The following is a 225,895-nucleotide window of genomic DNA, read 5'->3' as shown; positions in this document are numbered from 1 at the left end:
TAGTGGCTACTGTGGAAGGAGCATTTTTCCCATGAAAGGAATAACAGCATTGTGCAACACAAATATGGTGTTGTTGATTAGGGCTTGGCTTCTTGTGCACGTGTGTGTTTTTAATTAAAAAGATATCCGTACGTGGTTTGTGATATGTTGTGGTTTCAATGCGGTGGAAACAACGTGATGATGGTTTTGGAAAGAGTTGTCAGCTTTACAACAGCAGTTGGGGTTTTTCAACAGCAGCTATAAAAGCCAACACGAGCGTAAATATATGGGTTTTTTTTTTGAAAAGTAGCACAAATATCAATTTTGCTCTTTCTTACAATGCTGTTATTCTGTGCCGTCAAATTGGAACCAATGTATAGCAACTCTGATAGGGTTTTCAAGGTAAGCGACATATTTAGGGACTGGCTTTACTCATGTAAACCCCTCTAGTAAGTTTCCATGGCCAAGGGAGAATTCGAACTCAGATCTCCTGAGCCCCGCTCCCTCATTCGATCCACTACATTACACCGGGTTCCTCCGTTTCTTACGCTAGAACTATTCAAACTTCAAGGTTATTCTTTTCCAAACCAGAAAGGCCAAATTGTATTTCTCTATTTGCATGAGCAGTAAATAAGAAGATTAAGTGCTAAATTTGAATTTTATTTGTCTCAACCTGTTTCTGCTCTGTTGTAAAGGCGTTTTGCTAAACAATATAACTTTTGTCCTACTGTAAGTAAGAAAGACGAGTGTGAATCTTAAAAAGTTACCCACGAAGCTCCTCGCATCTGATGCCTTGTGTACAACTTTTCAAAGCAAGGAGAGCCCCACGTTGTACTCACCTACCGTGCCGTACGTGTTAAGCGGAGGCGCCTCGCAGGAAAAACAGATGGCCGCAGGGTTCGTGGGCCGAATACACATCAGTCCAGTCCAGCCCTTGGGGTGTTCTGCACTCAAGAGATCTGTTCCTGAACGGAAGCAATACGTGAGCTTTAATTTCAGCCACACATGCTTTTTCTTGTCTTTAATTATCTCCAGATTTTACCATCAAAAATACAGCACTGGAAGACGGAAACAGTCGTTTAAACATCTGGAAATGAAATTCACCGCCAGCTCTAGTAACAATTCTTCCCAAATATTTCACATGGGTATGTGCGTGTTTTTGTGTATATATGTGTCTGTATATTTATATACATATATACAGAGGCACATACACACACGTGTCTATACTGTACATAATATTTTAGATATACTGTATATTGCATAAATATAACTACAGATTCTGATGCATTACATAAATATAAGTAGATTCTGATGCATATATGTGTGCGTTTGTGTGCATTTATATATGTAGTATGCATGTATATATGTGTGTGTGTGTATTATACACACACACACATATATATACACACGTGTATTTGTGTATTTATATGTGTATGTACACACAGACATTCCAATATCCCCTCATATATTGGAGATAATGGGGACTAGGCGCACACGCGCACACACACACACACACACACACACACACACACACACACACACACAGAGGCAGGGCAGGAGGGGGGCGGGGTTCCTCGACCCGAACCCAGGTGGGCGCCACGAACTGGAACGAACCAAACGAAACGCCACTTCAGCTTTGCCCACCCTTCTCTGGAAGCCGCCTGGAGCTCCTGCCTCTCCTTGGGATGAAAACGGAAGAGATCCCCATCAATCAATCAACCAACCAACCAATCAAAACTACCGGTGGGAAATAAGAGTTTGGGGGGAGAAATCCACGTCGCCCACCTGGACTATCTGCCCATTTTTAGGATTTTGTCAATCTAAACTCGGAAACTCCCTCTGCCCAACGCGGGGCGCTCACTTCTCTCGGCGTCGCTCTAGGTCGCCGCACATGCGCATTTTCTAGAGCCGGGCCTGAAAATGGCCGCCCGTTTGGCCCAACGCGTCCGCTCTTGCCCTCGCCTCTATGGCATCGGTTCATTCCGCGGCTCCCTCCTCCCCCGTTGCCCTTTGACCCAGGAAGTGGGCGGGGCCGGGAGGGAGATGTTGACGCTGGACTAAAGATGGTGGCGTGTGGGAGTCTCGGCGGCGGCGGCGGCGGCGGCGGTTCCTCTTCGGTGCCCTCGGCCGGGGCGGCTCCGGGGAAGGCGGGGGTCGCCGCCCTGGTGGCGGTGCTGCTGGCGGCCTTGCTGGGCGGAGACCCCGCGCAGGCACGGGTCCACCACCTCGCCCTCAAGGTAGGCAGGCAGGGGCCGCGGAGGGGGGGCGGTGGGAGGGGGACCGGAATGGGGGACACACACACACACACACACACCCGAGCCGGGCACTGGGACGACAAGGCCCAGAATCCCCTCAGCGACCGGGTCTGGGAAGCGTTACTGGCTGTGATTACAAGGCCCAGAATCCCCTCACCAACCAAGAGGGTCTGGGAAGTGTGACTGGCTGGGATTACAAGGCCCAGAATCCCCTCACCCACAGGGTCTGGGAAGGGTCACTTTCTGGGATTACAGGGCCCAGAATCCCCTCACCCACAGGGTCTGGGAAGGGTCACTTTCTGGGATTACAGGGCCCAGAATCCCCTCACCCACCGGGTCTGGGAAGGGTCACTTTCTGGGACTACAGGGCCCAGAATCCCCTCACCTACAGGGTCTGAGAAGGGTCACTGGCTGGGATTACAAGGCCCAGAATCCCCTCACAAACTGGGCCTGGGGAATCATTGCTCGCTGCCACTATAAATCCCAGAATCCCCTCACCAACCGAGAGGGTCTGGGAAACATTGTACTCACCAGGACTATAATCCGCCACGATCTGGACTCCCGCCTTTATCTGGACTACGACTCCCAGCATGACCTGGGGAACTGTAGGAGCTTGGACGGCAACCTCCAGCGACCTCCTGCCCTGCCCTGCGGGGCTCCCACGGGGGGATTCTGGGGGATGTAGTTCTAGCAAAGGCTTCTTCCCAACTCCGAAGGAGATCCACAAGCCCCAGTGAGGGGGCTACCAAGAATTCGGGCTGGGGCTCCAAAAAAAAAACAAAGAGGGGCCACTTTGGGTCGTTTTAAGGAGAAAAGCAGGATAAAAATAGGTTAGAAAAAGAGAGAGGGAGATTTGTCCCCCCCCAAACGAGGAGAAAAGAATGTATATCCTTTTAAATAGGTAATGATGATAAGCTTGGATTTGGGGGGGGGGGGGAGTAGCCACTTTCTCTCGGTGGACGGGCGTCCCGGACAACGGTCTAAAAAAAGAGGACAGTGTGTGTGTGTGTGACTGTCCCGCCCGGGTCCAGGGCACCCCCTCGGTATCCTGGCTTGTTTGAATAAAGACAATCCTAGGGAAAACATTGCTCTCGTGTAAATAGAAACGTGGCACGCTGTGCTGTAACGAGGAAAGCTGGAAATGGGTCTCCTTTGTGTTTTGCTGCTCCATCTGTCAATGGACAGCACGGCTGTGGAGCCAAAGGGTTGGGAGTTCGAATCCTCCCCCCACTGGGCTTCCTTGACAGGGGCCGGAGTCGATGATGATTCACAGGGTCCCTTTCCAGCTCTGCCGTTCTGAGATGATTATTTTGATCCCGTCTCTCCCTTCTTAGGGTTCTGTCTAGACATTCGTGGGATCCGAATACGAATCCCATGAGGCTTGATTTACCATCGTGCCGGCCAGTTGTACCCATGATGAATCCGTTTTTCTTCCTCTTTCCTCGGTTGCTTTCTTTCAAATCGTTGCTTAAGATCAGACCGTAAAAAGTTTTGCTCATTCCCCTCGCTCAGAGCTAAGCTAATCGGCGGCCGTTGCGATGACTCTGTTTCCTTTTTTCTCAGAACTGTTCCATGCTCAGACTTCTGGGTGTGGAAATTACCGCCCCAAACAAGCCGCCTCTTAATTTCCCTTTCCCAAACTTAGCCTGTGTTCACAGCCATTTAAAGTATGGGCGTACGGCGTTGTGGTTGCGTTGAACCTTGTGTGTATGTTGAGACGAATCATGGTTTCCAAGAATTAAATCACTATAAAGGTTCAGAGGACATCCAGGGCTTAATCAGACCCCGGGGTCTGATTTTATTCATTAAATAAAATTAATGAAAGTCAGAAAGTCCAGTGCTCTTGACCACCCAGCAGTGGACATTCTTGAATTCCCAGCAAACTGTAACTGAGAATTCACTGGCCCGTTCCATTCCCATGCTTTGTTAACTATTCTTTAAAAAATCGCATGCACCCCATAATCTGGTGGAGCTCTGTGTGTGCCCATAGCTTTTCAGAATTTCGGGCAAATATCTTTCCCAGTCTTTTTGCCTAAAGGCGCCTTCCGGTCCAGAATGCTTCTACTGTCGTGTCTTGGCGTTGGCCAACGGTTGGGCTAGGACACCATTTCCCAAACCTTGAGTCTTTATTTATTTATTGTATTTATACCCTGCCTATCTAGTCATTTCGACCACTCTAGTTGAAACAGACTCCACGCATCGTCTAGAGAGCTGTGGTTCCCAACCTTGGGGCCCCAGATGTTCTTGGACAACAACTCCCAGAAGCCTTCACCACAAGCTGTGCCAGCCAGGATTTCTGGGAGTTGTAGTCCAAGAACATCTGGGGCCCCAAGGTTGGGAACCACAGCTCTCTAGACGATGCGTGGAGTCTGTTCCAACTTGACAGTTCTGTGATTGTAGGAAATCCCTCGGCTCCTTGGTGGCGTGTCCAGGCACAGCAAAGGAAGAACCTCTTTTCTTGCAAGGCCGAATATAATGAAGGAAGAAAAGAAAGCATTCTTGCCTTTGTGTCTTGCTGAAGCTTTGGCTATAAAGTCGTTTATAGTGGGCGCCTAGGAATTTGCGTTTGGGGTGTGTGAGGATGGCGTCAAGCGGATGTGTCGGCCTGAGCCAAAGTTCTCCCCTACAGACGCACTAAAAATAAACAAGGCACAAAACGGCAAAACCAGTCCTTCCAATAAAAGGTGCGATACAGAGGAGGCCCGGAGGGGGAGCAAAAGGAGGCGTCTGGAGCCCTTTTCCAGAACAACAGCCATCGCTCAAACCCGGCCTCTACAACCCAGAGGCAAGCTGGCCTCGAGGCCAAAGACGTGCTGAAGACACTTCCATATTTATATGATTTATCTGCCTCTCTGGTTCTTCACCCAGAGACCAATTGTAATTATAAGAGACCCCACCCCACCCCGTCATTCATTGCCATGCTCACTCTTTTTCAAGAAATAACTCTGCACTTTCCCCTTTCTTATAAGTAACTAAAACAGATTATTGTGGTTTCTTTTACAGAGAAAAGTCTAAAAATCTCCGTTTCTTCTCCTTACCGGTCTGATGGTATGAGCCGTGGCTGTCATCCCCCCTGGACCCATTGATTTCATTTACCTATCCCTTACAAATAAAATAATACAGATATTTTTTTTAAAAAAAACAGTTTGTATGTACAAGACCCCTGATATTTCACAGCTTCCTCCCGTCATTTGTGTGTATAAATAAAAGGTATTTAATTGAAGGTAATGACAAAGTGAGTAACAAGCGCCCTTGATGAAAGTCAGCGCTTGAGGCTGGGTGTGTGTGAGAAACTCTCTCCTCTCTTAAGTAAAGGCTGATTGTCATCAGTATGAAGGATGTCCTCTCCCTTCAAGGCTCATGCCAGGACTTGCACGAAGCACCTGTCGCCTTTTAACTTCTGGTTTCCTTTGTGGGCTATTCGGAATAATTCCGAGCACAGCTTATTTGTCCAGGATTCCAGATTTACAGAGCCGGTTCGGAACGCGCCGCCAGGGTTCAGAGTCTAGATTTCGTACGGGTGATGGGTGGCGGGTCTGTATTTTACCTATCGGCTTTAATTTCTACTCTAGAAGCACCGCTTGATGGATTAAGTAAATTCCCAGCCTTTACCTAAGAGATTCATACCATAAGGAGATTTTTTTAAAACTGTTTTGCTAGCTCATCCTTTTCAGATTTGCCTGCAGCTCGCTGCCCACTAAGGGAAGGTAGGGTTTCTCTAACAGAGCATAAAGACACGGTATTTAGGCAAGAATTACTCTGAGACCAGTGTTTCTATGCTAATACATATAGCAAGCAACGCATAACAAGATTCGGTGCACATTACACAGCATGAATGTAGATTCCCTGAAACACACTGGTGAAATAATTTCTTCTTAGCAGCCCCGTCAACCTCGGAGAGGAGACATTTTTTTTCCTGTTCCGGAAAAATGCAGCCAGCCTCTCTCTCTCTCTTTTTTTCCGTCTTCTGTACCATTTTCAAGAGTATAACCAGCGTAACTCTCGTAGCATCCAGACAATTTCTCACTTTCAGAGAAAACTTAGACACGAGGGACAACTTGACGAAATCTGAAATAGAAAGATGGTCGCATGTGTTGATGGGATGTGAGAGAGAGATTTGCGGTGCGGTAGGTTCCCCGCTCTGTGTTTTATGACTTTATTGTCACTTGACGTGTCCTTGATTTATTATCTCCTATCTTCATATCTCCTTATCAGGTTGAGGTAGCTACTGCTACCCCTGTGTTTAATATCATGTAACGATCTTCCACCTTTTGCTGCTCTGTTCAGAAGGTCAGTTTGATCGGCAGGCCCATTCAGTTCGAAGAGAAGTGGCCCCGGGTGCTTGTTCTTTGTTTAATTGATCTCGTCGGGTTAAACGAATCTTCAGGATTAAAGAACATGTCATCTGATAAAGCATTTAATCCTGCAAGACGTTGTGCTGTCGGGTTATCTAATTGTCTCTTTCAGTAGCTCCTAACAAAAATAACCCACTGTCCGAACAGGGAAGCTATCCATAAGGGTTTGTGCACTTCCAGTTTTTTTTTTTTACAGCATCATCATCCTCACCTCCTTCTCTTCCTCCTGCAGGATGATGTGCGGCAGAAGGTCCATCTCAACACCTTCGGCTTCTTCAAGAACGGGTTCATGAAGGTGAACGTCAGCAGCGTCTCAGTGAAACAGCTCAAGAAGGACGATAAAAACTACCAGGTAAGAGGCTTCCATTCTAACAGAGGTTGCCCAATAAAACTCCAGAGAAGAACTGAAGGATAAAAGGGATGCTCGCAGGTTAGGATTCTCCTCTCTTTGGCTCTTTCATAAACCAGGATTTAGAAACCTGATGCCTTCCATATCCTTTGGGTTAATTCGTATCTGCTAAAGCTAGCCTTGTGTGGCTACAACTCAACTCAAAAAGGCACTTTCAGTTTGCCCTGGTCAACCCGATTCAGAGCTTTAGATGAAAATTAACTTTTTTAAAAACAAAAATACTTCTCCCCCCCCCCCCCTTTGTGACTTCCCCCTCCGGTAACTCCCCTTGAAAAATTCCATATAATCATGTTTACCTCACACAGAAATTCAACTGTCTTCAGAATATGTGTATTTATTTATGACGGTCAATGACCAGGAAAATGTAAAAACACATTATTTAGTTAAAGGAAGACTGGTGACCCTCATATTTACTAAAACTGTTCTCTTGATTAGGGTGAATCTTTTCCGAAAATGTTCAGCTTTCTTGATGTGTTGCTAGTTTGAAAATTAACATAATTTGAAGCGGAAGTTGTTTTAGAAACGCTGATCCTGGTTTAAAGAATGTAATTCTAAGAGCCTTAAACTGTGATGGATGGTTCATCCTTCGATCCTTTTCGTTTTAGGTGGGCTTCAGCTTAGACCGGACACGGAATGATGGATTCTCTACTTACTTGGTAAGAGCCAAAGAGGGTGTCATGTTTTCCGAGAGAGAGAGAGAGACAAGATGGGTTTGAAAACAAGCCCAGTTTTGCTGTCTCGTCAGCCTAAATTTGTCCTGATTTGATCCTATGTGGCAGCACCTTTTCAATTAATGTCCACTTGCTTGAAAAGTGATGTTCCCCCTACACCTCATGGCTGCTCTGATTCACTCCTCTTATGGGGGGAGAACAATGCAGAACACTGATGGAAAGCCGGTGGGTCAGCCCCACATGGACAGCCTGGAGGGGGGGCGGAATCATCCTCAACATCAGCACATTACCTTTGATTAAAGACAATTTCAGGTCCGCACAACTGGCATACACCCCAGATGCACCAAAGGAAACCTTTAATGATTAAAGTTTAATCAGAGATGATTTCCCACTTCCCCATTGTTCATGTGTGTGTGTGTGTGTTGCTTATATACTGCCCTATAGCACTTAAAGCGCTCTCTGGGTGTTTTACAGTTTAATTATGCACCCTACACATTTCTTCCACCACCCCAGTGATCTCGATACTCCGTTTATCAACCTCAGAAGGTTGGTAAGTCCACGGAGTCGTAACCTCAACCTGAGCCGGTCGGGGTAGAACTCGGCTAGTGAACAGAGTCTTGACGACAGTCCTGCAGTGGAACCATTTGCACCAGAAGGCTGCCGGTCGAGTGGCAGAACAGGATGTCAAACGCTGTCTCTTCCATTTCTTCCCCAGGATGAAGAAGTGGACTATTGCATTTTGAATAAAATCCCAGACCGCGATGTCTCGGTGACGCTGTTGCTCCTGGACTTTACAAAGAAGGTGTAAGTGACTCTGGCTTCACGTCTTCCGGGCTCTTCCTAACCACCCAGGACCCTCTTCTGGGGCTTGGTCTCTTACTAGGAAGCTGAGTGCGCTCCTGGAATATTGAGTATTCAACATAGAATGCGAGGATAAGGGAAAAAATACAATCTCTTTAAACACATTTAATACAGAAATAAAACTATAAAGCTTAATAGCTGCAAGAATATAGTAGTAGCCCCCCCCAATCTGCCAGTTCTGGTAAATAAACCCCAGAAATATGTACGTATAGAGTCCCACATATTCAGTGCTGCTGTCCTCGCCTTTTTTACCCTGTCGTAAAGAGGTTTCTCTTCCCCAGAAAGATCATTCCGTCTCTAGAAACCAGTCCCCAATTTCTTACCTTTTGGGCTGTTCTGTTTGGTTTTCCTGACGCCGGGGGGGGGGGCACCCCTTTTGTCTCTTCGCAGGGTGAAGGTCAAGTCCAAAGTCAACACTCCCACGTTGCCCGAAATCATCTTTAATGATTCTCAAGGAAACGCTCATTCGGGAACCACTCAGAAGTCCGGTAAGCCTTCCGTCGCCGAAGGAATAAATAACCTCCATTTGGTCTCGGGTGCAAAAAAGGGGAAGACCATTTTTGACAGCCGTTTCGCATTTGTTACCCATGGAGCGATCATAGTTGAAGGCTACGATAGGATTACAGTAGGACCCCCATATCCATGGGCTTGGTCTCTGCAATCTGACAATATTAAAAATGTTAAAAGAAGAAAACTAGAAATACATATTTCCACAATGTTTTTACCAGGAATTGTGTTCCGGTGTCTGGGTACCACAGCACTAGACACAAATTGCTCCATCCTTCTCACGATGATGTGATCAGCAAGGGGCACTTTTAAGCAGGCCAGGGGAGGGGTTGAGATTACGCCCAAAGGCCCTTTTCATTTGGATTTGCCTGATTTAGCTTCCCATGTATTTTTCTCCTCCTAGATTCGAAGCAGACACTCAAGCCAAACGCCACCGAAACCGAGGTAAGAATCGAGCCGCCCTCTGAATGCCGCAGAAAGCAGAGGGGGAGTTGGGTTCCCAGAAGGGGAGCGTTTCTTAACCTTCCCGTGGCTTTGCCCCATGCCTCTGGCTTGGAAGTGTTAAAAAAGCAGCATTAGCTAGATCGTTCTGTTCCCACAATCCAGAAGGCTCATGGGACCTTTTTGGAAACACACAGAAACGAAGCAGTGGACTTCATTTTTGCTCCAAATAAGCCCTAATGTGTTTTTTGGAGCAAAAATTAATATAAGATCCTGTCTTATTTTCCGGGAAACACGGTATTGCTTTGGAAGCCCATCGTGGTAGGAGAGTGGCGTATAAATCGGTGAAGGCGTTTTCTAGGAACTGGGTTATAAGCTTGGGTCTTCTATTCAAACTATGTCCCTCTTTCAGTCTGCTTGTATTTCACTTGTGCAATAGTGAGTTGGAAGTCACTTGGATGTTCTTATTTATCCTGGGCCAGGCACCTGTAGAGAGAACGCATCCCATTGAAAGCAAGGGCGATGGCTATTCATTCACGGTAAGTCCTCCTCTTGAGTTGGCCAAGTCAACCGCAAAGGTTTGGAAGTCCGCTTTCGTGCCGGGTGTAAAGCGTTGGTTGTGACATAAAAAGAAAATTGCATGTGGAATGTGCTGCGGCAGGGGTGACACAGGGGACCCTCCCTCTGTGCCTTCAAAAAAACAGCACTTTTTGGGGAAGTCTGTAAGGAACTTCTCCTTCCTTGATGGAGCGCATGGAGAAGGACGAAGAAGTTCTTCTTCTTGGATTTTTTCTTCCGGATCTTTATTTTTTAAAATGTGTTTTTATGATTTTTGGGGGGACTTTTCTTTTACTTCTCTGTACAACGGCTGGAGTAGCAGTTTGCCGGATGGGTGGTATAAAAATTGAAGATGTAAATAAGCGAGTGAGTGAGTGAATAAAATTTAGATGATAATTCTTTTGCCCACTAAAAATTGAATAATAAACTAGCCAGCTGGCTAGCTAGCTAGTTAGTCAATAAATAAATAAATTCAAGAATACAAATAAATAAATATTTATTTACACCATTTGTTTTTGAGCACTAGAGGGCAGGAAAGAGTATTTTCCAGTTAGTAAGAAAGACCCAGGTGACTCCTGGCTTATAGGAACGTCTTGATTTTTTTGCACATCGCTTCCTCACACACACCCGAAATCTAGCCAGGGGATCTAGTTTTACCTAAAATCCGTCCCTAAAAAAGCCTTCTCTTATACGAACCTCGGCCATGCTGTTTCATTTCTTTCCGGGTGTGTCAAGGGCTCCTGCATTCCTGCCTTGAGAAGAAGGTTGGACTGGATGGCCTTGGTGGGCCCCCTTCCAGCTTCACTTTTCTGTGATCCTATGAACGGCAGCCAGCTCTTCTAGATATTAGAGCTGTGCCGATTTGAGTCTCTGGGCTTCAGCGCCTGGAGTGCTTTGCTGCCGGGGGGGGGGCTTCTGAGTCCCGCAGTCCAAGGGGATACATTGGCCCGTCGCTGTTGGAAGTCCGAACAGCAGTGGGGCCGTTTAGTAGGGCTTAAGCTGTGCTGAAAAGTCTCGGCATTGTAATCATCATCTTAGAACTGTGGAGCTAGGAGGGACCCTCTGGATCATCCAGTCCAGCCCTGGTCAAAGAGACCGGCGGGGGAATTCGAACTCCGCAGCCGGAGGTCTAAACCCGTGAGCGATCCAGCAGAAGAAGGGGCTGAGGCTTTTGGTATGTTCTCCTCATTTTCCGCACTCTTCCTCCTCAGTTCTTCTTCAACGTCAGCTCGGAGAGCCAGGAAGGCCTTTACAGCCTGTATTTCCACAAATGCGTCGACAAGGACATGCGGAATGAGCAGGTCACCTTCAGCCTCGACGTGAGTGGGCTCAGCCCTTCCCCGTTTGAACCGTTGAGTTCCCCAAAAAACCACACACACACAACCCACAATGTCTCATCTCTGCTTTAAGAGGGTTGTTTTTGTTCACAGATCCGAAGCCGGGGGGGGGGGGAATGATACGGGGTATGGGGGGGGGAAACGTTTGTCTGCGCTTCCCTACAAATGTTTCTCCTGCGCTTTACTTTGCGGGAATCGGTGGGTTTGGGAATCCACGGGCTGCCGAGAGGCCACGGCGCTCTGCTTTCCAAGGAGGAGCCCCTCTTGGCTTTCGAAGATCTTGAGTGCGAAAACAGCTCCCAGCCCCCCAGGGTTGCAGCCTCTGAAGGCGTCCTTTACGGGCGCCGTTCTTTCCCCGTGTAACTCTTTCTCCCCTTTCAGATTGGGATCATGGAGGAGAATCCCGACAGCTACCTCTCAGCCGGCGAAATCCCGCTGCCCAAGCTGTACATTTCTATGGCCCTCTTCTTTTTCGTCGCCGGGACCGTGTGGGTCCACACCCTTCGGAAGCGCAGGTGAGTAGGGGCTGAAGGGGGCTCTGGCTGCAGAGCCAGAGGTTGGGCGTTCGATTCCCACCCACCCCTTGACAGGGGCTGGACTAGATGATCCCATAGGGTCCCTTCCAGCTCTGCAGTTTGGAGAGGATGGTGATGGCGCTGTTGACGATATGAAACATTTAGCTGGCTATAGCTACTGCTTCGTCTTATACTAAGAACCTTAAACAGACAGACATCCTCCATCTACAGCGTCGCCCCATGCATACTAAACATGCTGAAGCTTCTGTCATATCGCTCCTCATGGTGTGTTTGTAAAATTGAAGAGCCGAGGCAAGCTAGAGTCCCAGTTTTCTAAGAAGGAATCAAATTGGCCTGTTTCAGCTTTAATAACGAAGCCCAAAAGCAAAATCTCAGTGGCCTCTTTTCAGATTAACCGATTTATTCCAGCATGAGCTTTTGTCCACCGTCAGCAGATACCGATCCTTGCGGATATGAGGGGAGGGTTCCTTCTGTGTTAAAAAGAAACAACATTAAATGCAAAAATAAGAAACGGTTACGGTATTTAAGAAGAATTAAACAGATCGTGTAGTTATACTCATAAATAAATTGTTAACCTTCCGCTCTTTGGTTCGATGTCGGCATTACGTCGCCACTCCTGAGATCTTGCAAAGAAAGTAAAAGTTTTTTTAAAAGGCAAAACTGTAGTGGCATCTTTAAAGACTAACTTTTATGTCTGTGGATGTGAGCTTTTGTCGACAAGTTCCCTTCATCAGACATAAATAAGACATTCCAGATTGTGAGCGAGATCGTTTTTGTCCTACTCGGGAGTTAATTAATTCTCACCTTTTCATTACAGGGCTGACGTGTTCAAAATCCACTGGCTGATGGCCGCCCTTCCTTTTACCAAATCCCTCTCTTTAGTCTTCCACGCCGTAAGTCATATTTTTGTTTGTTTTATTGTGACTTCCCTCTGCATGCCAGAAGTGTCAAAGATGGCCACTGACCACAGCAAAATACCCGTGGGAGATTTAGAAATGCCCCTGACTTGCCGGGGTTTCAGTATCTACTGATTCACTTATCCACGGTCTGAAAATATTAAAAAATAGAAAAAATGGGCAAATCTGTATCTTCTGTTGCTGCAGTGCTCTCTTGTCATGTCTATTTATCTATCACCCTGACACTCCAGGGATAAAGAAGGTTTTAAAAAAAGTGAATAGCTAAACCTTAATTGCATCTGCTTACCCGGAAAGGGCAAGCTTGTTGCTGAAATATTTTTTTTTACCTCCTGAATACAGAACTTGGATCTGATTTCTATTTTTCTTTCTCCAGATCGACTACCACTACATCTCAACTCAGGGCTACCCCATCGAAGGCTGGGCCGTCGTCTATTATATCACTCACTTGTAAGTACGCCCACCGTATCTCAACGTAGGCTACAGTCGGGAAGCAGAGGGGGCCAGCAGGGCGAGGGGGGGCAGTTTTCACTGGCTTCCCTTTCCTTCTGTGGGAAAGAAGTAGGAAAAGCCAAGTACGATAGGAATGCCCCCCCCCATCCGCAGGATCAGTATCCACTGATTCCACGGTCTGACAATATTAAAAATATTAAAAGGCAACTCCTAGAAATGGTATATTTCCAAAGGTGAAGTTACCACAACTGGCCATTAGAGGGAGACATAGACTATGCTATGTATAGCATTCGATATTACGGTAAAATAGCGTTTGCTGTAATCCATGTTTTTCTGCATCCGTGGGGGGAGGGCTTAGAACCAATCCCCTATGGATATGGGGGGGGGTTCCCTACTGTACTTGCAAAGGCAGACTGATTTCTGCACAGCTTGTATGAGAACTCTGTTCAATGTCAACATCGTATAGATGCTGTTCTTGATATTGGTGTTGTTGGTTATGATGGTGCTGATGATGGCAGAGAGGGTGGGCTTCGTGATCCACATCCGGAGAGCTCCAGATTAGGCAGGGCTGTTCTTCATTCTCCCGTTCGCATCCGCTTTTGGCCGCGGCTGAGACCACTTGTGTTTGTTCCGGTCTGTTTTTCAGGCTGAAAGGGGCGTTGCTCTTCATCACCATCGCCCTCATTGGCACCGGCTGGGCCTTCATCAAGCACATCCTCTCCGATAAGGACAAGAAAATCTTCATGATTGTCATCCCCCTGCAGGTGAGGCCGGCCGGGGGTCTGGCAGGATAGGTGTTGTGATTCCCCGAAGCGCCTTTGGTTTGAGAGACGCCCCTGTTCTCTGCTTGCTCCGTGCGGACCCTGGTTAGCTGTACGGCAGCGCGCGCCCAAACGGGGGGCACCCCAGGGGAACAGGAAGCACTGTCTGGAGCGTCCGGAGCCTGAGAAAATGGGAGTTCTCTCTGGGTTTAAGTCCCGTCTGGAGAGAGAGGCAAAGCCAAGCCAAACGGCCCCTCTGTTTTTTGTCTGTAGACAAGACGAAATTGTGAGTCATGCTTACACGACAGTCAGGGCCCCCTGATGGGTTTGCGCCCATCTTGACGGTTGAACATAACCCACTTCTGGGCGAGAAACTTGGTTTTCTTAAATTTCCAAGTGAGAACGGAGAACCCCCCCCCCCCCCCCCAGGAAGCTGTTAAGTGGTTTTCCTTACAGAACTGTGGCCTCTTGCTTGGTCCACCCTCGCTAACTGATTTCACGCTGGCGTGACGCTCTTGCCTTTTGCTAGGTATTGGCCAACATCGCCTACATTATCATTGAGTCCACGGAAGAGGGGACGACGGAATACGGGCTGTGGAAGGAGATCCTTTTCCTGGTGGACTTGCTCTGCTGCGGGGCCATCCTGTTTCCTGTCATGTGGTAAGGGAGAAGCTTAGCACAGGGGACTAAAGATGAAACCCAGAAAATATGTCACCAGTTTTGATTTTACGTCCTCTCTTCCAGGTCAGTAAGACACTTACAGGAGGCCTCGGCGACAGACGGGAAAGGTAAGGACTGGAAGTTTTAGAACAGGTAGCCGTGTTCGTCTGTGCGAGCATACCAGGCCATAAACAAAAGAAAAATATATGAGACAGAGAGAGAGAAAGTTTCAGGAAGTGGTCTTGTCTAAGAAAGCTTACATTAAAATATAGCGGTTAGCCCTTAAGGGGCTGCAATGTTTTTATAAAGGGGTACACCTGGGTTAATATCCAAACGATGTGTCTCGGAGTTTACGGATGTGCGCTAGTCACGTATCGCTGACCTGATCTGTGTTCGTATAGCTGACTTCCGCCTACTTTCTTAGGTTTCACCTCCTCTCTCTTTGCTGTCTTAATTATAACCTCCTCCACGGCACCCCATACCTGTTTTCTTTAATTCTTTTCACAACACATTCCTTAATGTGAATAAAGCTCAGGGACTTTTGATCTCCCTCCCTTCCAAATATTTTTACCCCACCATTCTCCTTAAAAGGAGAAAAGGGCGATATTTACAAGCTAAAAAGGAGTGAGTGTATAAACATTTAAAGAGAATGAAACCAAGTATTGTATTAAATCCGTACTAAAAACACATTTAAAAACAACGGGGCCACCACTGTCCATTTAAAGAAACCCACACAGGCTGCCAGTCACGAAGGAAAAGCCGGCCTGAAGAGAAAGGTCTCTGTCTGCTCGTGGAAGGACGGCAAAGATGGAGCCAGCCTAGTTCCCAGTGGCAGGGAGTTCCAGAGTCTGGGAGCAGCCGCATTAAGTTTCTTAATGTCTAACATGGCGAGCGAATACAGAAGGAGACTGTTTGCCGAGCCTGGCTAGGCGTCCCTCCAGCCGTCTTTTTGCGGGATTGCGAAAACAGCATTCTTGGCGCTTTGAGGAGCCCCCCCCCCGGGAAGGAAAGAGGAGGGCGGCTCGGGGAGAACACCTTCTCTTATTTCTAAAACTCTGTCCTGCCCTTGCTGAACACACCTCGGGACATTGCAGGCACCAGCGATAATGCTGCGGGGAAGCGGGGGAAGAGAAATCGAAGATGCCACGTCTAAGATGACACTGGGGCCGAGGAGAAGAAGCCTGCCTTTCGAGGTGACTTTGGCTCAAGGGGAAGGCAACTCTGCAGAATGGTTAGAGGCGCCCCCAGACCTCTGTGGAGCGTGGGGGTGTCAAGATCAGGCTGGCCCCCTTCTTTCAATCCGACCACCTGAAGACCCACCTTTTCAGGCAGGCTTTTAAACCATCAGGACCGACTCCCCGCTTGCCATTTGTGACTCGAGATAATTGTTCATCTTTGCCTGCTTTTAATTCTTCCGTTGTGTTTTAATGAGCGTATCGTTTGATTGCACTTTCTTTTTTTAAAAAAGTTTAACTTACACCGTCCTGTTCTTTTAATATCGCAACCCACGTTGGCTCCCCTTCTCGGAAGAAAGGCTGCCTATCAATAAAAATGAATAAATAAATAAATGTGGAAACGGGTGGGTGAACATCCACCCATATCAGAATGCTCTCTGCATAATTTTAAAAAATTAAACATTTAAGAGCAGCAGCAACCGCCGCCGCAATAACAGAGGAGCGGAAAGAGCGACAGTCTTAAAAACGGCCGAGATGCAAAATGACCCTGGCCAAGCTCTGGGTTGTCCCCGGAGGGGGAATCGGTGGCCGCTCTAAAATCAAAGTTCCAGCAACCGGATGTCCGTGCCACGCTGCTAATGCATTCCCCGTCGGCCTTCTGCAAGGTTGGGAGAGCCACCGCTCCTCGTGGCCGTGCGCGCCAGCTTCAACAACCATGTTTGCTCCACCTGCCCACCGTTTGCCGCTCCATGGGAACATCAAGACAAGGGATCGACGCCCTTCCGTTGCCGGTGACACGCACTTTGGCTCGAAGCACATCGCTTTGACACGGATTGATTAAAAACGCAAGCCTGTGTCGTGAGAACCCCATTGGTTTTTATGACTGCGAGCGCAGACGGAGGTTAGACGTACCGGCACAGTTAAATCAAAGCGTGTTTCCTTTGCCCGGTGTTTACAAGCTCAGACATCTTTTCCTTCCTTCTGTTGATGACAGAGCATCGATATTTAGATGACTGCGTCATAGGTCTTACTGAACCATCTTTCGGTAGCCACTCCTGCTCATTTTGCTCCCCAAGGAGGTGAATAGCATCAGAGAACAAATCCATCTATCTTTGCATTTTCATAGTCTCCAATGATAGATTTCAATGTTCTCCTTTTTTTCTAAATGCTGCGGGAAGTTCTATCGGACCACTGTATCCACGGGGGATCGGCTCTAAACGCCCCCGCCCTGTGGATGCCGAAAAACTGAGTAAAACATAAGGACGTATGAATTTTTAAAACATTAACCAAGTCATCTTGTTACAGATTTGATTCCTTTGGATAAAAAGGCTGCTACCAGCTGGCGTGTAATGTACAGCCCAAGTGTGGGATTTGGGAATGAATCTCAGGGCTATGATGGATCTGTCCCCCTTTGGCTGAGCATTAATGCTGTGTTTAATGGTCTGCACGACCTCTCCGCTTCTTTCTTTAAGGCACCTCGTCGTGCAGGGGTTTAACTGTAGTCCTGCAGTCAAAACTCTGGGTTCAATCCCAGGTCGCTGGCTCGAGGTTCATTCAGCCTTCCATCCTTCCGAGATCAGTAAAATGAGCTTGCTGGGAAACTGGGGCAGTGTTTATTGCTTAATTGTTTTTTTTTTTAATGGGTAACTTGGTATATTTTTTTATTCTATTCTTTCAAATATTGTCAATACGCCTTGGGCACGTAGGATACTCCGTCCTGAAGTTTTGAAATGCGTTCTTTAAAACCGTTACTCCTTTTTCTTGATTTTGCCCGTTTCTGTTTGGCAACCGGCACCCCTTCCCTCTCACCTTCTGTTCTGTCCATGTGCTCTTTTCTGCAGCTGCCATTAATCTTGCAAAGCTGAAGCTGTTCAAGCAATACTACGTCATGGTAAGAGATGTGTCACACGTCCGTGCGAACCAGGTTTGGGACGGCTGGCGCGGTTAACCCTTCGACACCCTTAAGCCTGCCTTTGCCCCCACTTCTGAATGGCTCTCGGTTGTTGTTTGTTGAATTCAGTTTTAATCGCTTTTTTTAAAAAAAGGAGTAAAATATTGAAAGGGGTTGAAAGAGGGAAGGGATGGGGGGGGACAGCCCCACTTGGCTTCCATCATGTTGGCGCCAACGCAGAAGAGGCTCTATCTCTACAAGAGGATTTCTCTTGGCCTCCCTTGGAGCAGCTACTTGGAGGATCGTGGCCAGGGCGGGCGGGTGGTAAACAAAGATCTGTCTCAGATACCGGCCTGCCTTCTTTCCGGCTCGAGAAACCGTCGGTGAGTTGCTGGGGGCCGGCGTTCCAGTTTGATATTTGAAGGCTAACTCTCTTCCTCTGCCCCCAGATCGTGTGCTACATTTACTTCACACGGATCATCACCATCCTCATCAAAATCGCCGTTCCGTTCCAGTGGAAATGGCTCTATCAGGTACGAACCGCCCCCGCAATTTCTCCTTTCAGAGCCGCGGCTAGACGTTAAAATATAGATCTTAGCAAAGCTTTTTCTCCTGCGTGCAGCAAACTCCGTCTCTCGGAAGGCGCTGTTCTCCATTTCCATGATTGTTACATAGATTTCGAGCTTGGCCTTTTATTTATTTTGTTCAAAAGATGGGTGGCTGGGTTTTTTTGGCATTTTTATTTTTTTCCTGCTCTGCTTGCTTCGGTGGGGCTGCCGGATTTTAGACGCGATGAGTAAAACATAATTGGTTTATTGATCTCGGAGCGCACAAACCCGAGAAACGTCCTTCAAGACCATCGTCAAGAACGCCGGGAGGGAGACAGGGAAAATACTGTGGCTTGCCTTTCAGGCCGCAGTGCCAAAAAAAATCCATCAACCAAACAGAATCAACAGTGAGAACACCCCCCCCAAAAAAGTGGGAAGATAGAAAACAGTGGGCTATATTACAGAATCTTTTATACCGCATTTAAAAACTGTATTATTATTGCAACACAATGGTCTACGCTGAGCATCGTGAAAGGTGTCCATCGCCCCTCATGCCTTCCGTTCTCGGTTGCAGCTGCTGGACGAAATGGCCACGCTGGTGTTCTTCGTCCTCACCGGATACAAATTCCGACCCGCCTCCGACAACCCTTATCTGCGGCTCTCCCAAGACGATGAGGATGATCTCGACATGGAAGCCGTGTATGGGGACCTTTCTTCTTTCTCCTGCCGGAGAATCGAGTTGGCGGAGGGGGGGCACCGTTCCCCCCCCGACAGACCGGGGGTGGGTGGGAGCACGTTTCCCCCCAAGCCGCCTCTTTACCTCTTTCTCCTCCTCCCCAGGGTGACCACATCTGGCGTGATGGAGGGCATGAAGAAGGTCAAGAAGGTGGTGAACGGCTCCTCGGAGCCCCGAGGAGAGCGAGAAAGTGCTGCGTGATGGACCGAGGACTCCCCCTGCCTTCTCCTCTTCTTCCCCCCTCAGCCACTCCCCCCCCCAACTTCTTAGGGCAAAGCAGCACTTTTTCAGACAAACTCTAATAATTTATTGCTCATTTACTTAAGGGAGCGAAACGAGCTTCCTGACGCGGAAACGCCGAGGGTGGAGGGGAGGGGGGAGAGTGGAGACCTAACGTTGCGAAAGCAAGACATCTCAAAAGGCAACTTACTCTGGCTTAAGGACATTGGGCTCTCCCTGGGCCTAGCAGGAAGTTTGGGTGGGTGTCCGGTGGTGGCCTCTTTTTTAAGCTTTTCCTCTTTTTTTTTTTCCTAACCCTTTATTCTTTCGGAAAATTGACTCCAAGGAACGTTGCTTGCAGTTGGATTTTGGAGGAGGCTGCTTTCAAATGTGAAAGAGGTTGAGTTGTGTATGTAAAATTTTATATATATCTCTCTCTATCTATCTATCTCCCACCCCACCCCAAGTGGGGAGAGCATAGGAGAATTTGCCCACCACCATAGGAACAAAATAGGACTTTCTGTAGCCAAGTGGCTAGCCAACAGCCGATGGCATAGTCTTCCCTCCTGCCCACAGGATGGCATGGGCCAAATTTGTAACTTTAAGGACGCTATGCATTTTCCTCGAGGTTTTCTGAACGTGTGCAATGAAGCCGAGTTCAGCCTTGAATTATTTGTACGTTCTCTCCCCCATTTTCTGAAAAACGGTTGAGAGCCGGGCTCGGCCCTGGCGAAGAGAGGAGGAAAAGGATGGAGGTCTCGAAGAGCAATCCATAATTAAGCCGATTCTGGGACGGTTCGTTGTCGGTCCCATCAGCAAAGTGCGTTCCGGTTTCTAGGCTCTACGAGGTTTTCTCCACGAACGTTGGCTCCTTCTCGGGAAGGAGCCGTCCCTAGCCCTAAACCCCCCCCCCCAATTGCTTGGGTCTCAAATCTTGCTAATCCACCCATTCCCCTGCCAGCCTCATCATCTGTGTTAGATCCTTAGTAGCATTTGAGGATGTCCCGAGCGGGAGAAGTCTTCTGTTATCATCTTCTAGCGAAACCGAAGCAGGTGGGAGAAAAGGGAGTGTGGCATGACTTGATGGATTCCTAAGAGGTAGGGCCGCTGCGGTAGTTTGTGGGAAGCGTTTCTGGAGAGAAGCTTTTCTCGGGACACGGGGTGAAGAGAGGGATCGCTGACGTAAACCGGGAAACCAATGCCATGCAATGGACGGGCTTTTTAACAAAGACGTCTTGGATGGCAAACTAGCATCTGCCGTTGTCTTTGGGACACCGGACTTTTGCTCCGGCCTCTTCCTCTCTTCCGTGGCTTGGTGCAGAAAGATCCCGGCAGGCTGGTTTAGAGTCGTAGCTTCAAGTAGCCGTGGGAGACGCCCGGTACAGGTTTGGGTGGGTGGCGGGAGCACTTCTGTGCCACCGGGAAAACGCTGAATGTAGGCAGAAGTAGAACTAAACAGGGTTTTGGAAGTGGGAAAACTTCTGTTTTGGGGTGGGTTGTAAAGCAAAGACGGTCGAGTTGCTTCGGCCAGACGTGAAGGCCACCGGGAGCTTGGTGGAACCAGGGAAAGGGGAGTTTTGCAACTGTGAGTAATTGTCTGACGACTCCGTTTTCCAGGCAGTGAGCCTCGTATTCCCAGACGGTTCTGCCCGCCGCACTCCCTCTCGTTCTCTCCCAAAGTTGCATTTGGGGGGGGGGGTGCGGCGGTGCATGTGTGTGTCTTCATGCTTCATTTTGCCCATTCTGTTTTCCTGGCAGAGAGACACCTCTGGAGCATGAGCGCCTGCCACAGCTTTTGGTGCATTGCAGCATTCTTGGAATGCACACATGTCGGAAAGCGCTCCCGGCCTCTCTCTTCCACCCTCCCCTAAATGAGAGAGAACCAGAGGCCGGGGGAAAGTGTGTATTTCGAGAGGAACTTTCCTCCGAACAGAAAAACAGGAGGGCTGTAGCCAAGACTTCCCATTATTCCCTGGCCAGCCCTAGGGGTATCCGCGGAGAGGATTACATGTCGGAGCGTTTAAAAACAATGTTATCCGGGTGTGTTTCTTCCTCTCTGACATTTAATATTGTCTTGGGCGTCAGTAACACACCCACCCGCACCCCGAAATCAATTTCACAGTCCACTTTGGGGGGTGTAGGGAGATGGGGGGCTCTGAGGTCGGACAGGAGCCTGGGTTCAACTTGTAGGCGGCTGCTTGCGCAAGTCGATGACTTGTTTTGAACTCGTAAACCCTTCGACCAGCACACTCTCCCAGTATGCTCCAATCCGGACCCAGCAACTCCTGCACTGTGGCTGGGAGTCACCAGTGAGGTTTCTCTTTTGCACTGGGGAGGGATACTGGAATAGAACAGAGTGGCATCCCATAAGGCAATAGGTTTGGGGGCTCGCGACGCAGCCTCTCTGTTGTACCACCCTACGGGCCCGGGAGCGTAGGAAGCGGCCGATGCCTTCGCAGGACAACTTGGGGTGCGGTCATCCCATGAATGCAAGGAAGGGGAGAATCCGAGATGGACGAACGCCGAAACTCTGCCAACATCGTCCCAGGGACCGAAGAGCATGAATCAGAGTTGCGGGCAGCGTGTTCCACCGGGAGAGATCATGCACCTGCCACGTCCCATTCCTTTGGTTTTCCAAACCTGGTGCTTTTAAGGATTGTCTTTCCACGAATCATCCCGTTGGTATTTTCTTTTGGGAGGGGGCAGAGGTCTTGTGGAGAAGAAGCCGTCGGTCTCAAGAAAGGATCCATCTTTTTGGATGACCAAGCCTTCCTTTCCCCCCCCCCCCCATGGGCTTTTAGGGAGAAACAACCCAAAAACGCTCCCCCCGCCTGATTATTACAGGACGTTCATCACCAACAGTTAAGCCCCTGTAGTTCCCAAAGGGGCTGATCCTGCCCGCCTTTCTTTTTTTTAGAAAAAAAATCCTTTTTTATGTGTGTGGTGGTGTTTTTTTTTTTTAAGGAGCAAATTCCCTTCCCAACCTCCGTTCCTTCTTCTAGAACCCATTCCATTATAAAATCTAGAACCGACATTTTATTCCAGATGCATTTGGTGCTTGGGGGGGGGTGTTTCTTGGGGCTTTAAGTTCGAGAGGATCTCAACCTGGAGGAAGAGACGGCCGCGTCCATATTGGCCCGGAATGGTCCGAGGGTATAATGTGAATCCTTCTGACGTCGTTTGCGGTTTCGAGGTACAAACTCAGTTCCTGGCAAAAGTACCAGGTTAATGTCGAAATTAGCTTGTACAAGCTTTTATTTAACCACTCCCCCCCCCCCATTTAAATATATCTATAAACCCTTAAAGGCAGGTTGGGTTGAATGGAAAAGCTTGTCCCAAGAACTGAAAACATTTGATTATTTATTGGGGGGTTTCTTACAAAAAAGAAAGCATCACTTTGCTCTTCCGACGCCTGTGTGTTGTTGAGGATTGGGGATGAAGCTATGTTTCAAGATTGTTCTCTTTTTTTATTTCCTTTTTTTAAAATAAAAATTATATATATATAAAATGACAGTATTTATGTATAGAGGAAGCAGAAGGTAATATCAATCAGGGGCTTTTTTCTCTCTCTCTCTGTCTGTGTGTAATGTGGTTTTCCCACTGTGGAACAGGTGTACAAAATAAAAAGACCCAACAACTAGGAATCGGACCTGTGCTGCTTTTAATCATCCTTCCCTTTCCAAGCTCGGTGGTTTAGTTCCTTGGCTGTGGTGCCAGACATTAAGGCGTTCGATTCCCTCCCTGGACCTTCTTGCCAGGGGCTGGACTGGATGATCTTATAGAGGGTTGCATCCAGCTCTGCCCTTCTGAGATGATGATGAATTCCTAATACTTGGCGTCAACATGGTGTGAAGATAATAAAAAGAGCCGTTCCAAAAAATATATATATTACAAATAATGAAGTTGGCCACTAGGGGGAGCCAGAGACCATGATAAATCACTATTAAAATAACGTTCGCTATTATCCACATTTCTCAGCATAAGCAAAGGGGTTGGGGGGCTTGGGACCGATCCCCCGTGGATATGGGGGCCCGAGTCGACTCTTACAAGATTGCGGGTCTGGATACAGAGGGGGGGGTTCATTGCGAAGGCAGGCCAAAGGACAAGCAGGATCCGCTTTGGGGAATTCTAGCAGCCGGCCCAGTGAGACGGGGAAAGGAAAGGGGCCGAAAAAAGAGAAAAGCTGATTTAACGGCTGGCTGGATCAGGATCCAGCCAGGACTAGTGGCAGGAGAGATCCCTCTGGCAGCCATCGGCTGGAAATGGACCCTCAAGGTGATCTTAAAATAGCCGCCCGTTGGGTTCCCATCTGCACGCCGAGGGGCAGGATCAATTTTGGCGTCTGCACACCGAGGAGACCGGAGGGGGCTTTTGGCAAGGCGAAATGCCCTTTTATTTGGAGAGAAGTCACCATGTGATGGACTAGGGCCTGAGTTCGAATCTTCACTTGGCCAAGGTCGCCCCCTGGGGGGGGAATGTGGAACTGGTCCAACCACTCTTTAAATCTCTCGCCTCGAAAGCCCCTTTTAGGGTCCCCAAAAGTCGGTTGGACCTTTGGGGGGGAACAGAACTGAACCCTGCTGGCCTTGATAGGGTTTAAGTTGACCAAGGTAGGGCGGTCGTCCTGTTAGACCAAGTGAACAAGGCCGTCTTTGGCAACAAAATCCAGAGTGTCTTGAAGGGGCCACGAATTGGGGAGTTAATAAACCGGTTCTTTACCGTATTCATAATTCTCAATTTTTATGGTATCGATTCCTAGGGATAAAGGGATCCGGTGTTCTGCTCCCCCCTGGCTGCAGAGGCCTGGAAGGGGGAAAACATAAAAAAGGAAATTAATGAGATGATTTTGGGGTGAAGATCTGAACCCTTGTCTCCAGATACAAAGGAGAAAAAAAAATTTAACCACCGCTTGGTTTGGGGGCCCCCGAAAGGGCCCGGGATGAGCCTGGGGGCGATCATCATCTTCAGGCAGCAAGAGGCCACTTTATATAGGATCGGATCCCTGGCACGCTTTTCTTTTTAATTTAGTGGCACTTTAATCCCGAGGGAAGCAGGAAGCCGATCGGCTGGGCTCCTCGGTGCTTACTCCTGAGTAAGCTTATAGACAGGACGGCGAAGGACCTGCGGTTCTCTTGCCTGCTTCTCCAAAGAGACAGGAAAAATCGGATTTTTTTTTTTCCTCCGCCCTCCTTCCCATGCAAGCCGATTGGAAGGGAAGGAGCGGGCTGGATGATGATGGAAGTTGATGCTTTCTCCTCCTCCTCCTCCTTGGCCCGTCCCCCCCCGGGGCCGGCCTCAGCATCTTCTCCTCGCCAGGCCGGAGAGGAGGCGAAGGCGCGCAGGCTGCGAGAGAGAGAGAAGGAGGCGCGCAGGCTGGGAAGGGGGGGGGACCCGATCCAAAGCCTGCTTGGTGGTTGTTTTCTCGGGGGGAGAAGTTGGAAAAGGGGCCCCGACGAGGCCGACCGTCGGGCCGCCTCCAGGACCGGCCCGCGCTCCGATCGCCGCCGCCGCCGAGCAGCTTCGCCGGAGGTGAGTCTCTCCAGGGCGCACGGCTGGGAAGCGCAAAAGCGCAGGAGAGGACGGGTCCCCCCCCCCCCCCGGGGAAGGAGAGGGGAGATCGCCCCCGGCCTGGGGGTGGGGGTGGGGGGAGGTGGGGGTCCAGGGACCACGTGGCCACCCCTCCCCCCCAGACAACCCCCCTCCCCCTCCCCTGCTCGCCCCCAAACCGGGGGATCCACCCTGGCGCGCCTCTCCGGGCAGGGCGCGGCGGCGGCGGCCTCGGGCGGCAGATTTGGCCGGGTCGTCCCGGACAAGGAGCGAGAGATAACTTGTATCTCTTGATTTCCTTTTGGAAACATTTCCTGTCCCTTTTTTTTTTACCCCTGTTTGTATACAACTTCTCCTTCTCCGCTTCAAGGTTGCCTTTTGATTCCGCAAACCACCCTTATTATTATTATTATTATTATTATTATTATTATTATTATTATTATTATTATTATTATTATTATTATTATTATTATTATTATTATTATTATTATTATTATTATTATCATCATTATCATCATCATCATCATCATCATCATCATCATTATTAAGCACATCTAGAAAGCCTGGAGGGCCCCAGCTGGCCGTGCAATGCTGTTTTGGCTCCTGTCAGGACGATCTCTTAAAAACGGGTAATAATAATGAGTAGGAATTATTATTAATAATTCTTATATCTGCTCCCTTAACATTTAGGTGGAACCGCCCTGTGTCGTGGCTTTTTGGGGGCACTGAGATGTTATTGTTTGGTTTTTTCCTGCCGGAGTGGCTGTCAGTTTATTTCCTGATGCTCGGAGATAGAATAAATCCAGTAATAAGAGAGAGGAAGACATCTCTCCCCCCCCCCCCACCCAACTCTTGTGCCATTTCTGGTGACTTTCGTCCTTAAACCACATGATCGCAGAGTAGGGCAAGTTTTAAAATAGAACCAGATCCTTTCAGCATTAAGCAGCTGATGCGAGGGCTACCGGGGAGGTCAGGAAGAGGGTGTTTTGAAAAATAATAACACTTGCTTTAAAAAACACACAGAGAGAGAGACATAAGCAAAGGATAGCTCTTGATTCTGCGCCAGAAAAGATGAAATTCTGCAACCGGCCTATAATTCTACAAATAATAATCTTAGAATGGCAGGGCTGGAAGGGATCCCCGAGATCATCCAGTCCAGCCCGTGTCAAGTGGGGGAATCAAACTCCCAACCTCTGGCCCCGCAGCTAGAAACCTAAACCATCGACGAAGCAAAACAGGTTGTGCTTTGCGGATGGCAAGGTTTAGGGGTTAATGCAATAAGTCCTGCCTCTGCTGATATGGGACCTTCCTTCCAATTTTGCCTACATTCTCTTAAGCTTGCATCTGCAACGCTAAGGACTAGAAACTTTCTTTTTATTATTATTTTGAAGGGAAATGTATATTCAGATCTTTATGTTCTGCACGTTGTACATCAAAATCTTTGTTTGTGTAGTTGTGTCGTTCGGACATCAGACCCTCGAGAAAAGAGTCTTTTATGGAGGATGCTACACTTCTTAAACACTTTTTAAAATAAGTGTCGGTGCCTTCTTTTATTGAATTTGTTCTTTAAATTGTTTTAAGTGTGTCAGTCTTTCAATATCACTCTGTGTTTAATGGATGTTCCAGTTTTTTTTTTTAATTATCGTAGCTCTCTCCCAACGCCCACCATTTTGTAAATTGCCCTGAATCGTAGAATAACGAAGCTGGAAGTTGGCCGATAAGGTCATTGAATCCTTGCCCCCCCCCCCACCGAAGTGAGGGGGGAAAGAAGACTACGTATAAGTGAAATGAATACATAAGCAAATATCGTTTCAAAGAAAGTATGTCTTTTAGTAGCAGTAACTGGGCAGCACAAGGAGAAAGATGCTCTTGCACGCATGTGCTGCTGAGGCATTTCCTGGGCTCGCCATTTTGGCAAACGTAAGATACATACGGGATGCAGAGCTAGAAAGCTCCGTTTCATCGGATCTAACCCTTGTATCTCACATTCTCCAATTTGATGCAACCAAGAAGGTGCATAAGCAGAACAATATTTATTCAGCTCACTTTAAGTCTATCCTACCTCTTCTGCCACTTTTATCCATGAAGACATCTCATGGCTGCCAGGAAAAGGTGCTCTCCGACTGACATTAAATCCTCCATGCTGGGCAACCCATTTTGCTCCGGATGCCCATATTTTGCAGGGCAGATGAGATCCACTCATCAGGATCCTCTGTGAATATAACCCTGCAGGGATCCCGACTCAGATGGCCATGGCGGCAAGTGTAAGAAACAATATTCTCTCTTTTTCTCTCTACCCAGAAGCTATTAAAATCCAGTCTCTCCTCCCTATCCGTGCTGGAGACACGTTGACAAATATACCCGCCCTGTTTCTTAAGCGCAGCTGCTTTAATGAGCTTGTTTCCAAAACTCAGGCTAATAGAAGATTATGTGTTTTTCAAATGGTTGCTGTAGGGAATACATCCATGGATGATGAATTGCCACCTTTCCCTAGGAAAGGAAGCATGGTTTTGTCAAGTAATCTTGAACAGACCAAAGCAACGGCCGTTTTGCTTTCTGGTCAGTGGAGAGATGTCTAACTTGGTGGTCAGCAAGGAGCGGCCTGAATCGCCAGCTCCGTCCTCTTACGAGCCGCCTTTCCTTGGCCCTGAACTTAATGGAGGGATTTCTTTTGCTTATGAGCCAGGCTGCATTTGGAAAGGAAAATGACGGTGTAAAAGTCAGGGTGTTTCGTATCAATGCTGGTTTGTCGTTTTTCTTGTGTTTGGTTTGGAAAACAGCAAACAAGGGTTGCTGTGCGTGAAATAGAAAAGCAATCGTCCAGTGCCTTGAAATAGGGCAGCAAAATAGAGGTGAGGTGTATGTCTCCTGTTGGCAGATGAGAAATGACCCTGAGGAGCTACATAGGCTTGCGGGGTGTTGGTGCTGCTTGTCGGACATTGCATTATGAGAAACTGGGGAATGGCCTCTACCTGGGTGAGGAAAGCCGTGGTCAAACGGGACAGAAGGACAGAAGTCGGGATTGTAAACGCTGGCTAATCAGGGTGAGGAAGGACGAGTCTAAAGCCCACGACTTCCCCCCCCCCACGGGGCCTCCTGGACAAGGGCTGGACTGGATGATCTTATAGGGTCCCTTCCAGCTCTGCCTGTTCGGAGGATGACGAAATACCCAAGAAGGCAGCAAAGGAAGACCTCGGTACATCTTGATGCCGTTTTCTGCTCATGCTGCACAAGCTGGCCCGAAGCGATGGTTATAAATAGGCTCCCATTGTCTGCTCATTGTCATGAGCTACAGTTCTTCCTCGCCCGTTGCTGATCCGTTTCCGGGCACAAGTCAAAATCCTGGTTTTAACCTATAAAGCCCTCAACGGATTGGGTTCAAGGCCCGCCTCTCCCTTGATGAGCCTGCCTGGATTAAAGATCCTCAGGGAAGGCCCTTGAAATCAGAGGCAGGGAAGGAAGGATTGGTTCAGGCTGGATTGATTGACAGTCACCCCCGCCAGGAAGGCCCCTCCCACCCGAAATGGCTAAAGGCAGCATGCGGGGTTGCAAAAACTCCAGCACATTTTAGCTCGAAACCACCTCCGTCCCCATCTTGAACCCGGAACGCAGTCGCCTGTACCACTCCTTCCACAGCATCGGGCATCGAATTAGCCCCATATAATCCCAGGGTCGTCAAATAGGGCCAGATCCAGTTCTTGAGTGCCTTCTAATTAGAGCTGAATTTAATTCAAAGCCTTCCAGAGGCTATTTCGCAAATCAGATTTGAATGCGTGGGCTGCAGCCCGGAATATATGAAAATAAACGATTCCGCCGGGCTTCCCCGGAATTTTTTTGTGCTGATGGTTTGTGTATGTGTGTGTGTGTTTAAAGGGCAAAGCACAGACTCTCTCCCCGACCTCTTCTTTCGCCTGGAAACATCTTTCTCCCGTTCGTAGATGAAATCAATCAGGCTTATGTTGCTTCTTAAAAACACAAACACACACACACAATTGGTTGGGATGGGCTATCCAAGTGACTCAGCTCAAGACACACCGGGAATTTTGTTTTACGGGAAAGATCCCTGCCATCCTTGTTGTGGTGGAAGAACATAAAAAAGGAGACGGATGTCGTTTGCAGTTTAGAAGTGCCATCAAAAGAAGCCTCTGTTAAATCCGCACTTTTGCAAGCTGTATGATGGCATGGGATCGCTGGGAGAGAGGAAAAAAGAGAAAGAAATGGCTCACCCCGAAATCCAGGATGAAGAATCTTCTCTTTACCAAACCATCACAGTTTGCCCTGGAAAATTATATTTATTTGTTATATTTATTTGTTGTTTTTATGTATATACAGTGGTGCCTCGCTTGACGACGTTAATTCGTTCCAGCGAAATCGCTGTACAGCGAAAACGTCGTCAAGTGAAATAAAAAAACCCATTGAAACGCATTGAAAACCGCTCAATGCGTTCCAATGGGCGAAATACCTGCTTGTCCAGCGAAGATCCTCCATACGGCGGCCATTTTATGGTGCCTGTAATGTGAGGAATCCGTCCCTAACACAGCAGGGAGCCATTTTCTACAGCTGGTGGCCTTTTTGAAAACCGACGATCAACTGTTTGCTGATCGTCATGAAGCGAAAAATCGGTTCCTGAAGCAGAGAACCGATCAACGTTAAGCGAAATTCCCCCATCTATCGCAAAAACTTCAACATTAAGCGGATTCATCGTCAAGTGGGGCACCACTGTACTGTATTTGGAAGCCGCATAGAGTGGTCAAAAGACCAGATAGGCTGAATATAAATGAATGAATGAATGAATGAATGAATGAATGGATGGATGGATGGATGGATGGATGGATGGATGGATGGATGGATGGATGGATGGATGGATGGATGGATGGATGAATAAACAAACAAACAAACAAACAAATAAATAAATAAATAAATAAATAAATATTCTGGGGACTGCCTGCCGAGAGGGGCTGCTCCCCCTCCGAAGCCCAGAGTCTTTGGGGTATCCCCATTTTCTCTCTCTGCCTGATATTGGGGGGCAGAAGGGGAGATCATGCTTTTCAGGGATGCTCCCTCCTGTGTCTCTGTATGATGCATCGCTCTGGGCACACGATCCCCCGCTTGGCACCTCCTGTCAATTGTTCTGAGACAGCAGTTTCTCGTCTCCAGCTTTGTGGCATAAAATGAGATTGATCGTCTCCGAGACAGAAACACAGGTTCTCTGGGCAAAAACCCTCCGTTCGTGGGATGATTTTTCTGTCGGCTTTTCCATTTCATGGCGATCGGCCTGAAATGTTCGGCTGAAGTTGACAGGGCATGGAGACGGGGGGGGGAGGTGGAGGGGGCTGTTTCTAAAGAAATTACATTTCGGGTCGAGCGATTGGCGAGAGACTTTTGCCAAGCCCCCGTCTGATATTTCATCCGAAGTGTTTTCTTGGCCTCCATGGAGATGAGGCAAATAAGCGTTTGCCAAGACCCGTCGTTGGAGAGGACAATGGATTTCATTTTGAGGAGATCCGCGTAACGCGAACCGAGCTGCTGCTCCTTATCTTTGGCATTCACCGAAAGTTGATTTTTGTTGTTGTTATTCTCGTTGACGACGATTGAGGTGTAACGGAGCCTCGTCTGTTGCGACTGTAGGAATTTAGTGGAAGCGATAAAACGCAAGCTGGAAAATCTTAGTGGTTATAGCAGCGATGGCGAGCAAATAGGTGCTGGAGAGTTTTGAATTTATGGGCAGAAATCCTTTTTAGCTACGCAGTAGAAGTACAGACTCTCGCAGAGGAGAATAGCTAACAGGTTCCCCGGAGTCCACCCCTTTCTTATGAAACGGCACATAAAAGTGTCAGTTACTCACTCTGTGGTAGGAAGAGTCGAACACACTTATTTCCTTACTGTGGCCAGAAATTGCAGACTTGGGTAGTATGCTGTTTTCTTTACTTAGCAACCCAACGAACAGATTGACAGCAAACAACCGACGGCCACCGACTGAGGAAAGAAACACTCGGCCGGCAAAGAGGCTGGTTTCTCTTTGAATTCAAAGGCTAGAAGGAAAGATTGGTTAATTCTTGGTAGATGGACAGTCACTCCACAGAAAGGGCCCTCCTGGTCATACAAATAACAGACTGCATGCGAGGTTGCAAAAGACACCAACAATACATGTGATGTGTTCTTACATGAAAATTCTGCACTCGGACACAAGCTAAATTCTGTAGCCGGAGGATATTGTAGAAGGTGAGCACCATGGTGGGCGTGAACAGCGAAACCCTTTTCTACTGCACTCTGCGCTCACACAGACTAGAAACTTGTCTGTTTTTAACATGAAGTTTTGCTGGAAGCTCTACAGTAGGATTGTGGTATCTCCAGGGGATTGGATCCAAAACCTCCCGCAGATACTGAAATCCGTGAAATGTATTGAACGCTATGCATTGCATGGTCTCTGGCTCTCTCTGTTGGCCAGTTCTGGGAAATACACCCTGGAAATAGATAAATAGATATTTCTTGGGAGAGGGGTTTATTTAGGGTTTTCGGCCAGCGGATAAGTGAATCAGCGGATACTGATCCCGTGGATAGCAGGGTCCTACGGTACTGCGTCATGCTGGTTTGCTTAATTGTATCTCATGATTCTCTCGGATTGGTTTTCAAAATGAATTAGCAAGACCTGAGCAGGGGTGTTAATTACAGGTCACTAATTCATGGCGTGATTATAAAACCTAAGCTCTACCTCGCAGGGCTGGAGGTAAGACGCAAGGCTTTCGTTTCGACGGCTGGTTGACCGAGGGGGTTCTTCAAAAGGATCCTGTTCTATTCTGTTGTTTTTCTTGTGCTTTTAATGTTGCTGCTGAGTTTCATTATGGCATTCATTTATTTTTATTTTTTTATAGATTGTAACCATTTATTATTTTAGCTTTTAACTTTGTTTCACTCCCTGCGGGTAACCTGCCTCGGGTCCTTCAGGAGAAAAGTGGCGTGTCAATATTTTAAATTAAGTCACATAAATAAACTGGAGGGGACCTAGCGGCACATCGCAACTGATGCCTTTAAAAAAAAAATCTCTCGCTGTTTTTAATCTTCCAGCGAGCTGCCTTATGAGAACAAAGTATAAAATAAACCAGATGAAAGTAAACGGCTGGAATTATGCCGGATGCTTTATGAGTTCTGTGTTCAAGTTCTGCCCCTTCTCCATGTTGACCTCGGATCATTGAGGCCAGCCCCTATCAAGGAGGCCCAGAGGGGGGATTTCGAACTCGCAACCTCTGGCTCCACAGCCGGAGACCTCAACCCCTCAGCACTCCAGCTTTGATTAAGATACCTGGAGTCTTTAGTGGCTTAAAACCCACTGCCAGTGGTTGAAGCAGGTGATCCTCGTCCACTCCGGGTTTTCATCCAAAGTTTACAGGCGCTCTCTGCAAAGCCGAACCACATCCCGAGGGCCCGTCGCTCGGAGAGGTCCTTTGCTGTTTCAGGCTGAAGCCACCAGCCTCCAGTCAGCACAGGGGAGAATGAGCTAGAAAGACCACTGTCCGCATAAGGCCGCTTCCGGCTTTTCATCCGAACCATCAACTGCCCCCCCCCCCGGGAAGAGCCAGAGGGGCAGCTGCGGGAATCTGTCACAGCAGAAAAGAGAGCAGTGCAAGGGGCAAAGAGGAACTGAGTCGTCTTTAAAGGAAACCAGCATGTTTGGCACGAGTCCCTCGCCGACATAAATCAAGACGCGTTTTAAGTATGCTTTTATTATTATTATTATTATTTTAAAGGGGGAAATCGATTAGAGAAATGCATGTTCTCCATTGCTACGGGAAGGATTAGAAGAAAACCTTTCTGCCGATGGCAGGAAGGGAGTTGAAAATATAGGTTAAAAAGTGCATCCACGGGGGGGGGGGGGGTAATCTTTTCCTCCTCGTCCCCGAACCAGGATTTTAAAGTCATTGTAGGAAGGAAAGAGGGGGGGTGGGTGAGATGGGCTTGGAAGGCATTGCACGCCTGGAGAAACAATCATATTTCTGGGCCAAGGAGGAAAAACCACGAAGCCCCCCCCCAGGGGGGTTGGTCTTCCAAGGGCGTTTGGAAGTTCTTGAGATCTAGCGCCTTCCTCCACTGGCAGGGTTGGTTTTTCGACCTCCAGGCCTCCGTGTGTGTGTATATCTATGTCTATTGACATTGACCTGCAAGCGATGACAGAGAGACGGATGCATTTGAACCCGGAGCCCAAGCGCGGAGCAAGAGACAGGTCTCTCTACGAACTGCGCGAATGTCAATATTTGCCAATTCGAGGTTTTTTGCTGTCGTGCTGCAGGGTTACGGTGCCTGTTCTCGGCAGGAGAATGATGGCTTTTTGAATGACACCGTGACTGACTTGTGCTTTTTTTCCTTCTCTTCTCTCCAAAGGGCTGATCTGGAAAAGGAGACAAAGGGGGAGCGCGCGTCCTGACTGGCCCGCCCGCCTGTCTGGCTGGCTGGCAGGTCCCCCCTCCGTGCACACCTGATCGGCGCAGTGGCAGATCCGAGCTGGCTCAAGCATCCCCAGGAGCGCCGGAGACAGAGAGACACACACACAGAGAGAGAGACACGAAGGGCGCTTTGTAACCAGGGACGACCGCGCCAACACTCGGCGCACCGAGAAGAAAGCAGAGGCCCGGAGACCTGGCGAGATCCTTTTTTTGAAGCTCGTTTTGGTGAACAAAAGAGACAGAAAAAGGGTCGAGAGAGAGCGTAAGAAAGATCTGGGCTCCATTTTTGCTGGTGCGGCTCTCCCGTGCCATCGACCGGCTCCCTCTCCAAGGTGCTATGGGGCCAGGCGCTCATTTCTGGCCGCGGATGCTCCAGTGAAGAGCGGGTCTCGTACGCCGAAAGGAAAGGAAGCTGTCCTGGGGTCTGGATCCGCACCCCGAGATTGCAGCTGAGTGCACCACACAGACAGCCCTCCCTCCTCCTTTCTTCTGCTGCTTCCTTCCTTCCTTCCTTCCTTCCTTCCTTCCTTCCTTCCTTCCTTCCTTCCTTCCTTCCACCCTCTGACCCCCTTCTTCTCCCTTCTCCGCCCCCCTCCACCACACTGCTACGGCAAAACCACCCGAAATCTCCAATTTGGATCTGAAACCAAGCTCTTTTTGCTCTCCTTCCTTCTCTCTTCTCTCCCCCCTTCCCTCCGTTGCCGCCCACTCCGCGCTGTGTATGTGACTCTCCGTGGAGCAGAGAGAGAGGCTCAACCCCCCCCCCCCAAAATTTATGCCCTGCTGAATCAGGGAGGACGCGTCGTCGCCGGGGCCGCCATGGGTAAATCCAACAGCAAGTTGAAGCCTGAAGTTGTGGAGGAGCTGACCCGAAAAACGTACTGTAAGTCGCTTTCATTTTTTGGACAACTCCCCCCCCCCCGGGCAAAAAAATCAACCCACAACACATCCCATTAAACCCCTCCAAGGGTGTGACTTCCAGAGGGGAACCGGTGGGATGTGGGTTGCAGAAGGCGAGTCGTGGGGGTGGTATTTTGACTTGGGGGTCGTACATGTGGGGAGCACAGCCCCCCCAAAGGCACCAGCCACGGCCTTTTGTGGGACTTGAGGGGCGGCCCGGGGGGGGAGCCGAGGTCGAAGCGTGCAGGGGGTCGAACGATGTGGCAGGGTGCATCGGTTTTAAAAGCCGGGGCTCCCCGAGAAATAGACCCCGGGGGGGCCCCCAAAGCAGAATCTGGTGGATATGAAAGGAACAGTTTGATGGGGGGGAGAGAGTGGGAGGAAAGGGGGTGTAGGATTGTGCGCATCGTCCTCCGCCTGCATGCAGAGAAAGAGGAATTTTTAAAAAGGCAAGCCGGTCTCTGCTTTCCAAGGAGCTCATATGTTCAGGGTGATTCATGCGCTGTCATGTTGAGCTCTTCGCAGTGAGCATCGGACGCACGCACCCCCCCTCCAGGCTCCGTCTTTTCTTGGGGTGGGTGGAGGCGGCTGGTGCCAGAAGCAAGCGGCCCGCGTGTTGGTGTGTGGGTGTGCGGGTGTGCTTGCACGCCTCCACGCCTTTGTGTCCGCACGTGTGGCCCACAAGGAGCAAAAGACTGTGCAACGTTAACCTAGATTGTCGGCACACACTCCTGGGTTATTGTCGTGTGTGTGTGTGTGCTTTTTAGACCACTCTTCCCAGAACGCCGCAGCCCAGCCTTCTGGGACTTGTAGTGGAGGAGGAGGGGAGGAATAGTTTCTGTACCAAGAAAGAAGCCCATGAATCGCATGCCGTGAAATAAAACCAAGCTTAGATCTTTTTAAAATCCTTTTCCATTCCCCCCCCCTTTTTTCTTCTTCGTAGAATGTTTTGCTGCAAATGTTTGTCAAGGGTTTCCAAATTTCGCTCGAGCGCATTGCTCGGCAGTTTTCGTCCGCGGTCTTCCTGTCCACGGGGGGCGTTCGCTTTGCCGCAGGGAGAGGAACCCCTTTTTTAAAGAAACGTGTCCCATAATGAATTTTTCAATGGGAGATGGGGAGCCATCGGGGTGGTGCGGGCGTGGGGGTTGATCTGTGCGCAAATCTTTGCGCGTCTGGCTAACAAAAGACGAACAAACCTGGGGATTGTGATGGATTGTGGGCTGGTTGTGTCTTGGTTTGTGTTCCATACCTGAGTTAGAGAACAATTTTCTGTGCTACCCCCCGTGCTCTTCCTAAGCCTCTAAGGGCACAGCGGTGTTTCTGGACACGTCTTTTCTTACTTTTGAGGAGTGGGTTTCTAGTCCTTAAGATGGCTCAGATTTGTTTGGAAACGTGAGTTGCTCAAAGCCAGAGGCGTGGCGGATCAAATCAAATCAAATTTACTTTATCGTGGTCAAAGACCAGCGCCAGATCGGATTTCCAGAACCGAAGGCAGTTTATGGCCTGGAGGGGAGGAACGTCCCCTAAAATTTGGGGGTAAAGTGGCCCGCCCTTCTCCTGGCCTACAGACAACTCCGCTCCAGAGATAAATTTGGAAAACGTTCAGCGTGTCTGGAGTTCAAAATCATGCCAAAACAAGTAAACAAAATTAATAGATTTGAAACAGAAACCAGTGAAAAGGGGAGAAACGTAAATAAGCCACATTTACCCATTTTGGGGAATTTCTGTTCTGTTTTCCTTCAGCCTCTCCCAGCGCAAAATCCTACTTTAGGCCATAGAATTGGGATACGACGACTTCTAGGTTTACAACAAAACTCAACTTTTCTTAGAAGAAGTCGGCCTGGTGTCTGGGATTTCCTTTCCGCCACGACCCCTCCCCTGATCAGGATTTGGAACCCGATGTCAGGGGTCACTGGAGTCCGAATCCCATCAGCCCCATTCAGTAGCTGGGGGCGATGGGAGCTTGTGTCCCCCCCCAATTGCTATGCGCTGTTGGCTTTTTAGAAAGTGTAAAGCGTTGTAAAAAGGGAACCATGCACTTATATATATATATATTCTTTTCAAAATATTTCAAGGTTGGATGTCAACAGCTGATGCACAGCTTGGAATTTGTGTGTGTGTGTGTGTGTGTGTGTGTGTGTGTGTGTGTGTGTGTGTGTGTGTGTGTGTGTGTTCTGGTGTGTGATAGAAGGCCTTCCTCACCACGATCCTGGGAGGTAGGATAGCCTGAAGGGATTATAGGTGGTTTGAGATCACTTTGTGAACCTTAGGTTGGGAGTTTTTACAACTTCGCATGCTGCTTTTAGTAGGTTGGGCTGGGAGGGACCTTTCCAGGCTAGGGAGATTGTCAATCGACCGAGCCCTAACCAGTCATTCGCTCCTGTCTCTGAATTGAAAGACAGCCCCGCCTCTCTGCTCGGTGCTTTTTCCCCCCCTCTCCGTTGAAGTCTGTGGCTGAAAGCCGTCGTATAGGTCAGTTGGCTGTTTAATCCGTTTCATGGTAAGGCGTGAAACCTTCCATTCTTTCTCCTGCTAAGGTCTCGGAGTGAGTTACTGAGACTGTGTTGAGTTAGCAAGAAAAGGGGTGGACCAATGTAGGCACCTTGAAGCTATTCTGCTCTGTAAACCCCTGCACGGTTCCACGGCTGAAGGAAATTAACCAGATATTCAAAACTCTGCAGCATTTCATAGCCAGGCAGATTATTTGGTTCACATCCACTTAAGGGGGGTGCCCAGAGGTACGGTGTAGGCCAGAGAACGCTGGAGGTAGGTCAAACTTAGGATCAGCCCGGAGTCCTAGCTTTGGTGTCAGACCATTTGAGGCAGTATTGCTTAGTAGTTAGACCCCTCGAGTCAGCCTCGGGAGACCCCCCCTTGAGCCAAAGACCCTCTTTTTCTCTCCCGCTGGCCTACCTCATAAGGGGGTTGCGAAGGTAAAACAGGGAGCGAAGAGACCTCGCTAGACGCAAAGCGAGAGAAACAGGCCGAATAAGTAAGTAAGGGAAAACCAGCAAGGAGCGAATTAATTCGTGCCGTGAAAAAAGCCTTCTTTTTCTCCTTGGTGATCGAATCAGGTGCTAATTTGCTTCTCAAAGGGAGAGTCTGCCTTTTCCTGCTCTCCTCCTTTTTTTAGTCTGCCCTGCAGTCCAGTTTTATTCGCCCCACGAATATGTGTGTGTGTGTGTTCGATTCAGCATCATCAGCTTTCCTTCCCAGAGGGTCTTGTCCACGGAAAAGGAGAAGCTCCTTTTTCTTTTTCCTAAAAAAAGCAAACGGTTTGAGGTTTTCCTTGGGGTTGCCCGCCCTTGGAAAGCCGTGGCGCACCCGACGCGCACCGGGAGGCCACGGAGGGGTGTGTGCGCGCTGTCTCATCCCCGGTCTGCCTTCCCACCCCCTCTCTCCCTTGTCGTTTGCTGCGGCCGTCCCTCGGCGTCGCTGGCCTCAAAGAGGCGAGCGACGCAGACCGTAGTGGCCGGTGCGTATGTTTGGTGGCACGCTGGTGCAATGCACAACCCTTTCGAAAGCCCTTCTGGCGCGGCTCCTTTGGGGAGAACGGGGGTCGTATACAAGAATGCACACCAAAGCTTTGTGCTGGTGCCTCTCCACGGCCGGTCCTCGCCGAGGGGTTAGCAATTGGATGGCCTTTACACCCGAGGAAGACCAGCTGCCCTTAATTCAGAAGGTTACAAGTCAGGGGCAGAGAGAGGTGGCTCCTAGTGCAGAATGGTCCCCCCCCCGGTCCGGCAAACGGTGTTCTGGCCTCTGCAGCAAGACTCCGTGTGTCGGCAAGAATACCCTTTTCAACCCTCCGGCTGTCGCACAAAAACGACGGTAGTTCCTCGAATAGCTGTTTCCTCGAATACTCGTTTGGCTTGCAGAAGGACAGCCACGGTGGGTCCAGTTTCGCTGTCCAGTGGGAGGGAGTTCCGAAGTCTAGGAGCCACCACAGAGAAGGCCCTCTGCCGGGTCGACACGGGGATTAGCCAGAGGGAAGTCATATTTTAATGATCATGACATAGACTTTGTGTCTCCTCTCGCGTTTTAATGGTCTCGCGATGTTTGAAAACTACGGCCCTGGACCGCTTTGATGTGAAGCTGCCAGGAATTGAACCAAGGACGTGTCTGATAAAGGCTGGACCTCTGGGTTTCGGAGACAAGCCGAGAAAGGGGACTCAAATCTCTGAATTCCTCAACCGCAAGCGAGCATATTTTCAGGGCTCAGAGTGTGTTGTGCTACGCCCCCATCCTGCATCCTTTGTCTCTCCCTGAATCATCTTCCAAAACGTGGATCGGAGAAGGTGCCTGGCGAGGAAAATCCTCCTGCACGCCTCTGTGGCCCATTCGGCCACCGATGGGTTTCCCACTAAAGGCAGAAAAGAAAAACTTGACACAAGGAAAAGACGAGACGCAGACGTCCAGACCTTGCAAAAGGTGAACAAATGACTCAGGGGCTACGATAAACACAGCTGCTCCAGAAGAAAATTGGCTTCTTCGAAAAATAACACTCTGACCGATGGCTGGGAGTATTCTTGGAATCGTAGTTGAGAAGAGTAACTTTTTCCGTTCGTTTCCACCATTTAGGGAGCCTTTTGGCCAAGTCGACAGGAATCCTAATCATCCTTCTCATCAAATTCATGTGTACAGTAGTTCTTTATTATTACTTCGGTCTTTATTATTTCCTTTTTTTCTTCTATTTCTTCTTTTCAACTTTTTATGCATAATTGAAAAATAAATATTTAATGATGATGATGACGACGACGACGACGATCATAATCATAATCATAATCATAATCATCATCATCATCATCATCATCATCATCATCATCATCATCATCATCATCATCATCATCATCATCATCATAATAATAATAATAATAATAATAATAATAATAATAATAATAATAATAATAATATACTTCTCCCTTGAATTGTGGAAGTCTGAGCAGTGCCAATTTGGTTACGCATAGTTTTTCCCCCCGCAATAAATAATATTCAGTAAATACAGTAGGCCCTCTGATCCGTGGGATCAGTTATCAGTGGAACTCATGGCCTCAGGAGGTGGGGGGTGAGCACTCCAGCGAGGGGGTGGAAAGATTCCCCTTCCGCTGAAAGCTAGCATCTCAGAGGAAGGCAAGGATGGGGTGGTGTGTGTGTTTTTTGGAATTAAAGGATTCCCAGACCCACCCACTCCCAGCAGGAGTGTTCAGCCCAACGGTGGGTCTGTTTCTCCTTTAAAATGCTGGAGAGCCCAGTGGGTTGAGGTCTCTCTGGCTGCAGGGCCAGAGGTTGTGAGTTCGAATCCCCCCCAAGGGCCCTCCTAGACAGGGGTGGGGCTGGATGATCCCACAGGTTCCCCTTTCCAGCTTTGCAGTTCTAAAACTATTATTATAAATTTGAAAATCCCTTCCGTAGTAGTAGATTTCCATCCAAGATTCCCTGACATGTCCTATCTAGGAGGTTTTCTGTGGTGCCTCGAGAAAATTCTGCCCAAAGGTATATCAGACGATTAGGCAGATGGAAAAAATGAAGCAGGCCAGCAGCTTTAAACCATAACTTACCCTTTCTCCATACAAATTGTACAGTAGTTGAGTGTGGGGTGTGTTTTTTTGGTATATTGTCAATGACTGTTTGAAATATGACTGTATTTGGTTGGTTTCCACTTCCATAATCAGCATGGCACCTCAGATATGACACTCACCTTGGAGAACTTCCATTTTCCTTCCCCCAAACCTTAAAAACCAGGCATGTTTACATGGAGAGACAAGAACCTGGATTTTTTTCTTCTTCCTCTCTTTTGGTGTGCTGCGACTCTCAGAGTCCCAAGTTCTTTTTTTTTTTTTTTTTGGTCCTACTGAGGGCTAGCCATGTTGCATCCTACTGTTTTACGATTTTAAAAAAGGGAGAGAAAGCCCTTTTTATTTTTTATTTTTTATTTTTCAGATGCTGGTTTTCTGCAGCCTGGGCAAAACAAAAGGCCGTCCTTGTGCAGAACAATAATTATCAACCTAAAATTAGTCCTGGGAGGGACAAGGGCCGGATGACCCCGGCTTCGGGCCAAGAGCTTGGTTAATACGAACAGCGCCAAGTTAGCGTGGTCACAAAGGACACCCACATAGAGAAAAATGTGGATTGTCAGAGTTGTCAGCGGCCAGATGGAGGAGGCACAGTTGAGTTCTGACATGTTGGCACTCGAGTCAAAAAAGAAATCCACGTTTCCTCCCTCTTCCCTCACAATGAGATGACTGTTTATTGCTTTTCTCGTGGTGCCAAAGATCTGTTGCCTCAGGCGGCTTGCTGGGTAGGTGCTTTATGCCAGGCCAGGGTTTGAGAAGTCTTTCATGAACGTGGCTAGACCAGATCCTTCTTAAGCTCTTGCGCCCAGAACTCGAACACAGAACTGGGGTGTGTGTGGTGCAATCAGAACAAAACAGCCTTCCGGTGTTCTGAAAGATCACAATACTCATTACTTTTTAAAAAGAGAGAGAGAAATGTGTTGAGATATTTACGCCAGGCAGTCCTCGCCGGCCAAATTCATCTTCTGACGCCTCCCGTCGGCTGGCTCCTTTAAATATTTAATAACATCTGAAGAGATGTTAATTGCGAATTAGTGTAGCTTTTTTTTTTTGCTTCCTTCTTGGGTCGGAAGGACGGAACAAGGATGCTCTAGATCTGCTGCTGGGCAAAGTTTGGCAACACACAATACAGTACTCTGAGTCAAGGCACGGTCTGTTGGAGTTTTAACAACCCCGCATGCTGTTCTTAGTCAGTTTGGATAAAAAGGCACTTTTCTGGGCTGGGATGATTGTCAGTCGATCGAGAACTAAGCAATTCTTCCCTCCTGGCTATGAATTCAAAGAGAGTCCCGCCTCTCAGCTCAGTGTTTTTTTCCTCCCTCTCCGGAGTCTGTTGAAATCTGTTGTCGAAAGCAGCCGCGTTTGACAGTTTGCTGTTCGATCGGTTCAATTGCGAGTAATGAAACCTTTTATTCTTTCTCTTACTTCTGTCTCAGAGTGTGTCGTGAAGTGCCAGTTGGTGATGGGGGGGGAAACGGGTGGGCCGCTCTTGAGAATTTGAAGCTATTCTGCTTCAAGTTCTCAGAGTTACCAGATTTTAACCATACATTAAAAATTCTGCAATGGTTTCCTACATTCCAGTCCACCTCAGACCCTAAAATATCTTAGGCCAAACCGTGATTCAGGATTAGAATTTAAGGGAACCCGCAACCGGGGCCCTGATTTCACCTACTCTGGTGCTTAGACCTCAGATAACTAAAATAGGATACCAGGGATCTAGTTTAATCATCCACCCGATTAGCAAATGCTTTATTCCCCAACTCTGTAAACAATAGAGTCCTCCCCCCCTGCCTCGACGGTGCCTGTAATTTTCTCCGTGACATGCAATAGTGGCTTGGCAACAGCCAGCTAATGGAGAGAAGCCAGCTTTGAAAAAGATAACAAATCGCCGTTTTAGAACAAACTTCTGCATTTTGGGGGTCTCACAATGAAGAAAATCCGGTTGCCTTTTCTGGATGAGGCGATAGACCCTGACGCAGGCTGTAGGTGGGAGATATCGCAAAGAGGACCCTGCAAGTAGAAAGCTAGGTGGCAAGGGAGCCTTCCTCCTGACACCCTGGCTTTCTATGTGCGAGGCTTTTTTTTCTAAATTTATGTGTTTTCCCCTCCTTGCCAATCTGAAAGGACAGTGCCTAGAAACCGGCTGAGTGTTTGAGCCAGCTCTAGACCCGAACGAGTTCCTTTTTCGTACTGACTTTAATGTTTAACCGGCATCGCTGGAATTTTCATGAGGGGAAACCATCGGAGCGCGAGGAGAGATTAAAAATGAACCTAATTTAAACTACTGTTATAATGTCAGTTCTCGAAGGATCATCAGCCTTTTTTGCTTCAGAGTCATTAATTTCTGAGACAGGTTTATGTTTCAGGTTTTGCAACCCAAATGGAGGTGTTTCTATAACATGGAATATTGGCTAAAGGTTCCATTTTCTGAAGCTGTTAAAGTTTGACCAGAAGTTAATAATATCTCTGTTTTTTTTCTCTACGGAAATTAATGTCCTCAGCACACAGTCTGCAGAGAACTCTCTGTTTATGTATGTTTAAAAGGTAGTTAACATATTAAATGTTTAAAAATCACATCAGGTTAAAGAGCCAGTGTGATGTGGTGGTCAGAATAAGGGGCCAGGTTCTTTAAGACTCGAGTTCAAATTCCCTCTCAGCCATGAAACTCGCTGGATGCTCCAAACTGGAGTTTTTACAACTTTGCATGTGCCGTAATTTTTCCATGTATAAGACTATACTTTTGTCTAAAATCTTTAGACTAAAAATTTAGGGTCGTCTTATACACGGAAGTAAGCTGAGGAGAGAAAAAACAAGTGGAGGGGAAAGCAGGGATCAAAGTGATCCTGCAGTGCTTTGATCCCTTTCCCCCTACACTTGCTAAGCCTCACTTAGAATTCTTAATTTTGGGTTATAAAAGGGGGGCGTCTTATACATGGGGGCGTCTTATACATGGAAAATATGGTAGTTTGTTCGGCTGGAAGGGACCTTTCTGTTCTGGGGTGACTGTCAATCTATCCAGCACAAGCCAATCGTTCCCTCCGCCTCAGAATTCAAAAAGAGCCCCGCCTCTCGGCTGTGCGGTTGCTTTCCCTTTCTTTAGTCTGTCGGAAGCAGTGTCTGTTTGTTAGTTTGCTGTTGATCTGATCACAACCGTAAGTAATGAAACGTTCTTATCCTTCTACAAAGTCTCAGAATGAGTTATTGAGACAGTAAATGCCCGTTAAGGAAAAAAAAAGGGGGTGGACTAACTGCGGAACTTGAAGCTCTTCTCTTCTGTGACTATTTGTAGTTTGGCTGCTTAGCGAAAGGAATTTTGCCAGAAATGCAAAACTCTGCAACAGTTTCTGCTCTGCCTTTTCGCCTTCGTTGTGAGCATAAAGAGGAGAGAGTCGTGTATTTTGTCTTCCTCCTGGCTCGTTCAGAGCAACTTCCCATATCAAGGAAAAGTTTAACCGCGCCTGAAGATGTTATACAATCATCACTCTCAAAGCAACCCAGAACGATTTTGACACCTAGTGGCACACCATCTTACGCTGTCTGTTTCCTCCCCCCCCCCCCCCTTTCCTTTCACTCGGCCTCTCTCTTGGAACCTAAATTAGGATAATCGAGCCAAGCACCGGTTTTTGAGTGTTATTTAAAATGTTGTCTCGCTCAGGAAAGGAAGTGTAAATGCGGACAGGCTTGGCGGTAGGTGGGCGTGGAGGTGTGAGGGGTGGCTGCATTCCTCCAGATGGTGCCTTCTGCGTGAATGGGAAGAGACGGAGAGGACACAAATCCAGAGTATTGCAAGAACGCTGTCGGGAGGCAACAGGATTCGAACTCATGGCTCCGCATGTTGCCATTTGAAATGGGTGTGCCGCCAGGGATGTGTAATCTCCAGAAGTTCATGGGCCACACACACACCCCTTCTAGTCACTCTTGCCCCCCCCCAAAAATTCTAACCCTTATCCCACACTATCCCACACCGCATTTTAGCGGGGGTGGGGGGGAGAGAGATCTGTCTTTCTCTTGGAAATTAAACATTTTGCTGCCTGGATCCGTCTTTTTCTCCTGTCCATGGAAGAAGCCAGACGGGTGAGCGAAGCAGGATCCACTGCAGCCCTTTGCTTCAGAGCATAATTCCTCCCGTCTCTCGGGCACCGATCCATCGCTTGGCTAATGCACCTTTTTTCCTTCCAACCCCGGTTACAAGCCTCTTCCCAGCGCCATCTTGCATTCATCTCCAAAATGATTGTTGCTCGGATTAAAGCAACGCGCGCACACACTTTTCTCCCCCCCCCACACTCTTGCCCAGCTCGGAGTAATAAATAATTATTGATTTATATCAGGTTGATTAAATTCCCCCGTGGAGGACTCTTGTCAGCCGTGGCTCCAGTTTTACATCCTTGGCGCTCAGAAGGAGAAGGAAGGTGGATTCTTCTCATTCGTCTTCGTTTTTCTCCTTTCTCCCCCCCCCTCCTTCTCCCTTCACCGGTTCAGAGCATTTTATTCATTTGTATGGCAAAGATGATTTAGGACATTTTAAGAATGGAGAGAGAGGAAGACGGCTCCAGTATTTGACAGACAGACAGAGAGAGAGAGCGCACACAGGCTTGCGTGGATTAAAATTTAAATCGAAATACGGCTTTATTTCGGGAGTCTAGACATCGGACGTTCAAAGCAGCCATGGAGATGACATGTAGCATCTCAGACGCCAACCGGGACCCAATGAAACGTTGAGGTTTTTTTCCTCCAGTTTGGTTCTACAACGTATGACCTGCATGATGATGATTGTTCCATAATATCTGTGATGATAAGCAGTGTCAAGAGGGTTCAAGATCTAGAAGACCTGCAGCTTTCCAGGCGTTTTGGACTACGTATACCATAAACCCTGGCTCCTGGCTGAGGTTTCCGGGAGAGGACAGTCAAAGGGTCTCCTCTGGAGAGCAGAAGGCGACTCACCCTGGATGTTGTTGCAGATTTTTTGTAATGTTTGGTTAATGTCCTCTAGCGGCTCAGAGGAATAGCTTCAAGCTCCCCATAGCGGCCTGCCCCGTTTTCTCCTCGACTGGCACTTTAAGTTCTCAAATCACTCCCTCTGAGAAATGAGCAGGAGAAGGAATAACGGGATTTCACTACTTACGGATCAGACAGAAAACGGGACAAACGGGACCGCCTTCAGCCTTCAGCTGCAGACCTCGACGGACTCAAGAGAGGGAAAAAGCGCTGAGCGGAGAGGCGGGACTGTTTTTGAAATCAGAGGCAGGGAAGGAAACGATTGGTTACTGCTGGAATGAGTGACAGGCACCCGAGCCTAGCACTCTCTCTCCCAGCCAAATACGCACCACGCAAGAAATATAAAAGACTGCCACTCATAAAATTATACAAATAACAGTAGAATTCGGGGGGGGGGCAGAATTTGCCCCATCTTTGAATAGAGGTTGGCCGTAGCGCATGGCCTGATGTTTTTCTGCTTCACGCTTCCAGAAAACCGGTCGCTTTTGTCATTCGGATGACCCAGTCCGCTGCGGGTTGTGGTCCGACATCTCCGTGTTTGCCTTTGAGGGGGGAACATGGCAGCTTTAACCGGAGCCATAATTGCGGTAGTTTGAGTTCGGGGGAGAGGGAGCAGGTACGACAACCCCTGCTTTTTCCGCTTCGGAGAGCAAAAGAGAGATCTCCCCGTGATAAGAGCCGCCCGAAATGATCTCGCCTGGCAGGGGAGGAATAAAAATAGCCGCGTAGAAGAGGGGAAGAGAGAAGGCTCTGTGTGTGTGTGTGTGTCAGAATTCTTGGCAGTTAGGTGGGACATGTTCATCAAAACCAAGTAGGGCGACAAGGGAGGAGAGAGAAAGAGAGAGATCACTCAGAAGCTTCGGCTTAATTTAGGAGCCCTGAAAAGCATCAAAAGGATTCAAAGCCCTCTTTGCAGCTCGATTCTTGACTGCTAGCAGGGAGCTAAAGCAACATCCTGAATGTTGAGGCAGCAGGTACAAAGCGGGGGGGGGGGGCAAGGATGTGGTGGGAGGCTCAGAAAGGATGCGTGGGGAGGGCTTGGTACAAACCATGGTTTTTAAAAAAAGAAACATACTTGGGCTCAGTTTTCCTCCCGTGAAACCAACTACATTGGGATTTTTCCGGTGCAAACCTACTTTAAACCATGGTTCCCACCGAAGCATCCTGGTTTGTTCTAATCGTGGTTTCCTGGCACGAACGTACAGTACAGAATGTCTATTCCACGGGTCCTGCTGGCTTTTCGACGCCGTCCATTCACCAAACGTCTCTCTTTTCTCCGTCCTGTTGGATCCGGCTTTTGGGCCCATGGCTTTCTCTTTTTGGACTACAAGTCCCATGATCAGCTCGCCAGCATAGCTCGTGAACAGGCGTCGTTAAGGCACGAGGAGTGTCAAGCCAAACTCTTTTGTGACGCCACCTACTATTATTGAGAAAGGACCGCCTAGCGCAGCAGTTCCCAGCCTTGGGTCCCCAGATGTTCTTGGACTGCAACTCCCAGAATCCTTCACTACTAGCTGTGACAACAAAGGGCTTCTGGGAATTGTAGTCCAAGAACCAAGTTTGGGAACCACTGGTCTATTGTGTTGTTGATTATGCTTTGCCATTGTTGGCCAAAGAGAGATATTGCAGTTGAGATGGGATTTTTTTGGATTTGGGGGAACTACAGATCCCATAATCCTTTATTCTGGGAGGTCTCCCTGACAGGCAGACACTTAAATGTAGTTCACCTGAGAGAAAGGCCTTAACCAGAAGGCTTTGAGGCCTAGCTAGGCCTAGCTCTGCCCAAGCTTCCTGTTCCTGCCCCAGTGCTAGCTGGGAGTTTTCTTTCCGAACAGGAAGCTAGGCCTAGCTCGGTCTTGACATTTTCGGCTTAGGCCGTTCTCCCAGGTGAGCCCCATTTGGGAGACTGTAAGCTGTCTTCCTATCAGGGACACCTCCCGGAATGAAGAAAGATGGGATTTGTAGTCCAAAAAAAAAAAAAAAAGAAATCACAGCAGAGGGCACGTGACACAGTGGGGCCAATAGGATTTCCAGGGACTGCCGTGGAAAGTCTGAATGGTGTGAATTTTGACCCGAGCGTGAACAGGCACACTAATGCGCAGGCGTGTTTGGACTGACCTGTAACCTTTGTTTTCTCTCTCTTTTTTGTTTTTCTCCCTTTGCAGTTACAGAAAAGGAGGTCCAGCAGTGGTGAGTAGCCGTCGCTATTTGAGATTCTTCCAAGTGGGGTTCGGCGGGGGGCCGGTTGTGCATGCGCGCATGTGCACGGAAAACCGAAGGAACAGGGAACTGTGTTATGGACGTGAGTCCTTTCTTGCGGGTCCGGTTTTCTCCTTCCTCGAATGCGCTTTGCTCTTCTGCCGGTGGTGCCCGCACGCCACCCCGTTCCCCGGTGGGCAAGGAAGCATCTGCGAAGGGGTGGCTTTGATCCGAATAAACAGCTTGTGGCGAGGAAACAGCATGCATAGCTGTTTTTTTTGGGGGGGGTGTTTGAGGTGCGCCAGCCCATAGCTACCTTTCCTTGGTTTGCTCACCCCTCGTCGGGTTTTGACCGAGAAACCAGGTCACCTTCGTCTTGCGGGTGATTCCCTCCGCCTGTTTCGTCCGCTAGACTTGGTGCCCGGAGGAAAAAAAAAAATGGCGCAAGGCGCGTCGTCAGGGCAAACGGCCAGAGTTGCTAAGGCACGCCGGCTCTTGTCCGCGTGTATTTTTGATGTAGGTCAATGTTTCAATTAAAAATCGGAGGCGTGAGATGGCACGTCGATTCCCCGGCCTGGGAAACTTTATTTTCTTTTTTTGCATGTGTCATAAAGAGCCTCAGTCCGGCCCCTGTCAAGAAGGCCGGGGGGGGGGAATCGAACTCGGAGCCAGAGGTTGGGAGTTCGAATTCCCCCCCACGGTGCCTCCTTGACAGGGGCTGGACTCCCTAATCCAGGGGGGCCCTTCCAGCCATGCACTTCTAAGATGAGGAGGAGGAGGAGGATTAGCTAGCCTCGGATGATAACTCTCATGTCTGGAAAGTTTCTCGCTCTGCTTTTCAGGTGTGTCTCAACCACTAAGATAAGATCACATTTAAAAGCAACCGGGGCACAACAACGATCTTTGAGAACCCTCCTGCTGGCACAGGCTGTCTCGGGGGGATTCTGGGCCTTGTAGTCCCCCTCCAAAAAATAACTTCTGGGCTCTCCCTCTCGGCCGTTCTTTTCTTGCTCTCTCGTCCAGCATCGGCTCCTTCTCCTCCCTTTTCTGCCTCTTTGCTGAGTCACATCTGCAATAATACGAGAGAAGAAGGAGATGCAAGCGTTCCTGCCGCCCTCCTCCTCCTCCACCACCACTTTGTTGCTCCTTTCCTCCTCCCCACCCACCCAGCGCTGCCTGGCAGGGACGCTTCCATCCGCGCTTGACAGATTCAGGGTGGGCTTCTTATGTAAAAGCTCACACACCCCCTCCCGAATTCCACCTCCTCCTTGCCCCCAAGCGGCTGTTTCTCCCGGCTTCGGTTCCCTGTTTATTCCTCTGGTGTTTACGAATTTTTCCCACTTCCCCCCCCCCGCCCCGCACGTGGGAATCGGATGTTTCCTGCACAGCTTGTTTTGCAAAGCATGAACCCCTTCCAGGAGAAAACCACTCGGATGAAACCGACCCAAGAAGAAAGGAAGGCCTGTTTTTTTTCTAATTGCAGTTGGGGGGAAAACGGAGGTCTCCCTCTTTTCCTGCTGCCTTCGACTTTTGCGTGCCTTATTGTCTTTTCCAGGAGGTGCCCAAAGCAGGACAACCTCCATTGCATCATTTTGCCTCCAGAGAAGCTTGATTCAATCCGGGACCCACTTGTTTGTCTTCTGGACAGTATCCGGAAATCTCTCCTCCACCACCATATTTCAGATGAATCAGGTCCCCCCCCCCACGCCAGCTTTCTTCACTGTCCAAATTTCACTCCCATGCATGATAATCAGAAACCGTAGAGTGTGGATGATCTCAGCCTTCCTCTCCAGGGACCCATCTTTACCCTTGATGATCTTTTCTTATTCCTTCATGGCTGCCCTTCCGAGTCCCTTCTTCTGATTTCTCGACTGCCGTCTCTGTTTGGATGGACAATTGAACCAAAAGTATACAAAAATCTCTTTAACTCTTTCAGTTTCTCCATCGTCAGGCTAAAGTTCTTCCTTAATCATGATTTTTCATATTCAACTGCAGTCCTGCTTTGGCGCTTTCTTCTTTTATTTAAAAGTCATTTCAAGCCCTTGCTGCTCTGCCAGTAAGGATGGCGTCATCTGCGTATCTCAAATGACTGGTGTTTCTTCTGCCAATTTTCACCCCACATTCATCTGAATCTCATCTGGCTTTCTGTATGGTTTGCTCTGCCTACAAATTGAACACATCAGGGGACCAAAAAAAATATGCCCTTTCCTGACTCATTTGCTTATAGCAAACCATTCTCTCTGTCTCCATATTTTGTCCTGACAGTAGCTTCTTGTCCGCAAATCGGCTTACGCACCAGGAGAATCAATGCAAGACAAGATCTATTAATATCAAATTTCAGAGAAAAAACACCCGGTAGTATCCCTAATATTTTCGGCGGTTCGGTGGAGACCTCACGGCAGAGATTTGGAAGGGGGGGGGTGGTTCATGGCGAAAAATAAATTTGGAAATTTTTGTAAGATTTTGCTTTGATAAGATTGCTCTTGGGGGTCAGTTTGGACGGTGCAAAGGGAGCCACACGCTGTGGGTTTGCTTTAATGCAAAATAACCCCTTGTGCGGGTTTCTAAGCACAAGTAACCACTATTTCCACATTTTTTTCATAAGCGGGGATGGCAGGGGCCTTCGAGGAGACCACGGATCGCACGCTTCCCCCCACAGTGACAGATTCACCCTAAATCCGTGGAGCAGGGAGAATCCTTCCGGCCACGTAGCTCCTTCGGTGGCCATGAACGTTTTTTTTTTTTTCCCTAGTTGTGGGGCAGATGCATTGACTCTCCAAGCTTCACTCTGTCGCTCCGGAAAGGAGGTTGTCCGTGTGGGAAAGAGTGATGATGACGCTCTTCCCACCACCCACCACCCCACTTTTTTTGTAAATCTAGCAAGATCGAGGAGGACCGGGGGGGGGGGCATTTCTACTGCAGAGATAATTTCAGGGCATCCATGAAAGGCGCCGAGGAGGAGAGCAACGCTGAACAAGCCGGGGGGTCACCCTCATCTCTCCTTCGTTGGCAAAAAGGCTCTTTTTTCAGATCCGTCCTCTGCCACCTTCCTCTTTTTTTGTACATCTGAGAAGCAACAGACGGATTGATCTTATTCACGCAAGCTCTTTGTTGCCGATTTTATTTTGTACTGCTCTTTTGGGACTATGGTTTAAGTGTGTGTGTGTGTGTACGAGTGGTTTGAGTGCCTTTCTTGCCCCTTTATCCCAATGAAGGGAGTCGAATCCGTCCTTTCCCTTGTCCTTGACTGTACCAAATTTTCCCAAATATTTTAACAAGGATAAGGTTGGCCAATGTGAAAAACCAGGGTCGGCCATCTGCAGCTGTGTTACTTCCCAAAAAGCTGGTTCTCTTGGGGGGGGGGGGGGAACCAAGGTCTATCTTCTCTTTAAGACCCAAAGAGAGAGAGAGAGAGAGAGAAGAGAAGAGACCGATCAGCCACCCTTAGCACCTTCTTTGGCAATGCAACACAGCGCTATGTCAAGTGAGCGCTGCGCACCGTGAGAGTGCTCTTTGATATCTGCAGGAGAATACTTTTTGCAACCATTTCTGGCCAGTGGCAGTGTGAACGGATCTCCTGATTTATGCCGTCTCACCTTTCCACCCACCCCCTCTTGATTCGATTTTAATTCCATGCTCCAGGGACCTGGAGGGTTAAGCTTACCCTATAAAAGAAGACACACCGCCGTTTTATCGTGCATTATATAGCCAGTACACTTCAACAATATACCTCCGGATATTGCTGAATAGCAACCGTAACCACCTTTGGCATTCCGATGAAAGGGATTCGGGTCCGCCTGGCCTTGAATCCAGGACCCTCTCCGGGCATCTTCTGTCCCTCTTGTATCGTAGAAATCCTATGAATGTCACACACTGATTGTGCACGTGCAGGGAAAACGGCCGTTCAGCATTTTTGCCTGCCCCCCGAAGGGTTTCGTGCAGGAGCCGCTAACCTTTGTGCGAAGAATCGAGCAGTTAGAATTCACCTCCCTCCGGAGGCTGCGGGAGACGCCGGTAGCGCCGATTTTATCCGAGAGGTCATCGGGAGAAGGAAGGCGTGCTCAGAATGTCTTAGCAGGAACGGATGATGAGTTATCAGCGGCCTTCCTGGTGCATGGGGGCCCTTCCGTCACGGCTCTCTGATGAGGCAGAAATGCAGCAGGGAAGAGCAGCATGAGGCCCTTTTCAAAGCACGGCACAAGACGTTCCGGGCTGGAACAGATCAAGACGCATTTAATATAGCCTTCTGTTTCCAACGGCGGTCGGTCGGAGGCCTCCAGGAAGCAGGCTTGAACTCGGGACCAGCGTAGCGTTCCCCCCCCCCTTCCTGCAAACCTCATTTTACCCAACCCGGCCTTGCGTCAAATTGCATTTATTTTTATTTGATGTATATTTTATTGCCTGGTGCCAAAAAAAAAAAGGTGACCGGGATTTACATCCAAATTTCTGCTTTGGTTTAAGCTATCTTTAAGAAACCGGGTTCCCTGCTAATCCTTTATATACATATTTTTTTAAAGTTTTAATTGAGTGCTAATTGAAAGCTTCTGTCGGGGCTGGCACGGTGGACTTCAGCAGCAAATCGGAAGTGTTAAACCCTGCTGTGACACCACACGTTAGTCATAATAGTCATAATAAGTTAGTCATAATAAGCCTCCTCCCTTTTACAAGAAGCGGAAAGTTATAGTAAAAAAGCAGGGCCTGGAGTAAGATTAAAGGGAAGGTTTGTGTGGACGCCAGGCTGGACTGGCAGAATATGTCTACGAGGGCACGCCTTGCTTTAATGGGTAGAGTAGAACTCGGGAGGACCTGAGTTCGAATCTCTATGCAAGCTCGTTGGAGAATGGCATTGGGAGAATGAACATCTCACATACTTAGAAAACTGTATTAGGGTTGCCGCAAGTCAGAATCAACATGATGGCACAGAACAACATGGAAAGTCTCCCCTAACTAATGACCGACATGTTCTTCACGTGTTGAATTAGTCTGGATTCACCAATAGCACGTCATCAAAATACTGAATCGTCTGGATACTGAATCACCACCTCTGGAGGCACTCTGGACAGCTCCTGCAAAGTGGAAAGTAAAACCTGGAGCGGAGCCGCAACACCCCTGACCCTGGAGTCCACAGCCACCCTACGACATGGGAAAATGATGTCTTAAAGCCGGCTTGTACTCTCAGAAGCACGATTCCGCTTTAAAACAAGGCGGGCACTCTCTGTGCGTCTTGTTTTGAGAGGACATGGTGGGCTTTCTGAGACAGGACGGCAGGAAACTTGAGTTGTATGGCCACTGCCGGGTATGGCCTCCCAATCAGTTGGAGGAACTTCGGTGGAGACCCCATTTCTCAAGATGTTGCATAGCCCCGATAGATATCGGAACAACAGCAAACAGAGCCGTAAGTCCCCTCCTGGGGATTTCAAAAGGACCTTGTAGACAGGGAGATGGGAGTCTTCCTTCCCTCTTGAGCCAGTCGGAGGAGAAAAGGGCCAGCCGGCCCGATTTTCTCCCCTACAAATGGGCTTATATGGAGAAGAGCGAGCAGAAGCCATATGGAGCCACCAAAGACGAAGGCTTCGGCAAAGGGAACCCTTTTTGACCCAAGACCGACCCGCCCCTGCTCCGGAAAGGTAAGCCAGAATCCCTCGTTGACAGCGCCTACATCCATCACCGTCTCTCTTCCTGTAAATATTATTCTCAAGCCGGCTGCTGGGTTACCTAAATCAGAAATCAGATGCGAAGGGGAAGGGACCCGACGGATAAATATTTTGGCCGTTCGTTCCCACGGATTAAGACGCGGAGATGGATGGGTGACATGGTTTGTCTCCAACTGGATGGGTCCAGATTCGGAGAGCCACAGCACTCCGGCTGGGGGAAAATAATAGCCTTAACCTTAAACGGACTCAGGAAGATGGAAGAGACACAAATGGGTCCATCGCTCCATCTTTTTCCGGATCCAGTTTTCACCCATAGCGAGCTAGTTGCTTTGGGAAGATCGTAAAAGCAAGCTTTGGGGACAGTAGATTTTCCTTTGCGATTCTTCCTTCCTAAGTCGATGGGATTCAGAGGTAGACTGCTCCTGAACAAGAAGGATCTCTCTGGCTACCATTGTCTTTCCCTCTATACATGGGTCTGATCTCCTTATGTTACTTTTTCTGTATTGGTTTTATTGGTTTTCCCTCTCCTGGAGTGCACCCTTCAATACAACAACCACTTTGCAAGGTAAATCAGTAGATCGTTGAGGAAAATCACACGGCCGTAACAAACAGACCTCTTTCACATTTAACGGAGCACCTCTTCTAAATACAGGATAAGCGTGCTGTCTCGTTTAACCTTGCTTTGTGGTTTGGCCCCTGAGCCATTTTACCTGTGCCGTAGTTTCGACACGAGACATTTTTAAATGCATGTCAGAAATGACCTGCTCCAGAAATTAAGATTTTTCCATGCTTTACTTCTTCTGAAGCTACAGGAATTCTGGGTGTGCTTCAAAATTAATCTCTCTCTCTCTCTCTCCCTTTCCCAGGTACAAAGGCTTTATCAAGGACTGTCCTAGCGGGCAGCTGGATGCAGCCGGATTCCAAAAAATCTACAAGCAATTTTTCCCTTTTGGGGATCCTACCAAGTTCGCCACCTTCGTCTTCAACGTCTTTGATGAAAACAAGGTAACTCTGCACCTTATCCCTTTGTGATTTGTCTTCCCTCGCTTTCCCACTTTCCTTTAGAGCCCTGGAGGTTACCGACTCCCATTTCATGAGGCAGTGAATCCGCTCCGGGTTTTCATGTGCCAGTGTGTTTGGGAGATATCACATACAGCCCTTGAGATAGCTTCTTTTAAAGCTTTGGCTAAAACCTGGACTGGATTCACCGCCCACCTCTATAGAATCGGACTCACCAGTCTCTGCTACTCAAGATTGGGATCCCTGCCTTGAGCAGGGGGCTGGACTTGATGGCCTCAGAGACCCCTTCTGACTCATTCCATGAGTCTATGAAATTTAGATGTGGGAGAAAAGTCTTCCATTAAATATGTTCTCTTCTGGAATCTGCGAGGTGATTTCCGGATAACGTTTTTCTCAGAGTGTATAACATACAGATTTGTATGTAAGGCAAAAAAAAAATTAATTAGAGAAGGATGGCTTCTGTGTATGCTATAAACATTGATATATAACAGAAATCCAAGTTGTGCTAATTAATGCGATCATTGCTCAAAGATCTAACAATATGTTGCTATCCAAATACTTTGATTTCTTTTTTTATTAAGTACAACATTTGGCATTTTTATTTTCCGTTTTCCCCCACAGTCCTGAAATCGCAAAATTTACTGTGCCATATGCTCGGGGAGGGGCTGATTCCCCCAATCCTCACCCACCCCACCCACACTGGGTATAATTTCAGTTTTGCTCATACAGAACTCACTGCAGAATCCCTTACTTCTCTGCCCACCTGCAAATTCCATAGCATTGAGTGAAATTAATTCCCAAGTTTATGTACGCTACGGTATGAGCATTTACACTACCGAACGGGGCATTTATTGTTGAAGTTGGTCAACGTATGGTGATCTAACGGTGACATGTTTAGGGCGTGGCTTTACCTGTTCCATTTCCATGGTGAGCGGGGTTTCGAACCCAGGCCTCCTGAGTCTTAGTCCATCACTCCATCATAGGACACTAGGACACCGCCCCCTCTTATCTGCGGGATCAAGATCCACTCACTCACTTACCTGTCGTCTGAAAATATTAAAAATATGAAAAGAAGAATCCCAGAAATATAATCCTAAGGGTGACGTTTCCAGAACTGGTCACTAGAGGGAGCCAGAGACCATACTATGTTTAGTGTTCACTGTAATCCACATTTTTTGGCATCCACGAGGGCAGTTAGATCCAATCTCCCACGGATACGGGGGATCCTAATGTATTTAAGGAGTGGTTTTAGCCATTCCACTCCTTTTCCATCTATTCTGCACGGTAGACTATTACTTAGACAGTCATATGTTCTAAGAGGTCTAGTTACATCCCTCTCTCTCCTTTTCTCAGGATGGAAGGATTGAGTTTTCCGAGTTTATCCAGGCCCTCTCCGTCACTTCTCGAGGAACCTTGGATGAGAAATTACGGTGTAAGTATCCAAGCTCCGTTTGAAAATCAAAATTGGACCTTTTCTCTCCCAAAATTCGGGGTTGGACAAATTCGCCCTGCAGAGCCGTAAGATTGCTTTCTCCGAACGACGCCCAGGATCCTATCTTGTTTCTTTTTTTTGCTGTCAGACAGGTCATTATTAAAGCGGTCTGAAGCCGTTAGCCGTTGGTAGAGAGTAGAAACGAGCCATCTCTGTTTCATTATGTTTCTCCAAATCCCAGAACTTGGAAAAACTTTTTTTTTAATTTTTTTGGACTACAACCCCCAGAATCCACCAGCCAGCTCTCATCTCATCGTGCTTCCTTCCAGCTGACTTCCCCTTACACAAATAGGATCCAAAGCTCACGTTCCCCGGCTCTCGGTGTTGATGTTTTGCAGGAAATACCTCCCAACCTGGGCTGTCTGTTTTTCGTGATTCATTTCTTTCCGCTCTTCCAAAGGCCAGCCATCATGTCCCTCTGCTTCTCTTTCTGGTTTCAGGGGCCTTCAAACTGTACGATCTGGACAACGACGGATACATCACGAGAAACGAGATGCTGGACATTGTAGATGCTATTTATCAGATGGTGGTAAGCAACCCAAAATACAACAGACTCCGGCTGTTATTTCCCAAAAGAGCCACCATGAGTGATGCAGGGAGACCCACACGTTACCTTAGCCCTTCTCTCGTGTGCGCCTTGAGACTCTTAAAGGGTCATAATTTGGTGGAGAAAGAAACGGCTTTATTTCCTCCAAAGTTTTGATTCTGTGCTGATGGGACCTACCGTATTTTTCGCACCATAAGACACACTTTTTTCCCACAAAACAGGGGGGTGGAAAGTCTGTGCATCTTATGGGGCGAAGAAAACAGATTATATTTTCCTGTTTTCTTCTCCTAAAAAATTGGTGCGTCTTATGGAAAGGTGCGTCTTATGGAGGTAACTGCTAAAATCCAGTTGGTATTTTGATTTTTTTTTGTTTATTTATTTTATTTATTTGTTGGGGGGGTTAGGAGGGCCTCGATACCCCCATGCAAAAATCTGCTTCTTCCAGGAACAAAACCCACCCTTTTTTTCCAGAAAGGAAATTGTGAAAGATAATTTTCCTGCCTCAGAGTTACGGAGGGCTCAGTGGGGAACTAGAACCTCTGAAAAACAGGTTAGGGGCCCACCTTTTGCTCACGCCCACGCTGGGAAATGAAAACGGTCTCCGTCCAACACTGTAGAAGTAGCAAAGCAGAAGCACAAAATCCATTCAACGTTCCTCCTTTCTACCTACCCACAGGGCAATACTGTGGAGCTTCCGGAAGAAGAAAACACACCGGAGAAGAGAGTGGACCGGATTTTTGCCATGATGGATAAAGTGAGACGTTTTCTGATATTTTTGGCCCCTGGCGTGCCACCTAGGGCTGTGACTTTCAGGTTTCTTGGACTCCGGCAGCCAGAAATCTCCAAGAACCACCCCTTGGGCCAGATTCCAGGATTTCCTGCTTACAGACGCATCCCGACGGACGCCTGCATTTCACTCGCCTGGAAAACAGGGCCTTAAGTTCCAAACTGTCTCGGGCCTACTTCCTGTACAGAAAGGAAACTGTCCCAATGCTCTGTAGGAGGGCAAGGTCTTCATGGGAGATGTAGCCTTGCTGCCCATCAGGCGCTATCTGAGAGCTCCTCCAAGGAATTACATCTCCCAGGAAGCACTGGGGCACATTTTGTACAGAAAGTAGACCCTGTTCCAGGTGAGCGAAAGCTAGGTCTCCATAAGTAGGAACTCCTGTAATTCTGCCTGGGGAATTCTTAGAGAATTCTGGGGGCCAGAGTATAAAAGACACCACCCCCAAATGATACACTCCCAGTCCAAATTTGTGCTCCCTCTTGTTTTGTACTACTGTCGCTCCCGACACGCCCAGCCATCCTGGTTCTTGGGAGATACTGGGCAGCTTTGATTGTTTCTATTAATTGCTCCCCTTTGGCTCTGCTTTACATCAACCCAGAGAATATGGCTTGCTTCCATGCCACTCAAGTTGATGTGGAATAAACATCTAGAGGTGTTCCACCCAGGAATGAGAAAACCCATAATTCAAGGGTCTCACTCGTCGTTCATGTACAGAACGCTCTCAATTCGGGACCCACACCTCCTGTTCGTTGGAGGCTTCCAAGCAGGCGTCGGGCGAGCCTCTGCGTTGGAAGGCGGCCGGTCTAGATGGCCCTCAGCACCCTCCCGTCTCAAGAGTTCTGTGATTTCCCCACGGAAAGATTCTTGCGGGTTGGTTCCCGAACCAGATTGATCGGCAGTGCTCGGATTTGACAGAAGCCGGGTGGGTGGGTGGGTGGTTGGGGAAAATGTGGGAAGACATGATCGCATTTGTTAAAAATAATTTGAAAGGCTGTCAGGCAGGAAAAGGAACAGACTTTGTTCTCTCTTGCTTCGGAGAGCGGCGCTCAAACGCATAGGTTGGGAATTGCAAGGAAACCATTTCTTAACTAAACATCGGGATGAATTTTTCCGGGCGAGAGCTTTCGGGCAGCCGGTAAGGCCAGCTTCTGGAGATGGCTGGTTCTCTTTTTTGCTGGAAGCATTTAAACAGCAGAACCTGTATGAAATAGGAGGGACTGGCTGCATTCCCCACCACCACCCCGAAGTATGATTCTGTGCTAATAGGATTTAGCTGCTAAAAAAAATCCCACACCCATTGATTTTGAAGTCTCCAACCTAAATCTGCTCGCTGAAAACCCCCCCCGGGAAGGGGAGGTTTCTGTAAACAGAACCATCTGAGCATTAGAATTTCAAAAGCAGCTTTTTGATTTATCTGGGTTTCTCCTCCTCCTTCGGTAGAGTTTGGCACGTGGGGAGATGAAGCAGGAAATACGGAAAATAGGTCACCTTTGGGAAATCTGGACAGGTTGGGGGCGGAAGCGGGTGAAAATAAAACAAGCCTAGGCGCTTGAGTCGCCAGGCTTTGGGGCTGTAAATTAATGGGTCCCAAGCTTGGGTCCTCCAGATATCCTCGGACTGCAACCCACAAAAATCTTGGCCAACACAGCTGGTGGGGAAGGCTTCTGGGAGTTGTAGTCCAAGAACATCTGGGGACCCCTGATCCACAGGATTGGGATTTCGGTTCACAGTCCCTAGCCAACATGGCAAGAACTGTGAAAATCGTAAGCCAGAACAACTAGGAGGGTTTGGTGAGAAGACGGTCGTCATCATCTTAGAACGACAAAGGTGGAAGGGACCCCAGAGATCATCAAGGAGGTACCCATGGGGGGAATCGAACTCCCAACCTCTGGCTCTGGGGCCAAATGCCTCAACCATGGAGCTATCCATGTATAAATGGGAAGGAACAGACTCAAGGTTGGGAGTTTGAATCCCCCACAGGGCCTCCAAAGAGAAGAGGCCAGCCTGGGTGGCCTTGGGCAAGCTGCACCGTCCCAAGGATGCCCCCTAGAGGAAGGGAAGGGTCAACCCCTTCTACCTAAAAGACTCTGAAAAGAATTGGTTGGACGGCACATCGTTATTGTTGTGGATTCAGATGCCGGGCTGCACGATCTGTCATGGCGCCACCGGCTTTTCCTTCCTGACTCTGTCCCCTTCTTCTCCCGCTCTTCCAGAATGCGGACGGCAAACTAACGCTGCAGGAATTCCAAGAGGGCTCGAAGGCTGACCCTTCCATCGTCCAGGCGCTCTCGCTGTACGACGGACTTGTATAATTCCCTGGCCCCTCCGCTTTGGTGAGTCCCTGTGGCTAAAGGCCGGCGCGCGCCCAACAGGTCAACCGCCGATGGACCGCAGGAGGGAACGGCGTACCGCGATGCCACCAGTCAAAGTTTCCGGTTCTTACCCCATTGGAAAGAATGCCTTAGGGGGTGTGGATGGGGGCATTGGGTGGAGAAGTGAAAGGGGAGGGCAGGAAGCCCCCTTCCCCCCTAGATCATCCGATGGTGCGGCAATTAGACTTTGGGAGTTGAAGGAGAGAAGTAGCTCCCTTGGAAATGATGGAACAAGCTTGTTAAATGTAGCTATTGGGTTCCGATTTGGAGAATTTTGACTAAACCTTAGGAGGAGCTTCCTGTAAGTCAGAGTCGCTCAACAGTGTAATGGACTCTCTTAGGAGAGATATGGAGTCTCCTTCGTTGAAGGTTTCCAAACACAGATCGGAGGGCCGTCTAGCAAGGGATCCACCCAACGGTCCTGAATCAGCAGCAAGTTGGGTCTCTAGAGTTGGATTCCCCAACAGTAGGTCCCCAGATGTTCTTGGACTACAACCCCCCAGAAGCCTTCGCCCCTAGCTATGTTGGCCAGGAATTTCTGGGAGTTGTAGTCCAGGAACATCTGGAGACCCAAAGTTGGGGGGGACCACTGATTCTAGATCATGGTTTGTTTTGTCCAGCTGATTCTCCAGACCAGGGTTTGGAGGCTCATGAGTCTCATGGTATCAAGGAGGGGGTTCCCCACCTTGGTTTCCCAAATGTTCTTGGGCTAAAACTCCCAGAAGCCTTCACCACTCGCTCTGCTGGCCAAGACTTTTTGGGAGGGGTAGTCCAAGATCTAAGGTTGAGAACCACCGGTCTTCAAGACGACCTTATAAATCACACCTTTCGGCTGCACAGTTCTGCGATTCCTGTTTAATTCTCCATCATCTCCTTTCTTCTCCCCTTCTTCTCTCCCTCAAGACACATCAGAAGGAACCCCCTTCCAGTGCCATCAGACACCACCGCCCCCCGACAAGATGCTGATCTGACGTACGCCCGCCCTCCTTTACTTCCAGCGACAAACCCGGGGGGGTGGTGCGTGCGCTCGGAAGTTCGAAATCAAACCCAAACACCGTGCGCTTGATTCCAACTTCTCTCCATTTGCCAGCTGCTATATCGAACAAAGACGACGGGAGAAAAGGGAGTTTGTTTATCGTAGAAAGAAAAAAACAAGAAGACAAAAAAAACAAACACAAAACAGCAAAATTTCGTTGGGGGCCAAGAGATGTCGCTGGGCGGAGATTCCTCTCCCGTGTTAAAATTTTCGGTTTGTCTTTTTCGAACGGACTAAGAACAAGCGATGTTTTTTTTGTATTCCTTTTGCGGAGAAGAAAATGCAGACGGGAGGTGTAGGTGCTGTTAAATGCGATGTGTCCGACTGGACCGGATCGGAACCGGCAGGGTGGAATTGCTTTGACGAAAGCAAGAGTTTTGGCTTTTAAACCAAGGCGGGGATCAGGGGTTTAAACCAATGCATTCAAATGCAACGATCTACCATATCAGCTTGGTTTGCTGAAAATTCATTGCTAGGGAATATATATATATATATATATACACACATACACAAACATATGTATTAATTTGCAGAGGGGAGTGATTTGACACAATATTGTATGCTTTTATTTTCTTTTGTGTGTGTGTGTGTGTGTGTGTGTAGAAAAAGCAAGGTGCTTTTTTTTGTCCTAAGCAAAAAAAAAAAGACCTCTAAATTATGGGTACCTACTTATTTATTTGCCATTTTTAAATGTTGCTGCTGTTGTTTTTGATATTGCGTTTCGGAAAGATAAAGGGAAAATGTGATCAAAGGTTGTCAGGTTTACGCGGATCGCTGCTGTCAAGGTGTTTGTCACCGGCGGTAGAAATTAAGCCCCAAAAAAAAAAAAAATTAAGGGGAGCTATATATATATCTATCTCTATATATATCTTTTCCCCAAACTTAGAAATGTATACTCTGCAACTGGCTGAAACAGAAGAGGATAAATGCAAATTTCCTCTGTTTTTTTAAAATTTCTTCTGTCCCTCATCCATTCCCACCAGAAGGCTCAGATTCAATTTAAAAAAAAAAGAATTAAATTAAATAAATAAATCATAATAAATAAATTAAAGCTTTCTGTTGGGCCTTAAGAGATTTCTAGCCCTTGCTCCTTGCTCAAGGGAAATTGTCCGGATGTCTTTTTCCTCTATGTATGTGCGCGCCTTCCTTTCAATTTTTTCGGCCTCCTGCTTATGTTCATTTTGACTCTGCTGTAAAGACTAAAGTTCCGTCCGCCGCGTTCTTCTGCATGAAACAAAAAGCGTTAATGCGGCCGATACTGCTGGAGCTTTAAAGACAACTCTTTCTGAAAGAAAAAAAAGAAAAACATAAGACTTTGTTTCCTCGTGCATGTTTGAATGTCTTCTTCATTTTTTAAAAAACTTGAATTATGATATGCCGCCTTTCCTCTGGAGATCTCAAGACAATATATATGGTTTCTCTCCTCCTAACTCTGTCCTTACAACTGTCGTGTGTGTGTGAGAGAGAGAGACCTTGGCGAGCTCAAAAGTTACCGAGGGACTGTCTTTTCATACCGGGGAGAAGAGAGATGGGCACGAACCGATTTGGCAGTTCGTGCTGGTTCGTTTTTCATCCGAACCAGGGTGGGGGCACAACCCTGGCGCAGCAACTTTACAATATGTGTTGCATTTGTTGAGTTTCTCACACTAGCTACATTCTTTTGCACGTCTCTATCCACATTAGAGATGCCCGCGAATCTGGACAATTGTGGTTTCTGATTATTTCGTGGCTAGGCACGAACTAACCAGAAATCCAAATTGGAAAAAGTGGTAGGACCAGGCAGGGATTCAGTGGGGGCACAGCGGGAAGGGAACGGGCACATGGGCACCCACTCTGCCAAAGTAGAAAAGGGGCCAAGGTGAAAACAGCTTGTGCTTCGTTTTGCCAAAACAGGATCCCCCCGAATTCGGTCACAAACCGGACCACGAAATGGTCCAATTCGTTGATTTTTTTTTTCCGGTTCGTGATTCGGTCCGTGCCCATCTCTAGCCCACATACACAAAAACACAGCCCATAATCCTATCGGAGATATATTATACAAGGAACCCCGCTCAGTCTCGGTGACAGGTTGTTGCTAGTTTAACAAGGTGGTTGTATAAGGGTGCCGAGAGCGCCTCTCAAAAACGAGCAGGAATTTGCTGCCAAGGCATATGCACTTCCCTGCGTGCCAGCACAAATCACCGACAGGATCTCGAATCCCGTCTGTTTGTTAGCCAGTTCAACTGCCTTTTCATATAAATACTTGTTTACAGTTTGCTATCCCAGCTTCCTAGTGGTTTCCTACCTGGACCATCTGGAAGTCCCTTAATAAGTAGGGGGAAATCAAAGAATAATCCAGCGGAACGGGGCAGCTTGGATGGCAGGACACATCTTCTGTGACTGGGGAGAAATTCAATCCGTGCAGCACTTACGTGAATACAATTTATGCCCCACCATGTGCCAGAAAAAAACAAAGGTCCGGCAAAAGGCGAAAATAAAGCTATTGAAGTAGGCCACTTCTGGTCAGCAACATAAGCCACCCGAAAAATCTGGTTCAGACAACAGGTGGAAAAGGCGTGTTTTCAAAATGGCATCTTTCGCTTTCTTAATTGATTTTGAAATGCAGTAGGTTCCCCCTATCCACGGGATCAATATCCACTGATTCATTTATCCTCTGGCTGAAAAATACTAAACTCAAAACTCCAGGAAATCCTATTTATATGCATTTCCAGCGTGTAGGTACCAGAACAGGCCAGTAGAGGGAGCCAGAGACCATGCAATATATAGAGTTCGCTTCTTCCACGTTTTTCGGTATCTGCACGGGGGCTTGGAACTGATCCCCTGCTTACTGCAACAATGCAACCCAGCCCATATAAAGGTTCAGAGCAGCATGGTGGATGGAGTGCAACACAGATAACCTTGCACAACTGCCGTAAATCAGAAGAGGTTTCCAGCTGGCAGCTTTCAAATTTCTGCAATCACATCCAGGAATAAGGGGATCCTAGAAGCTTTACTCTTTATTTCCCAGAACCACAAGAGCAGGGATCTGACATATTCTGGAAGATATCCCAGTCTGTTTTCATTCATCAGGTGTACATTGGCACGTCTGCTATTATAATCCAGCAAACGCAGTAATTCTGCAAAGTGCCATCGTACAGTTTTCCACAGGGGCGTGCTTTACTGCGGCTTCGGCTGTCTCATTCATGATGTCTACGCTGGCGGGAGGTAGACTTATAAGGCTGCTAACTAAATATGGGGATGAATAAAAAAGCGATCACAGTATTCATCAGAAATTGCAGATTCGTGTCATGTTTGTCACTTTGTATTCGTCCTTTCTGGAGGCAATGACGAATACGAAGTGGTGAATATTTACCCGTTTTTTTTATTCGTCCCTGGAGCCCAACAGTAAGCTGAGCTGCCGGAATGGGTGTTCCGGTAGCCTAGTTTGCTCTCGCTGCCTATGGGCCCTGCTATCTATGCCCCCACAGCCTGCCCCCATCACCCCTGTATTTTGTCCTGTTGCTGTTGCCACTGAAGTCACCCCCCTCGCTGGAACAGACGCCAGACCGCCGGAAAGGAAGACGCTGTTCCGGCAGCCTAGCCGCCAATGAGCGGATCGGTGCCCACAGAGGCATAAAGAGGAGGCCAGATCCACAGCTTCTGTTCCTGTAGTGCCACCATCACCAGCAGGCCAAGGTAAGGAAGCAAAGGGCGGGCAGGGGGGCAGTGAAAAAGGGATTCGTAATTCGTCACAAATCCCTGGGGAAATTCGTGAGGAAACCTTGACGAACCACCAAAATGGCTCGTTCCCATTTCTACTGTTAGCCAATCACATCTCACTGACACAGAGGTGTCACATCCGTGCAACACGTCACCGGAACCCCAGAAACTACAACCGCACTTATTTCGCTCTGCAAAAACCCATTGAAAAAAGGTTGTTAGAAAGCAACTTAAGCAAGTGAAAAGAGGGGTCGTGCCACAGACAGGATCTCCTTGGTTTTAGGTATGCCTGCTTTTTCCATCCACCTGAAAACAGATTCTACTGAGGATGATTACAGGCCAAGCACTGTTTCACCGTGTCCGATTCAAACCACAGAGAAGCACTACTGCCCCCTAGTGGCAGAGTGGCGACATGGTCCATAAATAAACCCAAAACTGTACTCCTTTCTCATGGGAAGGGCAAAGGCTCTTAGTCCATAAGAAGATACAAAATATAGGAAATTGTAGAAGACGTGAAGAGTCACCAAATCTGGTCTAAAATACTGGCTCTGTACCTCTAAGATGCAGTGAAGAACTGGTGAAATATCAGGTTTTAGCCCGGTATGATGTACAGTGGATGGTTTTCGTTCATTTAATTAAGGACAAGACTCAAGTCAACTGCCCTCTGTCTTTATATTTATATTTATTCATTCATTAATTCAGTTAGTTAATTTGAATACCGCCCATCTGGCTGCAAGTGGATGAAAGTTGAGGGCCTTAATCCAGTTCTGAGTCTCAACTGGAGAAAGCCCATTGAGTCGACAGGATTTACATAAAGTAAGCGACATGCTTGCTTAATTTGTTTGTTTATCTATTTACAATATTTTTTGACCCCTGCTTTTCTCCTTAAAAAGGACCCGAGGCCGCTGCCTTCATTGAAAGCTGGAAACAAGGACAGACTCATCTCCTCTTCTAAATTTGCTTTTAATTCCCATGTCACCAGCGATGCTCTGCTCGGAAATAAAAAAATCGCCCAACTGGTTTTTATTTAATTTCCGAGACTGGCGTGCCCTCTAGAGTCTAAAGCTAGCACTTCCTGCAGTTCCTCAGCGGGGTTTTCACCCTCCTGAAATCTTCCAAATCATATATATTTAAAAAAAAAAAAAACACAGAACTGAAACGATGCTTTTAGGAGCAGGGGAAAAGCACAGAGATTCATATTAATGGTCAGTGTATTTCCTTAAAAAAAGGGAATATCATATAGCTAGCACAAAAAATACTGATCAAATCAGTACAGAATCCAGCCTGTTAAGTGATCTGCCTGGATTAAGTCTAAGTGACATGAATTATTTGATTTTTTTTTAGATATTGAGTGGATAAAATAGAAAATTAATAATAGTATCCCACCCAGCTCAGTGCACTTCTCTCTTGCTGGTAGGTGCTGTCAAACCATTTCTGACTTAGTGAATTTGGGACCTATCCTTCAACTTTCTCTGCTCAGGTTTTGCAAATACAATGTCGTGGTTTCTTTTACAGCGTCAATCCATCTCATCTCTTGCCCTCCTCTTTTCCTACTGCCTTCCTCTTTCCCGGCATTCTTGATTTTTTCCCCCCAGGGTGTCTTTGGTCAAAATAAGATCGCCTCGGGGTAGTCCTCTGATGATCTTAAAGGCTCTCGTCTCGAACTCATCGCCAGTGCAGGTGTGGCTGATGGGACACGAGGTAGGGCCTTCTCTGTGGCTGCTCCCCGATTATGGGATGCTCTCCCTCCGGAGATCAGGCTGGACCCTTCCCTTCTATCTTTCCGCCAACAGCCAAAACCACCCTAGCTAAGTCTTTGAATGCCTTTTCAAAGTTAAGCTAGTTCTTCATGTTTACTTGCTTTTAATGATTCAATTGCATTTTAATTAGCATCTAGTTCAATTGCTTTTTCCAATGTTTACCTTTTTAAATCTATTTTTTTTAATGTTATGGGTTGCCTTGGCTCCTCGGGAGAAAAATAAATAAACTAATAAAAAAGAAATGAATGGAGGAGAGGATCCCAAAATGAGCCATTCCGATGCCCTTTTGAAATTCACCCGTCTCCCATATTCATCGATGATTTAATTTATTTTAAATTTTTCGATCCTGCCTTTCTCCTTTAAAAAGGACCCAAAATGGGCTGGTTAGCAACTAGCATTAAAAATGGGGGCAACCCTACTTTCTTACACTCATTTGGAATGGTAGGTTTCTCCATTTATTTTATTTCACTCCCTATCCATCTAAATGCCTGCTTCTTCCAAACTGCACAGTTCAGATTGCACGATTACATCCCATTTGGGTGGAATTTCCTTATTTTTTTTTAAGAAATAAATTCAGAGCATTGCAAGCCAAAAATGCAAGATTGAATCGGTCTCTGCGAATTTATGCATCTCTTTGCAACCTCCCGCTTTTAACCAAGCAGGTGGAGAAATTGACTTTCTCAAGCGTCCAATTCGGAAGTTATAGATTTCAAAGGCTCTCCATTTTAATTCGCAGGTAGCTTTAAAATGTTTGCTTGCTTTTAATGATTCAATCGCATTTCAATCCGCGTATAGTTCAGCTGTGTTTTTTTAAAATATCGAAATCACGTTTTTCATTCTATTATTTTTAATACAAATACTCGGCTTCTTTTTAAGGAAAGGCGGGAGAAGGATATTCGAAATAAATAAATCGAATTTGATCCCCGTTTCCCATCAGTTCCCAGAAGAGGAAAAGAAGAGTTTTTGTAGACTACAGACCAAATAATGGCACATTTTATGATGTCTCCTGCATTGTTAAGGGTGTGACTGAATTCCTGCATCTCCAGGCAGAAGAATTTCAAATGCAGATTTCAACTTAAAAAAAAAAAACAGCTGAGAATTTGTTCAAATTGCCCAGGAGGCTAAAATATCTCCTTTTTCTGTGATTCTTGATAATGGAGGAGGGTCCCAGTTAAGGATCGCTCTTGAAGATAAAGATGACTGGATTTGGGGCCCTTAATCCAATCAAATGCCCAAGGATGAAGAGAATAACCTACAAATTAAAATAACAATTCAAGCATCTGCTTCAGCCTCGCTGGAGGGCATGGGAATTTCCGCCCACAGGAAAAATGTGTTCAAAATTAAAGGTTTCCAAAGGCTGCCACAAGACAAGCCATTTCCCCCCAGGAACTATTTAATAAAAGATTGCTGTTTTTTTCCTGATTTCCTTGGATTTCTTTAGTCTTTCTTGGGGAGGGGGAAGTGTCTGCCACCCCCAGAATGCAGGAACCCCCATTAATCCATTAATCCCATTTATTTATTTTTTTCCAAAACTCCAAAAAGTCAAAAGTTTCCGATCTGCCAAACATCTTTGCAACTCCGAAATACAAATCCAATAGACAAGGAGTCAGATTTGGGGCATTTGAGTTATAAACTCTCCAGTTTCCATATATTTTCTCAGTTAAGAAAACCAAAGCCTAGAAAGACATAGATAGCTGCCTTGGGCTGATTTTAAGAAGAAAGGGGGGATAAAAAATATTTTAAATAAAATGAAATAAAGAGAATGAGTGACAAAGGCCTTTCTCTTCAGGCGAGCTTTTCCTTAGTGACTGGCTGTCCATGAGAGGGGTCTGTAGAGATCATTGTGGTCGGTTGCTTTCAAATGTTATTTTTAAAATCAATTTTTACTACAATTTTTAGCATGCTTATTTCATTATTTTGAAACCACCGCCCCCAATATTTGTACGCTTACTGCTTTTTTTTTTTAGCTTTTAAATATTGTATTTTTCCTGACATAAGGCATCTTGGGTCCTTTTTTAAGGAGAAAAGCAGAGTTAAATAAATAAAGAAGCATTCTAGCTACAAAATATAAAGTAAAATAAATAAGTAAATTATTCCCAAGGGTGGTGGGAAGCCAAGGGGCGGAACGTGTTACATTGTGTGTGTGTGTGTTTTGGTTTAGTTGATATGTTACTTGAATGTTCTTTCTGAGGTCCTGTTTTGTTGTTTTATTATTGTCTTTCTTTATGATAAATAAATAAAAACCAATAAAAAGCAAAAAAAAATGTATTTGTGCAACTTAATATTTGATACTTTTCCCTTATAAGTCCTCTTGAAATGCTTTCTTAATTTTCTTAACTTGAATCTCTGGAGTTAAAAATGAAAGGCATTTGCTTTTATTCCCAAAAACTGGAAAAACGTCTCGATTCAAAAAAATCTGCCTTTCTACTATGCCTGCTCGCGCATGCGCACCCGCCTCCGACCTACTTTTCCCTTTTCGCTCTTGCGCACGACAGTTCCGAGCCCCGCCCGCCTATGCATCTAATTGTCTCCATCAGGACCAATCAGCGCCCGCTGTAGGCGGAGCTTACGGCCTTAGCAACTTCTCCAGTAGCTGGAGCCGCCGCCGTCCTATCAAAAAAAAGAGCGGATCTGCGCCTGCGCTCTTCCTCCCCCTTCCGCTTTCCGTAGCTTCTTCGCGGGCTCTTTTTTTTAATAGGGGTACGCGTGGGGAGGCCAGGGAGCTGGCTTATGCGCCTGCGCGTTCTTCCTTCTCCCCCCCCGAGGGGCGGAGGGAAGAGCACGCTCGACGTCACACGCACGCTGCCCCCCCCACTCGAGCGGGAGGAGGGGGGAAAGGAAGAAACGTGACATATTTGCGCATGCGTTGTGACTTTCTCCTTCCCTTATTTGGCGCCTGCGTAGAATACGAAAAAGGAGGAGGAGGGGGGGAAGTAAGGAAAACGCCGTTTCCGCGCTTGCGCACTACCGCCCTCCCCCGCACGCGCCTCGAAGCGAGTGGGCGGGGGCCCCCGAGGAAGGAGGGAAAGCGAGGAGGAATAGTGGGCGGGGCCGAAAAAGAAAAGGCCCTCTTTCACGCCGCGCAGGCGCGCTTGGGAGGTTGCTGGGCGGAGGGAGGGAGAGAGCGAGAGAGCGAGCAGCGAAAGGCGGCCGCGGCGCCTGCGCAGAAGCGACTCTCGCTCCGTGTGTGTGTGTGTGTGGGGAGGCGAGCGTGAGGGGCCGCCGCCGCCGCCGCCGAGGAGCTCCCTTCGCACGCGGGGAGGAGGAGGAGGAGGAGGAGGAAGAAGAGAAGGCCCGGAGCCTCCGGAGGGAGAGGAGGAGGAGCGGGCCCGGTGTGTGAGGCGAGGCCCTCGGCCGCGTCCCTTTGAAACCGCCCCCCCTTCAACCGCTCTCTCTCTCTCTGTGGGTCTCTTTTCCCTCTCCTTCCTTCCCTCACAACATGTCGGCGCCGGCGGCCAAAGTCAGCAAGAAGGAGCTCAACTCCAACCACGACGGGGCCGACGAGATCTCAGGTGAGGCGGGCTGGTGTGTGTGTGAGGGAAACGGGGACCGAAAAGAGCGGGCAGGCGGGCGGGCCTCCTTCCTTCTTCCCCTCAGAGAAGCCTCCCTTCCTTCCCGCCCTCACGGCCGCCGCCATCTTCTCCTCTTCTTTTTCTCCCCCTTTCCTTCCCTCCCTCACAGCCCCCCCCCACCGCCAGCCCCGGAGGCGGGAAAGGAGGGAAAGGGAAGCGGACTACGCGAGGGGGCGCCTCGGCCGGATGTGTAGGCCTCGGCGGCGAGGGAGGGAGGGAGGGAGAGGGAGGCCATGTTGAGGAGCCCCTTTTGTCTCCCTCCCTCCTTCCCTTCCTCTCCGCCTTCCCGCCTGGGCCCTATATGGATTCCCATCATCACCATCATCCTCCTCATTTCGACCTTTCTTTTCCTCCATTAGAGAAAAAACAACGAGAAAACACCCTCCCCCCCACGTTTCTCTCCTTTCCCTCCTCCGGGTCTAGAGGGAGATCTTCGTCTCTTTCCATATCTCAAGGCACTTTCTTCTTTTCGCCTCCTTTATATATATATATAATATATTATATATTATTTTTTCGCTTCGCTTCCTCCCACCTTTTTTTTTTGAACGGTTTGATTTTATTCCCCCTTTTTAAAAATTTCCCTGCCGCTCCGCCTCGTGTTTCAACCGCGTGGCTTTTTCGGACGAGATTATATTTTTTTTGGAAAATAAATAAATAAATTACGTTTTATTCTGGGTGGGTTTAAATACAACGAGATGTTTTCAAAGCGCGCTTTAATGGGGGAAAGGGGGAAGCGGGTGGATTTGAACCCTGAGGCACATTTGGGGGTGGGTTCACCCCCCCTAAAAAGGGGGGGAAATGGACGATTCACCCTCCCTGCCCAAAAACCAACCTTCAGGGGCCACGTTTTGGGATTTGCAACATCCTCCCATCGCCACGTGTGAAACCTGATAGGGTTTTGTCTTTTTCCCCTCCCCGCCCCGTCCTTTTACACACGTGTAGAACCCCCTTCACTTTCTTTGGGCCCACTTTTTTTTCCTTTGGAGAAATATGAATATAATATAATTAGGCTCCCGCCATTCTGTGCAATATGCATATATTTACCAATATACCCTGTTTCCCCCCATGGTCTTATATTAATTTTTGCTACAAAAAACACATTAGGGCTCATTTTCAGGGGATGATTTATTTATTTTTTTCATGTACAATAATCGATATTCAAATGCAGTCATGTCATCTTCTGGTTGCTGCACAAGGGTGGAGGGCAGGGTTTCACTTAACTACAGCTTATTTTAAGGTTAGGGCCTATATTACTATCATCCTGAAAAAGCCTACTAGGTTAGGTCTTATTTTCGGGGGAACAGGGTATGTTATGGTAAAAAACTGCAATATATAATGATATGTGGTAGCCACAGGGTTGTTGTTATTATATCTTGCAAAGCCGTACATTTGTCTCCTTTGAGGCCGGAAGGATCTTTTTCTTTCTCCTCCCTATAATGTGGCGGCCTTTTAAAACCCAGGGGCACATGGATGCCAAGGGGAGGCCTGTCCTGCCTTTCCCTCTCCCACGTGTTTTGATTCACCTTCCTCTTTACCCGCCCATTTTAAAGAAAGTTTTTGGATAGGATGAGCTGTCCCGTTGTTTGCACGTGGCTGATGGCAGCCCAGCCAAAAATAAGGGATTGCACTGTTTTCCCAAGGAAGCGTGAATAATAGGATTGAAGGCTTATTTATAAAGGCTGTGCAAGGGTCCTTTTTTTGGCCCCTCCGGTTCATAAAAGGTCTGTCCCTCACTGCTTTTCCTCCCACTCAAAATGCCTTGAAAATCAATGTCTCTTTAAGAGAAACCTTTTGTGATACAATCACCTGTTGAAAGGGGGATGTTGCCTTTTGAAATTTAAATTTTCAGGTACCTACTTATCCTTTGTTTTCTTAAATATACTCCGGACAGCTGAATGTTATAAGGCCCACCATATATATGTGTGTATACATGTTTCAAAAGAGACAACAGTGTGTGTCTGTTGAAGCATTTAGAACAAAAACAAATAGGAACAACTTTTTGTGACACTTTTAAAGAGTAACAGATTTAAGTTAATTGTAAGACTGTGGCACCCATTATCCCCAGACAGAAATGGTCAGTGGCTCTGCTAGAGAATTTTTTTGCTTTTGGCTCATGAAACGCTGTAGTGAATTGTTGTCTTTTTTTAATTGGAATTTGACTGGTATACTTTTTTTTCCTCAGACAAAGAGCAGCAGGAAGCGATTGAACATATTGATGAAGTACAGAACGAAATAGACAGGTAACCCATCTCTTGTAGCTGTTTCTGTAGAAGGTGCTGACAAGTAACATTAAGTGGGGAATTACACCTTGTGTCGTTTAATCTGCAATCTCTTTCATAGACATTGTCCAAAATGTGTTTTTTTCATGAATTGACAGAGATGCAATGTCTGCATTGCAAGGAACCTAAAAGCAAAGAAGGATACATTTATTTTATTCTCCCTTTTTTTGTTACACTTCTAATGTCAGTAGTCAAATGTGGGAGATATGTTCTACATTGATGCAGTTATGAACTTGCAGTTTATTTGAAGCTTTGCAGGCAAGGTAGAAGGAAGGTCTGCCTGTGGATAATTCTATGCAGTACATTAGCAGGATGGATTTGACTCAGCCTCATGTCAAGCTTTAATTTGAGAATGTGTCGCTACGGAGTTGGAACACATGAATTCTCCACAGTTTAGATGGGACATGCTGGTCAGTCAAAATATTCATAAGCATGTTGCTGCTGCTTTGATCTTCTAACTTCAGCTCCGTGCCATGTTTTGGTCTTGCCTTCGTTTCAGACTGAATGAACAAGCCAGTGAGGAAATTTTGAAAGTCGAACAGAAATATAACAAACTCCGCCAGCCATTCTTCCAGAAGAGGTCGGAACTGATCGCCAAAATCCCCAATTTTTGGGTAACAACATTTGTCAACCACCCACAAGGTATGCGGAGATTTCTCCAGGTGACTTGCAGCCTTCAATGTTGTGGTTTTGAGCATCTTATAAAATGCAGGAGTGCTAGAAAAGAAGAGAGGCTGTGTGATGCTACTTTGTGCCTCTCTGAAGCATGTTGAAACAAGGCTGTTGTTTTTAGTAGAGAAAAGTAACAAAGGTGCAGTGCATTACATCTGAGAGGTCCTGATTCAGATATCTACTGAGCCATAAGTTAGAAATGTCTTGATGGCACCTACTTATTTTTATCAACAATGTCTTCTATGAAAATAAAACCAGTTTTCATGCCAAATTGAATCCTCTTTTGGTTTGTTTTAGTATCTGCACTGTTGGGCGAAGAAGATGAAGAGGCGCTGCATTATTTGATTAGAGTGGAGGTGACGGAGTTTGAAGATATCAAATCAGGTTACAGAATAGATTTTGTAAGTGTCTGGGCGCTGTGCTGGACTCTTTGTGCGTATGTGGGTGGCCAGGAGGACTGCCCCGGCCTCCTTGCTGCACGATTACACAGTATAAAGTTGTCATCCTCTACGTTCTTCTCTTGACTGCAGTATTTTGATGAGAATCCGTATTTTGAAAACAAGATGCTCTCCAAAGAGTTTCATCTGAACGAGAGTGGGGACCCGTCGTCAAAATCCAGTGAAATCAAGTGGAAATCTGGAAAGGTACGGACAGAAATAGTCAAGCACTGCCCGTTGGAAACGGTGACCCTTCCATTTTCCTCTGGGTTTCTTTAATCTAGTTACTAATGCAGTGTTTTCTGCAGCTTAGACAGCTCCCAAGTGAAGTTGGGTTACATCCAGGAGATAAACTGTTGTTGTTGTTGTTTGTTTGTTTGTTTTTGTCTGTCAGTGGAAGAGCAGGAGTAGTACTATGTTTTGGGGGAAGAGAAGGAAGAGAGCGTACAAATTTCAAAGCTTGGTTGTCAATGTTGTCACTTTGCTGCTTATTTTTCAGTATATTATTGACATAGGAATACCTAGATAGATGACTAAATCATAGAAAAAAATAAGACCTGTAAATGTTTTTACATTTGACTTTCTCCATTGTCCTGTTAATGAGTTAAATGTTCAGCCACGCTAATTTGTTACCTTCATTATTTTATTTATTCAATTTATATACCGCCCCTCTGGCTACCAAGGCCACTCTTACGCCACATGAAGAATGTTTACGGGGGGTCCTTCAGAACGTCCAGGATTGGAGGGACTCTGGCACTCATTCCTCATGATTGCAGGACCTTTTAAAATTATTGTCTCCCCCACACACACACACACCTGAATTGGGTGGGAGTTTCAGCCTTTAAACTGACCTGCACAAGGCCCTGCTCAGGCTGTTCCTGTGAAGTCATTTGGGGGAGTACTTGCAGGAGCCCCCCCAGAACCCTCTCAGTAGATGGTGAAGTTGTCCCATGATCAGAACACACATGTGCAATGTGTAAGCTTTGAAGGTCACCAGGGAGAAGATCAGTTTTATACTCTTTGGGGTTTACTGCTTTTGGGCAAAGCTGGATCTTTCTCTTTGTTTTTCTTAAAGGACCTGACAAAGCGCTCCGCTCAGACACAGAACAAAGCCAGCCGAAAGCGGCAACATGAAGAGCCGGAAAGCTTCTTCACCTGGTTCACCGACCATTCTGATGCGGGGGCCGATGAGCTCGGGGAGGTCATCAAGGACGACATCTGGCCGAACCCGCTACAGTACTACCTGGTAGGAGCCTTGTGGGAGGGTGGGGGAGTCTCTCGGCGTGGCGGGCGCGGGGCCTTGGGAGGCGTCTGTTACGAGAAAGGCGCTAATGTTTCAGCCCTTGTCGCATCAGGTCCCCGATATGGATGACGAAGAAGGCGAGGGGGAAGAGGACGATGACGACGATGAGGAGGAAGAAGGCTTGGAGGACATTGATGAGGAAGGTGATGAAGATGAGGGTGAAGAAGATGAAGATGATGACGAGGGAGAAGAAGGGGAGGTTAGAACCTGAAGCCTAATTCTTAGAATGACCCCAATTCAGTAAGAAATTATAAATGGCTTTTTAAACTCCCTAGCTCATATTTGGATATAGGTATGCACCTGTAGTATGAAGGTGCTTGAATGGTCATTTTAGCCCTTTTTCAAATTTGGCTTCCATTAGCCGCTTTCCCCCCCCCCCCCCCCGAAAAAAAGCAGAGTTTATCAAACATAGGTTCGCTTCAGAAGGCACATAGTTGTCAGGCAGGTGTGCAGGGACTTCCAGAAGAGTAGCAGAACTAGGAAGGATTTTACATAGTGTTTGTGGCTTAGCCAACTGGCTTGTGGGGAAACCTTCAGAAGCTTTGCTGTGTATCGCGTAAAGGTGTGGTTCTTTGCTAGTCCTGGGCACCTAGAACAGGTGATGGACTCTCCAGATGCCGCAATCTTGGGTTAACCTTTTTATCTCTCTTTCCTTTCCGTCTGGAGGAGCTTCATTGGTATCGGTGAGCAAGCGTCTGGGATATGAATCTGGCAACGCGTTCGGGCTTTGCCTTTTTCATTTCTTTCAAGCCGACCTCCTGTTCCATGTGTGTAACTTGGCTTTGTGCGCCTTTTGCGCATCGGTTGTCTTCCTCGGGCCTTGCGTTTGGTCATCCTGTGCATCCTCTGGCAGGGTTCTTAACCCGAAGAAGGAAGGGCCAAGGCGGAGCGCCCCACCGAAGAGGAGCACAGCGATCCTACGTTTCAGCTCTCCTATGCTGTGTTTTGCAGGGTCTTTATGTGTTGCTTTTCTTTTTCAACAGGAGGATGAAGGCGAAGATGACTGAAACTCACTGACAGATTCCAACCACCCTCTCTACCCCCTTTCCCCTCTCCAGTCCCTGGGAGCAAGTAGCTGTCTATTTCCCACCCACCCACCTTTCCCCTTTGTGCTCAGTCGCCTTGTTCTCCTGAGTTCTTTTTTTCCCTCTCCTCTTCACCATGGTTCAATAATTTTGGAGAAAAACAAAACAAATCCCTTGAGCAGAATACAGTGGGAAAGAATCTCTAACCCCCCCCTCCTCCCTTTTCGATTTTTTTAATCCCTCTGTTTTGAAGCAAAAACTGTTGAAAAAGGAAGTCCACTCACCGTGTTCTGTGGGGAAGAAAGAGAACCTTCTGCTGGAAGCCGAAGCGTGCTAGTGTCGTAGTGCATAGAATCTAGCTTTTTTTCCCCTCCCCTTCTTTCTCTGTATATTGGGCTCAGAGATTACACTGTGTCTCTATGTGAATATGGACAGTTAGCATTTACCAACATGTATCTGTCTACTTCTCTTGTTTAAAAAAATACGAAAAAGCTAAAAAAAAAAAATAAAGGCCGGGGGGGGTTATAGACAGGGTAAGCAAGGGTGGGTTTCAGACGTTGGGGTGGGTTAAATGGGCATTTTGACAAAAACATGGCGGCTTGTTTGGCATGTTTAATCGTGATGTTGAACAAACATCCTTGCAGTTTAAGATGACACTTTTAAAAATAAATTTTCTCTCCTGATGATTACAGTTGAGCCCTGCCACTTGATGGAGAATCAGCAGAAAACCTGTAGGATCTTTATTTGGAATTTACATTCTCTATTGTAATTTTGTTCCTTGTTTTGTTTTTTTTGGGTTTTTTTGTTTTGTTTTTCAACTTTTTTTTTGTTTCACTGGAAAAGAAAGATGCTCAGTTTTAAACGTTAAAAGTGTACAAGTTGCTTTGTTACAATAAAACTTAATGTGTACACAAGGGCTGATAGTCTTCACTGGGGGGAAAAAAAGCATGCTTCTTACCCCTTTTGGTTTGGTTTCTCCACCTACAAGTTAGGATTTATATTACAAGCAAGAATATAGCAAAATACCAGTTCAACTTCTAAATCACGACAAGCCCTCCCTTTGCTCCCAACAAGCGAAGCCTTCGGTGCAAGCTTTCTGTTGGAAACGGATGGGATTCGGATCGGGTCAGGAACGGTGTTTTTCAAAAGGACGCCAGGCCCGCCTGCTTTTTCTCAAGTCAACATAAATAAGCAGTTTCCAGATCAACTGATAAAACTGGTCTAAGGGGGGAACAGACTTAATGGGTTTTTCCGAGCAGACCTTCTGATCCCTTTCGGGGCTAGGGTTAGATAGGTGGCATGGTCCCCCGAGGACCTGCCGAGAGATGGTAGAATTAACATTTTTGGAAATGATGTAGGAGGAACGATGTAACTTTCATCTATTGGTTAATAAAGATCATCACTAGCATGTTGTGTTAGTGGCTTTTGGTCCTTCGGAGTTGCTTGAGTTTAAACATGCTCAGTTCCCTTGGGAAGCGCCCTGCGGCTGACTTTGGCTTAACGAGCTTCCTTTTAAAATGTTCTTTTATAGCTGCCGTTTATTGAAATTATTTTTCCCCTGGCCGTTGTGCATACAGAACCAGATGTACACCTCACCATTCCACAACTCCTGTAAACTTGTAAGATTCAAGAGGTCATCTGTTTCTCTAGATTGCATGTTTTTGGAGAGAATTTTTTGTCTTTCTGTGGTTTATTTTCAGGCCTGCCATTTCTCCAAACTTTTTAAATCCTTTCATAAGTGTTTTAGTTGATTCTTGTGGATCTTCCACCACTACAAGTAAGTCACCTGCGAAGAAGGCCTGTTGCTTGGTAATCTCCAGGACCCCCAGATGGTTGAAAGGGGCTGGTTCAAGGTTTGCTGGCATTAAAATGTTCCACAAAACCTTCCCGGTTTACCGGGAGACATTTGAACCCTGATCAAGATGGTTTTTAAAAAGCCCAGAGGTGTCTGTCTCAGGCGGTCCACTCCCTCGCAGCTGGTGGCAAACAGCGCCATCATTTTTGGGTTAAATGCTCCAGGGTGAGCCAAAGAATGCTGGATGCTTACTTTTAAATCACCCGATGCCAGAAGCTGCCGTATTCCAGACCAGAACTTTTCTGTTTGCTTAAGATTCTGTGTATATGTTCGTTTCTGTCTTGTAGGGCATCAGACCTGATGTAAGGTGAAAGAGAAAAAAGCAGAGACTCATTTTAAGATGATGATGATACTCGGACTGCAGAGCTGGAAGGGACCCTAGAGGTCATCCAGTCCAGCCCCTGTCAAGGAGGCCTAGTGGGAAATTAAACCCCCACCTGATCTCTAAATCACTGGGTGATCAATACTGTATATGGTGGGAAACCGACTGGGGGCACCTTAAATTGGTGTCGACTGGATGGCGCATAAGACACCCGGATCTGGTCCCGCGCACACAGAGTGAGACAAAACGGAGCATGCCCCAGATGGTGGAGATGCTACCCGAGATACTGGATGGATTGGAGAAGGTTCATCCTCTCTAAAACTTAATGGGCACTCCTCCGGTTTTCTGTATTTCCATTCTTGCCTGCTGAAGTGGAAAGGAATACGGTTACTCTCAAGGAAATCTAGTAGAAAGTGTGTTCTCTACCATCCAGTCGCAACTGTCTTATAGCAAACCTAATGGGGTTTTCGAGGTGCGTGACACATTGAAGGGGTGCCAAAAAAAGGCAGGGTAAAAGTATATTAAATTTCATTTAAAATTAAATGAATTAAAATAAATTAACATTTGGCCTTTGTGCTTCTTGGTGTACAACATTTAACAATTCTGTGGCTGCTCTTCTCACATTTTAAAACTTGCTTTAGAGGAGCACAGAGCTGAAAAATCATCATGAATACATGTGAAGGGCCACCCACTCAAGAGCCTGGCCCTTTAAATCTTGCCGCCCTTATCATCTTTTGTTAATTGATGAAGGAAATGACAAGTCACCTGCCCGCTCTTTCCTTGGCTTGTTCAAAGGGATTTTTCTCGTGTATTGTGTAAGATACACGGCATTTCCTCTTTACTGTTTTTGTTCCTCTCCCGCGATTGTTACGCATTTGAAATCACGGCGTGTCTGCCAAGTTTGCCAAAGTTACTTTATGGGGTCTACATGTTTCAGCCTAAGGCTTCTGGGATGTGTAGTCCCTCTCCCCCCCCCCAAAAAAAGTAACTTGTACAGTACAAGATCTGTTTTGCGACGCCCCCCTCTGCTCTGCTGAGAAATCTCTCGCGTAGACAGACGGGCGTCCTGGAACGAAAGGGAAAGGAACGCATCCGAAACGTTACTTTCCGAAGGTGAGCCAGGAGTAACTTGGGCTGGGTCCCCTTCCTTCTGGGTTGGCCAAAGAGGGCCAGCAGAGGGCGCCGGAGACGGGACGGTGGAAGTTTGGGAAAGTTCCTTTCTGCGCCCGGGTGTTGCCTTAATCCGGATTTGGGTGTAAACGAGAGGATCCGCCAGGGAAGGCAAACCGGAGCGGCGACCCGGAGGCGCCTGGAGCATCGCCATGGCGGCCGGAGAGATCCATCAGGTGAGGAGGAGAAGGGATCCCGGGATCTAGTCCCCCCCCCCATGCCACCACCCCTCCCCAAAAAAAGGGTCCCTTCGCCAAGCAGGACGCATCCGTTTGGCCGGACGGAAAGCCTCGCGTTTTGCCGAAGCGACGCGTCTGGAGGCTCCGGAGCGAGGTGGATCGGGCCCTTCTGGAGGCATGCGGGGGGTGGGCGTCTGGTGGAGGGGGGGGGGAAGCAGCTAAATCCTGTTCTTTCCCCCCCCACACACACACACCTCAATGCGCGCAAAGGCTGCCGCGGAGAGAGCGCTAGTCAGTGCGAAGCGAAGCGGGATGCTGGAGATGCTCCCCTTTTGGACCGGATTGTGGTCCAGGTGTCCAAGGCGCTCCGCAACTCCCAGGGTGACCCTGGGCTGTTTGCTTATCCTTTCCAGCCCTACCTCTCTGGCGAAAGAAACAGCCCCATGGATGCTGTCCCCCCCCCTCAAAGGTCCCAGGAGATCTGGGTTCGAATTCACATTTGGGCATGGAAGCTCAAGGTAGAGGGAGGCCATGGTAAAACCACCCCTTAAACAATTCATAGACCCCCCCCAAAAAAAACCTCCCTTTGGGGTCGCCATTAAATCAGAACTGACTTGACCACCTCAAACTAGGGCAATCATAAGGTTTTGTGGAGTGGAATTCCCTTAAATCAAGATTTCTGGAGGGTGTCTTCTCTCTGGCTCTCTTCCCCCCACACAGGTGTGGGCGGAGTGGGAGAATTTTTTTTAAGTTCAGCGGGGGGAAAGAAATGCAGAAAATGCAGGCGATGATAAGCGGATACGTAAAGCTTAAATGTAAAATGTTTGCCGTACGTCGTTGTGCAAACATCCTGGCCGTTAAAAAGTTCCTGGCCTCCCGAAGGCTTCTTGAGAAAATTAGGGAAATCCTGTTTTTGTGCAAACTTTGCAGGGAAGGAACGGCGCCAACGAGAAATTCTGGCATTTTAAAAAATATATATATAAAGAATTCAGCCCCCACGGTTTCTGTGCTGAAAAGGGAATTATCTCGTATTCCCATCAAATACCTGTGCGCTTGGCGAACGATGATTTATGTACATCGCTTCCCCATGCCTTAGTTTTCCTCTTCACTTCTTACCACGCCGGCTTGCAAGAGTCTACTTGGGAGTAAATCACAGAGTAAATCACAATCCCCAGTTGCTGTTCGTGATTAAAGCTGACCCACTGAATCAAGGGGGTTGCAGAAACAGTGCCTCCCCCCCCCCAATCGAATGGGTCTACTTTAGCTGAAATTTTCCCCTTGGTTTGAGGCCAACGGAGCGCCGAGGTTTGGAAATTTGAATGCAGAGAGCGTTAAAAACATTAAGAGGATTGTTTTTTTAAAAAAATGCAATTCTGAACATTGCGCTTTAATAATGATGTTTGAACAGTAGTTTACTAAAAGTGACTTCAACATAGCAAGTCTAAAATCCAGGCCGCTGTGAAATAACATTTTCATCTAAAGGTATTCTTTCCCTTGCTAGCTGACACTTGAACGTGTAAACAGCAGATAAGAAAACACGAAACAGTTGTGGTGCATGTTTGTGTTTCTTGATTTTTATTGAAAGGCGGAGCGCGGTAAAAATATAAAAATAACGGTATTTCGTTTTAACGGTGAGCCGCCCAGAGACCTTTGGGTAATATGGGTGGTGTATAAGTTAAACAAAATAAATAAAAAATAAATATATGGATTGTTACTTAACCAATGATGTTCACTAGCATTTTACTCTCGTGGCATTTTGCTCGCCCGGTAAATTGCCGTGGGACTAAGTTAGGTGTACATTTAGTCTAAACAAAAAGCTGCTATTTCACCATAAGGGCAACTTGCCAGCTTTGTGATTTACGAGAGTTGTACTTTGCCACCTGGGTAAAAACAATAGAGATTTCCATTAAAAAAAAATTTCTGACCGTTTGTAGAGTTCAGCCAGGTACGATCCGGGCAAAATTATTAACAAAATCATTATTCCTGTAAAAATAGTTCAATCTGGATTTCTCTTGATTTGCGTCGCCTCTGTAGTAAAACAGTTTGGCTTGGTTAGGGTGCCCACGGAATCCCATGACCCAGATGTTTTATTATGGGTATTGTAGTCCGAAACAACAGATTTCTCTTCTCTCAGACCGAAACACCCATTGCTTCTTGGTCTCGGGCTTCGAAATGTCTTGGGCCACCCCGTAAAAGCGGAGGCTCTAAACCTCCGTTCTCTCCTCCTTTCAAAAGAGGAGAAGAAAAAACGACATCAAACGGATGATAAATCTCTCTTTTTTGTACACCGATAATTACCTTTAAAAGCTGGTTTTGCAAACTGCCTGGCCTTTCTTCGCAGGCTGGGCAAACAGACTTTGTGTTAATATTTACCCCAGACACTTTAGCTTCCAGAGTTGTTGATCGGCAGATTAAACTTTGATTTTTAGTTATTGTTTTTATTTCCTGTGCTTCCCTCCACAATGTTGGCTTAATTCCTAGGCTTCTTACTCAGTGGGTAAGAATTTCCTACCTCTGAGATATCAAAAGAAAGCTCCTTTATCTTATTTCCAGTTCTGGTTGGTGGAACTGTATTTTCCGGGGCGTTTGGTCCGGAGAAATTTCCTAACCTGGCTTCTTGCTGTTTTTAAACATCGAACCTCATTCGTAAGGATTTGTTAATTTGTTTTGAGCGATGCCTTTCCCCCAGAATCATTCCCCTTTATCTCCCACTTCTTATATACATAGTACTGTATTGTTCTTGCTTTTTACCCTATACAGAAGGACCCACTTATCTGCGGGATCAGTATCCACTGATTCACTTATCCACGGTCTGACTATATTAAAAGGAAAATCCTAGAAATAGATATTTCTAAAGAGGAAATGAGCAGAACTGGTGACTAGAGGGAGCCGGAGACCAATGCTATGTATTGTGTTCGCTGCTTTAAAAAATGGTGTTCTCTATAATCCGTGGTTTCCTACTGTAGATGTACTTATGTTTTTGGAATAATTCTCTTTTCTGAATTTGACCGGTCGTAGGACAGCTCCCTCCGTCCCCCGGATGGAGACGGGAAACTCTCCGGCCCTTACCTCCGGCAGAAGCTGGAAACGGAGAAGGAGCTCCTTCGTCAGACGATCCAGAAGGAGCAGAAAATCAAGGAAGGGGCCGAAAACCTGCGCCGGGTCACCACCGACAAAAAGACGTTGGCCCGCGTGGAGAACGTACTCAAGTTGTCCAACCGCAAACTGAAGCAGCTGCACGGTGAGCTGGAGGACCTCGACGCCCGGGTGGCTAGAGCAGAGAAAGAAGAGGAGAAGACAGGTGGGATTTTCAAGGTGCCTCTGTTCTATAAGGCCGCCTGGACATCTTAGGGGGTTAGACGTCTGGGCTACGGAGCCGGAAGTTGGGGGTTCAAATCCCCCACTGGGCCTTCCGGGAGAAGAGCCAGCCTGGGTGGCCTTTGGCGAGCGGCACAGTCCTCCCAGGACACCCCATTCAAAAAAAAAATGGAGTGGCCGGACACTTCTGTATCTTCTCCAGCTAAAACATCCCAAAAAGGGTTTCTGCCAGTCATAATTGACTTGACGGCCCAGGATGCGGATTATGGCTTGTACATTTGCATTTGGGGGGGGGGGTGCGAGAAAATGAAAAAGACTTAGGATGGAGAATGAGACAACCGAAATAAAAGGAATTAGGCTTTCTTACTCTTGCTCCTGTTTCGATTACCTCTTCTATCGTTCCAGGTGGAACGGTGTCCTCCGGCGACTGTCTCGGGGAGAAAACGCTGAGCCCGGGGGCCAGGAGACTCGAGGCTTTGAAAAAGCAGCTTCAGATCGAGCTGAAGGTGAAGCAGGGCGCGGAGAACATGATCCAGATGTATTCGGGGGCGGCCAAGGTGAGCAGAGCAACCCCAACTTAGGAGGGTTTCGTGGACGGTCTTGGCTGGCCAGAAAGGCCATTGAGAAGACCTGGAGTTCCCCGGCAGCCGATTCCCACGTTGGGAGCCGGGAATCCCCCGCCGCGGTTTTCACCCCTCTTTTCTCGCCAGGAACGGAAGCTGCTGGCTATGGCTCAGGAGATGCTGCAGGACAGCAAGACCAAGATCGCCCTGCTCCGGATGCAGATGGTCAAGATGTCCCGATCCTTAGAGGGGACGGAGTCTGCTCTGGAGCAAACGGGTCAGTGGCCGGGGGGGTTGGAACCCCTGGAGCTTAGGGTCCAGACCTGGAGTGGGAACTCTATGTGTTGTTTATGCAGATGCTGGACCTCCCAGCCTAGGAAAAAGTTGACAGATCCCTCCCAAAACTCTCAGGTGATGGCTCGTTGCTCTTTTTTCCACTTGTGGGGGGGTTTCATGGGTAGGAAATGGAGGACCGCTCACCCCTCTGGAGCTTCAGGTGGAGGAACTGCGCCATCGCCTGCGTGTGGAAGCTGCCGTGGCCGGCGGGGCCAAAAACGTGGTCAAGATTCTGGGCGGGCGGCGGGTACAGGACCGGAAGATGCTGGCCGAGGTAGGGACAATGGCCAGCCAGAAAGGGTGGGGAAGGGATCCGCGTGTCGGGTTGGAGGGACGATAGAGGAGAACCCGCCGGACGTGGTGGTTTCTTTTCGTCTCTCCTCCTTCCAGGCCCAGGCTTGCCTGCAAGAATCTGCGCAGAAGATCGACCTGCTCAGACTTTCCCTGGAAAACCTCCTTGGCAAGCTGGGCCCGGATCACCCTAAGCGAGCGCTGGTGAAGCAGGATCTGGTCCACGCGTTCTCCCTGGGTGCTTCGCCGGGTAGCGGGATTCAGCCCCTTCTGTCCTGGATCAAGCCAACGGCTCTCACGGGTAACTTGCTTTGTAGGAGTTAACCGTGGGGGAACCCCTTATCCGCGGGATCGGTATCCACTGATTCCTTTTTTCCCCCTGCTCTGAAAATATTACTTAAAGAGATTACCATTCCTTTTGTGCGGTGAGGTTTGTTTTATCCCTGGGTTGTCAAAAACAGTTGTTTCTGCTACCTCCACGACATGAGCGGGTGGCCTGAACAGAATCAGAAGGTCCCAAACGGGGATCTTTAGCTGTAGCTGGACTCCAGGTCCCAGAATCCTTAGCTGCAGGTTGTGTTGGCTGAGGTGTGATGGGCATTGTAGTCCAATAATATCTTAAGGACCCACAGTTGGGCATCTCTAGTTTTAAAAGGGGGGATGTTGGATTGGGTACCTCTTGATTCTTTGTGAGTGTATCCATGTGTGTGTGTGTGTGTGTGTGTGTGTGTGTGTGTGTGTGTGTGTGTTTCGATGCTGAAATTCCTCAGGCACCCTGGAAGTGCGATTGATGGGTTGCCGAGATTTACTGGAAAGGGTCCCCGGCCGTTCCCAGGTGGCGAGCGCCACGCCCCTCTACGGAAGCCCCAGCGCCTCGAAGCCCTTGACTCGTAGCTGGGTTGCCATGAACCGTCCCAGCCGCGGCGCCGCGGGAAAAGAAGTCCCGCCCGAGGATTCGTGCAGTGAGTGTGACGATTCTTTCTTGGGGTTCTTAGTTTGTGTGTGTTGTTTTGTTTAGGTTTTTAATTATTATTAATTTTTAAAGTTGGTTGAAAGTCTCTTCCGTAAGGGGAATGCAAGACCATTAAAGCCCTATTTTGAGTTTACTTTTCAAACACATATTTTTAAAGAAGGGAACTATTTAGGGGCCCTTCCGGCTGAATAGCTCATAGGTTGGGAGATCGAATCCCTGCCGCTGGGTCTCCTTTGAGGCAGGGGCTGGAATACATGATCCACAGGGTCCCATCCCTGCTGTGCTCTTCTAGAAGGGGGTGATGATGATCGCTTAGGTCAGCGGGGCCCTATGAAGAGCTGCCGTGTCATGTTTCTTTTCTGACACGATCCAGGCGAGGTCCTTGCCGTGCTCAAGGTAGACAACAGGATGGTGGGTCAGACAAACTGGGCACCAGTTCATCAGCAAGCCTGGGACCAGTTCTTTGTCATCGACCTGGAAAGAGTAAGTATGTGTACGGGCGGAAGGGGTGTACGTGTTTCCGTGGAATCATGGAGATTTTTACAAGAGGGAAGACCGCCGCCGATCTTGGCAGGGGGAAACGTGGCCCTTCCTGTGGACGGCTGCAAATCAGGTCGTCTTCTAAGCGCACTGTGGGTTTTGAACAGTCTCCAAGGGGAGCCCATCATGTAGCACAAGGCAGTAGTCTAGACGAGGTAGGACAAGAGCGCCGGTAATAGGCTTTCTTTGTAAGCCGAAGGGCCGTAGCCGTCGTAAAGGTTTTTCTGACGTCTTTGCAGTCTCGAGAGCTGGAAATCTCCGTCTACTGGCGCGACTGGCGGGAGCTGTGCGCCGTGAAAGTCTTACGCCTGGAGGACTTCCTGGATAACAGCTGCCACGGCATGTCCGTCAGTCTGGAACCTCAAGGGACCCTCTTCGCCGAGGTAAAGGGGCTGGGCGTCCACCTCCCCCAGTCCCTCCAGTCCTTACAGAGATTTATTTGAATGGGGTGTATTTATCAGAACTGGCCACTAGAGGGTGATGGAGACCATGTATTCTTCTTGTTGAAGAATACATGGCATGGTCTCTGCTACCCTCTAGTGACCAGTTCTGGTAATACATCCTGAAAATAAATACAGTGGTGCTTTGCACGAGTGCACCGTAGAACGACGAATCCGCACAACGGGGCCATTCTAGCGATCGCAAATGCGATCGCACACCGACGGCCCCTATGGCTCAAAATCGCAGAGCGAAGGTCGGTAAGCGACCCGCCGATCAGCTGTTAGGTGGCTTCAAAATGGCTGCCGGAAGCCCCAAAATGGCCGCGCGCAGCGTTTTCGCACCCTCCTTAAGCGAGGGGAGGGCGCGAAAATGGCTGCCGGCCATCGGAGAAACATCGCTGTACGGTGAGTAAAGCTGCTATTGGAACGCATTAAACTAATGGCTTTTTTTGATCCGTACAGCGATGTTTTCACTCAGCGAGAGTTAATCTGGAACGGATTAACCTCGCTGTGCGAGGCACCACTGTATTTCTGGATTTTTTTTCCTTTTACCACGCTATGTATAGTGTTTGCTATTATCTGTGGTTTTCACCCTCCACAAGAGACTGGGATCCAATCTTGTGTGGAGAGAGGGGCCCTACTGTATTTGTGAAATATTGGATGCAGTTGGCTCAAAGGTGGCACTCCAGGATGTCGAGTCCCCCCTCTTGCTTGGACATCTGGGGATGGAATCCGGAACCTGTTCTTCACAGATTATGGGATCTACCACTAAGCTATAGCCCTTTGCTGAGGGACCCATCCGTTTCAAAAGGCTTTATATTCTCCCGCTTGCCCGCTCCTTTGCAGATAACGTTCAAGAACCCCGTGTTTGAGACCCGCTCCAAGCTGCAGCGCCAGAAGCGCATTTTCCCGAGACAAAAAGGTAAGCGTAAGTCGAGAGTCGCACCTTTTGGAAAAGCTGGACTCTGCCTGGAATGCCCGAAAAGTAGTGGCCGGAATCCAGCTGAGAATTTCTCCCGCATAAATGCAGTGGATTAATTTGGCCCGGCCGATGGTCTCTTATCTACTGATTCACTTATCCACGGTCTGAAAATATTAAAATACGAATCCTAGAAATAGATCTTTCTAGCAATGAAATTCCCAGAACTGGCCACAAGAGGGAGCCAGAGACCATGGTATGTATAGCATTTGCTATTAAAATAGCATTGTCTATATTCCGCCTTTTTCAGCATCCACGGGAGGGTGGACTTGGAACCGATCATCAACAAATACAGGGGTCGTACTGTAAATGATTTTTCTGCAGGGAAGGAGTTCCTCCGAGCCTCGCAGATGAATATCAACATTGCCGCCTGGGGGCGCTTGATGATGAGCTTCCTGCCGCCCTGCAGCTCCCTAAATACCCTGAGCCCGCCTTTTCGGGTCCCCGCGCATCCAAACAACACCACGACAGCCCCTTCTGAAAGTCCGGGAGCTTCCTCGGCCAGGTAAGCTGTGCTTTCTCAGCCATGTCGACGAGCTTAATCGGTGGCTGTTGCCTTGCAAGCGAGCATCATCATCATCATCATCATCCTCTTAGAATTGCGGTGGCATTTTTGCTGGCTGGGATTGGAGCCCGTGGTTGTCTTCGGCCTCGTGAGGGCTAAAAGAGCGTGGCTGGCTTCGGTGGCTGCGCCGTTTGATCTCGGTGGACCGCGGGCATCGTAGGCAGCCGTCCCTCAGGCAGCAAAAACCCACGGGCCACCCTCTGCGCCAGGCGAGGCAGCGTTACCCGGGGGGGGGGTGCAGGAGGTGAAGCCGGATCTTTCTTAAGGTGCAAAATTGAGCTCCCGCCGAGGGTCCTGTGATACCACCCTCATCTTTCTGGTCTCGCGTGAAAGATCCGAGATGTGACCCCATTGAAAGATAATATATTTTATCCCAAACGCAGCCGTGCGCCGGTGGCGAAACTGGCTTTTGACGATCAGCCTCCTCCCAAACCGCCGCGCCTCTTCCTGCACACGTTTCCCAAAGGCCTGGACCGGTCTCTGACGGAGCACGGGGTAAGGTTCTGGGGGGCCATCGGGTCTGGGTCGGTCTCGTTTCCGACAGAAGAGTGTTTGTTATGGTCTCAAAACTCCCATCTAGAAGATGGGAATGACTCCAAGCTTCATGTACCTGGGGGTGGAGCCTTGTGGTAGAGGGGTGGGGCTTATGCATAGAGGGCGGAGCTTATATATATACTCTGCATGCATGTTTGTATGATGTATGCATCTGTGTGTATTATTATCATTATTATCATTATTATCGTTATTATCGTTATTGTCGTTATTGTTGTTGTTGTTGTTGTTGTTGTTATTATTATTATTATTATTATTATTATTATTATTATTATTATTATTATTATTATTATTATTATTATTATTATTATTATTATTATCATCTTACCCACAAGGGCTCCCAAAGCCTTGCATGGACAATCGTTTTTAAAGTTATTTATTTACTAACGTCATTGAACGGTCTCCTAGGATTTCAGCAATCCTCGTTCATGTCAACCAGTTCTTCCGTTTGCCCCGTTTTTAGAGTCGGAAGAAGCTGCCCGGAGACGAATGGACGCAAGAAGCCAATCGGGTCCCGGCCAGGTGAGAGGCAAAGCAGAAGAGGCCATGATTTAATGCAGGACCCCAGTATCCGCGGGATCAGTATCTGCTGATTCGCTGATCCACAGCATGAAAATATTAATAATATTAAGAGAAAAATTCTAGAAATCTTATATTTCTAAAGATGAAGTTGGGGGGGTCTGTTGCCCACCCCAGTCATACAACCTCCCTGGCATTTTCCCATTTTTCTCTTCTTGCTGTTTGACTTCTCGAGCTTTTCTGCTTAACTCAGAAGGAGTCAAAGCCTTGTTTTCCCGTCTCCAAGTGATGACGAGGGTTCTTTGGACATTCGCATGGCAAGAGTTTCCGATTCCCTCTTGCTCGAAAGTGGCAAGAACTACGAATCCTTTTTGGGGTGGGCGGGGATTAGACTCGGTGAAACCGAGCGGCTACGGACGGGAACACGGGCGGCTCTCTTCGACTACGGAGACAGCCGTCGTTTCCTTAAGACTGGTGGTGGGGAGGATGGGACGTTGAGTTTTGGGCGACCGCTGTGCTCGACCGCTGTGCTGAAGTGCCTGCAAAGTTCGGACTGAAACCCGGAGGAGATCTCTCTCTGCAACCCTTCTACCTGGTCTACTTTTTCTTTCTCGGAGAAGCCTCATTTTTCCGCGCGTTTCGTGGCCCGGAGTCCCTGCTCGGAGCCTCCTTTTCATCTCCTTTTATTCTGCTTTTCTCTTCCCAAGAAAGAAGACACTTGGTTTCAACAGCTTCTCCTGCATCGCCGTCTTGGGACGTGGGCACTTCGGCAAAGTAAGGCCTTTGGGGACCTCCCTCCCCCCCCAAAAAAAACCCCACTTTAAAATGGATTGTTGGGCTCCCTTGTGAAATGTGTGCTTAGTGCTTTTTAGTTTTATTTTTAAAATGTTTTAATTTTAACCATTTCTATTTTAATCTTTTTAACGTTTTCATGTTTTAATATTTTAATTGTATTTCAAATCATATATTGTTTAATTTATCTTTTAATATTTAATTTATTGTGTTTTTAAGTTGTGTGAATTTTAATGTTGTGAGCAGCTTTGGGTCCCTTTTTGGGAGAAATGTGGCATATAAATAAAACTACTACTACTATTGATGATGATCATGATGATGATGATTTTACAGCAGGACCTCTGTATACACAGGATCAGTATCCACTAATCCTCTCCTTCCACAGTCTGAGAATTGTTCTCTTAATATTTTCAGACTGTGGAATGAGAGTCAGTGGATACTGATCCTGCAGATACGAGGGTTGTACTGTACAATATAGATAGATAGATAGATAGATAGATAGATAGATAGATAGATAGATAGATAGATAGATAGATAGATAGATAGATAGATAGATAGATAGATAGAAGGTAGATAGATAGATAGATAGATAGATAGATAGATAGATAGATAGAAAGAAAGAAAGAAAGAAAGAAAGAAAGAAAGAAAGAAAGAAAGAAAGAAAGAAAGAAAGAAAGAATAGGGTTCTCTCTCTCAGCCATGCATGGACATCAGAGAAACTGGAAGCAAGTTTTTCCTTTTATCCACTGTTCCCAACATCCACAGGGTGGGGAGGGGTTGGAACTGGTTTCCTGCCACTCCCGTGGCCCTACTGCATTTGCCCTTGGAGTCGTGGGTGGGGAGAACAGAAACCCAAATATGATCACAATCCAAACAGTGTGTCGTAAACAGCGGTCTTTCCTTAGAAGGCGCACGGAGGCACGCGAGCGAGCGTGTGCCTGCAGGCCCCAGAAGCAGGAGGGTTTTAAAAAGCTTGCAAAGGACCTTGAATGGCAATTGTCTTTCAGGTGCTGCTGGCTCATCACAAAGCCTCGGGAAAGCTCTGCGCCATCAAAGCGCTGAAGAAACACGAGATCCTGAGCCGAGACGACGTGGACAGGTGAGACCCCCCCCCCCGCCGGCCCAGTGTTTGATGCGGCTGCTGCTCACCTGGTGAGATTTCGAACATCCACCGTTGACCGCCATGTGGGTATAGGGGAAAGAAATAAAGAAATAAAGAGAGAAATTAATTTTTAACTTCCCATGCATCTGTGGCTGTGATCTTAAAATAATAATAATAATAATAATAATAATGAAGTCGAAGCCCTCGAATCAATGTGGGACTCTGTGATTCGAAACTTCCATTTTTAAAAAAATGAGGTTTCTAGTCCTCGTGATGAAAAGGAGAAAAAAATAATGAGGATTTTGCGTCCGTTTTGAGTTTGTGGTTTTTGAGCTTCTGACGCCGTTCCCTCGTTGATTCCCCCCCCGGCAGCTTGAATTGCGAGAAGCGCATCTTTGAGGTGGTCAACTCCTCCAGACACCCGTTCCTGGTCCACCTTTTCGCCTGCTTCCAGACCCCGAGCCACGTCTGTTTCGTGATGGATTATGCTCCCGGCGGGGACCTCATGATGCGCATCAGCCTCGACAACTTTCCGGAGCACGAGGCGCGGTGGGTGGGTTTCGGTCATCCCATGTTAATGCAGGAGAACCTCTGTATCCACGGGATCTGTATCCACGGTTTTGCTTATTCGCTGCCTGAAATATAGACACGGGTTTTGTTCTTAAGATTCCCGCCTCTGTGTTTTTATCAAGTTCTCTCGGCTTGTCTAACGGCGGGCCTTCTTTTCCTAGGTTCTACGCAGCCTGCGTGGTCTTGGGGCTTCAGTTCTTGCACGAGAAAAAGATCATTTATCGGTAGGTCCTTTGAACAAGTAGTGAAATGCAGCAAAAAAAAGTTTGCAGTTTTAATCAATTTAAATTTAATTTCATCTGTGACCTTTACATCTGAATGCAAACCTTTGCCGGCGTTTCCCCCCTAAACAAGCATCTTCCACCTGTTCTGTATTGTTATATTTTTTTTCTGCAGGGACCTGAAAATGGACAACTTGCTTTTAGATGCCGAAGGTTTTGTGAAAATTGGTGATTTCGGGCTCTGTAAAGAAGGTGAGGGGATTAAGCCGTGAACCTTTTTGAGGTGGGGGGGAAGTAATCCGGTTTTTATTTCTGAACGAATCCAGCGTGAGCAGGCGGGTGGGTGGCTCGGACTTCAGCGAACAAACCCGGGCTTCGATTTTTTCTTCCTGCAAGCAGGAATTGGGTTCGGAGACCGAACCAGCACCTTTTGTGGTACGCCCGAGTTCCTGGCGCCAGAAGTCTTGACGGATCCCTCGTACACCCGGGCCGTCGACTGGTGGGGGCTCGGGGTGCTGATATTTGAGATGCTGGTGGGAGAGGTGAGTGGGCTTGATCCTGATGCGCAGGTCTTTCTTATTCAAGCTAAACATTCAAGGTGCAATCCTAAGGGGGGGGAAATGTGCAGTGTAGCTGCCAGGTCAAAAGAAAACCACATGGCTCTCTTCCATCCTGCCAGTCCCCCTTTCCAGGTGACAACGAAGAGGAGGTTTTCGATAGCATCATCACCGAGGACGTGCATTACCCACGATTCCTTTCTGTGCCCACCACCTCCCTTCTGCGCCAGGTGAGGGTCCCAGGATCTCACAGGGAGGTGGTGTCTCATCACGCGAAGCCACCTGGTATCCGTGGCAGAGGGGTCTCTTACGGCGTGCCCTCCTTTCAGAGCGGGGCTCATCCTGTCCCCCTGCCCACTCTATTGTCCCTCATTGTGCACTGGGACTGCCCCAATCTGCGGGTTCGATATCCGCCATTTCGCTTATCCGCTGCCTGACAAATATAAAAATATTAAAGGAATAATCTAGAAATATCTATTTTCATGATGTATTTACCAGAACTAACCACTAGAGGGAGACAGTTCTTGTAATACATGATGAAAATACATATTTGTGGATTCTCCCCTTCTTTTTGCCATGCTACATATAGTGTTCACTCTTATCCGCAGTTTCAACATCTACGGTGGGGCTTGTTACCTTCTGAATCCAATTGTGTGTGTGTGCTTTTTTTTCCCCTCCTCCACCCCGGCAGCTTCTCCAGAAGTGTCCGGAGCGTCGTCTCGGAGCCGGCATTGACGACGCAGAAGAGATTAAAACCCATCCCTTTTTCAAGGTAAATATATATATATAGTGGCCTACCTAGAAGGGGAAGGTGTTATTGCCTAATGGTCCTCCTCAAGAGGCTGAGAAGACTTTGAAACAGCCGGACGGGACCTTAAGAATGTGGCCTAGCATGTATGAGACCGGAGGTCAAGGCCGTCGTGAGCTGCGAAATCAGCCGTATAAATGTCGTCCTGGACTAGATCCGCTCTCTTGGATCACAGGGGGAAATGGCGGGGGGAAAGAATGGACATGATCCTAAGCTCATAGAAGCAGAAGGAGGTTAAAAATCTCACGAATCCATGTGTAAGATAAATACTCAGCAGCAGTGGAGAACGCTCAAGGCTATTCACAAAGAGAAGACAGAAGTAACGCAGAAGGAATACAAAAGAAGCTCTTTCAAACACACACACACACGCCTGTCTCTTTGTTTTTCAGGAGGTTGACTGGGGCGCCTTACTTGCGCGGAGGATCCGGCCCCCATTTGTCCCTGCCTTGAAAGGATCCACCGATGTCAGCAACTTTGACAAAATCTTTACCTCCCAGAAGGCCATTTTGACCCCTCTGGATTATCTCCCGCCTTTGACCGCGAAGGAACAGGCCAGGTTCAAAGATTTTGACTTTGTCTCCAGACACTTTCTAGAAAACTGAGGATGATGAAGATTCCCCCCCCCTGCCCCCGGCTCTGTCTTTAAAAATCCACTGCTCTCTGCTCCACCTGCGTGGCTGCCGAGCATCCGATCCGGCTTCGGGAAAAGGGGGACGTGGAAGGATTGGTATTTTGCCAGCGTTGTTTTTGTTTTTGAATGGCTAAGATAGTCTTAAAAACAAAAAAAGGATGATTGTTTTTCAGGGGGGCACGCAGGGTGTGGCATGTCTTTTCCAGCTGCTGGTTGGATAAGGGTCGAAGTCCAAGCCGGATATTATGCCGAAGACCTGCCAGTAATTAATTTTTAAAAATCAGCTTTTCATATGGCACCAACGTCTGACCCCGTTGTGTAGAGAAACAGAAAGAAATTAGCATTTCCCCTGAGCTTCTCCTTCATCTTATCCCAGCTGGCCATTTTGCACATTTTCGTGAAAAGGTGGGACACCTTTCTGGTTGGAGGACGGTTGTGAGTTTATGGGATGCGCGACTGGCGGGGAAGTTCTTGTTTCAGAAGAGTTTGCAGAGATCCAGAGGGAAAGCGATGCGGAACGCAGAATACCGACCGCTGTTGTTGCTATATATACGAATGTGAAAATAATGGGGAGGGGGTGTTAAGCGAAGGAAAAATCTGGATCTTTCTAGAAACGGAGGTCATTTGGTGCCTGCCAAGGGATCGGGAAGGGGTGGATGGAGGTTTTTGAGACTGGGTTGGAAAATTTGAGCAACCCCATCAGAATCTGGGGAAGGATAAAGGATGGATCTCGGAAACAGGGGGGTCTTTATTTTCAAGAAGGGAGGGTGGAGGTGCCTGAAACAGCCAAACACTGAGAGGAGGGAGGGAATCTACAGGTGTGGGGTGCGCCCCCCTGATGCAACCGGCCGGCTCAATTGCGGCGCACGGCACGGTCTTTTCCCCACCCAGGGGGCTCCCCAGCTGTTCGGGGGGGTCAAGGCTTCTGGGATTTGTAGTCCGGCACCGACTGTAGGGCCCAGGTTGGGGAAAAGTGGGTGTTGGCATCAGCACGCTCGGGGGGGCCCTAACCAGCAGTGTTGGCAGGCTGGGGCAGAGGACGTCACCCGGATCCCTGCCTCTGCCCCACATGGAGGGGGGAATGACAAGACAAAGGATCTTTTGTCTTGCCGAATCTTCAGTGGGCTTCCAGGGAAGAATTGTGCATTGTGCATTGTGCATGCCGTTCCGGAGCTTTTCGACCGGGGAGGGCATTTGAAAGAGATTCCTTTGTCTTCTTCTGCGTTACTTCTGTCTTCCCTTTGTGAATAGCCTTGAATGTTCCCCCATTGCTGCTCTGGTGGAAGTCGTGACTCCTGCGATGCTCTCCCCCCACTTGTCTTTTTGGGTTCCCAAGGCTGCCTTCCTGAGTCCTAGATCGTTGGGCTAGAGATCCCATGATCCACAGCCTTCTGGCCAGGGATGATGGGAGCTTTAATCCAGTACTGCCGGCGAGCCCCTTATATTTGAAAAATGTTCATAGAAGTCATTAACGTGCGTATCTACTGTTTTCGGTGAATTTCTCTGGATGAAATGCCAGCAGTGGAGTGAAAATTATATATATAATTTTTTGTGTGTTTATATATATATATAAAGATGAGCAGAGCTGAAGAGAACAGCTGAACGATCTCACCCCAGAGAGGATGGAAAAGCAAAACACACACATGTACCAAAAGTTGTGAAGTCTGTTGTGTCGTCCTCTAACCACATATTTAAAATTAAAATTGTATTTCGCAGGAAAATCAGTGTGTGACGTGATTTTCCCAGCTGGAAAAAACACAAAGGACCGCCAGCACCTTCTTGAGGGGATTAAAATACAGTGCCTTATCATCTGCAGGATCAGTGTCCGCTGATTCAGTTATCCACAGTCAGGAAATATTAAAAATGTTAAAAGAATCCTAGAAACATATATTTCTAAAGGTGAAATTACCAAAACTGGCCACTAGAGGGAGCCAGAGACCACGCTGGGGAGAGTGTTCACTATCATCCACATTTTTCAGCATCCACGGAGGGGTTGTATGTGGACTTGAAAATGATCTCTCTGGATTCATTCATCCAGGCAGTGGATCTCTGGATGCTGACCCAGCAGATGGGGAGGGGGCCCTACTGTGTCTGCCGGAGGGCTCAAAGTTTAGAAAACTGTTTCTCTGCCTTTTCTGTACGTCATCTAAAGGCTTCTTGTCCAGGAATTTGAAACACAAAATCAAAACTTTTAATTGAAATTACACTTTAACAGAACCGAGAAAGCCGGCGTCTTTAGCTCATAGATTAGTAAAAATGTCAGTTAAAATGTCTTTACGAGACCTTGTGGTCCTCTCGGTGGAGTACTTTAAGGTTATGGCTGGTTAAAGGCAAAGGAGAACCAATCTCTCCCGCGGAACCAGAGTTTTGACAGCTCCCCCAGCCAGGCTTCCGACCGATGGCTTCCGTTACTGGAGACTCCTTCCCGTGAAACCGGGTGCTGGGTGCGAATCCCGGGCTGGATTGCAGTTTGCCCTTCATGCCAGATCGGAGTTGAGAACGTTTGTCCGCAAGCTGGCAAAACCAGGCGTGTTCTCTCCCTCTTCGCTCTGAAAAATGCAGCCCTTGCTTTCAGACTCGTTTCGCTTGGGTGTCATTTTTTTGGGGGGGCGTGCATTGGCATCACACCATGCTGCCCCCCTCCCGGAGGTACAGGCTCTCCCACGCGATGAGCCGGCCGGCGCAGAAGAACCTCCAGAGGTTGAGAAGGACCCCCTGGTCGAAAGGGTTCTCCACCTCGCACTGCCTCAGGTAGGAGATGCGGTGGCGGGACATGAACTCCCAGGTGGTCGTGTTGCACGAGGCCAGGTAGAGGTGCGAGACCAGCAGGAGGACCGCCACCACCGTGCAGACGACAATCACCAGGAAGGAGAGGAGCAAGATGCTGTTGCGCTGAAGCCACGCCCAGGAGAACTGCTCGAAATGAAGGCCAGACCTTTGTAAAAAAATTAAGTAAACAAACACTGGGATTTATTATTATTATTTTTTAAGGTGGCCCTGGAGTTCTTATGCACCTTGGACCTGGGGTAAGAAACGCACCCTGCTCTTGATGTGGCTGGATTACAGCTCCCATCATTCTTCACCACGGCTTGTCAGTGCCCGTGGAGGCTTGCTGACACCCACCTTTGCAGGGGGTGGCCAAGCCGCTCTGGCTTCTAATCCAAACTTTGCTTTCGAAACGGTTGGACCGTGACCCTCCAAAATAGGTCCAGACGTCTTTGACGTCTGAGTGAAAAACTGGAGTGGATTTTTTCCCTGTAGAATCAGAGCGACCAGCCACTGCAGAGAATGATAAACCAGTGGGGAGTTTTTGCAACCTTGCAGGCTGTCTTTAGCGGGTTTGGCTGCGAGGGGCCTTCCTTAGCTGGAGTGACTGCCCATCTATCCAATCGTTCCTTCTTTTCCTCTGCATTGAAAGCAAGCCCCGCCTCTCTGCTCAGTGCTTTCGAGGTCGGTCCATTCAGTACCCAGTTTGTGTGTGTGTGTGTAATGTTTAGCAACACTGCCTGCTTTTTGTTGTGGTAGTGGTTAAGTTATTGAGACAGAAAGTTGCCGGCGAAGGAGACAAAAGGGGTGGACGGGTCGGGGGGATCTTGAAGCTGTTCTACTTACCAAGCCTCCAGCAGAGCCCAGAGAAGCACCACGAGCTGAACAGCCAAATAGATGATGAAAAGGGGATGATTTCGCTCGCCGATGCAGTTCTTCACCCAGGGGCAGTGGTGGTCATAGCGGCGGATGCAGTGCTGGCAGGTTTGGCAGTGCTTGGCCCGCATGGGCTGCTAAAGGTGAGAGGACAGAGGAGGGAAAATTGTGTCCACTTCACCGAAAGATCCCCCCTGCTGACAGAAACCAGTTTTCCTATTGCTTTTTAACTTAAAAAGAGATTTTTATGTCATTTTAGACTGACTGGTGGGTGTTACTACAGTAGGACCCCCGTATCCACAGGATCGGTATCCGCTGATTCACTTATCCACTGCCTAACACACACCGCTCCCTGAATATACATTTATACATCTTTTCAGAGTGTATTGACCAGAACTGGCCATTAGAGGGAGCCAGAGTCCCTGCAATGTAATTAGGGTTCAGTACTTCCACGTTTTTCGGTATCCACGGGATGAGACTTGGAACCGATCCCCTGATAAATTATCGTTTTTAATAACGTCAGCCGCTTTGGGTTCTTTTTGAAGAGAAAGGAAGAGGGGGAAATATCTTTTAAATAAATCAACAAAATAAACGTCAACTCTCAAGAGGATGCGATGAAGCAGTCCTGGCTAACCGAAGGGACCGAATTGAATTTCCTGGCAATGTTTTTGCGGGCCCGGCCCCCACGTCACGGGCTTTTCCGGACCCCGTTCTGGATTTCCGTCAAAGCCCCCCCCCCCCGTGTCTCCCTCATGAAAAGTCTACCTTCAACATGCAGTAGCCGCAGCGCCTCAGCCGGAGGGTCGGGACGGCCGGAGAGAGCATGGATTTCTGTTCTTCCCTCGTCGACCCCTACAAAAAACGGAAAACGACCGCATGGGTGGGTGGGAATAAGGCGTAGATCTGAAAAACTTTATCTAGGACCCCCATATCGCTTGGGGGCTGCTCCCACACCCCCGGACGTGGACGCTGAAAAGACACAATACAGAAGTACCGTATATTTTTAAAAACTTCTATTTATTTTTAAAACTCTATTGTTCATTCGTTCATTTAAAATGTTTTTAACCCGGCCTTTCTCCCTTAAAAGGACTCCATGCAGCCTTAAAAAGCAGTATCCAAAGCAAGCAAGAGGGAGGAGGCAAATACTTTAAAATAAAATAAAAACCAGACACAAGCCCCATAGATTCAAAAGCGACACGAAAACACATTCGAAGCAGAAAAGGCACAACTGTCCATCTTAAAACCCCACCCAGGCAGCCCCGTGAATTAAGGGAAAACCTGCCTGAAGATAAAGATCTTGGCCTGCTGGTGGAAGCAGAACCGAGATGGGGCGCAGGCTGGTCTCCCGTGGCAGGGAGTTCCACAGTCTCTGGGAGGAGCAGCCACCGAGAAGGCCCTCCTCTCTCGGGTCCCCACCAAGCCCAGCTGTGAGGATGATGGGAACGACAGGAAGGCCACCCCAGAGGATCCTAAAGGGAGACGCGGTCTTTGAGATAGTGTGGATCAAAGCCGCTTATAGGGTTTGTTTGTTTTTTTGATATATGAAAATCCGCAAGCCAAGCCATCTCTACCTTCTCGCCGTCTTGATCCTGCTCCACGTAGCCAGGATCCATGAGGGACACGGCAAAGTAGAGAACGGTGGAGAAGAAAATCAACGTGACAAACAGCAGTGGCTGAAGGAGCTCCCCTCGCTCTACCTCCCTCTGCAAATCTGGAAAAAAAGGGGGAAATATTAAAAATAATAAATCAAAGAGAAATAAGATGGTAGCGAGCAGGAAAGCAAGTTCGTGGAAGAGATCTCGGAACGGCTTCGGTCCAAGGTCAGGTCTGTTGATGATGATCGTCAGGATCACCGAGAGAAGGCTTTCTGATGATTGTGGATGATTGTGCCCCATCAGGGGGTCCCGGATCAAATCAAGCCAGAACTTTTTTCCCCCCGTTGGGACAAATGCCGGATCCGAGGCTTGTCCTCCTTGGGGCCCATCCGGGAGAAGGAAAGACGCTTCTCTCGAGGCGCCAGACCATAATATACGCCAAGGAACTCTGCAAAGTTACGTCACAAAAGGAGCAAACAGACAAATAAAAATACACAGCCTTGGAAGTAAAGGACCAGCCAAATCACGTTGCCAATCGATAAACGAATAACGGATTATTTCAAGTAACGAATGTATACGATATATAAATAACGTATAATTTTAAGTAACAAATACTGTATGCAACTAATGTAGCCAGCAGAAATAAATAATGAAGTAGGCGACAGATACTTAAAATTATACGTTATTTATATAACATGTATGCAACTAATGTAGCCAGAAGAAATGATGAAGTAGCTGACAGATATATAAATAACATATAATTTTAAGTAACATGCATGCAGCTAATGTAGCCAGCAGAAATAAAGAATGAATTATCTTAAATAGCAGGGAACTAATGTAGCCGACAGATTAAAAAATAAGTTATTTTAACAGGCAACGAAGGTAGCCAAAGAATAACTAAATTCTTCAAAAGTAACGTACTGAACGGATCGTTCCTGTAAGTAACCAAGAAAAAAAGGCAAGGTCTGAAAGCGGGAGGAGGAGGAAGCTCATGGGGGTGTAAGGAGGGCATCATCCTAACGAAACCTTCTGGCCTGGGGGGGGGGCGTGGGATCCGTTTCTCCACAGAGGGAATGCTGATGGACCACTACTCCCATCGTCCTCTGGCTGGCTGGGGGGTGGGGGTGGCGAATGGGAGTTGTAGTCCGACTCAGTCTTGGGGGGGTTCCTACCTGTGGGGTGGAGGAAGAGGGCCAGGGCGATCCCCCAGCTGAGCCCCGTCTGCGCCCCCCGCACCAGCCACCCGCCCTCCCAGGCCGCCCGAAGCCGCATCCTTCGCCCGCCTGGGAGAGCCTCCAGCGCCAGGAGCAGCCGCCGCCTTTGATCTCCGCCGCCGCCTTTGATCTCCCTCCCCCTGGCTACAATGTTGCCAATAGCGGAAGCGCTGGAGCCCCGCCTCCTCTCGGAACGGAAGAGCGGATTGGCTGCGAAGCGGGGGAGGGTTTGCCCTGGCGAAAAAAGGAGGCGGGCCCGGCGGGGAGGGCGCTCCGGGATTGGCCAGGGGGAATGGGCCAATCGCCGCCCGTTCCAAGGAGGAAAAAGTATGGGAAAAGAAAAAAAAACCGTCGAGGAATCCTGTGGAGCCTGGAAGGTGGGCGCCGCGGGAAAGATGCAGGTGGGGAAGTTCCCATCCGCGGGACCGGCATCCGCGGATTCATTCCCCCCTACACTGCCTAGGAATATTCAAATAGACTGAAAAGGCGTATTTATAGTGTATGGGTTTTGTATTTACTCGGAGTGGCCACTGGAGGGAGCCAGAGAGAGGGTGCTCAGAAGGGGTTTCCCATCCCCTTCCTTTGGGGGGCGCCCTTGGACTCTGCAGCTTCCCCTGGAGGCCCAGCGGGGGGAATGGCGCCCTGAACCTCTGGTTCTGCAGCCAGATGCTGAAACCACTCAGCCAGCCAGCCAGCCGGCTCCTTCCGAAGGGCTGCTTATTTCACCCTCCCTGGAACTCAGACCCTAAAAAGGGTGAGGTTTCCTCGAACCCAGACCCCCCCACACCCTTCCTGGGATCGGTTTTGCGCTTGGCTTTTAGGAGGCCGTCGCCGAAGGGTGCTGTGTTTGTTCAAACCGTTGCATTTGGTTCTCCGACGAGAGCGGGCAATCCTGAACTCGGAACGGAACCGCCGGCCCGGCAGGCGGGTCTCGCAACCGGGCAGATGGTCTTCAATGGGGCTCGCTCCAGCCTCGGCCACGCTCGAGCCTTGCATGTCGCTCCGAAGACCAGTAACCGTGGGAAAACCCATTTATGAGTTTTAAAAATTTTTTTAACTGGTCTTGCAGGACGGTGCGGTGGACCCGGGAGCCGAACCGGGCCCAAGGAGGAAAGACGGAAAAAACTGAGCAGGTTTAAGCCTTGAGAAAAGAAGACGGGAGGGGGGTTGAGAGAGGAGGGAACTCTTCGAATATTTGAAAGGTGGTCCTACAGAGGAGGGCCAGGATCTGTCCTGCATCATCCCAGAGTGTGGGACGTGCAAGGATGGGCTCAAATGATAGGAAGCCAGATTTAGGGTCAATCTTAGGGAAAAAAAAACTTCTCAACTGTCAGAGCTTTACGACAAGGGAACCCATGACCGAGGGAGGGAGTGCGAGCGCTCCCGATGGTGGAGGCCTTCAGAAGAAAACATGACCACCCTCTGCCAAGATCTGCTTGGATCTGGAGTTCTGTCTTGAGCAGAATCCCCCGGGCCAGCCAAAAAACATAACTCTGATTTTTGGAGATACTGATGATAGGGGACCTTGCTCTCTCCTTATCGGGGGCAGAAGGTGATCGTCTGAAATCTAGGAAAGCAAACCGGAAAGGGGAAACTCCCAGGAAAGCGAGTTCTGAAATTTCCGACTGATTTGTTCAGCCCCGGTGGCTCCGAACCTTGGTGACCCCATAGCCGGTCGGTGCCTCCTTGATGCCGGAAACCAGCTCAGGGTGGCCTTCCGGACCACAACTTCCATCCTCCCCAGCCTCCCGTGCAAAGGATGAGGCATGCTGGGGGTTGTAGTCCAACCACCTCCTGGAGGGATCCATTTCGCCCCCGCCATTTAAAATATGCCCTCCAAACCCAGGAACCAACGTGCGCCACAAAATCTCACTGAAGCGAACCAGGGGACCAGAGGGGGAACTGGCCCCTTTCCTTTAGCATCGTACTGACAGAGCAGGAACACCGATTTTCTTTCTTTTTTTTAAACTTTAATGATGTAAAACCTCTTGCCCGTTACATCAGCGGGTGCCTCCAGCCAAAGGGTTTCTTGCTGCCGACCCCCTTCTCTGTGCAAAGAGAGCTGGCTCTCCGCTGCTCTCTGGCGCCACCACTCCGGTTGGTCAGAAGGGGGTATTGCAGTGCTAAATCATGAGGGGCCGGGTTTAGGATACCGGCAGGAGGGTTTCCGTCGGGTTCTCGAAAGCCATCCGGTTCCGTCCCTAGCTGCCCGTTCTGGCTCGCCCTCCGGGCCACACCGATGCGGATATCTGCCGTGGGTATGGAAAGCAGCCGGGAAAAAAGGACCCAAACGTACCGAGTCCGATCCAGAATTAAGCACGTACTCCCTGCGCCGGCGGAAGCGGAAGGATGGCCCTCTTCAAAATAATAGGGAGAAAAGGATTCCCACCCACCCCCAAAAGCCGACAGGCTCCTTCTGTGTGAGCGGGCAAAAGGCAGCTCTGGACCTTTTTTTTGAAATCATTCTCTTTTTTTGGGGGGGGACGGGTACCCCAGGAGAACTGGCAGCAGGGGGGACGATCCCGTTCCCCTTACGAGCCTCGCGCTCAGGTGCGTTTGAGGCTTTTCGTTTTCTCAAAACCAACAAAAAATAAAGGCCCACAAGATAATGCGCCGCCCGTTTCTTTCCGTCTGTTCTTTTCAACACAGAAAACGGGAACGAGCACAGAAAATTCAATTTGTACTTAAAAAAAAAAAACGGGGCCGTGGGGGGGAAGAGAGAAAAAAAATACCTATTTAAAGGGCAAATTGGTGGGTGGATGTTTTGTGCAAAATGGTCCTCCAGCAAATTTTTCTCAGGTGAGTCTTTTCTTCCTTTTCTCCATCTGCTGGGGGTGGTTTTTGAGACGTACACGCACGCACACGCACACAAAATATTCATTAAAGGCTCCTTCCGACAGCTAAGCTGGTGAGACAGTCTGACCCTATATACAGTGAACGGGAGCAATGCTTGTGGATACAGTGTCAGCGGAAAGTCGCGAGTCACGCTCGCCTCTATCTGGACGTGTCCATGTTCTCGTTCATAAAATCGTTGCAGTGTTCTATGACAGTCCTAGAAAAAAAGGGTCAAGAAGGAGAAAAGACACTCAAGGACGCTGCGTTATAAGGAAGGAGATACCCATGGGACTGTCGGTGTTTAATCCTGCCTATAGGGACCTTTCTGAGCTGGGGTGACTGTCAATCAATCCAGCACCAACCAATCGTTCTTTCCCTCCTCTGAACTCAAAGACAGCCCCGCCTCTCTGCTGAGCATCTCTTTTCCCTCTCTTTAGTCTGTCAAAGCCAGTCGTTTGTTTGCTGCTGATCTGTTCACAACCATAAGTAGGGAAACGTCTTTATTCATTCCCCTACAAATGTCTCAGAGGGAGTTACTGATACATCAAGTGCCTGTGAATGAGAAAGGGGTGGACTATCTGAGGGGAACTTGAAGCTATTCTCCTGCGGGGGTCACTGTACTACTCTGGTGTAGCACAAGGTATTTTAGACAGAAATTCAGGACGATGGACCTCTGTTTCCAGGAGAAGACTTGCCACATTTTGTTGGCAGAAACTGGCCGGGGGGGGGGGGGGTTCCAGGCCACAACTTCCATCATCTCCAGCTGCCAGACCAAAGGGTGAGGCATGCTGGGGGTTGTAGTTGGGGACACACTCCTCTCTCCTTATGATGTCTGCCCAGCTTCCTATCTTCTCGCCCCTTGCATACCACTGACTCACAAGACTGGAGTCTCAACTCGCACGCTTTGTAGCTGAGGTGCACTCGCTTTATAGCGGCTAAAGGCACGTCGCGGAATGACTGTAAGCAATAAACTCTCGCGGAATCTCAAGGAGTGCGAAGGACAAAAGGTCAACAGCACTGCCGAGGTGGCTGAAATCTACCAGACTTTTGAGTCTACCGTTGGCAGAAGCCGGAACTTTTTATCTTCGTGTGGCATAATGCGGTAGCAAAACACGGTTCCGTTCCCTACCTCACCGGGAGAGGAAACCTACCGTCCCATTTCCTTTGTTTCAGGGCGTGCCGTGGCCATATTGATCATGTCGGCCAAGAGGACGAGACCTCCTTCTTTGAACAGCAGGGGGCAGTATTTGTCCGCTAGAAACAGAAAGGAGGGGGGGAGAAAGACTTTTCATTTGGTCGCAACTCTTGTATACAATAAGGGTCTCTTTGCCGGCGTCGGCAAGCACGCCACAGCTTCCTCGCGAGGGACTTACGGTAGACGGAAACGAGGTTGTACAGCGCCCACGTCGCCCAGTGCTGGCTGACCGGGGAGATCCTCTGCGGAATGAGTCTAAGGATCGGCTCAAAGGACCTGGAAGGACCGGAGAGGAATTTTTAAAAGGGGGTCAGTAGCTGAACGGGCATTTTTCTGACCCCCTCGGGGTTCCTACATTGGGGCTGCGTGAGAGACCTGAGGATAGAAGAGTGGGCGGGAAGAAGGGGGAACAGCCAGTATTGTGTGCGTGTGTGCATCCATCCATCCATCCATCCATCCATCCATCCATCCATCCATCCATCCATCCATCCATCCATCCATCCATCCATCCTTTAGGCAGAGAGACCAGTGTGCTCAACCTGTAGTTGATGTTCCTCCGGGAATTCACGTCCCAGCGCTGAATCGCGGCCCACATCCTCTCCACCACCTCCTCCCGAGGCGGCTCGGCGATCCCCCAGGCCTCCGGTCCGTCGAACATGATGTGGGAGAGGACCCCGCAGGCGTTGTAAGACACCTCGATCCCGTCGGCTTCGCTGTCCAACAGGTTGCTGTCGGGAAAGGCATCAAAACATGTCTGTCTTTAAACCTCCTGGCCACTATATCCCTTTGGGGAAAACCACAGCAGGTCTCTCCTATCGGCAGAACCGATAACTGCTGATTCACTTATCCACGGGCTGAAAATACTAAATAACGCCCCCCCAGAAATACATATTTATAGATGTATTTCCAGGATGTCTTTTCCAGAACCAGACAATAGGAGCCAGAGAGCATGAAATGCATAGGGTTTACTATTATCCATGTTTTTCAGCATCTGCGGGGCAGAATCGATTCCCCACGGATACAGTGATCCTATGGCACGGCTATTTTTTTAATGTTTCTCTCATGACATATACATTCTGGGGGCCCTCTGAGAAAGTGCTTGGCGTTGAACAGATGCGATGTGTCGCTCACAGCCCTGGGGGTTCCTTTTTTTACCCCTTCAAACTACATCGGCGCGGCGCTCACCTGAACACGGTGATGAACTGGGACGTCATAAGCTGGGGGCGCAGCTCTTGCACCTCCGCGACGTTTCCCAGGAGGCCGAGCATGTTGCGGTGTAGCTCCTGCTTGTTAGGAAACTCCTAAAAGGGGGGAAAGGACAAATCGGAAGAGGAATCAGTCACGGAGCGGATCCGGCTCCCCACGTCCCCGAGCATCCTTGACACGGACCTTCAAGCATTCCAGGAAGAGTTTCATGCCGCTATAGTTGAGGAACATCTCGCAGTTGTTGGGCGTCTCATCGGTGATGTTCCACAAGGCGCTCCAGGAGAACTCCATCACCTGATCGCACTGTAGGAGCAGAAAGAAAGTTAAGGCAAGAGAGATCAGACGGTTTTGCACCTTGTTCTCCCCTCGCTGGGTTGGACGGGAGGTTCTGCGGTGCGTGTTTTACGGTCCTGAAGCTGTCAAAAGCCTCAAAGGCCCGTAGGAGGGTGGGGGAGAAAGCGGCCTTGAAATATTCGTGTGAAACCAGCCCTAACGCCAAGCTGCCGTTTTAATTCTCTAGCAAACGCTATCCATAGCCTGGTCTCTGGATCCCTCTCGTAGCCAGTTCGGGTAACTTCAGCTTTCGAAATGAGTATTTATATGATTTTTCTTTTAATGTTTTTAGACTATGGATAAGTGAATCCGTGGATACTGATCCTGTGGATAAGGGGGTCCTACTGTATTTACTGATGGAGTGAGGGGCTTTTCTCACACACAAAAAATATCTAAGTCTAATCTGGTGGTTCTTCATGTTCCTTGAGCAAACCGTTTACAAAATGAACAAGAATTTGCCAAATGGGGTTCCCCTGAACACAATAGAGGCATGAGATTAAGGCTCTGGAATATTCCAGAGGTCTTTTCTTGACAGGGGCCGAGCGCCCGTTTGCGTGCATGTATAGCAACTACAAAGAAGAACCAAATCTTACCATTTTATCTGCCAGTTTCTTCTGAATCAGCTTCAGCATCGTCTGTTGGCAGAACACGAGAGAGAGAGAGAAAAAAGTGGAAGAAGACAATCTTGGTGGACGTTTTACAACCTCGCCTGCTGCCTGCGGTTGGGGTGACGGGGGGAGGGACCGTTCTGCGCTGGGGCGCCTGTCAATCATCCCAGCACAAACCCATCGTTCTTCCCCCGCCTCTGAATTCAAGCCGAGCTCCGCCTCTCGGCCGGATGCTCTCTTCCCCTCCTTTTCAGTCTGTCGCCAACGGTCTGTCTGTTAGTTTCCCGTTGATCTATTCAACCACTGAAAGTCATGAAATGTTTTTTTATCCTTTCTCCTACAAAGGGTTCAGTCATCAAGAGTGGAAGTCCCCATTCGTGAAAAAAAAAAGGTGGACTCCGAGGCTTTTAAAGTCAGCTGTTTGTTTTGTTTGCTGTTGATCCGTTAGCAACTGTAAGGAATCGTCTTTATTCTTTTTCGCCCTACAGACGTCTCTGAGTGAGTTACTGAGACATCAAGGGCCTGTTAATGAGAAAGGGGTGGACCATCTGGGGGCCTTGAAGCTATTCCCCTCCGGGAGTCTCTGTACTTCTACTCTGCAGCTAAATTTCTCCGCTGTCCCTGGGCAATGTGTGGGGATGGGGGGTGGCTTTGGGGGCAAAAGAGTGAGGAAAAAAAACAACAACACAGGATGAGAGAGAGAGAGAGAGGAACCCCCAGTATAGAAGAAACATGTGCTGGAAAAGGGTTATTGATGGAAAAGTCAGATCAGGCAGGCTTTCCGTTGCTTTTCTCACCATGACAAAGCCCATTTTCCCCACAGCTTCCTTGTGGTCGTTGTCCACCTGGCACACCAAGGCGTTGCAAAGGTGGACCGCGATCCTCTGGATGGACTCGTCCTGCCGTGTTGGGTTCAGGATATTCAGAAGCAGCTCGTTGACCCGACGGTACTGGAATTCCAGTTCCTCCGGGATGCTGAAGTTGCACAGAGTCAGGCAACAGTTCCGTTGCACCTGGGGGGGGGTGGGGAGTTTGACCGAGACAAAGAGAATGTTATTTTCAGCTGCGGCACGGGAGAATACCATTTCCAGTCTGTTTGTGTGTGTTTTTTTACTAGTACGCTTGAATCGCGGGGTGTACATTCAACAGAGAAGCCCCCTACACAATGCCCTGAGACCAACAGCAGGAAGGGGCGTACAAATCAATAAAGTAAAACAAAATAAAGACAGTTATGAGCGAAGGCGTCTTGTAAAGACAGTGACGAGCGAAGGCGTCTTGTAAAGACAGTTATGAGCGAAGGCGTCTTGTAAAGACAGTGACGAGGGAAGTGAAGGAACGTGACCGAAATTAAAAAGGAGGGGAGGGCATGGGATTTAGAAGATGCCTCGAACTGCAAGCAGGACTCCGCAGATGTCGGAATCGAAGCCCATGAACGAGGCGCGACACGGGCGTAATACTCACCGTGACCTCCTGGTACGACTCCATGCCATTCAGGACCACCTGGATGACCTGTCTTCGCAACTTGATGCTTTGCTCCATACGGTACTCTGAGTTGGTGAGGTAGAAGAGGGCGGCGCTCCCGGTCACCTGGATGTTTTTATCGTATTTGTGGCACTTCAGTGCGGTGATCACAAGCTGCGAAAACGGAGCACATCAATTCTGTCGTTTATTATACAATGTTGTTATTTTTATAGTAAAATAAATAGAAACCCAACCCCCTTTGGTCGGATCCTATGGGGGCCTCATAATCTCATGTCGGAAAAGTCGATCGGGAGCTCCTGCCTATGAGCGTTAACCAGATAGAGCCTCCATGTACACAAGCACTCTGCCCTTAAATATGGAGACACCCGGGGGAAGGTAATCTTCTCGCTGGGAAGCTGCTGCTTTCCTCCGGGACGGGCTGCCTCACCTTGAGGGCTCTCAGAAGCTGCTCGCAGCGCTCGATCCGGGCGATGTCGAAAAGGAGGTTGATGGCTCGAGACGTAATTTCCGGCCGGTGTTCTGTGTAGGCCTCGATCGCGTTGAGGACCTGCTCTTCGTTCTTGTCGCCGGTCACCTGAGATCAAGCATGGAGAGATTCAGAAGCAGATGCATAAACATCTGTGGTTCATTAAAACAATGAACACATTTTAATAGTACAAAAGGACCACAGAATCTGCAGAGGATTGGTTCTAAAGCTTTCCCATGGATATTGAAAAATGCGGAAGTCGCCAATGCTATACCTTGTAGGCTGGGATATGGGAGAGGCGGCAGAGAGAGGTTTCAAAGAGGCCCAGGAACTGGAGCGGCCGCTTCAGATTCCTGAACGGGGTGATGCTGCTCTCTTCCGGATTGATGCTGGAGGAGCCGAGGGAGAAAATGAACTTGGTCTAAGAGCTCAGGGTAAGACTTTTGAAAACTAATGGGTTAGGATTACATTTCTAAGGACCACAGATTAGTCCAAGGTGATCAATAATGACTATACAAGAGGACAGCACATAACAACCACAAGTTACCCGGAATTCTGACAGATGACACTTAAGTTTTGCTCGCCTGGGAAAGGCCTAGCTCGGTGACTGAACCCTCCTCATATCTTCCATCAAGCCAGAGGGCAGGAGGCCAGGGTGCAAGACAGGCCACTCAGCACACAGAAACTTATTCTCCGATACCTCCATGGGACTGTGATGTTCCCCTCTGCCCCAATGACTAGGGGTTCCTTTTCCTGAAACCCTTTCACTCGCCTTAACTGGGCCTGCCGCCCTTACCTCGTCTGCCCCACTTTCTCATCCAGGCAGGAGGCAGTGCAGTTTTCGAGCATCGTGTGGCCTGAGATGTCCAGTGAGGTGAGGCTCCCCAGGTTCTCCACGAAGAGGTTGAGCACCCTGCGGGTCAGTTTGAACTTGTAGTAGCTGGACAGGCGGTCCCGGGAGATATCTAAGTGCCTACGAAGGACCACAGAGGGAACAACCAGTCACCCTTCCGAGCACATGCGAATAATGAAAGTAAGCGTCTGGATTAACAACTTTGCACACAACGAAGGTAATTTATTTGCTATTGTCCAGCTTTCAGTATCCATGGGAGGGGGGCTTGGAACCAATACCCCATGGATGCGGGGCTCTTACTGTACAGAGATTTGCATTTCTCCCTTTACCAAAACAAAATGGAATTATAAGCTGTCAACCCCAGCTAGCCCCTGGACTTTCTAAGGTCCCCTTTGCCACCACTGCCCCAGCCGTTCAAAATACATTTTTTCTTTCAAAATAGTTCCTTTTCAAAAAAAGGAAATCTTGCTCTCGTGACCTCTTGTGGCCCCTTTAAAAAACAATGACAATATGGGGGGAAGCGAATGCAGGGAGGCCAGGCGGACTGTTCCCCAAACTTGTTCAACAGCCTCTAAAAGGGATAGGAAGCTCTTTGGGGGGGGGGCATGCAAGGGGACGAAAATGCTTTGGAGCCAGAGAGGGCTGGAGGACACAGAAGGCGACATTTCGGGGTCCCTGGGGGACCCCAGGAAGCCCCAAATTCATTCAATATCTGATGGGCGTTGGGCTGATCCAACATAACTCTGAGGTTCTTGATTCCGTCATGGAATTCTAGGGTGGGTGAAGAAGACCCCACCGGAAGGGGCACACCTGTTGGACAACGGCCTGCTGACCTGAGCTTACGCAGCTGGGCCACGGCCTGAATGTGCTCCTCACAGAGGTCCATGTTGTAAAGCACTAGCGAAACCAAGCTGTTCTTCCACTGGGTCAGGAAGAGGAGGTCGTTGAGCTGGATGGCGGAGAGGTCCAAGGCGGCCAGAGAGGTCAGGGGCCGGAGCAGGCTCTCCACGTCCACCCCTTCGGTCATCCGGCCCAGGTTGAGGAAACGGAGGCGACGGAAGCCCTCAAAGGTGAAGTCTTTGACCAGGACCTGGCGGGTGGGGTTGAAGTCGTCCTCGCAGCCCCCGGGGTTCTCCTCCTCGTAGAAGAGGTTGGTGCAGCCGAAGAGGCTGAGCGAGACCAGGGTGGGGCTGAAGCTCCCTAAAGTCTGGAGGCTCTTCGCCGTCAGCTTCTCGCAGTTGGTCAGGAAAAGTTCCACCAGGTCCTGCGAAACGAGATCCGCGGAATTGGGGGGGAAAACAAAAACAAAGCAAAAGGCAGTGGGGTGTAGTGGCTGGGGGGTGGTGGTTCAAACGCACAAAGGGGAGAACAAGCAAGCTTTGGGGCACACGCACATCGAGGGACATATGCACGCACATCGAGGGACGCATGCACGCACATCGAGGGACGCATGCACGCACATCGAGGGACGCATGCACGCACATCGAGGGATCCCTTCACGGTGGGGGACGGGGGAGACCCACGTAAGCCTTACCTGCTTCCGAAGGGCTTCCAGGTCCTGATCCTGCACCACGTCCTCCCGCAAACGGATCCGGGCCAGCCGGGTGCTTCGGGGATCCGAGAAGAGGGTGAAAAAATTCTCGTTGTGCTCGAACAGGCTGTCGGCGTTGAGCAGCTCCACGTAGCTACGGGGACAGGAGAAGTTGTCAAAGGCACTGTCAAGGTGCCGTCAAGGGTGTGTGTGTGTGTGTTATGGCTTTTCACCTTTTGCTGGTGAGCAGGTTTAGGTTTGAGAAAAGAAATGGAAAAACTTTGTTACCCATGGACCTCACAGTTCATTGGAAGGATACGATTTAGCTGGGCAGAAAATGGCGGCCTAAGTTTTCTTGCGGTACAGAAGGATAGGATATGGCTTCTGCCGTAAAAACTGGGTTGGGAGTACCCTAAATGAAATGCACACATAAACCACTTACTCATTGACGAGTCTGTCACAGATCTCACTGGGCAGGAAAATGTCCGGGTGAAGACGGAGCGTCTCGTTATCCAGCAGGTAACAGAGGGTCCCCTCCAGATTGTGGAGGCAGTAATCTGTGCATAGCGTCATCAACGATTCCGGGCTGTCGGAGGCCATTTTGAATGGCACTGGAAAAGGGAGAAGGGGGAGCAAGGGAGAGGGGGGGACACACACACGTGAGGCTTCTTTTTGGATCGGACCTCCTCTCGCCTTGCCTTGCTCCAAGGAAGAACTCTTGAGCAGACTTCCGAACAAGATCAGCACCACTGCAGGGAGATGAGAGGGGAAAAGAAGATCAATTTGCTATTTTTCAGATTATTATTAGGGCGAACCTTCACATGACTTCCCAATGTACGGATGGAAGTCACCCCTGGCTTTGGCAGTCTCCACGCTGAGGAACAGTTTGGTGGAGATTTAAAAACAACAACATAATATTCCCGCAGCTGGAGCCAAAAAAGGGAAGGAAAGAGGACAAGCCAAAAGAGCTGACCACGATCTATGGGTGGCCACACTGGCTAGCCCATTGGCCTGGCAGGTGGGCTAGGAAAAAAAACAACACAATTATTCCCAGTCGGGGACGAGAGAGCACCGGGGGGGGGGGGGAAGAGTGAGACAAACCTCTCTTGTAAAAACGAGGGAAGTGCTTAGTCATTCTGGCAGTGCTGAGGCCGATCACCAGAAATGCAGAATGTCAGGAGAGGAAAATAACACAAATGGAATATACATGCCCTTAGCATCGGAATACACTATTCTATTGACTCCCGGTCTTTAATGTCTGGATGCAGACATCCTTTCCACTGAAATGAAGGTGTGTTACTTCCGTATTTTGCAATATGGGATCAGAGTCTTGGGTTGGTGGGTTCATTGGCTTCTGCTTAGGTTAATAAGATTAAATTTTCTACTTTCCCCTAAGCCCTCGGTCCTGTATTGGATCCGGGAGATGCCACAAAAACAGTTAAATTCAAGCTGGACGTTGTATCTCCTGATTTATATTTCTTAACAACAGTACGTGGAGAGATAACTGTCTTGTGATCAGCCTTATTTCCAATTCTGATTGTATTATTATCCAATTCCGGAGCTTTTATGCCTCCCTTCCAATATGAGATAACACCGTAAGCCCTGTTAAAATCACTAGATCGTAGGCGACGCCTTGCTTAAATCGGCCCGTAAGAAATCTACCTATTATCCTCTGAACCTCTGGTAAGTAATCTCAAACATTTACGGTACTTTTCTCTCTCTCTAAAAGTGTCCATGAATGCAGGATTGATAGGAAACGCCTGGCCATAAAATTCAGGAAAGAGCAGGGCAAGCCGGAGAAAGAAAAAAATCAAGCTATATCTGAACATTCGTGCAATCTTTATAGTCTTGGTTGTTTGAGAACTACCCTGTCAATTTTGATTTCGCTTTCTGAAAACACATCAAACAAGACTTTGATCGCAATATATCGGGAGCTTTAATCTTTAAATAAAATTTGAAAAAGAAATTCAAAAAACCCATTAGCCTCTTAAGTACTACGTTAAGTATGGTTAAAGAAACAAAAAGCCATTATACTGTGCTGCTTTATTTAACTAAAACTGTCTTAGCGTTTGTCTGGAGTACAGGGATTTTGATAAGAGTAAGTAACAAAAAATCTTCCAAATAATCGTGATTAACCTGTTTAACTGGAGTTTGTTCGCCTTCCAGGGCCTTCACTAAAACACGAGTTTCAAGAACTCAAATAATTGCTGATTTTTTTTCCTAATAGATAATTATAAAACTAAGTTGACTGTTTTTCAAAATACAGTAGGAACCTCGTATTTGCGGAGAATCGGTTCCAAGCCCCACCTCCCAGAAATGCTGAAAAATGCGGATTACGGCAAACGCAATCCCTAGCGTGGTCTCCGGCTCTCTCTAGGACTCAGTCCCGGTCACTTCATCTTTAGAAATAAATAAATGGCGTCTGTTCAAATTTCAGATCTGAGTGTTTCGTTTGATGGGATTTCAGCCCCCAAAATCCAGATCCATAAGGGGGGGGGGACAACTTCTCCCGAAGCATGAACTCCTCCAGAAATTTTAGAAGGGCAAATAAGTTTAAAAAAAGATTGTATGGGAATAAGAAGAACGGCTGGAGAGCTCAGTGGCTTAGCTCTCTCCGGCTAGAGGTTGGGAGTTCGAATCCGCCCCCCACCCCCCAAACTGGGCCTCCTTGACAGGGGCTGGGCTGGATGATCTCCCAGGGTCCCCTTCCAACTCATGCCGTTTATTATAAATTTATTTCATACATTTTATTGTAAAATTAACGCGGCTAACCCTGCCCCTCTGATCCAAGGGCTCAGGATTCTCGGTGGGTTTTCCTCCGCCCTTCTTGGTGCCCGGGCGGTGGGTGGGGGATCACCAAGGTGGAGGGTGTCCATGAAGAAAAGGCATGCACACACACACAAACACACACACAAACACACACACACACAGAGACAAGGGGGCCTCATGGTCCTGATTCCCCCCCTGGGCACCCTTTGCCCACCTTCAGGGCCCCCAGGTGGGCATTGGAGCGAATGGGGGGGGGAATTCAAGGCAGGATCGCCTCCTCCTCCTCCTTGGCCCTTTTCTGGAGAGAGGATGATGGGGCGCTCCCCGAGGACCCTTCCACCCCCTTTCTCCCCCCCCACTTCCAGCCCCCCCAGCAGGATGATGACCGCCCCCCCAGAGCCATCGGGCCTCTCGCTCACCTTCTCCCCATCCCTCGCCCCTTCCGCTCACCTGGTTCCCCGGCTCTCCCTCCCTGCTTGGCCTGGGGGTTGCGGGGGGGAAGGAAAAAAAGGAAAAAGGTCCGTCTCGCAGCTGCTTCCGGTTCCGGTGGGAGGGAAGAAGGGCCAAGGAGGTGTGGGGGGGGTCCCTAAGTCTCCACCGGGGTCCGCTGCTCTCCCCCCCTTTCGCCGCCCCCCCCCACTCGCCCAGGACCGCAGGCGCCGCTGTCAACAAATCGTGGCGTCACTTCCGGCAACAGGTTGGGTTTTCCCCCCTCCTCTCTATGGGGAAGGGAGAGAGGCGTCCGTCTTTTTTTTCCTTCCCCCGCCGCCACGGAAACAAGCGAGGGGAGAAAAGGGTTCCGGGAACTTCCTGGTCCCCCCCTCCAGAGATCCGAAAAGCTGACCCGGAGGCTTCGATTGGGGGGGGGGGGGGGAAGCAACCGGCCCTGCTGCTCTCAGAGCTTGGGAGTGGGGCTTTCCGGGGGGGGGGGAGAGGGTGGACTACAACTCCCAGAATCCCCAACTGGCAGGCTGTAAGATGGCCGGTTCCCAGAATCCCCTGCGGGCAGGGTCTAAGATGGCCGGCTCCCAGAATCCCCTGCAAACAGGGTCTAAGATGGCCGGTTCCCAGAATCCTCTGCGGGCAGGGTCTAAGATGGCCGGTTCCCAGAATCCTCTGCGGGCAGGGTCTAAGATGGCCGGTTCCCAGAATCCCCTGCAGGCAGGGTCTAAGATGGCCGGTTCCCAGAATCCCCTGCAGGCAGGGTCTAAGATGGTCGGCTCCCAGAATCCCCTGCGGGCAGGGTCTAAGATGGCCATCTTTGGGGATTCTGGAAGTTGGCCATCTTAGACACTGGAAGTGTCTAAGTTATCCTCCAATAATAACAACAACAACAACACTTTCTTCACATTCTCTTGGTTTATTCAGGTTTTAATGATAATAACCTATAATTTTTATGTATATGCCTTTTCTAATTGTCTGGGAGGGGTATTTAGATACCATCTTGCATCTTGTTGCTTTGAATCCATTTTTGGTGTGATTTTCCTTACCGTTTTTTTAATGTAGTTTTAATTTTTCTACTTAGTGTTTAGCCGTTAGCTATCGTCTTTTCATGACGGTAAGCCGCCTGGCATTCTTTTTAAGAAAAAAAAAAGTGGAGGAAAAATATTTTAAATAGGTAACAAATAATAATAATAATAATTGCTGCCTGTCGGCCGGGTTTTCCTTGTATTGGAAGAAAGGCGGGAATATAAATAAATAAACCATACAAATTAAATATATGATGTAGATTGGAACCACAATCATATATTAGGCACCAATGTAACCTGCCTTATCTACATGACACCCCACCATGATGATGATGTGAAATGTCCAAATTAGATTATTCACTAATTGACTGGGCTGGAGAGCCATAGAGTTAATTGTGTGCAGTTCCCCCCCCCCCAAGTGCAAAATCGAACAGGATTGTTACACATTCATTGCTAATTGTTTGCTGCCCTTCGATGACTCCCAAAATCTGCTGCCTGAGGCAGAGCGAGCCTGGCTAGCAAACAGAAGGAGGCCTTGGCCTCGGGCGGCGGCATGCCTGGGGCAGGCAATAATAAGGGGGGGGGAAAGAATCGTAAAGCTATTAAAGGTGCAATTATGCTTTTCCTGCCGGCAAAGGATAGCAAAGCGTTTGTCTTGCTTTAGGGCAGAGCTGGACTCTTTTGGGGGGAGATCTGGGGGGGGTCCTTTTCTCTACTCCGGAGGAAACCCCCCCCCAAATGGTGGTGGTGGGGAAACCCAACAAATTTTATTAGTATCCAGTTCCAGCTTTTAAAAAGAGATTTTGGGGGGGGCAGTGTTGAATGGTGAGAGTGAGAGCCCTGTGAATGGAGAGGATTGATTCCCCCACCTCTCCTTCAGGGCATTATGGGGGTGGTAGTCCAAAAAAGCGACCCCCCACCCCCACTTGATGCTCCACATAACTCCCAAGGGCTGCTTGGAGGATTCTGGGAATTGTAGTCCAAAAGCGACCCCCCCTTGATGCTCCACATAACTCCCAAGGGATGCCTGGAGGATTCTGGGAGTTGTAGTCCAAAAGCGACCCCCCCTTGGTGCTCCACACAACTCCCAAGGGCTGCCTGGAGGATTCTGGGAATTGTAGTCCAAAAGCGACCCCCCCATTGATGCTCCACACAACTCCCAAGGGCTGCCTGGAGGATTCTGGGAATTGTAGTCCAAAAGCGACACCCCCCCCTTGATGCTCCACACAGCTCCCAAGGGCTGCCTGGAGGATTCTGGGAGTTGTAGTCCCAAAGCCACCCTCTTATTCCCCCTCCCCTTCGGAGCCGCCTGGAGGATTCTGGGAATTGAAGTCCGAAAAGAAAAAGGAAAGACAGGCCCCGCCCCCTCTCCCAGGAAGCCCTCCCTGGAGGCGGGGCGGCCCCAGCCGGAGCTCCTCCTCCTTCCCCCCCACTCCCTCCCCCCCCAATTATATATTTAATTATCTTTCTCTTTCTCTCTCTCTCCTTCTCTTTCATTATATCTTTCTTTCTTCCTTTCTCGCCCCCCCCCTTTTTCTCAGCTGGCTGTGGCCGCCTCCGCCTCGGGAGGGGAAGAAGGAGAAGGAGCCCCCCCCACGCCAGCCAGCCACCACCATCATCCTCATCATCATCATGTCGAGCCTCCACAAGAGCAGGTCGGGGAGAGGAGGCAGGAGGAAGGCGGGGGGGGGGGTCAATAATATAGAGGTTGGGGGGGGGAAGAGAAGGGGGTGGCTAATAATGGGGGGAGGGAGGAAAATCTAAATAAATATCTAAATATAGATAAATAAATTAATTAAATAAAGGAGACCCCCCCCCAGTAGGATTCTGGAAGGAAACTGGGTTTTCTTCCCCCCCCCTTTTATCCCTATGCCTATGGGGGGGGGAGTTTTCTGTCTATTACTTGTTAACATCTTTGCACAAGAAGAAGTACGTAAATTATTTTCCTTAATTTTCTTGGGGGAGGGGGGGAGAGACTTGCATTAATCGATTGATATTTATATCTTTGCACACTAATCATTATTTTCCTTCTTCTTCCGTGAATGCAATGTGTGTTTTTTTTTAAAATCTCTTTGCAGGAGAACAAGTTGTTATTTCTCTTTTGTTTTCTTGAAGGGGGGGGTGCCTTCCATGAACTGGTGTTGATATCTTTGCAAAAGGATAAATCCTTTTTTAAATATCTTTTTAATATTTTTATATAAACACTTTTTATATCTTTGAAGACAAATAATGCACCTTTTCTTTTCTTCCGAAGGATGTCTGGCGTGCATGCAAACCTCCGCCGCGGGCTGGCCCTCCCTGGCTGGGCTGTTTATATTTTCCTGATATTTTAAATGCAAAATTAAAAATATTTTGCATTAAAAAATATACTTAATCCTGCTCTCAATTCGTGACATTGGGAGCCTTTTCTTCTTCCTCCCACCCCTGTCTGCAGCTTCCTCTCTTCCTTGCCTGTTGGTTTGTTCCCTATATTACATATTTTTTTTTAAAAAAAAGACTGTTTTATAAATGCACTTGGATCTTTATTTTCCTTTCTCCCCACATTTTGCTCCTTAACTTTTAAAACAAACTAACTAACAAAGGATTATCTTATTATATCTTGGCTTATAGCTAGCTTGGATCCCTTCCTACATTAGGATGAGTTTGCTAGCCTAAAGCATTATATTTAGTCCTTTTTTAAAGGATCAGTACACCTAATTGTTTCATATTATTTATGGTCCTTTTAAAGAGGCTGTCACAAAACTGCAGAATTGGCCAAACTTTGTCATATAACCATGTTTTGGGCGTAAAAGAATTGCAGGTTTAACTCCTGTCCTATTCAAATAGAAAGAATCCTGTTTTAAAAACAAAGAGAAATGAGAGTTTATGGCTACAGCGTATCCTTCTGTGTTACCATAAAGATGATTCTTATTCAAGACAGATCGTTATCTCCAGGGGTATAGTAATATATGCTTGTGTGATTGTTACCAGCAATGAAATTGTATTTTTAATCTAGTATATGTGGCTATTTAATAACAACCCAATTTATGCCGCATTTAGGAAGGAAGTTTATTGTGGAGGAATCTGTCTTCCCTTACTAACAATCCCTGTTTTTTTTGTTTTTTTTTTGAGCAGACCCGTGTTTGTCTCTTATATTTATCTTTTTATGCACAAAATTCAAGGCAGTTGCCCACGAGAGTCTTTGCACGTTCGGGAATTAGCCCCGGCGCCTATACGGCCATGCAGCAATCGGCACAAATAAAGAATGTATGAAAAGTATATTTCCTTCGTAAACGGCGTAACCACAACATGTGGAACGAGGAGAGGAAGAACTTCCACGTCAAGCCGTACAAGGCTTATTCTGGTTGCCCAACGGCTTCTTGGTCCCAAAAAAAGTCAGTTATTCTGGTGCTTTTTAAAAATAGTGAAATGAACCAGTATGGGAGATGGGTTTCGGATCCTGGATAAGACCCGAAACCCATCTGCTTGACAGGAAAGGCACACATTAGTAGCCCTGGCCTATAGCTAGCTATTTGCCCAGACTCCCATTACAGTGGTACCTCGCTAGACGACAACCCCGCTAAACAACAAATCCGCATAATGATGAAATTTTGTGATCGCTATAGCGATTTGCAAAGCAGTGATTTCAATGGGCAGTTTTCCTGGACATTGATTTGGTCCGTGCTTCGCAGACCGTTTGTTCGCAAGACGACGATTTCTACAGCTGATCGTCGGCTTCGCAAAATGGCTGCCCTGTGTTTTCCGGACCCATACTTTGCAGGACAGCCATTTCTACAGCTGATCGGCTCTCGCAAAATGGCTTCCCTATGGGCGATCTTCGCTGGACGACGAGGTATTTTCCCCATTGGAACGCATTAAACGGGTTTCAATGCATTCCAATTGGGGAATCGCATTTCGCATGACGATGATTTCGCTAAACAGCAATTTTCACGGAACGAATTATCGTCATGCGGGGCACCACTGTAATCAGAAATTTGCTGTTTCTCATCAGTGGAAGCTCTTTATGGTTACCAAGGCAGGAGAGATGTTCCATGTGTTAGAATTAAAATTCTGCTTCGTCCCAAAAAGAGGGTAGCAGGGGTTTTCCCCCCCCATCCCCTGTTCTATCCCTTACTGTGCCTTATTAGGTATAAAAAGTCATCAGCGCCTATAAGAGTGCTTGCTGCTGCTGTTCTTAGTGCGCATGACAGTTTGTGTGGTTTTTGTATACTGTACTTTCTTCGCCTTTGTTCATGGAAAAGCTCTTATCAGAACGGTCTGTTTCTCCGTCTGTTTACAGTGAGTTTGACCAGGTTTTGGATGTCCTTGAAAAATAATAATCTTATAGCCACCGTCCGACGCTTAAGCTGTATCCCAATAAACTGAAATAAGCCTGGCACACTTTTGGCTTCAACCACGAATATGCACTAGTAATAATGAGTCATAATCCAGCTTTTGACAGGTTAGCATGCAGCTGGATTGTCGGTCCGTGGCCGACAGGAGTCGTTGCGATCTCCCCCCCCTTTTTTAACCGATGAACGCATGTGTTGCTTATTCCTCTGCTCATCTCTGTGTCCCCTTCTTGTAGAATTGCGGATTTCCAGGACATCTTGAACGGACCCCATATTGTGCTGCAGAAGCTGCGTGAACTTTGCTTTAGCGGTAAGTCCCTTGGAGGTGGGGGGCGGGAAATCCTCTTGCAGGTCAGATTTCTGCGCTCCGTCTTAGACTATATGCATAGCTTGCCAGCTTTCAAGTAATGTATCCGGGGAGGGGGGGGCGGAATAGCAAGAAATGAGACTTTGATTAGGACAGAAAGCAGCGTTCCACTGTCTGAAAAGCGTCAGTGGGTTTGGCGATAACCATCTGTGTCACATTAGCCATACCCGGTGGCTGTATAGATAATGATGTGGCTACAGCTGCCTCGGGCTGTGTAGAAGGCAAATGCCATATCTTGCGGGACGAGATGCTGTTTTTCTCGAAGCGTACCCTTTGGTGACGATCTTTTCCTGCAAGAAACGGCTAAACTAGGTACGTTTTAGGATGTTCCAACAGCCGAAGTCACAATACAGGGAAGCGTGGAGGCTTGGCTAGTGAACTGGAGGTGTGTTCGAGAATCGCCGTGTGAGCAGGCCTGAGTCTTGCGGGATCGGCTTTGTTTTTATCTTTAAAGTCTCCCTATGACCTCGGTGCAAAATGGTAGCTTGAGAGTCAAGCTAGCTGTCCGCTGTTCCCCCACATGGGCCTCGTAGTGAGATAAGCTGCAAGCGGCGTCCGAGTTATTACAGATCAGGGATTTCTGCCAGCTTACTTCGTAGTAGCTGGTGGCTTTGTTTTTCCTGACCTACTCCGAGTCATCCTCGTGACCTACTAGGAGATCTAACTAGATCAACCGTTCCGCATTTGAGAAACGAGGTGATAGATCCATCCGATAAACGGATAAGAGGAAAATGTTTGCAGAGGAAAAAATGTAAAAATGCCTCTTTTGCATATTGGTGGTAATGTACTTGAATGAGGCAGATTATTTAGTATTTTTATCCTCCTCAGCTCTGTGGGATATTAACTGGTGATTCTTGAAAAAAAGAGAGAGGTTCCATAATTCACTTTTGGTCGGTGTTAAAAACTAGCCAAAGTCCAACCAGGCTGTCACTGAGTGACCACCTCTAGAAATATTTAACAGGACAGATTCTTGCGGGCCCCTTGCGTTGAGCTGCTGCTGTCGGGAAAAGCTAAAGATACAATCAAACAACATAGACCCACAACACTTGTCATAGTTTCTAGTAAGTCATGACTCTTGCTTGTCTTGATTTGAGCACTGAGTTGTAATAACAGTGAATGTAGTAGTCACAGGGGGGTAGCCAGACGTCTTACACTTTCCTTAGCCTTGCTTTCCTCTAGCTTTCTACTTAACAATGACATATACGCATGTCATTGTTAAGTAGAAAGCTAGAAAAAAATATTGTATATATTTTCTGCACCATAAGACACACTTTTTTCCCACAAAACAGGGGGGTGGAAAATCTGCGTTTTATGGAGCAAAGAAAACAGATTATATTTTCCTGTTTTCTTCTCCTAAAAAATTGGTGCGTCTTATGGAGCGAAAAATAGTAAATAAGGTAATGGAACAACTTTTTTAAAGGCTGATTGCCTTACGAAAATTTGCATCCCCCCCCCCCCACTAACGTGGCTGGCTGTCCAGCAATATACATGTGCCCGGTTTAACCTCACCAGTCCTGTTTTCATTTTCTTCAGGAATTCCTTTTGAAGGTGGCTTGCGCTGTCTCTGCTGGAAGGTGGGTTCTCGGGGAAAAGGGTCCCGTTTTCATTCCTGGGCATTTTGCTGTGTGTTTCCTCTGGGCCAAACAGAGGGGCGAACATGATCAACGGAACAGCGTCTACAAAGTGCTTCAGAGTGGTTTGAAACGATGAAGTCGGTCCGCATCCCAAGGGTTCTAGACCAGAAAACTGAGCCCTTTTTTTTTGAAAATATTTTCCTCAAATGTCTATAATCGGAATCCTTGAGGATTATTTCATTGGGCTACTTGCTTCTGGGCAGCTGAATGTAATTGATTACCGTAAGGATTTCTCAAAATACTATCCATAGGACTATTAATATTCATGTTCTTCACTTTATACAGATCCTCTTGAACTACCTCCCAGTGGAGAGAACATTATGGAGCTCCCTCTTAACGAAGCAAAGGTAACTTTTATGTATTTATTTTCTGTTCCCTTTCTTCTTTGAGTATGGGGTCCTGATCCGTGCTCTTCCTGTTGAAGCCTCACAGATTCCAACTTCAGAGTGTCTTCTTAAGTGCTGCATTATCAATTCTGTAGCGACTTTAATTCAAAATGTTTTATCCTGATTTTTTTTTCTGTCAAAATATCCGGAATGGTTTTATCATGAATCTTAGAGGCCAAGCGGAACTTTATTAGATGAATGTGTTAGCACACACCAGAACCGAAGCGGTCGGGTGTGGGGGGGATATAGAATAGACTCACCCAATTAAAGCTGTTTGTGATGTTGATTAAATTACGACGAGGCCAAATGGCTTTGTATGCGGTCCATTTCCTAATGTGATCTTTTCTCTCCTCCTTGCCTTGTCCTGCCTTTTTGAAGAGAACTGTACGCTCAGTTCTTGAAAGAAATGATCATACAGCCTGGGATCACGAAAGCCAACCTTGGCATCTCTAGGGAAGATGTGACCTTAGAGGACCACGTAAGTATACCACGAATTTTAAGGCTAAACTCCTCATTTTCTGTTCGACTGTGGAAATCACAGCCCATCCTTTGAGAATCCGTGTTCCCAAGAAAGAAAGACTTGAGCGACTCCAGAGTAATTAACTCAGTGTTACAGCCTTAATAGCTAATTTTTTTTTAGCTTGACATGGGAACACCTGTATGGGGTGTGTGTATGAGAGAGTGAGAGAGTGTGTGTGTTAATAGATTATGAATTTCGAGCGCTTTCTTGCAGTTGCCTTAATTTCTCACTGGTTTCTTTTTGTGATACTTGCATGAAGCCGTTGAATCCGAATCCAGACAGCCGATGGAACACATACTTCAAGGACAACGAAGTGCTGCTGCAGATAGACAAGGATGTCAGGTAGGGGAAAGCTCGTTCTCAACGGATATAACGGGGGCTGGAAAATTAATAAGGAGACGTTGTTTCAAAATACCGATTTCCAGGACCCCTGCTTATTTTACTCTGAGCTGGTTCCTCTGACCGTTAAGCTTCCGGTCCCTGTTGTTTGACAAAAAGCAAATTCTCTTGCTCATCCAGGAGGCTCTATCCCGACATGGCGTTCTTCCAGCGCCCGACCGAGTACCCCTGCCGCTTGATCCTCGACCCGCAGAACGAGTTCGAGACCCTGCGCAAGCGAGTGGAGCAGACGACGCTCAAGTCCCAGACGGTGGCCCGAAACCGGAGCGGGGTCACTAACGTAAGACCTGACATGGGTTACAGGCGTCCGTGGGGAGCAAAGAGTAGTGAGCGGGGTGAATGGGCCTGTTAGACTGGGGGGGGGGACGATGGTCTCGCCGTCGCCGTCCGATATAATAAGCAGAAACGGTTTCAGACGCAATTTCCTTCCTCTGCTTCGTCCGCCAGGTGAGCTCTCCTCTCAAGACGCCGGCCCCCAACTCCCTGAGCGAGTACGAGCTTCTCCCGAACGGCTGTGAGGCTCACTGGGAGGTGGTCGAGCGGATCCTCTTCATCTACGCCAAGCTGAATCCAGGGATCGCCTACGTCCAAGGGATGAACGAAATCGTGGGGCCTCTGTACTACACCTTCGCTACCGACCCCAACAGCGAATGGAAGGGTAAGGGGAGCTGATTCTTCTGCGCTGTCATTCTCTGGCTCCGTAATCTCGCCCCCGAAGCTGACGGGTTTTTTTCTTTCCATCCCGCAACAGAACACGCCGAAGCGGATACGTTCTTCTGCTTCACGAACCTCATGTCCGAGATCAGGGACAACTTCATCAAAAGCCTGGATGACTCCCAGTGTGGCATCACGTACAAAATGGAGAAGGTCTATTCCACCTTGAAAGAGAAAGACGTTGAACTTTACATGAAGCTGGTGAGGAATTTTTCTGCTGTGGTTTTTTAATCCTGAGTCCCCGGGAATTCATCGGAGCATCTTCCTGTACAGGAATCTTGCTTATTGGCTGTTTATAGCTGTCATTGGGCAGGTCTGTACGTGAAAGCAAACGACTTTTGAAACAAATAGCGTGCTCCTGTAGAAGAAAAGTACTTCGATGTGCCCAGGTTTTAAACAGCAGTGACGGATCTCTGCTCTCCGTTTCCTTCTCCATTTGGTGGTATAATTTCAGCTGCAAGAGTATTTCATTCCAAAGGGTTTCCCTTCCTTTTTGAAACGCTACAGATGTTGGCAACAGGTCTGTTTATGCTTCCCGCCGGGCAGTAAATGTCTAAATCAACTCAGGGGTTTGTTTCTGCTTTGCATAGAATAAGTCCAGCGAATGGTACACTTTATATCTCTTAATAAGATTTGAGGGGGAAGGAAGCGCTGCCGATCGAAACCCACAGACTTCCTCTAGAGTCGTATATAGTGGCTGAACGGGAAACACGGGTTTAAATGTCTAGAGAATTAATTGCAGAGAATTAACTGAACAGTTCTTTGTTAAAGAAACAAAAGAGAACGACAGAAAGTTTTCAGTGAATTTGCCTTCTCAAAGTAAAACAAATATATTCATCATGTACAGTGAGAATATGCAGAACTCAGCATTTATGTCACCCGTGTTCCATGATGGCTGTCTCCTGGTTTAGTTTATGGCAATGATCAGGATCAGAACGAGTGGATTTCCAGTCTCTGAAAGCTTCCCCTGTACTTCTAGTCACGGATTTGGGATAGATATTCAGCGTATGGATATTAAGCCCCAAATATGAATTTTAAAAAATGGCATGAGAATGAGGAACTTGGATCTAAAGAATAAATGCCGACCGTTCCTATCTTCACCCCTCTCACATGATTTCCTCTCGAAGACCACATGCTTCTTTTTATCCACCGTAGTTTTTCCACGACAAGACTTACAGATTCAAACCAGGCTGAGCCCAAAGTAGAGTCTCGGCTGAAATCGTCAAAGCGCTTTGATCCCTTTCCCCCCTCCTTACTTCCACATATAAGACGCCCCTCGATTTGTAATCTAAATATTTTAGAGAAAAGTATCGTCTTATACATGGAAAAAAATTACAGTAATCAGCACATTGCCGAGGAACTGATGCCGGAAGCAGATACGTTGACTCGTCTCGCTGCTCCCTCTCTCACGGGCGTGAAAAAAGAAGGAGCCGGCGCTGTCCCTCTCCCCCGGCGCTCTCCTTTCCTTTCTACAGCTCTTCAGCCGTGAACGATACCAGCTTTTCTGTCTTTTCTCTTCCCACCAGCAAGAGCAAAACATCAGGCCCCAGTTCTTCGCCTTCCGCTGGCTGACCCTGTTGCTCTCCCAGGAATTCCTCTTGCCGGACGTGATTCGCATCTGGGATTCCCTCTTCGCCGACGACAACCGCTTCGACTTCCTGCTGCTCGTCTGCTGCGCCATGTTGACGTGAGCTCTCCGGCGCGGCCCTTGTCGGCCTGGCCTGGGCTACAGCCCCCCAGATAGATCCCATCGCGTCGTAGCTAAGGATAGCCTTAATCATCATCATCATCATGGGCAGTCCAGTCCATGCTGACGTAGGGTGACACTTTCCAAGGTTTTCCAGGTGGAGAGGACTCAGAAGGGGTTTCCCCTGTCTTCTGGGGGTGGCCCCTTGCCCAAGGCCACCCAGGCTGGATTCAAACTCCCAACCTCTGGCTCTCTGGCCAGATCTCTTGACCACTGAGCTCTCCAACCAGCATCACGATAACCTTATTCTCTACGAATTGCTCTCACCCCTTGGTGTTGGTGGCCCTCTTCCGACAGCGAGCTCCCGTCCTTTTGACGGGATCCTTTTATTTTTCTGACACCTTCTCCGATTTTAATAATGTCCCTTTTCTTTCCTTGCAACCCCCTAGGCTCATTCGGGACCAGTTACTAGAAGGGGACTTCACTCTGAATATGCGGCTCCTGCAGGTAAATGCCGGCTGGGCAAGCCGAGGGCCACGGGCGTCTTGGAACGGGAGCAGCCCGCCTAAGACGGACGTGGGGCCGACATAGTGGCAGGCCATAGATTCAAAACCCCACAGGGGAAGCGGGGGCCCCCTTTGGGATTATTTCAGGTGTCAATACGTCTTGAACCTGTTTTCATTCTCCCCAGACCATCGCCACTTAGACCTTCTTTTGCTGTCCTACAGTCATCCGAAACAGACAGGAATTATATAGCGAAAAGGCATACCGTATTTTTTGCACCATAAGACGCACTTTCCCCCCCACAAAACAGGGGTGGAAAGTCTGTGCGTCTTATGGAGCAAAGAAAACAGATTATATTTTCCTGTTTTCTTCTCCTAAAAAATTGGTGCGTCTTATGGAAAGGTGCGTCTTATGGAGCGAGAGGGCTACGAGCCTTCTTAATCTGTTGCAGGGAAAACGGCTCGGAATCTCCACTGTGCCCTGAAGGCTAAACGAGTTTCATTTGACCTCCGTTCTCATGGACCTGACTAGAGGCTTGTGCCCCGCCCCCCAAAAGTTAGCCTTAAAAGCGCCTCAAGAGTCTTTGACTGTTTTGTGCAATAATAAATAAAATAGGACAATATCCGTAGCTCGGTGGTTCTCAACCTCAAGCCATTGTCCAGAGATTTTGGACTTCAGCCCCTGGAATCTTAGACCCTGTTTGGGGCTGGAGGATGAGAACCACGGGGCAGCCAGACCCATTTTGGGAGGGTGGCGATTCCGCTGAAGGCCAACCCATCTCTCCTCCATCCCTTTACAGAGGGACAGGTGGCTTAACCCGTTGCCTTCCCTCGGGAGCCAGGCTTCTCGTACCTATTTGCCATTTTTGTTCTCCCTCCTCTAGGATTACCCCATCTCGGATGTTCACCTGATTCTGAAGAAGGCAAAAGAACTGCAAGATTCAAAGTAACGACCGCGAGCCTCGATATCCAGAGACTCGGTGAGCGCCTGGCCTTTCTCACCTGGCGACGCCTTCTTCCACTCTTACGTATCTGCGAGAGAGCGATTATGGCCTCGAGTCGGACCGGGCGCCCTCGTTTTCTCGAATCCTGTCTGCTGCGAAATGACCCCACATGGAGCGATCTGGTCCATGCGAGGGGGGAGAGAAAACCAACTCCAGACAGGTAGAACTCTGAACTCTTCAGCTTTCTCAATCGTTAGGAAATGGACGGCAATGCTGGCCATTAAAGATGCAGATCTGAATGTACAAAACCTTTCGGGATTTACCTGGGACAGGTTTAATTGGATGAGGAGAGAGCGTGTTGGTTCGCCCCCTGGATGAAAACATCTTTTGGGAGGAACACGAGCTGCGTGTGTACAGACGGTTCTCCCCGTGGCCACACCACGGGTGGGAGATCTTGACTCCCTTCCTCCAAGGAATAGGGCAGACATCGGACTGAATTTCTCCCGGGAACGGTCCAGCTTCGGCTGATTTTTGTGTGAATTTGAACCCCCCTGCTCCGTTTTTCAGTTGCTGGAGATTTCTTCTGCCCCAGCTAGTCCTGGGGAGCTGGTGTGAATGATGCTGACCCAGCCTTATCACCTTAACAGCCTTAGAGGAGTGGGGGCGCCTTCTTCCTTCCCTTGCTGCGGAGAGCTGGCTGCCTATAAGAGCGCAAAATGTTCGTGATCCGCAAGATGTCGAGACACAGGAGGCGAAACCTTGCCTGGATCCTCCCGTTTTTTTTTTTTTTTTCCTAACAGAACCGTTTGATTTCTCCAAAACTGCCAGCCGTGGGAAGGTCGATCCTGCTGGAGATTCACAGCCTAGGCGCGACGCGTCCCCGGATCGTGGGAACGTTGCGGTCCCGATTAAGACGCTGCGAGGTCGCTTCCCCTCACTTTGGGAGCCCAAAGTGGTGTGTTTTGGGCTGGCTAGGTGAAGTGGAGACACGGAAGCAGGGGTGTGGGTATGTGTATATGTGTCTCTCTCAAACATCCTTCTCCTTGGGAAGCAGAGCATAACGGCTGGAGAAATGCAGAGGCCGATGATGGCACAGAGCTTCTTGCAAAAGCCGGCTGGTGTTCCAATGACAAGGGGCTTTGCAAGCGGAATATCTGAAAATGTTGTGATGCACGATTGTTCTCCGTAGAAAACTCCCTCCTATCTCAAATAAGCTGCCAGTTCCTTGCGCGGAATTAAACACGTTTGGAGCTTCAGCTAAAAGGTGTAAGTGTCCCTGAGTTTGACAGATACCGCCTCGGTCATGTACCTTGGGGCGTGGATACAAAAAAGGGCATTTGGGGGGGGGGGAGGTCCACTTGGTGGAAGGTGAAGCATCGCCCTAAATATGAGCCTGGCTTTCTGGTTTTTCCACTCTGTGGCGGGGAGCCCACGTTGGGTGGGGGTGGGTCACAGATCCGAGGTAAAGAACAGGGTGGCGCCTCTACGCAGGAAGGGGATCGGGGCTGTTTCTCTTTGGCTACTTAGGCCCGGGTCTATGTGCATGTTTTCTGGCAGCCCCATCGTGCGGCGTTGAGTCTGTCTTTGAACCCTTGCAATCCTGGGGGGGGGGGATTTCTTGTTTTCTCCTGGACGTGTCTCTCTTTGATTTCTTTCTCACCCCCAAATAAACTGCATTCTTTGTAACCCCTGATTGGTCTCTATGACGTGTCTGCCAGATTTAGGGGTGGGGTGGGGGAGAAACTGATTTTCATAAAAGAAATTCTTGGTATCCCTTGCTCTCTTTGAGAGACACACCAAAGGGATGGGCCAGCAGGCCCACTGGGGAGGGACTTTTTAGGTTTGGATGGCACAGCCACTTCACCCCTGGCGTAAAGTGGCAAAGGGTGGCCCCCTGTAAAAAGAGGAGCATGGGCTTCCGTGCCTTTTCAGAGTTGTGAGAAAAGCGGGATTTCTCGGCGGGCAAACCCACTCAGAAAGGACAATTCCAGGGGAAAAAGCCAGCCAAGAAAGCAACTCTCAAACAAACTTTTTAAATGGATTTTTTTCCCCTAACGTGGGCCGTCCCTCCCGGTCTCAGACTTCATCTCCCACAATTCCTTTTCCTGGGCTTTGTCGGCTTAGGTTTCTGGGAGTTGTAGTGCGGGAACCCACAGCGGGCGGAAAGCACAGCTCCTTGGGAGGCAGGAACCAGTATTCAAAGGATGGGGTTTTGAGTTTTTTTCGGATTTTGTCTGCTCTGATCGCGGGGGGGGGCGTCCTGTCAAGTGACCGGAGCTTGTGGGAGAGATCCCTTAAAAAAAAAAAAGGGACACCGAGAATGCCAAAAAAAAGTGTGGGGGCGATGACCCCTGCGCGCTGGAGTTCCCTTTGCTTTAACGGGGGAAATCCAAATTCGGTAACGGCCCCTTTAAGAGGCTGGCCGGCCCGGGAAAGGAAAGCGAGGTTACATTGTATCCTTTTCAAGGGGCGGATGGAACGTTCGCAAGGTTCCATTCCATTCACCTTTTTCCGAGCGTTCTACGCGCTCCGTGGGCCGCTATGAGCCGGGGCCGGTGGCTAGGATCGGCCGCCTCGCTGGCCCTGGGGTTCGGCTTGGGGGCCCTCTGGTCTGGGGGGCGGCCGGACCAGTCGGGGGCAGAAGCCGCGGAGGGTCTTCTGGCCCGGCTGCCGGTGGTACCGGTGGTGGCGGCCGCCTCCTCCGACGCTTCCCTGCCCGCGGTGGCGACCGGTGTCGGGGGCGAGCTAGCCAAGTACGGCCTGCCGGGCTTCCCGCAGCTCCGCTCCCGGGCCTCCTACGTCCTCTGCTACGACTCTCGGGCCCGGAGCGCGCTCTGGGTGGTGGAGCAGCTCAACGCGGCCACGGTGGCCGGCCCCTCCGAGCGGGCCGCCTGCGACTTCCGCGAGGACGACTCGGTCCACGAGTACCACCGGGCCACCAACGCGGACTACCGGGCCAGCGGCTTCGACCGGGGCCACCTGGCCGCCGCCGCCAACCACAAAGACAGCCAGCAAGCCATGCGGGACACGTTCTACCTGAGCAACATCGCCCCCCAGGTAAGGGAGCGAGGTGGGGTGGGGGGGACACACACCTGGGATTTGCTTTTATATATATATATACAGTAGGACCTGGCCCCGCGGATAAGGGAAACCGCAGAAGGCGCCAACGCGGTACTTTAACCTGCTCTCTGGCTCCCTCAAGTGGCCGATTCTGATCGTATTTATTCTTCCTCTCTTATCGTTTCTCTGTTGAGCCACGCAGAACTTGTTTTCCTTCCAGAACCCCCACCTGAATCAAAACGCCTGGAATAACTTGGAGAAATACTGCCGGAGTTTGACCAAATATAACAAGAACGTCTACGTCTGCACGGGGCCACTTTTTCTTCCCAGGTAACGTGTATTTATTTTTGGAAATCACTTAAAGCTTCCCCCCCCCCGCCCTCGGAAGTCACCTTAAGCTGCTAGGATTTAGAAGAAAAGGGATTTAACACTGGGTCTCACCCTCCCTAGAGCTTAAGGCCATGAAGATGATTATTTATTTGTTTATTCATTTAAACTCCCTTTCTGCATCATCCCCATAAACCAGGCCTCTGGGGAGGTGGGCCTAAAAGTTATTTTAAAATGCAAAATAACTGTGGCTCTCCAACTCCCCCCCCCCCCCCGGCTTGATCCTCACGACAGCCCTCCGAGGTCAGCCAAGCTGAGAAAGCACGGCTGACCCAAAGGCTCTCAGGGAGTGAGTTGCATGATTCAGCCAGGACTTGAACTCAGATCTCTCGAGTCCTCTTGCATCCCACTTCCACGGCGCCTGAAAACCTCTTTTTCTTTCCTGGCGCAGGACGGAGACCGACGGGAAGATGTACGTCCGGTACCAGGTCATTGGGAAAAACCACGTGGCCGTCCCCACCCACTTCTTCAAAGTCTTGATCTTGGAGAAGCCCGGGGGCGAGATCGAGCTGCGCTCCTACGTCATGCCCAACAGCCCCGTGGACGAGAAGATCCCGCTGGAGCGTTTCCTGGTCCCCATCGAGAGCATCGAGCGAGCGTCCGGGCTGCTCTTCGTCCCCAACATCCTCAAAAGGACGAGCCACTTAAAGGCCATCACGGCCGGGAAGCAGAGCTAAGAGACGCCTCCCTCGAGACACCCCCCTCCCCGGCAGAGCCGGGCGATGGCCCGGATCCTCCTTCATTTGCAACGAAGCGGAAGCTTTCTGCTCCCGCCCCGTTTTCAGGTTCCAAGGCTCCCCTTTGTCCTCGGAGAGCCTCGGGCTGGGGGGGGGATTGAGAGAAGAGGCTGGAAGAGTCTACAGACTCCCTCTCCGTTTTCCGATGCACCACGCAGCTGATTCTCGAAGAGGGGTGTGTGTCGGTAAATAAAGCACGAGAGACTTTTGTCAAAACAGCGTGCATCCGTTCTACAACTCCAGGGGTTCTTATAAAATTATTTTATTGAGTATTTTCAGAGCTTTGGTGTTCTTTGATCCAAAGATGCTACCCCCCCCACTCCATGGAACAGCGCAGGGGGTGGGCAGGCCACCGCAAACTCCCCGAGAGGCGTCAAGCAGCGTCCCCCTCCCTCTGTGGCAGGCGGGAGATCAACAGGCCTGGCACGCTGGGTTCTAGAAGGTTTTTTTTGGGGGGGATACCCCTTCCGAAGGCTCTGCTCCCCCCAAGAGGAATAGGGGATGATCTGTCCTTGTTTCACTTCCCTGTAAAGAGAAGCAAGAGGGAGTGGGACATGCCCCCCCCCCCAGCACGATCCGGTCCATGGGGCGTCCGCCCGCCACCCCTAACTCTTCCTGCGTTTTACGAAGCGCTTTCGCTCTCCATGCGGCTGCCCCCGCCCGTCTTCACGGCCTCGTCGATCCGAGGCCTCAGCGCCGACAGAGAGATGAGGATCGCTTCCTGGAAAAGAACCCGAGAGAGTCAAGTTTTAATTTTCCACCTCGGGGGCGCGCGCGCACATAAATCCCAAACTGTGCTTTGCCCGGAATGGGGCTGCGCTTTGCAGTCCGGGAGGCTGTGGCGCCGGAGCTTTACTCCTGAGTCAACATGCCCAGATCCTGAGCATTGCGCTGCTACCGATGTGCGGATCTGTCCCGGTTGGCCAGCACTGCTTCGAAGCTTACCTCGGTCCGGATGGTGCGACTGCCTTGCCCCGGGCAGGTGTTGAGGTACGCGTCGAACAAGGTGCTTGGGTCCGTGACCTCCAAGTTTGGGTCACCCTCCACGCCCGCCTCCAGGCCTTGCAAGCCGCCGAAAACAATCAAAGCATGTCTTTTTTTTGGGGGGGGGAACCAAACAAACAGGTATATCAGATGCAAACCCCCCAAATAAACAGGTTTATCGGGTGCAAAACCCCCCAAAATAAAGTTTTTGGGGTGCAAAGAAGCCGTAGGGGTTTTGTAAAAGCCCTATTCCCTTTATGTCCTTACCTGAAAGGAGGGAGGGTGGCCTGATCCACTGAGGCCCCTCGCTCAGACGTCCCAATGGAGAGGTCGTAGCCGTCCTTAAAGGGGGATTCAGCAAACACAGCACCTGAGAGCGACGGGGGTGCGTGTGTGTGTGAGAGAGAGACACCATCCCATCGCTTCTCCACCTGTTGCTTTCCCCCCAAAAGCTACCCATACAACCACCGGGGTGTAGCGAAACTACATCCCTCCAAAGGTGCTCGGACTACGACTCCCATTAATCCGTCACACTGGTTATGCAGGAGGATAGGTGTCGTAGTACCGACTATATGTTGGAAACCTGGAACAAGGGGAAGCCCATTGAACGGGGGTCCCTACTTACTCAGACAAGACGCTAACCGGACGGTGTAGCCCCAGTAAAGGCCGGAGACGGTGCGAGGATGATGGGAGGATACTACCGTGCCCTTCTGGGTTTTGCTGTCTAAAAGAGAGCATCACGTCAGAGGTCACGGTGATGAATTCTCTCCCACCCCAGCTTTTCTCCCAATTGGTGGGGTAAACAGGAGGGGGGGGGTCCAGATCCTTTGCAGGCTGGATCCAGCCCACCCCGTGTCTCACGAATTGGGTCCAAGTGCAGAATCCGTTACGTTACCCGGATGCTGCTCTTCGTCTAGCTCCACGGTGACCCGAAGGCCGGGCTCCAATCGTTTATCGATCTGAACCTCCTACGAGGATAAAACGAGACCCCATCGGTCGGATCGATGGCCAAGCTTGGGAACCGCAGGACGATGGGAGTGGGAAGGGGAGACTCAAAGGCCGTCACGTCCACCCCCCTACTCAAGGCAGGGGTCCCGATCCAAGCAGAGGGTGGCCCGCATTTCCTCTCGAAGGCCTCCAAGCGCTGGAGCGCTCACCGTCACCTCCCGAGGTCGTGGGTTCTGTTGTTGTACCGTTCTAAGAGTTAAGAAGTTTTTTTCCCCCCTGATATTCCTCTTGAGCCCATCCAGCATTGGGTGGCCTGCCCTCTGGGACCGCGGGGAACCGATCCTGACTCTCCTCCGTAGGACAACCTTTTGAAACGGGCTATCCTACGTGACGCAACACCTTTTTTTTTTTACCTTCCTCATTCCACAGTTCACGAAGGACCCCCGGCCGGGCTTGGTGGGCCGGGCCAAAACCACGCCTTCTCGGTACTTCGATTCCTCGTCGATCCTCACGTGATGAGGGCTATCTAAGGGGTTCAACAGCCCTGAAACGACACCGCGGGCAAAACCGGAGAGAGATTTCAGAGGCGAATGCTCGGAAGCCATCGCAAAGCCCACCCGCGGGGCCCTCCCTGGGACCCCCGTTGCAGAAGTCCGCGGAGTTTGCGAAGAGCCCCATGGAGCTGAGCGAGGGAGATATGCCTCAGGCGGCAGATCTGTGGGGGCAGGAAAACTTCGGAGGAGAAAATGGACAAAACGGCCTTACCTGCAAACTGGAGATCTTGATGTTTGGGGAAAAATGACTTCCGTAGGTATCTGTTTGAGAAAGAGGAAGAAAGTCGTTACAAAAAACAAGTAGACAGAAGTGGCTACGTTTTTATTTACAATAGGACCCCCCCCCCCAATATCACAATCTGCAGTTTTACGTATTTGAAAATACTTTACTTTAATTGGACTTATACCCTGCCCCTCTAGACAAAGTCTACTTGGGGCGGCTTACGTGAATAATAAAACACAATAATATAACATACATAATAAAAAAATCGATTAACTAATGCCTTTATACATTGTCAAGATAGGATAGTTAAGAAAGAGAAAATCAGCTTAATTGACTGGAGGGAAGGCCTGCCTAAAGAGCCAGGTTTTTAAATGGCTTTTAAAAACGCCCAGCGAGGGAGCCAGACCCAACACCCTCACTGGAATTGGTTCCCAACAATATTTGATGGGCCTGGGTTCGAGAGAGGTTACTTAGAAGACGTGACGGCCCCGTCGAGAAACGCCGTCAAGTCAGGAAACGGGAGGGGTGTTCATGGGTTTCCAGAGTTTTCCTCGGGGGGGGGGTGTCTTACTGGGGACACTCCAAATACTGCAGGATCCGGGCCAACTGGACGCAAGCTTGGCCCCTCGTCTTGAGGCCCTCGAATTCCCCTTCCACCGTCCTGGAGAGAGAGAAGAAAAGGTGGGGTTGAGCGCACCCCGTAGACCACCGGCTGCGCGCAAACCACGGAGAGATTTTTTTATCCTCACTTTGAATCTTCTCCTTCTTCATCGAACACCACGATCTCGTCCACGCAGAAAATGACGCAGGCCCGGGCGATCTGCCCGGCGAGGTACGTGCGCAACTCCGGCGACTGGGCGTTGCTCAGGATCGAACCCGGGAGGGCCACGCTGATCGTGTAGGGACGCCCTGGAAAAACAAGGGGTGAAAAATGAAAGGAGGCCGGAGTTCTACCAAACAAACGCTTCATTATGATGGTGGAGGTTTTATTTATTTATGACGGTCACGTGACCAGCTCATAAAAAACATATTTATGGCTAAAATATGCAGCATGCAGTTTAGAAATAGACAACCCAATTCATAAAACATATTATGTGGCTAAAATGTACAAAATGGAGTTTAAAAATGTACAATCAGTTCATAAAACATATTATGTGGTTAAATATACAAAATGCAACGAGGGTGGGGGTTGAATTGACTTCCGTTGGCTTTGGAGCTGACGCGGCCGTTGAAAAATACACGATTTTTAGGAACTGAAAATTGAAAGAATCAGTCTCGCCAAGTCCCTACGTAATCTACTGAACAGAGCTCCTAATAATAATAATAATAACAACAACAACAACAACAACAACAACAACAACAACAACAACAATAATAATAATAATAATAATAATAATAATAATAATAATAATAATAATAATAATGGTCACTGACCAAAGAGTCTAGAATATGACTTGAAAAAAGAAATTAGTTATGGTAATCCTACCTAAGTATAGAAGGACCTCCATATCCACGGGACCACTATTTGCTGATCCCGCGGATAGGGGGGTTCTAGTGTACATTTTAATGAAAATTAATTTACAGGCACAGTTTATTCCCCCGTACCTTTGTCTTCCTTCGGTTTTGCCTCTTCTTTCTGCTTTTCCACAACCTCCTGCATCCTCTTCTTCTCTAGTTTTCTCAACAGCTTCAATTCCTTCCATTTTTTCTTCTCTTCTTTTTCTGGAACCAAAAATAAAATTTAAAAAAAAGTGCAGAAAACAGGGACTGAGATGAGGACACGACGGTTAAAATCAAACCTAATAGCAAAGGGGCTCTTGAGCCTTTACTACCGGCTTTCAAAAGAATACTTCAGAAGCAGAGAACGCAAACTGCTGGGGTGTGGAAGTATTGTTACACACATGCGGGGCATTTGCCCCCCCCCAACACATCCACAAAAAACCCAAAGACTCTTTATTGGGTGCTCAGCTTCTGCCCAATTCTGGTACTCTGGATGTCCTGCTTTCCCAATGAATTTCCCCCTATCCGCGGAAATCAGTATCCGCTGATCCCCTTATCCGCTGCCTGAGAATACTAAATCATAAAAGAACTCAACAGGATGTGCCATGTGTAGGGCTTCCTACGTCTGTGGTTTTTTTTTGTTTTTTGGGGGTGTGTGTGTGTTTTTGTTTGAACCGAACCCCCACGGAGACCGGGTTGATACCGTATACAGCCAGGCACCCCAAGACCGTGCTTACTTTCTTGCTTCCACTTGCGCCAGTCCGTCTTTCGGAGGTCCCCCTGAAAAAGAGGCAAGAATAGATCTCATCCAGAGCATCATCCCACATCATCCCTGAAGAGCAAACAGAGTTTCCCCCCCCCCAACATGGCTTTGTTCCAGCCACTCGCCCCCCCCTCCCTCGGGGCGAATGCAGACCAGAAGTTTCCAGGTCCTGTGTTCGATTCCAGCTCCAGGCTAGGAAATTGCACCCTGGGCAGCCGTCCCACCCTGAAGTTTGCAGAAAGCATCGCCCCCCCTCGGAGTCGGTGCCATCACCCACTGGAGAAGGTGTGTGTGTGTGTGTGTGTGTGTGTGTGTGTGTGTGTGTGTGTGTCCTTCAGCAGGCTTGACCCCCCCCACCCCGGGTGGGCTGATTCGCCCACGTGGGGCGCCCCCCCCCAAGGCACCAGAGCACAAGCACCCGGCTGGAAAGACCTAATGGGGGGGGGGACTAGCAGTGAAGCCTCCAGCTGCAGGAGCAGTCTACCTCTGAGCACCAAATTCATGGGATGGGGGGGCCAAACCCACCCAGGTGGACCGCTCGCTTTCTCCAGCCCCCGGAGAATAAGGCTCTTCTTCTTCTCCCCCCCCCGCAGTAATGAGACCTTCCCCCCCCCAATTTGGCGCGCCCCCCCCAGCCCCGTCCCTTTTGACCCTTTTTAAGCGCGCTCCCGTCTCCCCCTTCCCCACGCGCACCTCTTGCAAGCGCTTAGCTCCTCGCCGCTCCGCCATGGCCTCGGCCAGCCAATCACCGCCCCCGCCGCTTCCGGGGAAACGCCCCCTCCCGCGGATAGGGCCAGCCCCCAGGAGAGGGGACCATAGAGCTACGCACAGGAAGCCGCAGAGCTAGGAAAGGGAAGAGGCGGCTGGGCGCTTCTCGCAGAGGGCGGAAACGAGTCTCTCTCTCTCTCTCTCTCTCTCTCTGTGTATCAGTAAAATAGTTTTTACTAAATACTTCATTATATACTGTTTTCTATTTATTTTTTACTTGTGAACTCAATTTTATTCTATATATGTGTATGTGTGTTATAACAATAAATACAGAGTGCGCAAGTGAAATGTATATATAAACAGTATATAGTAAAATATTTAGTTAAAAAAACTCTGTAATGTACTGTATATCTATAACAGTAAAATACTGTACAGAGTTTTTAAATAGGTATTTTACTCTGGGCTGTTTACTGTCTATACTTTCGGCTTGTCAACTGCGTATTTTACTGCATTTCACTCAATTATGTCGGAAGAAGTGGACATGAAAATATAACTCTCTTTAAGAGTATTTTTAGTGGGGGATTTCTAGTGGGTGGGGAGTGTTTGGGGAATGTTATGTGTGTGCGTGTGTCTGGTCTCTGGGTTTCTGTGAATTTCGTTGTATGATATACTGTGTATATACTTACAATGACAATAAATTATATTATTATTATTATTATTATTAAAGGTGTCAACTATATGTGACAAACCCACCCACCTCCAGGAATCCAGGGGTGGATTCAGCAAACTTAGCAGCTAAAGTCTAAAAAAACCTTTCGGAGCGTGAGATGTACAATCTTCTCCACCCATCACAGTCTCCCCCACCGTGGCTTGTCTTCTCCCTCCCAAATATAGAGACAAACCCAGTGCGGAGATGCTTTTGCATTTTAATTGAATGTGAAAAAGGACAGCGGGATTCCTGGACGTTAACAGGAGAACAACAGCCAGCATCCTTGAAAATTCGTCTTGCGCTAAGGTAAGGAAGATGGGAGTCGTAGTCCAAGGAAGGTGAGGATCGGCATTTTAAGGTCCCTTTCCCCCCCATACAAAAGACTTTAGTCATTCCTGCACAACAGGATAGAAAGGAGTGAATGGTTCAGGCCCTTGAAGGGTTGAAATGGCTTCCCGGCTGACAGCGCCGATTGGCCGGTGACCATGTCCTGGGGAACACCAGCAGACTCTGCGGCCGAAGTTCCCCTTCCCTATTACGGGCTGGGTTTTGGCTGACTCCACTGTTGCAAGATGTCCCCCGCAGCTTCGAGAGTAGCCTCCTCCTAAGGGGTGGAATCAAAAGATCAGTCAACGTGGCGTGCCCACTTTTTCGGCTGGCCTCAGATTTGGGAGCCGGTCCCTCCTCTGGGCACGATGGAATCCTTCCTATCCAGCTGGATGCCCGGGCAACAAATACCGGCACATTAAATATATGAACGATTCCCAGAAATCCCTTTCTTGGTTGTGCGTTCATGGCCGAGATGTGATTTTTGGATTTCCTCAACCACAACCCCCAGAATTCTCCTCTCTGGGAGGTCTACCTGACAAACATCTTTCAGACGCATAAAATGTGGCTCGCCTGGGAGAAAAGGCCTAGCCTCGAGGTTCCGGACGCTCCCCTCCCATCTCGCCGGCAACTCACCTTAGCAAAACAGAAGCGTATAAGATGGCTGAAGTTTTTTTTCTGGGGGGAGCTGTAGAACGCAGAGACGGGAATGGCCGCTAAGCCCTGGGAAGGAGGATTATTGAGGGTGAATTTGAACCATCCTTTTCCATCTGGAATTTATTTATTTGTTTGGAATGTGTTTAACTCGCCCTTCTCCTTTAAAAAAAGGGACTCCGGGCGGATCGTAGCCATCAAAAGATAGTATTTAAGGTGAGTAACGGGGAGGATGCAGTCCAAAAAGCATCCGTGAATATACAACCCGAAAAACATTAGCAACACCAAAACACACATGCAAGGGAGGAAAGGCACAACCCTCCCCACCCAGCTAGCCGGTGAATTGAGGGAAAGCCTGCCTGGCCTCCAGTGGCAGGGAGTTCCACAGCCTGGGAGGAGCCGCCACCGAGAAGGCCCTCCTTTCCCGGGTCCCCACCGAGCGCACCTGTGAGGATGATGGGAATGAGAGAAAGCCCTCCCCTGAGGATCTTAACACCTGGGCCAGCTCCTAAGGGGAGACACGGTCCTCAGGAGAGCTTGGACTTTGTAGGTTACAACCAGGACTTTGAAGGGTGGCCGTAAGGGTGCTCAACAGAGGAAGGAGAGCTTTAAAGGCACCTGGGAGGACGACACTCAGCTCGGCCCCCTCACCTTGTTCTGGATCATCCATTTGACAAAGCGAGAGTCGTAGGGCTCGTCCGAATCGGGCGGTGGATCGGGCAGGTCGGCTTCTGAAAGAGAAAGAGAAGCCGGCTCAAGGGGGCCGCCGACCCGTGAGAGGGTGGCTTCAACCTAGGGGTTTAAATAGGCGATTGTGGGGGATTTCTGAACACGCGGGACTACAAGCCCCATCACCTCTACCTAGCAGGGCCGTTCTAGGTCCACAGACCGGAAGGGAAGCAGGCTGGGGAATTCTGGTGCCTTCACCGTTTGGCTTGAGCCCACAATTACCGTATTTTCTGTGTATAAGACGCCCTCCCATTTTTCTAACCCAAAATTAAGAAATCTAAGTGGGGCTTAGCAAGTGGAGGGGGAAAAGGATCAAAGCCCTGCAGGATCGCTTTGATCCCTGCTTTCCCCTCCACTTGTTTTTGTTCTCTCCTCAACTTACTTCTGTGTATAAGACAACCCTCAATTTAGACAAAAGTATAGTCTTATACATGGAAAAATACGGAAATTTCGGCAACCCCGTATCTTACTGAAAGCGGAAAGGTCGGCCATCAAGAAGTAAGTGCCCTCGGGGACGATGGGCTTCATGCCCGCGGCCAAGAGATGCTGGATGAGGAGGTCTCGCTTCTTCTGGAGCTCCCGAGGCAGCTGAACGAAGTAGCTTCCCGGCTGCCCGAAGTGGTCAAATTCTATTTCGAAGGCACGGGCTACGGCTTCCTGGAGACGGGAACGGGAGGAGGAAGACCCTCGGCCGGCTGGAACTCAACGGCCGAGGTGATGCTGTGGATGCCGCCCACGGGCACCCTTTCCTTACCTGTGCTGCGGTGGCGCAATGATATACCGAATTCTGATGGACGGTCCGGAGGTGCTTCAAAAGGCGATCGGGCCCGACGGCCCAGCCAACCTGTTGCCGGAGAGACCGAGACATTTAGCGATCTCAAACTCAGAGACCAGCCTAAAAAAACGCGCCTCAATCCGCCTCTACTTAGCCGTAAATGTTTACAAACCTACAAATCCACTCCACACAAAATTCTTTCTCGATCTGGCTGAGCTCTGCCTGCGTTTACTTTGGAAGATCGCTTTTCCGGTAAAGGTCAGGGCAGGTTCTGCCTCTGAGATGCCGTCACTAAACTCACCCCCCCCCCCCCAAACCTGGCTTCTCACCTTCCATCCTGTCGCGCTGAAGGTTTTGCCGGCACTGCCTATGGTCACGGTCCGCTCCCACATTCCTGGTAAACTGGCTGTTGGGGGGGAAAAGGGAGGAGGAAGGGAAAAAATCCATTTGTGGAGGGGGGGGAAGAAGTTAAGACATCTTTTTCTGTAGCTTGGATTAGCGGGTCTATGTGTGTTTGGGACCAATCCCCTATGTATATGGGGTCGCCCTTTAATGGTTTAACCTTTTAAGTTTATGATTTAATTTTATTTATTTAATTGTTTTTACCTTTATGTGATTTTCTCCTGTTTTAACTACAGTATTTGAATGTTAAGATGCTCAAACTAACTCAACACATCTTAGAGGGAACGTATAATGTGTGTGTGTGGGGGGGGTGGTGGCTTTCTTTGAAACTGAAAACCTGGCCCGCATTTACGGAGCTGGGCGGTCAAGGAAGGAAAAGATCCCAAAGACAGGTTTCTGCCATACCAATCCGGGTGTGTCGGTTCCCATCATACACGAGCCACTCGTAGACCTCATCGCTGAAACACAGGACGTCGTGTTTCGCACATAGAGCCGCGATGACCTCCATCTCGTGCCTGCTGAAAACCTGTCCCACGGACCCAAGAAGGAGACAGAAGGTGAGAGGCACGCTGGCCCGGAGCCTCTTTCCCCGTTCGCTTGCCCTGTTGAGCACGAAGCCGAGAGAGGGGGGTCTAATAGGATCAGACACCCACCCACCTGCATCTGTTATCACATTTTGCTTCTCTGCACTTCGGAAGAGAGTTTAGGAATGTTAGATTTTTGGACTACAACTCCCAGAGTCCCCATGCAGAGGGGGAAACCGGGCGAAACAGAGCACGTGTCCCTTTTCAATCCACTTTCCCACCAAACACAGATCGAGGGGGCCTTGGAATATTAAACGTCCCCCACTCCATGTATTCCGAGCGGTGGTTACCTTTCCTAGGGGATTGTTAGGAGAGTTCAAGACAATGGCTTTCGTCCGGCTCGTGAATTTGGCCTCCAGCTCGGTCGGATCCAGTTGCCAGTCTCTGCTAGAGATCAGCTTTCCGCCAGCGGTGGCCTTCTGGAAAAAAAAACAGAGCAATGCCATCTAAAAATGGTGCCAGAAAGGTGCATTTTGAAGATGGAATGTGGCCTCGGGTATGTTTTATTATATCCCAAACGATCCTCCTAATGTTCTTTAGAAATAGACTAGGATTTTCCTTTTAATATTTTTGAATGTTTCCATGCTGTGGAAAAGAGAATCAGCGGATACCGATCCCGTGGATAAGAGGGTCCTACAATATAAATGTGTTTTATAGAGCAAGGGGTGTGCAAACTTAGGCAGCTTCATAATCCTACTTACTAGTCGCAGAGGTATGAACACAGGGGTCCCGCCCGCCATTTTCACCATCGGCTCGTAGCAATCGAAGTACGGCTCGATTATAATCACCTAGGAGTGGGACAGCGTGAACTGCAGAGGATTATAATACACACTCACGAACCAAGCAGAATGAAAAGGTAATAGTATGGACCCCAAAGTGAAGTGTTACTTTTCGTCATGAGCACTAAAATGCTACAAGAACAGTGCAAGCTTTCAAGTTTCACAGCACTCTTTGGCCACCGAGGCAGGGGAAGATACAACACTTTTTCGTCCGGAAGGAAAAGTTGGTCCCGTTACCTCGTCTCCATCGTCCACCAGAGCTTGGAAGCAGCAAAAGAGCGCTTGGTAGGCGCCGACCGTCACCAGGACGTTCGTCTGTGGGTCAACCTCTCGCCCAAGCAGCTTCCCGAAAAAACGGGCCAGGATGGATACCAATCGCGGGTGACCCTGGGAGGAAAGAGCAGATCGTGTTTAAAATCAGAAACCGTACGGGTGCTGAGGAATGGGGGGGGGCTCGGACTTGAAAGGGTATCCCACGGCTACGAGTGGGTCCCCATCGCTTCTCCGTGGGGCCTCCTCGGGAACAACCTGGCCAGCTGTCAGGTGAGACAGAGAGAGGAAGGCGGTTCTCACGCACAAAAGCCCGCGTGTACTGGTGCACAGAGGTATCTTCTCTCCCGACGGCCTCCATAAAGGCTTCTCTGACAAAATCCGGCGGGGGAAAGTTGGGGAAACCTTGGCCGAGGTTGACAGCTTTGTAGGCGGCGGTCAAGCTCACAAACTCCACCCTAAGGAGGAAAGAACACAATCCAGCAGGTGGAAAAAAAAGAATTGCACCCTATGACATTAGGGAGATGAGAAAAACAGAGGCCTGTAAAGGACAATATCTGGATAAACAGAAAGGGACTAGAGGCTGCTAGTCCCTCCGGACTTTCCCTGAGAATCTTACTACTCATTTTACAGTAGGACCCACTTATCCGCAGGATCAGTATACGCTGAGTCACTGGTCCACAGTCTGACAATATTAAAAGAAATCCTAGAAATATACGTTTCTAAAAATGAAATTAGCAGAACCGGCCTCTCGAGGGAGGCAGAGACCATGCTATGCACAGCGTTTGCTACCATCCACGAGTTTCAGCATCCACGAGGCAGCTTGGAGCCAATCCCCCACCCATAAGTTAAGTCCCTAGTCCTTGTGGAGGTACAGAAAATAGGCTGGCAGTTTTCTCAACCATTGCTCAGTGAAATCAATAACTCCACGCCTACCATGTTTTTAACAAAAAAAAATGCCTGAACCGTGGGATAAACCGATCTGCACGAGGTCCTTCAAAGAAAAACGTTGAATTGCTGATTGTTGGAAACAAACTACCCAGAAAAACAGCCGGGATTCCCACCAGCCCGTTCTCGATAGAAATGCATGCAGAGTATTTGAGATCAGCTCACCAAATATTCTCGTCCACGCCTTCCAGCCTCCGGGCTTGAACCGTCTTCTCAGACATTTTTCCCTAGAAAGAGAGAGAGAGAGAGAGGGAGGAAAAAGAAAGAGAAGGGAAGCAGAGACGTCAAAAACTCTTACTGTAATTTGTAAGAAAATGAGGCCTTTCTTTTTCACCATTCATGACTCATGGGTGAATGACTGAGACTGTAGGTGACAGTTGATGAAAGAGAGAAAAAAAAGCTGGACTGCATTTTAGCATCTTGGGGAGAAAGGCTTGGGACTTATTGCCCCAGAGATACTACAGTCCTAGAGTAATGCAGAGATCGGCGACGTGTTGCTCCCCTCGGAGGTTGCCGGATTACAATTCCCATGAACCGCGAGGGTGAAGGATCATGGGATCTGTAATTCTGCACCACCCAGAAGACCACAAAGGTGACCCGCTCTCTTCGGAACGTATAACTTGCGTCACTGTGCTCTTTGGATTCACGACTGCTCTAATAAACCAGGATCCCAACCCAGGAATTAAAGAGTTTTCATACCTTGGAGTGGTAAAAGCAGGATCTCACCGAAGTATTCCTTCTCAGAAGGTCACAGGCCAAAAAACGTGCAAAACCTTTCACCATGCCACGAGAAATCTAGCCGGCACGCCCACCGTCGTGAAACCTGTCTTGTTTCACAAAAGGCAGAGAGTGTGGGAGAACAAACGGGGGGAAAAAATTAAAAAGTACGCTCGTATAAAACAATCACTGTAAGATTGAAGCCACCAGCGTTCTTGTTTTGCTTTTTAGAAGGCGTTTGTTGCCTTTTAAACCTGCATTATCCTTTTAAGCGTGTTTGCATGCCGTTGTGGGTACCTTCAGGGCGGTATATATCAGTGAAAATAATTTCCCAAGTTCCAGAGCACATGTAAGCAGGGGAGTTAATTACCAACTCTGTTTAAAATTAACAGAATCTTTCCCCTTCTTTAAATCACCATGCTGTGTGGGGGGGTCTCGGTCCCAGGGAACATGGAAAATTTATCTGAAGGTCCTCCAGGATACGGCCTGCTTATCGCTTCCACCGCCTCTTCTTTAAACCACACGTTTGGGAGAACGAAGGAGAGGCATTTTGCAGGGAAGAAAATCTATTTAGGTGGCCTCTGCCATCCAGAGAGGTCTCAAAACAAGGGGAAGCATACAAAATTGGTTCCTCTCTTATATAAATCCTTTACTTAACCTTTAGACAGTAGGACTGGGTATCCATGGGAGATCGGTTCCAAGACCCCCCCTTGGATACCGAAAGACGCGGAAGTGTGAAACGCTAAACACTGCATGGTCTCTGTCTCCCTCCTGTGGCCCGTTCTGGTAAATACATCTTGGAAATACATATGAATAGGTATTTCTGGGTTTTTTAATTTAATATATTTTTTGGTAGCGGAGAAGTGAATCCGTGGATGCTGATCCAGTGGATAGGGGAATCCTGCTGTAAACTTGGTATTTCTCGAGGTTTTTAATTTACTATTTTCAGCCAGCAGATAAGTGCATACTGATCTTGCAGATTGGAGGGGGGGGTCCTACTGTATTTTCATATTTCCACATGCGCACACACTCATCGCTCATTTCCCAAAACGTCACAACCTGCGCATTAATACCAACAAGAGCACCAAGGTAAAATCACGCACAAAAACAGGATTCGTCTTCCTTCACTGCTACGGCTCCTTGGGTTTCATTCGCTACAGATTTCTCACTTTGGGACTAAAGTTCATGTTTTGCTGCCTCGCCAGTGAATCAGCAATAAAGACACCCCCGTGGCGACAGTTCTGGCCCAGCCAGAGGGTCGGTTTCAGGCCTTTCCTTGCAAAAAAATCTACGCACTTTCCACCAACACCACCGCACCTCACAGCTTCGAACAAAGGACATTATTTTATTTTTAATCGAATGCAGTTCCGAATCCAAGGGAGCTCAGAACGGGCAGTCGGGAGCAGGGTTACTTAACCTTGGAGCCGGTGGACCTACTTACTTGGAATATATCTCCGTCTCTGTTCCAGGACCCAGTCCTTGACGCTTCCTTGTCCGATGTTCAAGAACAGCTGATAGAGATGTGTCACGCCGGAGCTTCCTGGGTGGCGCCACCGACCTGCAGCCAACGGTGAACAGGGAAAAATAAATTGCATTTTAAATTGGAAGAGGGAAAGGCGACGGGCGTGAGGCTGATCACATTTCCGGGACCTTGCAGAAAATCCATTTTCTTGCATGCACAGAGCTTTTGGCTCAAAGCCGACAGCACAGGAGTACCAGGCAGAATCAATCAAGATTATAAAAAAATATTGACTGGCATTATATAACAGATACAAGTTTTAAGAAGAAAAAGAAACCCTAAGTATCCGTTAAATATCGGTGCGGTGGGTTCCATTCCAGCTCTGCCGTTCTAAGGTGGCTAAAGATGCATTTAGGGACAGATGCTCTCCAAAATCTGGTCTTTACCAAAAAAGGAAAACCCGACACAAAAACCGGGAAAAAAACACACACACACCAAACTTGAGTTAACCACTGTACCACACCGCTTGTTTCTCCTTTATTAATATTTGTGGAACGTCCCACGGCCATCCAGCCCAGAAAAATAAAAGGGGGTGGTTGGGTCAGTGAATTATTGATTTGTTCCTTCTCGAAAGCCTTTTTAAAAACCCCGCTCCACTTCCCAAAGGCCTTCCCTGCCCTGCACAGATTACATCATCGGATGCATTAAAGACACGTTCCTTTTTGTTATCGATCCCCTGCCAAAAAAAAAATAAAAATAAAATCCAGAATCAACAGTGGAATCAGAGACTTGCAAAAGGGTTGGTGTTTTGGATGCCCTAAAAGAAAAAACACAACCAAACAACGGCTTAACCAAAAGGCTCCGCATTGTCAAATCAAAATCGTTAAGATATTTTGGGTTACGAGAAATGTCTTTTTCCGTTTCTAGAGGCAAAATTCTGGAACAGCAAATGTCCTCCTTCTGCATTTCAAATCTTTTCCTAAAGTGGGTTTGGGTTTATAGGCACATGTATATGTAAACGTTTAAGTGCAAGTACTCTCTGTACTGTATATGCAAAATACATAAAATATGTACTATATACATTATACATAGTACGTACTGTATATATATTACATATATAGTACATATATATAGAATATATATTGTGTATATATCACACATGTGTGTGTCTGTATATATACATATCTATATGTCTACATTTAAATGCAAGATCCCTATATCTGTAGTGTATATAAATCATGTGCAACATACATTTAATATAATATACTGTATGCTCATGTGTATGCATAGATATACACGTGTGTGTGTATATATAACACTATATAAATATACACAGTATAAATGTATATTGCACTACATATATTTGTATAGTATAACATACATTCATATAGCATATATTTGCATAAACATATATAAACATATTTAGTGTAATATCTCAAACCCAATGAATGTTAATGACTTAAAATATATTATTGTTATGGTCCAGATAACCCTGGGAGAATTCAATTTACAGTTAGATATTTAAAAAACCCAAAACAAAGCAAAGATAAAACGGATAAAAAAAACACACTAAAGTTAAATTCGTACCATATGACCTACCTACTGATAGGGTCAGCCAATCCAGCCGCCCTTCGGCAACATGGCTGCTCCGGCCTCACTTCCCCCACAATAAATATGGCCGTCCCTCCGGGCCCGCCTTGCCCTTTCCCCAAAATGGCTTCCTACTACGCTGCTTCTGCGCCGACGGGCCGGGCCGCCTGCCCTTGCCAAACATGGCGGCCGGTCCGTCCCCCCTCTCGGCCCCGCCCCCTTGGGTTTATAAGGCGCGGTTCGCCGCCAAGATGGCGCCGTCTGGCGGTGGAAGCGGCGGCGGCGGGGAAGGAGCGCGGGAGGGGAGCCGGGCGCGGGTGGCCGGGCTGGTTACCGCCGCCGCCGCGGAGGAGGAGGAGGAGAAGGGGAAGGCCCAGGCCGGCTGGGTGAGTGAGGTCAGTTCCGGGGTGGAGCGGAGCGAGCGGGAGAGAGAGAAGGCCGGTGTGGGTGCGAGGAGGGCCGGAGGAGCGGACAAAAGAAGCGGGCCGGAGAAGCCTCGCTCCGTCCTGAGGTAAACATGGCGGGAGGCGGGAAGGCCGGAGGGCCCTGAGGCGGCGGTCGCCACGGCGACCACAACCCCCCCCACCCCCACGGGATGGGCTTTTCTGAGGGGGGGGGAAGAAAAAGGAAAGCCTTTAAAGGGTTTATTGTTGTGGGTTTTCTCGGGGGGGGAGGCGGGTAAGGGATCCCCCCTCAACCACCCCACCCCGGACTGGGTCTTTTGGGGGGTCCGGAGGGTTGGGGGGTGCCCTGAAGGGGTGGGGGACCTTTTTTGGGGTGGCCTGGCCGGTGGAAGCGGGTCGGGGGGGACTGATCGAAGTCTGGATCTGGAAAAGGGGGGGGCTCCGGTGTGTGTGTGTGTGTGTGTTGTATATTGCACACATACAGACATAGAATATACAGGTATATAGGTACTAGACGGGTGTGTGCGCGTGTTATGTGCACATCTAATACCTATACAGTATATACGTGGGTGTGGGTGTGTAGGTGTGTGTATATGTATACACACACACACCCTAAAACTATCATACATGTCTCTTATTAGGTGTGTAATTTACACACACACACACCCCTAATACCTATCATACATATCTCACTCTAGGTGTGTAATTTACACACACACACACACACACACACACCCCTAATACAGTACCTATCATACATGTCACTCTTATTAGGTGTGTAATTTACACACACACACACACACACACACACACACACACACACACACACACACAATACCTATATACCTTGCCTCAAACTCCAGATACACACATCCTACTAATTTTCTCTCTGTATGTATGTATGTATACACACAGCTACCCTATATTATACATACACACAGGGTGGGTATGAAATGGCCATCATCCTTGGATTTGGGGGAGGATGATGGGGAAGGCGATCCAGACAAGAGACTGGGAAAGAGGGTGTGTGTGGGGGGGTCTGCTCTTGGGTTGCTTTGATGGCTTGGGGGGGGTCCTGGGGAAGCAAAAGGGCCGAGTGGGCATAACTGAGGGATGATGATGATGATGATGGAGAGAGGATTGGGAGGGAGGAGATTTCCAAAAAATGTGCTCAGGAAGTGCTTTGCCGATTAAAATGTGCCTTTCAATTCAATAACTGGTATCAATGCGTCTGGAGCATCGCTATTCATAAGTTAAGTTGGGATACAGTATTAAGGTTTCGAAAGGCGGAGAAGGCGGATGCTCTCGGGTGGCAGGAAACGTTGGGTGTGTCAAGCCCTCAGCAGGTCAAGGGATGCTTGGAGATGGGGTGTGTTGCGTGTGTGATGTCACCAGCTTTCTAGCCCTTGTTAAAGAGAGTAAAGGGCTCAAAAAAAGCAAAAAATAAAGGGAATAAATGGTGACTTAGGCATGGGAAAGGCCTTTGACACCAAGAGAGCTGGATGTGGCCGTGCGGAGATTTCTGGAAGTCGTCTGTACGCCAAATTAGGTTTGCAAGGAAATAATTTGAACTGGGGGAGAGCTCAGTGGTTTTCTGGCTGCGGAGGTTGGGGGTTTGATTCCCCCCATAGGGCTTCCTGGGCAGGGGCTGGACTGGATGATCTCATAGGGTCCCTTCCAGCTCTAGCAGTCCTAAGATTTTAGGATTATTTTTTAAGGATTTATTCTCAGTGGGATGCCAGATTTGCATTGCGATTGCAAACACTAGCTCCCCAGGTTTGTTTGCATGTTGATTTCCAAGCAGCGCTCTATAGGGAGCAGTGCTGATCATTGTTTGTCCCCAAAACTTTGTTGTCAGCGGCAGAGAAGTCAGGATGGCGGTGGACGTCTTTCTTGGGGTAGAGAAGAGAGCTTGATTTCTGTAAGAAAGGTCGCTAGGACCGGAGGCAAGAAAAATTAGGAAATGCTGGAGCGTCAGCTGCATTAAAGGGGTGGAACAGGAAAGAGGTGGAGGAAGACAATGGTGGAAGAGGGTTTGGGTGGGGATCGGCAGAGGTCAAGAGAGGAAAACATTTTATCAACGTTGGTAGACCTTGGAGAGAAAAGACGCACGGACTAATTGGGATTTTTCCGATCCCAGGCATCTCCTCCGGAGCGCTTTCTTTATTTTTCCAGTAATTCCCGGCAGTAGGTTGTGATTGCAGACATTTTCCAGCTTTGATGCATTTTTTTCCCCCTGCTGTTGCCGAAGCCTGCCAGCCCTGGAGGGTAAACGGGTTGCTGGGATCATCCGCCGGCGCTCGGGTCTGTCTGCTCACTGGGAAAAACATCCTCGGCTTTTAAGGATTGCGGGATGCTGCCCCTGGCAGAGAAGGAAAAAGGGGTCGCTCCAGGTTCTCGGCATGTGGCGGAAGAAACAGGATCGCTGCCCGGTGCTTTGATTCCCAGAAACGGTCCAAAATATCCCTAAGGCAGGTTTTGGGGGGAAAAGACGTGTGTCTGTATTTCTTGAAACCAGAGTTCTGGGGCTTTTGCTTTGGTATTGACCGTTTCGGAAAGAACCGATGGATGGCTCTCTTTGTGTGTGTAGTTGTTTCTGATACAGCTTTTTTTCATTTTGAACTGATCTGTGCATCTTTTTGGGCTGCTGGTGGGCAAGGGCTGATATTCAGCCACTTTTGTGCGCTGTAAATAGAAAAGAAGGCTCTTGGCTGGAAAAAAAAACAGGGATTAAAATGTAGGCTTACACAGGGTTGTGCATGAGACAGTTAACCGTCTTAAACTGTACCAGTTTTCAGCAAGATAGAAATGCAATTCATGGACTTGACCAAACTCACCCTCTCTTGGATGTAACCAGCGGGTTCAGGGTGAGTGTGCGGGCAGCAGAAGGAGATGATGATGGCTTCAGCCAAGAAAGCGAACTTCAGTTTCTGATTAATTTACATTCCAGTGGTGGGTGATGCCAAAGGCAAAAAAGGCTGGGATCCCAAATGCCAACGTATTTGAATGTAAAACTGATAATTGCAGCTAGCTACGCCTTAGGAGAAGCCTTTAGCGTCCTTTTTGGGGGTGGCATCCTTGGGAAAGGGGTGTGGCCTCGTGGAGAATTCGGGAGGGCCGGATTTGCCCCCAGGGCCTAAGGTTCCCCACTGCACTATTTTGGAGAGGGTTTGGGAAGGATTTCGTAGCAGCTGGCGGAGGAAAAGGGGTTACTGGACTTCTTCAATCTTCACTTCTAACGATTTTACAAGCCTTCCTACAGCTAGGAGTCGCTCAGAGGGATTTTTGCACATGCAAAACGCTGGAACAAGTATCAGATAAAATCTGGTTCGCCACACTAAATCTAGGGGAAGGGCAGTGGGTGCCGGCTTCATGTTCCTTTGCCAAGCCTCTCATTTTTTTTTTTAAAAAAACGGCAGAGAGCTGAATCCGACCTGTATCAATAAATCGGCTGTGTTTGCTTTCAGGAAGCTTGCTCTCATGGCGTTTGGGGAAGGCTCCTCTCCAGCTCTCGCTCGGGCACCGGCTCTCTTTGGCAACCTCAAGCTTCAGCGCAGGAGGCTGGCGTGCAGATAGCAGAACCCAGTTTGGGGGCACCAAGGCCCATGTCTTGTTCCGAAGAGACTGCGCTGGGGATGACGTACGTGGTAAGGCGATCCTCATGGTTTCTTTGCTTTGAAATGACACAAGTGGAGGGAAGGGAGAAAATGGGTGAGCTTAAATCTGGCTTCCTGTCACCGGAGCCCATTGTTTCTTGTCCTGTACTGGGGGATGATCGAGAGCAGATCCTGCCCCCCCCCCCGTAGAACGATCTTTCAAGTCTTCAAAGAGTGCTCTCCTTGCTCCCCTCAGTCTTCTTTTCTCGACCCCCTGCTCAAATCAGATCAGACAGACAGTGGCCCAACTTTCTTTTGAAGGCCTCCCCAGCGTTGGAGTCTTCACCGCTTCCCAAAATCATGGGTTCTGTTGTTGTGCTGCTCTAACAGTTAAGAGCTTTTCCCTAATATTCAACTGAAATCTGGCTTCCTCTATGTTGAGCCCGTTGGTATGCGTCCTGCACTCTGGGGAGATCGAGGCCAGATCCTGCCCCTCTGCAAGACTGCCGTTCGGATGTTTGAAAAGTGCTTTTTCACCCTCTCCAATTTAATTCTGATCCAAAGATGCCTTACAGCTGTTTCTGCTAGCTATTACGGCCAGCAGTATTATTAGGCTGGTGATCTTCCTTTGTGATGCTTTGGTGGCCCCTCTGTGTCCCTTCCAGAAGACTCAGAACAGATAGATGGTATCTTCAAAGATCCTGTCGTATTTCTGTCCTTCAAACCTGTATTTACCTTACACGGTCTTCTTTTTTCTGCCTCTGCCTTCCCCAGCCACTCCCAAACTCTCTTGAGGGATGGCCGAGCTTTGTCTGTTAACAGTAATAGAGCCGTTGTTCAATTAAACCCTGGCTTTAATTAACCGGCCGTGGATTCTTTCACGAACTTCTCCCAATGAATACCTTGGCAATAATTTGCTATGTTTATTTTTTTTAATGTGGGATTCTTGTTTCAGGCACTGTAAAGAGGCATGAGAGAGGAAGAGGCAAGCCAAATAAATGACCAGATTAGTCAGATATTGCCATTTCATTTCCTAGGAAACAGGAGTTGCATCTTGAAAACAAAACGTTGCTCCTTTGATTTCGTGATGACATACTGTGTTGGAGATTTGTATGAATTCACTGAATCATTCTACTGGCATAGAAGCCTCTTCTTCCCGGACTCCCCCATTAATTAGCAAATGCTGTTAACACCCAATAGGAAATACAGGTTTATTTGCACAAAGGAAACAGGGTTGGGTTTCTTCTTACCTGGGGCTCCTTAATATCTCTCCTGCTGACAATTTGAGGCATGTAAATGAGTTTTCTCTTCCTGGTAGCCTCCAGAGGTTGCAGTTTTGCATTAAAATAAGATGTGGGGTTGGTCCCTGGCAGCAGGCTTTGCTTCTTTAATCCCCCCCACCCAACAAACTTGAAAAAAATGAGACATCTGGCTGCTTTATTTGATTTTATTTTTTCCCCTTTTTCCATATTTATCCTATTTGATGCAATCTTTGGGGGCTTAGGCACTACGGGCTTGACTTCTCTCTACCCTCAACTCAAAGGTGAATGGTTTAATGGCTTAATGGTTGTTGTGGGTTTTTCGGGCTCTTTGGCCGTATCTGCCTATACGGGGGTGTTGTTCAATGTCACATTTGCTGGGTTTTGGAATACGTGGTGTGCCTGCGTTCTAGAATGCCCTGTTTCTGAGGAAACCGGAATGAAGCAGGTGAGCCTCCATCTTTAGTATTAAATTTTTCCGTCCGTCCTCACGGATGCTTTTTAGTGGTTCTTTCCCTGGTTGCGTCCTTTCTTCCTTACTGGCTTAATAATAATTAGTTTCTGAAAGAGCCACAGGTAGCCTTGATTCTCAGACTGCGTCCTATCCAGCATCCTCTCCACCCCCCCCGGAGATTCTTTGCCCGGTGGATTTTGTTAAGTGAACGAAAACTGTCAGGAAATCAAGAATCTTGTCTTTTTAAGTCACCCCAAGATTTTTGGGGGTGTCCTTCCTGCCATGAGCACATGCTGCTTCTAGAAGTTCCCCATAAACCCGGGTAATAAAGAATGAATGAATGACTTCCCCCATTAGGAAAGATCAGTATAGCTTGATTGGCATGTAGCCCTTTTTTTGTTTCCCTTGTGAAGGAGAGAAGAACAGGGGGTCAGAGGGACTTGGCCACAGAGGTCCTGCAGCTGGCTGCTCCAAAAGACAGAAAGAATTGGGCGTGTTTAGTCTTGAGAAAAGAAGACTGAGGGAGGAGCAGGATCTGTCCTCCATCATCCCAGAGTGCAGGACCCATTGGCTTGGATTCCTGCCCTGAGCAGGGGGTTGGACTGGATGGCCTCAAAGGCCCCCTTCCAACTCCATGATTCTCGGAAAGTTTATGGAAAAAGCACAGCTCTTGTCATTGGGTAGACTGAGGAAGTGGCCTCGGGCGATAGATGATGTAGGCAGTGTCAGCTATTTATTGGAATGACCCCCACCCACCACAAGCATGCTCTGCACCTCCAATGCTAGCTTGCTGGCTTCCGGTGGGTTGGAGGATGTTGTAAATTCATGCGTCAGCCCTGGAGATTTTTTTGTTTTACATGGAATTGCGGGTGTTGGCGTCCTGTCCCTTGCCTCAGACAGCTGGATGAGTCAGGCAGCCCTGGAGACGGGCCAGAGAGTAATTCATAAAAAGGTCTCAAGCAGAGGTGCAAGCAAGACCGTGGAAAGTTTTAATCTGCTGAAGACGTCGGCCTTAAAACCTGCCGACCCCCGGCACTGTGCTGTGGTTCAAATCTACCCGTTTTCTCCAAAAATAGGACCTAACCTGAAAATAAACCCTAGTAGGATTTTTCAGGATGCTTGTAATATAAGCCCTACTCCAAGAATAAGCCCTAGGTAAGTGAAATCCCGCCCTCCACCCTTGTGCAGCAAGCGGAAGAATATGACAGGACTGTATTTGAATAAATGTAGATGGTTGTACATGCAAAAAATAAAACATCCCCTGAAAATGAGCCCTAATGCGTTTTTTTGGTGCAAAAATTAATATAAGACCTTAAACCAGTTGAATAGCAACCTGACTTTCCCTCTCTAATTAGTACGATGTCTGGATGCTAACATCAGGTCACTTCAAATCAGGCTTTTCTCATACTCCGCACCAGGTTGTATATATCGGGATCCGACGAGTGTCATTGCTTGAATCCCGAAATGTTTAGCCTCTAGTCCTTGTAACTCCAGCAGGAAAGTTTGAACATGCGTGGGCAGTAAACCTGTTCCAGACGAAAAACACAGCGGGAATGAATGAATGCTTGTTGTATCCGGCAGTGGCCGTTGGTCTGGTGGCTACTTTATATTTGCTCTGTTGATTCTAAGCATCCCCGTTTGCGCCTCACCGACTTCCTGTATTTCCCTAGGTCACACTCTTATATTTCATTTCATAGAATCATGGAGTTGGAAGGGGCCTCTACGGCCATCCAGTCCGACCCCCTGCTCAAGGCAGATATCCAGGAAGATCTGAGAGAGGGTTGTCCAATTTCCACTTGCATTTATTCGTCTGTTGTTGTTGCCACCAAGCGAGGTTCTCTACGTAATCCTTAACGGGGTACTGCTGTCAGATGCTCTGCCTGTCGATCCTAGTCCCGGTAAAGAACTATGAAGTGTAATCGCTTTCACTGTCAGGAAAGGTGGATCCCGCAGGGTTTCCATCCCCTAGATTATAGCAAACTGGGTAAGAGTGTTGCTTCGTCAATGTTTGCCTGGGAGTTAGCCATGAAAGGGTTTACAAGATTACAAAAGAAAGTGGCGTTAAGGAATAACTAGGGCGCACTGAACTCCTTTGAACGTGTTATGGCGTCCGCCTCTCCCCTCTCTGGCTTCCCTCTGCCGTCCTGCTCGGGAGCTGATGGCTGTTCCGAGGGGAAGCCTAGCCTATGGAACAGACCGTTCATCATCCGGTTGCCACTTCCCATCTAGCAAAAAACAGCCGTGAGCCTCTCTCTTCTGCCTAAGGGAGAATGAAGGAGCAGAGTCCATGCTGTGCCAGTGGGAATCTCCCCCCCTTTCTCTTTTCTTGGAGGTTCTCCCGGCCGAAGACGCTGCCTGCGGGCGCTCGAATCCTTCGTGTGTGACTTTGAGTGGTGGCATTTCTCCGATTCCTGCGTTCGGCACCTGTCGGCAACGTTTTTAGACCGTTCTGTAGGTCCTGGCCTGGAAATACTGGGAGCAGATGCTTGGATCGGTTGTAAGGTGTGATCGACCGCCGTTCTCGTCTCTTGGGCGAAACAACAGCTTTTGAGGGTCTCCGAGGCTGATGGGAGGGACACAGGCTGGGTTCTTTAAGGAAAAACGTCACCTGATCATAAAAGATAAATGCAAGTGATGCAGACAGCTTAAGATGCGGCCACGTGGTCTCCGAAGCAGCACCCAAACCACATCTGGGTAACTCAGGAGATCTTGGCCTGCCATTCCCAGAAGCCTTTGCCACTAGCTGTGCTGGTCAGGCTTTCTGGGAGTTGTAGTCCAAGCACATCTGGGGACCCAAGGTTGGGAACCACCGCCCTAGATTAGGAGGTAAAGGCATAAAAGTTGCATCTGATCTCTATGTAAATGGAGGGAAGTGTCACAGCCTAGAACCATAGGTCATTATTGTTCGTTAGGCTTTATGTCCTGTATTTCTCCAGCAAGTTCAATGAGGTGCGCATGGCTCTCTTCCAACCCATTCGCTGTGATGTTGGTCACTTTGGGAAAGTTTGAATGGCTTCAAGTCACCCAGGGAATGTCAAGGCTCCGTGCTCCCAAGAGCAGTATCCTGATTCACTGCGGGGCATGATCCCTCCGAAGATAGAGACTAATGGACATCTCGGTTGATTGGTCTGCATTGGTAAAGAAGCAGAGCCAAACAAGAAATGACACGCTCAGCTGATGGTCAGCCCATCAAACAGCGCAGATTTCTTTTTTTATGCGCCCAGTTGGATAAAACGGAGGCAGCCGTGAGAAGGAGATTTGACCCGCTGTGGCAGGAATGCTATCCCATAGATGCTTTAACGCTCATGCAAGCAGACTCCGCATGACAGCTTTCAATAGCAATCAGCAAGTGTCTCTGGAGAAATTGTGGCATTTCCCCCCCCCCCCCCGGGTGGAAACCCACAGGCACAGCAACTCTTGCGCAGGGAAAACCGCTCTGATTTCAGCAGGGGGGGGGTGTCAATTTGTGCCTTGTAAGAAAAGAGCCACCCTATGTGGTCTTACAAAAAGTGATGTGATCCCATAATATCCCCAGAAGGAGGGAATGGTAAACCCCTTCTGAGTGCCCCATACCTAGAAAATGCTGGAAAGGGTGGCCGTTAAGTCGGAATTGAATTAGCAGCACACGATTGTTCTCCTCTCCTGCAAATGTGCTTTGGAGAGATGCAGACTTAAAAGGGTGGACCCGATGGACGGATCGCTTGGCGAGTCTAAATGCTTGGCTCCCTTTTTCTTAGCCTTGTCAGTTGAAGCAGGGGTGGAGATCCTGTGAGCAGTTGGCAGTCTTTGACGTCTGGGTCAACCCAAAGCAGTTTTCCACCCTGTATTTCCAAGAATTTTGATTTTGCCATCAAGACAAGGCTCAGGGTCTCCTCGGACCTTGTTTTGCCCACTCCAAGGGCATCATTACAGAACAGAAATGTGTCTCTTATCCATTTGGTGCGTCTCAGGGGCTGAATGTCGGCCCTGTACTTATAGAATATATATCCACCCTGAAGTTACCAGATGTGCCTCGGAGTTTGAAGATGCTCTTGCTGCCCGAGCTGGCACTGAGCTAAATCAGACCGGCCATACAGACGCCTTTTCTCTTCCTCCCTACTAGTTAAATGTCTGCCTGTTTGTATATCCTGGAGAAGCCTACGGTATCATTAAGCCCAGGGCGGTTTTAAAAAACAGGGGGGAGAACGTAATATTCATGATACAATCACAAGAAAAACAGAAACCAAGATACAGCAGAAAAGACACGCCAGGAGGAAATGATGTTGTCTTTGAGGACGACCCACCGGAGCCTGACCAGTTAGACGCCCACCTGAAGAGGTAAAAAAAGGGGAAGGAGGTCTGTTCAAAGCGTTTATGGACTGGTCTCTTGGTTTGGTTTTGTTGGTTTGTTTTAAGAAAAGGAACCGGCCATCCACGTCACAAAGGGGGAAAAAAATCTGTAGGTACAGCCAAGATTGAGATTCAACGGTCTCGAATCTGGATTTCTGTTCGCTTCTGCCCCTGGGTGTGTTTATTTCATGGAAACTTCCGACAGCGCCGTGCAGGGGGTAGTTTTTGAGGTTCTCCTCTTTTAGCCTGGATCTGGAGATGCTTAAACTGTCATGCACGTCTTGTTTAATTAAGTTATCTACCCTCGGGCAACTTCCAGATAGAAGAATCCTTTCCTTTCAACTATGTCTTTTTTCCAGGAAAAAAACACAGAGGCTCTCTTTGTGACTTTGCTCCTCGGGAGGACAGTGTTTTGGACGTCTGCAGCTCGCCGGGGTCTTCTCAAGCAACTATCAGAGAACTTTAGCTTCTCCTTTTTTTTCCTGGCGGGCGATTCTCCTTTGAATCCTGGTGGAGGGGCTTTTGGGGGGCAGGAAGGTGGGGGGGGGCGAGGGCTGGTCCCCCTTGATTGTCATCTCGGCTTGTTGAGCAGATGGAGATAAGAAGGAAAAGCCAATCCTCTACAGTCACGGATCTGCCTCCTGCCCGCAGGCGGAGTTCATTTTATCGCTGCTGCCTTTTGTTTGGGCGAAGAAAAAAAACACACAAACCTTGTATTGTCCTCCACATTCTTGGTCATTATCAGTACAAGCTTTGCTGGTTACTCACGGCTGCTTATCAGCCCTCTCCCGGTGACTGTAAGTCAGGGCCGGCCACTTCCGCAGGTCTGGGGGAGGAGGGTGCACCCCACTCCCCAAACCGCCTCCTGCTCCCTCCGGTTTTCCCAAAAAGTGTGAGCCTCGGAATAAGGAGCTGTCCTGTTAAAAAGGATTTATTTCCCTGCTAGCAAGCCTCTGTGAACCCCTGACTTCTCCCGCGGATCATACCTTTGCTATAGCGTATCGGGGAAACAGAAAAACGAGAGACAAAAACATTGTGGCCCCTTACAGGCACATTTTTTTGTCTTGCTTGGTTGCCCGACATCTTCACAACCACTCGGCCAAGGCGTTGTGGGGCCGGGCTGAAGAGGGGGGACCCCCGGGTCCTGGCGAGACGTGCTGGGAGCCCCTGGGAGCCTTGAAAAACCTGTGTCACCATGTGGGGGGGGGACACGAGAATGCCCCTTGGGGCTGGATGCAGCTGCTCTGAGTGGACTCAGTCTGAGGTTTTCATTCTGGAGCGATGTTTCTAGTCCTTAGGGTGGAAGAGAGGAACCTAGGAACACTGCTGCGAAAGAGAGAGAAGAGGGGAGGACTTTGGTGGGTAAAGCATAAGATTCGGGTACACTTACTTCACCGTTAGCTTCAGACCCATTGAGTTCCTTTCTGTCTCTTGACTCTGTGGGTCTGGTTCTCCCTCCCGCCAACCCTTTCCCTCTTAGGAACATAAGAAATGTTTTTAACGTCCCCCCCCCTTCCAAATCAGGTAGATGCTTTTGCCTTCTGCAGCCTGGAGGGTGTGGGCCCGACCCATGTTCGTCAGATCCTCTTAGAGATCTATTCTTTTCTGTTGAAGTCTTTCTGTGCGCAGGATTGTAGCTGAGATGAAGGACTCCCAAGGTCTCGGCTAGAGAGACTCCAGAGGTCAGAATGGAAATGTATGTATGCATGTATGTGGTCTCTGCTGGGAGGGGCAAAAAAAGGGTTCCTGTAATTCTGTGCTGCTGGGGGGAATATCGTAGGAGCTGAGCTACCTCCAGGGTGTGTGTGTGCGCATACATACATACATACATTCCTGTCCCTGGATCTCAGAGGGCTACAGGCGCTTCCCTTGCTGCACCCAGCCATCAAAGATTTTGCTTTCCATGAAAAGGTTTAAAAATAGGAAAATCCCTTCTTATGCCTTCTAGTGGCCCTTTTTTAAAAAAAAAATCACAATATATTTGAAAGAAGAGGTGCTGCCTTTTCCAAAATAGCCCCCCTAAAAGACACAAGCAGACTTTTTAAAACTAGGTGTGGGGTATCTGTGCCAAAGAGCCAGGAATGCTTTGGGTGGGGGCTGCTTTCAGTCCCACGAGGGTGGCGTGGAGCCCGAGGGCTGCGCTTTGCCAGCCCCTGGGGTTTTAGGAGGATGTAGGATGATGTTCAGGCTGTATCGTGGTTAGAATACGGACGGCGGCTTGGGATCTCCCAGGTCTACCCTCCTCCCGACTATTATGAGATAGCGATAAGCCCAAAGGTCTCCTGAAAAAGGAAAGCGGAATATAGACGCAAGTAAAAAAAAATATAGGGAGGAAATATCACATCCAGTGTCCTGATATCCATGGGCAGAATCATGAGAGTAGAGTTTTTGTGCAAATGATTCTCTTTTTATGCCAAGCGTCTCCAGCTACACCCCCCCTCCCCATACAAATGGAAATCTACCTTTGCCTTCCTCGGGAGAAGAGTCTCTCTCATTCAAAACCAGCCACTTTGTCCAAAAGACTGGTCGGATCTGGTTCTTCCGACTCCCCCTTTTATACCTGAGGACCTTGGGCACCAAGAGAGAAAGAAAGAGAAGCAATCACTCCCCATCGGTAAAGGGCAGAAGAGTGTTTTGTGTGGATTTCTTTTTTTTAATGTCCTTTTTGTCATTTTTTTTTCTCTTGCGGTGTTAAAATGCTTGGAAACCAGAAACTCCTGGAAGTTGGCAATAAATTATCCAGAGTTTTAGCCGGTCGATCCTAATCTACCTTCTTGCCTGCCCACATGTCGAAAACAAAGAGGGCTGTGTGGAAGGAAAAAGCAAGATTGCACAACGGGCGGAGCGGCTGGCCCAGACAAACCAGCCAGGGTTTCAGAAAAAAGCTTTTTCCTCTGCTCGGCAGAGGCTTAAGTGCTGTTCGGTTGGCAGCGCGGACCTCCCTTGGGGATAGAGGTGTGGTTATTTCTCCCTTTTGGAACTCTCTTCTTTTCCCCCCTCCCTCCCTCCCGAAAACAGAATGTGGTTTTCTTTGTCGGTAACTATTTTCCCCACCTTTTTAATGCCTCCCCCCTTTCAGGTGAACCATGATTCCGGTCACCGAATTACGCTACTTTGCGGACACGCAGCCCGCCTACCGCATTCTGAAACCTTGGTGGGACGTCTTCACAGACTACATCTCCATCGTGATGCTGATGATTGCGGTGTTTGGAGGGACGCTGCAGGTCACCCAGGACAAAATGATCTGCCTGCCTTGCAAATGGGTCACCAAGGACGCTTGCAACGATTCCTCCCGAGACAGGGGGCCTGCAAACCTGGACTCGCGCTATTATAACGCTTCTCTCGTGCCGCCTCTGGACGCCGGGCCGACGGGGATCAAGTACGAGCTGGACAGGCACCAGTATAACTACGTGGACGCCGTGTGCTACGAGAACCGCCTCCACTGGTTTGCCAAATATTTCCCTTACCTGGTGCTGCTCCACACGCTGATCTTCTTGGCTTGTAGCAACTTCTGGTTCAAGTTCCCAAGGACCAGCTCGAAGCTGGAGCATTTTGTCTCCATCCTGCTGAAATGCTTTGACTCCCCTTGGACTACGAGGGCTCTGTCGGAGACCGTGGTGGAGGAGAGCGACCCCAAGCCCGCCTTCGGGAAGATGAACGGCTCCATGGACAAGAAGGCGTCCACTCACAGCGAGGACGTGGAGGCCACCGCCCCGATGCTCCAGAGGACCAAGTCTCGGATCGAGCAAGGCATCGTCGACCGGACAGAGAACGGCGTCTTGGACAAGAAGGAAGGGGAGCAAGCCAAAGCCCTCTTCGAGAAAGTCAAGAAGTTCCGCACCCACGTGGAGGAAGGAGACATCGTTTACCGCCTCTACATGAGGCAAACCATCATCAAGGTGATCAAATTCATCCTGATCATTTGCTACACCGTCTATTATGTCAACAACATCACCTTCGACATCGACTGCAAAGTGGACATCGAGAGCTTGACCGGCTACCGCATGTATCGCTGCGCCCACCCTCTGGCCACCCTCTTCAAAATCCTGGCTTCCTTCTACATCAGCCTGGTGATCTTCTACGGCTTGATTTGCATGTACACCCTCTGGTGGATGCTGCGGCGCTCCCTCAAGAAGTATTCGTTCGAGTCCATCCGGGAGGAGAGCAGCTACAGCGACATCCCCGACGTCAAGAACGACTTCGCTTTCATGCTGCACCTCATCGACCAATACGACCCTCTCTACTCCAAGCGGTTCGCCGTCTTTCTCTCGGAGGTGAGTGAGAACAAGCTTCGGCAGCTGAACCTCAACAACGAGTGGACGCTGGAGAAGCTGCGCCAGAGGATCACCAAAAACTCCCAGGACAAACTGGAGCTGCACCTCTTCATGCTCAGCGGCATCCCGGACACCGTCTTCGACCTCATCGAGTTGGAGGTCTTGAAGCTAGAGCTCATCCCGGACGTCACCATCCCGCCGAGCATCGCGCAGCTCACCAGCCTCAAGGAGCTGTGGCTGTACCACACGGCGGCCAAAATTGAGGCCCCGGCCCTCGCCTTCTTAAGAGAAAACTTGAAGTCTTTGCACATTAAATTCACGGACATCAAGGAAATACCCCTGTGGATTTACAGCCTGAAGACCCTGGAGGAGCTCCATCTGACAGGGAACCTGAGTGCCGAGAACAACCGATACATCGTGATCGACGGCCTGAGGGAGCTGAAAAGGCTCAAGGTGTTGAGGCTGAAGAGCAACCTGACCAAGCTCCCGCAGGTCGTGACCGACGTCGGGGTCCACCTCCAGAAGCTCTCCATCAACAACGAGGGCACGAAGCTGATGGTCCTCAACAGCCTCAAGAAGATGGTCAACTTGACGGAGCTGGAGCTCATCCGTTGCGACCTGGAGCGCATCCCTCACTCCATCTTCAGCCTCCACAACCTTCAGGAGATAGACCTCAAGGACAACAACCTCAAGACCATCGAGGAGATCATCAGCTTCCAGCACCTCCACCGCCTAACTTGCCTTAAGCTGTGGTACAACCACATCGCCTACATCCCCGTGCAGATCGGCAACCTCACCAACCTGGAGCGCCTCTACCTGAACCGCAACAAGATCGAGAAGATCCCCAACCAGCTCTTCTATTGCCGGAAGCTCCGCTACTTGGATCTCAGCCACAACCTCTTGATTTCCATACCCCCGGAGATTGGGATGTTGCAGAACCTGCAAAACCTGGCGGTGACGGCGAACAGGGTAAGGAAAAAGAGCAGGAGCCCCACAGCTTCTGGGGGTCGGCGGGCCCACTTCCATCCCCTTATCTGGAGGCAGGGACCTCCGTTTTGTGATAGAACCCTGCTCACGTTCTGTAGGACCACAGGAAAAACCTATACGTTGCTTCCAAACCCTTGTTAAAGGCTGTTCGTGTAAATAGCACCCCCTTCTTTCCCCTCCCGCTGTCCTCCCTCTTCCCACCTTCCTTCCCTTGGGGATTGTGCCCGTCACCCTCTCCCTTCTCCCTGTGCGTGTCTCAGTGAGATGGGATGGGGGGACAGCCAAGCGCAGCGGATGCCAAGCGAACTAAGGCCGCAGGAGAAGCTAGATCAGGAATTTAAATCTTCTGCGAAGACATCAGCATCCCCTTTATCTAGCAAGGTTGTGAGTCTATTATAAAAAATGAAAGAGGAAAAATAAGATGATGAGGGGCCCATCTCTTGCCCTAAATGCTCACGGATCAATTTCATGATCTACTCTTTCTGGTACCGGGGTCAATGGGGGGGCCCATTGGTTAAAAGCCTGGTTCCTTTCCCCCCACCTTTTAGGAAGATGGGGTCAACTTGAGCCCCACGTCCTGGTCCTTTGGGGAATCTTGCCTCTTCTGGGAGAATTATCCGGTTGCTGAAAGAGGGGCTGAGGTGACCCTTGCAGGCCCCCATATTGCCCTTGGACGCAGGCATTATCGGACTCCGACTCCCAGAAGCCTTGACCGCCAGCTGTGCTGGCCGGGATTTCTGGGAGAGGCAGTCCAAGAACGCCTGGATTACCCGAGGTTGGGAACCACTGTCCTCACTCCTAATCCATCCACTATGCTACCCTGGTTTCTTCACCCTTATGGCTAATTTTTTTTTAATATTTCTAAATCGGGGTGGGGTTTTGCCTAAGGGAGGGCCCACCAAGCCCCCAGGTGTTAAGCAAGACATCTTATTTTGGTTGACATTGACGCTACTTGTGTGTCACTTTAAAGTAAAATTCCAATTTTCCCAAGGTGAGTTCTGACCACATTTTCGTTTGCTCTCTTGCCTTAGACGGGATTCATACGATCCCTGCCAGAGGCGGTTCTAAATAACTGCTTATACCACATTTTCAGGGCGAGAGCATCAGTCCCTTCTTTATTCCAATACTCTGGTACCGCCAGAGATCTGTTTAGCTTGGCATAAACCAATTTAATTAGTCTGCAAAGCGCTTCCCGAACCACTATATTTAAGAACGTTTGCAAAAGCGCAGGCTGGTGGTGGGATCTGCAGCCTTTCCTGTTTTGCTTTTCTTGTATTTAAAAAAAAACACAAAAAAATATCCAGCCTTCGGATGACGCTTAAAAGCTAGCTCACTCTTTTGTGCTCTTCGCTCGGCCGATGCCGAATTTCAGGGTTTTCAAAATGGATCAAGCTGCATCTTTTCGGTTAATCTGGGTCTTTGCTCGGCTGTCCTTTACCTCCAGCCGAATTTGAAAATAAATCTTTCGGAGAATGGAAGGGGACTTGAAGGCCGGTCTTTTGTGCAAACTTATTTTTCTCCAAACTGATGGAGAGACGCAGAGAGAGAGAGAGAGAGGTCACAGAGGGGTACGGATGGGAAAGTTTGCTGACGCTGGCAGTTTGATAGCCCAACAGGCTTTTAAAAGTTGTTCTAACATTTAGATAAGGGATGTGGACCCTTCCTGTCTTGTCTTCTTGCAAGGATGAGGAAACACAACTTTCCACAACAGGGAGAATTCTAAAGGCTTTGGTGGGAGGGTTTGTTTTTGTGTGTGTGTGTGTTTTTGCACAAATTTCACCGCCGCCGCACAAAACTTAAGAAGTTGCTCCCATTTGGGAGGCGCTGAACGGATGCTGGCTGACTTGTTGATTTTATTTGAGAAGGAAGTCGCCGTGTTCGCAAACATGCCAGGCAAAATCCAAAGGAACAAAACAAAATTAAAGACTATTCTATTTTAAAGGTGAACTTTCGTGGAGAAAGTAATTGGCCATTTTCATTTTAACGGGTGGGGCGGTCCGGGTGGAGCCTGGAGATCATCCGTGTAGTCCCATCTGATTCCCATCATCCTCGGCCGAAGACCGATAACTCTTACTTGCCTTTGAGACAGTGAACTCCGGTTTTATGGGCGCCGATGCATGTTGCGTTTCAGTGATTCAGCGTTGCTGGCAGGGGTTTCCCACTTTCAAGTAAGATTGCCACTGCCCCAGTTTTTTAAAAACTTAATTATTTCCTCTTCACCCCATCCCTGCCAACACATGTTGCAATGTTTGTGGGAAATTGAGAATTTCCCAACTAGCATAGGCTCGAAGTGCAGGGTGGGGTTCAAATAAGAGCGAAACAGGTTTGCTGGATTTTCCTTCGTACATCAAATCATGCCGGCTTAGCTTTCTTTTCCCCTCGGTTGCAGAATTCGGCCGTGTGCTGTATTCCGATCTCTTTGTCTTCTGGTCTCCCTGGAAAGAGCCGACGGGTCAAAGCCAAGGGACATGAGCGGCCCCCTTCATCTCTTAAAAGGGGTGTGCGCTGGTTTCTTGGAAATGATGCTGTGTGGATCTCATTAGCTCTCCATGACGACGAGGATGCAACTTAAGAGACAGGCTTGTGAGCAAAAGGTGGACTCCCCCCCCCCAGTCTCCCTTAACTCGCTCTCACCCCCTTCTGCTCCCCCTGCGAGGTTTCCTGTTTTCTATCATGCTTTGTTTTACTGGGAACACTCCGTGACCGATTGATTTCTCCAGGGCGCATCTTAATTAAAGCAGCAGCCGTCATTTGGGGGGGGGGGGAAGAGCCTTTGGGAGGGTTGGCTTGGAGACCCAGACGTTAAAAAACGGTGGTTCTTAAGGGTTTAATGCCCTGCTGAAGACAACAGAAAAACAGTTTTTTTTAAAAAAGAGAGAGAGGAGAGGAAAACAGAGCTTGGTCAAATGGTTAAGAGGAAAGTTATGTTTGAATCCAATCAAAACTCCATCAAATCATCCATTTATTGTTCTTCCTTGTGGGCTCAAGGCTGTGTCTGGGGCACTCTCCCTCTCTCTGTGCCTAGAACTGGGATGACAAGGGGCGCTGGAGCGAAAATGGGTACAGTAGGATCCCCTTATCCGTGGGATCAGTATCCACTGATTTGCACCTGGGGAACAACATCTTAAAATATTAAAATAAAAATCCTGGCAATACATGTTTTAACCATGAAGTTACTAGAACTGGCTACTGTAGGGAGCCAGAGACCACACAATGCATAATTTTTGCTGTTATATTAGCATTTGCTTTTTACATTTTTCAGCTTCTGCAAGGCTAGGCTTGGAACCGATGATCTTCGAGCTCCTTCCCACTGTCCTGTCCCGCGATTCCTAGCATGCAGAAACACGATCCGTTTAGTCCCCAGCGTTGCTAGTCCCTTGAGGACTAGTTCGTTGCGTGGGGCGACAAGCCTGATTTGCCAGTCTTCCTGACTGTCCTGGAGAGCGTGAAACGTGGGAAGCGTCTTCTCCTGCGGAGGCTGTCGGAGGCGCTCCTGTTGGTGTCCTGGGTGCTTTGCCTGATGTGTAACCTCTCTGCCTCTGCCTTGTCTCTCCCTCCAGATCGAGACCCTCCCCGCCGAGCTCTTTCAGTGCCGCAAGCTTCGGACGTTGCACCTGGGGAACAACGTCTTGCAGTCCCTCCCGTCCCGGGTGGGCGAGCTGGCGAACCTCTCTCAGATCGAGCTGCGGGGGAACCGCTTGGAGTGCCTGCCGGTGGAGCTGGGCGACTGCCCTTTGCTGAAGCGCAGCGGGCTGGTGGTGGAAGAGGACCTTTTCAACACCCTCCCCTTGGAGGTGAAGGAGCGCCTGTGGCGGGCCGACAAGGAGCAGGCCTGAGTCTCCGCCGAGGGAGGGAAGGAGAAAGCCGAGGGCCTCCGTCCAAACCGTCCGGGGAGACCCCGGCCGTCCCCCTGCTCCTGCGTTCTCTCTCTCCCCACCCACCCCCCGGACAACCTCCCGGGCAGAATCCCGACCCAAGAACGGTTCAGAAGGGGTGAGAAGGGAGTCGCCGGCTCCTTCGGCCCGATGGACACAGAGGGGGAGGCGAGGGGGAGGTGGTGGTGGTGGTGGTGCTGGCCACGGGTCAGGACGAGGACTGGTTGGCTGCCTGCCACGGCTAGGACAGGAAGCCGGGCCTGGACGGCAGGAAGCCGGGCCTGGACAACAGGAAGTTAGGCCCGGAGGACAGGAAGTGGGATGCTTCTGCTGTCACCGCCAGGAAAAGGGGACTGCAGCCGAGCGCCGTGTTCTAGCGGACCTCACAAGGCGCTGCCTCCGGATCCGACGAGGGTGTCTGGCATGCTCCTCTCGGGCGCCTGCCTGCTGTTGCTGCTGCGTCCTCATCTCTGCTGGGGCTCCTACCAGGAGGAACTGAGCTTTTCTGCTATTGTACAGCCTGAAGATATGAACCACGTTCAGCTTGTTGACTACACCGGGGGGAGGGGGGACGACAACGTCAAATAGAGCGACGCGCCAGCGTACCTCTTGGCAAATCAGGATGTCAAGAGATCAACCCCCCTTCCCTTTTCTTTTCCTTTCCATAATATTGAGGGTGTCCATGTTTCAAGCAAAAAAACACAACTGCAGCCGTTCTTGTTCAGATTGTCCTAGTTAATCATCTGACTTTCTTTTATACTGTCATAAAACACACACACACACAGCTCAGGCATATCATATTTTGAAATTAGGAATTTTGTATGTCTCTTCATTGCTTTGCTCGAGGATTGAACCCATAACCAGAAGGGATAAACATACAAGTGTAGCAACTCCCAGGGTGTTGTTTGGACTAAGTTTTTTTTATTATTATTTTAAATGTCCTTTTTTTCCTTTCTATCTGAAACACTGTCGCCACTCTCAGAAATTGCCTTGGGCAGGAACGTGGCTGATGCAAAAGAAAACACTAAACATATAACAAAATTAAATGACATTGGTCTTCTCTGATACTCTCTTTAGGGCCCTTTTAGATGATTTCCCCAACATCTTCCATAGGGCTAAAACGATGAGACTTATCCCTTTTGCATTTATGGTCATTCCCCCCCCCCAAAAAAAATAGCAGCTGGTCTGTATTTTTTTTGTTGCTGGCTTCTGCGTAGCCGACGGATAAAATATGTATATTTGCTCTAAGAATTCTCGCCGGAGCGAAAGGGGTTTGGTTACGTCTCTCGGAGAATGGATCCAAAATAGTCTTGTGTCTTGTTTGTGGTGAAAGGGTGAAGTGTGCAGGCTTTCCAGATACGGTGATCAAAGTCTTCCCCATACCTGCAAATCAGACACAAAAGCACCCCTCCTGATGGGTAGAATTTGCACTGGGGTTCAGTATATAGAGCGGCGTCTTTTTAACGGCCGCCCCTCCGTTGCAAAGCGAGGCGTCCATCTGTAGCAAACTCTTGCAGCTCGAAACGGCTCCAGATAATGAAAAAAAAAAAGGGAATCTTGTAGTTCAGGTTTCCTAAAGGCGAAGCAAAAGAGGTTTTATAGAGGAAAAAAAGGGCAGAGTTACCGGGAAGGTGTTGACTTTGGCCAAACAGGTCTGGGAATCTTTGGGCACCCCTTCTCTCTCGTTTTTACCCATAAATGTTTGTGGTGGTCAAGAGGATCGAAGCCACTGCTTGCTTCACTTTCTTCTCCGTCTGATGTAATAGGAGAAAGACCCGTGCACACTTAGCAACGCTGGGAAAACACACAAATCAATGTTTGCCAGGCCTCCAAGGTGAAATAAAGCTATGTGGAATTTCCTGGAAAAACTTTCCTGGGTCTGTCTTTTTCCAAAAAATATATATATCATAATTTACAGCAGCCACAGAGGTTTGGATCATGTCAAGATGATCTGCGCTACGCCACAGTAAATGGCATTTGATAACCACTTCCAGTGTTGCTGGTTCTGTTCAGTCACGGGACTTGCCGTTTGCTCAAAGGTGTTTAAAATTGCTGTCTGGAAATCTTTTGTGTGCTTCTCCCTCGAAAGACCACAGAGGATTCTAAGTCCCCCGACACTCTTGCAAAACTCTGCTCCAAGTCCCAAGAACAGAAATCTGCACACGTCTAACTCTGGATAACAAGAGCTTGCTGAGATAAAGTATCGATTACAGTCCGACCTTGGTATCCACTGTTTCAGTCATCTGCAGTCTGAAAATATTGAAAGGAAAAACTGGAAATATTACCAGAACAGGCCACTAGAGGGAGCTAGGGATCATCCTGTAAATACAGGCGGGAAATACGTATAACGTATAAATACTGTACTCATTTCTGGGGTTTTTTAAATTTAATATTTTCAGGCACTGGATAAGTGAATCAGCAGATACTGATCCCGTGGGCAAACGAAGCTTCTCAGGAAAGCTATGGAAGGAAAAAAACCTGTCCGTTCTGCTTCTCGAGGGGCCGTTAAAAGCACAGGAGCGGGACTAAGTAGAGAAAGTTGGCAACCCTGGAAGGGGAAAAAGTGCTTTTTTTGTCTCTCTGCTCGCAATTCACAGAGGAGGTATAGAGGGAAAAGGCTTCACACGACCCATGTGGTTTGAAAAACAATATGAATTCTTTTTGCAGCCGCTGAAAAGCTTAGACTGGTTACCTAAAGATGCCTCTTTTGACTGTCCCTTTAAGGTCGTGGGTCTGGGAAATGTATTTACTGGGAGCCTTTGCAGGGAGCACAGGCTGTTCCTTCATGCTCTCTGTTTTTGCTTCCCCCCTCAAAAAAATCTAGGGATAATGCATTGAAAGCTTTTGGCAAGACACACTGTTCTCTCGGAGAGGTCCCTTGAGAATAAACATCCTCGGGGCTCTTAAAAAACAAAGCCATCATCAGCAGTTTTTTGGCCAGGCACCTGGAGGTTGCCCGAGAATCCACAGGAAAAAAAAAAGGTAACGGCTAATAAATGCTCTCTTCCCCCCCCCCAGCTTAGATGGGCTGCTTGGAGCTGTTAAATTTGAGATTTTATCGAAATATTGTGTTCAAGAAATGCGATGGGCAGGAGAGAGGAAGAAGAACAGCATGGATATAAGGAAAAGGAAGAAGAAACTGAGGGTGAGTCCAGGCAGGGGCTTGTCATTAAAAAAAAAACGTTTAAATTGATTTATTTATTTGATTTATATGCCACCCGTCTAGCCAGAGGACACTCGGGTCGGTTCACAACATAAAACATTAAACCCTAAGCAAACATCATAAGGCCCATTACAAAACACCGTATTTTTCGCACCATAAGACACACTTTTTTCCCACAAAACAGGGGGGTGGAAAGTCTGTGTGTCTTATGGAGCGAAGAAAACAGATTATATTTTCCAGTTTTCTTCTCCTAAAAAATTGGTGCGTCTTATGGAGCGAAAAATACGGTAAGCCCAAATGTCCATGAGAATATAAAACCACAGAGACTTGCATGATAAAACACAGTGAAATACATAAGCACATCATGCAATAGCTTGGCTTTTGTGACTTTGAACGTTTTTTAGGTATAGAAAAGGATCGTGGAAAAAAAAACAGCAGGGTTGCTTATAAAACTCCATGAATAAGGTAAGGAAATCACACTAAAACATCTGGTTTGAAAACAACAGGGGTTCCCCCCTCCCTGAACTTGGAAAAGTTACTTTTCGGAACCACTGTTCCCAGAATCTGGCTGGAGAATTCGGGAAAGTCATACTGGGAAAAAAAAATCCTGATTTCTTTTCCTATTTGTAACAGGAAAGTCCACAGCAGAATGTTTGCAGGGCATGAGAGAAGCTCTCTAGAGCCACAAATATTAAAGCACCATTAAGACAGTAGTAAATATTTTAAATGTCGAGGCAAATCCAACACGTCCCATTGTTTATTTCCCAACAGAAGGATGCAGATGAGCTGACCCACGTAATTAAAATAATTGCAGGGCTTGTCTTGACGGGAAGGCAGGTCTTTGGTCAAGCTAACGGCTCCAGACTGCCTATTAAAGCCAAAACTTGGTTTACGCTGCATCCGCTTCCAGATGTTGCATTTTATTCTTTTAACTGGTTTGACTATCGCTCTTAACGTTTTCTGGGCTGCATTCTGTATTGCTTTGATTTTTGTCGCACGCTGCCTTTTGCGTGCTTGTCAAAAATTTGGGGGCAAATAACACTGAACGTCCAGATGTTTACAAAACGAGGCGAATCGCAAACATTTCTGTTCGGACCGAGCCCGGAACAAAAGATGTCAAAGTCCACCCATGCCCCCCCTCCGAAAACACTGAGTTCACTCATCCTTCCTGTCCTCTCTCTGGCTTTTATCACATGATGCTGGCTTTAATCACAGGAGCAAAGAGCACACTGGCTGTTTAATTGCTCAGAAGAAGACCCCGGACGTTGACGAAGCTTGCTTTTCTGATTGACCAACTTCCCTTCCATGGCATCTGTCACTCAGGATCAGATCCGTAAGGTAAGCAGGGTGAATGGGATTTCTCCGAAACGTGTAGGGGTGGCTCACTGGCATGATCAAATTGCTTCCAATTAGCAAATGAGCCTCTTTCCCGGGGAGAGAATATATTTGGCCCTGGTTTGGTGCCAAGACTCAGATCTCAGTCCTGCACAGCTCTTGACGTACACACGTTTTCCCCGAAATAATTTTGGGCGTTTGAGTTTCTCTCTGCAACTCGTTTCGTGATTTCTTTAGACGCTTGTCTGTTGACTCTGAAACCGGCCCCCTTCCCTGCCAAGAGATTATCTTCTTAGTTTCTATAAAAGGCAAACCACCGGTCCAGAAGGGAATGGATTCCTTAATTGAGAAGGTTGGCCGTTCAGGACGATAAAAAGAGAGAAAACAAACAAACAGCTGGAAATTCAAAGAGTTGGGGGGGGGAACCCTCTGTCCCTAAACTGGCCGTTTCAGCTGAAAATCAAAGTTGCATTCTGTGCCCGTATATTGAAAACAACCCCTTTGTGTAGAACTATTGAGTCGTATTTCTCTGCTAAGCATTCGTCATTTTCACAAGCGGTGAGAATAATTTCTTAGTGTGCCAAGAAAGTATTTTTATTTTATTTTTTGGAAGGGCGAATACTTAGGATTCTCTTCTGTAAATCTTCTTTGCAAATGTACGAGTGCATAAAGGTGGAAACGAGCAGGGCCCCATGAACTGACCTCCAGGAACCTCTGCTCAGAATTGCCAGCTTCCTCTAATGTTCAACCTGGAGTAATCCTGCGTGGAGTAAATAAAAACAGCAAGCAAACCCTGTTCGCTAACCTTAGATTCTTCCAAAGAGCTAAAGATTTAATCCTCATTACCTTAGAACGGCAGAGCTGGAAGGGACCCGGAAGATCATCCAGTCCAGCCTCTGTCAAGGCGGCCCAGTGGGGGGAATTGAACTCCCAAACTCTTATCCCTAACCCCCTGAGCTATCCAGCCAGCTAAAGGACTGAACCCTACTTTGGATGTTTTGCATCATCATCTTAGAATGGCTGAGCTGGAAGGGATCCTGTAGATCATCAAGTCCTGCCAAGGAGGCCCAGCGGGGGAATTGAACCCCCAATCTCTGGCTCCGCAGCCAGATGCCTAAACTACTGAACTATCCAACAGTGATAACAAATGTTATAAGAAATAAATGTAAGGAATAAATACAGAATGTTGCTATAATATTGGTGTTAACATTAAAACAATCTAATATAAGAAGATTTGTGAGTAATGTAGGAATTGCATGTATCAAGCCCTTAATATCCTGTCAGTGTTGCTGGAGGGAGCAAGCAAGTTGGGTTCTTGAGCATGAGGTGGCATCTTTAAAACCCGGCACCCGTCTTTCGCTGTTCACCACCTGCGCCAGGGCTGATGGGTTTAGCGCCAAGGGTCCATGCCGGTCTTGGGTCTGGCTCAACGCAGGGAGATCGCGAGGGTCTGCCTTTCGATCCTTCTGGCGTTCAAGACCTGGGGGACCAATGCCCCGGGAAGCCTTAGGGACTCGCTTGTCCCATCATCCTCATTTATCATCTTAATTCCCCCAGTTCCACACAGATGGCTTCCTTGTCGTGGACCGATTCTTCAGCCTCCAAGAGTGCGACGCAATGAGGGCCCGGATCCAGAAGATCATGGACGCCATGGACGTTCCCCCTCACTGCCGGACGGAGTTTTCCACCCAGGAAGAGGAACAGCTTCAAGCGCAGGTAATTCTCCTTTAACACACCCAAAAACGGTGTGTCAAGAGATTCCAAGCAGATCCACACATTGTTCCCAAACTTGCAGGGCGGCCAGTTCTGGTCAAGACACCCTGGAAATACATATAAAGATGGGGATTTTTATTTAACGTCTTCAGACGGTGTGGAGAAGTGAATCAGTGGATACTGATCCCGCGGATAAGAAGTCCCACTAGATCAATAGATAGATATATAGAACCAGAGTGCTTGCTTTCAAGGTAAAATGATGCTTTTCCATCTTTCCTTCCTCCACCATGCTGGCCTCTTTTTGGGAAAAAAAGATGCAGGTATATTTTTCTACCGTATAGACTAGTTACTGTTCTCTGTTGCTTAATTTCATCAACACTTTGAAAGTTCATAACCCATGTGGATGAGGCAGTTGTCATTTTGAAACTTCATTGCCAGTGTTGGTGACGCAGTGTTTGTATATTATTGATTTTCTTGGAATAAATACAGGAAGACCCCCATTATCTGCGGGGGGATCAGTTCCAAATCCCCCCTCCCCGCGGATACCGGAAAATATGTAAAATGTTGAACGTTGGACATTGCATGATCTCTGGCTCCCTCTAGTGGCCAGATCTGGTAAATGGGTCCATTTAGTGGAGACCCAGGAGAAGAGGGCCTTCTCGGTGGCTGCTCCTCCCAGATGTTTGGAACTCCCTGCCACTGGAAACTAAGCTGCCCCCCCCCCTTGGCTGTCCTTCCACCAGCAGACCCTTTATCTTCAGGCAAGCTTTTCCTCCGTGGCTGGCTTTCTGAGTAGGGCACAAAACTCAATGATAAAGAATAACGATGTTCATCATGACGCTAACAATTTTGATTTTGGCTCTTTAACAGGGCAGTGCAGAATATTTCCTTACCAGCGGAGACAAGATCAGATTCTTTTTCGAAAAAGGTGTTTTTGATGGAAAAGGTAATCATTTTCTAAAACAGGATGATTGCGGTGATGATATTGTAACAACACGACCTAAGTTACGAGCAGATCAACAGCAAACCACGCCGGGTTTGAGAGACTCAAGAGAGGGAAAGAAACCCTTAGCAGAGAGGCGGGGCTCTCTTTGAATTCAGAGGCAGGAAGGAATGATTGGTTAGGGCTGGATAGATTGACAGCCACCCTAGCCCAGATCATTCCCTCCCACTCACACAAACCAGAGGCAAAACAGGCGAGGTTGGAAATTAAGACTCAAACATAATCAGGGTTGCTCTGAATTTCAAATATTGCAGCCACACCATAAAAGAGGGCAATGACGTGCCTAAGACAGGATTCGTGGAGCGCCAGGTTTGCATGAACACCGTCAACACACCTGTCGTGTGACGAATTCTTAACATCCGCTTTTCTGTTCCTTAGGAGATTTTCTCGTGCCAAAGGAAAAGTCCGTTAACAAAATCGGCCACGGTGAGTTGGAATAGACGAGGAAATAGCATCCCGGTGGGTGGCTGAGAATCTCGAGGAATCGTGGGTGGAAGCTCCATATTTATTTTATGCTACCACAACTAATCCCGACAAACAGCCGTAATTGCTATTTTCCGCTCTCTCTCTCTCTCTCCCCCTTATTTTCTGTTTTTCAGCCTTACATGCCCACGACCCTGTCTTCAAGGAAATCACTCATTCCCCCAAAGTACAGGTGAGCACACAAGACCATCCGGAAGGGCTGGAACTATGCTAGGCTTATTAACAAGAAGTGCTGAAAATACACGGATTATAGTGGACACGATGATAATAGTGAATGGTATTCATAGCATGGTCTCTGGCTCCCTCTCCTGGTCAGTTCTGGAAACTTCGTCTTGAAATATGTATATATTTCTGGGATTTTTCTTTTAATATTTTCAGACTGTGGATAAGTGAGTCCGCAGATAAGGGGGTCCTCCTGTAATTGCAATCTTTGGCGGTAGTTTTGTAAAGACGGGTGGAATGGTTTATATATTTGGTGGAAGTGAGTTCTAGGAAATGTTAGCCAGAAAATGTGTTTATCACCCTCGTGTGTTACGAACGAGAGTTAGATTTGCAACGCTGTCGCGGCTTGAATTGCGAATGTTTGGAGCTGGCGAGCACCGAGGCATAAACTAAAACTTCTCGCCCCTCCTGTGATGGTTTTGCAGTTGTTGGCAGAAAACATGGGCCTCGAGAATCCCGTCGTCGTACAGAGCATGTATATCTTCAAGGTATTTCTCACCTTATATCTCATGGCTTAAATAAATCATTATTTGGCTAAGCTTTCCTGGACTGGCCCCCTTAACGAAATACTTCTCTTTTTCTTTTACAGCAACCTGGCATTGGAGGCGAAGGTGAGGAGGGAAAAGGCTGTCTATAAAAAATAAATACTGATTGTTATGGCTCAGTAATAATAATGGGCCATCCAGTCTGTTCTGCTGGGAGCTGAGCAGAGGCTGGGGCTGCCACGGCGAAGGCTCAAGTTGCTGCAGGACAGAATAAACAGCCACTGTGGCATCCCGCTCATGAGTAGGAGGAACAATCGTTCCTCGCGGATACGGAAAAATGTGGATAGGAAGCGCTATCCATAGCATGGCTTCTGGCTCCCCCTAATGGCTAGTTCTGGTAATGTCATTATATATATATATATATATTTCTAGGACTTCTCTTTTAATATTTTTGGACTGCGGACAAGCAAATCAGCGGATACCGATCCCGTGTATATGGGGATCTTGCTGTAATATGGCTGCAGAACAATGGGTCCAAGTTCCGTTATAATTTAATTATGCAGGCTACACATTATCTCTCCCCCCCCCAGCAAGATGGGTCCTCAATTTACTGACCTGGGAAGGTCTGAAGGCAGAGTGAACCTCGAACCAGCTACCTGGGATTGAACCCGGGTTTAGAGTCTGAACCAAGCTCCCCCTTTTGCTTTCAGTGACACCCCATCAGGACGCTACCTTTCTCCATACGGAACCCCTGGGCAGGGTTTTCGGTTTTTGGATCGCCTTGGAAGACGCAACCCAAGAAAACGGCTGCCTCTGGTTCATCCCGGGCTCTCACACGAGTAAGTGTTTTGTGGCGTTTGTCCTTCTTTCCCGATTTGGGTCATCCGCCATCTTGTTCACATTGAAGAACGCCATATCCTGCTTTTATCCTAATAAATTGGAGATGTTTGACTTTAGAGAGTCAAGGGACGGGAGGGGCAGAGTTTGGTATCCCAGGAAACCCACACGCGGGCCTTTCCACCTCTGGAAAATGGACGAGACTGTGTTGAGGGCGAGGATAGAAAGAAAATCTGGTTTCGTTTTATATATTTTTTTAAATATTGCAGAACATTTACATTTCCACTACTTACCGTTGCGAACGGATCAAACGGCAAACGGACAAACACGACTGCTTTTAGCAACAGGCTCCAGAGATGGAGAAAGCACTGAGCAAAAGGGGCAGGACTCTCTTTGCATTCAGAGGCAGGGAAGACATGATTGGTTAGTCCGGGATTGATGGACAGCCACCCTGGCCACACATTCTAAAAAGGCTGCCTGCGAGGTTGCAAAAAGCCCCAACCGTTCCACGCTGTGATATCACGAGAGCCTGGACACCCCCCCCCCCAAGTCTCAGGTTTTTGGCCTCGAATTCTCAAGGAATGGGATGCCGGTCCTCAGGCTCCGTCACCCAGCGTCGCTTCCCCGTCAGCCAAAACTTTCATGGTATCCTGACCTCCTGTTTTTATCTGCCTTTCGCGGGGTGATAGAAGGGATCACACGGAGAATGGTCCGGACAGCGCCCGGCACGATCCCCTGCACCGCGTTTGTGGGCACCGAGCCGGCGTACGAGGATAGCCAGTTCATTCCTGTGCCCGTTGGGAAAGGTAAAAGGAATTTAATTCCAAGGAAAACTGAATATTTCTGGCCCAAAAGGGTTTTCCACGGGGGGGGGGGGCTGTAACTCAGATGCCCCAAATCCAATCTTCAAGGGGGTGGGGAGGAATACATAGTGTGCTCTCTGTCTCCCTCTAGTAGCCATTTCTGGTAATCCATTGTGATTCCCCCTTTTACCATGCTATGGGGAGCGTCCCCTATTATCCGTGGTTCTCATCATCCGTGGGGGTCTTGCTACCAATCCCCCACATATATGGGGGTCCCATTTGATTCCTTTCCTTCTTTTAAAAAAAGGTGGTCTTGTACTGATCCATGGTGAGGTCGTCCATAAAAGTGAGCCAAACCACTCCGAAAGCTCCCGCCATGTCTACACCTTCCATCTGATGGAAGCCAAGGAGACCACATGGAGCGCAGAGAACTGGTAAGAAGGATGGTCCCAGTTTGTGACACAGAAAAGGCCTCATGGACGCTGTGTTCATTGGCTTTAGTGTTTAATGAATACTGAAAGATATATAGAGAGGTCTCGGACTACAGTGCCCATTGCCCAAGCCGGTGGGGCTAATGGTGGGGGTTGTCCTCCATCAAAGGGTCCCGGTCAGAATGGGGCTCGGATCAGGTCATAGCCTTGATTTTCTGGGTTTTGGGGAGCAAATTCTTAAAAGCTGTCGTGGTATTTTTTAATTTCGATGCGCTTTGTGGCTTCGTTCGGCAGTGTTCCAGCCCATCTGGGTTTCACTTCTTTTTCTTCTTTCAGGCTTCAACCTACTCCCGAACTGCCGTTCCCAGCACTGTATACTCACAATTAACAAGAGGGATCCTTGACGCTGGAACGGTTGGTGCACGGGAGCACCCCTCCGGGTCTGTTTGCAGGCTACCGTGATTTCATCTTTGAACTAGAAGATTAACCCTCAGGACGGAGAGCGCGGGCAGAGGGTCCAGAATCTGCGTGGAGCTGCAATGGAGCTGCAATCTCGGAGATAATCCTGCACAGTTATTGTTACCTGCTGGCGGATCACCCCCGGTCCCAGGAATGAGTGACCTCTGAAACATCCAGTCCTTAGCAGTCCTGCTCAGCTCTTGCAAAATCAACGCGGTGGTCTCATTTGCTGAGTCAATCAATCTCACATGGGGGTCTTCCTCCTCTCCTGCTGCTCTCAACAAATTCTGGAATGCCTAGAACCCTGTAATCCATGGGACGGCATGAAAGCTTTTGAAGGTTAGGCTTTTTTTCCAGGCACGATTACGTCACAAATCTTCGCTTTACGAAGTGACATATAATCATCAGGGAAGAAAATATTCACCCAAAGCAGGATCTTGTATTTTTTAAAAAAAAAAATAACAGCTGTTTAACCTGGAAAACTATTTTGCTTAGAAACTCTTCCGAATACTTTAGATAAAACAAAACAGCTATCGCTCTGATCTGTTGCTATAACCAATTCCCCTTCATTTTTCCCAGTCAGGAAATTGGTTTTAATGCAAGTTCCATATCAAACGTGTTGCGTTTCTTTTGAAGTTTGTTTATATTGAAACATCTGAAGCAACAGAAGAGCAAATTTTGGAATGGGGACTGTGTGTTCATTTAGCGCGAGTTTAATTACTCCGTCTTTTAGCAGTATTGTGTTTATTGTGCTTTGGGCTGGCCTGTGCTCTGCATCTACAGTAAGACCCTTCCTATTTGCAGGATCAGTATCCGCTGATTCATTTATCCACTGCCTAAAGAGACTAAATGAAAAAATATGTATTTCCAGGATGGATTTACCAGAGCTGGCCACTAGAGGATGCCAGAGACCATGCTATGTATAGCATTCAATATTTCCATGTTTTCTGATATCTGGGTGGAGGCTCTGGTTAATGAAAGCCAACAAATTAAGTTTGTCTGTGAATTTCACAGTGGCATTTTATAGTTTTTGTGCAGGTGATATATGATTTCCATCAGCTGCGTGAGGAAGCCTCTTGCCTAGCGCAATAAATTCTGTTTGTTCAACCATACAAACCAGTGCATTAACTGTGTTACAATAGGACTCCCTTATCTGCGGAATCAGTATCTGCTGATTCACTTATTGCTGGTCTAAAAATATTAAAAGAAAAATCTTAGACATACAGTATAGATTTCTAGGGTTGATATTATTCAAAATGGCCACTAGGGGGAGCCAGAAGCCATGCTATGTAGCGTCTTTGCTATTAAAATAGCATTTGCTATATTCCACATTTTTCGGCATCTGCCAAAGACCCTGGGGCCTGATTCCCCCACAGATACGGGGGACCTACTGGATGAGTTTTTACTGCTTTCATTCCCTTTCTACACGCCTTTCAATGTAAAGGGAATTATGAGACTCTCCAGTACTGTCATCCCTGCTGGCGTGGTGTCAGACATAAAGTTAAAAATGCCGACTGCAGACAGAAACACTGACATATTCCCACTTTCAATACTGATTTTCATCCAAGAGCAATCGTTTGGACATAATGATCTGCTTCGCAAGCCGTGACATCCGCTGTGCATCACAATGATCCCTATTTAAGCCATCCAAAGCACAAATGAGCACGGATCTTCCCCCGCCCCCCGAGAGATCGTTTTTATCCCCACTCAGGTCCTAAGTCATCAGCAGAATCTGGAGGTAGAGAGGCAGAATCACATTGTCCACTTGGGTCGTGTAGGCTTCGAGAAGGGAAACCAAGCTAATAGAAGCCAAGATCCAGGCGTAGCTGGCGTTCAGGTCCACAGCGGTGTCGAAAATCAGGATGAGGGCGACCGCAATGATCTGAGCAAAGATGGCCATCATGGTCCCTTCGAACGTCTTCTTTGTTCCCGGCCATTTGATTTCTCCCAGGGTACTGCCGAAAACAGAGGCCATTGAGTCCCCGACGCCTACGGAGAGCACCCCGGAATAAGGAGCTAAAGCTCCCGCCCCAGGTAAGGTCCCTTTGGGGGCACAAGGTCTAGGGAAGAGCCAGACGGGGAGGGACAAGCCCAGGAGGAGGTAGATGTGAGTCAAGATCAAGGGCCCGCTATCCCGCTCGTCCAGAAACAGAGAAAGCAAATGTCTTAGCCCCTGCCCAAAGGGTTTGATGGTGAAGTAGCGGATGTATTCTAGAAGAATCAACACTGCCAGGCAGACCACGGCCGCCACGTAGAGCAGCTGGCGGTCATAAATGAGCCCCGGGACGTAAGTCGCCACGATGATGAAGTGGAAGTATTTCCTAGTGACGGTGGAAGCTTGGTGTTTTTTAGAGCCCGAGGCCCTCTTGGTGTTTTGGTAGAGGACCACGCCACACGCCGAAGTGGCCAGAAGGGTCCAGTAGGCTAGGAGGTAGACTCTGGTCTGCGTGTGGGAGAGGAACTGGTAGAGCCAGAACAAGGGGTTGCGTCGGATCAGGCGGTAGAGCCACGGCATAATGACTCCGAGTCCCAGCACGGCTGTCATCATGTGGAAGAACATGGCGGAAATCCAGGTGCTGGAGTCCATGAAGAAGAAGAGGACGGTGAAGAATATCCCGAGGAGAACCACCCCAACCACCACGACCAGGAGGAAGAAGTCGACGGGGTCGCCTCGGCTCTCGGCGACGTTCAGAGACCGCTTGATGAGCTGGTTGAGGACGAAGCTGATGCCCGTCAGGATGAGCAAGGCTTCGCCGGGGGTGAAACACCGCGGCAGCAAGTACAAGAGGATCATGCTCAGGTAGACAAAAATGAGCAGGACTTCGAGGACCTCAATCACTTCGGAGACGGTCAGAGAATGCTTCATGGTGTAGATGATGAGGCTGCCGGCGATGCCAGAGATGATGCAGGTGTTGGTCGGCACCGGCTTGGTGATGCCGAGGGCGATCACGGAGAGGAACAGGGCGATGGCCATGCCGGTGCAGGCCACCACGATGCCGAAGCGTTCGAAGTACACCATGCCGGCCGCCTGGCACCTCTCCTTCGTCACGATCCCCAGCAACGGGAGAGCCATGCACGCCGGGAGCAGGCCGCTGTTGGCGCCCGTCCGGAACTGGAAGACGGCGTTGCCCTGCCGGAGGAGGTGGTCCCACTTGAACTGGACGTAGAAAGCCTGGATGGCGAGGGCCACGGCGCACCAGGAGAACCGGTCCCAGGCGACACTGTGGACCCACACGACGGCCACGAACACGACCAGAGATTCCCCCACCACCTGTTTGTTCAGCATGGTGCCGGTGGTCCGTCGGTCGGTCCCCTGTGACTCTCAAGAACCCGACCTGGTTATGTTCAAAGGCGGCTCTTCTCCCGCCGTGGAAAGCTCAAGTCCAGCTCAGCCTCTTTCCTAAAATGGTGAAAACAGAACCCACTGTTAAAAGTGTGTGAGAGGCAAGAGCTACTGGCGCTGCGTTATGGGGAAAGGGGTGCTCTGCTTAACAACGACGTGGCCGTATTTCGGGCCTCTTTCCAGGGAGATTCCAAAATCTGTAGTAGTATTGTGCTAAGAGGGTGTGGCCCCTTGTATCCGCAGAATCGGTATCCGCGGTGTGAAAATATATTAAAGGGAAAAAACCTAGAAATACTGTACATATTTCCAGGATGCATTTACCAGGGCGGGCCACGCGAGGGAGCCAGAGGCCATGCTAGGGATAGCGTTCTGCTCTATCTGCGGTTTCCTGCATCCGCGGGGGCGGCGCTTGGGACCGCTCCCCCGTGGATAACACGGCTCAAGAAGTCCCCTAATGAACGAAAAGCCAGCGAGACCCTCCCGCTTTTAATTCGTCGCGGCTTTGGAGGGGAGGGGGAGAGAGAAAAAACCCAAAAATACCCGCCCCCTTTCTCTCCTTTCCATCCACTCACCCTTCCTGGGGGCCGCCATCTTGCCCGGCGCAGGAACAACGTCACGGCGCTCGAGTCACGTGACGGCCGAGCCCCCTCCCTCCCTCTCCAACGGTCGAAAGGAGCGGGCGGGAGGCGCGCATGCGCCCTCTCTGTCTCTCGGGAGGGGAGGGGTTTTTTGCCCCGCCTTCCCCTCAGCGCCGGGGCCACGTGACTGGCCGGCTTTTTCTTCCCCGCCCCGCCTCCCTGCGCTTCCTCGTGGCCGGGAAGGCGTTGATTGGCGGGAGGGGAGGGGGAGGAGGAGGCGGGGGTCACGTGGGAGGGGGAGCCAAGATGGCGGCCGGCGCGCTGACGGAGAGGTAGCGGGGGGGGGAGGGGAAGGGAAGGGAGGTGAGGGGGGGGGCTTTTTTAGGGTCTCTCTTCTTCTTCCCGCCCTCCCCCCCCCACAAATAATCTCTCTCTTTCTCTCTCAAAAGCCTGTCAGAGGCTGGGCGGGGAGGGGAGCCTCTCTCTTTGTGGGTCCGTGTGTGTGTGTGTGTGTGTGTATGTATGTATAGAAACACTCAGAGGGTGACACACACACACACACACATACACACACCCCAAAGGAAAAAAAGAGAGGCCTCAGGTCTTAACCTCAGGTAAAACAGAGCCCCTGAGGGATTATCCCGAAGGGCAGGCGAGAGAAAACACCACACACACACAGACAAACACACACACACACACACACACACACACACACAAAGTTACTTGAATGGGGGGGTGCCTCCTCAGGTGTGTTTCTAAACATACCTCACCTCAAGAGGAACCCTTAAGCTGAGGGGAGCCCCTTTGGGTGTGTATGTTGATACACAGGATAGAGAGGTAGATAGAATGTGTCTGTTTGTATCTACACACACACACGCGCGCGCGCGTCGTCTTATTCAAAATTTCAGGTATATGCATGTACGTGTGTATGTGTACACACACCCACAGAGACCGACACACACATGTACAGGCGTCCTTCGAGAGTCTGTGGTACTCAGGATTTCAGGCACACACACACACACACACACACACACACACACACACACACACACACACACACACACACACACACACACACACACACACACACACACACACACACACACACACACACACACACACACACACGCTTCCACCATTCCAGAGCCTCAGGCGGACAGAAAAGTCGGGGGGACAGAGAGAGGTGGCTTGGCCTCGTCCCGTCTGTACTGACCTCTTTCTGCCTCTGCGGCCGCATCTCGCCTGGACTGTGGCAGTGGTTGGGATGTGCCCTCAAATGGCCTCCGTCTCGCGGCAACCGTACGAACGAGCGGGTCTCCCGAAAGCACCTTGCTTTCCCCGCCCTGGGAGTCTCATCTTCCAGCACTATCTCTGGTTTCATGGGGTTCGGTCCCAGCCCGTTGGGTTGCCTCCGACTCGAGGCGACATGCAAAGGAGCAACTTCCAAAATGTCCCGCCCTGGGTAACCCCGTTCAGCCCTTGCAGACTCAAGCCAGTGGCTTCCTTAAGGGAGTCTGTCAATCTCATATCCGGCCTTCCAATGTTTACACCTGTACGACATATGTTTATATGACAACAGGGCTATAATAGTTTTATTTCTGCACACTGAAAAGCAACCTAGAAAGGAGCAAGAAGGATTTCAAATTCTCCGACTTTGATTAAAATTGCAATCTTCATTGTTCTTTTGCTTTAGCGTCCTTTGCTGCTCTCTAACATCGTTCTGCTCCAACTGTAACCCTGAGTAATTCTGCCTGCACTTATTTTATTTATTTATTTTATTTTATTTATTTATTTTATTTATATCCCGCCTATCTGGTCGGTCTTAAGCATTGCAGTGATTACTCTTCTAAACCTATGAGGTCTTGCCATAAGTGGGCATCGGCTTGCTGACATGTTATTATATTTCTACTAGCAAAAACTAATCCGTTAGCTCTTCATTTCCCACCTACCCCTCTTTCTGTTCTCAGGAGTAGCAGGGAACTATGGACCATTCTGCTGGGAAGATCAGCTTTGAGAGAGCCTGTAAGTAGAGGATGCCCCATGTGATGAGGGTTTCCTTAGGTTTTTCTTAAATTTATGTACAACCCCTTTTAGTGCGACGCACGATGCTGGGTGGTTTACAGGTTTGTTAAAATTTCTGTGTACAGCAAGGCCCCCCTGATCTGTGGGACCACTACCTGTGGATTCCTTTGTCCACAGTCTAAAAATATCAATAGAAAAAAATAAATAAACCCAAAATATATTTTTAACGGCAGAACTATTTTGGAATGGACAAGCTTTCCGACCTGGAATAGATGGAACTGCAGTTCAACTCTACCAGCCAGGCATTGCATATTGGCCATTCATGAGCTGTTGTTTGGACAACAATTGGTGCTTCGTGGCCTTTGTTTTGCTTCACCTATGAGGGTGGCAATTAGCAGGTTGGTTTTTTTAAAAAAATGGAAGCACAGGGAGAACTACCTGGTTTGTTTTCTTTTGCTGTGTTCTAGGCTCAAATTGCAGAAGAGTTGAATATTCACACCCAGCGGATGGTTGAAGGGCTTGCCTATTACAAGCCCCCCAGGTAGGTAAGGCCATTGATTCAAGAGATGCTGGGAGCTTCTGTGTAGCTTCTGTGAGGGGGACACCCTAGGAAATAGGTAGGGCTTTTATTAAGGTGAAATAGGTTGCTTTTAGAAATTGTATGTGTTAAAGTTTTCAGTAAAATAACAACTTAAACATGAACAGCACACACAGAGAGATAGGTAGATACTCTGTTCCAAGGATTTGCAGAATCTTGGCTTTCCCTTCGTAGGATGCATGCTTAGCGTGCAACTTAGGATTCTGTTTTCTTTATGCCTTCGTCATGATTGATGGCTAGTAGTTATAATTAGTTAACTGTAACCGGGAAGAAGTTACAGGCTTTATGAAACTCGATGCTGTTCAGATGCATTGGCGCCACCAGCGGACGTTGGGCCTCTTGACTGGTGATTAGTTGTGGCCAAGGAACAGAATCTTGAAGCTGTAGCCTGCTACCAAGATATCACATCCTGCGGGAGAGTTGCAAAGGGAGAATATTTGCCTTTATTCATTTATTTGTTTTAGCTTCTTAGAGGTGTCAGGCTAGTTGTAATGGGGAACTGTGTGTGAGAGTCGATGCCCTTTCAAGGGAGCAGAGGTTCTCCCGCGTTCCTAAATTTAAAGATGTCCGGGTTCATTTCTATACCTTATGACTTTCCAGAATATAAAAAACTAGAAGTGGATTTTGAGGCTTCCACGGACTCATTTGCCAATGGATTCATGCTTCCAGATGGACATCTCTTACTGGTTTACTTTGATTCAAGCCCAAATCAGTTATCGAAAGTTTCACGTATTTAAGAAAAATATCCCCAACCCTTTCTCTTTTTTCCCCCCCACCTACAGTGCAACTTCAGCAGAACATGTAAAAGCTGATAAAAGCCTGGCTGCGTCCTTGAAGGAACTGGCTCTGAGAGTCAGCAAGTTTTTGGTACGTGGAGGAGAGCAGCTGCTTTGCTGCCGGCCTTGTTCTTCCGTTCTGAGCATCCCCGTGGAGTGAATCTATGACTAAACAACTGGAAATTAGAGAAGATGGCTTTAATCTTTGCTGCCTCCCTGTCTCTGCCTCTCGGCTTGCATTTGTTCAAAAGCAAATAAGAGTGGAGTGGGTTCTGTTTTATATGACACACTTTTCCCCCACAAAACAGGGGGGTGGAAAGTCTGCGTCTTATGGAGCGAAGAAATTATATTTTCCTGTTTTCTTCTCCTAAAAATTGGTGCGTCTTATGGAAAGGTGCGTCTTATGGGGCGAAAAATATGGTAAACTAAGTTGTCTGTCTCTCTCGTTTCTCTAGGGCTTGAATGAACAGCAGAGTGTGCGGCTGTTACAGTGTTACCTGCAAGAAGATTTCCGAGGGACCAGAAATTCCTACGAGGTTGGTCGCTCGCTGCCATCTGTCTTCTCCAGCAGCTCCGTCGAGCCTGGGGCTGTGCATGACTCCCTTTCGTTGGGAATTTGCAGGGTACATTTCTCTGAGCGATGCAGGGCGAGGCCGAACTCTGTGTCTGTGTCGGACCGATCCGCCGCCTTTCTAGCGGGAGAATTTCGTCGGCAGAGCTTAAAAGGCTGCCTCCCCAGTAAAATGTCTTGTAGCGCTTCTGTTCTATTAGGACTGACTTTCAGGGGCTCTCTGATATTTATTAACCATTTGTTATTTTCCTTTTGTCTTGTACCTAGAGCGTTCTGCAAGATGAGAGGCAAAGCCAGGCTCTCATTCTGAAGGTTGGTAAACACCGCCTGCTCGTCGTACTGTTTGTGTAAAAGACAGAGGAGAAATTGCCTTCCTGGGGGTCCCCCGTGGGCGATCTCACTTATAGGAACTGTCTCCTACCTGGTAGTTCAGTCCTGAATAGTTCCCCGAAGTCTTAGGGGCTAAACCGATGATGATCTCTTAGGTCATCATGTTGTGGTCTAAAATACAGATGATGTGTCTTTACAGTTTGCTGACTACTATTACGAGGAAAGGATTTACATTCTACGATGTGTTCTTCATCTTCTCACTTTTTTCCAGGATGAGAGACACCCCTACATGGTAGGTACTGGGGTTACCTCCCCTCCCCTTCATCCCACCATATGGGAATCTCTGAATTTTGTATTCAGTTCTGAGCTGTCTTGAACATTCTGTCCCCCAGCAAGCCTTCTTTAATATCTTCTCGATGAGTGGATGTCTTTTTTATTTGCTTGGCCTTCCTCGTTTTGTGTTTTATTTTTTGGTCTCTGCTGGAAATTTTTATTCATCCTTTCACTGATTTTTCTTTTTTCAAAAAAGTGGGGTATTTTACTTCTGTTTAAGTTCTTCCGACGTTCTAGTTTATAAAGTTACCCTGAATTGAATTTAAAGGGTAGGGTATTAAAACGAAGACCGAAACCTACATCTTGTGGGTGTGCGTTTTGTAATCGTTGCTTTGTTTCGAAGGCCCAGTTTTCACAGTGCGTGGAAAAAATGGACAAGGAGCTGGTCCTTAACTACCGGAAACAATTTGAAGAGCTCTACAAAATGGAAGCACCTACGTGGGAGACCCGTGGAAGCCTCATGGTATTTTCTTGGCTGATTCCCCCCCCCCAATTATTCCACCTTTACCGTGTGTTTGTAGCTAATCTCTGGGAGACATTATGTGTTGCCCGGTGCATGCAGTAGTGTTTGGTTCTGCTTCTTTCCGCAGACAGAGCGGCAAGTCTCGCGCTGGTTTACGCAGTGCCTCCGCGAGCAATCCTTACTGCTGGAAGTCATTTTCCTCTACTATGCCTATTTCGAGATGCCGCCCGAGGACCTGCTGGCGTTGGCCAAAAGGTTCAAAGAGCAGGGGTTTGGCTCTCGGCAGACCAACAGGCATCTGGTGGACGAAAGCGTGGACCACCTCATCGATCGTATTGGGTGAGTAGGGTCGATCTGCCAAAGCGGGCTGTGACAGAGCATCGCCCGGGGGGTTGTACCAGGCTGTGATTTGTGAACTTAGTCCATGCTGCTGATCAATGCATCTTTAAAAATTCCTTAAATTTTTTTCAAGGTCCCAAGCAAGATAAATTTTCCATCCTTGAAACAGGAGAGGCTAGAGACTGAATCCTGAATCCAAAACGGGTTGTTTCCTGCAGGTCTCTGCAGATAAAGGAAATGGTGCGAGGTGTCACAACTTATTTTTCGTTAGGCATCTAGTTTTGTCTCAAGGAGTTGCCAAAACAGCAACAGAGACGCTCAGCGTTCAGTTAAAGATGCGGCTGTGTTTGTTGGCGTTCGCACATCCTTTATGCTAAAATTCAAGTTAGCCTTTCCTTTGGAAAGTGTTTCTTAAACGAGTGAACTTCAGAAATGTGATAGAAAGCCGTTTGAAGGAATATGAAATTCTTGGGCTACTTCCCCCGATCCACCGTCTTCCAGTTCTGACGTCTTGGTTTTTCTCAACTCAATTTCTCCGTGCCTCTTTTAGGTATTTCAGCGCTCTGATCCTGGTGGAAGGCATGGAAATCGAGACCCTCCATGAGCGTGTGATGAATGACAGGAAAGATGAGCATAAATTTGCGGGGAGTCTACAAATCCGGCAGGTAATTCTCTAAAGAATTCTGTGTGGACTGCAAGAGAGTGTTTAGTATTATCAGGGCTGGCTCTTTAAACATTCATTTAAATATTTAAATTTTTGTCTCTAAATATTTGTCTCTGGATATTTATTCAGCGTGGTCTCTCCCTAAATACGTTTGTACTTGTTTACTTGAGCCCATTTGGTGAAACATTCGCTATTTTAAAAATGAACAACGTGTCCTAAAATTAAAGCTACGGCAAAGATTACGGAAAAAGTGATAGCATCATAGGTGTCCTTACCTTTCAGGCATACAGAATTTTAGTTCGGTGGATTACTTCTGCTTCTCTCTCAGGCTGCGTCCTACCCTGGTTACTTCTGCACTGTACGTTTCCCCTCGTTAGTTAGTTACCCATTTTTTCCCCCTAGTCTTTCAGATTGTCTAAGGATTTTTCAGTCACCACGTTTAAATCCTTTTTAAAGCTTGTTTCTCGGCCCAAATTGCAGAGACAGTAGGAAACAAACTCCCCCCCAATATCTAGGGGGATTGGCTCTAAGCTGCCCCACCTCGGATGCTGAAAAGCCTGCATTATAGCAAACATCGTTTTAATCACAAACACTCTATGTAGTGTAGTCTGTGGCTCCCTCTAGTATCCACTTCTGGTAACCATCTTTAGAAACATAGATCTTTCTAGAATCTTTCATTTAATATTTTTAACGTCAGACTCTCGGTGAGCGAATCAGCAGATACTGATTCCGCGGATAAAGAGGTGCTTCCGTGCTTCTTCAAAGTCCTTTCACACTGAAGTTATCTAAAATGGTGTCCCAAGCAAGGAGGAACCCTCTTTCCTGAGAGGTTGGAGGAATGGCAGCCTACCTGGGGGGAAATAAAACCAACCCCCTGGAACGTAACTTTTATGGGGTCGTAGTAATTGGGAGGAGGCCGTGAGCCCACGCCATGACTTCCCTCTTTCTGTTTCGGATAGGAAATGGACCGCCTGCTGCTGACTCTCGGGGACGTTTCCCACCACGCCCCCGTTCTCTTGGCCTGGGCTTTGCTCCGCCACACCTTGTCCTCCGAAGAGTCCACCGGCGTGATCCGGCGCTTGGGAAGCACGGCCATCCAGCTGAACGTTTTCCAGTATTTGACCAAACTGCTCCGGTCCATAACCAGCGAGGGAAATGTGAGAGCCTCGCGCGAAATCCCGAATGTCGCTGGGTGGTTTTTCCCCAAGTTTTTTTGTCAGAAAACGCCGGATCGCTGGCCTGTTTTCGGCCTCTCCTAACGCTAGACCTGATGCAGTCCCTCCCTCGCTGTCTGCGTACGGCAGGCTTCTTCACTCCCATGCCCTCCAGACCGCTTCACTTTAAATAAACCTGTTTCTTTGCTTTGCAGTGCATCTCCAGCACGGCGTGCATGTCTATTTATGGCCTGCTCTCCTTTGTCTTGACTTCCTTGGAGCTCCACACGCTGGGCAACCAGCAGGTAAGAATCCCAGAGGGATCCGCCGCCTTCGTGTCTTCCAAGGGAAGGGCTGATGGTCCCTCCCGTGGCTATTGACCCACGTGGACTACCTGGGAATAGGAGGTGTCGCGATACAGGCAGGAAGTATCTTTCAAGTCTTGTTATTATAGATTTGTTACAGATCTGATGGTAGATTTGAATGAATGAATGAATGAATGAATGAATGAATGAATGAATGAATGAATGAATGAATGAATGAATGAATGAATGAAATGCAGTCTGTTTATGATTTGGAGTCCATTTTGAAAACAGCTCGAAATGCATTTTGCGCTCCCGTTAACTTTCCTCCCATCTTTTGAGAGTTCCTTGAGACTCCGTTGCTTGCTACTGAGGTTTTTCTGCCAGCGCTTACCTGCACATCGCAGAATAGTTCAAGGTTTAATTAAATCGTTTTAATTTATTTCAGTATGGCCTTAGAGGGCCCTTTCCAACTCGGCGATTCTGTGATTCTATGAAATGTGTTGATACAGAAAGAAATGAAATAAGGAAGTAATGTGTAATATGAAACGCCCCCTTTCTCTCCAAAGGACATCATAGATGCAGCGTGTGAAGTTCTGTCTAGTCCAACCATTCCCGCGCTCTTCTGGAAGACGGTGAGTCAGCCGTCGAAGAGTTTACTTGGCCTGGAGATGGGCACGAACTGCCGGTTCGTGTCGGTTCGTTTGTCATCCAAGTTATGTCTGGCAGCCTAAAGACTTTATCTTCCCTTTGAGAAAAGTTCGCCACAGGGAATAGACAGCTTTACCTGTGGTAGTACCCTTAGCCTTTGAGAAATTGCTGGAGGGGTTTCAGCCTGGGGTTGGGAGTTCGATTCCCCCTTCTGGGCCTCCTTGACAGGGGATGGACTGGATGATCCCACTGGGTCCCTTCCATCCTGCCGCTCGCAGGTATTACGCATTGAGTTTTGACCAGCATTGTTTTGTGTTTGTTAACACCAGGAACCAACGGCAGGTCTGGGCATTATTCTGGACAGCGTGTGTGGCATGTTCCCCCACCTCCTCTCTCCTCTTCTCCAGTTACTCACTGCCTTAGTTTCGGACAAATCGACAGCCAAAAAGGTACGTATGAGAATCCCAAAGAGGGGATGGATATAATGTCACCGACAAGAAGAGCCGACTTAGTTCCTACAGCACAGAAGAGACCTTGTTCTTTTAAAATGGCTTCTGACCCTGTCTTAAATAAGGTTTTGTTTTCTGCATTCTGATTTTGTTGTATGGTAGGATATCCCCTGTATCCGCAGGATCAGTATCTACTGATTCACTTATCCACGGCCTGAGAATATTTAAAGAAATAGTAAAAGAAAAATCCTAGAAAGATGTATTTTTGAACGGGGGCCTGGCTGGAGGAGGCAGGGCTGGAAAGTGCTGAGCACCCTTTTGGCCGAAAAATGAACCAGCACGCACCTCGGTTTTGGCGTTTCGCACCCATCCGTGCAGGCGACCACTGCAGTGGAAAGATGCAGCTTTCCAGCCAATTCAGGAGCTAGCCAGCAACACCGCCTCCCGCTGCCTTCTCTCGTTCTCCTCCTTCAGCTTCTCTCTCTCTCTCGACAGGTGTATACCTTTTTGGACAAAATGTCCTTCTACATCGAGCTGTACAAGCACAAGCCGCCAGATGTGATCTCTCACGAAGACGGGACCCTGTGGCGGAGGCAGGCCCCGAAGCTGCTCTACCCCCTCGGTAAGGAAGGAGGGGTGTCGTCAAAACGCCGGCGCTCCCCCGGAGAGCTCAGGGCGTCCGTCGTACCGAATTGCGGACGGCCAATCCTTCTAGGAAAATCTCTAAAGCCGGCGACTCCAGTTCAGCGCTTCCTTCTGCTTTCTAGGGCTGGGCCAGACCAACCTGAGGATCCCTCAGGGGACCGTGGGCCAAGTGATGCTGGACGACCGGGCGTATTTGGTCCGATGGGACTACTCCTACAGCAGCTGGACCCTCTTCACCTGCGAGATCGAAATGCTCCTGCACGTCGTCTCCACGGCTGGTGAGTCTCGAGAGTCTCCCGTTAACATTTTTAGTTTTTCAGATCTCTTGCTGGCCTGTTTGGTGTTTTCTCCAGCTCGCGTTTCTCTTCCCAGATGTCATCCAGCACTGCCAGAGGGTGAAGCCCATCATCGACTTGGTCCACAAGGTGATCAGCACCGACGTCTCCATCGCTGATTACCTCCTGCCCATCACGTCGCGGATCTACATGCTTTTACAGAGGTGAGCCAGCACCGTTCGCCTTAACGTCAAAACGGACCGTAGATGAAACGTTTGGACCTCTGGAGTTGGCCACGAGTATTTTATGCTCGCGCTCGTCCGGGGAGAATTCCGGATCTCTTTTGAGCATTTCGGACAGGGATGTTGGCAAGTCTTGGGGCCCGAGTCCCAAATTCGTGTCCCTACTAAAAAAGCTCCCCCCCCCCATTCAAAGGGGAAGAAGTGGGTGGGTTCTGAGTCACGTATGAGTCATTAGGCGTAAAAAAACAAAAAACCAAATGATCTGAGTTCGAGTTGAGTTGCCGGATCATGGGTCACCCTTGGATCTTTTTTTTTTCCAGGTTAACGACTGTCATTTCTCCCCCGGTGGACGTCATCGCTTCCTGCGTCAACTGCTTGACGGTCATGGCTTCCCGGATGCCGGCCAAAGTGAGACCCTCCTTGACAACTTCAGTTCTGTTTTGTGTCGGCCTGGCCTGTATACAAATAAACAAACCTAACGCTGGGTTCTCCTTTTTAAAAGGTCTGGACGGATCTTCACCATACAGGCTTCTTACCCTTTGTGGCTAATCCCGTTTCCAGTCTCAGCCGGATGATCAGGTAGACTTGATTCCCCGTTGTGGAGTTTTTACTGGCATTGTTTTTCTGTAATCTGTTGGATAAAATTTTGGAGAAAACCAAGAAGAGCATGCCGCTCATTTCTGGTACCCCAGAATGGGTGGGAAATAGGATGATTATTTCCACTCCCTCCCCCCTGCAAACTTCAGCAGTTGTTGATCAGCGGCCGATGAAAGGCCGGTTCTCTTGTGAACCACACCATCACCAGATGCTCGACTCCGGGCCTGTGCAAGCCGAGTCGCTGTTCTCTAAGTCTTGACGTAGTTTCAGCCAGCTCCTGCTTCTCGGTGTTGTGTGTCTGGCACAACCACACAGAAATTTCACTCTTGTGTCCTCCCCCCCCCCTCCATTTTTCCATAGTGCAGAGGGAATGAACGCTGGAGGCTACGGTCACCTGCTGATGAACGTAGAGCAGCCACAGGGCGAATACAGCGTCACCGTCGCCTTCCTTAATCTCGTCACGACCCTTATCCGGGTAAGAGTTTTCAGGAAGGGGGGAGAGGCAATCTGTAACATTCAGTGTCACTCAAAACCTCGATTGCAGAGGTAACTTGACGCTGTTTTGTTTCCATTCCTGCTGGTTTTTTTTTTTTAGGTTTTCATTTTTCGCCGTGCGCCGGAATTTCCCGCTAACCGGCCTTCTACGGCCTGGCTTCTTTTTTCAGGGGCAGCTGGGAAGTACCCAGAGCCAAGGGCTGGTTCCGTGTGTCGTTTTTGTCCTGAAGGAGATGCTGCCGAATTATCACAAATGGCGTTACAACTCCCACGGGATGAGGGAACGGATTGGTAAAACATTTATTTATTTATTTTTGTGCGGGGGGGGGAACCCTTTTCACGGAAGGGGTATGGCCGGACGCTTTGAATTCCAGCTACCCCGAGTCCCCTGATCGTTGACCATGCTGCATGGATCAGATTGGAGCGGTCATCCAAACACAGTGGGACCCCGGTCTCTATGGGATCGGTATATCCGCTGATTCATTTATCCACTGCCGAAAACACTAAAGAAAATCCCTAAGCCAGATTCACGCGCCCGCTTGTCAGAAGGGAGAGAGGTCAGGTATCCGAGTTCGGATGCCAAGCTTTTCTGCCCTGGTGAATTCCAGGTTGGTTTCCTCAGTCCTGTGGGCAGAAAAGGGGGGGGAGTGGGATTGGGCAGGATCCACCAGCCTGCTTTTCGAAAGACTTCTGGCGCAGGGTTCTGTAGACATGTGGCAAACGTTGCTTGATCTCGAGTCATTCGAGAAATCCTATCTGAAAATACCTTCCGTTCCTGAAGATCTCCCCACCCTTTTCTTTTCTAGGGTGCCTTATCTTACACCTTATTCATGCCATCTTGAACCTGTGTCCTGAAATGGATCCCGGTACCAGGTACTGCAACGTCGGGTGTCGGCTGGGGGATCTGGGGTGTAGTTTACCTACCCCCGAGGTGGTGAAGGGCTAAGTTGCGCAGTTGGGCTCCTTGACCAGGGATCTGGCCAAGACCCCCAACCGAGCATCTCACCCACTCAGGGTTACATGGATGCGCACCCCGATTTTACACAAACACCAGCAGGATTCTGGCCTTTGTCTCCGAATTCATTTTGGAAGGGGGAACGGAGTTTCTAGTCCTCATGGCCCCAGAGGATCGAGGGCTGTGTTGTTGTTGCGTGCTCCCGGCGTCAGAACTAGCTGGGGGGGTCGGACCTTCGCCCTGCCTGCCGGCTCAACTCCGGCTTCTTGCTTCCCTGCAGCGCCCCCACCCTGCAGAGCCTGTGCATCTTCAGCCTGGCCAACACGGAGGCCGGTCAAGCCGTCATCAGCATCATGGGCATTGGGGTGGACACCATTGATATGGTGGTGGCCATGCAGTCCAGTAGGTGAGTGGCCCCAATCCGTTTGTTGCTATGCTCCCCTCGGACGTGGGAGTCCCGCCGTAGACGGGTCTGTGTCCCCTGGGCGTTTTACAGAAAGGGGGCAGATCTGGAGAAGCTAGATTGTGGGATTGTGACCTTACAGCCTCAGTGGGGTCTGGGGATGACCAGCAAGGAGGGTGTGTGTGTGAGTTTCATATACGGACCGTCGCCAACGAGTTATTGAGCTGCTGGTGGGGGCAATAAGAGCAAACCAGTCCTTTGAAGAGAACTGGGAGAGAATGGAGTCCCACCAGGTTCTTGTTGACACCCCCCCCAACAGCGATGCCCCCCAGAGCCAGAGCCAGCTGCTTATCCAGACCGTCAAACTGGCCTTCTCGGTGACAAACAACGTCATCCGGTTGAAGCCGCCGTCGAACATCGTGTCCCCTCTGGAACAAGCCCTGACTCAGCACGGTAAGTCCCCCCCCCCTTTTTCCCCCCTCTTGTCCAGCCAAGAATGCCATCCTTGGCTTTTCCCGTCAAAGCTGTGCCGGGCGCTGGGCTCCCTACGACGGCCGCCCGTCGTAGGGTGTGTGTGTGTGTGTGTGTGTGTGTAGGTGTGTGTGTTTTCACACCTGATGTTCTTCTCAGGCGCCCACCGGAACAACCTGATTGCGGTCCTGGCCAAGTATATCTACCACCGACATGATCCCGCCTTGCCCCGCCTTGCCATCCAGCTCCTGAAGCGCCTGGCCACGGTGAGTCGGGTTTTGTCCGCGGAAGGAGAGCGGTCTTGTCCTGCCTCGGCTTTCCAGATGGATGCCCCTCAGCTTCAGCGGACCGATTCCCTAGAGGCATCTGGGTCCCCTGCTTTAAAAAGAGAGAGAGAATGAGAGAGAGAGACTCCCTTTCAGAGTTTGTGTTGCGGCTTGCTTCTCTGGGGTTTCCCACAGAAAGGGTGGTGTTTTCTTTCTCTCCCTCCAGCTTTTCCCCGAGTCGAGGGTCCCACGGTATCCTCGAGAGGTTGCTAGATTCGAGCCATCCCTCCGTCCCTGGGGGCGCGATCTCAGTGGGGCCGGGAATTGGGTTCCCGAGAAGATCAGGTCCTCGGAGGAGGAGACCCTTCTCTTGATCCCGTGGCCAGCTCAGGGGCGCTTGAGGGGGGGACACGAGACGGGCCCTCCTCTGGGGCAGCTTCCAGACGGCGGCACCCCTCTTTGGAAAAATAGCGGGCGGCTTTCTGCCCTTCTTCCCTGCCCCTTCTCCAGGTCGCGCCCATGTCGGTCTACGCCTGTCTCGGCAACGACGCCGCGGCCATCCGCGACGCCTTCCTCACCCGCCTGAAGAGCAAAACCGAGGACATGCGCATCAAGGTTATGATCTTCGAGTTCCTCACGGTGGCCGTGGAGACGCAGCCGGGGCTCATCGAGCTGTTTCTGAGTCTCGAAGTCAAAGACGGGAGCGATGGGTCCAAGGTAAGCATCAAAGCGGATGCATTTGGTTCCGAATCGGGCAGCTTCAGCCCGGTTTTTTTCCCCCTGGAAAAAAATGGAAATTTTGGGAAATGTTCCCTCTCTCTTCCTGCCTCGGTTCCTCTCCCTCCTTGTGCCTGCTTAGGAGTTCAGCATCGGAGAATGGAGCTGCCTTCATGTCGTCCTGGAGCTGATAGATTTCCGGCATCACGACCAGTACTGGTGCCCCCCCCTCCTGCAGAGAGCCACCGTGGCCTTCCTCCACGCCCTGTGGCAGGATCGGCGAGACAGCGCCATGCTCGTCCTCCGGACCAAGTGAGCAGCGGGGGGGGGGGGCTTCTCTTCTGGGCTGTGACAGTCATTGGCTGAGGCGGCCTTCAGCCAGTGCGCCCGAGGGCAGGTTGTCCCTGGCTGTGCGGGGGGGGGGGGGGCAATGCAGGAAAAGAGCCGGCACCTTTCGATGCCTTGGCTACACGCCGTGGCCTCTAAAGCCATCTCAGGGTGCCGAGCTCAACGGGATCTCACCCCCCTCTCAATCTCCCAAAGGGAAAACCAACAGCTGGCTGATTTTTTCCTGCTTTGCATTTCAGGCCAAAGTTTTGGGAGAACTTGACCAACCCGCTCTTCGGGACTCTCCCTCCGCCCTGCGAAACGTCTGAAGTGAGTCGCTTCCCCCCCCCCAAAGGGCAGCGGTGGTTCAACCCTCTTCCCCCTTCTTGAATGGCCACCCTCCTCACAAAGACCAAGGATCCGCTTCATTTCAGTCTGCTGGAGGTGTGGGGGGGGGACAGAGCTTTGACACTCACGCCCATCCGTTCTCTCATCCCGCAGCTCACTGCCTTGGACACGTGTGCCTTGATCATGAAAATCGTCTGCCTGGAGATCTATTGTGTGGTCCAGTAAGTATCTCGCCCTGAGCGTTTTCTAGCCAGAGGCTCCCGTCGGGCTCACCCAGAGAGAAGGGGACGTGGCCGTGGCTTCCTGTTTTCCGACCCCGTGTATTTCCCACTTCGCTTTCCTCTTTTTATGTACATGCCAGGAGATATGAAATGCTTGGCTCTCGCTTATCAATTGCAAAAGTCTCCTCCCGAGGCTTGAACTGAAGGGAACAGTTGTGTTCAGAGGATAGATGTACCAAGAACAAGCCAGGCCGTTCTGACCGTGCTGGCTGACATGACCGGAGGTTGTAAACCTCCCCGTGCGTGCATCTGGCAGGCTCGATCACAGAGGGTGCAAAGAGGTGACGGTGGCTCAAAGCTGCTGAATCGTCCAGGAATTCATCTAAGCCCCCTTAGTGGGCAGACTTGACCATATCGTAGAGCGCCTCTGCTCATACTGCTTTTTAAGGGCCGCCTTCTCTCTCTCTCTCTCTCTCTCTCTCTCAGAGCACTTTTAAAGTCTCTCTCCTCGTAGCTTTGATGTCAGTTTTTTTCCAGGGAGGAGGGACCCCCTTCGTAGCTTTTCTCCAAATCTAAAAGTCACTGAGTGCCCTCTCTTCCTGTCGGGTGCAGAGGCTCCCTGGATCAGTCCCTGAAGGAGATGCTGAGGAAGTTCTCCGCCGAGAAGCGGTTCACGTACTGGTCGTCTTACGTGAAGTCCTTGGCCTTCCATGTGGCTGAGACAGAAGGGGTCAGCGGGGCCTCCATCACCGAGTACCAGATGATGATCTCCGCCTGGCGGATGATGCTGATCGTCTCTGCCAGCCACGTAAGGATGTCCGGCTCTTTTCGCGACCTGCCGCCAAAAATGTTTAAGGAAATAGGAGAAGAGTTAAAAGCTCCTTGCAGGAGGCTGAACCGTATTACTTTGGACGGCTGGCTACTGTTTAGAGGCAGCTTCAAACAAGTTTCATTAGTCCGTGTTTTGAAAGCACGGCTTAAGGGTATTAATTAGGTGAACGTAAGAGACCAGAGGCTTATCCAGCAGAGGACCTGAGAGTTTGTAAACTCCGGAAACCCGCAAAAAATGTCATAATAACCTTAGAACTGCAGGACTTCAAAGGGACCCTATGGGTCATCCAGTCCAGCCCCTGTTAAGGAGGCCCCGTGGGGGGAATCGAACTCCCAGCCAGAGACCTCAAGCCCTGAACGACCCCATAGTTCATTAAGTTCTTCATCGGTTTAAAGTCATCAACTTCTCTTTTTTTTTCTCCAGGCGGACATCATGCATTTGTCCGACTCGGGAGTCCAGCCGCTATTCCTGGATGTCTTGAGTGGGACGAAAGCTTTGGTGAGTGTTTGTATATAAATATTCTAGCCTTTTTTGAAAGGAGCTGTAATTTCAGCCTGGCTTGGAGCGCAGCTGCGGTGGAGCGCGAGTAAACTGTCGGCCTTCCCTTTGAGCTGAGGCGTCTCTTGGTTGGTGAAGTCCGGAAAATACAACCATTATAGGGCTGACGTCTCCTGAGCTGTCTTTTTGTTAGGAATCGGGAAGCTTTAGAACGTGAGAAGATGATCCCAAGGGGACCCCTATTTCTCAGAGTCTAATTTCAGGGGGTCCCTGTAAAACCTTATCTCCAAAACGGCTCCCTCGGAACAGCCCGCGCAGAGGATCAACCCGTTCATTACGGCTCGCTTTTAAACGTCATGCCGATTTAAATCTTCGCTTCCGTTTTCGTTACGTTTGTGTGAATTTTATGCGGCCGTCGCCGTTGTGAACTGCCTGGAGCGGCCGCAACTACCTTCAGGCCACGGAGAAGTAAATCAGCGGATCCTGGTCCCATGGATAGGGGTCAGGAGTGGGGTCCCTGTCTCTGTGGCAGCTTCTTATTACCCTCGGCTTTGTACATTTTGCACATTGTGAAGTACCCTCCCGTCCTATCGCCCGAGCGAAACCAGCCCCTCTGTCTCTCTGTCTCTCTCTCCAGCTGCTGGTTCCGACCTCCGTGTGCTGCTTACAGCTGGGTTCCATGCTGTGCACCCTCGTCCTCATCCTGCTCAGGCAGTGGAAGAGGTAAGCGGCTTCTTCTTCACGAAGCTCCGAAGGTCATCCGAGGCGGCAGCAGGGCGGGCGCGGCACGTTTTAGTTGCCTCTCTCAACGGCTCCTCTCTCTCTCTTTCTCTCTTTTTGCTTTCCTTCCCCGTTCCGCTTTCAGCAAACTGGCCTCGGTGAATAAGATCCTGCTTTCCTTGACCCAAATCTTGGATGGGGTCCTCCAGGCCGACCCGCGGCTCATGGAGAAAAGCAAGGCCAAAGCGTTTTCCGCCCTGATCACCGTCCTGCAGATGAAAGAGATGAACGGTGAGGAGCCGCGAGTTCGAGTCCTGCCCTTTTTTTGGCGCACAAGCTGTTTCCTGGCCTTTGCCGTTTCGCTTAACGTCAGCCTGGAGAGGTTTTCTGTTTCCCACTGTTTATCTCTGTTGGGTCAGCCCGGTTTTTGGTCTTGCGAGGAAAAAGAAAGAAAAAATAAACACGTTGCTTTGCTTCGTAGAGTTTGGGTCTTGTTCCAGTTTGGACAACCCTTCCCCCCCCCCCGCTTCTCTCACACGGTGGTGTGTGTGTGTGTGTGTGTGTGTGTGTGTGTCTTTACAGTGAGTGAAATCCCCCAGTATTCAGAACTGGTGCTGAGCGTGTGCGAGACGCTCCAAGAAGAATTTGTGGCGCTCTTCGACCAGACCCGACACTGCCTGTCCTCGGGAGACTCCGCCGACGACAAAGACAGCATGGAAACCGACGACGCCTCCCGACATAAACAGAAGGACCAGCGAGACGGGGTAAGGGAGCCCAGGCCGCTCCCTAAAGGGAGCCCAGATTTGTAGGACGGGACCCAAGAGGCCTCTAAAAGGGGCAAAATAGAGACGTAGAGAAGGACCTCTGTATCCACGGGGCATCTGTTCCAAGCCTCCCCCCTGCCTGTGGATACCGAAGAACATGGAACACTGTTATAAGAGTGTTCCCCTATAATCCTCACCGTTTCCGTCATCCACGGGAGAAGGGGGTGGGTTAGGGAGCTCCTCTATAACTCTTTATTAACCGGTGCCTCGCTTTCCCCCCCCTTCCCTGGCCCTCGGGCCCCCCACTGCCCTTCCCCGCGGCAGATGTGCGTCCTGGGGCTTCACCTGGCCAAAGAGCTTTGCGAAGTGGACGAGGACGGAGACCACTGGCTGCAGGTGACCCGAAGAATCCCAGTCCTCCCCACGCTTTTCACCACCCTGGAGATCAGCCTGCGAGGGAAGCAGAATCTCCATTTCACCGAAGCCTCTTTGCATCTCCTCCTGACCTTGGCCCGGACCCAGCAGGTGAGCAGGGCGGCTTCACTCCGGCCGGTTCTGCCAGTGGCGGGGCTTCTAACACGGGGATCGAGAATGTCAGGCCTCTTCTCCGAGCCAGTGGCTCCATGCCCGAGTCCCCGAAGCATGCATGGTGAGGCCATTCGGGAGGGTCGGGCTTGGCAGAATGGCGACGGAGCGCTCCTCTCCAGGCGCTGTGATGCTTTCCCAGAAGGACCCAGAGGCGGGATCCTCCTCTGGCGGGCTGGTGGGGAGGGTTAGTGGACAGGCAGGACCTGCTTGGCAGGCGTGGTTAGGAACCCACCCACGACCCCTTTTCGAGGCGCGTGCAGGACGGAAGGAATGAATCCACCAGACCGGCCCGGCTTCCCATCCTGAGGGAGTCTTTGCACCTTTTGAGAGCGATCTCCCCTCTTTTCCACAGGGGGCAGCAGCCGTAGCGGGCGCTGGTGTCATGGAGACCATCTGTTTACCCCTCTTGAGCGTCTACCAGCTGAGCAGTAACGGAGCTGGCCAGGTGAGCCGGCCCTTGTCCTCACCCCCCCTCCTTTCGGACGTGGCCTGCCTGCCCACCTGCCTTCCTTCGTGAGGTCTCCTGCGGCCACCGCGGTGACGCCGGGCACTCAGGCAGGGCCTCTGGCGCAGCCCTCCTCCACCTTGTTTTGATCTTTGTGTGGCCACAGCCATAAATGCAACGTGGAAGAAATATCGGCCAAGTCAGGATTATATAGTTTGCATAACGAACCTTATATGGTGGTGTGGGAAGAACTGTTTCTAGTCTGTCTCCTCCCCCCTTTCAAACGGGCCAGGGCCCCCCAGGGCCCCCATGGAAGGGAGCCACAGAATAAAGGGGGTGAGAAACGTTTGTGAAATTTTAGGGTCCTGTTCTGTCCTCTTTAACAGGAATCCGAGAAGAGCTGCTCTAGAGTGTTGCATGCATTAATAAGGATATACAGTGGGACCTCTGTGTCAGGGGGGGGTCGGGGGTCAAGTCAGAGCCCCCCCTCCAGCGGATGCTGAAAAATGCGGATTATAGCAAACGCTCTTTTAATAGTGAACGCTTTGCACAGCACGATCCCTGGCTCCCTCGAGTGCCCTGTTCCAGTAACTTCATTTTTAGACACAGAGATGTTTCTAGGACTTTTTAAAAAAATATTTTAAATATTTTCTGACCGTGGATAAGTGAATCCCGCAGAGAAGGGGCTCGTCATGCAGTCTGAGGCCGGTTCATCCGTTGACATCTACAGCCCTAAACTCTCTGATTGTCTGTTCAGGCGCCGGCTGCCTCTCGGAAATCTCTGGACGCCCCTTCCTGGCCTGGAGTCTATCGCCTCTCCGTATCGTTGATGGAGCGCCTTCTGAAGACCCTCCGCTACAATTTCCTCACGGACGCCTTGGACTTTGTGGGGGTCCATCAAGAAAGGATCCTCCAGGTTCGTCGTGAACACCCTTTCTGTTAGTATGAAACGGCGTCTGGGCCCCTCTCCAAAAGGCAAAGCCGCTTATGAGCATTGTAGAACTGCACGAGGCGACGGAGAAGTGAATTGTCGGATACGGATCCCTTAGATAAGGGGGGTTCCTACTGTGCTGCAAATATCTAGAGAGAGGGGGGAGTTTCTTGTTTCTAAGGTCTGGATTTTCCCTTGTTTCTCTCCCCCCCCCCCCCCCCCCAGTGCCTGAATGCAGTCCGGACGGTGCAGAGTCTGGCCTGCCTCGAAGAAGCAGACCACACCGTAGGGTTTCTTCTCCAGCTTTCTAACTTCATGAAAGAGTGGCATTTTCACCTCCCGCAGCTCCTGAGAGACGTACAGGTAAGCGAAGGCGCGCTCCTCTCCTTGTCCCCCAAGGTTCCCCCCATCCTGCTGGGACAGGACGGGAGCAAAGAAGCCTTTCGGACCCAGGAGCATCGCTTACGAAAAAACGTCCCATCATTAGGCGTGTCGCTGAAACCGCGGAAGTGCAGGAGTCCTGCCGTCCCGTATGTTTCCCATGGAACGACGGGTTGAACGACCGTGTTTTTCTTGCCTTTTCCAGGTGAACCTGTGTTACCTGTGTCAAGCCTGCACCTCGCTTCTCCACAGCCGTAAAATGCTTCAGCATTACTTGCAGGTAAGGCACCAGGAGGGCTGATTTCCACCGAGGGGGCCACTTTGAGGGCTGGGGGGTGTTGGAAGTTGGAAGGGGCCTAACGGTGGGAGATCCTTTTAATGTGTTTAATATTTTCAGACTGTGGATCAGTGGCTACCGATCCCACAGATACGGGGGTCCTTCCCCGAGTGCCCAAAATCTTGGGCACATCACCACAAAACGGTCTCCTTTGACTTCTTTTCAGGCCAAGAACGGCGAGTCTCTCCCGTCGGCCGTCCTGCCTCGGGTCCAGCGCCCTCCGCCGGCATCCGCCAAGCCTCCGAGCCCAGAGACGGAAGTGGCGGAGCGGAAGGCCCTCCAGACGGTGCAGTACAGCCTCCTGAAAATCCTCAGCAAGTCCCTGGCTGCCTTGCGCCACTTCACCCCGGACATCTGCCAGATCCTCCTCGATCAGGTACGCCCCCCCCCCCCGCGGCAGCCGCTGAGAAAGGAGAAACCCCCTGTTTCTGGAGCCACGAAAAGAGACGGCTCTCGGATTATATTGATGGCCTGCCTTCCTCTTGCGGTAGAATTCGGGGATGGGTACTGAGGATGATGGGTGTGTGGCCCTCCGGGTCTTCGGTTCTTCCCTCTCATCATCCTCTTTCCCCCGGGCTATTTTGAGTTTGAGGATTGTAGCCCTTTTGTCTTTAAAACACCACAACATTTTTGTCTCTTGTGTATTTTGTTTCTTTGTTTGTTTGTGTCGGATATCCCTTTGTTACCGTACTTTTTGATTTTGCCCTTGGATCTTTCAGTCGTTGGACCTGGCTGAATACAACATCCTGTTCATGCTGAGCTTTACGACTCCGGCCTTCGATTCGGAGGTGGCCCCCTCCTTTGGGACGCTCCTGGGCACCGTCAACGTGACCCTCAACATGCTCGGGGAGGTAAGAGTGGATTAAACTCGCCCCCCCAACGCCGCGGAAGACCCCGTCGCTTCAGAGTAACGCTGGCGAGGGGGTTCCGCAAAGGAACGAGGCTCGGCTGTGTTTGTGTTCAGAGATGGGGCGTCTCGAAACCTAAGGGGATGGAGGCTCATACCAAAAGACAGAGGGAAGAAACGGGGGTATGAGGGGGAAGAAGGGGCTGCCCCAGATTTTAGTCCCCAAGGACAGCCGGGGGCGAGGAAGCCGATAACCACCACCACCCCGTCACTTAAGAGGGTGTTCTGGTGATGGTGTCCAGCAGACCTGGCTTTCAGAAGTCAACCTGGGGATTACAGGGTGGGTGCTCACCCAGAGAGGGGCAAGGCCGACCCCCATGCCTTGGAGATACGCTTTTACGAATGCACCAGGACACCCCCATCTAAGGGGGAACGATTCTGAGTCCCCCCCTGCAGATGCTGCAAAATGTGGATGATCAATTCAGTTCTCCCTGCCTTTGAGCAAGGACAGGACGAAAGACACGATGCCTTGCGAGGCCCGCAGCCGGGAAGCCCTCTGGAGAAAATGAGGGGGAGCTTCGGGCAGGCCGTTCCCAAAGCCTCTTTAAATCCAGGGACTTTTGGGGAACGGCGTCTTTCTCAGCGCCAAGATTTAGAGCGGTTCCCTTGGTGCGTTGCTTTTCCCATTTCCAAAAAAAACGTTCCGCCTGTAAACCCTCGTCAACTCCGGCCGCAGTGAGGCTTCCCTGGTGGTCTGAAAACCGGGATTGTGGCTCAAGCTTTTCTTTGTTCCCACAGCTGGATAAGAGGAAGGAGCCTTTAGCGGCAGGACTGGCCACCCAGCAGGAGGAAATGAAGAGTCTCAGGTGGGTCTCTAAATGCATTTACTGCTCCGCAGACAGAACGTTCCTCTCTCTGCCTCTCCTTGTGAGACGTGTGGTGTGCTTCTCACCTTGCGTTTCCTGGGGGCCTTTAATGGCAAGTTAAAAAACAACAACACAACAACCCAGGTTGGTTCACTAGCAGCCCTTCTTCCGTTAAAGAGTATTTTTCATGCCCCAGGGGCGTACCGGCTGTTTAACATTTGTTTTAGCCTGCTGTTAAACTGCCCGAGAAGAGGGCTTTGGCCCTAATGAGGTGGTCTGCAGATGAAGTGAATGGATAAATAATCAATTAATGACCTGATCTTCTTCGCCAGGTCTCTGCTTATGTTTACAATGGAAAACTGCTTCTACCTGCTCATCTCCCAGGCGGTTCGGTACCTCAAGGACCCGGCTGTTCACTCCCGAGACAAGCAGCGGATGAAACAGGAGCTCAGCTCCGAGCTGGTAAATTAATTCTAGGTCTTGTGTTGCATCAAAGCCAAAACACTTGTGTTAGTAAAAGCTCAAACAGCTGTTTGTGTGGATGATTCCAGATGCTCGGCCTGCGGGCGCCTTTTCTCCCCCTTTTCCAAGGGGCTGCGCACAGACCAGTCTTAAACCATTGGTGTGTTCTTTCCTTACAGAGTACGCTCCTGTCCAGCCTCTCCCGTTACTTCCGCCGTGGGGGCCCCTCTTCTCCGGCGGGTGGCATCCTGCCCTCCCCCCAAGGGAAGTCTTCATCGAAGTTGGGGCCCGAAGGCCAGGAGCCCCTCTTCCAGCTGGTCCAAGCCTTCGTCCGACACGTCCAGAGATAAGTCAGGGGCCCACGCCTCCCAGCCGACCCGAAGCCATCCTTTCTGCCCGCTTCGGAGGCTCACCTCTAAAGGAAGCCTCCGCCCTCATCCCCAGGAGAACACACTGCCGGTGAAAGGGTGCCGAAGGGCCCGGACACCGTGCCTCGCGGAGACAAAAACTCGTTGTGTGTGTGTGTGTGTGTGTGTAAGTAAATCTGGCTTGGCCGTCGTGAAGCGGTTTTTATAGCTCTTGTCCGGCCTGGGAAGGAACGAAAGACAGCAAAAGAGAGAGAGAGAGAGACGTCTCCTCGAAGCGCGGGCCCTATCCTCGGCTTCAGGCACCCACCTCCCGAGTGTTCAAAAGGATGCTGCTGATCTCTGGGGAAGCACCGCTGGGAAGACAGGGCAGCAGCCGGAGACCATGTTCCAGCTCTTCCCAGTTACACCCGCTGGACCAGTTGCCTCTAACCGGCGTGCAGAGGACGGGGGAGCCCTTTTTCGTTAAAAAGAGGCCGCGGCTGCTGCCTCTTCCAAGACCGGTTCGAACGTCCGAAATTCCACTGCTTTCGTCTCACTTTTTTTTGTACTCCTTGTTCCCTATTTATACAGATTAAAACGTTTCTAAGCAATACCGGAAACGGGGCTTCTGAGTTCTCTCGACGATCGCCACCGGGCCGTCGCTGGGCTTGTCGGTTGAATCCGGGCTTGAATAACTTGAACAGTGGGAGAGAATTTCGGTTGCTCAAGGGCTTGGCCCGACCTGCTTCTAGAGCGACCCAGTCCGGCCGAAAGTGGCTAGGGGGCAAACCCGTGTTTTAGGGGATCTGCCGCCCTGTACGGTCTTAAGCTCCAGATTCAGGCTTGCATGCAGCCTACATAACCGCTGGAGGGGTGGGGACACAGATCCCGCCAGGGGAACAAGCCCATGAAAAAAAAGAGAGAGCAAGGCAAAAGGACAGGCTGAGTGTTTATTGGCAAAATAATAATAATAATAATCGTGTGCTGAGTCCTTGGTCACAACAGGGTAAATTGCAAAAGCCTCAAGAAACGTCAGAAAGAAAAACGGATCGGTCAGCCCACCAGCTTGGAATGGAACGGAGACCTTTGTCCGCCTTAAAAGCAACTTTCCTTGGCCTGGTCCTTTCCCCACATCTACACCCCTCCCAGGAGAGAAATATGGCTTACTGGCCGCCATTTACCCCGCCCCCCCCCAAAAAAAGGTCAGGTGAGGCTCTAGGCACAGGCAGGCTGTCCCTGTTTGAACACATTAAGAGCTTTCCCTGTTTAATTGCTTGTATGCAAGTTGAAAAGAGCAGATGGGAAGCCCGGCTCGTGGGGAAGTGTGTGCCCAAGAAGCATCTCTGGAAACCGCCCTGCCATGAAAATAGTCACCGACTCCCATCCTTGCCCAATTACAGATTCAGAAGATGCAGCGATGGGAACTCAGCAATACGACGGGGTGGAGCGGACGTAGCAAACAGGTTTGGAACAGCTCGTCGGGCCCAAAGGATCACGGAGGCCCTTCGTTTATTTTCTTCCAGGTTTTATTAAGCCCATGCTCGCTAGACATTCGCTTCGGTTTTGTCTGCAACAGCCTAGCCCCCTAATTAATAAAGCAGGATGCGGGTGGAGAACCACCCCCTTCTAAAAGGCTTTGGAAATTCCGCTAGAAATCTTAACGGCGACGTCCCCACCCGCCACAAACTCCGGAGAAAGAACTAAAAGCCAGGCTGACGTCGGAAAATTAAATCAGTGCCACCCACCTCCCTGGGATGCATAAAACGGACAGACACAGAACTCGGAGGGATGGACCCGAGGAAAAAGGCACCGCCGAAGAGAACGCAATTCTAGAAAGTTCCCTCGGCGTGGAACCAAAATGCAGAGCTGCATCAGAGTTAAAAAGAAAGGGACTAGTCCTTAGCAAAAAGCCTGGAGGGGGGAGGGCTTAGATGGCCAAGAGGATCCCTACGGGGTTGGCCACCCGCTGGGATCAATGACGTCCCCGGCATCCTGCAGATGCGAAGGATCGCAACACTTATCATCGCGCCACCAGCTTCTCCGTCGCCCTGCGCCGCCTTCCGTGGATTCAGTGAGAAAAAATCGGATCCTGAAAAGAGAGCAAAATGGTCTCGGGAGAAGTCGTGGTCGGCGTTTTTTTGGGAAGAAAAAGAAAACAACGGTCAGGAGACGGGAGGGGCGTGAGTCGCGTGGAGAGTCGATCCGAACGAGGGCTTAGCTCAGAAGTTCTAAGTAAGTCACGGGCACCTTCCCCTTCTGGTTGCCTCTCTCGCCCATAAGCCAGTCTGGGTCCATTCCTGGGAGGCTGTACACGGTGATCATCTGGACGAGAGAGAGAAACACATATGCACAGGCATGAGTTGAAACGCCACTTCAACGAGGAATCGGGATCATTTATGCAGGGTCTGAAAATGTATATATATATATATATATTTTCCCCACCTCATCCGAAAGCAGAGAGAGCTCAGTGCTGTCGGTGGCTTCGTAGTCATAAAGGGCCCGGGCTTTCCGCGTCCCACTCGCGGGGGGCTTCACGTCGCTGGGGTTCAGGGCTTCTATGGCCGGAGCGCCATCGGGCGCCCCAGCGACGGTGGGCACCACGGGGAGGGTGGGTATGGCTGGGCCCGCGGCCGCAGGCATGACGGTGGGAGAGGCAGTGGCCGGCGGAGGGGACGTGGCCTCGGTGTTGCCCACAAACGTGCCGGGAAGCCTGCCGGAGGTGGAAGAGAGGAAAGCGTTGGGCCTTCCGGCATGTTGTATCGCCACACAATCTACCCATGGACAAATGCAAGAGGATCCTCAGATCTACCACGCGGGATTGTCGTTTTCTCGGATAAAAGCGACTTCCAAGGAATAAATCCCAAACGGAGGGATCCGGAAGCCGGAATCACCTTGGCGGGGGGGCTGGTCCCACGGATCACACAACAACACCCACCCACCCACCCCTGTGACAGCAACTACCAGGCACAAGTCTAAAATGCTGTTTGCCCCCTACAAAGCCCTCAACGGCTTGAGTCCAAGCTGTCTCAAGGACTGTGTCTCCCGTAATCAGCCCATTTGGATGTAAACAACCTTTATTTGCTCCAGCAGGAAGTTAAGAGCAGCTGGCATACAAATATCGTCTCACACACACACACACACACACGTTGGGAGTGTTTTGAAAACTGGTTCTGCACCAAGTCTGAATGGAAGGCTTGCCCTCCTAATGGGCATTTGAAAAAAACCTTGTATAGCATTTGCTCTTAAAATAGCGTTTGGTCTTATCCGCGTTTTTTAGCATCCACTGAATGCTGGGAGTCCTGCTGAATCTGTCACGGACAGCGATTAGAAGAACCCGCTTGACACCCTCCCCACCCTGGGCTGCTCGGGTCCTTTACTCACATTTCTCCTCTGGAGCTGGAAGCCACGGGAAGGGGGTGGGTGGGAAGGAGACACAAGAGAGCAAGAGATCAGCCCTTTTCCAGCAAGCTAAACTTCCAGGTTCGACCAAAACTAACTCAACAACTCAATCCACAGCAACACTGATTCCCAGCCGCCCCTACCTGCCCAGCTGCTTCTGTAGGTCCAGCATGTACTGGTAGCACTGGGCATAGTATGTGGCTTGAGCTTCGGCAAACTCGTGGAGACATCGAAGGTGGTTGACCTGAAAAAGGGGGGGGGAGAGAAAAATCCATCAAGACACACCAGCTAGAGAGACATCCGGTCGTCCCTGCCCTCTCCTTTCCTTCCTGAGAACAAAGCCCATCCTCCTTCCACGGGAAACTCACGTGTGTGCTACTGATCCCTTCCAACAGGAGACGGGTCACTTCGGCCTGCCTGTCAAATTCCGTCTGGGCCATCCGGAGCTCATGTTCAGCCTGAAAGGCGGGGAGGAGGAAATGGGGGAAAAAAGGTGGATATCAGGATGGAAGGCTTTTGATCCTCTAGGTAGATCCTGAAAAACTCTGACTCTAGCGGACACTGTACATCTCATGGTCTCTGGGTCCCTCTAGTAGCCACTTCTGGTAACATCACCTCTAGAAATATATACTTCCAGAATTTTTCTTGCAATATTTTCAGACCATGGATAAGCGAGTCCACGGATATGGATCCCGTGGATACAGGGGTTCTCCTGTATATTACACCTATGACTGGACGAGGGACTTAGTTCACTTCCTTTGGGTTGTAACGGCAACTTCTTAGTGGCAGCTATTGTTCTGTGCGTTGCGTGTGGCCTCACAAAAATGGCCGGGGAGGAAGAGATTGAATGTGGCCGAGGCGTGGGTACTGAGAGAGCAGGAAGGGAAGAGGGTACGATCTGCCCACCCCAAGCCAGCTAGTTATTTGAAAGAAAAGCCAATCAAACGCTTATCATGTGCGGCGTACACAGATCACATGTTTTCCATGCAACACATTCTTAAGCAGCCATCTTTCACCGTGTAACGTGCAAGCAAGGGCCCGCAGTTCATGCATGCATCTCCAGAAGACGGCTTACCTAGGCGGCAAGCTCAGGAGCAACTCTGGAATCCTGACACCCGAGGAGACGTGAGCCCTGAGCTACGAAAACACTGCTTTTGTGTGTCATGTTACGGCCCTTTAGACTTCTGGTGACCCTCTGATTCAAACCGCTTCAACTTCCTTCATCAACTCATGTCGGCTGTGGGAGGCCGGGAGTTCCCCAACACAGATGTTACCGGACTACAGCTCCCACGTTCCTTGAGTCGCCAACGTCAAAGGTGAGGCATCATGGGGACAGTGGTCCCAATAACATCTAGAAGGCCAGGCAATCTCCACCCCTAGTCTATGCGGATGGACGGTAGCTCCCCAGGGTTAAAGAACTTCCCCTATGGCTGCTATTTGCTTTTTTTCAAAGTGGATGTGCCACGGATCGGGCCCGCTCCTCGATGGCTCCTCCCCAAGGAAGGGGGTTGAACTGCACCCACTTTGGGGTCTGGGAACCCCTCAAAATGAAGAGGAGACTGGAGGGGAGGGGAGATGGGGACTGTAGTCCTAAGACTCACTCTCCAGTCACCGGTTGACTCGACTCGTTTTTCCTTTACCCAATGACGCGGACTCGATTTATAACTCAGAACCCTTTCCTTTTTCTCTGTGGGAAAAAAGCTTGTTCTTAATAGGGACTTGAACTCAGGACTTGGTACCCAAGATTTGGAACTTGGTACCAATGACGTGGTCTTGGACTTTTGCTAGTATTCCCTGAGAAAGAGCTGTGGGAACAACAAGAAAGTTACAGCATCTCTCGTGACAGGTTTTAAGAAAGGGCAGGCTACTTAAACCAGGGACCACATAAGAAGTATGGTCTTAAAAGCCCACTGAAAAGATATATAGTTTTTTTTTTAAAGACACAGGCTTTGCCATTGGGAAAAAAAACCAAAGGATTTCACAGGATCGGACCACTCTGCGTGTCAACATCACTTAGAAAATTGTTCTAAAAAGGTCTTCTCGTGGTACGGAACCTATTCTAGGGAGAAAATCTGGAGAACCTGCTGCTCTCTAGCCTCCTCACCACAGACGGACCCCCCTCCAGAAAAGCAACGGGAATGGCCTGAAAGTTGGCGGTACTTACTTTTTCCACCTCGTCACTCCAAAGCTGTTGGGGGGCCACAGAGCAAACAGGGAAGAAGGCAGTCAGCATCGGAAGAGACATCACACAGCAACAATCCCCACAAGGACAACAGCCGGCCGGCGGTGGAGAAACGTCACAGGATTGCCGTCGGGTCAGATGAAGGGAACAAAGCTGGCCAATCCCCCAGCGACGACGGCAGGCAGCTGTGCTCCCCCAGAAGCGGAGGGCTTATCTGGAAACCCCCCCCTTTTCTGTCTCACCCCTCAAATGTCTGTTTGTTTTAAGGATTGCAACGTTCCTCCAGGGAAGTTTCTCGGTGCTGAAGTTACGGCTGTTATGTTTGGGGATGCGGTTTGTGGAAAACTTCCAAGAGACTCACTTCCTACTAGGGAGATGAACTCCAGCAGGCTCTTCCCAGAGGACAATGCAAAGCAGGCGCTATTGTCCTTTATGAGACAACTCTGGGGGATTCGTCCCATTTAATCTGTGACCTGAAATCCTGTCGTAAGACTAGACTTTTCAACTTTGCCCGCTCAGCCCTAGGAGACCCGTTGGGACTTCCTAAAAGCCAGCCTCTACCTCTGACTTGAAACTTAAGCGGGGTAGGAACATTGTACGTATTTCTGAGTTTTTTTTTAATTTAGTAGGTTCACACTGCAGACAACTGAATCTGTGGATACTGATCCCACAGATAGCGAGATCCTACAGTATTTTAATTACATATTGTACAATTTCCAGCAAAGGCCATCGTTATGCGAATTCATCATTGAGCGAGGCACTCGTTAAGCGAGGCACCACTGTATTTACATTTTTTGCACGTTTTAACAATAAGATACTGTACTTGTGAGTCTTTTTGAAGAAAGGGGGTCCCAAGGATAGCAACGACAACAGCACTGCTCGTTAACAGACGTGTCTGTGGAAGAATGGTTGAGCTACGAGAACACACACCCCCAATTCGTGTGAATAGGAAGCTGCCTTATCCAAGAACCGGTCTCCTCCCTGGCTTACACTCACTAGCCCAAATCTCTGGGGTTCAGCAAAACCGTCTGCGCGTCTTTCCTGGGATCCGGCTCGCAGGTTATGAACAAACACACAAACGCAAGACAGCAATATACAACAAATTCAAGCACAGGCAGGAAAAAATAAATACATCGAGAAAGGTATTTAAACTTTCCAAAGGGGTCTTGGGCATTTCTTTCCCACAGCAGACCGTTCTTCCAGCTCCCACACTGGCATGGGCTGTGCGCCAATATTAGATTCGGCTCTTACGGGGAGAGGTAAGATAGAAGGAAGGCATGTTTTCCAGGGGGAAGAACGATCACAAAACACACGATGTATTGTTCTTTTTCAAAAAGCAGCGGGAGGAATTCTAAGTCATATGGATGCCACGGTGGAGTACAAGAAGCTGAGAAGGCCATGGCTTCTCGGGATCAAGAGGGTGGTGGTGAGGAGGGGCAAAGGCGGGGAAGAGTCTCCTTCCAACTTGCAGGGACCTCCTGAGATTCAGAGAAGGTCGTGATATTCCAGGCGTTCGAGAAACGCCGCACGCGAGCCTTCCAAAATACAATGCGGGGGTCCCCAGCATGTGGGGGTCCTCACTCGACAAGTCAAGCTGTGCAAATAGCATTCGGCCCCGTTTGCAGTTACAAAAAAGACCACTTCCTAAAATTGGACCACCGGGTCACCTGTTTATCCCCACTCCTTGCTTTACGCTCACTTCAACCGAGATCTGACAAGGGCTTCTGTCTGCGCTCGGACGCAGAGCTTGACTTGACACTCGGAAAAAGCATCTTGGCCCTTGGGTTCTCTGTCGTTACACCCCCGAAAGGCCCTTCTCTCCCTTCGCCTCTGTCAATTTATGGAGACCCTAACCGTGCCTCCATCGGTCGCAGGAGTGAAGGATGCTCCGTGGGTTCAGAAACCCCACTGCAGAAAAGAAATGCCCGGTGGGGATTTTCTCCATCCGTGGTGGATCGGCAGGGTTTTCCTTCCCACGAGCAGCCCCATGCATTACCCAGCACAGTGATCTAAAAGGGTCTGGGAGGATTTCGCGTGAAAGCAACACAGATACCGCCAGCCCAAGGCCCCAGCTCCATCTCTGGCCGGACATTCGCGCTCCGCGTGCCGTGCACAGTGCGCCAGCCAGACTGCCAAGCAGACAAACACACCCATACCCGAATTCTCACAACGCCATCTCCCGTAAAGCCCAGGAGGTCCTCCGCCAGCCACCCGAGCAGCCAAAGCGAGGCGCTTAAGTTTTCAACATTTTAACGAGAGATGAGACATACCGTGCAATCGGAGGTGGGGGGGAGGTAGAAGCACAGAGAAGAGAATTCAGGTACACTGAATGCAACATGGGGGGGGGGGGGGGACGGGAATATGCAAGGGAGTAGGGTGGGTCACAAGAGGGGGGGCATTTGTCTGCTCTTGTCCACTACAGACTCCCCAGCAGAAATGTCAAACGCTAGACACTGCACGGTCTCTATCTCCCTCTAGTAACCTGTTCTGGTAAATCCACCCTGGAAATACATAGAAATTGGTATTTCTGGGGTGGGGGTGGGGTTGTTTAATATTTTCAGGCAGCGGGTAAGCGTATCAGCGGATACTGATCTCGTGAATGGGGGGGTCCTCTTGTACAATTCAGAATGACAGAAAAGCTGAACGTTCGAGGCTCGCCGACTCTCATGCTCAGATCTCAACTCCATCTCTTCTCCCCGTAAGCCCAGATTGTCCGCTTGTTGCAAAGCAAGACGGCGCAGTTGCTGGACCCTTGAACCCGGGCCGCATTTCTACGCCTCTACTCGACTGGAAAAGCAGTCTTTTCTGCCTGATCTTTCCTTGCAGGGGTCCAGTCCATTGGGGGGGGGGCTGAGGGTGGTTAAACCAGCAAACTAGCACCCCGGAAAAAAAATCTTCCCTTTCGTTCAGACGGAAAGGAATAGGAAAAAGTGACCAAGCTGGGGAGAGAGTGGGGGCTTGGTAAATCTTAGCCATCATTGGGGTTTGCTCAACCACGGAAGCCTTGTGAATTCTCGACCGGCCTGCTCATGTCACCCCGAGCATCCTTACCTGCAAAGCCCCCCAGAAAGCCCAGGATGAGGGTCATGGGGGGGCCCACAAAAGGTCCTTGGCACGTTAAAATGTTGAAAACAGCGGCAGGGGGAGAGTTCATGATGGGATTATTTTGGGGGGGGTGGGCAGGAAGAGGACAGAAAAGTCACAGCAGGAATGCCTATTGGCGGGGACGGGGGAGAACGTTTGGTCTTACCGCCGATGCGCTGGCAGAGAGAATGTAATTACGTGGTCTAGTCTCATTAAAGTCGGGCACAGCCTAAGGAAGGGGGGGGGGAATAGAGTTTAATATACACAGATCATCTCAAAGGGCCATCGGGGGACACCCACACTCTGGAGGAGATCCTCGGCCTGGCTAGCTCAGGCGTTGTTCTCGGACTACAACTCCCAGAAGCCTTCACCCCTCGCTGGGCTGGCTGGGATCTCTGGGAGTGGTAGTCCAAGAACATCTGGGGGGACCACCGTAAGGAACTCCGGTGCTATCTAAAAGCTATGTCCAACTTTTTAGGTGAAGATTTTTTAAAAACCGCCAACAGGCCAGGATGCCAAGATGACTTTGTAGACAACCAAGTTTTAGCCATAACCCCTTTTCTGCACCGAGCGGGCTCTGTAAATTGTGTGCCATGGAAAATGTTATGTTCTAGGTCCCAGATGCAAAATCTATATGTGATTTGTGAACTATATGTGAATTGTGTGTCTCCCAGTGAATGCCAACGTAGGAAGACTTTTCTTAGAGTGTGTGTGTGTGTGTTTCTACATAGAAACACTCAAACGCAATTCCCCCTGGGCCCTCTTTTGGTGCTGCGCTGGGACCGCAGACCTCTCAAAGGGCCCCAGAAGTTTGGGGGGCCCAGCGAAGAATCCCCCTCACATCCCCTGACCGTTAGCCGGGGGCTCCCATCGGCTGTCCGAGCCGGGCTGCTGCGTTAGTACAGGTTAACCCTTGCAAAGTTCTCTCTGCGTCCGAAGTTTGGGGTAAAGCACCTAATGAATGACTCTGCCGTAGTAAATCGAATAAAGCAAACGAGGCGGAAATCAACCCCCTCCCATACCATGCCCTACCTCACAGGGCTGTCAAATGTGTGTGTATTTGTATGTGCACCTTAGTGTGATCGGAGGTATACCCGGATTAAAAAGATGTGTGTGAATGGGGGACAGAGAAACAGAATCCAGCTACCCGGAAACAGAGGGTGAGCATGGTGCAGAAAGCGAAGAATATTTCCACCACAAAGTTCAACCTCTGACTGATGCAAGCCACAAACCATTCTATCTTTATATTCTTCGTGTAATGCTCATTTGTTCTTGGACAGACATACCTTGACCCAGAGCAAGAACTTCTAAAGAAATGAATGGCAAATTCTGCCCCAAGAGTGCAGCAGCATGAATAGAGTAGGACCCCCCTCCATAACTATGGGGGATTGGGCCCAAGCCTTTCCCCTGTGGATGCTGAAAAATGCAGATTATATATATATATATATATATATATATATATATATATAACACTATACACTATACATATCATAGTCTCTGGCTCTCTCTAGTGGTCACTTTTAGAAATATATATTTCTAGGATTTTTTCTTGTAAAATTTTCAGACTGTGGATAAGTGAATCAGCAGATAAGATAGTCCTGTAGATTGAATGGTCTTTGGCTCCCTCTAGTGGCCAGTTGTGGTAATGACATTGTGGAAATATATTTCTATGGTGATAGCCTGGTCTCTGGCTCCATCTGGTGGCCAGTTTTGGTAACTCCATCATTAGAAATATATATTTCTAAAATATAAATTTTTTTTAAAAAAAATCAGACTGTGGATAAGTGAATCAGCAGATACTGAGCCCACAGGTAAGGGGGTCCTACTGTATACACATGGCCCGGCTTGCTTCTCCCTCCCACAAATGCACCTCTTGAGCAACCCTTTCAAGAGGTTTCCAAAATGGAAAAGACTGCACTCTTGCAAGAACGTGCAGGAAGACGGCCAGCCAGCGGTTTCCATTGCAGGTCGGACTCTGCCCCCCCAACACCTGCAATGTCATTCCCCCCCCCCATTCAAAGGGCACCCTTTGGGGGGGAGAGTCCCTGCTTGACAACAGGAATCCCCTTTTTTTAAATTAAAAAAAAAAGGTTCTCAAAAAATGAAATAGGAACAATGAAGAAGCATTTTCAGGTCAAAAGCCACAGCACTAGTAAGGCAGGATCATACTCACATCTCCCTCACACTGAGCCAAATCACAGAAAAAAAAAAACAAAAAGACAGAATAAAACGAAGAGGTTAGTGGACAAAACAGCAGCAACGGGAAGGATCAGAAATTCAGAGGTTAGGCGCGAGGGCAGGGAAAACCGAACCAGGTCAGGTCAGCTGCAAACATCTGCCAAGAGGATATCAGGAGGTCAAGAGCCAGGAATCAGAAGGGAAGCCTCCGGTGGGGGGGGGCACAATAGCGGGGTCGGTTAGAGAACACAGTCCGAGGGGAGCCAGGCTTTGTTTGGTTTCAGTGGAAAAGGGGGTCAGGAAGACGCTGGCGTGTGAAATAACCTACAGAGTTAGAACGGTTTCATACCACTGCCACCTGCTCGCTGAAAAATTCAGATTATAGCAAATGCTGTTTTAATCGCGAAGGCTATACAGAGATCTACAGACTGGTCTCTGGCTCTCTCTAGTCCTGGTAACTTCGTTTTTAGAAATCTGTATTTCAAGGATTTTTCTTTTCATCTTTTCAGGCCGTGGATAAGTGAATTAGTGGATACTAGTCCCTCAGGTAAGAAGGTCCTACTGGACCGTCTGTTTTTTACTTTTTAATTCTTCCATTTCAATATCAGAAGGGCAGACTGTCATAATTTGTGTGGAAGCGAAGAAGAGGGAGCCCTTTCGGTTTCCCATCTTGGACAGCGACCCCTTTCTTCCCCTAGAATTTCTAAGGCAAGGAGGGATCTTTGGGGCAAGTTTCAGTTCTAATCAGCAGGATCTGGGCTTTGACGTTTGTATGACATTCCTTTTGTTCCTCAAATACAAATACAGTATAGTAAGGACCCCTATATCCGCTGGAGATTGGTTCCATGCTGCCCGAAAACCACAGATAATAGCAAACACTCTATACATAGCATGGTAAAATAAAAAATAAAAACAGGGAATTTTTTACATTTTCACATGCATTAACAGAACTGGCCATTAGACAGCACTAGATAGCACTTCATAGCATGTTCTCTGGTTCCATCTAGTGGCCTGTTCTGGTAGTACACATGAAAATAGTTTTGTTTTGCTTTTCCTGGATTTCCCCCCCATTTAATATTTTGAGACTGTGGATAAGTCAAACCGTGGATGCTGATCCCGTAGATATAGGGGTCCTGCTGTACTCATCCTAGCAACTGGACTGTGGCAGAAAAGGAAGCACCTAACTCTGGACAAGCTCTCGTTCACGGTTTGCCCCTCGCCGAGGGCAGTTCCCGAGTCCGGTTTGGAAGTGAGGGAAGGACGGGGGGCAGGTGGGAATTCACAGACGCCGCGTCTCTCTTTCCCTCTCTCTGCAGGGACACTCCATGCAATACAGAACAGATTCAGGCCCACCAAAGGAGAGAAACGGAACACATGACTCAACCTCTCACATGCATATGAGCAAAGAGCAGGTGGGTGGCAGGAACAGTGGGGGCATATTTGGAAGACAGAGGGGAGTTACCGCTGCTTTCGCTTCAGCCGCTTTGGCTTTCTTCAGCCTGGCTTTGCAAGCGTCCAGATCCAGGCGCCGGTTCTGCAAAATCCGTCTCTCCTTCTGGAAACACAAGAGAGAAAAAGGCCCGTGAGCCGCAGGGAAAGCGGCCAGCGTCGCATATATCGCTGCTCAGAACACCATAAATGTAGCGCCGAAGGGACCCTTTGCAGCCCACATGGAAAACAACCCCCCCCCCCCCCCCGATCGTTCCTCGGAACTGGCCCCGGTTTGTCAGCATCCTTCAGTGCGATATCTTTATCAGAAACGCATCTCAGATCCCCGGAAACGTGCAAATGTTCAAAAGCCCTCAACCGTTCTTCTGTGTGCCGAGAAGGAAAGAAAAGCTGCAGGGAAGGGAATCGGGAGGGGAAAGAGGCGGCTTTGAACACAAAGCCCGCAGGCTCAGATTCAAATTCCAATCTCCCAGGTGGCGTGATGGGTTTCTGGCCGCATCCGGGCCGGCCTAATAAGGGTATGAGAGTGATAAGGATTTTAGCCACTTCAGCAGAAGGCAGTCACCCGGGGCGTAAAACGCGCGGAAGAATTTCCCATGTTAAATGACTGCAATCTAGGACTAAAAACTCATGGGGGGGGGGCTTTTGATCCAAAAGGGTCATTGGAGAGATAAAAGCGTCCATGAAACTTTTGGCTAGGATCCCGCCATGACCGTCTCCGACACGATCCGCGGATCTTTCCTGGGTGGCTTTCGTCTGCACAGAGGGGGTGACGCTGTCGATGGATATTTCTACACACCTTTGCTTCAGAGCGGAATCTCCCACGCCTCCCCTCTTCCCTTCACCGTTCCATTCAGGAACAAGGGACCAGCCAATTTATTTTTTTTTGGGGGGGGGGACTCTTAGGATCTCCTGGCTTCCGGGGGATGCGCCCAGGAGAGCCACAGAGATCGGGCGAAGAACCGATCACACGCGCCCTGAGATGGGACCGCCGGCCGACGCTGTGCCACGTACCGAAATGGTTCGCCAGTCCCCTTCCAGGAAGTTGCGCAGGGGCGTCAGGAAATTGATGGAGGCCGAGTGGATGAAGTCCCTTTCTGCCCCGCCCAAGCGGCGCTCGGTTTCCCCGACTTTGATCAGGGTCTTCCCTACGAGAAACAGCAAGCGACGGGGCATGAGGGGCCTGCATGGCATTCATTTTTACACACACACACACACACACACACACACACACACACACACACAGAGTCTTGGCTTACTTGTGGAAGGACAGCCAAGACGGGGCCCAGCCTGGCTTCCAGTGGCATAGAGTTCCAGAGACTAAAGGAGCAGCCACAGGGAAGGCAGGAGGTTCTACTGTAATTAATTCGTTGCAATTCACGACCACAGTCTACACAATTACACTTATAGTGGTGTAATTCCATAATCAGATTCTGGCTGCTCAAAAAAAACAAAAAAACAAAATAAGTCCATCCCATTTTTCAGCCACACCATTTCCCCATGAGGTATAGTTTTCAGGCTGCTGGTGGGGTGAGGGGGAAACCAGTCCTGTCCACTCATCATTTAAGGCAAAACTTTTTTTTAAAGCTTTGTGTTTTTCTATTTCACACTGACTCACAATGCGGATCAGAAGTGATTTCTTCCCGCCCGAGCAAAAACAAAACAAAAACATATTTGCAACTGTTGTCTGAACAGCTTGCGTGCCGTAACATGGGATCTGTTCCCCTCCCTACATGCACACTGCAGCATTTCCACTGCTGTTGTCCTCGCTCGGCACACCAGCCAAAAGTGCGCACGCGGGGGGTGGGGGGTGGGCAGTCAGTGATCACCCGGCAATAATCAGAGGCAGAGATCGTTAACGAAGCCCGGAGGTCTGGAATGGATTTGGCAGGAGCCCAGCCAGAATTCAATTGAAAAGCAACCGAGAACAAGTGCGTTTATATCCAATTTGGAACCACCAGACATCACTGGAGGTCTGTCCTGCTTGCGAGAAGTTCAATTACGGAGATCGAGAAAGCAGGACCGGGAAGAAGAAAAAAAGAAGCAGGAGAGAGAACTCTGGAGGGGAGCAAAGACGACGGCGGATTAGAACGTCTCTACCATCAATTTCAACAAAATGGAAAAAGAAGATCTAAGAAAAACCAAAAGTGTGCTTTGATTCCGATGCCTCCGTAACAGGAGGAGAGGAGGGAGCAGCAAAAGAGGAAGGCCAAAAATGAGATGCCATGACTCCATAAAAGAACGATGGCCTTAAAATTGTAAGATCTGAGCAGGCAGGATGCTAACGATGACCACCACAAGGCCTCGTCGTTAATTCGCATTTTTGCCGTAAGCCTTTCCAGCTGCGGACACCTCCCCTTGCAGAAGAAGCTTTTATGACACAAATGCCTTGTTTCGTTCCCATTTTTTAAAATGAAATCTCGGAGCGGTTTGCCACTGCCCCTGCCAGCGGGAGGGAGGGGCACCCAAGAAGCACACGTCGAAGGCTCTCGAAAAGGATCCAGAAAACTCCGAAGAAGGGTCACTGGAAGCCAGAATGGGCTGGACGGCACACAAAGACACACACACACACACACACACACTCGGTGAAACAAGGACCCTTCCCACCTCCCCGGGACTCACCATACGGAGACTGCGGTCCGAAATCGTTGGCCGCCTCAATCATGTACTGCGCCAGGAGCTCCCCGTTGGTGACGCGAGAGGGCACCTTCCGGTCTAGCTTCTCGTAAAGGAACTCCTCAACTCTGGCACCTGGAAGGAGATCAGATCACGTCAGAAGCGCCGTAGCAGGAGCTCAATAAAATTCCCTGGAGGATACCACGATCCTACACTATTATCTCTCAAGACCTGCTTCCCAAATCTTTCCGGTACGATCCTAGTATCCACAGGAGGGGATTGGTTCCAAGCCCACCGCAGATGCTGGAAACCGTGGATAACAGCAAACCCTGTATGTACATAGCATGGTATCTCTCTTACTGTATAGCCATAACTCTGGCCAAGACAGAAGCATCACCCTAACCCCTTCTTTGAACCATCTGCTGTTTCAGTGCCATATTATCATCCTTAGACATTTTTCACAAGCCACCCCAAAGTTCTCGGTGGCTCAAGGGTAGCCTCCAAAAAGGTTAAAATAATATGTCCAGTCCAGCTTCCCCCTCCAACAAACGAATCAATGAATCAGCATCTCAGCATTAAATGAAAACAAAATTAATTAAGTGCTCCAGGACCAAAAATACAGTCTTACTGGGGTTTGGCTGTAGCAAGACTTCAGTCTGACGCAAGATCTTCTCTGTCCAGTTCTTGGTGGTGTCTGCTCGGGCCAGGAGGTTTTCAAAGTGGGCGTCCAATTCAGTCTTCTCAGCCTGGCCAAGCTTCTCCTCCGTGAACTGCAGCGGGAGAGCAGAGAAAACAGATTAAAACGGGACCGTCCGCCAGAAAGAGCCCTTCGTTCGGCTTATTGAATTTCCCTCTATGCTACAGAAATCCAGTAAAAGCCGGAGAGACCACATTCCAAGCCTCGATACCAACCGCAAAGCCTCAAGGTCCAGAATTGGCAAAGAGATAATTTCAAAAGCAAATTATGGGCGAGACAGGTAGAAGCAGCCGGCCGACACGTGGATTTTAGAAAGGGCCATAAATCCATTTATGGAGCGCTCTGTCCATAGTTTCAGGAGAATCAGCAGATCCCTGCTTCTGTATTCTAAAAATCCAGGGTCCTAAACACCATGTATTTTTAAAACTCATATATTTACAGGTCCTCATCATTTTACAGCACATCATAGGCCTTCACCAGCTCCCCCGGAAGGCTACAGATTCTGGTCACCGGGGAATTTTAAAAATCCTCTTAAGAGTTTTTATCACAACAGCTGGTTGTGTCCCATCATGAGCGGGGGAAAAAAAAGATCCATGTAAGAGCCTGTAATAATTAGAAATTTACGGAATCTATGACGAAACAGAGAAGGGATAGGAGCCAGACACAGCAGGTTAAACCCAATTGCAAAGGTTTGGGGGTATGTTCTTAATAAAAGGGAAATAAACTAAGAAATCAGCACTGATTTAGCACTGGGAAAATATTGAAGAGAAAAATATTTCTGGACACACGCTTCCTATTCTGTGGAGTCTGCTTGGAGTAATAAATTTCTATCTCTCATGCAGAACAGGAAAAACAACTTTACAGGCTGGCTTTTATCTCGGAAGGTGTTAAACTTTGTCAAATATTAAAGAAGGGGGAAAGAGTAAAACACATTTTAAGGAGGATGATATAACAGGGCTCTTATCTGGGTATGGCTTAAGCAGGAAAGCATGTGAAAAACAACCCATCCAGTTCTTAACGATAGGATCCTCTAATCAATTATCTCAGATTGTTCCTAAATAGCTTATAACGGTGAGATTTCTGGCGTAGCTGACTGTTTATGTCCGGATATTAATCCCTTCCGGCCTGTATTACGAAGGGCAATTTAGTTATCGTTTGTGATGCTACAGAATGGCGTGGCAGAATGAACTCCTTCGTACTTTTAAAGATAGGCTTTGATGAATATTTTTCTGGTTCATTGAAACTCTCCCAACATGTGCTAAATTTGCAGATCAGCGGCGGCGTTACGCAAATTTATCGGATTGTTTCATTGATCCTAAGGACGCATCCTCGCCGTCTGCAAAACCACCCGGACTCCTACCGTAACTGTACATTTGGCATTTCGGAGTCTGCACACAAACACATGCCCGATTTTTTTTTTCTTTTGGTTTTCTGTTGCAGCCGCCGCCGAGGCTAATCGGCAAAACCTTTTGGGCAGGCGGCCAGTTTTCTCAGGAGCCTCTTAAAAAGCTCGAGGCTTCGACAGCTTTAGGGGGTCGGGTTGCATTCTGGAGAGGACGAGCCGTGAAAAAGCCATCAAATTTTAAAAAGTGAGAAGTTTTGGAAGGAACCCAGTGGAGGCATAAGACTGAAATAGCTCAATCACAAATGACTATCCTTCCTTCCAAGCCTTTGAATTCAAAGAGAAACAACCGCCCCCTCTGTTGAGTGTTCTGTCCCTCTCTTTGTCGGTTAGTGGCTGTTGCTTCTTTGCTGTTAATCTGCTCGGCTGGGTGCTCGTATGCGGGCAGCCAAGAAAGCAATATACACACGGGTCTCTAACTCCAAGCAACTGTAAACAGACGGAAGTTGTTATTCTTTTCCTTACAAAAGTCTCAGAGTTATCGAGACATTAAGTGCCAGTTAATGAAGAAAAGGGGTGGGCTATTGGGGTGAACTTGAAGCTATGTAGGAAACATTGTAGAACCCCGCAGAATCCTTCCTCAAGACCCATGTCCTGAAAATGCAAGGAGAAAAAAAGTTGATTGAATCTCGTGACTCATGTCCACTCCATCAATATTCTCTGTGTTATCTCTAGATGGACAAAAAAAAGAGGAATCGTCTGGACTGTAGATTTGCTCCTGTGCACAACGAAGGGGACCGAGCGCTCGGATGCTGCGGGTTGGTATTAGGGACTTAATTCCCCTACTCATGATTCCAAGGTTCAGGCCGTTTGTGGGCGCCCGATGGGGCTACCTGTGTCCGCAGGTAAGCTTCAGAGTCCAAAGGGGGGAAAAACGGTCTCTATTTTCAGCGCCGGAGAAGCCAGAGCGGTGTTTGTGCCGGTGGCCATGAATAATGCAGACTGGCCTCTGCAGCCGTGGGAGGAGGCGGGCGAGGGAACCGCATCCCTCCAGATCAACATTTCACGCTGGCGTTGAGTTTCTGTGGGGCTGCAAAGGGGAGCCAGCGGTGGAGGGAGGGAGGGAGAGGAGGTTAGCCCTCGGCTGAGCACTTAGGCGCCTCGTCGGCAGAGAGAGCAGCCGGTACCTCGCTGCCTCAATCAACGTGGGTCTCCCATCCCCTCTGGGGGACCGTTTCCCCTCCTAAATGGGAAGGCAGCTATCTTCCTCCGCCAGACCAAGTTTCGTCTGTCAAGGTCTGGCCAACTGGGAGGGGGTCGGAGGGCTTAGCGAAGGCTGAGCTCTGCCCAAGCTTCTGGCTTAGAAAAAAAAAGAGAAGCTCTCCCAGCTAGCACTGGGGCAGGAAGAGGAAGCTGGGTGGAGAGAGCTAGGCCTAGCTCAAGACCTCCTGCTTAAGGCCCTTCTTCTGCCAGGCGAGCCGTACTTTGGCCTCTGTACGGTACAACTCCCACCAGAAGGATGGAATTTGTAGTCCAACAAATCCAAAAAAAATCTAATCCCTACGACTCTCTCCGGCTGGCTGGTGGGGGGGGGGGGGAAGCAAGGCTTGGATTTTAAGAGAAGCTGCACTAGCAAATATCTTGTCCACAGAGAAGTTTGCATCTAGCGTGTTTCTTTATCCAGTTACAGAATTCCTCTAGTGGCCAGTTCCAACAAACACACTCCGGAAATACACATAAAGTAGATATTTTTTGGGGGGTGGCGGGCCTATGGTCATTTAGTGTTTTCAGCCTGTGGTTAAGAGGATCAGTGGATACTGATCCCACGGATAGGGAGATCCGAGTGTACCTTGCTGCTCCATTCTGTCCCCAGTGCTAAGCATTTAAAGAACCTTTCTAAAGGTTCCTCTTGCCCTAAGCTATCTTGCTCCCCTTAAAAAATTAGAAATAATTACACCTCTAGTTAAGGAAGGTGGAATGTTATTCTACAAACCAATCTGAAGTGGAAGTAGCAGATTAATTGCTATTTATAAAAATCCCCCCCGTCTCCCTGCTGATAGCAGGCAGCTTGCAGCCTACGCACAGACCGAAAGTCTGCTGGTTTTTCTTCCGAATTTCCCCTTCCCAGCTGATCACCCGCATAAGACGGTAGAAAACCATCACTGGGAAACGTTGGTATGGGTGGGAATTTGTTTGCTTCTGATACAGATGTATCAGAAGTCACATCCGGCACAAGGTTTAATAAAAGCCACATAGGATGGAAAAACATGTGATGACACACACAAAAAGGTAAGCCCTGGGCACGAACTGGAAAAACGGGTGGTTCGTGATGGCTCGTGGCGAACCACGAACCCTCGGGAAAATGAACCGATTCGCAGTTTGTTCCCCTGGTGGGGCATCTACCTGCTCCTTTCCCATCGCCCGGCTGCCCGCTCATCCCCTTCCCATGGCCCCCCCACCTGGTTCTGCGGCCGCCACCACACTACACAGAACGAAGTGCCCAAGGGGGGAGGAAAGTTCGTGCTTCTTTTTGCTTTGACAAAACGGGATTCCCCAAACCGGCTCGCGCACCGAACCACAAACCCTCCTGATTCGTCCCTTGCTCAAGGCCATGCCGGCCGGCTCTTTTTCCAGGAGAAGAATCAAACTCCCAACCTCTGGCTCCGCAGCCAGAGATGCTGAAACCACCAATTCAATTTTTGTTAAAGTCAGAAATAATATTATTTCCTCTTTCTGGGAACCTGCAAGAGCAGGGATTTTTTCTATCAAAATAAGGCACATGACTTGTTTTCCTGCCCTCTCGCACTAAAAAAACAAAACTGGAAGTGACCTTCTGGTCATTTCTGGGTGTGATTTTTATTCTCCGGCGCGGTGCAGCCGACAGCAAATTCTCGGGGTGGAAAACTGGATGGAAAACGCATTCTCGTCTGTTTTCTATCCACATAACAGGCTGGGCTCCTGTCTTTCATGGTGGTTTTGTTTTTTTTCAAACCCCAGGTATACATACATACAAACATACACCAGATCCTGCCCTCTTTTTCTCATGCAAGTCACAGACCGAAGTACAGGAGGGCTGCATTATAAATTCCAAGCCCTCTCGGTTGCTGAAAAGCGCAGATAATAGTAAAGTTAGCCTTTAAGGTGCCACCACGTTTTCGCCTCTTTTTTAACCTTCCGATTTCTGTTTTGCTTTTATCTGTAGAGTTCGAAGAGCGACTGAACTCAACACGGGCTGACCCACAACGTGGTTAAAAATCGATTTTGCTATCACAATCACTATAACCGCTTCGGGTGCTACTCGGGGCAAAAGCAGAAAGCCGTTCAGGAGGGACGCCGGCTTTAAGAAACATTAAAAAACCCGCAAGCAAAAAAAAAAAAAATATATGAGAAGATATTTTGGTGCCTGAAAGATGAAAGGCTATCGTTTAATGCAAACTTTCGGGGAAGAGCGCCACTTCTTTAGAAGGCCTCAGAATCAAAATACAGATATAAAATTATCTACTGTGGTTCGATGGCGTCCGATTTGCACCGCTCTCTAGGAGAGAATTTGAGTAAACTTGCCGAACGAGAAACTTCAAGGGCAAGCCACGGAGATCTGATTATCGGCACACCGTGACCCCCTGCTTCAATGGCAATTTCGTTTACAACTTTTTGACCTCGGACAGCAGTGTTCGTTCACCTTCTAATCGTTCTTTCGGCTGCCACACCTCCAACATCCAGAACACCCTTGTTCTGTTTGAGACCAGAAGCCTGGCCCCAGAGATCTATGGGGAAAGGAGCTTGTAATGCAGCACTTAAGCGCTTTTCTTGGGGGATGAGTTACGACAGAAGGTCCATCGTCATGGGTCTTTTTAAAGGAGGAAGACGGGATCAAAAAAAATTAAATAATGCCTCCATGAACACCAATACTGTACGTGCATGAAACCAGAGGGCCAATTTTGAGAAGCAGACACCTTTCGGGGGGGTAGCCCAAGACCTAAGGAAGGTCCACACGATCAAGCCACATCATTTATTTCTGTGTCTTTTGATAGCATTCTTGTCTTGTCTCAATCGAGGTTCCCAGAGCCATTTTAAACACATTGGGAAGGACGCATTTATTGCTATTGTTTGTCGTGTTTTTAGATGGTGGGTTAAAATGTAGCTAGCTGCTATGTCTTTAGAAGGAAAAAAACAAACAAACAAACCCAAACACTTGATTTCCTAAAAAGCTCTAAAAATATACACAAAACTATCTGAAATTTTTCCCCTCTGTAGTCCTTTTGAACCCGGAACAGTGTAGCAAACACTTCATGCAAGAGATCGTTGACGTTGATTTAGCATGTAACAAATGTTTGGTTTTAAAACCACTTGGTTAATAAATACACAACCGCCCCTGGCATGCCCTGTCTGTGTGTCAAGACAGGCGAATTCACCCAAATGTAACGAACATTTTTAGATTAAAGCCAGAATATCCTCCGATCTGGGCCTTTGGAGTAAACAGCATGCAGATTTCAGAATTCCGCAACCCTGAAAGGCAGAATTCTGCAAGCAGGCTACCTGTCAATGGAATATTTCTGTCTCACAAAGCATATTATTGTTTAGGGTAGTGAGTGGGTGAAAAGCAGCCACTCCCCGTGGAAGGCTCGCCACATTTCTCCTGAAATATAGGGTGCCCCAAAGCTGGCTTTTCTGCACAGAACGATGCTTTGTCCTTTTATTCATTTTACTACTACTAATAATACACAACTAAACAAGAGATTCAAAGAACATTGAAAAAGGAACAAATTTAAGTCAAAATGCAAGACGCGAAATACGTACACACTGCCTCGTGCTCCCAGAATGATGCTTTCCCACTGGTCTATGAATTCCGAGAATTAAATCCACTTCCCCCCCGTCATTAAAAAATCCTGGGAAAAGTTTAAAGGATGGAGCAGAGCAATGGAAGGCCTGCGGATCCCTCCGCAAGAAGGGTCCAAGGGCCGTTCTAAGGCCGACTGCGGCCATCACCCATCTTGCAGATGCTGCCCAAGTTTACAATGATTTATTATTTCATCCCGTTGATTCGTATATCACCACCCCCCACGAGTGCCATGCACTATTGTGGGCGGTTTGCACCGACAGATAAAAATACGATCATCCGCGAGAAGCACACCCTAAATTCGAACCATTAGTAACGGAACCGTTCAGGTCCATTTCCTATCCGAGGCAGGACAGGGGGGGTTAAAACCAGGCAGGGTCAGGGTGGAAAGCCGGAAAAGCGGTGTTTTAAGGAGCCTCCTGAGCATACGCAGGGAGAGGTTCCAGTCTTCGTGCCACGGGGAGCTGGCGCCACAACATTGGGGCCACCACCAAGAATGGATGACCCCACGTGGATGATTTCTGGGCCTGGCTCCCCCAGAGGAGCTTAGCCGGGGAGGATATCTGGTGGCTCAGGCTGATGACACTGGGGAGAGACATTTCTTACAAACTTAGAGAGAAATAGAAAAATAGGACAAGCAGCCATTTATTTATTGGGACAGAGGCAGCAAAGTGTCCCAAGGCCTTTCCACAGGGAGACACGCCATTCGCCACCCCCTCCCCTCCCGCACCAAGGTTGCGCTTCAGTTCATTACGTGTGCGCGCTCTGCGTAAGGGAGCTTCTCCCGTGGGTGTCAGGACAGAAGCGACATCCCTCGTGCTTTATGGAGCAAGCGACGTACACTAGGACGGGGGGGGGCTTGCACTCTGGAAAGCCTGGGCCAAATCACTCTTTCGGTGCAAAGAGAAAGGCAGGATCGGGACCCGCTTCCCGGAACAGCTGGCCTGGTTGCAGGAGATGCGTAGGACATGCATGAATGCCTGGGGTGGGGTGGGGTGGGGTGGGGAGACACTGCAGCGAAGTTGTCAAGGAAAGAAATTTATTTTTCTGGTACAGGGTGCAAGACTCAAGCCCTTACTAGCAAACCACACAAGACACCAAACTCACACCTTGCTGTTTTTTTTTTTTTTACCTTCCCTGGGGGAAATAAAAAAACAACAACCCAGCCATCATACAAAGCCACCTGCCTCGCTTCGAGACATATCCCTGTTTTCCCAGGTGACGGGGGGGGGGGGGAGATAAATGTTGGAGAGGAACCGAAATACAGAAGGTTCCGAAATTTAAAAAGGTTTATTGAGCTGGAGTAGAGGGAGAGATAGAGAGAGAAAATATATATATATACAGATTTGTCCAATGCATTACAGGGCCATCCAGGGAAGCTGGCTGGCCTTTGCGCCTCTGGAGGAAAGGAAAAAAAACAACATCCAGGGGTGGGGAAAGTGGAAATTTAAAATCAGGTGCAATTACAAGCCCAGCTGAAGGATGGTTTCCATTTGCAGCCAAAAAAATAATAGTAAAAAAATGCAGTTCCACAACTCCCCTCCCCGCAAAATGCAATTCAAGGAAGATGATGGGGGGGGGGAACACCCGCCCAAAAAAATTCAAGGCAAAACGATTTGGGGATACCTGCTCCACCTGGGGCTTCCCTTACCTGGACCGCTCGGGTGAAGAAAACGCCCGCATCGGAGGCCAGTTTTTTCATGTTGAAATCCATGGGCGAGGCAGGAGGGGGGGGGCAGGAAAAAAAAGGAAGGAAGGAAGGAGAGGCCGAGAGAGAAATAAAAATAATAATAATAATGGGATTTAATCTCGCTCAGACGCAGCCTCTCTTTCTCCCTCCTCCCCGGCGATGCGATGCTCCAGACTCCCCGCCCACCTCCTGCTCCCCAGGAAGGTCTGATCCGGAACACGAGAGGGATGGAGGAAGGGAGAGAAAAAAAAACACACAACACAACACACACAACCAAAATCCAGAGGCAAACCACCTCCCAGCCAGCTCGGTCGAGAGGCGCCCTCTGGCAGCTGCTTAAAAGCGTCCTTTCAAACAAATAAAATAAAATAAAAATTCAGAGTTGGTTGGGGTGGGGACTACAGTTTCCAGCAGCACCCCCCCCCCTGGTTGGGGGAGTGGGGGAATTGTAGTCCAGAAAGAGACGCACACATAGAGAGAGGCGGGGGATGATGACCTACATGGCAATGTTTCCATCCTGCCTTGGGGGAAAAAAAGGAACCTTTCCGGGGTCCGAGATGCCCATCGTTAGGGCCGGGAAGCACAGCCGTGTTGGAGAGACGGGACTAAGGCGGCCTTTCGGGTCTGCAAAAGCAGGGTGCCCAAGGGAGCCTGGGCGGCAATGTAGAAATGGACTAAAGTGGAATCCTGTGTTGATGCCCCCGAAGACCAATCCCTCAAACAAGGGGAACTTGCTATTTGCAGCCTCCCAGGGATCAAGGAAGCTCCTGCCTTCGCACTCAGAGGTTTTCATTAGTTAAAGACTTCCCGCTTCTAATACCGGGTTATCTATAATGTCTATTTTTTTGTTTTGCCACCAATATGGGGTAAGGTCAAAGGATCAGTGAACCTTAAATGCGGTAGTGGGTGTCATCCATGCATAAGTGTTTAGAAGTCCCCCCATCTTCTTACTCCTAAGTAAGAGGTCAATGTAAAAGTCTCTGTTTTGTTGTTTCTTTGCTCAAAAGCAGCCCATGAAGTTGACAATGACTTTGTCGGTGATGCAACATTTAATGCTAACAGAATCTACACATATTTACTCATTGTGGCACCTTCTGGACCATTGGGGGTAAAAAAGCTGGAGAATAAAATCAAAGTAGCCAAAGGGAAAAGATGATGGGATTTAGAGTCAAAGTACATCTGGAGGTCCATGATGGCCAGCTCCTGCTATATCTGGGAAATTATTTTATGGAATTCATTGGGATTGAATTCTGAGTAGGCTCCATATGAGGGGTGGGCAAGGTGCAGTCTGACACTCAGCCCCTCAAAAAATCTATTTTTGGGTGCTCCAAATACCCTTTCTTTTAATTTTTTCTTTAATTTTGTACTGTGCACGTTTGTAGTTTTCATTTTAAGAATGTTTTTAAATCC

At 49.0% G+C, this 225,895-nt stretch overlaps 16 protein-coding genes across 34 annotated transcripts; 10 read left to right on the top strand and 6 right to left on the bottom strand.

Annotated features, from left to right (window-relative positions):
• The first annotated feature begins 2,005 nt into the window (after positions 1-2,005).
• GPR107 (G protein-coupled receptor 107) lies at positions 2,006-22,910 on the top strand. Its single transcript, XM_072985057.2, has 18 exons — positions 2,006-2,216; positions 6,822-6,941; positions 7,604-7,654; positions 8,385-8,473; positions 8,921-9,018; positions 9,441-9,481; positions 9,961-10,017; positions 11,248-11,355; positions 11,755-11,888; positions 12,727-12,802; positions 13,200-13,273; positions 13,923-14,040; positions 14,567-14,697; positions 14,782-14,825; positions 17,714-17,763; positions 18,213-18,296; positions 18,886-19,010; positions 19,152-22,910. Exons 1-18 carry the CDS (start codon positions 2,043-2,045, stop codon positions 19,246-19,248), a joined length of 1,671 nt encoding a protein of 556 aa, XP_072841158.2. The 5' UTR covers positions 2,006-2,042; the 3' UTR covers positions 19,249-22,910.
• A 10,367-nt stretch (positions 22,911-33,277) lies between these two features.
• Positions 33,278-61,256, top strand: NCS1 (neuronal calcium sensor 1). The gene is made up of 8 exons (XM_020794966.3): positions 33,278-34,134; positions 46,885-46,909; positions 53,439-53,577; positions 54,946-55,024; positions 55,525-55,613; positions 56,308-56,385; positions 58,632-58,751; positions 59,694-61,256. Exons 1-7 carry the CDS (start codon positions 34,071-34,073, stop codon positions 58,728-58,730), a joined length of 573 nt encoding a protein of 190 aa, XP_020650625.1. The 5' UTR covers positions 33,278-34,070; the 3' UTR covers positions 58,731-58,751; positions 59,694-61,256.
• Positions 61,257-68,417: 7,161 nt separating this feature from the next.
• Positions 68,418-75,487, top strand: SET (SET nuclear proto-oncogene). 3 transcript variants are annotated; one of them, XM_020794849.3, is made up of 8 exons: positions 68,418-68,797; positions 71,040-71,097; positions 71,636-71,778; positions 72,106-72,209; positions 72,339-72,452; positions 73,321-73,491; positions 73,601-73,691; positions 74,532-75,487. In XM_020794849.3, exons 1-8 carry the CDS (start codon positions 68,725-68,727, stop codon positions 74,537-74,539), a joined length of 762 nt encoding a protein of 253 aa, XP_020650508.1. In that variant the 5' UTR covers positions 68,418-68,724; the 3' UTR covers positions 74,540-75,487. The 3 variants fall into 3 exon arrangements, with proteins under 3 accessions (XP_020650508.1, XP_020650507.1, XP_020650506.1); XM_020794848.3 differs by having other exon boundaries at positions 68,422-68,797; positions 73,601-73,788; XM_020794847.3 differs by having other exon boundaries at positions 68,428-68,797; positions 73,601-73,747.
• A 1,139-nt stretch (positions 75,488-76,626) lies between these two features.
• On the top strand, positions 76,627-93,577 carry PKN3 (protein kinase N3). Of its 3 annotated transcripts, none has more exons than XM_078382732.1 (22): positions 77,733-78,096; positions 81,118-81,340; positions 81,823-81,974; positions 82,128-82,257; positions 82,442-82,590; positions 82,707-82,908; positions 83,378-83,569; positions 83,954-84,063; positions 84,360-84,503; positions 85,407-85,482; positions 85,864-86,044; positions 86,488-86,599; positions 87,120-87,178; positions 87,883-87,949; positions 88,975-89,066; positions 89,442-89,618; positions 89,801-89,863; positions 90,036-90,112; positions 90,260-90,402; positions 90,540-90,647; positions 91,109-91,189; positions 91,615-93,577. In XM_078382732.1, the coding sequence occupies exons 1-22, from the start codon at positions 78,073-78,075 to the stop codon at positions 91,825-91,827; spliced, it is 2,775 nt and encodes a 924-aa protein (XP_078238858.1). In that variant the 5' UTR covers positions 77,733-78,072; the 3' UTR covers positions 91,828-93,577. The 3 variants fall into 3 exon arrangements, with proteins under 3 accessions (XP_072841208.2, XP_078238858.1, XP_072841207.2); XM_072985106.2 differs by having other exon boundaries at positions 77,740-78,096; positions 81,118-81,400; XM_072985107.2 differs by lacking the exons at positions 90,540-90,647; positions 91,109-91,189; positions 91,615-93,577 and having other exon boundaries at positions 76,627-78,096; positions 81,118-81,400; positions 89,442-89,622; positions 90,260-90,395.
• Positions 93,578-94,024: 447 nt separating this feature from the next.
• Positions 94,025-98,499, bottom strand: ZDHHC12 (zDHHC palmitoyltransferase 12). Of its 4 annotated transcripts, none has more exons than XM_072985109.2 (5): positions 98,266-98,499; positions 97,070-97,209; positions 96,264-96,350; positions 95,469-95,632; positions 94,025-94,791 (listed from the first exon to the last, which is right to left on the bottom strand). In XM_072985109.2, the coding sequence occupies exons 1-5, from the start codon at positions 98,363-98,365 to the stop codon at positions 94,479-94,481; spliced, it is 804 nt and encodes a 267-aa protein (XP_072841210.2). In that variant the 5' UTR covers positions 98,366-98,499; the 3' UTR covers positions 94,025-94,478. The 4 variants fall into 4 exon arrangements, with proteins under 4 accessions (XP_072841210.2, XP_020650479.3, XP_078238859.1 ...); XM_020794820.3 differs by having other exon boundaries at positions 95,469-95,635; positions 98,266-98,495; XM_078382733.1 differs by lacking the exon at positions 98,266-98,499 and having other exon boundaries at positions 95,469-95,635; positions 97,070-98,045.
• A 1,756-nt stretch (positions 98,500-100,255) lies between these two features.
• Positions 100,256-112,271, bottom strand: ZER1 (zyg-11 related cell cycle regulator). Of its 2 annotated transcripts, none has more exons than XM_072984585.2 (16): positions 112,036-112,271; positions 109,259-109,565; positions 108,820-108,970; positions 108,119-108,549; positions 107,229-107,405; positions 106,707-106,821; positions 106,394-106,540; positions 105,946-106,119; positions 105,282-105,497; positions 104,470-104,511; positions 103,727-103,846; positions 103,523-103,638; positions 102,877-103,065; positions 102,516-102,613; positions 102,294-102,396; positions 100,256-101,359 (listed from the first exon to the last, which is right to left on the bottom strand). In XM_072984585.2, exons 2-16 carry the CDS (start codon positions 109,414-109,416, stop codon positions 101,302-101,304), a joined length of 2,295 nt encoding a protein of 764 aa, XP_072840686.1. In that variant the 5' UTR covers positions 109,417-109,565; positions 112,036-112,271; the 3' UTR covers positions 100,256-101,301. The 2 variants fall into 2 exon arrangements, with proteins under 2 accessions (XP_072840686.1, XP_072840688.1); XM_072984587.2 differs by having other exon boundaries at positions 109,259-109,427; positions 112,036-112,161.
• Positions 112,272-114,483: 2,212 nt separating this feature from the next.
• Positions 114,484-126,225, top strand: TBC1D13 (TBC1 domain family member 13). The gene is made up of 12 exons (XM_072984581.2): positions 114,484-114,709; positions 117,622-117,695; positions 119,286-119,326; positions 119,672-119,733; positions 120,151-120,250; positions 120,552-120,634; positions 120,812-120,971; positions 121,139-121,349; positions 121,443-121,606; positions 122,932-123,092; positions 123,542-123,599; positions 124,480-126,225. Exons 1-12 carry the CDS (start codon positions 114,687-114,689, stop codon positions 124,543-124,545), a joined length of 1,203 nt encoding a protein of 400 aa, XP_072840682.2. The 5' UTR covers positions 114,484-114,686; the 3' UTR covers positions 124,546-126,225.
• Positions 126,226-126,958: 733 nt separating this feature from the next.
• On the top strand, positions 126,959-128,995 carry ENDOG (endonuclease G). The gene is made up of 3 exons (XM_020794917.3): positions 126,959-127,596; positions 127,820-127,929; positions 128,378-128,995. The coding sequence occupies exons 1-3, from the start codon at positions 127,081-127,083 to the stop codon at positions 128,661-128,663; spliced, it is 912 nt and encodes a 303-aa protein (XP_020650576.3). The 5' UTR covers positions 126,959-127,080; the 3' UTR covers positions 128,664-128,995.
• Positions 128,996-129,205: 210 nt separating this feature from the next.
• On the bottom strand, positions 129,206-134,500 carry SPOUT1 (SPOUT domain containing methyltransferase 1). Its single transcript, XM_072985158.2, has 12 exons — positions 134,389-134,500; positions 133,670-133,712; positions 133,038-133,154; positions 132,182-132,341; positions 132,004-132,093; positions 131,421-131,470; positions 131,069-131,199; positions 130,603-130,675; positions 130,333-130,431; positions 129,975-130,077; positions 129,669-129,816; positions 129,206-129,444 (listed from the first exon to the last, which is right to left on the bottom strand). The coding sequence occupies exons 1-12, from the start codon at positions 134,422-134,424 to the stop codon at positions 129,346-129,348; spliced, it is 1,149 nt and encodes a 382-aa protein (XP_072841259.2). The 5' UTR covers positions 134,425-134,500; the 3' UTR covers positions 129,206-129,345.
• An 812-nt stretch (positions 134,501-135,312) lies between these two features.
• Positions 135,313-144,493, bottom strand: KYAT1 (kynurenine aminotransferase 1). Of its 2 annotated transcripts, none has more exons than XM_072985153.2 (15): positions 144,356-144,493; positions 142,739-142,855; positions 141,280-141,407; positions 140,746-140,807; positions 139,940-140,090; positions 139,600-139,749; positions 139,285-139,371; positions 138,874-139,002; positions 138,405-138,525; positions 137,927-138,003; positions 137,577-137,666; positions 137,293-137,479; positions 136,745-136,824; positions 136,076-136,162; positions 135,313-135,716 (listed from the first exon to the last, which is right to left on the bottom strand). In XM_072985153.2, exons 3-15 carry the CDS (start codon positions 141,361-141,363, stop codon positions 135,648-135,650), a joined length of 1,374 nt encoding a protein of 457 aa, XP_072841254.2. In that variant the 5' UTR covers positions 141,364-141,407; positions 142,739-142,855; positions 144,356-144,493; the 3' UTR covers positions 135,313-135,647. The 2 variants fall into 2 exon arrangements, with proteins under 2 accessions (XP_072841254.2, XP_072841255.2); XM_072985154.2 differs by having other exon boundaries at positions 144,344-144,419.
• A 91-nt stretch (positions 144,494-144,584) lies between these two features.
• LOC144585137 (uncharacterized) lies at positions 144,585-157,238 on the top strand. 3 transcript variants are annotated; one of them, XR_013539648.1, is made up of 3 exons: positions 144,585-144,857; positions 148,218-148,397; positions 157,100-157,238. XR_013539648.1 is itself a non-coding variant. In XM_078382731.1 (3 exons), the coding sequence occupies exons 1-3, from the start codon at positions 144,598-144,600 to the stop codon at positions 150,965-150,967; spliced, it is 336 nt and encodes a 111-aa protein (XP_078238857.1). In that variant the 5' UTR covers positions 144,585-144,597; the 3' UTR covers positions 150,968-151,010. The 3 variants fall into 3 exon arrangements, 1 of the variants encoding a protein (XP_078238857.1); XR_013539647.1 differs by lacking the exon at positions 157,100-157,238 and adding an exon at positions 150,956-151,010; XM_078382731.1 differs by lacking the exon at positions 157,100-157,238 and adding an exon at positions 150,956-151,010 and having other exon boundaries at positions 144,585-144,741.
• LRRC8A (leucine rich repeat containing 8 VRAC subunit A) lies at positions 157,206-165,392 on the top strand. Its single transcript, XM_072985151.2, has 3 exons — positions 157,206-157,343; positions 157,468-159,631; positions 163,210-165,392. Exons 2-3 carry the CDS (start codon positions 157,475-157,477, stop codon positions 163,483-163,485), a joined length of 2,433 nt encoding a protein of 810 aa, XP_072841252.1. The 5' UTR covers positions 157,206-157,343; positions 157,468-157,474; the 3' UTR covers positions 163,486-165,392.
• Positions 165,393-166,572: 1,180 nt separating this feature from the next.
• On the top strand, positions 166,573-175,574 carry PHYHD1 (phytanoyl-CoA dioxygenase domain containing 1). 3 transcript variants are annotated; one of them, XM_078382729.1, is made up of 12 exons: positions 166,573-166,669; positions 167,903-168,025; positions 169,580-169,738; positions 170,606-170,681; positions 171,117-171,164; positions 171,338-171,393; positions 171,869-171,931; positions 172,033-172,054; positions 172,639-172,767; positions 173,455-173,571; positions 173,876-174,002; positions 174,336-175,574. In XM_078382729.1, the coding sequence occupies exons 2-12, from the start codon at positions 167,993-167,995 to the stop codon at positions 174,385-174,387; spliced, it is 882 nt and encodes a 293-aa protein (XP_078238855.1). In that variant the 5' UTR covers positions 166,573-166,669; positions 167,903-167,992; the 3' UTR covers positions 174,388-175,574. The 3 variants fall into 3 exon arrangements, with proteins under 3 accessions (XP_078238855.1, XP_072841266.2, XP_020650603.3); XM_072985165.2 differs by lacking the exon at positions 166,573-166,669 and adding an exon at positions 167,040-167,152; XM_020794944.3 differs by lacking the exon at positions 166,573-166,669 and having other exon boundaries at positions 167,874-168,025.
• A 411-nt stretch (positions 175,575-175,985) lies between these two features.
• Positions 175,986-178,461, bottom strand: DOLK (dolichol kinase). The gene is made up of 2 exons (XM_020794943.3): positions 178,374-178,461; positions 175,986-177,858 (listed from the first exon to the last, which is right to left on the bottom strand). Exon 2 carries the CDS (start codon positions 177,742-177,744, stop codon positions 176,173-176,175), a length of 1,572 nt encoding a protein of 523 aa, XP_020650602.3. The 5' UTR covers positions 177,745-177,858; positions 178,374-178,461; the 3' UTR covers positions 175,986-176,172.
• A 113-nt stretch (positions 178,462-178,574) lies between these two features.
• Positions 178,575-201,147, top strand: NUP188 (nucleoporin 188). The gene is made up of 44 exons (XM_072985147.2): positions 178,575-178,711; positions 180,347-180,401; positions 180,869-180,942; positions 181,782-181,866; positions 182,231-182,311; positions 182,614-182,658; positions 182,876-182,968; positions 183,353-183,472; positions 183,600-183,811; positions 184,362-184,476; positions 185,435-185,632; positions 185,845-185,934; positions 186,501-186,566; positions 186,912-187,031; positions 187,527-187,653; positions 187,799-187,954; positions 188,049-188,175; positions 188,514-188,601; positions 188,696-188,772; positions 189,151-189,265; positions 189,456-189,576; positions 190,092-190,158; positions 190,521-190,646; positions 190,963-191,096; positions 191,274-191,380; positions 191,891-192,097; positions 192,240-192,409; positions 192,685-192,754; positions 192,926-192,993; positions 193,606-193,801; positions 194,249-194,323; positions 194,961-195,046; positions 195,189-195,334; positions 195,626-195,807; positions 196,132-196,332; positions 196,748-196,840; positions 197,598-197,756; positions 197,997-198,134; positions 198,358-198,432; positions 198,656-198,865; positions 199,209-199,340; positions 200,135-200,202; positions 200,535-200,664; positions 200,844-201,147. Exons 1-44 carry the CDS (start codon positions 178,686-178,688, stop codon positions 201,012-201,014), a joined length of 5,202 nt encoding a protein of 1,733 aa, XP_072841248.2. The 5' UTR covers positions 178,575-178,685; the 3' UTR covers positions 201,015-201,147.
• Positions 201,148-201,947: 800 nt separating this feature from the next.
• Positions 201,948-224,821, bottom strand: SH3GLB2 (SH3 domain containing GRB2 like, endophilin B2). 6 transcript variants are annotated; one of them, XM_072985159.2, is made up of 12 exons: positions 224,447-224,821; positions 216,548-216,689; positions 215,926-216,054; positions 214,318-214,451; positions 213,317-213,409; positions 209,843-209,905; positions 206,575-206,598; positions 204,779-204,868; positions 204,554-204,654; positions 204,393-204,407; positions 203,454-203,721; positions 201,948-203,333 (listed from the first exon to the last, which is right to left on the bottom strand). In XM_072985159.2, the coding sequence occupies exons 1-12, from the start codon at positions 224,507-224,509 to the stop codon at positions 203,226-203,228; spliced, it is 1,230 nt and encodes a 409-aa protein (XP_072841260.2). In that variant the 5' UTR covers positions 224,510-224,821; the 3' UTR covers positions 201,948-203,225. The 6 variants fall into 6 exon arrangements, with proteins under 6 accessions (XP_072841260.2, XP_072841261.2, XP_072841262.2 ...); XM_072985160.2 differs by lacking the exon at positions 204,393-204,407; XM_072985161.2 differs by lacking the exon at positions 209,843-209,905.
• Between the last annotated feature and the right edge of the window lie 1,074 nt (positions 224,822-225,895).

The sequence above is a fragment of the Pogona vitticeps genome, chromosome ZW-PAR (genome assembly GCF_051106095.1).
Source record: "Pogona vitticeps strain Pit_001003342236 chromosome ZW-PAR, PviZW2.1, whole genome shotgun sequence".
Taxonomy (NCBI): domain Eukaryota; kingdom Metazoa; phylum Chordata; class Lepidosauria; order Squamata; family Agamidae; genus Pogona; species Pogona vitticeps.
The sequence above is the reverse complement of the archived record's forward strand: the minus strand, read 5'-3'. Positions and strand labels throughout refer to the sequence as shown.

Coding starts and splice junctions, on each gene's coding strand:
- GPR107 (XM_072985057.2), top strand. CDS start 2,043: ATGGTGGCGTGTGGGAGTCTCGGCGGCGGCGGCGGCGGCGGCGGTTCC. Junction 2,217..6,821: donor TCCACCACCTCGCCCTCAAG/GTAGGCAGGCAG, acceptor TTCCTCCTGCAG/GATGATGTGCGGCAGAAGGT. Junction 18,297..18,885: donor AGTGGAAATGGCTCTATCAG/GTACGAACCGCC, acceptor TCTCGGTTGCAG/CTGCTGGACGAAATGGCCAC.
- NCS1 (XM_020794966.3), top strand. CDS start 34,071: ATGGGTAAATCCAACAGCAAGTTGAAGCCTGAAGTTGTGGAGGAGCTG. Junction 46,910..53,438: donor GAAAAGGAGGTCCAGCAGTG/GTGAGTAGCCGT, acceptor TCCCTTTCCCAG/GTACAAAGGCTTTATCAAGG. Junction 55,025..55,524: donor CTTGGATGAGAAATTACGGT/GTAAGTATCCAA, acceptor TTCTGGTTTCAG/GGGCCTTCAAACTGTACGAT.
- SET (XM_020794847.3), top strand. CDS start 68,725: ATGTCGGCGCCGGCGGCCAAAGTCAGCAAGAAGGAGCTCAACTCCAAC. Junction 71,779..72,105: donor ATTTGTCAACCACCCACAAG/GTATGCGGAGAT, acceptor GGTTTGTTTTAG/TATCTGCACTGTTGGGCGAA. Junction 72,210..72,338: donor CAGGTTACAGAATAGATTTT/GTAAGTGTCTGG, acceptor TCTTGACTGCAG/TATTTTGATGAGAATCCGTA.
- PKN3 (XM_072985106.2), top strand. CDS start 78,073: ATGGCGGCCGGAGAGATCCATCAG. Junction 78,097..81,117: donor CGGCCGGAGAGATCCATCAG/GTGAGGAGGAGA, acceptor GACCGGTCGTAG/GACAGCTCCCTCCGTCCCCC. Junction 82,258..82,441: donor GTCTGCTCTGGAGCAAACGG/GTCAGTGGCCGG, acceptor TTTCATGGGTAG/GAAATGGAGGACCGCTCACC.
- ZDHHC12 (XM_078382733.1), bottom strand. CDS start 97,393: ATGGGGCACAATCATCCACAATCATCAGAAAGCCTTCTCTCGGTGATC. Junction 96,351..97,069: donor AGGATCAAGACGGCGAGAAG/GTAGAGATGGCT, acceptor CGTTTTTTGTAG/GGGTCGACGAGGGAAGAACA. Junction 95,636..96,263: donor GCGGCTACTGCATGTTGAAG/GTAGACTTTTCA, acceptor TCTCACCTTTAG/CAGCCCATGCGGGCCAAGCA.
- ZER1 (XM_072984585.2), bottom strand. CDS start 109,416: ATGGCCTCCGACAGCCCGGAATCGTTGATGACGCTATGCACAGATTAC. Junction 102,614..102,876: donor CGGAGGAACATCAACTACAG/GTTGAGCACACT, acceptor CGGTCCTTCCAG/GTCCTTTGAGCCGATCCTTA. Junction 101,360..102,293: donor GAAACAAAGGAAATGGGACG/GTAGGTTTCCTC, acceptor CTTTTTTTCTAG/GACTGTCATAGAACACTGCA.
- TBC1D13 (XM_072984581.2), top strand. CDS start 114,687: ATGTCGAGCCTCCACAAGAGCAG. Junction 120,251..120,551: donor ATGTGACCTTAGAGGACCAC/GTAAGTATACCA, acceptor ACTTGCATGAAG/CCGTTGAATCCGAATCCAGA. Junction 120,635..120,811: donor CAGATAGACAAGGATGTCAG/GTAGGGGAAAGC, acceptor TTGCTCATCCAG/GAGGCTCTATCCCGACATGG.
- ENDOG (XM_020794917.3), top strand. CDS start 127,081: ATGAGCCGGGGCCGGTGGCTAGGATCGGCCGCCTCGCTGGCCCTGGGG. Junction 127,597..127,819: donor TGAGCAACATCGCCCCCCAG/GTAAGGGAGCGA, acceptor TTTTCCTTCCAG/AACCCCCACCTGAATCAAAA. Junction 127,930..128,377: donor GGGCCACTTTTTCTTCCCAG/GTAACGTGTATT, acceptor TTCCTGGCGCAG/GACGGAGACCGACGGGAAGA.
- SPOUT1 (XM_072985158.2), bottom strand. CDS start 134,424: ATGGCGGAGCGGCGAGGAGCTAAGCGCTTGCAAGAG. Junction 131,471..132,003: donor CAGTATTTGGAGTGTCCCCA/GTAAGACACCCC, acceptor TTTCTCAAACAG/ATACCTACGGAAGTCATTTT. Junction 130,432..130,602: donor AGACGAAGAGCAGCATCCGG/GTAACGTAACGG, acceptor GCTCTCTTTTAG/ACAGCAAAACCCAGAAGGGC.
- KYAT1 (XM_072985153.2), bottom strand. CDS start 141,363: ATGGTGAAAGGTTTTGCACGTTTTTTGGCCTGTGACCTTCTGAGAAGG. Junction 138,526..138,873: donor CTAACAATCCCCTAGGAAAG/GTAACCACCGCT, acceptor TCCGTGGGACAG/GTTTTCAGCAGGCACGAGAT. Junction 136,825..137,292: donor GGCCGACCTTTCCGCTTTCA/GTAAGATACGGG, acceptor TTTCTCTTTCAG/AAGCCGACCTGCCCGATCCA.
- LOC144585137 (XM_078382731.1), top strand. CDS start 144,598: ATGGCGCCGTCTGGCGGTGGAAGCGGCGGCGGCGGGGAAGGAGCGCGG. Junction 144,742..148,217: donor AGGCCGGCTGGGTGAGTGAG/GTCAGTTCCGGG, acceptor GTTTGCTTTCAG/GAAGCTTGCTCTCATGGCGT.
- LRRC8A (XM_072985151.2), top strand. CDS start 157,475: ATGATTCCGGTCACCGAATTACGCTACTTTGCGGACACGCAGCCCGCC. Junction 159,632..163,209: donor TGGCGGTGACGGCGAACAGG/GTAAGGAAAAAG, acceptor CTCTCCCTCCAG/ATCGAGACCCTCCCCGCCGA.
- PHYHD1 (XM_078382729.1), top strand. CDS start 167,993: ATGGCATCTGTCACTCAGGATCAGATCCGTAAG. Junction 169,739..170,605: donor AGGAACAGCTTCAAGCGCAG/GTAATTCTCCTT, acceptor GCTCTTTAACAG/GGCAGTGCAGAATATTTCCT. Junction 172,055..172,638: donor ACCTGGCATTGGAGGCGAAG/GTGAGGAGGGAA, acceptor TTTTGCTTTCAG/TGACACCCCATCAGGACGCT.
- DOLK (XM_020794943.3), bottom strand. CDS start 177,744: ATGCTGAACAAACAGGTGGTGGGGGAATCTCTGGTCGTGTTCGTGGCC.
- NUP188 (XM_072985147.2), top strand. CDS start 178,686: ATGGCGGCCGGCGCGCTGACGGAGAG. Junction 185,633..185,844: donor CCATAACCAGCGAGGGAAAT/GTGAGAGCCTCG, acceptor TTTGCTTTGCAG/TGCATCTCCAGCACGGCGTG. Junction 196,841..197,597: donor GCAGTAACGGAGCTGGCCAG/GTGAGCCGGCCC, acceptor TTGTCTGTTCAG/GCGCCGGCTGCCTCTCGGAA.
- SH3GLB2 (XM_072985159.2), bottom strand. CDS start 224,509: ATGGATTTCAACATGAAAAAACTGGCCTCCGATGCGGGCGTTTTCTTC. Junction 206,599..209,842: donor TCTCTGCCAGCGCATCGGCG/GTAAGACCAAAC, acceptor GCCCCCCAACAG/CTTTGGAGTGACGAGGTGGA. Junction 204,869..206,574: donor GGAGTGACGAGGTGGAAAAA/GTAAGTACCGCC, acceptor CCCGCCTTTCAG/GCTGAACATGAGCTCCGGAT.